The sequence below is a fragment of the Ixodes scapularis genome, unplaced genomic scaffold (genome assembly GCF_016920785.2).
Source record: "Ixodes scapularis isolate PalLabHiFi unplaced genomic scaffold, ASM1692078v2 PGA_scaffold43__4_contigs__length_2004386, whole genome shotgun sequence".
Lineage (NCBI taxonomy): Eukaryota > Metazoa > Arthropoda > Arachnida > Ixodida > Ixodidae > Ixodes > Ixodes scapularis.
The window spans coordinates 957,761-1,225,673 of NW_024609872.1; the positions used below are offsets into that span (position 1 = coordinate 957,761).

Here is a 267,913-nt window from a genome sequence, read left to right on the forward strand (position 1 = left end):
AAGAAAACAAAAGATAATAATAGAGCGTCGCGGGCGTCGAAGTCGGCGTGGCAGCAGAGTCGAACGCTGGGGCGAGACTAGAGAGTTTTAGTAGATCGTTCCCATGACTCCGATAACGATACCCCATACTCCGCCACCGCCTCCCTTGTGCATGCATAGTATCGTTATCGGGGCTATCGGAGGTATCGGAACGATCTACTAAAACTCTCTATTGACTCCGCTCGCCTTGCGGAATCCCATGTACCCTCGTGGGTTTCTGGATCGTTCGGCGTAGAAGGTTCGGCGCGTAGAACTTGCTAACCTCGAATCAGCAAGACGGTTCTTGAATTCACCAGAATATCAAATTACACTGTCAACAAAAATGTGTAGCCGCGGCAAGGAATCGAACCCTGGCCTTCTGCGTGGGGGGGGGGGGGGGGGGGGGGGGGGGGGGGGGGGGGTCAAGCGCGATGACCGTTAGGCCACCCGCGCGCTGCCTACTTGGCCAGCTTCGCACGCGGCAATACTAGCAAAGAATTGTTTTCTCTGTGTTTTAGAAGGCTGGCTAAATTTCTTTTGTTCGTTCCCCAAACCATTTTTTTATTATGGGCGGTACAAACATTGGCCTACTCAAATGTGATAGCCATGCAATCGAGTTCAATAATCTGTTATTCGCTTAGGGTTGCTCGAACACTGTAACACTGCCCACCCCAGTGACCTTGGAAACATCAAGTTCTATTGACATATGAATAACTAACCTCAACGCTAGGGAAGTCACGTCTGGTGTATTTACACTTGATATCTGCGACCACGTGCCAGTTTTTTCTCTAACATATTTCTTACGGGGCGAAAATACAGCTGAACGTGAAATCTACTCCCACCGACATAGGAATGACGAATCACAGAGAATTTTTGCGCCTTGATCGTTCACACTGGGAAAGTGTCCTTTTAGAACATGGCCGAAACCTTGCTCACGCAAACTTTTCTCGAAAAATGTAAGATTTGTTAGGATACTGCATTTCCGTTTATACAAGTAAATAGGCGTAAAAGCAAAGTCCGGAAGCCGTGGATCACCAATGACTTATAAAGACGAATTAAGGAAAAGGATGAGATGTATCACAATTTTGTTAACTGTAGAGACCAAAGCCTTCTCACCGAATTTAAAAAAAAGGAATAAATTGAACTCCGATTTCAAGAATGCAAAATCAGAATAATATCATGGCATATTTCCAAGTGTGTACAATGACCCTCGAAAGATAAGCGAAACTGTAAACACAATCACTGATAGGAAGAGACGCGTGCAAGGAATACAAAGTATTACTGTCGATAGAAAAGACGTAAGTGGCCAGGAAATGACGAAGTGGATGAACATGCACTTCGTTAACGCTGGTTCACTAGATGCCAGTTTTCGAAACCGCGGGTCCCACGAAGGTTTTTCGCAACCCTGTGTCACAGAGACCACAACTAGCCTATCGAATACGATACTGCTATCGCCGACAACATTATACGAAGTGGAAGGGCTTGTACATAAAATAAAATATAACACTGCCGCTGGTGTCGACGATTGCAAAGCAAAGCCTGTGAAATATGTCTTTTAACAAATAAGTAAACTCTTGACACATATAATAAACCGCACTTTAGAAACTGGTATATTTCCAGACGAACTAAAAGCTGCAAGAATTACCCCGGTCTACAAAGGAGGAGAACAGCTTCTGCAGAACTACAGACGAATCTCGGTTCTGCCTATTTTATCAAAAATATTTGAGGGGGTTATAAACATTAGGCTAGAGGGCTTTTTGTCTAAACACAATGCAATAGATAAATGTCGATACGGCTTTCAAAAATCAAAATCAGCAGAAGCACTAGTTGAGGTAAAAGATAAAATTATAAATAACATTGAAAATAAACGGTACACTTTAGGCCTGTTCTTAGATTTTAAAAAAAAAATGCATTCGGTACTATTCAACACGACATACTACTAATCAAACTTCAACAATATGGCATACGTGGGGTTGCCTTGACCTTAACAAAAAACTACCTTGAAAATCGCTCGCAGTCCGTGCACACTAATAACATTTCTTTAACTATACTCAAAATTAAGCACGGGGTTCCACAGGGGTCTATACTAGGACCCTTATTATTCCTTCTTTACGTTAGCGATATCAAAAATGTTCTAAAATTCCCGGGCCTTGTCATGTATGCGGACGATACTAATGCGTTTTTTACTTCAGCTTTTAAAGCATTCCTAGAATCAATGGCAAACAGTTATTTGAAGCATCTCTCAGTATGGCTTCAAAACCGTAAACCACAACTAAATCCAAAAAGAAAATATATATATATATATATATATATATATATATATATATATATATTATTCCCTGTCCTGTAAATAAACTCGACAACACTAGGGTGACTATATGTTTTAAAGATGAGATTATTGAGGAGGTTAGCGTACAAAGATTTCTCGGCGTGTGGTTCAATCGCGAATTAAATTGAAATATTCACATAAATAGGCTAAGCACCGAGATATCACTCTAAAAAAAGCCCGTGATCGAGTCTGCTTTCCCGCACAACACTCGGAGATCCAATCACCGCAACTTACAGAGGCAGCTCAGCGAATGACAAGGCGAAAGCATATGCTTAGACCAAAAAACGCAGTCTGAGTTGTGACATTAAGCAATGCAAGCGTTACGTTTTGCATTGCTTAATGCCACAACTCAGACTGTGTTTTTTGTCTAAACATATGTTTCGGCATTGTCATTCGCTGAGCTGCTTCTGTAAGTAGCGGTGATTGGCTCTCCGAGTGCTGTGCGTGAAAGTAGACGCACAAACTTTTTTTAGAGTGATATCTATAGCCGTCAGATGTATATACAAGATACAAAATCTTATATCCCTTTGGTTAAAAAAAAATTTTATTACTTACTATTTTTCTCAAAACTTTATTACTGTATTTTAGTTTGGAGATCGACATCGACCACAAATTTTAAGGAACTGGCCGTCCTACAGGAAAAAGTTCTACGACTTTTTTCAAAACCATAAAGGTAACGCTCAATATCTCCCCACCGCACCATTATTCAATAAAGATGGCCTACTCAAAATCAATCAAATCTATTATTTTAAGTTATTACAAAAAATACACAACGAAAACCTTTTCATGATTTTGCGAGATGACAGTAAACATTACACACTTCAACACACTCATAGACGACCTCCTAATATATGCACCGATTATGGGAGACAAACAAAACGTTTTCAAGTCGCCAAAATTTTAAATAGTACAGAGGGCTACTACAATTCTAAAAAAACTTTAAAAAAAATCTCGGTGGGCAGTGACACTGTGTTAGGAAACCTACGCACTTTCGTAAATCATATTCATATTTGATATTTGAAATTTGGTATTTATGTATTTCGCTCAGACTTTTAACATTTTTCTGACAAAACCTTTGTGCGGTTGTTTGTTTTACTTGTTTCTATGTACCTGTGCTTACATCATGTTGTCTTGACGGTAGTTTTTGCGTGAACGTTTTGTACTATTTTACAATGCTGTGCTAGAGATGTAAGGCGGGCAGAGGCCTTGTCAGGCATCACGCCTTTATTCTCTGCTTACCTCCGGACCCGATCGGGAAAAGAAAGAATAACGCAAGAAATGCTGAGACGTAGCATTCGCGAAAAAGTCAGACGTCAGTGCTAAATAAGAGAACGTCCTGGGACACTGCAAGTCTGGAAGGGGCTAACTATCAAAGGCGAAGTGTCGCGGTGTCGCCTAGCTAAACTGTTTTCATAATCTTACAATCGGCATCTAGTGATCTAATGAGAAGCCATGCGCGAGGCTCGGATGACACTTCGTCGTTTTTAGGGAGCAGGGTTACTCTACCTAGTTTAAAAGAATCAGGCATGTATCCGGCTCCCAAGAAAGTATTGACAACAATAACAAGCGCATCACACAGCACATCTCAAAATTTTGAATAAAATTCAGTTGGTAAACCATCTGCTCCTGGGGCGGCATCGGTCCTCATGGAACGCAAGGCTTCTGAGACCTCCACTCGGGATGCTGGGCGTGAAAGCCCTTCATTTAGTTCAGCGGGGCGCCAGGCAGATCTCTACAAAACTGTCGTACAGCAGAAGCAAGGTGACAGGAGTTCCCGTCTTGTTTGGAAGTATAAAAACAAGCACAATATGTTTTAAAAACGTTCTCTCGATGTCCTCTCGCCGAGAGGACTCGCGGCCCTCTGGCAAAGCAACACACGTTATCCCTCCCGAAGCCTCGCCTCTCATACCGGTCACGCGAAGGTAACGCAACACTTCGGGGTCACTAACGGGACCACCCCTCAAAAACTGGGCACTGGCAGTTCGCGAGTTGTACCGGAACAAGCGGCTGTACCGCGCTCGCAGCACTTCAAGGTCCTCCTGCATAAGCATGGTACCTGCTCCTCTGCCTTGTACAATGCGCATGCGGCTGATGACATCGTTCAGCAGCGCAGTCTGCTCCACCTTTCGGAGCTTTCCGGCCAAAGCCAGCACGGACTGCCAGGGTGCTCTCAAGCCGTCCCACTGGCTGGCATCAAGGTGTAGTAGAGACAGTGTCCGTGCTATGCTTTGGCGCAGCTCGGTTACAGCCGCGGTCTTGCGCAGGAGGCTTACGTGGCGCGGCATCCAGACTTACACTCTGGAACCGCCCGTTCCACAGTGAGTGCGCTGTGATCCGTAATGTACATTGCGAACGGCGGGAGAGGCAGGATCCCGCATCGGGACACCGTGACAGGAAAGTCGGTGGGAAAATAAACGGCTGTCTAATTCGGAAAATGTGCCGCGACGAAACCACGTATATCTGCAGGTGATAGGGTGCAGAACCTACGGGCGCCTCCGAGCGGAAAAGCCTGAATGAGGCGTTTAAGTTCCCTGGCGTTCCATGTAGATCGGCGTTGCCCACGCCCTTTCCACGTGTAAACCAGAGTGGACGACGCAGTTAAACTCTCCAAGAACAAAAACGGCTGCCGTTCGAGAAAGAAAGCGTTTAACGAACGAAGGAATGAAATACGTTTTCGAATGAAATTCGAAAACGTCAGTTGTGCTGGCGCATATACAATAATAGCCCGGACGCGTTTACTCCTGAAGTTGAAATCAAACGTGATAACAAGCCCCTCGAGGTCAAATGTACAAAAACTGCCAGATAAAAGGCACTGCCGAAAGACGACAACATCAACCAACGCCCGTGCAATAGGACGAGCTACAAGGAAAGAAAAAACATGCAACACATAGTCGCATTTTGAAATCCTCAAAATAAAGATCACAATTAAAATTTGTCTCTTGCGTGTAAAGCAAGTCCCCAGCCCACTGACCACAGCCCACTTCACGCCGCTTATCTACGATGAGGAAGGATTGTAAAAAAAGGTCCATGCGAAAAAAAGAAAAAAAGTAATGAAGCTTATAAGGCACGGACATTGTTGCAACAAAATAAGGGCCGCGACAGAGTTCAAGCTACGGGGGGAGGAGCCTGTATCTAACGGGTCTTTGTCGCGACGCACCTTTTTGACATTTTTGACATCCGGCACTCGCGTGGTGTTATGCCTCGGGGCATCCGAGTACGAGGTCTTAGGAAGTGCCCTCTTGGCCGCCTCCTAACGCTCCAGTGCAGAGGCGCCGCCAGGGTCCCTGTCAGACGTCGACATCTCGGTGTTGTCGGTAAACTCCCCCGTGGCCTCGTTGCATTACTCCCGGGTCGCTGCTGGACGAAGCATTCGGCCCGACCGCCGACGACCCTGGACTTGCGAGCGACGCGTCCAGCTCAGGTTAGTCAATAATGAGCGAACTGCCAGATTCGTCGTCGGTGGTGTCGCTGACGCCGGAAGCTGCAGGGTCGACTGGAAGAGCTTGAGGAATTTCGGGCCATTCCGTGTTGTCGGACGCATGAGCCGCCTCGATTTGAAGGGTGGTTTGGGGGACGTCGCTTGCCGAGCTCGCCAGGCTCGTTGGGAGACCACCGGGCGCGAAACCGGCGGCACGGGCAACCGCTGAATAGCTCCGTGGCATTGTGCAGCCCGTCGTGGCGAGGTGCTGACCGCACCGTGGGCACGGCAAGCTGCCGCCCTAGGTGTTGTGGCCGAAAGTGCCACACCTCTTGCAACGAGGGGTGTTGCATGCCACCCCTAATTTACCCTTTAGGCCGCAACGGGCGCACACTCGCTTCATACAACGCGGTGACCAGCATCGGTGAGGAAGTTCGGCACCGAATTCGCCATCTCCATTCGGAGGACTCGTGTTCCGGAGTACAGGCTTGGGCGATCCTTGTACGTATAGGTGAGATAATCCGATCACCATACCGTACGCTCCGAGGGCCGTACGGAGGGCGTCGTCGGAGACGCAGGGTGGGAGCCGAAACACAAATAGGTAAACGATGCGCGGGCCCATTTACTCGAGGGCGACCGCGACGTTATTGAGTGACAAGGTTCCTTGCGCTACAACTTTGTCAGCCAGCTGAATGGAATCAGCAAAAACGAGGAGCTCACTTGCACCATGAAGCTGGAGGTGAGTTAGGCCTCCCTTGCCCACAAGGGCATCCCAGGCGTCGATGATGAGGTCTACTGAAACTTCGGCTGGCGCCGAAAACAATGACTGAGCCTTCGACGGGGTACTGCTGCGGCATCCTGCTCGGCGGCAGGGGTGGAAGCCCCGACGACACGCGCGATGGATGAACGCGGGCCGTAAGGAGCGGGTTCTCTGGATGGCGCTGACTGGCATGCGCTCGGAAGACAGTCGCTGCCGCGGCCACGACGGAGTGGACGTTAAAATGTGCGGATTCGGCTGGGTGGGAGTTTTGACACAAACCCCGAACGCGCGCCCAACGTTCGCAGCTAGGCCTCATGTTTCAGGATCTTTTCTTTTTTCTTTTTATTGACATCTTTCCTAGCTTAGTGAACGCACTCAGCACTTTGTAACTCCTCTGTTCGAGCAATCTCTTACTATTGTACATTCATGTACTTTCAGCCTCATTCAGAAATTAAAGAAAACAAATACCTGCGCCGCGCTACCCGAATTCCTCAAGGTCTTCCTAGTTCATTCTTAATTCGCAAGCTCATCACGGGGGGATATGCTGCGCTGCCGTAGGCGTCACTTTGGCCCTCCAGCCCAGCTCCCGCGGGCTCCTCCCATTGACCAGACTCTCTCTATACACGGCTCTGAGAGAAACTAGAGTAACTATATAGGCCGGGAGAATAAACGGTTTCTCCAACAGCCACAAGGAAAAGGAACTGTAAGCAATTCGCAGACATTACTATACGAAACATTTTGAAAAACTCAATAGACCTTATGCGAAATTGCTTGGTATTCTGACAGCACTGAGAGCATCGCCATCTTAATGTTGGCAAGCGTCGTCGGTACCGACGCACAGTGCAGACAACCGTACGGGCAGTCTGCAATGAAGCGGCAGCTGTGCTTTCCGCCTTCCGACCATGGAATGTGGACGAATAGTTTCAACGCCCTACAACAACTATCTGGCGAAACTCTCTGAGTCCTGCGCACGCTGTCGCGCCATCGCACAGTACCCGTATACGGGTACTGTGCCTCCACTGTGCTTCGGCACCAACGACGCTTGCAAACATTAAAATGGCGAGGCTGTCAGTTTTGTCAGAACAACAAGAAATTTAGTATAAAATATTCCAGGCGAAAAAAAAAACGGAAAATATTATTTTAACGTCGGCAATCGCTGCGGCGCCATTGCCCAACAAAATGGACAAAGAAAGGCGAATAAGGAGCCCGTTCACCTTGCAAAGGCCGATCTCACTAAGCGTTCGGCGCATCCGCGACGTCGCCTTATAACTTTAGTTCACGAGAGGCAGACGGCCGTACATGCGAGGGCTCGTGCCGTCTCGTGCTTCACAAGCGCAAGCAAGGTTATTGCACATGCGCAAATGCTAAAGCGTAAATGCGCGAATTCCATGATGCATTGCGGCAGAGGGTGCGTAGTCAGACATTCTGTTGAGATCAGCATATGGTGGTGTCGGAAGCAAAAAGAAAGCAGAAGGGATTGATGAGGAAAAAAAAGTAGTTCGCTCACATGCACAAGCGTCAGCAGAGAAATGTCTTTTTTAACAAAAAACGGAGGTAAAGGCACTTTGAGGCATGTCCTCGCGGCTCGTAAGAAGCGAAAAGCTCGTAAGAAAATACGCCAATCCTCTACGTGTCATCGGCGATCTGTTGTTGTTCTATGGCGACAACAGGCAACAAAATTTTGAATACGCCACCAGACGCGACCGAGAAGGCGACGTCCAAATTCAACAATTCGTGTTGTTGTTGTTGTTGGTTTTTTTTGTGTGTGGTGCGTGTGTGTGTGTGTGTGTGTGTGTGTGTGTGTGTGTGTGTGTGTGTGTGTGTGTGTGTGTGTGTGTGTGTGTGTGTGTGTGTGTGTGTGTGTGTGTGTGTGTGTGTGTGTGTGTGTGTGTGTTTCATATCACTTTGCTTTTGTTTTAAACTTCAAGATTAGCAAGCTCTGATAAATGAACCGATGAACTTCCTTGCCATGGTGATTTCTAGAACCAAAATATAAATTGCCACCTATTTCGAAGTTATCCAACGGAACGTTCAAAGCGTACGATAATAAATGGCGTGCAGTCTCAGATTGAAACTATTGTGTGCGTTGTACCTCAGGGATCTATGTTACGTTTCCTGTCATTCGTCTTCTCTACATAAATGACATAGTTAATTTGCCGAAAACACCCGACATCATGTCCGCAGGGGACGCAACCATATATATATTTTTTTTTTCAATAGAACTTGGTGGAATTAGCATTCTTGTCTAATGAGTGGGTAAGAAACTTATAACTATGGTGATGGTTTAATGAACTACAGCTTAACACTGTTAAAACAAAATATATTATTTAAAAAAAACGATCGCTATGACATTAGTATCACATTTGAAGGAACTATTATTGAAAGTGTAAGCTCAGGTACATTTCTGTGTGTCTGGTTCGATGAAAATTCGACTACGGCAACGAATCTTAACAGCCTACTAGTCCTACAAAAGAAAGTGATCCGATGCATAGACAACTAAGATTTTTTCGCTCACACCGCTCTTTATTTTTCTAAACACAAAATCATTTAATTCAGCAACATTATAACTTAAATTACTCTTTTTAATTTACACAAAATTTAGAAACCAGGCAGTCCATAGAAATATACCCAAAGAAAAATATGACCTGTATATTAAGGCATATGATATGCCTTCAGGAGAGAATCCGCACCAATTACGGGTCACAGAAGTTGATTTTTTTTACTCCGAAGTTTTTAAAAAAAGTTTTAAGAAAAGTTTCATATATTATTTTTTTTTACAGAGTTTATGCATAAGTGATTACATTTTGATGCACGAAGGTTTAATATTTACGTCACTATTCAGTCCTTCCAGACTCTCAGCTATTGATATTTTATGCATGTATTCATTCAAGGCAAATCATCCTCCTTAATGTTTTATTTATGCCAAATTTGACTTTGTGAGAATATTTTAAGCCTGAGTACAACATTTCTACCCTTCAGGTGCGTGATGTATATGGATGCACATTCTATTCTTTTATTTATCTATTTCAGTACCTTCGAGGCCCAGGGGGCGTTACAGAAGGGAGTGGTGGAAAACATAAAAACAAACAACAGGTAGTTAATTCAGAAATTTAACAGAGAATAAAAAATGCAAACAACGCAGGTTATTGGGAAAGTACATAACACTCAATGGCGGATCTGAAAGTGAAATCGTCGGTAGTCGTTGCGATGGAGGCGGGCAGGTGGTTCCATTCGTTACTAGTCCTTGGGATAAATGAATCGAAAAACAAGTTAGTGCGACAATGTGGCACGCCAACTTTGTTATGGTGATCCGAACGAGATGAGACGTATGATGGCTCTGAAAAAAGTTCGGTTTTGAGGTGCGGGTTATAATGATATATTTTATAAAATAGCGTGAGTCGCGATATTTTTTTGTGCAGAGAAAGGTTCGGAAGGTTCAAGGTTGCCTTCATAGAGGATACGCTAGGTGAGCGGGAGTAGTTTGACAAGACAAAACGCGCGCTGCGATTCTGTATCGATTCTAAGTTATTAATAAGAAATTCCAGGCCTGGGTCCCACACCGAAGATGCGTACTCCAATTTAGAGCGGACGAGAGTTTTGTAGAGGAGAAGCTTCAAATATGACGGTGCCATAGAAAAGTTACCACTCAAATATCCAAGCATATCCAAGACAGATTAGCTGTTATGCGAACCCCTAGGCATTTGTATGACGTTACTTGTTCAAGCGCACTGCATGAAAGTTGGTAATCGTAAATGCTGCCACAAACGGTCTGACGCGTAATTATCATTACTTTACGCTTGTTAGTATTTAGACGCATTTTCCAGATATCACACCAATTAGAGATTTTGTTAAGGTCAGAGTGAAGCACATAGGAACCGGAACTAGTATGAATGACTCGAAAAATGACACAGTCGTCAGCAAACAACTTGATGGATGTGTCGATAGAGTTAGGAAGGTCATTAATGTAGATGAGAAAGAGAAGAGGGCCAAGCCCATACCCTTGTGGCACACCTGAAGTAACGGGAGACGAGGATGATTTGAAGTCGTTAGCAACTACAAATTGGGTTCTGTTAGACAAGAAACTTTCAATCCATGCGAGAATGTTAGGGTCAATATTTAATCTGCTTAATTTCAAACAGAGTAGCTGATGAGATACGAGGTCTAAAGCTTTAGAGAAGTCCAGAAATATGCACTTAACATGAGATTCATTATCTAGAGCAGCAAAAAGTTCATGGGTAAATGAAATGAGTTGTGTCTCACAGAAGAACGTCTTACGAAAGCCGTGCTGGCATGATGTAAAAAATGCATTACTCTCAAGAAAACTAACAAGGTTAGAATAAATTATATGCTCTAGGATTTTACAAAGAACACTAGTTAAAGATATTGGTCTGTAATTAAGGGGAGAATGCGAAATTCCTTATTTAAACGAGGGTACCACCTTGCCCACCTTCCAATCGCCCGGCACAATACCGGTATCAAGGGACTGCGAAAAAAAGTTTCGACAAAATTATGGAGGAGTATACTTCGGTGTTCTTCAGAAACTTTGAGTTAATATCATCAGGTCCAGATGACGAAGCAACTTTTAAATTTCGGATTAAATGCATCACACCAACCCAGTCAATCAGCCCAGGATCCATAGGAAAAAAGCTCGAATCAGCAACATTAGGAAGACAAGCGGAGGATAGATTCAAGAACGACTTTGCAAACATTTCATTAAACACAAAGCAGCATTCAGACTGAGGAATAGTCACACCGTTGTCGTCGTTTAGGTCAGTCTTGTGCCTATCTCAAATTCTCTGCTCAAGATACTGTATTTCAAATACTTTTTGAAGTATCTTGGTATCGTGCAAATACTTTTGATTGAGAGTATTTGATACTCTATTTTAATTACATTTCCGAGCATCTTGTACTCATTATCTGAAATACATTTTTCACATTCCGCCATTTTCTGAGTTTTTCGGTATGAAGTGGCGTGGGCGTGGCACGAGCAAACGTGAACCTTCTTTCGAGCAACAAAATCCTGGTGCTAGCTCCGATTAGCCACGGTGACTTTGATTGAGCTTGTGAAAACATCGCTTTTTTGCCGACTTTGATTCATATTTCATATTTCAACCCAAAGCTCACACAATTAAGGTTTTCCCCTGGCCTTCCCAAAAGCGCCTTTTGTTTCCTAGAGTTTACCCGAAAAATCCTTAAAAAAAGGAGGTGGTTTTTCGGAAGTAAAGATTAGGGAGTTTTAGTAGACCGTATTTCCCGCTCCGCTAGCCCTCCGCTACGAAGAAACCGCCACTGCGCCTGCGCGCCGATGGCCTTGGCTGTAGAGTTCCGGGTAGCGGAGGGGCTGAGCGGAGCGGGAAACACGGTCTACTAAAACTCGCTATTGCCACACTGAGGCTCAACGCAGACCGTCAAACGACCTGCGACAACAATGCAGACTTTAGCTTAAATAAATAACAAATAGAAGAAAACGAAAATTGGACACCAAAATAATACTTTTTTTTTGTTTATATGTTTGACAACGCTACTGCAAAACGACATGGTTGTTGTTGTTGTTGTTTTTTTTTTGTTTTTTTGTCGTCAGTCCGGCACTTATTGCTCTCGCGAACACTGTCTTAAACGATCATTGTTAAGCAGAGAACAGGACAGGAAATAAACTACGAGCTAGATGACCACTCAAAATACCAACAAATCGTCCCCAACGTTGAGTGCCTTTCCGAACGCAACCTACTTGAAGGTGCGACAACTGCCGTGGCTATTATGTAGGTTATTTTTGTTATCCATTCACTCATATCCGTATCCCAAGTTCGCTTATAATGAACACCCTATATAAGGAATATGGTTTGTAGTTAAACGATGCGTGTAAGGTGTGCCGCAGGACGTGATATTCAGCGATGTCACTATTGGAGAGGCGCTTTGTCCCGTTTGTTGTCCCCACACCTCGGTGTTTAGCCAACACAAGGCCTGTGCCTGTGCCCACAGGCCTTGTGGGAATGTCCATGTCATTTTCTTCAATACAGTGCGGGGCACAGTGTAATGTAAAAATACAAACAATAAATGAAGTGACGTTAAGTGCCGGATGTCTCCCTATAGCAGTCGTCAGAGGATGCGAGCTTGACCCCCTACGGCTTTTGTGCTGAGCTGAGAACCGTGCATGCTGCATTGTTCATGTAAGCCGGAGTGGTAACAAAAGAGCCCCTAATCCCCCTCACGGGAGAACACGAACTCCAGCTGAACGCTGACGTCGCGTTCGGTCATGTCAGCCGAACACTGAGTCATTGTATGTGTTGTCCCCATTTGTGTAGTTCTAAAGTTAACCGCTTGGGGCGCCACGGTCTGGATTCCTCTCCCAAGGGACCTTTCTCTTTGTCCCAGAGATGTTTTGTAACATTATCAGTGATATTGTCACCCGCGTTGCAGAGCGAATGCGTGTCCGAATGGTTGCCGCGCTTGGCTCTCGCGCGGAGGCTCCGGGGTCGATTCCAGGGGAGCGGATTCCACTCTTTATTTATTCTTTCAACTTGACATTCTCGCAAGTTGGAAACCTTGTCATCTGATCGAGTTACGAATGTTATACGCGCCGAATGTTCTACGCCGAATGTTCCCGAAATTCACGCGGGTACAAAAGGTGCTCTGAGTGGCGGTCCAGAGTCAGTCTCGCCCCAGCGCTCGCTCCTGTTGTTTTGCCGACATCGACGCCTACGACACTAATATTTCTCTGTTTTTTTTTTGTTTTTTTTTTGGGGGGGGGGCACAAGTTCGCCCCTATTAAACGTTTAGTTTCTTCAGTTATTCGCCGCCTCATCATTTTTCATTCGTGTATATCCTGCTCCTTATAATATGACTGCATAAAATAACCGTACGATGCTTTTTTTGTCATTTTGTGTTGTTGCGTGCAAATAAACCATTCTGGAAAACCAGATTTGCGGAGCTCTATAATTGTCGTTGATGTGTCAATACAAATTAAGTAATGCGGAAGTATTCTCAGAAGTAATTGAATTACATATCTAAGTATTTGTAGTCCAATCTAGATACTTTACAGTGAAAGTAACTTGAGTAGTATTTTAAATACTTTATGACAAAGGTATTTAGTAACTTAACGTAAATACTTTTATCGAGTATTTTGTCCCACACTGGTTTAGGTATATCATATTTTGTTTCGAACCACCAACGACGTTCCAGAACTTTTTAGCGTTGTTTATCAGTAACGAAGGAAGTGCGTTATTAAAGAAACCCCTCTTAGCTTCTTGCACTGCGCTTTTAAACAGAGCTGTAGATTGACGATGCACACCAGTTGACATGACTCTGACTTTGTTTGGCTTTGCGATATAAACGCCTTTTCTCATTTGAAAGACGCTTTAATGGAACGTTGAACCAAGCGGCTCGATGCAATATATGATGATTTTGTTATATGTATGAATTCAATATTGCTGCTGCGACAACAGCAACGCCATTAAGGGGAATGGAGTCTTGGCAGGTAGCTTCGGCAACATATTGTTCTTATCTCCACGACATTTTCTGGATGTCAAATAAACTTCATTCATTTAGCCATCTCTGCTTCTAATGTCGTATCTCTAGTTCTTAACTTCGAAGTGGCGTTACTCTGGCAGCTAGGCCGTCATATACAATGGCTCTAGTACCAACGACATAATGCAGTACTTTGACAAGCAGTCAAAGAATCGCAGTACACCGTTGTATTGCTTTATTTTATGTTATCAATACTTGTCACAAATTCCACTAAAATGTTGATATGTTGGAAAAGACTTTATATGTAGATTATAGCATTTTGTGATCTTAATCTTTCCCACAAAAACGATCTATGATCTATGTTTTGTTTCTTTCTAGTGAGGCCTGCACTGTTGCGGACCTTACCCTATGCGTATTTCATCTGCCTATTTCCACGACTAGAAATGAATAAAGTCTATATTTTTCGCAAGCGTCTTCAACTGTGCGCGCTTAATCGTCGCAAGAAATCTTTGAGGGGCGGTGTCCCAGCTCCTTTTTTTTCGCCACAAGCTTTCTTTACTTTTCTTCGAGACAGCTCCGATATGCACGCGTGAACGAACTCTTCAGCCAACACTTGTTTGAGCTCACTTAAAGTTCGTAGAAGTCTTTCGACGTCGTATTCAACTCTGGTTTTGTTTTTATACCACAAACCTTCCTCTTGATTATTTTTGACAGCTCATTTTTTTTTTATTTTACTGACGAAGTCATTTCTCAGGTCGAAACGTCCAATTAAAATTCCGTTGCAGTGTCCATCAGTTTTTTTTTTTTTTTCCTTCTCCTTTTTTCTTTCTTTGTATATTCATACGGTTTTTAGAATTTCCTTGCTTTACACATCACTGCTTCATGAACTCTACAATATATATATATATATATATATATATATATATATATATATATATATATATATATATATATATATAGGGTGCTTCAGAGAACGCAGGCCAAATCGCTCCTGCGAAGACTACTCATCGCAACGAAAAAAGGCTTGCGGCGTTTTGGTCCTGGGCCAGGGGCCCATTTAGAAAAATTATTAAAGTCTGGGATAATTAAGTTGTTAATTGTTTTTGCTTAACTAACTTTTTCATTACTGTGTTTAAGGGCATGGTTTAAATTAGGAAATTGCTCAGCCTCATCGAAAAACACTAAATCAACAAATTTCAGAACGATAGAAGGCACGCGAAGTATTTTACGGCTTTCTGAAAAACCGCACAAATTCGACGGGTTTTTAAGTTTCGGTTTGCTATCGGAGCGCATCTCGGCCCCGGCGGCACCGCGCACCGTGGAGAGATAGTGCAACCAGACTGTGCTGCGTCGTGCGATGACAGCGCAGCAGAGGTTGGTTGTACTATCTCTCCACGGGGCAGAGTAAGGTGCGGACCCCTTTTCGGAAATTTAAAGCTTTCCGCTTAAGCTTTCGACGCAGTTAACATGGACGCCTGCATTCCACAGAAAAATTGTCCATGATGTGAGTCGTCCATAAAACAAATAAAGGTCACGTTCACAAATAATAAACAAGCATTCCGAAAAAGCCATAACTTGACTTTTGTGGAATGCTTGTTTTCAACCAAGCAAACCATAACATTTTATCAACTCCATTATGCATACTGGAGGCGAAAGACAGGGTTGCAACATGGAAATTCAGAATTTCCCTAGCGAACGCCTGAAATTTACCTGTTTCTGCCAAAATTTTCCTGGCTCACCCAAATATTTACATAATACTAAATATTCGTTTGTTTGTTATTTTGCAGTACTTCCATTTTTACGATGACAGATATTTTGTGTAGCCTTTACGCCTCGCGTACGTTTCGCAAAAATGAGTTCATCGGGTCAAAACCTCGACCAGAGCAAATCTGGCGAGAGGAAGTGTTACCGGGAGATTCAAACTGACGAATGAGAACCTATATTCACCTTCGATGTTATGCATGCCATCACGCTTTCTGTAATAGTCAGTCCAAAACATACCTCTGCAAACCTCACTCCTGAGGGCCCTCAATCACCCTCACTCACCCTCATCTTCACAGGTGAGGTGAGGGTGAGTGAGTTTCTGAACCAGGAAAATTCATGAGTGTGAGGGTGAGTGAGGGTCGTGAGGGCTGTGAGGGCGGTGAGGGCCGTGAGGGCGGTGAGGGCCGTGAGGGCCGTGAGGGCGGTGAGGGCCGTGAGGGCTGTGAGGGCCGTGAGGGCCGTGAGGGCTGTGAGGGCGGTGAGGGCCGTGAGGGCTGTGAGGGTGGTGAGGGCCATGAGGGCCGTGAGGGCCGTGAGGGCGGTGAGGGCGGTAAGGGGTATGAGGGCCATGAGTGCGTGAGGGGCGTGAGGGCGGTGAGTGGCGTGAGGGCCATGAGTGCGTGAGTGGTGTGAGGGCGGTGAGTGCGTGAGGGGTGCGAGGGCCATGAGTGCGTGAGGGCAGTGAGTGGCATGAGAGGCGTGAGGGCCGTGAGGGCCGTGAGGGCGGTGAGGCGCGTGAGGGCGGTGAGTGGCATGAGGGCGGTGAGTGGCGTGAGGGTGGTGAGTGGCGTGAGGGCGGTGAGTGGCGTGAGGGCGGTGAGTGGCGTGAGGGCCGTGAGGACGGTGAGGGCCGTGAGGGCGGTGAGGGCGGTGAGTGGCGTGAGAGGTGTGTGAGCGCCGTGAGGGCAGCGAGGGCCGTGAGGGCGGTGAGTGGCGTGAGGGCCATGAGTGAGTGAGGGGCGTGAGGGTCGTGAGGGCGGTGAGGGGCGTGAGGGTGGTGAGGGGCGTGAGGGGCGTGAGGGCCGTGAGGGCCGTGAGGGCCGTGAGGGCCGCGAGGGCCGTGAGGGCGGTGAGGGCGGTGAGTGCGTGAGGGCCGTGAGGTTCAGTGAGGGCGAGTGAAGGGCTCAAGGTGAGTGTGACTGTGAGGGTGAGGGTGAGTGAGGGGCTGAAGGTGAGTGTAGCTGTGAGGGTGAGGGTGAGTGTGGGGCTTAGGTGAGTGTGGCTGTGAGGGTGAGTGTGAGTGAGGGCGACCTAGAATGCCGACCTCTGGTCCAAAAACAAAAGGCGTGACAGAAGTGAGAGTTCTGTCACGCAAACTCAGGGAACACGACACACAGTAACTACCATTTCGCGCACGGCACTTCACACAATAATATTAGTCAGGGTAAGTCTGCATCTCCAGACAACGCCGTATTTCTTCATGTACTCAGGCTTCTTCTTTCTTTTTTTAAAGGAAGCACTGCGGCGTTTTTTGAAGCTTCCACTTGGCTGATCCCTCCTTTCATAGCTTTCATATAGGCAATAAAATGAGATGGGAATTGGTTTTGCCGAAAATGCTTGTTCGAGTGCTCATCGGTTTTTCTAGTTGCTCGCAAAAGAAACCGGAAAACAGCTGGAGGGAATAGCCTAAATGTAGCCGAAGCCGCTAAACTTCGATGTAAACTGGAAATAAAATCATAATTAGCCTATGAAATTCCAGTTAAATAGGGGGCCCAAAATTTCCCTCTGACTTGCAAGATTATTACCACATAGACCTGATTATTACCTTGATCTGAGAAATTTACCTCGGTGCGGCCGGCCTGGTGAAAGAGCAGAATAAATTGGGAAGTGTTTTCTCAGATTTCGACATTGTTTGGTTTTGCATTGCTAGGCGAAATGTTAAGTGTTTCGCATTGATATCGTTTTCTACTTACTGCTGAGCGGTGTAACATAGCTAAACAGGCAGTGCTTATGTGTTCCGAGCCCACTAATACATAGCCCATTATGCAGCCCTTGGCGAGGGAACCTTACAAGATAATTTCAGTCGGATCACAAAATAAATCTGCATTTTCGGCTTTGTTTGAATGTGACCGCACAAACTAGACGGGCATCGAAGAAAATATTTATTGGATCTCGTGTCAACATTTCATGAGGTTTGCTTTGCGAATCATTGAGCGCCAGTTTTCACTTCTAGACAGCAAGGCTTGAACACATTTCTTCTTTTCGTCCTGTTTACCTGAAGCTGCACTTTCTGCCTCAGGAAGAACTGGTGATTCTTATTGTAGCCGGTAATATATGGGATTTATTGCGGTAATTAAAGCTTCCGAGTTAATTTTAAAGAAACAATATTCTGCCGAATATTATTTTTAGTGTAAAAACATTAGTTGTCCCGTGGAGCGAAGCCGTTGTAATCTGATGTCTGTAGAAGCGAAAAACGGCACCTCAATACCAATTGGCTAAGTGAAACGGCAAGTAAATACGCAATGGCTGAGCGAAACGGCACCTGAATTCCCATTGGCTGGGCGAAACGGCACATGGATTCCCATTAACTGCGATGCAGACGCGGCTAAAAAAAGTTTAAAATAAACACAAAGAAAAGCACAGCAACGCAGATGCCTCGTCACAGAAGCCGTTGAGCCGGCGTGGGAGCCGCGCCAGCGCAGTGTGGAAGCGTGATGTCGCCGCCGGCGCGAAATTTGAAAAAGGAAGCCTGAGCGCGATGCTCGTAAAAATCCGTTGCGTGTAAGAATGCTTTCGCATTCCTACACGTAAGCAGTCTTTTAGGGACGCTGACAGGGTATTTATGCTCGACGAGGCTTTTAGTTGTACATGACATATAAGAGTTCAATTACCCAGTACAGAACCCGCAGCTCGAAATTCGGTTTCTTTCCGCCCGAAAACCGCCGATCGAGAACTGGCCGGTTGGAGTCGCGCTCACTCTCTTCTCCGTGGTCACGATCGAGCCGTTCTCTAAAGTTTAGACGCGACCCCCGAATTTAATCGAAGTCGTGGGTCATTGAAGGTACACAGTCGATTCTAAAAATAGAAAAAAATATATATATGACATTCATATTTCTGTATCTGTTTTAGCAACGTATGTGAAACACACACACTAAAACTGCAAATACGTTGATTGAAAAAAGGCTTTCACAGGCAACCGGAAGCATTATGTACGTTCAGTGCGTGATTCTCAACATGGCGTCGTATCGCGTACCGTGGGACTCCCGGTCTGGACGGCGATGTCGGTGGACGACGGGCGTGGGACCTCTACTTCAGAACTGTCGTTCGCGGTACCGGCGAATGTGTCTTCATTTGAAAGAGAAATGTTGGCCAGATCAAAACAATTAGGATTCATTCCGTACAACACAGCCGACCACCAAGCCGACTTGCACGAAGACGTCGCCGAGTCATCGCCCCTTTTCGTAGCTGAAAACATTGTTTGTCTTACGAACACGAATTAGTAAGCGTTTAAAAAACGCTCAAATGTCAAGCACGAAGCGCGTACTTCGCGTTAGCTGTCGCATGGAGCGAACCTACGTCATGAGCTTTGAAGCCGCGCCAAACGGCACCTTCCCCCGTCCCAATGTCGTCTGTAACCGAAATCTGGTGGATCGGCTCCCATTGTTCGGTGCGCGTCATAAAGGAACGAGGCTCCCATTGGCCCTCGTGCGGCTGAGCTGCCGAAAAATCCACCAGACAAATCCCTCTCCATGGCGGCGCAGCGCACGCAGCGGCCCGGACGCCGGTAAGAAGGGTGCGGCAGTGCGAGCCTGGTGGGAGAGCCTGCTTTGGAAAACTACGTGGAGGGTGTATGGCCGAGCTCAGGGCGGCGCCCCCACTTGCTGAGAGAGCGCGCCCGGCCGTCGGCCGGGGAAACATGGCGGTCTTCCCGGCCGAGAGCCGGGAGCGCGCTCTCCACCGCATACGCCAGCTACGCCGCAGACGTACAAAGGGAGCGGAAGAACGACATTTATTTTTTATCAACGTATTTGCAGCTTTTTAAAAGCCACAAAAAATGTGTATCTATTTTATTTTTCAGTTTTAATATTGAGTGTGTGCCTTATATGACCCACGTCTTTGACAAAATTTGGTGGTGGTGTCTAAACCATAGAAAACAGCATGTGACTATGGAGAAGAGAATGAGCGCGACTCAAACTGCAGCCAGTTCTCGATCGGCGATGTTCGGGCGGAAAGAAAACGAATTTCGAGCCGCAAAATCCGTTCTGGGTAGTTGGGCTTTCATATGTCAGATACAAATAAAGAGCTTGGCGAGCGTAACTAACCCGTTAGTGCCCCTTTAATGCGGGGATTTTATTTGTATTTCCACATTTGGTGCACCAGGGAACATAGCAGTAGTTTCCGTGGGAAATCACCTGAGCATGTGAGAGAACTATAAAGGCCTGTTTACACTAGGGTGCATTCATGTGCGCTTTGCTTAGGGTGGAGACAGGGTCTGTGCACCGAGCACGAACGGCGGCTGAGTGATTGGCTCAGCTGTGAGCATGTGTAACTCGTGACACCAGATACACCGTTTCACCTGGTACATGAGGCCATGCACTTCTCTGGTCCATTTGGTTTCGTTGAGCACTGTACCTTTGGAGCCATTGGAAGTCCACGTTGTATTCGTGTCCGTGTACCGAACTTCCCCTTACGTGATGGTGGAGCCACTGGTGCAAGCCCTCTGCCAGTACGGTAAGATCGAAGCGATCAACCACGTCACGTTCCGAAACTGCGCGGACATCAAGACCACCCGGGTGGTCATGATGGAGATGTCGAAGCCGGTCCCCAACTTTGTCCACATTAAGCGATACCGGATGATGGTGGACTAACGCGGATTGCGCCTCGTGTGCAGCCGGTGTGGGGTGCAGGGCCACATTGAACCAGCGTGCAAGACCCCATGTTGCGACCGGAGCGGCTTCTTCGGGCACGTGGCGGAGGGATGCACTGTCCCTTCCCAGCGGTGCGGTTACGGCTTCGCGACCACGGAGTGCATGCAGCGTAGACACGCCGCCGCCGCGCAGCAGCTCTGGGAGACTCGCCCGCGCCCCCCGCAACGAGTCGCCGCCCCCGTCGCCCTTTCGACCCCGTTCGTCCTCCCGGCCCCGAGAATTCCGAGGACAACGTGGACCCCAAGACGATGGCATCTCTCCTTGTCTCGCGCCTACGTTTAGTTTTTCGCCACTTGGTATGCCCAGTTCAGACATGCACCGTGCAGGGTAGGAAAATTTGTTTGTTTCTGCCTATCACACGCCACCTTTTCGCCTAGGCCAATTTCACTCATCTGGTGGGGTATATGTGTCCCTCGATCAGGGAAAGGCATATGACAGGGCCGAACACCGTTTCGTGTTCTCGGTTCCGAGGGCATTACGGATTACAGATGCATTCGTTTGTGTACTGCAGTCCATGTACACTGGACTGACCAGTCATTTACAGGTCAATGGGTGGCTTCTCGAACCTTTTCCGGTGATGAGGAGAGTCCTATACGGCTGTCCTTTGCACCCCTTCGGTATGTTCTCACCATCTAAAAGCCGATTTGTCGTCTTGCGTCAAGCACCCGGGTAGGAGGCTTCCCGCTGCATGGCCAGGATTACGCCGCGGTTAGTACCGACGAAGGCAATGTAGGTTTGTTTGATCCCGACTCCCGCAACTTTGAGGCTTTTTACAGAGTATGGAGCATATTCTGGGGGCGCTCCTAAAAACGGCCAAAAGCTCAGCTCTGCAGTTCGGGAGCCCTCCTCCCCTCTTCCCTCCGGACATTCAGGTCGTAACAAAGGTCGGCGTCCTGTATGTTTTTTGTTTTTTTTTACTTTTGTGGAATGGTGTATCGTACAATGGGAAGTTGTGACCGCCGCGCTGGGACGCCTGATTGCTGCTACGGGGATTTTAAGCTCTCTCTCCACGACACAGCGAAAAAAGGTGAGGAACATCTTTTGTAGCCGTACGTTCTACGTTGCCCCCTTCCCTGTTCTCGATTCATCATACGTATCAGCTCATGTCTCTTCCAGTTCTACTGGAGCGGGAGCACCGAGCTTGTGACAAGGTCGGTGCTCCGCCTTCCCACGTCACTGGGCTGCAGACGCATGCCCTGCGTAGACACGGTGGGTTGCCTGCTCTCCCTTCGCTCCATTTTGGGGATGTTAGATGACCCGGACCACCCTGTGCGATCCCTGGTTGTTTATTTTTAGGGCCCTCGTGCCGTGTAGTCGTTCTTCGCGCATTGGGCAACCTTTACCTTATAGGAGAGACAACGCATCCCTTTCACTAAGCGGCACTAACTTTCAATGAGGAGTTAAAACAGACGTTACCATAGGCGTAGACTACGGGGGGGGGGGGGGGGGGGGGGGGGGGGGGGGGGGCCTTCGGATAGTTGAGAAAGCGGAAAGGCTCGAAAGGTTGCCGCCATCTATGAGCGACGGCGGCAACCAGACAACCGGCAAGCTGTTGTCTGGTTGCCGCCGTCGCTCATAGATGGCAGTAGCTGTCCAGAATTCTGTGTCACCATTTGTTTGCTGACGGACACGATCTGTATAAAAATTATCTAGGGTATGTTAGCTTGTCTTTGGTGGCATACTTGCCACGAAAACTTGCCCCCACAAAAGGATGAAGTCGAGGTCACGTTTTCTTTGTTTTTTTGTTTTCTTTTTTTTAGTTTGAAGAGCAGAGGAAAAATACAATAATGTTGTACCCTGCGACCGGAGTGCCCTCGCTTTCTTGCCCGCACTTTCCCACTATGCTGATGGAGTCCATACGTTTTCTTTTATCCGCTTGAAGGCCTTCTAACCGCAAGACGCCTTGTTGTTATTGTGAGCGGCGCTGTAGTGACTTCGCACCTCGCCTTTTTTTTTTTTTTGTTTTCAATAAACCTAAAAGTTGAATGAGCAAGCTTTTTGTCCAAAAAAATTTAGAACCTACGGCACACGACTGCCTAGGCAGGGCCTGGGCCGGCCCGAAAACTTTTTTGTTAAAGCCCGAGCCCGTGCAGTGCTCTAGTACACACACATGCAGGCTTGCTCTGATGATGCCTCAAAACCGAAACTCTCATAGCGTGATTCATGACTGCGTCACGCTCGGTTCTACCCAACCTCGTTGTCACGCCACTTCTGCAAAGAGTCACTAAAATTGCCAGTAAACACACAAAAACGACACCGATACAATTATCTTGTAGAATATCACCTTATTTAGTAATAACTACGTCAACATGCATTACATGTTGCATTTAAGTTAAAAAGAAAGAAGCATAAAACCTTTTTCCACCAGAAAAAAAAAAAACGAAATACTAACGTTAAGTCTGGTAACAATGTATTTTTGGCGAATCTTTGCCGATTCTTTCGAAAGTTCGGCAAAAGTTCGGCTTTGCCGAATCCCAACATTCGGCGCCGAACTTTCGGCTTGGCAAAACTTCGGCCCATCACTAACATCAACTCACTTTAAAGCAGTTCTGTCTGCGCGCCGCGCACGTGCGTGCGCATTTTAAAGCAGTTTTGTCTGTGCGTGCGCACACACACACACCCACACGTTCAGCCTTTTTACTTTTGTGAAGAAGGAAGACCAGCGGAGCTCTACTCGATACCGCAACGCGCACGCGCCCGTTTCCCGCTTCTCGTCCGACACGCCGCCGATCAAGGATACGTCTCCGGCGACCCAGAGCCGCTCGCACACGGCGCACGTGACGTCAAACGGGTAATCCACGAACTCCCTCCGGAACATCACTGACATCACCGTCGCGCCCGGGAACTGTTCAGCCGGCGTGGAGTGCAGTCGTCGCCGGGCCTCGCGCTTGCGCTTGGCCTCCGTGGCACCATCGTCGTCCGTGGCATTGGCCCGCCGGCGCCCTTTACATCGCCTGTTCTGTTCTGGGCGGCGGCTTTCCAGGCAAGCGATGTGCTCTTCTTCGGCAAGGTAATCTGAAGCGCTCAACACAGTGGAAGCGTGGAAGTCGAGGCGACAGCGGCGTTGCGGCGGCTACGGACCCATTCGTGCTGCTGCGTACGTCACCGCTCCTTCAGCAGCCAATCTTCTGTTCCCGAAAGGGCGCGCGGCCCACCCATCCTAAAACCAAACCGAAACTGATAAGAGCGTAGGAAACAGCGCGCAACACAGACGAGAACTAAAGGCGCATTCACACAGCGGAGACGCGCGTCGTGGGGGCGAAATTTTTGCTTATTTTTTTATTGTAAAAAAGTCGCGCGCCGAGAAGGACGACGCAGGGCACGCAGGGAGACGGCGCCTCGGAACCCAATTTTTCCCTCGACGCGGCTGTACTGCACTGGCTAAATTGCTCATCTACAGCGAGCAGGGGCGGATCCAGACCTCCATTTTAGGGGGGGGGGGGGGGGGGGGGGGGGCGGTTCCTCGGTGTAAAACGGCGGGGGGGGGGGGGGGGGGGGAGTGTTTATATTTTTTGTGGATTTATCGTATTTACTAAACTCTGATAACATAATATAAATCTTATCGGTTTACCTGTCGCTTGTCGAGAATGAACTCTTTGAATTAAAACCTTTCGGGTGACCGCGCTAGAGGCAAGTATCTAGAATATTGTGGTGGCACTATCCTTTCTGAACACCATAACGCAAGGAAGTTTGTAGTTCATAGGAAACGGGATTACTCCATTCGCGTGGCATCGCGCTAGAAATAGAAAAAGAAGTTTAACTACTGGGGATGAATGTTTGGTGCTACAGCGGCTGTGACAATCGCAGACAGTGTAACTTGCTGGCTCAGATATCCCCGGCGAGGCTACAACTTTTGGGCTCCTTCTGCTTGAATATTTATACGTTCTCGTTGCACCCGCAGAGCATGTACGGAGAGGCAACCTTTACCAACTATACGGAGGAAGCTCCCGCAGCTAATGACAATGCGAAAAACGTTTTAATCTAAAACTCGGCTGTTCTTTGAGATTAGGCTTGGCATAGCGGTTAGAACTATATATTCAGTGCTAAAGTGCAGAACGCGGTTTTAAAACATACTTTTTATTGTCGCCGGTTGCTTTAATAGAGCGAGTACGTTGCAAACAAGCGACAAAAATGGCCCGGCGGCTTCGACGCTGCTCGCGGCGTCAAAACACTGTTGACGCAGCGAACGAAACGAACGCTGCCAGGCAAGTTCGTCGCTTGTTCGCCGTATTTTTGGAATGTCCAGAGCGCAGCGGCGCAGCACATGCGGCATTGCCAACCCAAACTTGTGTTTTCACGTGTTCTGGATGGAACTCGAGAGAACGAAAGCGAAAAATTGTGGAATATTTTTGAAAGCATGTTGCAGTTCCGCAACTATAACTTTTAAACTTAGACAAGACCTTAAACCAGCAATGGATCCTTCCAAATTATATTCAATTGTACTTCGTCTGAATATTTTCTGTATGAAAGGAACACTTACTTGTTTCTGGTTAGTTAGCTCATTCGTCAGGGTCGAGAGGACAGGTGCAGTGATATGATGGGGCAGAGCGGTTGTCCGGTCGGCGAATCTCAACTGGGCTGAGGCCGATCACGACTGCAGCATGGATGATTGGGAGTCGGTGTTCACTCGAACGGGCATGGGCACTGTCTATTTGATTTATGTATAGTCGCATCTTTGAAAGGGCTCGTTTTCCCCAAGTCCCTAAGTAGGGAATTCGAAGCCGCAGTTGGAAACCAGCAAGCCCCGCCTCTGTTCCGTTCGACACACACATATTCGCTCCTGCAAAGCCGCGCGAAAGCTCTGCCGTCAATCCACAGAAGCCGCGTTTAACTCGAGAAGTAAAGACGGCGCCAAGGGGAGACAAGGGGTAGCGGGCGCCTTTCCTAAAATCTGTCCCGCCACCCTAAGTTGAAACGGCATTGTATACAAATAAATGCCTACGGCGTCGGCTTGAGGACCCCGTGTAAGCAGCTTCAGCCTTTAGAGTACTCGTACCGTTTATCTTTCTTTTATTAGCTTCCCGCCACGAGAAGTCGTACCGCAGGCCGTATGAAGCCCATTAGAGGAAACACCTCCCCTAGAGTGCCTAAAGCGGCCTTATGTTTAAGGCTGCGGTACCACGGCGGCCATCTTGAACAAAACATTAGTTGAACCACCAGGGCGGCGTTGGCTGTCCGTATGAGCTAGAGTTCCTGTATAGGCTCCCTACGGGAGCCAGAGTTGCGCATTTGTTTTCCCCGCGCCGCCACGCCGCTATTCGCCGAGATCCATCACGTGAGGAGCAAAGCATCCGTTGGCGTGCAAGAAAGCCACCAAGCGCGATCCAAACCAACGCTTCTTTTTGCGCCTGTAGGTCGTGCGGCTGCGGATGTGACGCATTTTCGTGACGTCCCGCCGCTTCTTCGCTCCTTCCGGGCGCGCACGAAGAAGTTGGTTGATTTCAACTTCTTTCTCAAGCCGCACAAAAAAGCGCGGTGACGTAGCAGGCCGCGCCTGTGTCCCGGCCAATCGGTGGAGGGCAAGCTAGTTCCGGCTCCGCGTTTCTCACCGTCTGGCTGCCCTCTCCTCCCTCCCTTTTATTCTCTTCCAACATGACAACGCGATCTCTCTCCCTCTCTCTTTCTCTCGCCGGCCAGTCTGTCGCTGTTGCACTTTGCTTGTGCGCTCGTGCCTGCGTGCGCGCGTGCGCCCCCGCCCGTAGCTGGCCCGTCCAAACCAAAGCGCACGCTTCTGACTCAGAAAGCGCGCCCGGAAACAGCAAAAAACGACGCGGAATGCGTCACATCCGCAGCCGCACGACCTACAGGCGCAAAAAGAAGCGTTGGTTTGGATCGCGCTTAAAGCGCGATCCAAACCAACGCTTCTTTTTGCGACGTTTCTCTTGCCCCGGCGTATGTTTCCCTGCTTTTCGCCTCCTTTTCCTCCTCTCCTGTTTTCCATGCGCGGCGGCGCGCGCGGCGCCGCTATTCGCCAAATTTAGTCACGTGAGGAGCAAAGCATCCAGCTGCTGCGGGAAAGCCGGCGCTACGGCCACGCGCCGAGGCCGAATGCGCAACTCTGCTACCGTAGGTAGCTATACAGGAACTCTAGTATGAGCAAATGCTGCGAAACCTGCGCGCCAATTTCGAAACCCTTTTTCCCGTCGCTTGCGACCTTGAGTTTCCTTCTCCACTCTTACGCCCCTCCTTTCACGTGTTCACCCTCTGGCGCGTCGCGCCCACGTTCATTGTTGGGAGGACAATGTACCGGATAATCCCCAACTTGAGGCCCCCTGCCAAAATTGTCCGGCTGCCAAGTGATTTGAGCGAGATGGGGTTTTGAAGCGGTATGGAAAAGTGGGACCGTCAATTTTGAACTATGCCTTTTCGATACTGCATAAGTTGTGTACGGGGCTGGCGAAGGCACGGGCGCGAGGACGTAACTGTATACAATGCTTGGGTTGCAGGAGCACTCGCGCGTAGAAATGGTAGGACGCGCTTTCTGAAATCACACGCCTACATTCCGCAGCGTTGCAATCCTACGAGTAAAACAGAGTACATCTTCGGACAGTGCGTGAGTTGATGCCGGCCGTACGAAAGACACACCTCGCGCTTCCTGTCACTACTGCCTCTGCTTGCACGCGCTGCCGATTGGCGGTCCTTTCTTTATTTTGTTTCGTCGCTCTTTTGAAAATACTGAAACTAATATTTTCTCAGACCCTGCTCATCGTACCTCTGCACTACAGTTGTGTAAACACGTTGTGATGTAATTTGAGATATGGGACGGAGTGTCTACATTCTTATTTCGTGTGTAATGCCGGCATAATATTCCTTTGCTGCCAGAGGGTCAAAATAATGGTAGGGTCGGCAGCAAAAACTATTTCAATGACCGAATTATGATCAAACACCAGTAAGAACATAAAAAAGAAATCACATGGGGACAATAAAAATATTGCTACAAGAGGATGGTGCGTGGGGCACAAACAATATTCGGAGTGACGTTGAGGGAACGCGACAAGCCAGATCTTTCCTAATGGCAGCCGTAAAAGTTGATCTGGTGCCTCGTTTTGATCGGCTTTGCACGGAAACTCGTAAACTACCGACTATCTTGTCAGTGGTGAACATAGTGAGCATGAACTGGATGATTTTTTTGTTGTTTTTGTTTCTGTAGTTAAATGAGAGTATGGAAATATGAGACGTCCGCTGACGCTTGCGTCGGCTAACGGAACCTCAATCGCCGATCGCGGCCGATGTCATGGGCGTATACAAATACATCAAGTCGTCTGGGCGGGAGCAGTTGAAGCGCCGCACTTTTTTGGCTGGTCAGTAGAGACTCCGCGAATTCTGACTCGAGGCTACTCTGTGCGGAGGGAGCCGCTACTGAGCGCGACCAATCGGAAACCAAGGATGGCTGAAATTTCCTAATTGCCATGAGATTTGCAAATTCGTTCTTCCCGCCGTAGTAAATTCGTCCGAATCGCTATTCGATTTACTAATCGATTATTTGGATGAAAAGATATATTTCAAAATTCGTACGTGGCTCACCAAATGGCAATAAAATTGGTATAGGATTTCAAACCTATATAGTGTCGCCCTAATTTACAAACTTGTTTCACTTGAAATTAGAGTTCACGCGCAAGCGAGCTGGTGGAAGCCTATATTAAAAACGCCCGAAACAAGAGAAACAAAAAATAAATAAATAAGAGCGGAATAAGCGCAACACAGTCTCAAATCATAGCTGAAAATGGTTACTTGGTAAGTGTAAATGTCCAGACATTGTATTAGTAAAATGTATATATATATATATATATAAAAAAAGTCAAAAATGCGTACTGTCGGAGTTATTAATTCGAAGTTTATTCCGACGTTTCGAGCGGGGACCGTTCTTCATTAGGTGATGAAGAGTGGTCCCCGCTCGAAACGTCGTAGTAAACTTCGAATTAGTAACTCTGACAGTACGCATTTTTGCTTTTGTATATATATATATATATATATATATATATATATATATATATATATATATACATATATATAGAGAGAGAGAGAGAGAGATAGGTAGATAGATATTTTTCACTATTTGCTGACGGCCGAAACTAACTATGCAACACAACAAGTAAAACCACAGAGCTGCCCCGCCTCATATCACCCTCAGTTGGAGCTCGACTGACACATTGTGCCGATCAAGCATCACCAACAGCTCAACACCTAAACGCCACGGCGTTCACTATCTTTGTTTGGGTGATTCCACCCACTAATATAACAACTCATACAATGCGCCGTGATAAAGTGCTTTTTGTCTTTGTGTATGTGTTTTCGTGACATCTAACCTCTGTTTGCGCTCTGACTAAGAATGAAACCATGTATACTAAAACATCGATAGTGGTCTCTATTTTTAGCGACGCTCGCACACGTCTTGCCTTTGACGCAGTGGCATTCTCATCTCCCATACACGGACATTTGGACAAAATAGTTTGGTCGGCCTTCACTCATTAGCTGCGGAACGTTTTGACCGTGACGTATGTATAATTCAAAGAAGCACCGACAGGCGGGTGCCCCTTTGAAAACAAATCATGTTCGCGTAGAGATATTTAGCGGCTATAGTATAGTCCGTGGGTATTTATTTCTAGGCCAACTCGTCGGCGTCAGTCGGTACAGGCGCTGGAGGCGTGATGAAAATGCTGGCAGATGTCGGCTTGACGAGCCCCACACTCTCCCCTTACAGCAGATGGCAAATAAACCAACAACAATATTTGTCGACGGGCAATTGATTGAAGAGGCCAATCGGTAGTAGGATGACTCGACAAAGGGTAATTCATCAAAAATTCCAACTCGTTGACAATTGTTTGTGAGGCCATTCAGTTTCCACATTGCACTCATCTTCTGTATTAGAACACATACACATGTTAGACATTTTAATATAAGCAAGTTTCGGGCACCGGATATTTTTTTGAAAAGCTGTTTCACCGAATTTCGCATCTCCCGGTTCGTCGAATTTTGATATGAAATCATAATATAATTATTATACTTGTCACTTCTTCAATTAGAAATGGTTACAGATAATTATAAAATAAAAGTAGGCTTTCGCAAAAATTATGTCGATTATAGGCTATGCCAACGTAGCCGAACTGTAAAAAAAAATGTTATGAGGGTGTTTTTGTTAGGGTTCAAAAAAGGCAAAGGCGATTCTTCAAATGAGCACTGGTCACACAGGCCGACTGGTAACATAATTAAAATAAAAGCACCAACTTCACAGAACAGGAAAAAACAATTTCACTAGACGTTTCGCCTCCATGAATAAACGCCTCCATGAATCATGAATAACCAACTCGCCCAAGCTGAAGTTCTGACCAGTTTCGCCTCCCTTGCGGGAGGCATCTTCAGTAGTCACACAACAATGCCTGTGTAAGCTTCGTGGAGAGGGCCGCGTTTTTTGTTACACACGGACGTGTGTGTCCCTGCGAACAAACCACGATTCTAGGATTTTCGGGACCCCCATCTGTCCTCCCTCGCCAAGGTCGTCGCGGCCGGGAAGTCAAAATAATGCCCTATTGTCCACACATAGTAGACCAGTTCAGACTTCAGTCGGGTCGCGTGGGATGCGCACGTGACGTCACGCTTGTGTTTACAAAGCAAATGAAAAGTTCAACCTCAAGTCAACGCTATTTATCAAATATGTCCGTACTTCGTGGAGGGGTCTAGGCCAACTCGTCGAAAGCCAACTCGTCGACGGCCAACTTGTCGGCGGCCCATTCGTCGAATAGGCCAATTCGTCATAGGGCAACTCGTCGAAGGAAAACTCGTCGAAAAGGCCAACTGGTCGCCGCTGCTTCAAAGCCATAATATATCATTATATCTCACGGCAATAGACCTCGAGTGTGCTCTTTCTTGTTGAACTTGTAATTTCTCCGCTTTCACGGTGCAGTGGGGACGATCACTACGGTCGCGCGTGTATCACTTAAGCGCGTGTTAACCTACTCGGCCCACCCGTTCACGCCGTTTTGCGGCGACAATCTGCGGCGCATCATAACATAAATGCTAACCCACCTGGCCCACCAGTCACGCCGCTTCGCTTCGACAGTCTGCGGTGGCTCATTACAAAATGTAATAAAGGAAAAAAAAAAAAAAAGACGATCCCGAAATTACCATTTCTCAGCTTGTCTCAAGCTACTGTCCTGTCTTCGCCCTCTTGTGATTTTTCTTTCCGTCTTGTAACTCAAGAAGGGCGCTGTCCCTAGTCCAAACACAAATAAAGATTTAGGTCAGAAGGTAACAAGGAACCACAAAATTTTAACTGGGAAAGTCATTCAACCTATTCGACGAATCGCCCTTCGACATATTGCCCCCTTCGACAAGTTGTCCTTCGACGAATTACCCTATTACGAATTGGCCTATTCGACAAATTGGCCGTCGACGAGTTGGCCGTCGACGAATTGGCTTTCGACGAGTTGGCCGGATCCCTTCGTGGAGAGGGCCGCGGTTTTTCTTACACACGGATGTGTCTCTGAGAACAAACACGATTTTAGGAGATTTTCGGGACTCCCATCTTTGTCATAGGGTGACTCGTTTATCGGACTGTTCGTCGCAGCGAGAGTACAGGGAAGGATAATAATTCATACCCTATATTGTGCAGAAGAGAAGAATATAAAAAAAGAAAAGAAAACGAAGCGAAAATTTCGATTTCCTTTCTTGTGGACAGGGCATTGTAGGTGAACGTGGCTTCCTTGTTTGATTCGCCAAAGTAGCAACAAAGCGACATTTTACGATCGAGCGAGCACCGTCGGAAACACTGCCCAAAATAATTTTATAGGGAGTTTCACGGCTTTCCACTGCGACATAAGCACGTGGATAGAAAAACAAATATTGACAACAATAATTGTCGAATATTTTTGGCACGCTCACACCTGGTTTTTCTTCATAATTTGATGACTCATATGTTGATTTTGTTTGCGGAACCGTACTTCTGACCGGCAATTTTATTGCCCACGCGAAGCTTTTGCGTGCGATCCACTACAGTTAATTATTTTGGAGTGTCCAAGTTGAAGCGGTGCGTGTTATTTTTCGATCTCTGTCCGAATGATACAAAGTTTCACGTTTTCACCCTGTGAGTGAAGTGAGTTGGTCAGTGCTAGCATCGAAGGCTAACTTCGAACTCTAATTTGGAAATAATGTCTCTGTTGCCGCATCGCGGACAAAGATATATATGCTCTCATCACTGTAGCAAAATAACGTGGCAGGATTTGTGCTCTTGTTATGATCGTGTACCATTGTAGTCGACGTCATCCCAGCACGGCGTATCGTTTTTGTATTCGGTTGAGCCCTGCAAACCACACTTAGGAAAAAAATGAAAGTTTGCACCTTGTTTGTTCAATTTTTTGTTATACTGCATAAACATATTGCGCCCCGTGTTTTTGAAGGCACGGTAGACGGTGGTGACGGTGAGGTGACCGACCCCCATGTCAGCCGGCGTCTCGCTCGACCTCCTCGGAGGACAGGTCGTTTTTACTGGTGACTGGTGCATACGTGGAGCAACTCCGCGCGCATTGCGTTCTTCATCTCAGAGAACGCAATACATGACTCAGCTCTATCTCGTCATCGCTCCAAAATGACAAGTGGAATTCGCAACTGTAGTCGGTGACAGGTCAAGAACGAAGTGGGAGCTCCTCCCACCCTGTTCCACTTCAGCGGAGCGAACGGGGGAGAAGAGGTTGCCCCCTCTCCAGCGTTCGCAAATGGCAAATATTAGTTTATTAGGCCACTAACTGTCAATTTACGCTCGTTCCTTTACGTCCGTCGCAGCCGATAATGTTATCCCCGGGAATACCAAAAATATAATTTCTTTCAGCAAAAAAAAAAAAAAAAACAGAATAATAAAACGCCCGGTATATCACAGCTTTGACAACGCTTCACGTGTGTGAGGTTCGATGACCGACAGAGAACCACCGCTGGCCGTGCTCCCGAAGCGGGGAAGTGCAATTTATGGAGACCGATCATATTATCAGAAAGGTGCAGACTAGGGAGCCTTCATGTGCGCGAAGCGCACATGGAGGCACTCTAATGCAGACAATCCAGGAAAAGTATTCTTGCAACTATGAGGTTCCAGTTGTACTTACACATGCATTATCGTCAAATTTGACGGAGTTCCTTCCAACACTAAAGAGTTGTCAAGAGTGAAGATTATAAAGGAGAATATCAGCAGGAATCTATTGTCTGTTTACTGAAAACAAAACAAGCATCAGAAAAACGCATTTGGGCGGCCGGGGAGGCCAGAAGCACGGCCTGCGCGCACCCAGCGTGGAACCAGCGAATGAGAGGGCACTCCTAGCAATCTGTTTTCAGAGCCACGGTATGCCGGCTGCCGGCCAAATGTCCACTTTAATTCTATTATGGCTTTCGAAACGTAAATACACGCTCGAGAATTTTCAACAATATCACGCGAGCGCCGACCGGCCTGTAGATCAGCGCATCGTCACGGCGCGAAGTAGCGATATCAATGACAGTACGCGCGTGCGCAGAAGAAACGCGCCGAAGTCGGCGTCGGCTGCTAAGCTGTTTCCCCAATCACGACCCACCCCTGGCGCGACGCCCACCGCTTGCTCCACCCCATAAGCAGGGGACCTATACTTCGTTTCAGCTTCGGTGCGAGCGCGGCCGATGTTATGAGCCGAAGGGCCAATGAAACAGCGAAAGAGGCACAACGTCATGGCCTGCTCTCTGCAGTTGATAGGACCAGCCGGCATTCGCTCTCTCTCTGTGCACTGCTCCTCCGCCGGCTAGACTTTTCAAGCGCAGAGAGCACGCCATGACGTTGCGCTTTTCGCGCAGTTTGATTGGCCCTTCGGCTCATAACATCGGCTGCGCTCGGACAGAAGGTGAAACGAAGTATAGTAATCAAAGCGACACACACGGTACGCAAACACGAACAGCAGCCAGTAGGAAGGACACCGACACGAGCTTAGTCAGCGAACGAAAAGACAGACACAAACTTCACTCTAGGCAAACAGAGCAGGGGTAGTTACAAGGATGAGATGCGTGCGCAGACGGAGGTAACCAGTGCACAATAAATACGCGAAAACTCGCAGCAACCGAAGAACTACGCAGCAAACACGTACGTGCACACGCACCAGAAGCACGTGCGTCACGCTGCGTATCTACGCAGAACTGGCGATTTTGGCATTTCGGTAATTTGAAACTTCGATATCGATTCCGTGAACAATTTATTCAGCAAACTGAACCGGTGGAGCCTCGCATAAAAAAAAAATCGTTTAACAATATGAAAGCGACTGAAATTCTTCCTAAAAGCTATATTAGCAGAAAGTACCGTGTTATAAAGGACCTCACGAGTTTCGACCAAGTTTTCCAGCACGTTATTTTGCAAGAAACGGAAGAAGCCAAGTGTACAACCAGTTTCTGAAGCTGGCAACCACAGCTGGAATCAGCGCCATCCTCGGCAGTTTCCTGAACCTCGCGTAGTCACATTTCAGCCACCGCCACATAGAGGGCGCAACCAGACATCCAATTTGTGTTTTCTGTGTGTTTTATGATTCTTTTTAATAAATAGGCTCGATTAGTGAAAATGTCGGCTAATAATCAGGACCTGGAACAGTAATCTCCATTTAATACTAAAAATATCGGCCTAAATGTCTGCCAAAAGGGGTCAAAATACTCGTTTTTGACTATCAACAAATACGTGATTTCACCTATATTCAAACTTTTTTTATGGAAAATCAAAAGTGAAATTTAGAAAAAGGGCCTCGCTTTGCAAAGCAGAATATGTTTTTCTTTGCGGGCCTACAATTTTATTCATGTGCGCCAATCCCTAAGCGCTGTCCCACTGTACTACCAAATGAAGTTTGCCAAAATTAACGGTTTTTGTCACTTTTCACGTGAGCATTCCGAAAAAAGTTTAAGCCATATTACAATGAAATTTAGCGTAACTCTTTCGACCATAATTACAAACTGATGTAAAAAGTTTCAAATAAAATGACCGAGTAGGCGCCCAAAACTTCGCGACTGAAGTGCTTCCGCAAAGTCAATTTTTCTAAAGTAAATATCTGTCAAAATAAAATAAAAAACGAAAAAAGGGCCTCCGTTGACAATGAACGCACTCTTCTTCTATAACATTCTAAAATTAGAAAGAAATTGCTCCAATAGTGCACCCTGTACCACTGTACTACGAAACCATGTTTTGCCGAAAAGGTCAATGTTCGCGGGTGCCCTCTGAATTAGCTTTTTGCACTAGGAAAACAAATCCTACATCAGATAAAAGATAATGTTGTACACTACAAGATGATATATAACACATAATTTTAGCAAGCTTGAACACGCCACGATCGCATTTCGAAAACGTGCTGAAAGCGTCATATATCATGGCCGCCGTGGGACCGCAGCCTTAAGCCAAGGTCGTGGGGAAGTCCGGAGCCTCTTCAGGAAAAGCTCAGACCCAGACAACACTGTACCCAGAGCATTTGCTTCCTCTCTCAGTTGAGAAGAAAAGCAATTGGTCACCTGGTTGTACAAGCTGCATCCCCCCCCCCCCCTCCCCCCTGGAACGTCTCCTCTTGGTACGTCCCCTCCGCACTTCCCTTGGTAATGAGCACACCGTGCCAATAAGATACCTTTAGTGAGCCCGTGGGCGACAGCATCTCAAAGCAAGCCAAAAAAGACATGCCAAAAGACAAGCCCAGAACCATGAAAAAACCATCAAACGAAAAGTGATGAAAAGGCGGTCGTTAGAGAGGAAGGATAATCCGCTGTGTACAGGATCGTACCCTTGAGGAAGGCTGCCTGGCGTCTGCGTTTGGGAGCTTTCAGGGCACAAATTTTTCGCAGACAACCTCCAAAGAGAGAGAGGGAGACAGAGAGAGAGAGAGAAAGGGGACTAGATATGTTGAAGGTATTTTCCCCCCGTGCTCGACGTGCTGGCCTTGTTTGGAAGTGTGCCTGCAGTCGTGGACCCTGATATTTGGTGCGCCTCCCCACTGTCTCTCCACTTCGAAACTCCTGGCGCCGTCCCTGTCGGGAAGACGTGCCGTGACCTTGATGGAGATAAACCCCACTTTGGAAGCGTCCAGCAGGCGCGTCCACCCACCGCTGTTTTAATATTTTGTCCCTCGCGTCGATTGCTTACGTTTTTTCTTCGAGCTGACGAAGAACCCCGGGGAGGGGGGGGTTGCCTGGCGAGGCGTTGGGGGGGGGGGGGGGGGGGGGCGATCGCACCCCCCCCCCTGGATCCGCCACTGACAGCGAGTGACTCGTCGCAACTTTAAATGGCTGACCAACCACACGCTGTATAAATATCCCCATAACCCAATTTGCTTTTTTTTTTAGGACATGTTTTTGATGTTTTTATTTTCGGCCCACAATGAAGGCGGAAAGGCAGAGAGGTCGGGAGATCCGTGCACTCGACAAACGTGGCTGGAAGCATTTCTGCGTGGAAAGAAGCCAGCCTATTGGAACATCTGACTGGGAGCAGTGTTTTATGTGCGTGTACGGCGCCGTGAAACTACTCTTCAGTGTTTGCGCGAAAGCTGCCACCGAAGTTCGCGGTGTGTTCCGACCTCCGACTTTGCGGGAGCGATCATTCTCATTGTGTTGTGTAGTCTTTGTGCGCACCCACCACTACGGAATACAACAGTTCTCCATCGAAAACACTCTCGCACAAGTTGCGTGCAGTGTTGAAGGTACGGACGCGAAGGCTCTGGGACGCGCCGGCGTAGCACCGTGCTTTGTTTGCACAATAATGCGGCAAAAGAGCACCTTCTGAAGCTGCCCGTTCGAGTCCGTGCCTCTCGCCAGTGCTGAATATAACCGGAGTGTAAACTATATGTAATCATCGCCGTTGTCCATTCAGTGAAGACGGTTGCCTCCCACCGCATATGCAACGTTACTAAAACCAGGGCCAACCTGACTAAAACACTCAGTTGGGAAACTCCCATAGAGACAGCTTTGTAAAAGTGGCCTCAATCTGTCTCCGAGTACCGAGCTAATGACGAACACAACGCCACCATTTCTCCCGCAGCGGCCTCTCGCAGAACTGCACGTGACTTCTACTTTGGCTTTAAGAACAGATACAGCGGTTGAGGTAACAGGGGTGCCACCCCGTCTCCCCGGCAGACGCGCCGCGTTGAACCAACCGGCGGACTCTTCCTATACCTCCCATTGGGACTCCAATTGCAGACGGCAGCGCCAAATCTCCCCTAACGGGCGTTGGGTTTCTCCAAAAGAAATAAGAAATAGACAAAACAATACGCGCACCGTCGTCATGGCAACCGCTTGGTTATGGGAGAGGGTGAGAGAAGTGTGTTCCCTCCTCTCCCTCTCTCTCACCCTCGGCGACAAAAAGACGCGAGTTCGTTCGGAGTTCGGAGCAGCCTCCGAACTCCGAACGAATTTGCATCTTATTGTCGCTGATGTTGAGAGAAGAGGGAACTGCTCCCATTGCCGCCGTCTCGTTCTTCTACAATACAATGTAATCTTTTTTAGAACAAAAAAAGTGTTTACCTTTTTTTGCGAATGTCCGACGCTTCCGAAACAATTGCACTTGACTTTGCCTCGCTCGATTGAGATCGGCTTAGCAACAGTGCATGTTCAGTGACAGCCAGTTCTCATAAAATCGTGAATGAATGAATGCAAAGCACGCCCAGCCGCTGCTGTTTAGCGGCTTAAGATGGGCGCACATCGCCAGTCTGAGCACAAGTCCAAACTTCTTTTGCAAGTTCTCTTTTTATTAGGCACGCTCGTTATACAAAGAAGAAGAAAAAAAAAACGTTCACTGCACAGCAAAACAAAGTAACAAAATCTACACGAAACTACTATTCAAGTATTCACAGACCTGCAATCACACATTTAACTTTGCGGTAGTTAGCGACAGTGATTCGATCGCCGGGGTTTCTCGCAGGTTCCTTCTGCAGCGAGCTGCTCCACGCACGAGCTACCGAGCTGCGGTGCTCTAACACCGATACCGCCCACACCGCCCATTTTAAGATACATGCGCTGTCCCTTGTGACCTTTTACAATAACTCTTCCATAAAGAAACATGCACCAGCAAGTTTTCGGCAATCCGAAACTGTATAACCAAAAGTATAGCAGCCCGTCTTTACCTTTCGTCACTCGACCGGGAACCCAAAGAACTTGGCAGAGATGTTGCCACTGGAATTAGAGCACCACTGAGTCGAGCAATAGACAAGGTTTCGTTTCCTCCGTGTTCTGGTAGAAGAAATAGACCGATAACCAATAGGTCAACGCCACTGCCCGCTGTCGCAAACGAAAACCACCACCGCACCGTTGGCACAGGCTCCCTCGAGCAGCCGACGCATCCAACTCATCCGCGAGCGCGGCAGCCGACGCGCAACTGTTCTCAACGGTCAAAATACAAAAAACAACCGGCCAATGAGAGCAAAGTATGAGGGCGAAACTTTAGCTAACCAAGATATTTGTTTCATCTTACCAGGATAATTTTTGAAATTTGTAAGTAGCAACAATAATATGTATCTCATCCTATTAAATAAACTTTCCGGCGTAAACCGGAAAAACTTAATAGAATACCAACGGATAAGAGATGGCGCTGAAATACCAAACCGGAAGGCGCTCGAAGTGTCCGCCGGTTGGTTGAACTACCGACGTTAAAATGCACCTAGGTCAGGACGTGCTACCTGAAAGGCCCGCTGAGGCCTGTTTGTTTGAAAACAATATTAATTGTTCCGCAAAACCTTGCGAACTAAAGACAATAAAAACATCACGCGCCCATCATTTGGTACTAAACTCCAATAAATTTCATACAAAAAGAGTCTTTTCCGTTTGTTTTTACGCAAAAACAGGCTTTCAAAAAGCTCAAGGGGACCACAGTACAGACAAACGATAAAGAGTGGCGCTGTTGTCGCATTTAGCTCGGTCTCGGTGGACGCCAGCGGCCCAGGTTTCGACGGTGAGTTTCCCAACTGAGTGTTTTAGTAACGTTGGCATATGCAATCGCCAAGGCAAGGCAACAAGAATCGTGCGAAGCAGACGAATAAAAAAATTCCGTGTTCTCTCGACAAACGCGAGATTACCCGAGAAGACGCCGCCGTCGGGTGGCCCTGTGTCGCCGGCGTCGACCGTAACGCGCGTTTTTTGCTCAGTGTGAACTCGTGACGTGCGCTGCGCTCGTTACGTGTGCTCCTTCTTTGTCGCAGTCTGTTTTTCGCGCTGTTTCCTACGATGAATTTCCACCAACGCGCCACCAAACTATCCATTCTTCTACGATAGCTGGAAAGGTTGGCGCCATCTACCAGCGACGGCGGCAACCATACGGGTTGTGTCATGGCCTCCGAGATCCCGAAGCTATGGCCGAAGCGTTGAAGGGTAGGAGAGGGCATGACGTCGGCCGCGCAGCCTCCACAAGCCATGCTCCCTTGACGCCTCGCCTCTTTCTCATTTTCCTCCTTACACTCCTCACTTACCATGCCAACGTGACCACATCACGTGACCGTAGCTAGCCATCGTCTTGCTATAGGGTACTAGAATACACCACAGTCTAGCCTTCGATCTGATGAAACCTACCGGACGGAGTGCGCGCAAGCCTGCAAGGAGTCCTTCTACAACCAACCATCCATCTCACACGTGACATGTCACGCGCACCAATTGCCAGAGAGATCTGCGGTCACGCTGGGCACAAAATCGTTTAAACTTTTTATGACTAGGCTTCACCAATATTGCAACGTGCCCCCTCCTAGTACTTCTAACCTCCTTGGTTCGCGCGCTTCGGGATATCGGGGCCATGGTTGTGTGTAGGGGTATCGCAAACCGGCCGCGGTTCGAGTTCGACCAGGTTCGACTTTTTCGAACCTTATATTGAGGTTCGACTCGTGTGCGCATGCGCGACAGGCTGGCCAGTTGGCTTCGGATTGGATGATAATGGCTAAGAAATGAATTAAGTGCAGCACTGATTGGCTATTTCAGTTAATACAGTACTAAAATTAAGTTATTAACTTCTTAACTTCAATTAGTTTCTTTTAATTGCAACTGTTCACAATATAAAATAACCCTTTGCATAAATTTTTTTTTTCCAAACCTAGACATGCTTGTGTCAAGGTCTGGCCACACTGTCCACAAAGTCGAACTGGTCGAATCTGGTGAAAAGTTCGAAGGTTCTTCGAACCCCGAAGGTTGGAGCAAAAAATCTGGTTCGACAAAAGTTCGCGACACCCCTAGTTGTGTGCTTGCCGCCCAAGGACTTAGAAGTACTAGGAGGGGGCACGTTGCAATATTGGTGAAGCCTAGTCATAAAAAGTTTAAACGATTTTGTGCCCAGCGTGACCGCAGATCTCTTTGGCGATTGGTGCGCGTGACATGTCACGTGTGAGACGGATGGTTCATTGTAGAAGGACTTCTTGCAGGCTTGCGCGCGTTCCGTCCGGTAGGTTTTATCAGATCGAAGTCTAGACTGTGGTGTATTCTAGTACCCCGTAGCAAGACGAAGGCTAGCTACGGTCACGTGATGTGGTCACGTTGACAGGGTAAGTGAGGAGAGTAAGGAGGAAAATGAGAAAGGAGGCGAGGCGTCAAGAGAGGAGGTGTTGCTATGGTGCCTATAGTGTTGCCAACACGCGGCCGACGTCACGCAGCTGCGGTGGCGCTGTCAACGGCAATGCGCATGCGCGGACGCTTCACGGAAATTCGGTTTGTGCACACGCGCAGTGCCCACACTTGGTGTGGGCAAACGCGGGCTTGTTTGTAAACAGCAAGAAACACTCGACCCCAGGGGCAGCAAACCGTTTTTGAGCCCAGTCACTGGGTTTGAGGCTAGACTCTCACCGGCGTCCGTGTTAACCCCACGACCAACTCTGTGGTTAACCCTAACCAAGTGGACTGCCTGCGTAGGCGCAGTCTCAAAAACTGCTGGCAGCTAAATTGGTCTTTTCCCGCTGCAGTTTGTGTTTCATGGTACATGTATTTTCCTGAGGTCATTGAGAATATATTGTACATTAAATAAAAAAAAAAATTTATAATTTTTTTTTTGGGTACGCGCGCGCCAGAAGGAATGGACTGAAGTGTATAGTTCGTTTTTTGTTGATTTTTACGATAAGTATCGATGGCGCCACGCGAATCGCCGCATGCCAAGCGACAAAGCGTTCAGCTGTCGAAAATAATTTACAACAGAAGATAGCCGAAAGACATGCATTTTTCGCGCTCACAAATAACGAGTTTACCGATGGATAAAACACGGACATACAATGGACCTCTTGGCGAATATATGCTGCCACCTAGACACGCGACTGGGTTCGAGGCTAAGTGGCGACTAAACAACGCGCGCGCAAGGCCTCGCCCACCCGCTTTACACTCAAAACGTCAACTGCATCCTGTTGACCCATTGAGGCGCTGTGACCTAGATATGGCTCCCCCAAACTCGCCTTTGACCCCATCGTGCGTAATCTTCCACCCCGAAGTCAACACAACCAAACCGTCTTCCCTCTCTGCTCGGCCAGAAGGTAGAGAGAGAGAGGGTACTGGAACCATTTACTCTCGAGCCGATGTTTCTACAAAAGGTCCATTTAGCGAGTGTTGACATTCGACCAATATATTGTACCTACCACACGATGCAGCGTTATCTGAAAATAATTTATCTGAGAAAGATCTTAAATAACAGTCAAAGTCGACGACAGCCACAACTCGACGATCAAACGGAATCCAACATTACTTCGTTTTGGGGCACGTTTTGGAGAGAGCTTCTTTTTTTCACAACAGCAGCAAGGCAAAGGAATGAACGCGACTGACCCAATCTCCACCCCCGACCCGGACAACTATTTTTGGAGATGACCGAGGATTCTACGCGGATCATCTCTGGGAGGGGGGAGAACAATGTTCGCAAAATCGCGTCGAGGGCTGTTCGACGTCCTTCACCTCCTTCGTTTCCCGTGAATGCCGAGCAGAAAAGCTTGAATGGCAGGCACTTACAAGCCTTATTTCTCACAATGGAAGATAACATAGAAAGGGTACGCAGCACGCATAAAAAAAATTAAGCGGAAACTTTCAAGAGGGGTTAGAAAACGAATGCAAAACCGCAAAAACGTAGGAAGAGAACCGCACTGAGCGGGTCTTCACAGTCCAAGAGAGTGGCAGAAAATTCCTAGCTGATAGAAGGCGCGAGAGTCACACCAGCCGCATCAGCATCAACATGGCAGCGGCCTAGGAGCATTTTTTGGAAAGGTGTATAGATGGCGGTAGCTGTCCAGAGGCGTTTATGTCGACAAGTGTTTTGTACCAGACACGATCCTCGGGAACCTAGCCCTTAACAGCTCTGCTGTAAAACAGTCACTGTTTGCAAAACACGAGCAGTCACTGTCTGCAAAACACGAGCAGTCACTTTCTGAAAAACACAACCAGTCGCTTTCTGAAAAACACAACCAGTCACTTTCTGCAAGGTACGAACAGTTACTACCGTATTTTCCGGTCTATAAGTCGCACCGTTGTATAAGTCGCACTTCCGTATATCGAGGGACTTTTACAAAGAAGTTCATATATTAGTCGCACCTTTGTATAAGTCGCACCTCTGCATGGTTCGCGCTTTTCTTTTTACGCTGACCGGTACCGCGAAACCGAAATTTCGCATTGGTAATCAGCTGGTTCAAACATACCGTACCGTTTGACGCACAACGACGTTTAGATTAGCGAGAAATGCCTAGAGCACGGCACACTCTGGCAGGGGCAGTTAGGTCATTCACAACTAAAGGACGCAAAATGTGCTGGCCAGCGCATGCTGAGCGAGCGAAAGTTTAATGCGCCAGAAACCTGTCAACAAAGCTTGGGCGGCCCACTAAGCCTAGCCACGGAGACGATACGAACGTATTACCACTTACCTTAAATTGTGATTGGAGTGAGGCAAGAACCACGACTGAATCAGGCTACGTCAACCAAACTTTTATTACCACTGCCACGCAGTCTACTCGGTAAAACCGTCGAATTCCTCGCTTTCAGAGTCACTTTGGAAGAGTGCGGCGATCACTGGATCCAACGCGATGGGCTCTTCGTCGTCGTCAGGCCCGCTGCTGTAGTCGCTCTCAGCGGCACCGCTCTCAGGTGCAGATTCAATGAGACCGGCCTTTCTGAAACCGGCGGTCACAGTCCCTGCGGAGACCGAGTTCCAGGCTTCACTGATCCACTCGGCCACCTCGCCCAATGACGCGCGCCTCATGCGCCCAGTTTTCGTGAAACTGTGGTCGCCGCTCGTCATCCAGGCCTCCCACAAACGCCGCAGGACCGCTTTGAAGCTGCGGTTTACGGAAATGTCCAGCGGCTGCAGCAGCTTCGTCATGCCACCAGGAATTATTACCGGGATGCAGTTCTTTGCCTTGATCTTCGTCTTGACCAAGTCGGTCATGTGCGCCCTCATGCTGTCCATCACTAGAAGGCCCTTGTTCGCGTGAAAAAATCCGCCCGGTCTCTGCGAGAAACACTTCTCCAGCCAGAGCCCCATCATCTCTGTGTCCATCCAGCCTTTCACGTTGCATTCGATGACGACTCCGGGCGGGAAACTGTCTTTCGGCATAGTCTTTCTCTTAAAAATAATCATGGGCGGCAATTTGGTACCATCAGCGCAACAGGCCAATACGACAGTAAAATGCGATTTCTCGTGGCCGGTCGTTCTTATACTGACAGTCTTTTCGCCCTTCTCGGCCACGGTCCTGCCCATCGGGATATCAAAAGTCAGAGGGACTTCGTCCATGTTGACAATGTGGTTAGGCCTAACACCATGGGCTTGAATTTGTTCTTCGACGAATGCCTGGAAACTCGCCATCTTCTCCTTGAAGTCGTCTGGAAGTTTCTGGCAGACTGTTGTGCGGGCTCTGATGGATAGCTGGTGCCGTCTCATGAAGCGGAAGCACCAAGACGGCCCGCCGACGAAGTCAGCCATGTTCATATCTTGTGCCAATGTTTGCGCCTTCAGCCGTACCTGCACAGTAGAAACTCCTCTGCCCGCTGCTCTCTGCTCGAGTATCCACGTCCGCAGTCGATCCTCTAGCTGAGGCCATCGCGCCTTTTTGCCGCGGTCAGCCTTTTTAGAGCTCTTCATAGAACGCAGCTCGTTCGCAGCTTTCCGCCAGTCCCGGACAATCTTTTCGCTGATGTTGAAATGCCTTCCGGCAGCACGGTTGCCATTTTCAATCGCATAGTTGACTGCAGATAACTTCTGCTTCGCGGTATAACTTCTCCGCTTTACCGGTGGGGCATGTTGAAAAACTCGGTCGGGCGCGCGACGTCGAAACGAGCCTGACGTGAACGAAACAAGTCAGGAACAAAGGCGATTATGGCCAGAGCGCCAGACGCCAGAACCGCCAGAACGGGAAAGCAAGATAGCCAAGATATTAGCAGCGCCCCCTGGGGGAAACCGGAAGAACGGCACCTATGGCTGCGTAGTTACGGCGCGCCACGATAGATGGCGCAACGCGAAGACAAGCCGTTTTGACTGAAAAGTTTATATATTAGTCGCACCTTTGTATAAGACGCACCAGAAATTTTTTTTGAAAAAAACCGCGACTTATACACCGGAAAATACGGTAAACATAATCCAGAAGACGTTGTGGTGGGCGTCGCTCTCTAGAAGATTGTCGAAGTACGAGTTCTCCGTCGCCTTCCTAGACATGCACCGGTGAACTCTGTTCCACCTGTGGCGCTTGAAGTACTGGTTGCGTGCTGACCGGTGACTGGGGGAAGTGTGCCCACTGGTAACGTGGCGGGAGTCGACCCAGACGTGCCAGGTAACTCGGTGTTGTCATACCGAGGAGAACTCTGCAGAAAAGAGTCTTGGTTCGGCCATGACTCCCTGGGCACTGCTGATAACTTAGACCCATTCCACGTCCGTCCGTCTTCTAGATGAAACGACCAACGCCCAACGTGCTTGAGGACCTTTCTGCAGCAGTCGGCGCATCGGCTCTACCTCCTCGGCCAACCTGGGGACGAACCTGGCGTAATACTCAACGAGGCCCAAGAAAGAGCGCAGCATGCCAGGCTCAGATGGGATGGCTGCATGGGCGATCGTGTCGACCTTGGCCTGAAGGGGTGCTATGCCTTCAGCGCTGACACAATGTCCGAAAAACGACAGCTCAGATGCGTTGAAGGCGCACTTCTCATTAAGCTTGAGTCCAGTCTTGGAGATCCGACGAAGAACTTCACGGTGGTTCTCGGTGTGCTCTTGCAGAGTCTTTCCAAAGACAATTAATTATATTGTCTATGTAGCAGAGGACGCCACTGCAGCCATGTAGAATTCTTGTCATCAGTTGCTGGAATGCAGCTAGGGCCGATACGAGTCCAAAGCAGATTCTCTTAAAACGGAAGAGCCCCTCATGTGTTACAAATGCCGTGAGGTCTCTACTGTCTGGATGAAGCAGGACTTGGTGATATGCAGCTGCCAGGTCTTGTTTGGAGAAGTGGTATGCGCCACTGAGGGCGTGCAGCAGTTCTTCCGTATGCGGCAAGGGAAAGTTGTCGATGACTACAGCCTTGTTGGGCTCTCTGAGGTCGAAGCAAAGACGGATGCTGCCGTCTTTCTTGCGGACGACGACGACTGGGGAAACCCATTCGGACGCACCGATTCTTTCGATAAAGTCCGCAGCTTCGAAACGGTTCAGCTCGTCCGTGACTTGCTGCCGCAAAGCAAGCGGTAGACGCCTCAACTTCAGCACAACTGGAACGACAGACTGCTTGATCTTGACCTTGTGCTGCACCCCCTAGGCAAGTCCTAAACCCGGTGAGAAAAGGTGATCAAACTCAGTCGAGAGGGGCGCTGGTAGACCAGGGCTAGGAGCAACCAGGGTCGGCTTCACGGTGCCTGAAGGACAAGTGGAAGGGGTGGAGGCAAGCATGGTAGTGGTTGGTTCTGCAGCGGTGTACAAACAGCGAAGTTCGGTGCCCAAAATCTGAAGACCCAGAACTTTTACATCGTCCAGGCCTCGAAGTGATGTTTAACTGGGTGTGACGTAGGTCAGCAGGGCCTCTTCTTTCTTGTGTGCGACATGTGCGCAGAAGGAACCACAAACAGCAATCTTCTGCCGTGAGAAGTTCAGCAGGGTAACTCAAGGGCTGCTCAGCTGTACCTTGTTCTGGAACAGGCTCTGGAAATGCTCCTCCCCGATGATGGAGACAGCAGAGCCGGTGTCAATGAGGAACGTGACGACACGCGGCGGCGACGTCGAAACAAGTGGCGTCACTCGAACGTCAACGTAGACTCCTGTACGCTTGTCGGTGTGGACGGAAAGAATGCTGAAGACTTGCTGCATCCTCGTCCGGCGCCACTTCATGAACTTGAGCTGAACTTCTCCCTCGGTTGTGACGGGCGCGTCGAGAGACTTGCTGGAAATGGCCGTGGCGTCCGCATCCGAAGCAGGTACGATCACGTGCAGGGCAGCGAGACGAGTCGCACGTTGATGTGCCGCAGTTTCCACATGCAGCGGGACCGTTGAAGCCAGAGTATGAAACGACACTGCCAGAGTTTCATGATGCTGGCGTGCATGCAGGGCGCGGGCACGGCAAACCCCGTGAGCGGTTGTCAGAATGACGACTCCCTTGACCGTTGCGTCTGGTTGACTTCCGTCCCCGTGGAGCTTGCGACGTGATGCAACGGACAGGGTTTGCGAGGGCCTCGGACTCACGCGCAGCCTGCTCGCGAAGCTGCGCAATTTCCACTGTGCGGTCAAAAATCAGCGTGTCTCCTTCGAGGAGCAGTCTCCCATGCACACGCAGGCATGTGACGCCGGCGACGAACTGGTCACACGTTTTCGTCGGCTTGAGCGGCGAAGTTGAGGGACACAGGCAGTTCGCGGAGCGCAAGGGCAAAGTCCGCTGCTGGTTCACCAGAGAGTTGACGACGCTCGCGGAATCGTTGTCGTTCCACCCGGACTTTGCAGCGGGCAGCGAAGTGATGTGTTAGGGCTACGAGGGCGGCGTTGGTACGGGTCTGGCTTTCTGCTCTTTCCTGCCTCGTCGGCTGCTGCAGCGGCAGCTGGCGGGCTCGGCGTCAGCTGCGGAAGCGCGTCGAAAATGCGCCGTCCTTCAGGTTTCAGGCAGTGCAAAAGCAGGGCTTGCCGACGGGCCGGCGGCAGCTTGTTGGCGCTGGAGGCGACCAGAAAGTTCTCGAAAAGTTGTAACCAGCGGGTCCATGGCACAGCTGGCGTGACGAGGAACGGTGACAAAAGCGCAAGTCCCGTGACGTTCATCCTCGTCGCCAGTTGTTGTGTTCCGGGCCGGACGGCCGCAGAAGGGGAGAAACCCAGACAAAGACCAGAAAGTGCCAACTAGAAAGAGGACTTTACTAGTCCCGTGCAATACTGTACAGAGACAAGGTGATGGTGCCATCTCATGGAAGGCGCAACTACAACTTGCCAAAGGGTGTCGCTTCACGACATTACAGAATCGAAGTCTGGTAGAGGAAACTGGTCCTCGAAAAAAACGTCCTTGAAATACCGACTGAACTGTTCGCATGTCTCAGCAGTGCTTATCTCATTTCCAGATGCATCAGTGAAAGGGAAACATTCTTTACCTTGTTTTGGGTTAACAGCCGTCCAGAACTTTTTGAGGTTAGTTCAAAGTTTACGAAGATCCTCATTGCTAAATTTCTTTAATTTAGTTCCCCGTTTGTCTTGTCTCATGATCGTACTAGGCGATCTTCATTGGCGGGACTGAAAGAGACTGGCACTATGATTCAGTTCTCCAAATGACTCACCTCGCAAAGTCGAAACTTTTCTGACCGATCCGGTGGGCCCACTGTCTTCGCCGCTGAAGATTGTCTTTTCGTGTCGGGACGGCAGAAAGCTTCTTCCCTTCACAGTGCTGTTTGTGCAATCCACAGCGCAGCATGATGGCATCGCATTGCCGCCAAGGTCGTGGTAAAAAATTTAAAGAAAAAAAAACGACGGCCGGGTTGTAAGCAACGGAGGCACCGTTACGCCTCGCCCAGTGATGGCATTGGTTCCTAGTACAGTGACCTAGAGAGTTGTAGTGGGCTCACGATCGGTTCGGCCGGATGCGTTTGATATTGACGTGGCGCTGTACGCATTTCCTCCTGAAACTTTCCAGCGCGCATTGGTTGTACCAGGAGCCCTAAACTCGTCGAACACAAAGTTAGAGCCGAAAGTTCGCGGAGCGCGCCGATTGGACGTCGGCGTAAAAAACGCGAAGTCATCGTCGTGATCAGCCAACCGGTGTGCTCAGTCAACTTCGGCCCAAACTTTGTGTTTGACGAGTTTAGGGCCCCAGGTCGGTTCGGCGGCTCTTACCAATTGCAGGCAGCGGGCGGGAGAAGTTTCAGGAGGAATCTATTGCTGCGCCTCCGGCGTTTTCGACATCGGCCACTTCAGCGCAATACACGGGGGAGATGGGGCGGTGAGCCCACTACCCAACTTTTAGGGCACTATAGTTTCTAGCAGACCACCGAATTGCGCAGGGTCATGGGAAGGCAACGGTCATATGTCGCGCTCGAAAGAACATTTCAGAGGGAAAGGGCATTGGCGAGTTTCGCCGCTTATACGGCTCAAGTTTCGCCGCTCATGTGTAGTGCCACTCCTCCCCCTGGCGATGCGCACCCATACCTGTAAGCAGTACGAGGAGCAGAAAACGCAGGCATCTAATGCGGTTGTCGTGCTGGCCTCGCGCTTGGTAAGGTACTGAATGCAAAAGGGCAGGGCACCAGGTATTGTTGTGCAGTCAAATACCACAGAATCGTATTAAACAGAAAGGTAATAAATAAGCGTCTCCTGAGAAGTTTTATTCGGTTCCTGGGAGGTAATTCAAGATTGCCAGTTGTGCGGAGGACAGGGTTAATTATTGTTTCTCTATCTTGTTGCATGATTCTGTAGTGCAGCTACGCTTACTTTTCCCGTTAATAGGGACTTTTTGTAGATCACACGCAAGAGCATGCGAGAGTTTCGCGTAGCTTGGGGTCACTTTTAATGCGGACTAAGCTCGCGCCCGTACGACCCGCAATCCTAAGCCCACGTTGTATGATAAGTCCTAATGTAGTAGCTACGATGGTTCCCCGTGGCTGTTGACAAAAGAAACTCGAATATGCAGTTACCATTTTTAAACAGCTTTCAATTTCAAAACCAAGTTCCCTTTGCTTACCTGTCAATTTTGTTCCCCGATGCTTACGAGACAGATCGAGCAAGCGGCAAAATACTCGAGATAAAATGAGGCAGATAACTGTAGTTCCTTTCGCATACTGACTTGAAGGCACAACTGACCCTTTTGAAAAGTTCTTGCCAACGACTGACCGCCACTGCTTGCTCACATACTCCAAACATGAGGGTAACGTCAGCGTTTGGCATCAACTCGGCTCAGCTTGTGTTGATAAGGAGCGCTGAAGTCACCGTTCGGCGAGGACTTGGAGCCAATCACACGCTTCGTGGACAAACAATGGTGACCGATCGACTTTTGAAAAGGGTCTATTGAAAAGAAATTGACAGCTGTGCTCTAGTTTTTTTTGTTTTTTTTTGTATTAAAATGATATAGTTAACCCACAACAGGTATAATTACTTTCCAAATAACTCTTAAATATTAGACACTAGAACATTCCTGGGTTGACCAATTAGAGCGTGTTGGCAATGTTAGATGTATCAAATGAAAGCATCATAAAGGGCACCAGGATAGGACACCTCACAAAAGTAAATACCGTATTTACTCGCGTATAGGTCGACCTGTTTTTCAAAAATCGCCTCATCAAAACTGGAGGGTCGACCAATACGCGAATCCCGGTATTATATTTTTCAACTTTTTTTTTTTTTCCGGGGGTCCCGAAGTTAGGGGGTCGACCTATACGACGTATCGACCAATATGCGAGTAAATACGGTAACTGAAAATGCATGTGACTGAAATTCAAAACAAATTACATTTTTCGCCGAGAGAAGTAATATTCACTATCCTTTTTTGGCGCGGAATGTTTTAGATATATAAAGTAACACTACGCCTCAACAGCAACAAAAAATCACAAAAAATCTTATTTAAAGGTACGGGATCCCCAGGTTGTGAAGATTCCGTACCTTTACATTCGGGGACCGGTGCTCAAAAGAAACCCGATGCCCATCCCACCACATGGCCGATGGATACCAGGGAGGATGATCGCTCCGCCAGGTTCGCCAACGCTATGCCAACAAAGATGACCCCGGTGCCCAAGAGTGTTCATTGGGAAACAAGGGTCCCCCACAAAACACAGCAGCCAAGCGAGCCGTGGACACACGCAGCAACCGCCGACCCAAGAGCCAAAAGGGATTTGGAGCGGAGTCAAACGCCACTACCCGTAATCGCAGGGGCCAGAGCTCTTGGCAGACGAACGTCCACTCGGAGGAGGGAACGCCGACTGTCAGAGCTAGCGTCGAGTCATCACCAATCGGACGAGCTCACGCCGCAACTCGACCCAAGGCCGGAGTCACAATCCAGGCCTGGTCGACAGACGGTCGTCCACTTGGAGGAAACGTCCGACTCTTCTGTGCAATCTCGCTAATACCTCGAAAAACGGGAGATACGTGGAGGAGTGCAACAGAGTAGGCCAACAGGGTGGCATACTCTCCTTGACAAGATACAAAACAAGCAGGCTCGAAGCTAGACGGCTACGGCCGGAACCTTGGTGGCTTACACCTTCTGGGGGAGGGAAACAAGTGCATGCCGCAAGCGTTACTTTGCACAGTCAAACGTGTTCTTGTCAGACGACAAGTTGCATTACCCACAGTTTGAGCATCTGAACAAGTATGAATATCATCTGTAGCTCCTGGTGCTTTTTTGTTGCATCAGGGTCCCATGCACATATGCAACAAGCCCCCAGGAGAGACGACGACAAGACAGGCTACTTCTCTCACCCCTGCAATTTACCCCAGCGTGCGATGCTGCGACAGCGCTCGATGAACGCAACACAAACACTTATTTCCTGAAAGCATGTTACACACCATAAACTCAAAGTGGACTCTTTATTTAGATCTGCTCACAAACCAACTTCAGTTGAGTGTATTCAGTACCAAAGTCATTCTAAACGTCTACCAGTGGGCATGCAGCACGTGCAGTCAGCTCTCGTGTAGAAAGGGAGAGAACAGGCTGACCGCCCAACCCCCAGAAGTTGAAACAGTATGACCCATACATTGGCAATATATTATAGCGCACCTCCATTTTTCTCAAACAGTTAACTCACACACACATCCAGTGTAAAAAAAAAAGCAAAACCCCACTTGCACACTATGGCAATATAGTTCCTGTACACAAACATACCAAAGGAAGACCTCCTGATTGCGTTAGTGTTGTCATCACAAATTCCACGAGCCTAACTACGGACCTGGCAACAGTCCAATGAAGCCAGAGCACAGTAAGAACCTTTGTCAGAACAGAAAGCAAGACATCAAATGCCAATGAACCTTTTTCCAGTAACGAACGTCGTCTGCAGAGTTGTCTTTGAACTACAAATTAAGGGCAGTGCAACTTGCCTCCGCCCGTAGGAATATACTGGCAGCATGCCGTTGTTTTGATCAAACAAGTATCAGCCAAGAAGAGAAAATATGTGCAAATGAATATGTTGGACGACCGCAACCTTGCCCTCCGAAAATGATGGCAGCGAGGAGAAAGGCCAGGGGAGGGGGTGTGCATACTTGCAGAAGCTTACTGGAAAAAGGTCTACATACCTACAGTCCCCTCACAAAAGAGCTTGAGAACCTCACTCAAACACTTAGCTGGTAAAATCATTGGAAGCAAGCTCTTCCAACTGGCTTGCTGTTTACTTTGCAAGAAGGAACCCTTAATTTAAGTGGCATTTAATTTTTAATTTAAGTGGCATCCCCTAGAACAACGTTGGAAAGAGTAGTCAGACTGAGTAAGTAATCCATTTGCCACATCCCAATCCCAGAGTGGTGTACAAACCATAGAATGCAAAGCAAGACAACTGCCCGCCAACGGTAATTGAATGCAAAGTGAAAGCAGACCAAACAAGAAAACGCCACTCCTGGAGATACGTGGGACTTTCGTACAGGCTGCGGAAAACTTGTACCACAGCCAAACGAGTTTTGCAGACCAGAAACAAATGTGGCACTGTGGGTCAACAAAGACTCCGCATTCACGCCGACAAAATACATGTCTGAAGAGGAGGCTAGATAGCGCAATGGCTCGTAAGATTAGATTAGTCTCCCTGCCTCCAAGGGCAGCACAATTTATATAAATCAAACCTAACCTGCTTAAAGTGAATGCACACACGCTCGCACGCACACACCAGTAAGGCGACATCGGCCACTGCGCGACGTCTTCGCCGCCCTTACTAACTGCAAGAGTCGCTCGCCCAGTGCTACGACTCGCCAGTCGTACCAACAAAGGCAGGATAGTGACGGCCACCGCGGCAGAACTGCCCAAATCCTCCGGACGAACGGCTAGAGCAATCCAAAAATATTCCCTTCGCAAGATCTGTTACCAACGCCACACGAGGAAGGGACCCCCTTGGCTAAAACGCGTTCCCCGTGGTGGCCGTTTTGTTTCATGCGGCACAGACACTTCCAACAGTTCAAATTGACTCTTTGCACGTGTATAAAAAGATAAACTTAGAAAGAAAAAGAAGTAGCGCACAGAGCGGCACATTTTTCACCCCCAGCAAAGTTTCAGCTTCGAGAGCACCGGGTACCCACCAATGCACAGTTTCAAAAGAGAAGAACAAATTTTGCAGATACACGAAACGCGAGAATACAGACAGAGGCGGTGCCGTGTTTGCAACAACGCCGTTCGGAAGTTGGTGCGGCCGAACTTCGTCCACAGATTCCAGCCGCGGCAAGGACCATCGCGACGGGGCGGGAAACAAGGAGGGGTGCGTTGAAAGTAACTCGTGGGGGGGACGGCCTCTCGGGACGAGTGGGAGGGCGGGGGCAGAGGGGGAGGGCGCAGCTATCACAGATGTGGATGCGTGCGCTGGTAGTGGCGCCGCTGCCGCTGCCCGGCCGGCCGGATCGCTAGCCTCCGCCGGGTCATTGCAGGACCAGGCCAATCTGCGTGGCAGACGCACCCCGAGCACTTGCACACTCGCCCATTCTAAACGCATTTCTTTCTCCGACAGTGTGTGCACTAAAAAACTTAATCGTTGAAGGCTCCGGTCCCACGGCGGTCATCATGAATGGCCGCATACAATTTTTAATTTATAAAAATATATATAGAAATACATCTCAAAAGTGGCTTTGCTAACACATTCCTCGTGTTTCTCTTTTTTTGTGATTCTACAGCAAGCTATTGAAGTCGTAGGTTAATGAGTTTATTAAAAAAATAATGAATAAATATTGCCACATGGGTGTTAGAGAATTACATAAGGACAGGACCGTTGTCACTTACGTCATTCTCCTTTAACAGCGTACTCTAATAGCCTAACTTCAACAGCACACTCCATTTCCACAAGAGTATTGCCCCATGCTTCCCATTTTCTACTGCAATATTAATTTTGAAAGGGTCAATAATTTAACACCACATACTCAGTATTGCAATAAAAAAATATGGGTGAGAGCTTATTCGAAATTTTCATTTTAAAGTGTTTCTAAAACATAAAAAGTTTTGTGGTACAAATTACTAGGGCAGGAGGAGGAGAAACTCTTAACACTGGTAGAGGAAAAAAAACGGGGACAGACAACACCTCTATAGGTAAAGACATTGTATGCCCTTTTTTTCTGCCACTGTAAATTTTTTTTTTTTCTTCTGCCTCAGTTTTGGGTTAAATTCATGATGGCAAACTTTCACTACCTCTTTTGCACACAGTTTGTACTTTGATTCTCTCGTCCAGTTCTTTATCATAATACTCAGGATGTGGTGCAAAATTATAATTCTTAATATTCAAGAAGAAATATCAGAAGCATGTGGCAATATCCACTCATTCATTATTTAATTAATTAATGAACCTACAAGTACAGTAGCTTGCCCTGGAATCCCTTCGAACGCAGGGAATGTTAGCAAAGTTACCAGTATTTTTAAACTTCTTTTAATAAATTGAATACCATTTTGTACCCACTCCAGATGGCTGAAGTGGGATTGCAATTGCACACTAACTGCATTTAAAACTCGTCCTTTCCATGCGTGGCTAAGGTGCGGAATAACTTGGACAGGCCTACAGTCATGCTTGTTTACCCATTATGAAAATTTCCTTTTCTTCGTGCGCTGCGTTTAATCATAATTTTCTCGGGCAATTTTGTTCCTTAGCTCGTTCACCATTGCTGTGTGCACTCCCACTCCAGCTATGACCTCAATTGAGGTATAGCAGTATGTAGAATTTTTTTAAAAATTAAGAATTAAAGAAGTTTAAGTTACAGTTAAATGTAGCGTGGTAGCTTAAAGGGAAAGGGATTTTGTAACTGCCTGATAGCTTCAGAGTAACTTGACCGACAGTAGGAAAAAAAAAAAGCTGTAAAAACTTGAGATTTGGGAAACTGGGTGTTTCAGCTATGAATTTCATTAAATAACCCTTTTCCACAGCGATGACTTTAAAAACTTTCTACCATAGGGTGGTTGAGAAGAAAATGGAAATCCTTTGGGGAACAAACTGCAAGCCACGGTGAACGTCAGGGATCGCAAAAAGCGTAACTTTTTCATTAGTGGAGAAAAACATATGAGAAACCTGCCATCAAAATCCCATAAATCAGCCAATTTTGGGAAGACGCATGGGAAGTGCGGGAGTAAGTTATTGCTTGTGCAGCAGGCATAATGCTGGCAATGTGAAAACACGGATGATAATATTATTCTCATTCTTGCATCACCAGCATTGAGCCCAAAATATATTTTTTTTAAATACCGGTAGAGACATCACGCATCCATAGCAAAGACTGACACAATCAGCTAAGAGCTCCAATCGGTGAACTTTGAAGTATCCACCCTAGATTGGATGATTGGTAACTAGGGTGACTAGGATTAATTGACTGATGATTGGGATGACTGGCATTGAATAATGATTGGTGTTGACTGGGATCGATTGACTTTGATTGCTTGATCATTGGGATGACTGAGATTCAGTAATGATTGGATTTAATAGGATTGACTGATGCATGGTGATTTGAACTGACAGATGACTGGGAGAATAGATGATTGGGAGGAGAGCGAACCTTGTTGGGCGGCATGTCGGAGCACCTCCAGTTGTAGAGGTAGTACTGCAGGTTGCCGTCCCCGATGCCGAACTTGAGCTTCTCCAAGAACTCCTTGTTGTCCATGAGGTCTAGGGCGTTGAACACGTCGTAGCCGTTCTGCACACAAGCGCACCGACCACCTGACCCCCTACGTCCTCACACCACCAGGTGCAGCAACAGACCAAACGACGCGAGAAGCCTGCTTTCACGCAAGCTCCGCAAAACACCCGACCCAGGCACCTTGGAAGAGTTGTTACCATAATGCAGCATTTCCAAAATCGAATCTGGCATGACCCCAAGGAGGGTTGAGACAGATTCAGCGTGGGGTCGTGATACGGCTCAGATAGAAATCCCAACCTGGCTTCTTCGCAGTGACATCGACGAAAACGAAGTACAGGTCGCAGCCCAACATAAAGCTGCAACTGTATACAGACTTCTGAAAACAAGTCAGCGACGGCCCACACCAGGTGTAGGCACCTAAGTGTGCTCAAAGACCATACTCACACGGAGAGGCATCTGCGCTTGCGCCGTACCAACAAGAGCGCCACCGCAGCGGCATGACGTGCGGCGTCCATACTCTACCTTCATTTTCAGAAATTGTGCTCTAACAAACAAGCTTTGTTTAGTCATTACAAACAATCATTCACACTGGCACACATTTTTTTTCTGTAGCTTACTTCATTTATTGGGACTATATTAGCCGGCAATTAAAATTTTGCCATAAATTTGTTTAATTAAGTTCGCAGAATAAAATGAGAAGGATTGTGGTATTGCAAAAAGCTGGGAGGGGGGAGGAGGATCGCAATGCGATATAACCGCAAATGACGAGGTGACGACACAAAGAATAACTGAGAAAACTGGAACATTTAATGGACTTGTGCCCAAAACAAAGTAGGAAAAGGCTACCGTCGCAGGAGTTGATGGCGGCGTAACAGCAGGATCGAGCCCTCGGGCGAGACTGCCTCGTACGGTGCAGCTTCTTTTAAGCCTTCCCTGGGAGCATAGAATTCCTTTCCTTTTGTGCACCATGCTGAAGGCGTCATGCTGTTTGTGGGCACGTATCAAATAAATAAAATAAATAAATATTCTGTCTCGATCCTTCTCAAACTCTTAATATGAATAGGCTAGAGCAGTGGTGCTCAACCATTGAAGTTTTGCAGACCCCCCTTGTGGATTGGCAGAGATGATGGAGGATCGTGGTAAGGGCAAGAGAAACTTTAATTATGACCAAGATTTAATAAATGGACATAACTAAGGATTAGTGTGAAGTAGACTGCTCTGTTTGGCATACACACACGAGATCTCACACAAAAACCTAAAAGTTTCCTCCTAAACTGAAAAAAAAAAAAAAAAAAAAATTTTATTGTTGTGTTTGACTGATCAGGTAGGGCTTTGCGGACCCCCATTTGGGAACCACTGGGCTAGAGGGTTCTCCAACTTTCTCGAATCTTCTACTTTCATAAAGAGAGATAAAACTACAAGCAGTGCCGGGAATCGAGCCCGAGCCACCTGCGTGTGAGCCAAACGCGCTACCGACTTAGCTACGTAAGCGCGTGGCATTACTCCTCCCCCTTTAAAAAGCGCATTGCTCCAGTGCAACACAACTACAGTCCTATAGAGTGTAGAATGGCTTGAGTCGAATGACGTGAACCACCTTGGGTCGCGGTCGGCGTCGTGACGCTGCTTGCGTCCCTTTGGGCGCTGCTTCTTAGTTGAGCTGCCCGAGGCGACAAAGTGCCTTGTATGGTTTAAAGTACCATTTCGTCAGTTTCTCACTGAGGCCACGGCAACCGATGGGCGCCCACACCCACACCCTGTCTCCGGGCTGGAGATGGAGGTCCCAGTGACGACGATTACAGCGGCCAGCGTCGACACATTGCTGGTTTTGAATTCGAAGTCGGGCGAGCTGGCAAACTTTCTTTAGTTCATTCAGCAACCACCAGGGCGTCGTCACTCCCGTTGTCAGCTGGCTTGTGGGGCAGCATCCCGTTAAGCATGCTCGTTACCTTCCGACCATGCACAAGCTGGAAAGGTGCAACTCCAGTGGTCTCTTGAACTGCCATGTTCTAGGCGAACATGACTAGGGCAACATCTTGTCTTACGTCTTGTGCCTTACGTCGACGTACATAGAGATGATGTCGTCTTGTTAAGTCGCTCCGTCAGCCCGTTGGTTTGCGGGTGGTACGCAGTGGTACGACGGTGGCTGGTGTGACCGAGCCGAAGGATTTCTTGGGTCAGCTGTGTCATGAACAATGATCCCCTGTCAGTGATCAAGGCCTCGGGGGCACTGTGCCGAATCACATTGCGCTCCACGAAGAACTTGGCGACTTCCACTTCAGTTCCCGCCAGAAGGGCTTTCATGCCGGCGTATCGTAAGAGGCAATCGGTTATCCACCGGTTGCCCTCTGTTGACGTAGGGAATGGTCCAAGCAAACCCATTCCGATCTGCTAGAACGGTGTGGTCAGAGGTGCAATCGGCTGCATGCAGTACTCCCGCCAGTTTCTTGTGCCGTTGACTTTCGGGACTTAATTGGACATTGAAACGGACAGTCTTCGGGAGCTTGGGCCAGTAGTATACTTCTTGCAATTCTGGCAAGCGTCCTGCAGTACTTAAGGTGCCCTGCCGTCGGGTCGTCGTGGCATCCTTGGAAGATTTCTTCTCGAAGGCTGGAAGGAATAACCAACAGCAACGCTGCGTTGTTGTCGCCAAAGTTCTCCTTTTACAGTTCTCCCTTGTCAAATGGAAAATATAGGCAGGATTCGTAAGGCTTGATAAGCGCCTGCAGTTCAGGGTCGTCTCGTTGGAGTGCTGCCATGTCGCTGACGTACAGAGCGCTGAGGAAACACTCATCGTCGTCGTCTTCAGTGCAGGCAGGACCGGCTTCGACGGGGGCCCTTGACAGGCAATCGGCGTCATTGTGCTTCCGGTCAGACTTGTACACCACGGTCATGTCAAACTCCTGTAGTTGTAGGCTCCACCGGGCAAAACGACCGGAGGGATCCTTCAGATTCGCAAGCTAGCAGAGCGAGTGGTGGTCTGTGACTACATGGAAAAGACTTCCATACAAATACAGGCAGGATTTTGTTATTGCCCAGACGACAGCAAGGCACACCTTTTCAGTCGTTGAGTAGTTATTCCCCGCGTTAGACAGCATCCAACTTGCGTAGGCGATGACTCGCTCTGTGCCCGCCTGCCTTTGGACCAGTACCGTGCTAAGACCGTTGTTACAGGCATTCGTGTGGATCTCTGTTTCAGCGAAATGTTGGAAATGGCCAAGAATCGGGGGCATCTGGAGTCTGAGCTCATTGAATGGCCGCTAGTGTTCTTCTGTCCCTTTAAACTTTGCGGCATCCTTCGTCAGGTGCATCAGCGAAGCGGACAGCTTGGCGAAGTCCCAAACAAGTTGCCTGTAGTAAGCACAAAGCACATCCACAGCGTTCTTGTCGGATGGCGGCGTAAATGCAGCTATGGTGCGAGTCTTCTCGGAGTCAGGGCGAACAGCTTCGTTGCTCACAATGTGGCCAAAGAACCTTAGTTCACTATAGGCGAACCGACACTTTGTAGGCTTGAGTGACAGAATGGCGGTCTTGATGGCTTCAAGCACGGCTCAAAGCCTTCTCGGGTGTTTGTCGAAGTCCCATGAAAATAATATGACATCGTCGAGGTAAATGAGGCAGCTCTGCGATTTCAGACCTGTTAGCAGGGTGTCCATGACAGGCTGGAAGGTGACTGGCGCTGCACAAACTCGTACAGTCCGTCGGGACTGAAGAAGGCAGTTTTCTTGTGGTCGCGTTCGCCGACTTCAATCTGCCAGTAGCCACTCTTCAGTTCCGTCGACACTAAATCTCTGCGATGGCGCAGTCTGTCTAACGTATCGTCGATGCGGGGGAGCGGATAGACGTCCTTAGTCACAGCGTCAGTCCACGATAGTCCATGCAAAACCTCAGGGTTTCGTCCTTCTTTCCAAGGACGACTGGGGATGCCCACAAACTTTTTGAAGGTTGAATGATGTCGTCGTCAAGCATTTCCTGGACTTGATCTTCAATCGCCTCCTGTTCCTTCAAGGAGACTCGGCACGGCGACTGGTGCACAGGGAGCATGTCGTTGCCAGTAACGATGCGCTGTTTCGCTGCCGTTGTTTGTCGCACCCTCAACATTGTGGCGAAACGCTCGACAAATTCACTCAGAAGGTCAAGCAGCCGTCCTCAATCAGTAGCTGGAAGCTTTGGGTAGATGTTAAGTTCCAAGGGCGGCGTTCTCTCGTGCTGTGATGAAGTCGACTCTTCCGAAGGTGCAGCGATTGCGGCCGAGTTCTAAAGTTTGTTGATGGGGTCCACAGCAATACCTTTCATAAGGTATTGCGGTTCTTGTCGAAACTTTCTAACCAGAACAATGGCACGCCTGTTTCAAGTTATGTTACTCCTCTTACTACACCGATTCTTCTTTCTAGATGCAACTGGACGCTTCCCTCGAGCAGAACTTAGCCGCAGGAAGCTTCATCAGTCCCAACAGGTACATAAACACTCGACTGCGGCGGTACGTTATCGTGGTTTGCGAGGACTCGGACCGCGGAGCACATTGCTTTAGTTTCCTTCTGTGGTGGGACAGGTTTTCGTAGCGTCAGGAGGTTTGCTCCGAGATTGATTACGGTGCCGTACTCACATAAAAAGTCCATTCTGAGGTTAACATAGTCTCGCAAAATAACTAACTTCACGGGGCAGGTCTCACCATGGATCTCAACTCGTGCAGTGCACATTCCAGTCGGCATTCGCCTCTGGCGGTTCGTATTTGTGGGCCATCCCACGGCATCGTCACTTCACGAAGACGGCACGAAAGCGTCCCATTCAGGACCAAGTAATCTGCTTCGGCGTCCACCAATGCCGACACGTCGTGGCCGTCGCCGCTTCACTGCAGTGCACCAATGCGCCGTGGAAGCGAACCGACATTAATAATAAACCTGTCAGAAGAAACCACAAACACTAGAAATATTGTGAAACTTGCGAGAACTGTCAGTGTTTGATACAATGAAAAAATCAAACAGAATGCTATTTGAGGCAATAATCAACAATTTTAAAAAATTGTAGAGCCCTTCCCCTTCATGACAAGATGGAGGACCAACGAAGCTGTTATTTTTACGACGTCTAGGTCGATGCCTAGAAGACGTCTAGGACCACAGTATCAAGGACGACTTGAGGAACGACCTTGAGGACGACGCCTAGAGGACAACGTCTAGAACAACTTCAAGGACGACTTCTAGAACGACCTCGAGGACGACGCCTAGAAGACGCCGCCTAGAAGACGACGTCTAGAACGACCTCAAGGATGACTTGTAGGACGCCGCTTAGAGGACGACGTCTAGAACGACATCAAGGACGATTCCTAGGACGACTTTGAGGACGATTCCTAGAGGACAACGTCTACGACCCCAAGGACGACTTCCAGGACGACCTCGAGAACGACATCTGGGACAACTTTTAGGGGACTTCTAGAATGACCTCGAGGATGATGCCTAGATATGATAACAAGAGATCAGGACCTCACTATCTAACAATGCCAAGGAAGGCTGACTCACGCTGGCTGCCCCCTCTATTTTTATTTATTCATACTTGCCACGACCAAAGGGGAGCTTTCTGTCAACATCAGCGGATACATTTTTTCCCGGGTCCTAGAGCATAACAGCTTCGCTGTAAAATTCGCACCGGCCCACATGACGACCCGGACATGTAGCAGGGCGCGAGCTATGGTATTTTAACTATTAATTAAGTGCGATTAGGTTTTGGCGCAAGGCGAGCACAAAATCGTCACATTTTGGCAAAACATAGCAGGGCGTAGCGGGGTACGAGTTTTGGCGCAGTTTGGTACGGCAATCGCGTCACCGCTTACACAGTTACCCTCCCCCTACGGTTGTTTTTCTCCTTGGACATAGTTTCAACAAACATTTAGTGGAATCAAGTTACGGGTTTTAGTTGAGCTAGTTGGTACATACTGTTGGAGTTCAATGCAAGTCCCGTCTCTTGGCGGTACGAACCCCAATCGTCTAAGGGGTTTCTTCCTTACGAGTCAGGTCATTCGAAGACCATCAAAAGAAGTGCTGCCAGTACTGCCCTTGTTGCTGCGCTAAGCGAGTCCTGCCAAGTGCTGTTCCTGGGAGGTGTATGTGAGAGCATCTCCAAGAAACTGAAGCCAAAAACAGCAAGCCGCGAGGAAACGGTGAATTCACCAACACAATGCAAAACCGCAGTTGTGCCCTACATCCATGGAGTGACCCACGCGCTAAAAAAGATCACAGGCGGGCAAGATATTCAGGTTGTTTGTTCGGCACCAAACAAGGCCTATTCCATGTGCTGCAGGGTCAACAAAAGACGTGACCAAGAGGATGTGTGACACGGCCCATAGAACATACTATGCCCGATGTGAAGCAGGGGTCGTTTAGAGTCACTGTATGGGTTCCCAGAGTAACGTATCCCTTTTCTTTTTGCGTTTTGCCGACAACATACGGACTCTAGCCGATCATGTTTTGGCTTGGTGAGCATCATTGGACGGTAGCAATCACATGACACAGGCACTGCTAGACTCACCTCCATCAGCGCTTCAAGCGGCTCTAATCACCACCATCTTGGGTCCAGCAAACAACTGCTCATCAAATGTGCGTTTACGCGCCGTCTTTCCCACGTGGTTACCGACATCAAAAACAAGGAGGTTGTGTACCTAGTGGCACAATGCCTGCTTGTTGCGCTTTTGGGTACAGCAGCAGGTCGGAGATGGAAAGGGACTCTTCTGGATCCCGTTTGGAAAGAACGCAACTGCAAGACGGAGGAAGAAGGCTTGGCTGGCCATAGTAAAACAGAAAGATTTCGAGCCCACTGCAACAAGCAAGCTTTGTGAGGTGAGTGCTGATTACAGCTGGTTTATTCCGCATATCGCGGAATAAACCAGCTCTTTCAACACGCTCAAATGTATGTCACTATTGCTTTCATACCCCCTTCGACGTGTGGACCCAAGATGGCGGCGCCATGGTTTCGGTTCCAGCACTGCGGATCTAGAACGAACCTTCGGAGTTTCGTTACGCTGGGAGCCCATACAGTGACTCTAGGGTTGTTTCTCATGTTCCCCTCTCTTGCGGGAAGAGCTACATCAGCCAAACTGGATGATGTATAAACGATAGAGCAAGGGAGCACGCAGCACCGGTGAATAGTACATCAGCGGGAGGTCTGTCGGCTCATTGCCGGACCTGTGGATGTGATGCAAAGCTCACCAACATAGTCGTCCTACATACAAACCGAACAAGAACTCCTTTGCACGTGAATTGATCGAGGCCTCGGCCATTGAAGAAACAGTAGGAGGTTGCATGAGCACCTCGTCGATTACGGTTCACGAAAAAGAATGACAATATTTGCGGTTTGCCCCATCTCGTTAAGTGACAGGCAAAAAGTTTTTTGAATCATGTTTAATGTGCCGTAGGAGAAAGAAGGAAGTGCCTAGGCTGGGAAGAGGACGAAGTAAGAGTTAGTTGTTTGTCAGCTGTCTTTGTTCAGTCCTTTCTCTCTGTGTTCAGCTGACCCGATTGCCAGCATTTAGTGGAAGTTCGGCACTGGTCTTGTCTACCGCCCATCTCCTCATTTATTGCGCACCGTGTCGACCCTTTGAGGGTCGTCGTACACATACAGTGGCTATCACACATTTCAAAGTGCCCGCCTAAACGCAAAACTGCACACGCTGTGGGAGGTCCTGCCATTTGTTAAGTCCTTGGCAAACTATATATTCGCAAGTCGTTTCGCATTGCTGTGCCATTTACGGTTCCCACTCTAGACGCTCTGCGCACACGATGCTCACTCCGACACAAACTCTGACACTTTTCTGGGAGGACGATAGCGCTGCAGAGAGGCACTCACGTTCTTGGTGACGACGAGGGCATCCCGCATGAGCTCCACCAGGGGCACTGAGGTGGCCACGCTGTAGAAGGCGTAGGCGGCACGCAGCACCTTGTGCACCGCGTGGTGCATCACCGTCGACGGCAGCGAGTAGAAGCTCACAAAGTCCGTCAGCACCTTGGCCCCGTCCTCACCCTCCGCCTGTTCACACATGCGCGGCATCAGTCTGGGATGGGCTCAACTCCAGTCCAATTTACATCTGCCTCGAAATTGGTACACACACCTTGACTGTACTTGTTTTCACCTCGAGAAAAAAGCAAGTTTTGCGCATTGTTCAAGTGCTGAGCCAAGTGTTTGGTTGTCGGAAAAAACTTTTGGCATTTTAAACGTGTACGTCTCAATGAGTTAACATAGATCGGATCCGGTGGTTCTCAAATGGACTTCCGCAAACCCCGATATTGCCCGAATTACCGTATAGTTAACATGCCTGTGCAGCACACCTTCACAAATACCCGCCTCATTAGGTCGCTTACATTTACTAAATCTGTCGCTACTCATTACAATGAACGATCTAGAAAAGGCAAATCCTCGAATAGTCCACACCTGTAAATAGTCCACGTAGCGTGAAATTTTAAACTTTGAAATGCGCATGACTTGCGGCCTACAGTCCCAAAAAAGAAGGTATTCCCGTGAAAGCTACGAACGGATTGCGCAGAAAAACCATCGGTGCCGCGTTGTCGCCGTCGAGGAGCCAATTCAGTGAGCTGTAGGGCGTCTTGGATACTGTATAGCCCTTTAATATTCCCTATTGTCTTATATCTTGCAAATTCTAAAAGCTGAAATTCGCCCCTCTAGACTATGGAAATAGTCGCGTGCCCTAAAAAAATACCCCATTTTCCAGTTCGTGAAATATGCGAAAATTCAAGGTTTTAAAATTGTTAATAAATTTGGCTAATTTACTACCCAACCAGTATGAATAAAGGCGTGGTTCCAATTAGAAACTCATTCAGCATCATCAAAAACCACCAAATGGGCAAACTTTAGACACGCTGGAAGTCCGTGGGAACAAAATGTTCAGCTGGGCTTGTTGGTTCATGACTGGAAATGAGCGCCAAAGGAACGCGGACAGGTGAAGAAGCGGACGACAACACGGGGCGCACTCGCAACAGAAAGTTTATTAGAAAACACACATGCTTAAATACCTCAAATAAACCTTGTCACTTCCAGCGTCCCCCCTCTCTTTCTATTTATAGAAGTTCTTTATCTGATAACACCACTGACTGCTGGCTGATACAGATATCAGCCCCTCTTGTTTTGATGATGAAAGCTTGGTGAATCTCTCTGGTTGTTTTTTTGCTGAGTCGCCCCAGGATGATTGTGTTTGACAACTTCGGGGTGTACGGACATCGATCACAATGCACGGAGTCTGTTTGATAGTTGCCGCGTGCTCCCTCGCACGATTATTACTGCAGCGGTCTGTTTGCCCTACATACGAGCGCCCACAGGATAATGCTATATCGTAGACGACAGGTGTTTTACAATCCACAAACTTCGTATGGTGTTTCTTTTTGCATTCGTCCACTTCTTCACCTGTCCCAGTTCCTTTGGCGCTCATTTCCAGGTTGTGGGAAGTCTGGTGGTGCTAAAAAGTTGCAACTTGCACTAAGGGAGCGAGGCTGGCAGAGCCAGGATGCAGATAAGGAACAGGAATAAAAGCTGGATACATTTTCAGGGCCTAGAAAAATTTAGCAGTCCCGCGTTAATTTACAGCACAGTCACAGGGATCGCTGCCCTGCGAATCTTTCAAGAATCGGTTGTCTATGATACCTACTAAGTTTCTAATTGGAACCCTACACTTATCTTCGCTAACTAGAAAGGTGATTATGTTAAATCAACTAGAACCTTGGCCAACTATATATACCACAATATTTAGTTTTTAGATGCTGATTTTTTATATGAAACCTTGGCCAACATTCGGTAGAACACCTTATATAGCAAGTGGTTTTTAAGCGGCTCGAGACTGGAGCCAACGGCTGAAAGCTCAGCGGTAGAGCGTCCTAAGGCGGGTCTAAGCGCAGGGCCCTTCCGCAAGATCAAGATGCAACGCTATACTTCTGTTAGAGCTTCAGATTGGTCGAGTTGGATGTTCATGATGGTCGACATTACATCGCGCTCGAAAAACTGTCACTCAAGCTTCCAAACACACAAAAAAACTAGCGCTGTACACGTGTTTTGTTTTTTGTGTTTGGAAGCTTGAGCGACAGTTTTTTGAGCGCGCTGCAACGTTGGCTACAATTCTGGCTCAAACTCTTGCCGGAATCCAGGTTGGTGACTTAGGCACTTGCATTCATCCAATGTCTTCCTATCCACGTTCTTTTATGTCATGACTGAGCCATTTGCATGACGGGGCCATTGCACGTTTCTGCAGCCTCTTGCCGGTGGCCAGAGGCTGCAGATGACTTATTGAAGTTAAATGTTGTAAGTTTTCAACGTGCCCCCGGGATTCCCAACTGGAAGTGAAGTCGGGTGCCCCACAGCTCTCGACGGGGGACATGTTCACTCCCGGCCTCACCTCCACGACGTAGCTGTCGACAATGTCCAGGCGCGGCAGGAACCAGTGCCGGAACTCGTCCTCCGAAAACACGGGGGCCAGGTCGAACTTGGTCAGGTACTGCGGGGAGGCGCCAGGGCGTCATGTGGCGGCAATGGCGCAGCTGGCTCCGACACAGCGAGCTCCTTCGTATTAATCGAGTATGGCACAGGTTCTCAAATTGACGTTCATAAGAACCCAGGGTACCCTTTTCGTCACCACGAGAGCGAAAACGAGATCTGATTTGCCTCTGAGGAAGCGAGCGAAGTTGGCGTTCGTAGACGCTTAGTCTGCTAACGCAAGCGAACAACGGAGTTTGTCTGCCACAAAGTGCCTTTCTCAGATGGAAATAAAACAAGAAAAAATTGTAGAGCCTTTCCACTAAACGGGACGATAGAGGATCAGCGAAGCCGTTATCTTTACGACGTCTAGGACGATGCCTAGAGGACGACCTCTTGGACAACCTCCAGGGTGACTTCTTGGGCGACGCCTAGAGGACGTCTAGGACAACCTCAAAGACAACTTCTAGGACGACCTTGAGGACAAAGTCTAGAGGACGACATCTAGGACGAAGCCTAGAGGTTGACGTCTAGGACGACTTCTAGGACGACCTAGAGGACAAAGTCTAGAGGACGACGTCTAGAACGAAGCGTAGAGGACGATGTCTAGGACAAAGCCAAGAGGACGACGTCTAGGACGACTTCTAGGATGACCTTGAGGACGATGCCTAGAGGACGACGTCAAGGACGACCTCGAGGACAAGCTCGAGGGTGACATCTTGTACGACGTCTGGGACAACATCAAGAAAGACTTCAAGGACGACTTCTACGACGACCTCAAGGACGACGTCTAGGACAACCTCAAGGATGACTTCTAGGACAACCTTAAGGACAACCTCAAGGACAACTTCAAGGTCGACCTCGAGGAAAACTTCTAGGACAACCTCAAGGACAATGTTTAGGATGGCCTCAAGGACAACTTCTAGGACAACCTCAAGGACAACGCCTAGGAAGACCTCAAGAACGATGTTTAGGACGACCTCAAGGACGACGTCTAGGATGATCTCAAGGGCGACGCCTAAGATGACCCGTCGGACGACTTCGAGGATGACGTTCAGAGGACGCCTAGGACGACCTCAAGGATGACTTCTAGGGCGATGCCTAGAGATGAAACTTTCAGCCTTTCCACTCTCGTGAAGATGGAAGACCAGCAAAGCTGTACTGGCTCCAGTTTGGTGTCGACACGCTACTTGTCCGCGGACATGATAGTGGGGGAACTAGCCCTTAAAGGGACCATGAAACGATTTTGAAATCGAACTTTATCAACCGCACCTCGTAAAAGGTGTGAAAAGAAACCCAAAAACACAAAAGAGAGCGAAAAAAAAATTCTTCGCTATAGAACTTTTCAAAGGAAACCGGACTCCTTTAAGTGCGAGACACATGAGCATCAAAACTGTCTAATCTGACGTGCGAACCGCCAGGACGACGTTCGGAGGCGAGGGCTTTTATCGCACCGGAGCGTCGGATGGGGGCTCCGTCCGGCACCGGCATGCGACCAACTTGCTAGATATTCGCCGCACTGCTGTCCGATTTTCGGAGGGCCGCAGCCAATGGCAGCACGGATAACACAAAGGTCATGTTAACACGTGACTTTCAGACCGATTGGGCGAGGAGGTGCTTCGTGGCTCGGGGAAGCGGATGTGGCGGTGCGTCACACGACGCGAATCGTCGTTGTGAAGGAAATGAATGCCGTCGGGAGTTTTTCCACGCGCACAAAACGAGCTGCTGATTTCGTGCGCCATAGCAAACCGGCCATTTGGGACCGGTCGAGGCCGTCGAAACCCGAATATACTCCGTTCCACCTTAGGATGGATAGCAGCAGACTTTACGAGCCATTCCAACGTCGTGCGAGTGTCAAGTGGACTTCGGAAGAGACGCAGCAATGCGCGCGGTGCGTAGTCACGTGATTTGTATGCAGTACTCGATTCGCTGGGATGGCTTCTAAGGTCCGCTGTGGTCCATCACGATTAAGTGATGTTGAGCAGAAAAGTAACCTAAAGAAAAGTAACATGCCCACTTCAATAGAATTTAATAAAAATGTTGTGTTTGCTTTCAAGTCAGAAAAACCAAGAAGGGCGAAGAAAGTATTTTAGGTATCTAGGCTAGGTGGCACGAGCTACCGCCCATTATAAATACAGCCATTAGCATCCATTCATACATTCGGCAGAGGGATACCCGAAACTGGGCGGAGCTGAATGAAGCGACGCCACGGCACGCCGGAAGCCATGTGTCTCGAACCGTCTTGTGCGACGATTAGGAGCAGCCATCTTTCCAACAGTTTGCACACCGGACCGGACAGTTTTGACGCGCATATGTTTCGTGCTTTACACCTTCTTTCCTTCGAAAGCTCTTCACTAAGATGCATCCGCGGAACCACAGCACGTCAGTCAAATCCACGTCGCCTATTGGGTAAGAGCCTACCTCACCAGCACCGCAATCATAAACAATAAATAGCCGGCGAATGTTTCCTACAAGTTTTGTTAAATAATATTCAGATCTACATTTTGTAGCGTAATTAGAGATGTGACAAAAATTGCCGAATTTGATAATGCTCAGTGCCAAGCGCCATCTATCGTGTGGTAAACGAAGCAAAAGAAAGACCTGACTGCGCCTGGGCAGTCAACCCACGAGCGTCATCTGCTGAATGGGTTTGCTCCTGGTGGCACTTTCTTCACAGAGCAGACTTTCATTTTCTGGCTGCTCGAGTAGTATTTACATTGTTTGTGATTGAACGCCCGGTCGCTATGCTGAAAGACTGCAGTGCACCAAAGTGCCCGAATTATAATTTCTGCAGTCCGGTGGTTAAAAAAAAACAGTTGCAGTTTCACTGCTTGCCACTCAATGAACCACGTCGAAGCACTTGGTGCAGGCTCATCGGTTTGCAGGACCTCGATTCTAAGGTCATTCATGTATTCTTGAAGCATTTTGGCATTTTGACACAGAGCATAATTACAGCCACATTCAGTGTTCTCTGCGAATGCAGGCAGGTTCCAAAATTCCTCCGCCGATTCCGATGAAGAACTGGAGTTTTCGTCAGAAGACTCGCTGCACTTCCCGAGAGGCATACCGGTGTATGAGACTAGTCCCATGCTGTCGCTGTAGCGCAACATTTCTAATTGAATTTCGCTCATCTGCGATGTGTCCATGGTTATCACGGTGATGAATGAGAGGCGCCGATTCAGAAAATATGTCGGTGGCATCAGCGCCATCAGCGCAGTAAAACCTACTGGCACACCGCCAATCCGCCGCTGCTAGCGTTCCCATTCTCCTACTGCCCAGAGAACTTCCGGTTCCAATGACGGCGGACGTCACCGACCGTCAAAATTACCGTACTTTGCGGCTTGTTTTGTGGTGAGTTGGAGAGGAAGAAAAAGTTGATATTTTATAAATTTTATGTGTAGAAGTTAATAAACCAAAACGAAAACGGATGCCAGTTCGGCATTCAGTGAACATTGAAGGTTTAATGTAAAAGCCATTTGGCAAAAAAAGGTAATTTCATGGTTTCTTTAACAGCTTCGCTGTAAAAACCGAACGTCGTCTGCTAAAAGAACTGAAAAAATGTTGATCGTCAGCTGCGAACTGAGTGCCGTGGTAAAGTGAAATCGGACACAGGCTGAAATTGTGATCGTTTACTATAGTCAAACCTCGATGTAACGGAGTCAGTAAAATTCGGAATTTACTTCGTTGCATTGAAATTTCGCTACATAGAAATTTGAGGCTAATGTTAAAGAAAGTTTCCACAAATGTTTCTCGGGTGCACAAAGCTCATCGAGGACGCCTCTATTTTGGTTAAACGTAGTCCGTCACCTTTTTCTGGGCCACTCTTGGCATTATTATTGGCATCACACGACGTTCGCATAGCCAGACGGCCTGCATTGTGTTTTCGTCTTGCTGTGTTATCGCGAACTGCCTCAAGACATTGATTGCGTCCACCACCTCACAGTTACTGGGCAGATAGCAGGTGACTCGCTCATCAGGCTCGATGTTGTCCCCGTCTTGCGAGTTCCCACGAACATCGCTAGCTATCGCCTCATCGGTCATCTACTCTGTTGCAATGACAGCAGAATTGGCATATAGAAGGTCGTCGAGGTCGACGTTGTCAGGGGCGGCTCCATCGTCTTCGAGGCTCTATCGCCCAGGAGAATGAGAAACGCATGCTTTTAGTTAGGCCACGAAATGAACTGCACAGCACGAACGAAGCCGATGGATGAAACAGCAGCGGCTCTAGTACCCTCTAGTACAGTGATGCGAATGGCCTAAGCTATTTCGGAGCACCTTTTGGAGCAGCCAAAACAGTGCTTTGGAGCAGCAAAAGTGACTTTTGGAGCAGCCAAGACAGTGTTTCGGAGCAGCAAAAATGGGCTTTTAGAGCAGATATTCTTTAAAAAAATAAAAACATTTGTTTTAAGTGCTGTATAAACGAAGGGTACTTTGTGTTGTGTTGTGATGTGACATGTGACGGAACTTGCTGCTTGTTTTTTTACTGCTGAGACATCCCACAAGTGTACAGTGCTGGAGACACTGCCCAGCAATTCCGAAAAACCGCTTGCCACCATTGTTCTGGTTTCTGACGTGCCAGATTTTCATCAAAAGTAAGCAAACGCAAAACAATGGATTGCCAACATCCCGGCTGGTGTTACTGTCGTGCAATCATGTTCGTAAGCATGTGAGGGTAACTTCGGGAGGCTTGCAGTTGCGCGTGCTTCATCGTGCGAGCGGAGACAACGGCTGTTCGATCAAAACCGAAACCATGCCACTCCACTCCGTCGCCAACTGATTCCCAAAATTGTATGCAAAATGTAACTGTCGAGCATACAACAAAAAACAGTCCAGCGGCGCGTGCTTGCCAGGCCGGCAAACAAGGTACAAGGCCCCCCCACCCCCCCTCCGATGGCTCCGATAACGACACCTCGCCACCCCCTTTGCGCATTCATTGTATCGTTATCGGGTGTCGGAACGCTCTACTAAAACTCTTTGATTCGAGTTATAGTATGTCATCAAAACAGTTTGAGCAAGGCACAAACTTTCTCGGATAAGCCAGTCACACTTCTAGCATTACTTATTGCTGGAGACACGACGGGGAACTTGTTTTCCCTCGGGCTACGAGAGGAAGTGAGGCAGGAAAGAAAGAGAAATCCTCACGTTGGCAAGAAGGGCATGGGCCTGCGTGGTGTCCGACTTGCGGAACTGCCGGAACCCGGGCGTCTTGGGCTTCTGCATTGCAAAGGGAAGACGGGTCAACGACGATGCAAAGAAACGGCCCCATAGTTGTCGGCACAAAGTCACCGCTGCACCTACGGCGTTTTTTACGAGAACGTCATTATGCACGAAGCGTCGTAGCAAGCGTCATGAACGAGTGACACGCTTGAAACATTGCAGACGTTAAGGATGCGTGTAAAGTTGGAATGTAAGCTTGAGCCCCGGCAGGGCTCAAACCTGGGTCGGACACCGTAGTCACCGAGTTACTACCACAACTGGTCTGGAGGGGTTCAAGTTTTTATTAATGCATTCGTACCCACATGACAGATGCTGTCCATGACGGCATTCGTCTGTCGACAGAACGGTGGGAAGTGCGCTGCACACAGAGGGGGAGAGTAGCAAAGGACAAAGGCGAGACGGGGGAAGCCAACGCGCGTGCTGGAGCGAGTTAGAACTTGCAGGTGCGCCTCTGTTTGTGCTACAAAGTGGAGTGCGAACCAAGCACTAGCGCTGGTCCAGGTAGACGGCATAAAGGTAAGATCCATTGGTGGATTCTTTGGGAATGCCACGACCCTCAGGAAACGCCATGTATGTCTCCCTTTGGGATACGCTAACACTGACCCCGTAACAAAGCCAAAAAGAGAAGTTGTCAGCGTTTCAAAAAGAGGGACGTGTTTCCCAGGGGTCACGCTAACTCATTTCCTAAGGATCAATGGAAAGGTGCTGGCGAGAGCAGCAGATGTTCGATAAAAATAATAAAATAAAATAAATGAATTATTTAACATTTAAGAGCAAGAATTAAAATATGAATATGGTAAAAACAAAAATAAAATAAAAATAAGATAAAACAAAACTGATGGAAAGATAGAAAAAATTCTGAGGACACCTAAGCACTTCTTGCGAGTTGTGAATGTGAAAGCATGAATGTCGTTCTCCCGCTCCCTTAGTTTGTCCGCGGTGTACTGGCATAGACGGCCACGTTTCGCCACCGCCCAGGCTGTGGCCGGCGGCCCAGCCTTGTGAAGCGGCCGCCATTGACTATCTAGGAGCCGTTTTGCTCAAGCCAATGGGAGAATGGGCATTTCTTTCACGTTTTTTGGGGGTTACAGACGGCTCCACTCCGTGGGGATAGTTAATGCTTTCGCATTAAAACTACCCGGCACAAACGACACACAGTGGGATTTGTGTGGGACACATTCCGCGCTCCCTAGCCAGTACGTCGCCGACCGATTTCTCGGATGCCAACGTTTTGAACGCCGATTTTTCGGACACGTTTCATTACCGTATTTACTCGATTCTAGGCCGGCATCATTTTGGGGGCCGGCAAACCCCCAATACAGCCAGGACGAAAAAAAAAAAATCCTCGATTCTAGGTTGGTCAGAAAGGAAGGGTAAAACACCATAAATTAAACGCAGAACGTCATTTATTTCCCATATACAATACTAGATCGGCCACAAAGTCGATGGCGGTGTTTGTGGTTTATGTCCACTTTTTCGCTGCTCACTCGTTTTCCTCACTGGTATCCTTTTCGCTGTCAACTTGCCACAACGCATGGTCATCCGTCCCGTCCAGAGCATTCGAGATGCAACATTTTTGGAAGCTTACTATCCGTTCCGCCGGGGTGTCGTCCCATGCGGCCGCGATCCAGCGCGCCACCTGACTTAACGAGGCATGCTTGATTTGACCGGCCGGGGTCAGCTGGTGGTCTTTCTGGGTAAGCCAATCTCTAATACTTCCGGAGTCTACCCTTAAAGGAGCCCTGCAATGACTTTTTTACTAATTTTTTATTTGCACCGAACCTGAGCGCACTGAACGTAGTAACTTAGTGAAACTTTTCTTTTCTCAAAATTCCCTTTATTTTAAAAGTTATAAGCAAATAAAATTACAAAAACAAGCAAAAAATAACCTCCCTCATGACGTCCTTGGTTGCTTGAGAGTGGCCGTGAACTAGAGAAGTAGTGAGCTCATCGAGCACTCACGGCTGCCGCACTCCGAGTCGACGGCGCGAGAGGGCGCCATTGATGCGTGTTCTGGATAGGCTGTATGCAGCGGGTAGCCACAGAGGCTCTCATTGCATTTGCTGCGGGATTAAATACTAATTCGGCATGACACTTCATTGGCCACAAACGACAGCAAACACGGGGTAAAGATCAGTTCAGAACGGGAGCCACTTTGCGCTGCCATACCGCCAAAGGGCTAAATCGGCAGCCAAGCCCGCGCCGAGAGCCTTGGGAACGCTCGGAACCGGTCGGATCCTTGAACCGGCATACGACTGCAGCGCTGCCGCGTACATCCGGGACCTTTTTGTGTTGGCGCCTGATCCCACTATTCCTTTCTAGTATGTGCCGCTTTTTCCACCGCTTGGTGGCAGGTATGTCGACGGGTCATTTCTTGTTTCCCTACTTTATGAACTGCATTCGTATCTTTTTTTATCTAAAATACTGAACAAAAACTACTTCTATAAATAATTGAAACGGTTCGCGCCATTTATCTTTTGTATTTCGACTCAAAAGAAGCTTTTAGCGGCTCTGACCAGTAGTAAGCCCAGGACCAAAGACGTCACATTTTGCGCGCTTTCGATACCGCGGGTCGCCCTCGTCGGTGGAGGAGTTTTCCGCGTCGTCCAGTTAAAATATGACGCACTTATATTTAGTTACTCTGTCCGTGCCCGCTGGCTTGCCCGAACTCAAAGAGACGTGGAAACCGCAAAAAAGGTGGACGCTTAAATATGATTGCAGGGCCCCTTTAAACGGCTTGTTGATTGCGACATCCAACGGCTGCAGGTGGCTCGTCATGCCTCCAGGAATGATGGCCAAATCCGCTGCGCCTTCGGAAAATACGGCTTTCAGCGTCCGTCAGATGTCCGCGATAAAAGTCCGAAACGAGAATCAAGTTCTTGCACAGCGCAGCACCTGGACGGCGTTGCCAAATCAACTTCACCCATTTCTCGACCAAAGCACCGTTCCTCCACCCTTTCTCGTTTGCCTGCACAACAATTTTTGGGAACTCCTCTTTAGCAGGGCTCGTTTAAAACTAATAATGTATGCTGGCAGTTTGTGACCATCGACTGTGCAGCACAGCATCACCGTTGGGCGCTGTTTTCATACCCTGCCGACCGAATTTTGACCTCCTTCGTGCCCTTTTCATTTACTGTGTAAGCGAGGGGCATATCGAAGTAAACCGGTGTCTGGTCGACGTTGCCCATTTGCCCTACAAGGTAGTTCTTTTCTTCTCCCTTCCTTTTCACATACCGTTGGAATCGGATCAACTTCTCCAAGTCCGCCGGCAGTTTTTGGCACGCAGACGTTCGCCGTCAAAGACTGCATCCAAATCTCTTCATGAATCTTTGCAGCCAGCCCGTCTTTTTAAGGGAGCACATGGGGATCGACAAATATTTTTTAAAATTATTTTAGAAGGATTCTGATTAAATTTTGCATGCATGTTTGCAATGCCTGTATGGTGATACATACAAAATATCACTGTTATATTTCAATTACTTTTTTTTTTATTTTCTTCTTCAAACCTTGTGGAGTGCCTGCAGAATTTAAAAAATGTGATAGAAGACTGATTGGGCTTCGAGTATGTTCCCTAATGAATACTATAAAGCGTGACATTCTGGGATTTTTTAATATTCTGCACAATTATTTATAGTCGGAATTTTCCATCGCCTTGCATGAATGGATATATATTGCATGCACACGAAGAACCACATTATAAATACAAAAAAGGTATACTCTGAGAAAACAAGAATGCCACTATGTGTAGTGTAGTTCTAAGTGCATAATAAGACAAATAGAGCAACAATAATCAAAACAGTTGCCAAGATATCAGCTCCACAAGTAGAACAAAAAGCAAAAATGTTTCTGTGTAAGTGTAACAGCGTGTATGAGGAAGTGATGAAAACAGCCTTATCTTGTGGTATCACTTTTTGAAAGCACATATTCTTTTTTACGCGATTTTTGTTTCGGTGCATGCACCTTCATAGTTGTGCAATGACGAATCTACATCGTTCAATCTCGCGATTCATGGCAAACACAGAGATCTAAAAATTACTAATAAACGATATTCGTCGACTGTGAAAACAACCAAGTTAATTCCAAATAAACAAAGGCCAAGTAAAGCCGCACAGAAATGGGACCTGAGGGTTGACATGGAAGCGTCGCTGCACAGCACGGTGCCTCGAAAAGTACAATACTGTCGAGACCGGTTAGAATGAAGTCAACAGGAATCAGAAATCACTTGGCTATATCTGCTATCTCGTTATAACCGAAGTCGGTGTAACGAAATGCAAACGGGAAAGGGACATCGTAATCGCTTCGCTGTAGCCACAATTTCGTTATAACCGACTTGGTTATAACCGTTTTCGACTGTATGAGAAGTATGTCATAGGTTGAAGGCATGCAGACACCAACTACCTCCTTGCCTATAAAACAGGGCATCTTTTATAAATGCGCATTCTCCACAGAACATGCTACAGTGTAATGGTATATTTGCACGAGATATCTTCACCTCCAAAGAAAACAGAGTATGTCGCATAGCTGCAAGAAGAAAAAGACAAGAGATGGAAGAGGCGGTGCAGAAAATTTAAGTCACGTGTAGCTGAGTTGCCGGAGTCTTTCTTTTTGTAAACCCGTTGGCGACCTCCGGGGGCTCATCAAACAAAAAGAGAAAAAATTTCTACAAAAGGCACCCCACATTTTGAAGTTGATGTTCATAACTCTTTCCAAAAGGCAGGGGGACAAAGGAGGGGGCCAGGTCGCTCTGACGGATATTCTGTAGGCCGGTCGCAGATACCTTTCGGCTCCCCGCAAGCTCGGGGGACTTTTTGAACATCCGCGATGCACGTGGCCTCGCTGCTCGACGACGTTTAATCCTCTCTTCAGGGAGAAACTCCGTCGTGCAAATACACCGTTACCGAGACCAAAATTTGTTTTCGGCATGCGGGAAAGTTCGAAGGGTTAAAAATAGCCGGAGTCTCTAAAAACTGCGGCAATCGTGCCACCCACCCTCTATTTAGCGTAACTGATAGCAAAATGTCGGAATCTCTAGATAAGATGACACGAAACTTTGGACACTACTCCATGTTACACCTAAATCGACCGAAACTTTCCGAATGTAGGGGGCCCTCAGTGAAACTGACCTGTTCAAGGTGCGTGTCCCTCGTTTGGTGGGTAACGAGAGGGACTGTAAACCACACCAATAATCCCCTCTCGTGCACTGCCATCTTTCCCTACTGGACTGTGTCAAACGTCTCGAGTACACACGGTAGCGCACTTCCACGAAATAGCAGGAACAGTGCAGTGACTGGGCATTTTTTGCCAGGGTAATAAGCGCCAGAAAGGTGCATACTTGGGGACCGACGCACGTCACAGTGCCTAAAACGAGGCCAGGCGACATTTGGCTCGGATGGCCACCCACCTCTGGCAGCTTGTAGAGTTTCAAGGTGCGCTGCATGGTCATGTTCCGACTCAGGTGAGAGAAACGCACGTCGATCAGCTTGCGCGGATTTAGGGACCGATGCCAGTACCTGCAAACAAGCACGCCTCGTTAGGCTCAGAGTCACGAGACGGTGCCCAAAAAGAGGCGGCAGAATCCTTAGGCCGATGCCTAGCGCGTGGCTGTTGTCTCGCTCTCGAAAGAAGCTGTGGACTTTGCACGCTAAGGTCGGGGTCGCTTCCTGCCCGCCGACCCTTACGGAGAGTTGTGGCGGCGACTGTAAAGCTGCCGCTCGGCCCGCTTTCCCGCCGACCAATCTCTGCGCACGAAAACGGTCTAAGGGCAAAGGTTGCATTACCACGACGGTATTACATTCATACCGTCGCGGCCTGAACTCGCCTCCTGTTTACAATTTATATGCAAATACGGCACTTTACGGCAACAGCTGTTACGAGGCTTCCCAGCTTTATTCTACCACTGGTGATGGCGTTTGGCAGGGAAAGGTCTCGTCTTCTAGGCGGCATCGGCTCAGGTGGCGTAATGCGATGTCGCGTGTGGCACGTGACATGACAAGTGGCACGATGCGACGATAGACGGAGGGACGGACATATACAGTCGAACCCTTTCTGTCAAGTGGCGGCTTACGCCACCGGACCAAAGCTTATGATTTCAACTATTCACTCCGATTAAATTTTAATTTAATTAAGAATAATCAAAATTTTCAATGTAACGTCGCAGCAACTGTGGCCATCTAGCGGGCATTACGCGAGATTCGTACACGCCATGCTTATCGAATGCCTATAAAGCAGATTCTCAAAGCAGTGCCGTAGCTCTGTGGTAATGCACTCGCTTTGCACACGGTGGACCCGGCGTCGCATGTTGAGAATGCCACAAGGTTGGGCGATCTGTTTCGAGCATTTGACGGTGTCGACGGTGGACGCCCAATGCCCTACTACGACAACTGCAACTACGACGGATGTCATTTGCAGTGCTGGAAAGAGCTTAAGGGCTATTGCTGTAATAAAGGGAGGATACACATAAAAGTGGGTGTCAGTATGTGCAATAACTGTCACCGTCACTTTTTCGTACACCAAAGTGAAAAGCTGCAGACTTTTTTTCTAGAGCGCAAGCTCACCTATATTACGCATCTCGTTCTATTAAATTTACTACCTGGCAGTCTAAAATGTATCTAGTGGTCAAAAGCTAGCGGCCTTTGTCTACACCCCCTGTCCGAACACGAACACCAACATCTGGCGTCCGCGTTCCAGCAGCGAGCAGACGGGTTGTTTCTTCTTCACAAGTCCCCCCTTCGGCGCAGCGGCAGAGTGTCAGGCTCATAATCGTGGGGTCGTGGGTTCCATCCTTGTCGAGTGCCATTCAGAAGTTGGTTCCAATCTTCTCAACCCCTTACTATATTTTCTCACTTACGCATACAGATGGCCCCTCAGGGGTATGTGTTGCACATTGTGTCACACTTTTCTCAAGGCTCCTGGCCCACATTCTGCATTAAGGGGGGACACTGGCTAGAGGTTGAACTTCTGAACTACTCAAGTGATTGGAATTAGATTTGCAGGGGAGATTTAACTTCAGATGTAGGCGTACTGTGCAAACTTTCATCTCTCTAGGACAACTTTACATACCTGCATAAGAAGATATGTCACTCTTCGTTAATAAATCTATGATATGCAAATGAAGCTATTAAGCATCATTTTAACTGCTTGAGTATAAAGAGGGGGATGTGGGACTTCGGGCTATCTAGTTTTTACAACTCAAATGTAAATATTTCAGGAAAAGTAATATCCTCAAAATATGAGATGTATATCTGTCCTATGTCAATTTTTGAAAACAGTTTTTTCTTACTGAAGACTTTGATGTAAAACAAAATAAAGTAGATAGCCCAATTCCCCAGTAAATTTCGGTTCAGAAACATCTTGACTGTGGTATCAGAATATTTTTACCTTCGAACCAAAGATTCCTTCGTGTGAAATTTGCAGCAAAAAGTGGAACTGAGAAAAATGCATTCAAACATTGAACTCCTTTACTTTGTTAGTGCATCACAGTGTGTTGAAAATATTTTATATCAACGTAACTATTTGGTGCATGATTATGAAATTTGGTGTAAGGGTGTATAATTAGCTTCTAAAACCAAAAGCCTAAAAATTTCAAAAAATTTTGAAACTCAGGCCCATGTCGCCCTTTAAAAGGGAGGGAGCGAGGGAAGGAGAGGGTAACCCTGACCTGCAGGTTCCGATGGGTTTAGGCAGCACCACGCCGGCGGTGTAGACTGCCTGGAAGATGCCCTGGCGGTTGACACGGCGCGTGATCTCCCGGATCAGCACGGGGGCCACCCGCTTTGACCGCAGCTTCTTGTGCACACACAGGAAGTTCACCTCAGCCATCCGCTGCACGCTGCACGGTTTGAGAGTAGCCCTCAGTGGTTCGCAAACACTTCCATTGTAGAGGAACCCGTTTGCCGAAAACAATGGCCGAATATAACCACTCCCGGTCTATACATTGACATAGTATGAAAGCCTGCAGACCTTGTAAATGGCAATGCATACAGTATTAGGAAGCATTTGGCTCATAGTTACGACTCAAAGGGTAGCTTAGACTTGCTGGAATAGTGCTTAAACCGGAAGAATACTTTACTTGGGGACGGTCGAGGAAATTGGGCAGCTGAAAGAACCCACGAGGGTACTCTGAAGAACTTATATTTCTTGGAACCTAGTTTGAGAAGCTTCTTGACCACCGACGTTAAGGTGACCCCTTCTGGATTGGCAGAAATGATAGTGTACCCCATCCACCAGACCGGATGGGGGTGTGTTAGAGGATTACGTCAACAAAGAGTTAAAGAAAGGAAACAATGCGTGCAAACCAACTCCAAGGCTCTGAAACAGAGTAATCGACCCCACCTGCTTGCCATACATGGACTGGTCTATTTAGACTTCTGAACAGCCAATATCAACAAAGGAAAAAAAATTGTACAGCCCTTCCACTTCACGTGAAGATAGAGGACCAGCAAAGCTGTTACTTTTACAACGTCTAGGACGATGCATAGAGGACGACTTCAATGACGAAGCCAAGAGGACGACCTCGAGGACGATGCCTAGAGGAAGCCGTCTAGGACGACCTCAAGAAAGACTTCTAGGACGACGCCTAGGACGACTCCTAGGACAACCTCAAGGACAACCTCAAAGACGCCGCCTAGAGGAAGTCGTCTGGGACGACCTCAAGGATGACTTTTAGGACGACGCCTAGAAGTCATCTAGGACAAGCTCAAGGATGACACCTAGAGGACAAGGCTTAGGACAACCTCAAGGACGACTCACAGGACGACCTCGACGACAACACCTAAAGAAGTCATCTAGGACTTCTAGGACAACCTCGAGGACGACGCCTATAGGAAGCCGTCTAGGACAACCTCAAGGACGACGCCTAGAGGACGATGTCAAGGACGACTTCTAAGACGACTTTAAGGACATTGCCTAGAGGACAACGCCTAGGACGACCTCAAGGACGACTTCTAGGACAACCTGTCAAACGACCTCAACGACATTTAGGACGACCTCAAGGACGACGTCTAACAACTACAAAGACTTCTAGGACGACCTCGAGAACGATGCCTCGAGGATGACGCCTAGAGGACGACGCCTAGGACGACCTTAAGGACAACTTCTAGGACGACCTCGAGGACGATGCCTAGAGATGATAACAAGGGATCAGGACTTCACTATGTAATGCCAAGGAAGGCTGACTCACGCTGGTTGCCCCCTCACTTTATTTTTATTTATTCATACTTGCCACAACCAATGGGAAGTTTCCCGTCAACATCCGCGGACACATTTTTTCCCAGATCCTAGCGCATAACAGCTTCGCTGTAAAAACCTTTTTGCACGGTTTGACTGGCAGTTGACAGGTTCAGGAACCCAAAAAGGCCTTCAGGGACCCCAAATGCTCCGCAGACCTCCATTTGAAAACCACTGCTTTAGGCCTTGGGTTCTGAAACTAGTTTCCTAGATGCATACGGGTTCCCCAGTGAGCCCCAAATTTCTTCAGCTGTGTTTGCTCCACACTAAACCACTCTTCCAGCTTGAGCGCTCTCGTGGCACATCTGAGCCGCCTACTGCTCATAGCGTAACTATAAGCCGACCAGTTTCTAATGTACATATCATTGTTCTCAAGGCCGGAGCCGCTTCATCGCATCAATGCGAAGACCGGGAGGGATTTCTCAACTATCGACCGCGACAGACAAACAAGGGGAACCGCAGAGTCCAGAGTCATTTTGTCGAGGCTCTCCAGAGAGCGACAAAACACATGCACGCTTTTTGTGGATGTCGTATCTGTCTTGCGCCAACACTCACGAGGACCCTGGATCGCAGGACCAGAGTGCCAGATTTTCAAGGTTGCCCGTCGGAGGCCAGCAAGAGGGACAGGTTGGAACAAGGGCTGCATCAACGTTTGGACTGGCGCTCAGCCATCGAGGAAGCGAGTCCTGGCCAAACATTGATGTGGCGCTTGCTTCTAAATGTACTCTGCACCGGCTTCAGCAACACTGGAAATCCTGAATACGGCTTCGTCACCCAGGAAGCGTTAATTGAGCATGCGTACCATAGATGTTTCTGGACGTTACGTCAAGGCTTTTGCTGGAAAGCGCCAGTGCACCAGGCACAAAAGGACGACGACGACTTCCGTCATCGTCATTTTTCCGACGCAATGTTCTAGTTAACTGTAATTGTTTTTTTTTTGTTTTGTTTTTTCTTTCTAATGCTGACTTGCAGTAACGCAAAAGGGCCCTTCACTTCGACTCTTCCGCACACCGTTCTTTCACAATGTTTGCAGGAGGCAGACTCTTCAAAGGCAATATTTCAAGAAAGGACGATGTCTAAAAATACACGATGTGCAACGTAGATGGAAACCCGTCCCTTTTGTCTTCTTTGGCTCGGAGAGAAGCCGAGCACAATTTGCTCTCGCCGGACGAGCACCGACGGAGGAAAGTTCCTCCGGGGCTACCGGCTAAAGTTTTGCCAATGTGCTCAACAAAAAAGGACGACTTCCATGGCGGTCGACGGGCCGAAGAGAATGGCAGGAGCAACGCACTGGTTATAGATGCGGATGGTGGCGGGCACGGCACTGATGAATCCCACCAGCTTGTGGCTCTTGACGACCCGCACGCCACAGTGCCAGTCCTTGGTCCAGCCGGGAGGCTGAAGGGCCCTGCACGGATATGTACGGGAAGTCACAGTCAGACGGAGGAGCTGATGCCCGGGCTCACAAAGCTGCGAGTCATCGAAATCCTTCTGCCACAGCAAATCGAAGTGCAGTCCTCTAGGTCATCGCCGAGGACCCGCAGAAGCGTGCAGCGAGGGCCAAGTCTAACTCACGGCGACAATTGGTGACGGGAGGCCGGGACCAAGTCTGTGTAGCTTTTCCAACAGACAAGAAAAGGCTGCCGACGAAAGTGGCTTCCGAGGCAATACCGCTGGAGTTTAAGAAAAGCGGAGCAAAAGCTCCTCCTTTGAAACTCTCCCCTCGTTCCACTTTACTGGAGGAAGGGCCCTGGAGGAGGCAAGACGAGGCGAGGAGGGACTTGCCTTATCTCCGGCGTTTGCTCTGCAAAGTGGAAAGGCTGGAGGGCTCCGAAGGAGGAGCTTGTCCCACTTTTCTTAACCCGCAACAGAGTACAAAGAGGCCAGATTAAAGAAAGGGAGAAATCTACTGGCAGATATGCCTCCTGCCTGGAATGGTCTTGTTTCATTGAACTTGGCCAAGAAATGTGGAAGACATTTCCAAGACCAGCATTCCACCCTAATTTCAAAGTCGCCGCATCCGAGAAAAGCAGCATCGTAAGAGCTAGTACGGAGGACACCGTGCAGGCTGAGCGGGGACAGTGGGGAAACCTCAAGGATGGCGCAGAGGCTCCATAGTTCATGCGGCCGCCGAGAGATGGTGCTGATAATGAATAACGCCTATAAGGAAAGAGTTAAAGAGGTAATTCTCTTTCTCGTGTTCGCCCATTTGCACAACAATGAACACAACTGAACAAGCAATGTAGACTGACGTGCGTGTTGGTCGAGTTGAGGAACACCAAAAGAACAAGCCGCAGGTGGGACGAGGGATGACGTACGCTTTCTTTCAGCTAGCAACAGTGCAATAAAGCCACAGCATTCTTTTTTCCGAATCATGCCCTCATTCCACCCGTGTCTTAAAGGACACATGCAAAGGAAAAAAACATTTTTTTTTAACAGCCTGGTTGGGAAAAGGAAGTCATAAAATGAATTTATAACGAAAAAGAACAATTGTTAGAGCTATATTTACGGCGCGATACAAATTTGTAGTTGGCGCCCGCAGGCACCGCGCAAAAGTGGCCACTACTTATCCCGTGACTGACCACTATGTGTCACGGGGGTCCTTCCGCTCTTTCGGAAGCTTCCTACGGTTATGGTGCCTGGATCGCGTCTTCGACTGGTGTGTTTAGCGTCCTATCCCGCCCATAAATCAAAAGTGGTCCCAATGTGGCAACAAATGACGCGTGTCATGTTGTTACTTGTCGTGATCCTGGCGGTTGGCCGTAGAAATGCTGGCGAAAAGCAAGAGCGAACGCGAGTGTCGCTGTCGTCACGGCATCCCTTTAGGCGTCCCAACTTCCGGCTGCTCTAGCTTCCATGAACTGTCACAGTGGAAAGCGACCTGCAGCAAAACAGGCGTCTGCCACTTATACCACAACTTTTGGGACGCCACCAGGGTCGCGAACGGCGACACCATGACACTTTTATGACGTCATCAGGCGGAAATCGAGGGACCACTTTTTTGGCCGCGGTAAACACCAGTCGGAGAAGCGTTCCAGGCACCATACTACGGTCTCTAAAAGTTATTTATTTATCTTCGTCTAAAGTGCAACGAAAAACGAAGATTAATTAGTAACTTTTAGAGCCCAAAGGAAGCTCCTGAAAAAGCGCAAGCAGACGTGATAGACCTTCGCGGCAGTCCGGTGACGGCGCCGGCGCCCCGGAGTAGACGAACTTGCGCGCCGGCGGCAACGCACCACGCTCGGAGTGCGGCGTGAATTTGAGGTGGCAGCGGCACAGCGCAACGGTGCACGGGTCTATCACGTGACGCGCAGCAGCTCCCGCGGGCAACAACTACAAATTCGTTTCGCGGCGTAAATATAGCTAACCTTTTTTCTCCTCGTTGTAAATTTGTTTTATAACATTCTTTTTCCATCTAGGCTGTTAAAAAAAATGTTTTTTTCCTTTGCACGTGTCTTTTAAAGGGGCCCTGCAATGACTTTTTGACTGGTTTATAATTTGCACCGAACCTGAGCGTACTGAACGTAGTAACTTAATCAAAATTTTCTTTTCTCAAATTTCGCTTTATTTTAAAAGTTATAGGCAAATTAGAATTACAAAAACAAGCAAAAAATAACCTCCTTCATGACGTCGTAGGTCCTGGCTTTAGTGGCCGTGAACTAGAGGAGGAATAGTGAGCTCATCGAGCGCTCATGGCTGCCGCACTCCGTGTCGACGGCTTGAGAGGGCGGCACTAAAGCATGTGTTGGATAGGCTGTATGAAGCGGGCCGCCAGGGCAGCTCGCATTGGATTTGCAGCGCGACTAAACACTAATTCGGCGTAACACTTCATTGGCCATAAACGACAGCAAACACGGGGTAAAGATCAGTTAGAACGGGAGCCACTTCGGAAGCTGACACACCGACAAATGGCCAAATCGCCAGCAGGGCCCGCGCCGAAGGCCTTCGGAACGCTCGGAACCGGTCGGATTCTCGAGCCGGTATACGACCGCAGCACCGCCGTGTACATCCGGGACCTTTCTACGCTCCTCGTTCGTCGTAGCCTCATCCCACTAGTTCTTTCTAGTATGCGCCGTTTTTTCCGCCGCTTGGTGGCGGGTATGTCGACGGGTCATTTCTTGTTTCCGTACTTTCTAAACTGCATTTGTTTCTTTTCTGATCTAAAATAGTGAACAAAAAGTACTTTCATATATAATTGAAACGGTTCGCGACACTTATGTTTTGTATCTCGACTAAAAAACAAGCTTTTAGCGGCTTTGACCAGTGGCAAGCCCAGGACCAAAGACGTCACATTTTGCGCGCTTTCGGTATTGCGGGTCGCCCCCGTCGGTGGAGGAGGTTTCCGCGTTGTCCGGTTAAAATATGACGCACTGATATTTAGTTACTCTCTCCGTGCCCGCCGGCTTGGCCGAACCCCAAGAGACGTGGAAACCGCGAAAAAGGTAGACGCTTAAATATGATTGCAGGGCCCCTTTAAGGCTTATTCACACTATGCACCTTTTCAACGCGCCACAGTTTAGCGAAACCAAGATTTCACAAAATCGGCTCTTGACACGTGGAGTTTGACGCGCAAAACCTGCGACGTATTGACTCAGTAGAGTTTCGCCAAACTTTGTAACCTGCACTGGGAAGATTGAGCGTTTTGCATTAAAATGATGCAAAGTATGCAGTGTGAGAAGACAATCTGCTTTATAAACTGTCAGATTCGGCTCACTGAGTTTACTAGGCCTGGCAAACCCGCAAAGACTGCCAACATCAAAGAACAGGCGGATGATCTCGAAGCATTTCAGACATTTTGCACCGCTAAAAAAAAGCTATCCCAAGCCACCATTTTTATATGCGGTGTTTGCACTCGTCGCAACTGTTGATGAATCTGCAATGCATCACCAACCCATACTGCTAACACATATCGCCGTGCTGGTGACCAGAGAGACATAAGCGTAACGCGTATATTAACGTAATATGGCCCTCGATAACTGCATTTGCTTTTCAGAAGCTAATATATCCTAGCACACTGGATGGGCGCATTACCCCCATATGCACGACGGAGGTAGGAATATAACAGATGCATGCCACCCGCTTGGTGGATCACAAACTGAGCGACAAACTTGAAGTAGGTGGCACTCGTAGATACTTTAGCGTTCGAAAAAAAAAAAATGAAAAGAGCGCTGTCTCACCACTTCAGAAACTCCGGGGCATAGTCGAAGCGAAACATGTTGTCATCGTCCTCGACGTAGTTCTCGTTCAGCAGCTGGTACAGCTCCTTCAGCTGCACAAGGAAGCGAGGCTCAAAAACACACAAGCTCGCCTGCACTCCCCTCTCACACAGAAATGAAAGACATGTTCCGAGCGAGACCACAAGGTTAAAAATTTTCGTACTCGCGTCGCTTCCCTTTGCAAATATTAAAAAATATATATATATCTATATATAATTCCGCAACATCGCGGGTAAACACTGGAGCAGTCAAAGGAAAAGGTTCGCCCATTGAGCATGAGTTACTCAACACCCCACCACTCTTGAAGAGCTTCGCAACGGGGTCCGAAAAAATAAATACTCCCAATGCAAGAGACGAGGCGCTATTCATATTCCCTAAAACAGTGTCAGGTTTTTGTAGACAGAAGCACCCGACTGGAAACCCCAGTTCACATCGGAATGCTACTTGACTCAAAAATAAACATATGGTAGAGGACTTCATCTTTGCGACTTTTTAGACACTATAAATATTGCAAAAACTTTATCTAGAAAAAATAAACCCACCGAAATTTTGTGTTTGCGGAATATTTCCAAGACGCAAAATATTGAGCTTAAAAGAATAAAGTCATTTACAGGAACGGGCGTAGGTAATATTTCCAGCGTCAAATGAAGTGAAGGCACCTTTCTTTCGTAACGAAACCTCATCCGCAGTAGGATGCAGCTCCCTCGAGTAGGTGAACTCCTGAGGCCCATACTTCGTCCCACCCTACGATGTACTACAGATAAACCTGTCGGCCACCCCAAGTTCCTTCTCACAAATTTCGCGCTATCTTTAGTCTGTCGAAAGTAAAGAAGAGCAGCAGCAGCTCATCCTACAAAGCCTTCCAGGTGCAGCGCACACCAGCTCGGAGCACGTGGAGCAAAAGCTCGCGCTGCAGAACCTAGGGATCCTGGGTTCAATCCCCACCCCTGCCCGTTTCGATCTAGATGAGCATCGTTCCGGCGTGCAGTCGTGCATCACTACTGCGGGGTGCACGTTAAAGACCCCAGGCTTGCGGTTGTACTGCACTAACTAGATTGCTCGTCTACAGCTGAGAGACAAGTCGCCCGTTGAGGCCCACAATCCGAACCCACAACCCAATTTTTTTTTTTTTACAAAGCTTTTTTTTTTTTTTTATTTTAACACAGCCAATGCTGAAGGAAGTGGAGGGAGCACAGTAGCAATCGTGGCCTGTCCTGGCTTTCCTAGCCTGCAACAGAGAATAGCAGAGGCCTTTCAAAACTATGCGTGAAAGTTTTGGCAACACTCCGTCAACAACCGTTGAAGTCACTCGCAAGGTGAGAACAGCAGGGAGGAGCTTTCGAGGGGCCATGCAACGATATTGAGAAGGACACTTTCTCACTTTACACAAGCTTATTGGCACTAGTGGGACTCAAGTATACTCACAGTCAATGCCACAGACCGTGAAGCTTCTTTGTCCTTGCGTAATTTCGGGTACGGAAGCAAACATTCTCTTTCATTCTCTCCTTCGCAACAATGTGATCCCCACGAGCTGTGGGGATCACATTGTTGACGAGCTGTGGGGATCACGTTGCCAACAATGCGACCTGAAGAATTTCGATATCAAGCTTCGTTATCCTCGCGGCGACGACACTTAGATGCGCCTCGTACGCTGGGCGCGAGCACCGCGTGAACATTTGATCTAGCAATCTCGACGGGCATTCGGGTAGTGGCTCGCGCCTAATGGCCGCGACAACGGGAACAACCGAACCTTAACGATGAGTGGAACTTGGCGCATGCTCCGTGCTTTCCCAACCCCGGCATGTGGCTAGGAGAAACATGGGTAGCATACGATAACGTGGCCACTTGTGTTCTCGCTGCGAGTTGAAGTGGCAAACGATGCTCACTTCTCTCAAATTTTTTTGCAACTGCCATTGTGTAAAAAGAAAAGAAAAGAAAAAACTAACGCGTGTTTCATAGGTTACGAATTTTGAGGTATAATTCTAAGCGGTACTTACTGAAAGTACAAAAATTGTTTCATCGCCCCTTTCAGTTGCCCCGCCTCTGACATGAGCTTGCTACCCTTGAACGTCTCATGCACCTCAAGCACGCAGACAAAGTAGTGCGGAAAGCATGGAGTGCATGCTGGAGGTCGGGCGTTTCAGACGCACCCTGCCATTCTCATTCTGCGAGTGACTACAGTATGTCAACAATGTCGGCAGACCCTCAACAACTTGGGTTCCTGCCGCTGCTCCGACAATTCCCGCAAGCAGTTCCGACGGAAGAGTGCCGAAGGAAGTCGCAGAGCAGACGACTCACGATGGCCGGGTCGTTGATGTCCAGCGTGTCCCAGGCAAAGTCCCCGGGCAGCGAGTACGGCTGCTCCCGGATCTCGTCGGCCGTCTTGTCCGACTCGATCGGCTCGTTCACGTCGTTGGTGCTCAGCTTCTCGTCTGCACACGGCACTCGAGTGGGTAGGCGCCGATGGCCCCCAAGACGTGCTCGACAATCGCTTTCGCTCAACGAAGCGCGACCCAACCGAGAAAATCTTTGTTCCACCAATCGCGGGAAAAAGGACGTCCCGTATGGGAAAAAGGAGGCTTACGACGTTCCGTCAATGTGTAGGCGTTGCTACGTGAGACAAGCGGTTTGACGCGTCGACGATCGAACACGCGGCTAACCTAAAAAATCTGACAGAAGCAGGACACCTAGCTGTCCATTGTCGAGAATGCCAGTGCAAGGCCGACCTCGAGAATGTTGGCGTCCCAGGACACCGCAGAAACCAGCTCACGCGTGAGATGTTGGAGGCTCTTGCAGAGAAAGTGGGGACAACCGTGTTAGTTCCCCTTCAGCTACCTCGCACGACGGGAAAAGAAGATGTTCCTGCCGGGAACCAACCTTCTTGTTGATTAGGAGTACTAGGAGGAAGTAATGAAAATAGTAGATGCCATCAATTGATCAAGCAGAAAAGAAAGAGGAACAAGTTCTTCATTAAAATAGTTGCTGGTTAAGCGGCAATTTGGCTTTTCCTTCTTTATCCTTCCTGCTTACGTTCAGCTGGTCCCACCCAATATGGCGGGAGGTTAATTGATCTGTTGCTCAATGAAATTCTCAATTTAATATAAAATTGCCACCATTCAGGAATCATCTTGCTTCAGAGCTGCACTTGCTACTTTCCTAAACACATTGCAACCTCTAGTTACTATTTTTTCTCTCGTAATTTTAATGGTTCGAATTTCTTCTAATGCATTTGCCTCTCCCTACATAAAGCCCTACAGGTACTTTAAAATGAAAAGACTGGAAAAATCTTGCAGGTCTGCGAAGAAATTCAAAAACCCGAAAACTATAGGACAACCAGAAACATTTTAAGAGCAACATTAATTTTGAGGATACTTTAAAACAATAGCTTTAAAGAGCTCGTCTCGCAGAAAAGTTGGTGTCAACGTCGGTGGGACCGGAAAATCTAGGATTGGTTGATGGGCTCATGGCGTCGCAGCCACATGACCTCGCGCAAGAATTCCGAACAGCCCACAACGTTCACGTGACGTTACGCGTGGAATGAAAGTGCTTAAAAGACGACATGTGATGCGAATTAAAAGTCGCCTCTTGTCTCCAATGATTTCACTTTATAATATAATTCATTTGCCTTAAAGAAACAATTTGAAGAATTTTAAGCGGGATTCCAACCCCTTTGGTTGCGAGTCAGACACGCTCTAGGCCACGCAGACATGCTTGCACAGCTAGGGAACGAGTGGTGGCTCATATGTTTAGCTATTGCGTTCTACGCTTAAAGGCGCAGCTGAAGCGTCCTCCTGACATTTTTATTGTGCGACATTGACCGTTCCAAAGTGGAACCTGGTTAGCAGTTTAAAACAACCTCGGAACCATTTCAGAATGAAAATAACGGTCCCATTATTATTTAGTCTATCGTGCCCAGGTAAGCAGAAAAAGGAAGGACGAATTTAATACGTTCTACCGAAGGCTACGGTACTCTGCAAACTTGAAAGGCTGCGCGGCTTTTAACGAATCAATAACGGGCCCATCCCAGGGTCAACATCAGAGTCATCTTTTAGCCCTACCTCGAACCTCAAGCTCGACAGTGGGTCCAACAGTCTTTCTAACCACGAGTTCAACGGAGCCTTTTTCCAGTGAGCTTCTGCGCACATGTACACTTTCTCCCAGGGCCTTGCCTCCTAATGCAAACTTGAAAACAGTGCAAAAAAGACAAGGGACAAGAACAAGAAGTGAACAAATACAATGCTATTTCCGCATTGTGTTCTTTCATTTCTCGTTCTTGTCCCTTGTCTTTTTTGCGCTGTTTCCAAGTTTGCATTAAACCAACTAGCCCAACTTCACGCCTTGTTGCCTTGCTCCCTGTTGTTGCCATTTCGAGGGTTTGAATTTTGTACCTCGAAAGCTAATGCATATTTTATCCTAAAACTTTATGTATTCAATGGTTACACTTTTGGGATTAAATTTCAGTGTCCTTTTTGCTAAAGCATTTTTTTATATATTTTTAATAACTGAGTGTCAAATTTAGGTTGAGTTTCAGTCTTTAATGTACCTTTTCTAAGCAACAAAAAATAGGATGCCCATTTAATTTGATACATCTTCTACATGTTACTGGCTTTAAACTGAACCTTAAAAAAAAAAAAGTTTGAACATGCAGCATGCAACAAAGAGATATTGTTCTTACGTGTCATAAGCCATAAGAGGGGAACTTTTTATTTTAGTTTTTTTTAACTTCATAATGTAGAATTTGAGAAACTTTTAGGTTCAAAGTGTTGGCAAGATGTTTTACTATAAGAAGTAGAAGTTTTAGTGTAATCTGACAAGTAGTTTCTTAGTCAAAGATCAAAAAATTGCAAAACTGCCATTTTGAGAGAAACACCCAGTTTATGTCTCTACATTCGTCGCAAAGGTTCAAAAGGATCCAGCAGGATATGCGTCCTTTCTTGCTTTCTTTCCCACTTTGGTTCCTCAGACTGCATATAATTTTCTGGCATTAGATCCACAAAATTGATTTTCTGGTTGGTTGTCATTGTCCCGCACGACCAACATATGCAGCACCTATCTCTGCATGAATTTCATCTTTTTTGATGATTCTTTTTTGAGTGTCGTTAGTATGGGGCACTAATCCCTATGTCTATTTGCTGGATCATGTTTGACCAGCTCCGCCTATGGACAGGAATGCGGCCACAATCGGCCATCTTTTTGGTAGAGTTATATTATCTCTACCCATCATAATATTATGGCGGACAGCGCAATGACGGCAGGCTGCCATAAAATAGCCGTGGATCTAGTACACTGTATCGTGGGTGATATTTCGTGCTTGATTGAAGTTGTTCGACGAAGCAGATTCTTGGAACCCGGAGTGAACGGTAGCCTCATCTTTGAGGGCCCCGCGAAAATTCTATGAAAGCACAGCACCGGGGGAAAGCAGCGCAGCTCGCATCAAAAGCAGACTTCATACCGGCATCTGCTTTCAATGTTTCTTTTGATGCGACTTTCTATGTGTGCTGTGCTGCTTTTCCCCGGTGCTGTGATTTCATGAAACTGTCACCGGGTCCTCAAAAATATGGCTACCGTTCCCACCGGGTTTCAAAGATATGTTTCGTCAAACAATTTCAATCAAGAACGAAATATCACCCACGCTATTTTGATGGCTGCCTGCCACCACAACTGCCACAATGCTGTGTGCCATGGACGGATGATAGTGGCTGCAGCAGCTTTACCTTGGCTAGAGGTGATATAACCTACCAAAAAGATGGCCGCCAGTGGCCGCATTCGCAGAGCGGGCACGATACAGCAATTGTCATAGAGATCAGTGGTATGGGGCATCAAAAGCAAAAAAAAACCATTCAACAGGACGATGCTAATGTGTCCCAACCAGAGGTCGGCATTTTAGGTCGCCCTCACTCACCCTCACAGCCACACTCACCTAAGCCCCTCACTCACCCTCACCCTCACAGCTACACTCACCTTCAGCCCCTCACTCTCCCTCACCCTCACAGTCACACTCACCTTCAGCCCTTCACTCACCCGCACTGAACCTAACCGCCCTCACGCCTCTCACTCACTCACCGCCCTCACGCCACTCACCGCCCTCACGCCCCTCACCGCCCGTGCGGCTCACACCCCTCACGCCCCTCGCGCACTCATGGCCCTCACGCCACTCGGGCCAGCTTCAGATGGGGAAATTTCGCCCAGAAACTTTACGTCGCAACACCAGCAACACAAGCCGCCCGCAATCACACGCAGCAACCAATTGCTGCAATTTGCCATCGTCATCATAAAATTTTATTTTTCTTGCACTATTCAGACACAATTACGCGTTATAAACGTGTTTTTATGCATTTAAACCTCGTTAAGAATACTAATGCACCTTTCTGAAACAGTTTAATTCCAAAAAAACGATCGATTTCAAACCAGAACCAAGTCATTCGGTGTCATCATCACCGGCACGAGGTATCACGTGAAAATTTTGCGTCCCTGATTGGATGCAGCCGCTTGAAACGCATTCGAATTGCTCCGAGTTGCTTGCTTATTTCGAGCCGGACCCGATCTCAACAATTCGTGTCGATCTAGGGAAAGCTAGAGAACAACCCGCCATTAACACCAAAATTGCTGAGAAAGATGCTCGATCTGAAGGGGGCCTCACGCACTCACCGCCCTCACGGCCCTCACGCCTCTCACGCCTCTCACACCCCTCACACCACTCACGCACTCATGGCCCTCACGCCCTTACGCACCCATGGCCCTCACCGCCCTCACGGCCCTCACGGCCCTCACGGCCCTCACGGCCCTCACCGCCCTCACCTCACCTGTGAAGATGAGGGTGAGTGAGGGTGAGTGAGGGCCCTCATGAGTGAGGTTTGCCGAGGTATGGTCCCAACGGCTGGAGGCATGTTAGGCTGTTCTCCATTCGTAGTTCGCAGACAACTCCCCAGACGGGGCCCGTTATTCGTAAGAGGCTCACTTTGAGTGTGTTCAAGTACTTCGACACGTGGCATATGTGCACTTGAAAACATAAACCTGGCAATTTTCCGAAATCTTCTAACCCACTCCCCCCCCCCCCTGGTAACATGACCTCCCTATTAACCAATCACTGTCGAGCCCCGCAGCCACACTTTAGGGCTTCACAAAATGCCAAACGCCTAGCCAAGGAAAGTTTCAAAGGGCTTATGCACCGATGCGTGGCACTGGCTGGGTGTTCCAGAACTGGTAGTGCTTGAGCATGGCCTCCTCGGGCGTCTTGGCAGGCCCGTCGTGCATCACATTCAGGTTCAGGATCTCCATGGCCTTCTTGATGTCCTGCAGCTTCGACATCGGCATCCCCTGAAATGCAGCCAGGGAAGGTTTGCTCACGCGTTGGAAATGTGTGCACTGCAAATGTGCATACTGGAAACAATTGTGTTGGAATTGTGCATTTCGGGACCTTCGTATATACCCGAAATGGGCATTTACCTGCTGGAAATGTGCACACTGAAAACACGCATGTCGGAAATGCACCCGCTGGAAACGCACATTTTGGAAACGTGTGTATTGGAAATGTGAATATTGGGAACCTCACACAATGGAAACATGTACATGCATGCATTGCTAACGAATCTGCCAAAAACACACATGCTGGAAATGTGCGAGATACAAGCCACGAGCAAGTTTCAAGACGGAATAAAACGTGGAGGTTGCAAGCTGAATCTTCTTGCCAAAGTGTCTTAGTGGTCATTTTTACGTGGTCAAATATAAAGTCTCTGTAAAGATCAGAGCAATAGTCGGCCACTTTGGTATAGCCATGTTGCCATTGAAAAAAGTGGAGAGCTTTTAGAACAGAAATAGAAGCTCAGAAATTCTGCTAGGGGAATACAACCCCAGAATACTACAGATGTAGAGCAGACCCTATAGTAAGGCACTGTTTCATGACATATGGGCCAGCAATGCTTAGGACACGAATCCAAATCCTAACTGGCCTCCCTCATTAATGTGGTGTTGAACCTTAAAAGGATTGGGAGAGGACGTTCAGACTGACTCCTCTGGGGATTAGCAACAGTCACTTAAAAAGACAGGAAAGAAAGAGAGGGGTCAACAAAGGTTCCAGATCAAGGACAACGTAAACCTTTTATTTTCATGTCAACAGTGAAAAGAAAATGAATGCCCCCAATTCTAGGTTTTCTGGCTGCCTTTAACCCAAGCGTGCTATTTCTAAAAGAGTTCAGTTAGTAGTTCAGCAGTACTACTGCTATTTCACTCTTTACATGTAAAAAATGTGTAGCTGGGGTGACTACATGCTACCTGCGGCCCCTGTGAGAACCAAAATTTCACATTAGTTTAGTCAGCACAAAGGAAGAGCCCTTGTGACAATTCACTTCACATTTAAATAATGCTTCTATTTTGGTTAAAAAAAAAAAAAAAAATTGTCCTTTAGACTCATGAAAAGGAGCTTTTCTTCTAATTTGGGGGTGTTCTTTCGAGGTTTACTTTCTCCCCTCAGATTCAATGCCTGTCGGTGTCAATTTGTGGTGCTAGACAATAAATTGGCGTTTGCCGGGGCCTAGCTGCGAAAAACAGGACACAGGCATAGGACTCTCCAGCATCCAGGGTTCAGTGAGGGCTGTGTTTTGGATCAATACAAAATAAAGCCGTAGGTGAAGATTTCTTCCTGTGAGACTAGGGTTTTTCTTATTGAAAAACCGCACCAATTTGAATAGGTTTTTTTGGCTTCCCCCGATTTTGAAAAAACTGGCTCAGGGGTTAGTTTTGGGGTTTATATACAGGAAACCCTAGTTATCAGATGAAACATGAATTCACACAGTGTGGTTAGAAAGCACCAGTACCCCTCTACCACTTGCCTCTCACTGCAGAGGCCCCTCTTCCTCACTCAGGAAAATGATGCCATGGTAAAAATGCTTACGAGGTGCAACCAGCGAGTATTTCTGGTTTTAATGTCATTTGTGAAAACACCTTCACCTAGAATAATACGATGCATGGTACATAGTGAAAGAAACTCGTTTATCATGGGCTCAACATTTCACTATTTTCATCCAAGCTAGAGTTTGGAACATTTTTAGGGTACTAAATTTCTCCAGACGGAAGATAGAAAAAGTGGCACAGCTCTTTCACCAAGTGCAAGCATTTGTTCAACCATCTTAGTATCGTTCTTCGGAAGGATGAAACATGTATTAGAACTCGCATTGCCTTTGCCCACTAAGGTTTACTTTCCAGGGGAAGAATGAATGGCTTGCAGTGACAGGCTCCTACTATTTAGTAGTCCAGTCCAAGCGCTTTTAGAGCACAACTGCTCGTGACTGTCATCACCAATGTTACAAGAAAAACAAAATGTAGAGCCCTTCCACTTCACGTGAAGATGGAGGACCAGCAAAGCTGTTATCTTTACGTCTAGGACGATTCTAGAGGATGACGTCTAGGACGACCTCAAGGACGACTTCTTGGACGACTCCTAGGACGACCTCGAGGACGACCTCAAGGACAACTTCGAAGACAACTTCGAGGACAACCTCTCAGACGACGTCTAGGACGACCTCAGGGACGCCGCCGAGCGAAAAGGCTGGAAAAGTTGCCGCTATCACTTATAAATGGCGGTAGCTGTCCGGAGTTTCGTGTCAACATTTGTTTGCCCGTGGACAGGATACTGGAGAAACTAGACCTTAACAGCTCTGTTGTAAAAAAAAAGAGAAGTGAAGTGGCAAAGCTTTGCGAGTGGCACGGTTTCTCCCGAAAACCTCTTCTCAATACAAGAGGTGTTGACATCAAGCCCGGTCTTTTCTTTATTCTGTGACTTGAAAGCACTGGCACGTACAAAGACAAGCTCCATCATGTCCCTCGGCCTGCCTGAAGCTCAGTAATGCAAGGTCGCAGATGACAGCAGTCGGTTTTTGCGTCAGGAAATTCAACTGTGATTTTAGCCGTTACTATTAAGGAATCGCAGATACATCCGGGTAAAATATGAATCAACTACAGTTTAACAGGAAATGTCAGTGAAGTAATTAAAAGGAAGTTCTCTGCCAGGCATGCATTCTGGCTCATGCCTTTTTTATTTCAAATATGGTAATGATAGAACCTACACATATAATCACATATGTTTTTACGTGTTTACATTAATTCTGAAGTGAGTGGAGAGTCTCAATACTACTTCTGAAGTGTCAACATTTTGCCCAATTTGTCTGCATGGCCAAAAAAATGGCAGTGGTTCGTAAAAATTAAGTTGTAAACAGTATATCCACTATATTTACCATTACAGCTGCCGACTTTGACTCAAGTTTTCAGTTCTATGATATACCTCAGTGAGATGGAAAAAAGATTAGTGCAGTGCCACCTAGGTTTTGACCTGACTTACATGAAGGAAGGACATAAAGTAAATCAAGTATTGCCAGGGTTAATGTATGCAGACGACATTGTACTCGTATCAGAAAGTCGCAAAACATTACAGGAACCGATTAGGATTCGCTGCAGGGAAGAGGACAGTTTAGGCCTAAAATTCAGAAGGGACAAGTCGAGTATATTTGTTTCCAACCACGAGAAGGGGGAACCCCTGGAGATACAGGACACAGTGGTAGAACACATAGAAAAGTATAAATATGCGGGAGTATGGCTAAGCGAGGAAAAAAAGTATCTGAAAGAACATGAAGATATTGTAATAAAGAAGGGGAAACAAGATTCAGCTATCATGAAACACAGGGCACTCTGGAACTATAATAGATAGGAGGTCGTTAATGGTGTATGGAAGGGAGTCATGGAGCCAGGACTGTCATTTGGAAATTCGGTATTGTGTATGAGGTCAGAAATCCAGGCAGGTTTAGAGATTCAGCAAAGGAGTGTGGGTAGGTTGGCATTGGGGGCACATGGGAATACACCAAATGAGGGAGTACAGGGGGATATGGGTTGGGCATCTTTCGAGGGTAGAGAAGCGATCAGTAAAGTAAAATTTGAACAAAGACTGGCTGAAATTGAGGATACACGGTGGGCAGCGGAAGTCTACAAGTATCTATATATGAAAAGTCTAAACACTAAGTGGACAAACCAGACCCGCAAGCTGAGATCTAAATACATTCAAAGAGATGGGGCCGATCAGAGCATATCAGTAGAAAAGGGAGTAAAGGAACAGTTCTATGATACTTCATTGGGGAGCTCATTGCTGTTTGAAGTTAGAACGGAGGTGCTAAGAACGAAAACATATGCGACTAAATACCAAGGTATAGACACTATATGCGACATATGCAACCGCGAAAGGGAAACCACGGAACATGTAATTTTAAGATGCACGAAACTTCGTTCCACCCCCCCCCCCCGGGGGGGGGGGACGGGGGGATGACTACGGATTTGGAGGGGGCACTGGGATTTGCAGACATGGATGGACGAATGGATAGGGAAAGAGTTGCGGCAACCAAGAGGAGATTGGAAGGTTGGTGGAAAAGATCTAGGGGGGCGTAAAAATACAGGTAAAAATAAGCAATGGAAATGCTTTAAAAGCGGGGGGGGGGGGGGGGGGGGAGAGGTTTAGCACGGCTCGCCCAATTGTGATAGCCTTAGAGGGTTGCGTTAGAACAAATTTTATACAAATTTTATACAAATTTTAAATAGTAGGGATGACGAAATGTTAGGCTAGGTGGCGCAAGCTGCCGCCCGTTACAAAGGGTATAGACATTACCATCAATCCATCTATGTAAATATAATTTAAGGAAAATCCCTAAGGTGAAGTAGATTAAGACTTTCAGTTCAGTATCCTTCGAGATAATAATTCCAATGATTTCTAAGGACAAGGGGGAGAAGTAGCACCTTCAGGTCAATCTCTCCATCTTCATCTCTGCGACCTTTCCTGTTCTCGTCGTCCAAGGCCCTGAAAGAAACAAAAGGAACACATGCTCAGGACCAATCCCAAGCTAACGACTTCCAAGACCTGCCGTTAATCACAAGACTCACAGGCATAACACAGTTCATAATCATGCCGACTGAGAACCCTACTTTCTGCAACATTTTATTTCGACAATGCAACTTCGCAATCCAAGTGAGCGTGGTAAAGACCAGGAGAGATCTTAATGCAGAGCATTCAGACAGGGGGCCAAACATGAACATGTCAGTGGGAGAAAGAAAACAAACTGGTAAAGGATGACGACTACGAGTTCAACAGTGCAAAAGTTAAAGGTCATACTGTGCCAGATGTTGGTGAAGGAAGCAGAAAACAGAAGTGTGAAGACACACAAAATATTCCAGTACTTCAGTGACCTTCGTTCTTCATATCACACCGACCCTTGGCCATTCTATTGGGCATGTGCAAACAGCCCAAAAATAACAGCAGGAGAATCTGTGTGCACCCCAATCTTTGCTACACCTTGTGGGTCAGTCTTTTCCTTGCCTTCAAACAGGTTAATTTACACATTCTTTTTCCCCTTCAGTGGGGGACACTCTGGAATTTGACAATTGTAACAACGGGAAGTAACAGACAGTAACCGTGCCTTCCAGAAACACAACCCTGGGCTTGCTGATTTATGCCGTGAGGGCGTTTGCGCTTGATCCTGGACGGTTCGAGGTCGTTCCTTACATGGCCAATGACACGCTGGCCTATCCTGCCGGCGGCACAGCGTGGCTAGAAACTCGAGAAGGCTTTTTCCCGCGACGCTACGCACTACGCGAGGGATATACAACCGAGAGCTTCGAATGTTCCTTCCTTACTACACCGCCGGTGGATTCCACTTTGGGTTTCGTAGCTTCCGTCTAAACCGCGTCCATGACGCAGTTCAGCCGGCTTGTGTACTCGTTCAATGAGCTAAGGTATAGTTTAAGCAACGTTCCCGAAAAAGATACCACAATGCCGCCGGATTTTGGACGGGTAGTTTACGCCGATGGCGTGCCTCCTACTAGACTAATTGCAGACCACGAAGCTGAAAACCCCAAGCGCAGCGGGCTGGCATCGGGTGCGTTCGTCTGTACGCGAAGCTGGAGGTAACAGCACGGATCTTCTACACGCAGCTTCGTAGATTATAATCCAATTTGTTCAACTGTTTGACGGAGCCCTGATGGCCCCAACTGTCGAAGGCAGCGGCGGCGTGCGCCGCGTCCAGCCATGTAGGCGAAACGAAAAACCTGTCGGCCCGCCCCGCCAAAGCACCCACCTGTCTACGTCGTCGTGGTCGTTGCCGGAGTCGTCTTTGTCGACTTCGCCGTTGGAAGGGCTGTGAACGCCTTCGTCGCATGACTCAACGTCTTTGGCGTTCTCCATTGCTCGTTCCGGCGCGTCGGCCGCTCCGCACGGCGACTAGGGCGCACGAATCCGGACCAGGTTCACAACGCAGCCTCGACCGCACACCGTCCGCTCGACGAAGGGGCTCACCACATTTCGACGCCAATTATTTCGAGCATTAAAATGTGCTAGCACGAAAGAAAAGCGCACACTGTAATCGCGGCCGCAAGGAAAAAGGGTAGCGATAGCGATTGTAGAGCCAACTGATCACTACCCAAATCCACCACATGCAAGACATGCGCTGGGTGCGCTGGGGGAGCTGGAGAGCCATAGAGCTAGCGCTAGGGGGGCTGGAGTCGCTAGAGGACGTTCAGCACGTTTTCATCGTTTTCATCAATGTTGTGTTGGCCGCCATGATGCAATACCCAATCTGGTGGCACTGTAGATCAATAAAATCTGAACATTTCCAACTAAATATATTTTTGGGAGAGCTAAAAAAGAGCTGCAAGTAAAGTTTCCTAACTTTACTTTTAAATACTTTTTAATTGTAGAACTACAGTAAAAAGGAAACTGAAACTAAACGTGGAAGGTAATGGACTCCGCTTCATTAATTGAGTCTACCTCGTTGATTTGAGTTAAGAAATCACCAGCAATTGTTATAACATAAGATTTTTAGCACAAGATTTGGCAAGATTCCCCGTTTGTATTTGATCTGCCGGCATCGCCTCCGAGGGAACCACCCGTGGTGCCGCGCTCACTGTCTTGCATCTAAAAAAAAATTGCGCTCCTGGAGCGTTGCGGAGGCTGGCGGCAGCGTGCTGAAAACGCATTTTCTATTCGTTCGGCGTCATTCGCCGAAGAAGTTCTTTAAAACCCCATGTAAGCGTTGAGACTTGCTGTTGAGAACACGTGGACAATTTTACGAGAGTGTAGTGCCGCAGTTAAAGTGCAGAACTTGTCGAAAGCAAGTTTCGCCGGTATCGCGGCGTGAGCTTCCTTGGCATGCCGAAGTGCCGCGTCTCTGTGCTTTCTCACGCTTGGATGCCGATCAAGATTCGACGCCGTGTGGATGTGTTTTGCGAGTGCAATGTGCGTGAAACCGTATGTGCCTCTGGAGCAGCGTTTTAGTTTACTCATGACGACTGATTTGTAACTTGCGGCTCTCGCAGTCCAGAAACAAGCTCGATTCAGCGTCCAGTGGCGGCGGAGGAGAAGGGGGGGAGGGAGGGAGTACAAGCGGAATGCAACGCCAGACGAATCTTTACGCTATGCTATGCCACCGCTTAGAAAACTCGTTGTAACCCTTCGTTTTACACGATCTTCACGTAGTGCGTATATCCATTTGCGACCGAAGTGCACTACAGAGCGCGTATAGCTTTATTCTTATTTCGTGTTTTTCAACTATTTACCAACCCGCGTCTGATCGAATGCCCCGATCACAACAAATAGTTGGTCGCTTTCGTTTCTATATTTTGACCCAAGTAACATCATATTCTTCAAGCTATGAAATTCTATCACCACCTCTAGTTTCACATTCTGGTGCACCTGCAACATAGCACCCCTGCCCCTGCGAGGTTTCCTGCGATCGTACCCTGTATATCATGAATTTCTCGCCGTACGAGAGTGCTCTCGAAGGCGTGCTATACACTCTTGACAGTGAAAAGCGCCCTTTTTGCAGAAACAAGCACCCGTGCCTTTGCTGCACACAACTATATTAATAGCCGAGCCGTTCTTGTTTCTTTTGCATATTACTGTGAAAGAAGCGTTATTGTTGTTTTCTTCTCAAACAAAACTCAGATGCGAGACAAAAGCAAACAGATAGGAGACTGCACATTCACACCTTTTTCTCCCGTGTACGACAGGTTATAGCTGGTCGCGATTCATCAGCGTTTCTTTTGAAGTTGATGGGTACCACAAGGCGTGAAAGAGGTGACTTACAGCTTTTCCAAGGCAGCAGCAAGACACTACAAGCCTTCGCAGCAACTGGCTAGCCAGTGCCGCTCTGTTCTGAATAGCACTGCGTGCCATGCAGAGGGTTTGTGCAAGCTCTCTGGGTGGCAACTCTAGCCACGGTAAGTGCATCCTATGCAGCTTTCTTTTAGGGATATATGTGGCTTGCAGGCCATGTCGTGCAGGCGAAATATGTACCACCCGAGGGACAGCAGTGCCAGTGGCAAGGCTGTGCTGATATGGTAATCACCGCTGCACTGTTTTCATTCAATAACTACTGACAAGGAAGGAACCAAATACTTCTAAGAGATTCTTGGTTGTGCTTTGATGAACTCCAGCTCGCTTACGAACAGGTGGATGGCACAGGTGGCCTTTCGTAATGGACTTGATGTCTGTGTTAAAAATGCAGCCAGACTTCCTTTTAATTTGGGGCGTTTTTTTGTTGCAGGTGACTAGCATTGCAGTAGAGAAATATGCAAAATAGTATAATGTTTGCATTAGTTACCTAAATTAATGGCGGGAATAACTGACCTACATTTCCACCGACTGAATTTCTCAAAGGGTAACTAGCCTTTGAGAAATGCAGTCGGTGGAAATGTAGGCCAGTTATTCCCGCCATTAATTTAGGTAACTAATGCAAACATTATACTATTTTGCATATTTCTCTACTGCAATGCTAGTCACCTGCAACAAAAAAACGCCCCAAATTAGATAGCTCGCTGCACTATGTCCTTTTTCCGTAGCCTGTACAACTTGGCGTCCTCCCCCGATTGTCTTATATGGCTGCTTCTGTGTTTGCCTAGGCACTCGGTTGAAATTGTGAAAGATGTCTGCATTGCACATAACCGTCATGAAAGCCAGTGTGGACGTAGCTGGAGTAGCCCCCAATATGGCTTCTCTAGCTCGACACAAGCAACATTCCTACCACTGTCGTGTTCGCAGAAAAGAGACCAGCGATTTTTTGAGCAACCCCACCTAACTATATTTTCGAAATCGCCATCTTTTACTCTTTCCGGTATGCTATTTACCATCGCAAAATTCAAAAAAGTTATTGTGAAATCGACAATTGAAAATGACGCCAAAACCAAGATTCAAATATACTTGCGCTTTTCATTGCCATGACGTCACGGGATGGCAGGCTTGCGGTTCAAGCGGGCTGTCTAAAAATGAACTTTTTTTTTTTTGCACACAGCAGTTGACATGTTTGGCAGCGAATCATTTGCCGTGTGATTCCTTTGTAGCTATGTGTGTTCCGCTCGCTGTAGTGCACTTTAAGATGAGTTGTTTAAGATGAGTTGTTTTGTGCATTCAAGAGTTGGAGATGAGTAGTGAGTGCCCGTGGTGAACTTCCGTTATCGGCTCCGAAAAGAATACCCCCAGATGTTGCGTGAAGAGCTGCCTCAGATGTCCTGCGTCCAAAAAAAGTGGTATTGTGTGGCAGAGTCTGCACAAGTTTCCGAAAGATCAACAGGATCGGGACCAATGGCTGGCTGCAATTCCTGTAGAACATTTAAGGGCACCTCGGAAAGCAGATGCTATCCGATTTATATGTTCCTTGCATTTTGTGGAAAGTGATTACATTGAGTTCGCAAGTGCCAAAAAGGAAATCCCATGCCGTTTAGTTCAGCAACGTTTCGTTCACAACATGTTTTCTTTTTCAGTGATAATTGTAAAAAAAGCAATGTAAGTATCGCAAAATGTTTCAAAATAACAAACAAAAAATGCACGCTCACATTTGGGATGGTACCCGGTTCTGCCGCGTGTGAAGCGGAGATCTTTCCACTGAGCTACTGGGGAAACACTTTCGTTAGTAATAATGCAGCCGGTCAATGTGTTTCGTTTGCTGGGTATCAAAGCGGATTCTTTTCAATCAAAGTGGGTGTCCCCCAGGGCTCGGTCTGAAGTGCACTGTTATATAATCTTTATGTTAATGACCTCTCCATGGTGGTACCGATTTCACTATTTCAATATGCTGACGACACCGTTATTCTATCTAGAGTGTCCAATTATTCAGATGCCTTTTCGTCTTTACAAACTGTGGCAATTAAAACTATGGACTAGTTTGAGGCTAATTTAATTAAAGTTAATGCATCCAAAACGCAGTTAATATGTTTCCACAATCCTTTCAAAAAAGTTATGACCTCCTCTTTACGGTTACATACGTCTAAATGTCCATCATGTGCATGTGAGCCTATACAGCATACATCGATCTTCTATAAAATATCTTGGCATATTCTTTGACAGTGACCTAACCTGGAACACTCATCTTGCTCATGTGTGTAAGAAAATTCGAGCAGTGTTGTGTTTGCTATACAACACGAGATATTTTATGCCACTCTCCGTTCAAAAAATTGTTGTACATCTTCTTGTCTACAGTGTGCTCCGTTACGGTATTATCGTGTATGGTCATTGTGCTCAGCTGCGTTGGCAAATGAGAATTAATTCGATTCTGCGTTTTTTGTTAAAGAACATTTCCTATGATTTATGCCTTGGTAAGGACATTTACATGTTTAAAGTACTACATTTGCCTGATTTTAACTCGCTATTGATGGAAACTGTTGTTCATAGGCATTTTCGGGATAGTCAATTTAAAGTTCCGTATGTATACCTTCTTGTATTCTTAGGCCTAAAGAGCTCTACCGGATACCTCAATGTTCGACAAGATTTGGAAAAAGAGCTCGGAGTTACTATGAACAAGCATTTATGAACAAACTACCTTCTAGTATTCTAAATTTAAGAACAAAATACAAGCTCAAGAAAGTTCTTAGAAATTTTAATTCGAAAGAGCTCACTAGTTTGCTTTCGTTATTCTAATTTCTTTGTGTGGATTTTACTTTACATGATTCATTTTGCAAACGGCTTGTTTCACTGATAGTCAGAAGCTGCCAGTCAAGCCCAATGTGGCTTAGGCAGGTCTGACCTAACATATGTTTTGTTCATTTGCCATAAATTATTAATATTATTATTATTATTATAATAATAATAATAACTGTAGGTTGGAAAGTTTGCTGCCGATTTTCCTCCAGCAAAGGCACTCCCAGGTCGAAGTCTGGCAGCACCACGCATTGGTCAGATTCGCACCTAGTGAAGAAATCGTACGCGTGCATATTCAACTCGAGGTACGCACTTCATGCTCGACGTTTGCACGAGCGACGTCTTCAGGCACGAGAAGGGGGCGACGGGTCGGCGACGTATTTGTGCAAATCGGCTTGGTGGTCGGGCGTGCTGTACGGGATGAATACCAATTCTTTTGATCGGTCCAAAATTTCTCTTTCAAACGAAGACAGAATTCGCCGGTACTGCGAACGACAGTTCTGAAGTAGAGGTTCCACGCCCATTGTCCGTTGCCATCACCATCCCCGCAAAACGACGCCATGTTGAGAATTACACAGTGAACGCACAGAATGCTTCCGGTTCTCGGAGCAACTTTTTTTTTCTTTTCAATCAACGTATTTGCAGCTTTTCAAAAGCCACAAAAAATGGGTTTCATATTTTTTTTTTCTGTTTTTAATATTGTATGTGTGCCTTCAATGACAAACGAGTTTGATTAAATTTGGTAGTTGTGTCTAAACCTTAGAAAATGGCTTGTGACCACGGAAAAGAGAGTGAGCGCGACTCAAACCGGCCAGTTTTTGATCGGCAATTTTCGGACGGAAAGAAACCGAATTTCGAGCCGCAATTTCTGTTCTGGGTAGTTGGGCTCTCATATGTCACAAAAAAACTAAAAAAGCTCGGCGCACATAAATACCCTGTCAGTGTCCCTTCAAGTTAAGTTAATATATTTTTGTATACCAAATTATTGATATATCAAACTATTTTACGATCCCCATTGAATTCTATACATCCGAGTTCGACTGTACACACGGATGAAGAGCGAGACTGGTTGACACAAACGCTAACAACTGATTCTTCCAGCAGTTAATTACCCATCCAAAAAATTGCAAAAAAAGAAAAAGTGCAGGACAGTAACAGTTTTATTAATGAAAAGTGAACCATTTGCAAACTTTTACTTTCAGTAAGGCACAATTATTTTGAATATCTGACGTCCAAAAGCATTTCTCTTTTCATTCTTAGAAATGAAAACACACATGCACACGTGCAGCAAAAATAACTGGAATGCTTGAGCTGACTAGAAGGATGGAATGCAGTTTTTTGAAAGTTCAACCAGAAAAACGAAAGAAACAAGTGCTACACAGTAAAACAGCTTCCTTCACCTCAGAACAAAAGGTTTAACCACATCGCACGACAGTGCACCCGGTACCGCCCCCCCCCCCCCCCCCCCCAAACGACACAAAACGAAACAAAAGCCCCACAAAACTGTAAGACCTTCCTGGAAAGGAGAGTATCAGATGCACACCACACCACCCCAAACTTGAAACCAAATACATGTGTAGCGCGAGAAAAAAAAAAATATGGAACAGCTCAACAGCATTAGCATAACTTAGATGGTTCACAATACAAAAATGATGTTTGTGCACTGTTTCTCATCCTTTGTCGCAGCCCAGAAGCTCCCAACTCCTGTGGTTCCTAGGGGCTGCAATTTGTTACAAGGTCCATACAACGTTGCCTGGCAAGGGCACACGCTCAACAAACGCAACAATAAAACAAACAATTAAAAACGATGCAGGTCCGAAAGAGGCACTGTTGGCAAAGCACACTGTTCCGGGGCAGTCTTGGTTTGTGCAGCTCTTGGGTCCAAGTTTTGTGCTGTTCGCTGTGGATTTGATTTGCCCGCAATGCCTCGGGGAACGGTTCTTGGCACTTGCTCTTCTCGTGGAAATCCCTCTTCTTCCGTCCTCTTCCGCCTTCGAGTCTCCCACCCCCGGACGGTTTCGCGGTGCACCCAGCGACACCCCCACACCCATGTGCACTCAAAGTTTTCGATAGTCCACATCCAGAGCTTCCAAAAGTTCAGAGGAAGGACTGTGGTTACCGGAACGACCACTGGCGCTTCCCGGTGCTTCTTCTCGACGTCCGGCTTTTGCTTCTGGCCTTCTCCGGCTTCCAAATGACGCGGAGACTGCCGAGCCGAAGAGAGGACGTGAACGAAGCGGTGGCGGACGAAGCGAAGAGATGCCTTCGGGAACATGTGCTCTCAGTGCCGACCGCCAGAACGCCACGAGGCAGGCGAAATGTGAATAGACTCGGAGGAAAGGCGGCCCCATACCTCTATGCTTCCACAAGGCACGTGGAGCGCCAGTTGCCACAAACACCGAGACGAACATGATCTGCGCTTAGATGCCTTAATCTGTTGAAGGTTAAGAGTAAAGGGACCAAGCTCCTCCCAGAAAACCCTTCCACTCTTTCAAATGTAGCACAGTGAATGCTGGAGAGGAGGAAGCTACCAACCATGGCGAGCAGAGAGCTTCGTGGGAGGGGTGTATGCCGCTATTCTTAACCTGTAACAGACTATAGGCTCAGCAGTGCCGACTGTTGTACGGAGTTGGTGCTGGGTTTGAGAGTAGTTAAGGTATTGCTCGAAGACGAGGACAAAAGGAGGAGAACTGGGCAACACTGTCCACTAACTTTCAACTGTTTACTCGTAGGAATAAATAGATCTGCGAATAGATGGTTGAAAGTTAGCATGCAGTGTTATCCAGTTCTCCCCCTTTTGTTCTTGTCTTCAAGCGCTGCCACGTATTCTCGAATATATATGCTCAATGTTTTGCGCGCTGTGAACCTAAGCGCAGATTACGTCCTTCGGCCAAAACTTTGATTGCCCGCAACTTGCGGCAACTGGTTCTCTCCCCGTGCGCTTCGCGTGGGAGCAGACGGAGGGGTCTCCTTCCCACGAGGAGGGTCCACTCACGGTCGAGCAAATGCGGCACCCGGCCCGTGACGTCCCGCCGCCCGGCGCGGAGGCCGCGTCGAGAGGGGCGGGGCTGCCTCAGAGGCCCTTCCCCTGGTCGGCGGCCTTTGTGGCATTGTAGTTCTGGAAGATCCAGTGCTGCCTGAGGTTCCCGTTGCACGTCTCCATGGACACCTTCTCTCGGTCCTGCTTCATCTCCAGGCACTTGTGGCTGCTGCCGTGCTGGATCGTGTGGCTCTGCGGGAGAGCCCAGAGATTGCCCTGAGCCTCAAGCATGGTGTGAGGTACTCCTCAGGGGAAAACAGGCGGCACGGCAAACGCACCGACGCGATCGACCCAAAGTCCTATCTGCATGCGCCCATACGCCGACAGCGTCTCCGCCAGTCAGACAACGCAACCAAGAAAAAAAAGACAAGAAAAATGCACGCTTTCTGCTCGACGCATCTGACCTCGTTGGATGCCATTTTAGGTAACGCCACTTGCAACTGATTCAAGGAGAAGATATATCTGGCAGCTGCAATGCGCGTGGGGTCCAAACCAAAATATTTCTTGCACCGTGGCCTCGAGTCAATATGCCATTCAAGCACCAAGTCGTTTCAGCCATTCAAACAGTGGGGCTTTCACTAAATCTACCGCAAAATCCAGAACGAATGCCCGCCACCAAAGGATCGCCTACATCATATTTTATCTCATTACCTCTCCACTGTGGGTGGGCTTTCACGCGGGATTTCATGGTAGTTTCAGAATGGATGTTTTCAAGTACAGTAGACTCATTATTTCGAACTCCAGGAAGCCACGCATTTTGTTTGAATTATCAGGAGTTTGAATTATCAGAAATTCATCTAAATATGACGCAAGATAAATTTATGATTTACCATATAAACGGCTACATATAGAAAACAGATATTTGATGATTTCCTCTACATAGGCCTACTGATCATAAGCAGGTATGCCACACATGAAACATTTGTGAAATGTATGACATAAGTTTATTTATCTCTCAAAAATGTTGTTTATCGTGGAATGTCTAGACAGCACATGACAACTAAAAAAAATTTAGTCTTTCTCATCAGGCCAAGAAGTTATCAAATATGAACTATTAAGCATGAGCACATGAGCGATGAAAACGGGCACCGCACGGCAGTTTTCATAACAACTTGCACGGATGCTGTGATGTGGACCTGAGCCATGCCACCACGTCGCAGTGTCGACTGCCATGTCGCAGCGTCCACTAAGCTGCCATGAAAATTGCCACGTGGTGCCCACTTATAGCTCATGTGTGCCCCGCTTAAGCTTCTCTGGGTGCACTTTTCAGTGAGCACCGGTACACGGTGAAGAAGCTCCGCGGGTGTTGCCTCTCTGCAGTGCACCGGTGCTCGGAAAGAAGCACATTCAACGAGGCCGCGAAAACAAAAAGTATGAATTACACGAAAACGCTGCTCGAATTAAGCGGCTTATGAATACATTCAAGACATAGCGGGAAAACCAAAATTTTGAAATTTGTTTGAATTAACGAAAAGTATGAAATATCCGAGTTTGAATTATAGTGAGCCTACAGTATTCCCATTTTCCAAAACGGTTAGCAAACGGAACACACTGCCGCAAGAAATAGTTAAATCCTGTAACTCGTCAGATTTTGGCATTTTCCTCAAAATAACTCTTAATTTAGTCTTTGTCAAATTGTTTCGTAACAATTCCTGGAGGTCCCTTGGAGATTGAAGGTAGTAGATTGTTTGCCCTTTTCATACTTGTTCTTCACATCAAACTTATGTTGCTTTCGTGTTTCGTATGTGTGCTGCTGTATTTCGCACCAACCGTTAAATCTCGTATGAACCCCCCAACAAGAAATTACAGGAGGACGCTTCAGCTTCTTCTTTAAAAGTGGAACGTGATAGCTAAACATCGGTAGCGTGTCTAGCTCGCAACCAAAGGGTGTGTGTTCGAATACCGCCTCCACCTAAAATTTTTTTTCCTTTAAGGCAAGTGAATTACTTTATAAAGTGAAATCGTTTGAGACAAGAGGAAACTTTTAATACGCATGACACGTCATGTTTTAATCACTTTCATTCCACGCGTGACGTCACGTTTCACGCGAGCGTTGTGGGTCGTTTGAAATCCCTGCGCGAGGTCATGTGGCTGCGACGTCATGACCCTGTTGGCCCATCGGGATTTTCCCGTGCCACATCACCGACGCTGTCTTTTTTGCGACATGAGCTCCTTAATGCCGTTGCTTTAGAACTTCGAAACATCGCCCACCCCTTGATTCTTGTCAAAGATTACAAGATGTCCGACAGGAATCTCATCAACCACGTGATCTGCGGCACCGGTAAGTGAGTTTGCAGCAGGTTTCCGCGTGTTTATCCCACCGTAACACGCGAATCTGCTGCACCTGTGATCTGCACTATCCGTTCCCGTGGTACGCGAATTCGTAGGGGGTTCCCGCGTGCGTATCTTGTACGCGATGTGTGCGTGTGATGTACATTCCAGTGATGAGCAAGTTTCCAGAGGTTTCCCTGAGTGTTTAACATACTGTGAACCGCGAACTGCCTGCATCCGCGATTTGCGGTATCTGATTCCGTGACACGACAGTTTGTAGTGAATTCCCGCATGTTTATTGCACCATGGAATGCGAATTTGCAGTGTCTGCTATCTACGGAATCAGTGATGTTTATCGCCAATGTTTTATAAAGTTTTGCTGTCGCATCCCTAAAGATCACCCACCCAATATTTTGCAACATTTATCTCTTCATTTTGGGTGGGCGCTTTTACGAGATTTCACAGTAGGCTTTTTAATTGTAGAAAAACTGGAGCCCTTTGTTCAGCATCTAAAAGGCACTGCTGTCTCTTAAATAACTGTCTGAATTTTGAATTTTTTGTTTCCACCCTTACGACATTTCTAGACTGGAAAATGTAGCGTTTGTAGAAGGGTATGCAATTGGGCTAGTTGGCGATTCATTGTATAGATGTTTATCGTCCTTCAACTAGTCCGTCGCCCTTTTAGCATTTCTATATCTTACACAATAGTTTGCAATTAAATAAAATAAAAGATCTGGCAATAGTGACAAGTGGCCACCAACCAAATCCCAGCAGAACTGATACTACGAGAAATGCTGCAGCAAAAGATGGGCAACATTGACCACTCAAAGGTTTTTAAAACATGCGCCGTTACATCAGTTTGAATAGAATTAGACTATGGTCGCTTTGACAGGGATTTTTCTCTTTTGCAACATGGGCTGCTTGCTCTTTTGAACCATATGACTGCCCGAAGCCCTTCACGCAGCGTGCTCTTTATGATCTCTCATTAATCAAAGGTGTTCTTCAGGTGGTTTTGGAGCATTGTTGTTCCTGTTAAAATTTGAGAACACTTTTCTATGACTTGCACTGAGCTGTCAACATCCGACGGTTTTGTGTGGTACTGCCATACAAGACATTTTCCGGCTTTTGCTCCTTGCTTGCTCAGTGGCTCATTAATTTCAGCTGAGGCCATACTCAGAGAGCACGTTCGAAAAGGGGCAGTACCCTCATTATCTCGAGCAGCTAGCACGGCTGAGGAATAGCCAAACAAAGCACACAAAGCAGTGATAGCCATCTTGTTCAGTAGCTGAGCTGTTATCTATGGCGATTCTTATAACCATTTTGTCTTTCATTTCCAAACATTTATAAATACTTTGAAAAAACATTCTAGAGATATGCTCATTGTTTTGCCTATTTTTATTATGCAAGGAATACATAATGTATATAGCTAAAGAAGTAGTACACAACTTGCCTGATAAAGAAACAAAAAAAGAGAAACCAAAACTACTTTTGTTTTGTGGGGCAGATAAGCGTTACATGAAAAACGGAAACAGAACAGATAGTTAATGCATCGTGTGTAGATTTCAGTGAATAAACATCCCGAGATACTTCAGAACGTTCAGGGCACGAGCGGCACGGATATTATTTTTTATTTACCCAAATATCTGGAGCTCTGTCCGACTATCTGTAGACTTTACAAATATTTCGGCCGTGGCCGAATGTTCAGGACATTCTGAATATGCAATTCTTGAATCGAATACATATTGAATAAGGAAAATATTCTATTCATATTCAAATTTTGAATATTTACACAACCTACTGAAAAGGCATTCATGCACACCTAGATTTTTGACAAAACATGGGCCACAATTAATGAGGCATCTGAGGTACGCGCTCATTAATAAAAATACTGATCTCAAAAAGAGTTTTTACGACAAAAATTGGGTTGTGTGTGTGTTTATACAGCCTAGAACTTGGTCTGCCTCACAGGGGCGACGAGTCTCCCAGCTGTAGATGAGAAATTTAGCCAGTGCGGTACAGCCGCTAGCCTGGGGTCTTTAACGTGCATCACGCAGTAGTGATACACGACCGCACGCCGGTACGATTCTCATCCAGATCGAAACGGGCAGGGGTGGGGCTCGAACCCAGGATCCCTGGGCTCTGCAGCGCGAGCTTTCGCTTCACGTGCTCCGAGCTGGTGTGCACTAGACCACTTGGCCACCGATCCCCCCAGTTTTTACGACAATTGAAAACATGTTGGTTTGAAGGTTCAAATTTTGAATGGCGTAATTGCAGGCGGTGAAAAAAAACAACAAAAAAGTGAATCCTGCAGTCTGAAATGTAACAATCCTCCATGCTAATCCTCTGGTTTCGGCTAAAATTTGCAGTTTTTCTCGTTGAGCCTAGACTCTGCGGCAAAAAGATGGGGGATGTTTTGACACTAAACCGGCATTTTGCGCTACAGACACTTGGTACTTCATTTTCCGCGGTGCCGGAGGACATTCAAAGCGTGAAAGTTAAAGCACCAGCAGCTGCCACAAAACCCTGTCCTCTGAAAGGGATATACTGACCACGTCGTCGTAGAGCCACAGCTGGTTGCCCTTGGAGCCGTGGCAAGGGTAGAGGATGACCTCGTCCCCGGCATAGTCCAGGCACGCTTCGTCCCGGCGGATCTCCCCTTCCTTGCTCAGCATCCAGTACTGTGGCAGACACAACATTGAGTCAGCAATGTCTCGAGAGAAAAGGTGATGGCCCACGCAAACCTACCATATTTACTTGCACAATGAACACACTTTTTATCCCGAAAAGTTGACACATATTTGGGGTGCGCATTCATCACGCGGGGTAAAATTTTTGCATTTACACACTTCGTGCAAATGTCATATTAGGTGCCAATGACATGGCAGGGTACCGTGGCACATCTCCACTGATGGAGGCGCACCCATGGCTGGTCGGGAGCACGCCACAGTAACCATGCTTCATAAATTGAGGATCTTTTTAGGGTGCTTTCGGCGTGCCTTTTGCCGAAGGAAAAGCGCCCTATGAAGCTCACTCAGAACGGAGAGCGACGCGACCATTCTTAGACCTAACCACTTTCACGATTTCACTGTCCGAAAGCGGACCACAGACGACGGCGTGTTCACTGACGTCAATGCATCTAATAGGTGACGAATGTCCGGGAATGGGCAATTCCTCGACCCAAGCTTCGTCAAGTCCACGTGCCGCTCTGTCTCACAGTTGATTACTTCCGCAGCTACGCACTTGCGGTCATTACCGGAGCGACTTGGCTTGGCTTGACTTGGCCTGACCGCTTGGCAGCAAAAGAAAATTGGCTTGGTGGGCCTGGTGGCTAGCTAAGTTGGATACAATTCTCGCAGAGCCGAAAATTGGAGGCGCGTTCATTACACGAGGAAAACAAAAAAAAAGACGTTTACAACTCCCTGTACTGCCGAATTAGAGCGCAGCTCTTGAGGAGGAGCAGAGCAGGGTATGCCCCTCCTCCTCTTCCTCTCCTCATCCTCCTCCTCTCAATCTGCTCCCCTCCTCTTCCCCCACTTCTCTCTTTACCGCTCCTTCCCTCCTCTCTCGTGACGTTACATGCGAAGGCCTTGTGACCTTCACGAGTGAAGGTCACGTGAAAGTCGTGACCTTCACGAGTGACCTTTGCGACGTCACTTGTGGCTCTAGTGACCCTCGTGACGTCATATGTGACGTCATTATAGGAAACGTCCCACAATGCAACGTGCGGTTACGCCGATGGTGACGCCGCTCAAACCAGAAACAAGCGCCTAAGAGCTACGCTCTAAGAAGTCCAAATATTGGTACCCGTTGTGGGGGGAGCGTTCATTATGCGAGTAACTATGGTACATTTCATCCTCCTATTAATGCGAAAGCATTAACTGTGCCATGGAGCAAGCCGACGTCATCAGTTTGAAGCGCGAAAACAGCATCTAGTTTCCCTGATCCCAAAGGTCCCATTGGCACGCACGCGGCGACGAGGCTCCCATTGGCTGCTGCACGCGTCAGTTTAACTACCGCCGCCAAATGGTGCTGCGTGGCCGTGCCGCCAGCACATCGATAAATCTAACCGCCGCAACCCCACGCTACTACAGACCCCGTGCCGGTTAAAACGAACACGTTGGCGCGTGCTCGAAAGCTGCTGCTCATCTCGCCGCTGAACAACATGTCGTCGCCTCCATCATCCACATCGTCGGTGGTGCTCCTGCTCATCTCGCCGCCGATGAATATGGCGCCGCCTCTAGCATCCACAATGTCACCGGTGCGTCTGCCACAACTCAAAAACAATACTTGCGCCACAAAACTTCGCGGGTCACTCCGCGGCATTCCATTGGACATTCATGCTTTCGTATTCACAACACACAAGAAGTGCTTAGGTGTCTTCACTCTTTTTAAGCCTTAGGTTACTATAGTCGGTGACAAGTAAAAAGTTCAGGGGAAGCTCCTCCCACCCCTTTCCAGTTTAGCAGAGCGAACACTGGTGAGAAAGTCGCCTCCTCTCCAGTGTTCGCTCTGCTAAAACGGACAGAGAAGTTTCCCCTAGCTGAACTCTGCCACCGACTATAGCTTGTAGAGAAAAGCAGAACAAACTCCTCTCACACAGCCTTCCACCCTTTCCACTTTAGCAGGGCAAATGCTGGAGAGGACTGAGCCTCCAATCGTGGCAAGCAGAGCGTTCTGCGGACGGAGCTCGTCCCGCCACTCTGCCTGCAACACGCTACAACTAATCACGTCAAACTCGCACCCCTCACGACCACCGATGTATGGCAGTCCCTGGCCGTCTTATCGTCCGAAAACCCATCCAAAATCCACATCGACCACCCCCTCTTCTCCAACAGCTGCAAAGCCCTCCTCTGGGCGGTGACAGCTCGGGCTAGTTTGGGCACCTTGCAAGAATGTTGCGAAAAAGGCTGCAGTGGAAGGGGTTTTACTCATCTTGACTTTGTCGTTTTATGGTTTTATAATGATCTACCTGCTTCACGGAGTGCCATTGTACACCAGTGCTGAGGCAACCCCTTGCACCGTACTCTGCTAGAGGTCACACTCTGGAGTGAGGATAGTCTGTTATGTGCCGATCAAACTGGTTCCTTGAATTTCCTCTCCTCGGTGCAAATGATGAAAGGGTAAGAGACTTGGATTGTGCATTTTATATAAAAGTGGGACACATACGCAGACAATCTGTGCCATTTTACAGAATAGCTGTTAACCCATTTGCCGCCAAAGCCGGTGAATCGCCAGGCGTGCCGTCAGGGGCCATACTGCCAAAGCCGGCGATTCGCCAGTCTGCATGAATTTCTGTTTTAAAGAGCCATTCAGAGATGGCGCGCTATGTAGACTTGGGGTAGGGTAGTTAGATACACTGCCAACAGATGGCGAGGGTCATTTTGTTCACTCTGTTTGTTTGAGCTTGTTCTTTTGTGTGTCGTTTTTCCCGCTCGACCGCTGCGTGCTTGGAGAAGATGACAGCGTCCAGTGTACGGTGTGGCCTTTTCGGCAATGACGACGGGACCTGAGTCTGGTGAGGATAATGAGTTTTCTGAGCCTTCTGTCGACGACGGGAGCGATTCCGACAGCACTTCCAAGTCCGAATCACAACAAGAGCGCACTGGTTGTGCGACGCCTAAGCGACTGAAGATGGAGTGCTTCAAGATCTTTCATACGAGGAAGAATTGGAAAGGGCCTATTTATTTAAAGACTTGAACAAACAACTTAAGCATGTAAATAAGCATGTATCCTTGTTTTCTGCACTGAGTTTTACTGTAAAAGCTTATTATACAAGCAGAATAGTCACGCCTAGTGTGGTTCTGTTTTTGGGGGAAAAACATGCAATACAAAAGACCCGGCAGCGCGCGACGCGCACGGTATCGAATAGGTTAATAGGTTAAGGGTTAGCTTCCCCAGTATCTTGTCCTTCAGCAAACAAATGACAGAAAACTTTGGACAGCTACCACCACCTATGAGCGACGGCAGCAAACAGACAACCAGCTTGCCAACTGCCTGGTTGCCACGTCGCTCATAGATGGCGGTAGCTGTCTAGCCTTTCCACTCTGGCTTGCCGACTTGCGGCCGGCCATTACTTCATTACCACCATAGTACAGCTTCGCTGGTCTTCCTTCTTCACCAGAGTGGAAAGGCTGAAAGATTGCTCAGCTCTTAATTAGGCGCCCGTTTTCAGCTTGAGCGGCGTCGGCATCGCCGTAACCGTGAAGTCACGTGACCCCCGTGAGGTCACAAGGCTCACGTGACCTCACAGTTACGCCGACACCACACGGAGGGAGGAGTAGCGAGGAGGAGGGAGGAGGGGTATACGCTCCCCTCGGTGCCCTTCCTTCTTCCTCCTCAAGAGCTGCGTTCTAATTCGGCGTTACAGGGAGTTGTAAGCAGCTTTCATTTTTAGTCTTCGCAAAGCAGGTAGGCCTAGAGAGCTACAAAAAAGATTGTAGAGCCCCTCCACTTTATGTCAAGATGGAAAACCAGCGAAGCTGTTATTGGTGCTACGTCTAGGACAATGCCTAGAGGACGACATCTAGAATGACCTCAAGGACGACTTCTAGGATGTACCTTTAGGTGATGCCTAGCCTAGAGGACGACGAACGACCTTGAGGACGACGTCTAGGACGACCTCAAGGACGACTTCTAGGATGACCTAGAGGATGACGTCCAGGATGACTTCTAGGACAACCTCCAGGACGACGTCTAAAGGACGACGGCTAGCGTGACCTCTCAGACGGCCTCCAGGACGACCTCGAGGACGATGTCTAGGACGACCTCGAGGACGACACCTAAGACGACCTCAAGGACGACTTCTAGAACGACCTCAAGGACAACGCCTAGAGGACGACCTCAAGGATGACTGCTAGTACGACATCGAGGACAATGTCTAGGAAGACCTCAAGGACGACCTCAAGGACGACTTCTAGGGCGACCTCGAGGATGATTACAGATGATAACAAGGGATCAGGATCTCACTATCTAATAATGCCAAGGAAGGCTGACTCACGCTCTTTGCCCCTCTTTTTATTTTTATTTATTCATACTTGCCATGACCAATGAGGAGTTTTTTGTCAACATCCGCGGATGCATTTTTTCCCACATCCTAGCACGTAATGGCTTTGCTGCAAAAAATTCACAGGGTCTCTTACGCTATCCCTAAGACGACTTGAAGGCGAAAGCCCAAACGCCGATGTAAACGTGATAGCGAACCCCCGAAGACTGACGAAACTCTTTTGGGTCGTTTCATTTGTACCTTTCGTTTTGGTACCTTTTGTGTCGCCGACGTGTTTTCATACTTTTCGTATCGCCGACGTGTTTTCGCTCGAGGACCTTGAAGGTCGATTGAATGATGAGACATATAAGGCTCCCGCCTTAATAAAGCAAAAAACCTCCAGAACGTATGACCGGTACGTACCATCACAATACCTATCAAAAGCCAGCAGCATGCCAACCCATTCACCGTAAAAAGCCTGGTTTGCTGGAAGAGGTTTAAACGAGCATCCGAAGATTGGAAAAAAGAGGGAATCACCTGGTTTCCTCCCTGTCCGTGGCACGGGTACATGCCCACAGCCTTGTGCATGTTGTCCCGGCTGGCAGGGCTGTCCAAGCAGGTGTGGCCCCCCTCGCCCTTGTTGCGTACCTGGACAGAGGCAACGCTCGCGCTATCCTCCACTGCACCATGTGTGGTGGAGTTCGAACCACGTTTTCTGCTGCCGAGCGGAAGAACGCGATTCGAATCCCGCTTCGTTCCTTCTTTTACCAATGTCTGCTCTTCCGAAAGCTCCAGACTATTCTCACACATTCTGGTTCGGAACATTCCCAGACATGCCGTGCATACCGTTGCCTACACGGGACGCGCGGTACCATCCCTGTTTTAAGTTTGTAGGCGCAAGTTTGTCTCGTTGAACATTTATTTGCATCCCCAAAATTGGCCTTGTGACACTATTTATTAACCTTTCAACGGGCTATTTTTTCCCCCGAGACACGTTTCCCGGCAATTCGATTTTGTTTGCAGAGGAGCAGGAAAGAAAGGGTCAATGTGAAGGTTTTCTTCTCAATTATGTAGCCGGAGCACGTAGAGCATGTTTGCAAGCTGTTTGGGCTAAGAAGCGTTGGATGAAAATATTGAAGGCGAAAAGTTGTCACTTTTTCATTCGGTTTCGCTTTGGTGCATCCGTTTCCGCGACGTTCCAGCGGCTTCGGATTCCTAACCGGAGGTACTTTACGGAACTTCTCCGTCAGGCCAATGAGCTCCCGTCCTCTAAATTTAATTTCAAAAAGCGTCGGAAGTCTGAATTTGAACAGCCAGTGCTCCCATTGGCTGTACCGCCAGAGCTGCCGGTATGCGAAGTGAGCATCACGTGCGTGGCGCGTCTAATTTAAAAACTATAAATGGCCCAGAAATGTGAAACAATGTGCGAAGTAGCGCTTATCGTTCACCAAAGACGTAACAAATAGTCTGCCGTGGTGCATGCAGTTTGGCGTTAAGGCGGGCATTTAAAAACCTGTAATCACCGCCGTACATGTACGGTGACGACCGTCAAAGGGTTGAAGGGAGAAGCAGGCACAGCTAGGAAAAATACCTATCGGCGGCTGAATTTCCGTATCGCCGACAAGAGGAAAACGCTTTTGAGAGCCCGGCCTTCGGCATGCGCTCCTCGTCTTCTCCCATGCCGTGCGCAGTCGAGGCTCGTAAATCGCCCAAGCATTGTTGAGGGCGGGAAACCCACGCCGAAGGCGGGATGACAGAGAAACAACTCCCTGCCACTCACGTCGCGTCAGTGGCATAGTCAAGACCGTAGCGCGCAAAATTGCACAGAGCGAGAAATTTTGGATTTCCGCGACATCTTTTCACTGGCACGCGGATTAATCGCCCGATGTCACGCAATGCCGCGAGTAGTGTACCGTTTCTGTGCAAGCGGAATGAAAGGGGATTCGGTGCTGCCAGAAGAAGCCTTCCTGCGCGGTACGGAAACGCGTCAATGTGCAGGCCGCATTTTCTTTTTCACTTTTGCTTTCGGGAGAGGGGACGCCCATAGCCGTGCCCCGCCGAAAGGCGGGGTCTTGAGTACTTCTGTAGGATGTGGGTGCACGACAAATTTGTCGCTGACGGGATGGATTAATGGTCGGGTGGAGCTTTTGCAGGGTTTGCCTGTTCACCCGTGGCCCTCTTACAACTCCGGATGGGGCACTATTTAGTCCGCCAAGGGGAGAGCCTTGTCTTGATACTTTTTCTGTCATTTCTCCTTCAACTGTTATTACATTATTGCAAGCTCATTATTTTTCTATCTATAATAGTTTCCAAGAAATCCTCAACTTCATCACATATGTTTCTACCCAGCTTTTCCAAAATACCCCTATCAAAATCTATGGCACAAAGTATGTCTGCACATTCTACTCTACAAACAGTAGGCAGTGTAACAAAATTTTACATACATTTTTAGCTCCCAATCCAAAAAAAGTTACTGCAACTTGAATTTACTACTTTGATGATGATTAGCAACAAATCATTGAAGTCTTTGCCAATTTAAAAAAATTTGCAGTTAAAATTCTTCAGAACTATTAGTTTTGTTGCATTCTCTGATTTATGAAGCACGTGTTTAACCCTAAACTATACATTTAGATCCAAACTCCAGATACAAGGGTGATATCATGGTGAAAGCATTTTGTTGCAACAAAAAGATAAACTCTGAAAAGAGAGGGAAAAGCTTTCCAGAACATGCTTGTAAACAGCCCAGTAAGAAACTCTGAATCGATGAATCTAATAAATGTGTACCACCTTAGTGTAATAATTAGAAAATATGTCATAAATGACCTATAAAAAAAACATTTTCTTTTGAAAAATAAATATATTTTTTTAAAGATTAGTGTGTTTTTTTTAAATATGTCTCATAAAATTTACCATGATGTGGAGAGTGAAATCATAAAAAAATAAGAAAACATGGCATTCAGGCGGTTTTTGAATGATGCCAGTAGCGCACACTATTGTCTCGTGATGCAACATTGAATTAATGAAAACGCAACATTTGAGCGAACACAAACAAAGTGTCAGTGTTGTCTGCCGTTAAGCTATGTGAAGAATGAAAGGTGGTGGACCATGTTCCTGTCCCTTCCGCATTGTTTGCATCAATTTAATAAAAATAAAACATGCTCATATACAGTGGACTCCCATTAAACGAAACTCGCTTAAACGGAAAATTCGGATAAACGGAACTCTAAAGGTTGTTTCGGTTGGTTTCCTATGTATTTAATGATAAGTTCTTCGGGTAATCGGAACCCCCCTTTTTGCTTACTTCGGTTAAACGGGACCGAAACCGAAACTACCCATGGCGACCGCGGACATCGGAAATAGCTACAGCAGTCTCACAACCATGGAGTACGCAATAGCCAAGACTGAGGACACTTTAAAGGGAAAGGGGTTGTGTTAGAACAAAATTTATACAAATATTAATATATAAAAAAAAAAAGTTGACGAAATGTTAGGCTAGGTGACGCGAGGTGCCGCTCGTTACAAAGGGTACGGTACAGCCATTCATCCATCCATCCAAGCCATTATATTAAGGCAATCCAATCCAGTCTTTCTACCGCCATTAGGGTTAGCGCCTCGTCTGTTGCGCGTCACGTTTACCATCGAGTACGCAAACCAGCGTCCGCTTGCCGTGTTGTGATGGAAGCGGTAAAAAAGCGGCCGCACCAAGCGATCTCGCTTGCTACGAAAATGAAGATCCTTCAAGAGCTGGATCGTGGTGACCTCTCGAAGACGGAGATCGCAAGGAAGTTCGATATCCCGAAGTCTACACTCTCAAGGATATCAAAGGACAAAGAAAAGATTCAAGACGCTGTAAAGCGCGGAAGCTTTGCCACCGACCGAAGGAGGATGCGAAAGACGCCTTTTGAGGAAATAGAGAACGTCCTTTTTCTCTGGTTTAAGCGCGCGCGAAGTGCTAATTTCCCGATCAGCGGCCCCATCCTCGAAGAAAAGGCTGGAGAGATTGCGTCTCAGTTGGGAATAGATAACTTCAAAATGAGCGACGGTTGGCTCAGCCGTTTTAAAAAGCGCCACGGCCTAGTCTTTAAGACTATTTCTGGGGAAGGTGCAGCAGTCAACAGAAACCTTTGTAGCAACTGGCAGCAGGGGCGGTTGCAGGAAATTCTGCAAACCTTTGAAGCACGAGATGTGTACAACGCCGACGAGCTGGGACTGTTCTACAAGGCGCTCCCGACCAAGACTCTCACCTTCAAAGGGGAAACTTGTACTGGGGGTAAGCGGAGTAAAGAGCGCATCACAGTGCTGGTTGGTGCCAATATGGACGGCAGTGATAAGTTGAGGCTGGTGGTAGTGGGAAAAGCGCAAAACCCTCGTTGTTTCAAGGGTGTGGTACTGCAAAGTCGAAGAAAGCAGCAAAGAAAAGCAGAGCGTGGAAAACTACGAGGACAAAAGAAGCAGCAGGACAACGTATCCAGTGGGCGCCACTCCTCTGTGTGTAGTAAAGGCATCCGGGAGCTGCCCGTCACTTATTATGCAAACAGAAAAGCGTGGATGACGCAAACGATTTTCGAAACCTGGCTGCGAGAACAGGATGCGAGATTTACCCGTGAGGGCAGGAAAGTTGTCTTTATTGTAGACAACTGCCCCGCCCATGGTGAAGTGGATGGGCTTAAGTCCATCATCCTTGAGTTCATGCCACCGAACGCAACTGCAGTAATCCAGCCAATGAACCAAGGCGTTATTCAGAACCTGAAAGTCTACTACCGCCGCCAGCTACTCCACCGAATGCTTCTTTGTGCAGACAGCGGGAAAGATTATAGTGTGAACTTGCTTTCGGCACTTCACATGCTGACCTATGCCTGGGAGCAAGTTAAAGTCTCAACCGTGCACAGATGCTTTCACCACGCTGGCTTCGCAAGACAAGAAGTCATTCCAGAGGAGGAAGGGGATACTGCTGATGCTGATGCGGCTGATGCTGACATCCTTTTCGGTCAGCTGGTATCTTCCACTTCTTTCACACGACAAGATTATGAAACGTTAGATGCAAACGTCACCACGTGTCGTGAAGAGAGCATTGAAGAGCTGGTAGCTGAAGTTCAAGGTGAGGAGGCCTCAAGCTCCAGTGAAGATGACGTGGAATGCAATGACCCCGGTCCTGCTGCAGTGCCAGACTGCACAGCGAGGGAGGCTGTTGCTCTCTTGCAGCGCTACTTTGAATCTGAAGGCTGTGCGGAATTTCTGCGCAACCTCCAAGGCATGCACACCTACTTCGTCAAAAAGCGATTACAAAATGCAAAACAAACTACCATTACCTCTTTTTTCTAGTCAGCTACATTAGCTGGACATCATGCTTGTGAAATAAAGTCATATTTCACTCATTTTATGTGCTTTGCTTTAATGAAACTTCTGATAAACGGAACAAATTTTTCTGTCCCTTCGAGTTCCGTTTAAGAGGAGTCCACTGTACTTGTCGCTGTGCTTTTTTTCTCCAAATGTAGCGCTATCAATTCTTTGCTGCGCATTTTATACTACTTTAGGCGACAACAACGTGGGGCCCAGTTCTACCAGTGTAATCGAAACGGAGCGCCGTCAAGCGTTCTGGGCGAAGCATCCAGTCGTATTTTTAGTGTTGTTTTCCATGGGAGACCATGGGCTTCTATGCGGAGCGCAAGTTCGTCTGCTTCTTTTGTAAGGGTCGTGGTGGCATCAGAACGCCGAGCTCCGATAGGCTCCGAATGAAGGATAGTGGGTAGATCTCAATGCAGCTTGCTTTGAGATCTACCCACTATCCTTCAATCGGAGCCAATTGGAGCTCGGCGTTCTGACATCACCACAACCCCTGCAAAAGAGCAGACGAGTTTGCGCTCTGCGTTGGTTGCACAGTGAGGCCATCGAGCCAGACGGACTGCACTGGTATGCGTATCGGACCAGGCCCCGTTCCCACCTTGTCGGTGGGTACACCGCCGTGACTTGCACGTCTCAAAGACTGCCGAGTGGAATACAGACACTGGGAAGCTTGCAGCGTCGAAAAAGTAAATTACGAGCGTTCGGGTAGGCAATCTTTTCGTCGCAGGGCAGTAAGATGTGGGAGACTCACCTCTCCCGAAGCGACGGCATCTCCTGGCACGAAGAGCTCCGGGTAGATGGTGCGCACGTACCAGTCGAAGGAACGGCACTTGAGCTGCTTCCTCAGCGCCTTGCGAGGACTCACGTCCCCAAAGTCTCCCTGCAGAAGGCGCCGGACCCAAGCTAGAGTACCCTCGGCGGCTCAAGAACCAACTGGCACGAGAAGGCCACTTCCCCCACATTGTCAGAAAATTCACGCTCCTTTCTCGGAAACTCTGGTGGTGCTGATGATACTGATTTTATCGTTCATAGGTAATACTGATGGTGCTGATTTTTTTTTTATTGCTCATAGGTAGTGCTGAGTTTTGGGTTGCGTTTCGACTTCATTATTACTGCTTTATGGACGGTGAAATGCAGAGCCAGTGTTTGTGAGGGTAAAAGCGCTAAAAACAATGGAGGAGTAAAAAAAACGAACAACACAGAGTGCTTACCCTCACAAACATGTATCACCAACTAGCCCAAGTGCATACCCTTCTACAGAGCCAGTGGTTCTTCTAGCGGATTAGCTTGGATCCGCTAGAAGCCGTGGGAATGCATCTCCTCCGCTTAAGTCAACGGTCCATGTCAGAAAGAGAATGTGTGGTATGGAACTTCGTTATATACGCATTTGAGCATTTGACCGCAGCGCCCTCTCGTCTATAAACGCTGAGCCAATGCATTTAACGCGATTATATACGCATTTGACCGCAACGCCCTGTCCTGTATAGACGTTGAGCGGCTCCATGCAACGTTTCAACCATTACAGAAACCCCAGCTTTTGAGTTACTACCACATCTCAGAGCCCCCTACTCGTCCCGCACTCGTAGCCGAGTGGTTAAGGGGATGGACTAGAAATCCATTGGAGTCTCCCCGCACAGGTTCGAATCCTGTCGACTGCGCAAACATTTTTTCTTTTCATGTGAACACGGACGCAGGACGGACGGACGGTTGGACAAGGCTAAACCTTGAGGAGCTTTGCCCCTAAAAACTTTGGTTGTCCCGTTATGTTCTCGATGCATTTATAAACTGCTTAATTCAAACAGCGTTTTCGCTAAATTCATACTGTTTGTTCGCAGCGGGTTAGCCCCGTTGAGTGCGCTTCTCGCCGAACACCCGTGTACTGCGGGAAAGCAATGCCCACAAAGCTTGTGGTCGTTGCTTTTTCGCATTCGCGAGTGCTCAGTGAGAAGTGCACTCGATGGGACTAACCCGCTGCGATTATGCAAGCAGAACTGTCCTGACAATCTGCTTTCATTATTTATGACTGTTTTTCTTTCTTTTTTTTAGGGGGTTTAATTTGAGATTAAAGGAAGAATATTTTCTATATAGCAAGCAGATCTATAAATTCCCTCGATTAGGATAGCTGGATGTCTCTTTAGGTTTCATTTTATGCCAAATCTGTCATTTACATGCCACCCCAACATAGGCGTTGTACTTTCAGAGGCCACAGTTAATAGATATAGTTATATTAAAACTAACTGAGCTTAGAAGTAAACAAACAGAAGGTTGGGAACAATCGTTACGAGTTCAGCTGAATTTTCGTTTCAGCACGGTACAATGGTTTTCGATATTGGATTAGAAAATATTCTGCCAAAACTACTATTTGCTTTGAACTTCACCAATGTTTTATGTGTGGGCCTGCTTTTAAATAGGCCTGTGTAGAGGAAAGTGAAAAAATCTGCTTCTCAAGCAGAGATATTCCTATAGCGAATCGCTACTATGCCTCACATCATATTTAGATGAATTTCTGATAATTCACACTTCTGATATTTCAAACTAAAGTGTGTCACTTCCTGGAACCTGTATTGAAAATCGACTGTATCTTGAAAAAAAAAAAGCGGCCCGAAAAATTCAAACTATATTAAATGCTTCTCATTTTTGCAACAAAAAGCTTCTCAAAAACAAGAGTTTTAGCTCCAACAAATTGCGAGCTAAAAAGAATCGAGTCAACCCTCGTGACTGAAATGTAACAATCTGGCTTCATCATCAAACCCACCGCTGGTGCCCCAGTTAAGAAAATCGACGAAGGATTTGCAAAAAAAGTTGCGCTTGCGAGCGCACGTCCGACCCATAAATGGCTGTCAGACAACAATGATGTGTTGCTGGTTTCACGCTCGACTTAAAAATTGCTTCCACGCAAAAAAAAAAGAAAGAAAAACGCAGAAACCAAGACAGTAGACTTCAAAGTGCCTATGAGACGGTGCAGCGAGCGCGGGAGCTCTGAGAAAATTTCGAAACGGGTTTTCCGCACCCATCGATCACGGAAGATCGACACTCTACGAGCGTGGTCAGAAAACAATTAACGGGAAAACGTGCCGACGAAGAGACGAACGGACCGACGAATATCTGGGATTCGGAGTTTCGTTAGAAAGCCTTCCGTTCCCCAAAGATGGTGGGTGTTCTTCGGTGGCAGCACTTACCAAGTCTTGTCCGATGCGTTGGTAGTAGTACTTGGCGTACTCGTCGAGCCACACCTCGGCCAGGCGCACAGAGTTGCGGCGCAGGACGTTGACACCGGACCGCCACTTGTACGGGCTTCGCTTGCGGAAGATGTGCCCCACGTGCGAGCAGGGAACAATCTCTAGGGTGCCACCGCACATCCACGTCTGCACAGAGCGAGATAGGGGAAAGGCCAATCAAGTGTCGTAAACATCCGAGTCCTTTGGAACATCCAGTGCAGTGGTGTAGCCAGGGTGAAGGCTTATGGGGCTTCAGCCCTCGCCGAAATCCAGCCAATCCTAGAGTGTACACATGCATTTTGACCCCCCCCCCCCCAAGTCATGGACAGCCCAGCCACCCCTTCCCTCCAAAAAAAAATTTCCTGTCTACACCACTGACCCAGTGAGCCCAAAAAGCACAGTGATCTTGTGCAGCTAACCATTCAACCACTTAATCAGTTCAATGATTGATTGATTTGCATGGTTAGTAGGGAACGGCGAATGAAAAGTCAGTTCGAAAATAAACTGTCGGATGTATAAAATTTGAAGTTTGAGAACTAAAGAGGAGCTTCGGCAGTTTTGGAGCGACCCAAATAAAACACATTTTTGAAATACCCAGGTTTTACTTTTCCCCGCATGCTATTTATTATCTCTAAATTCAAGATAGTCATAGAGCGTACCATTACTATGGCAAAGACATAACCAAAAAAATTGCGGTGGCTTAGCTCGGCTATGCCAGGATATACGTAGCGTGAGCTTATGCGCACAAAATGAGAGGCGCTATCAAGCGGCACCGGTGCAGCGTCAGACTTGGCTACTGCGCAACGGAGGCGCAGAGCTGGGCACGCGGCAGCGCAAGTGCGTCTGCCGCAGCTATGACGTCACTCCTCTGGAATGCGCATACCAGCGAGGCGTGCGCGGCCTCTCCGGCACACCAGCTGCGAGCCGTGTGACGTCACTGCTCCTCGCACTTGCGCAGCACAGCTCTTTGCTAGCCACACGAAACTACCCAACCTCGGCCAGTGTAGCTCACGCTACAAAAGGGGGAAAACTTCCTTCTTGTTTCCTCCATGCTTTCCATGAATAAGGAAACATTGCTGGATCCACTCCATGTGGATGGGGAGGGTAGGAGGGTGCGACGAACAAGAGAGAACATAAAACTGGAGAGATGTTTTCAGCCTGGCTGCGAAAACAATTGTGCCAGACTTCAAAGAGAACTTCTCCGACAATTCCACAATGACCAGCACCTCGCCAGCCCATTTACAACGAAAGCTTTCTCTTTCTACCCTCTTCGCAATGTCGAGATATGTTCCTCTGAAAACAAAGGGACCAGGACGTGCCATATAGTAGGCTCTGCATCCAAGGATAACAGTTTCTGGAGTGCAACGGTAGCAGCAGAGCATGCAGAAGTGGGTTTGCTCACCTTGAAGGACAGCTCGAGGTTCTCTCCCCCCCCAGATGTCAAAGCCACTGTCGTAGGTGCCCAGCTTCTCAAAGAAGGCCTTGTCGATGGAGAACAGGCCACCGGCCATGGTGGGAGACCTGGAGTGGACGGAGGTTAGCCACCCCTCACACGGCTCTGCTGAGCAGCATAGCTACGGCAACCGAACGTGCTGCTCCGGGGCCGGCTAAGTAAAATATTTTCAACCTCGATCCACACTACACACTGCATCTCCGACAGCACACATAGTTCTGCGGACACTTTCGGGACATCCCGACGCTCCCCCTGATCTCCCGTGGACGTTTGTGGGACACAGCCCACCGGACTCACCAGACGGGGTCCCATGAGTGCAGCCTCCGCTTGCGCTCCCTCTCGGGGACGGCGTGCCAGCTGAACTGGAGGTTCCAGTCGAAGCCCCCCACGTTCACTCCCCCGGAGTCCCGGTAGTGGTACTCAAAGGTGCTGTCGCTGATCACGTCGATCACGGGGCACACCACCGTTGTGGAGTTGCGCGCTATCCGGTCCAGTAGTGGCTCCAACCACCCTGCAAGGACGGAGAACCGTCAAAGAGGGGAATGCGCGGCCATGCACGTTTAGCTCGAGCGCATGGGCGGGGTGGTCTGGTTGGCCCCCCCCCCCCCCCCCCCCCCCCCCCCTTCCCACTCAAAAACAAGTAGGTACGCCACTGCTCGAGTGGCATCGCCTGCAGCCCAAGTGACGCCACTTGTAGTTCGAGTGGTGTCACTTATCACGGCGGAACTACTTGAAAGTGATGCCTGTTGCAAGATTACTTGGGGAAGCACTTGCGGTTAAGAGGTACAACTTGAAAGTTAGTGGTACTACTTATAAAACCACTTTGCATTTTTATCGCAGACAGCTTTGTTACATTTCAAAGTGAGAGGGGAGCTATGAAAGTTATGCCTACTAATATGTTCCTCCCGAAGTATACCGTATATTGTTAATGACATTTGAGCAGAGTACTGCTACGCTCTTCACAAACATTTAACCATCTTTAAAAAAAAAGTCTCCACTATAATCTATACTTTTTTGCCATTGCTGAGTAAGACACCACAATCCTGTCCCGTAGACGTCTTAGCTTCAATTATGGAGATTGTCGAATACAGCTGCAGCTTGTCTTCATTCAAAAGATGGCCTTTCATTCATTCTTCGACATCTACCACAATGCAGGTGGTAGATTGTCGAAGGACACATACTCAGAGAATGCCATGTTTTGGACAACAAGCCGAAACAGTGTGCCCCAGTCTCTAAAATCGAAGCATTTACGGGGCAGAAGTTTAGCGTTTTAATCAGCAATAGCATAAAAGTGTAAATAATAGCAGAGGTTTATTTAAAGGTTATTGTAAATGTTTGTGAAGACTATATTGCATTTCACCTTACGACGGACCGCAACAAAAGCCATTCTGGCCATTCAAGCACAGTGAATGTATCACTCGACTTGCGCATAACCTGACACTCATGCATAAACTTTCGTACCTCTCCTCCCCCCATCAGCATATAAGATAAACTAAGCCTATGTGGTACCCTGGTGAGTCCTGACACAAGCTCAAGGTAAGCTCCAAGGACACCCATGTACGGGAATGCCTGCTACTAGCATCAATACGTGCTTATTTCAAGTAAACTTCCGTCTTTTTAGTTGCGATGGCAGTGCCCTCCTTGAGAACCATCCAGCATCTCAAATTGCATTTCAACCAGAGATGTTGCAGTCCCATGGTTCAGGAGTGCTAACTGAGAAAGCCAAAAAGTACATTTAAAAAAATCTGGTTTTTCATCCACAAATTGCTTTCCAAAAGCGTGAGCCATCAAGCAATGGCTGCACCAATTATGTATGTGTCCGCCACAAATAATCTGACCACAAAGTGCGAGCATGTTTTGCATGTTTGGCAAGGACTCTGACCGCTTTGTGCCCGAAAAGTTGTGCCCGAAAAACCTTAATCAGTCCACTACCATGGACTGATAAGGTTTCTAAATCGCAGCTCAACTTGCACGCATTGCCTTCCTCTCCAGAAAGAGTGAGAGAAGGTTGCTCACCCTCAGTGCACTCGCAGTGCGAGTCGAGGTAGGTGAGCACGGGGGCTGTGGCCGCAGCGGCCCCCAGCAGCCTCGCCCGAATCAGGCCCTCCCTCTTCTGGGCACGGACTATCTTCACCTTGGACAGGTGGGCCACGTAGTCCTCCAGCTGGCTCTTCAGGTGCGCTGCGCACAAAAATGGGTAACTTATTGGATGCTACACTTTTCTGCTATCAATGTGACAGGCTTTAATCCCTAAAACTGTAAAATCGGGGCTCGACAGCAGTTTCTACTGCCTGCACAGATTTACGTCGTTAGAGGATATCCGAGGATTGGTCCACAAACGGCTACGCAATAGCCGTTCCCATCTTGCGTCTTCGTTCTCACCACTGTGCGAGCACACCTCTTGAACTGAGGTTCAGGAGGAGCAGCACTCTTCGAGCACCAAATACTGGTGCTTGGCGCAGATCGGGCACCATTGCCGACTGTTAGGATTGTAAAATGCAACTTTCTGAGCTTTAGATACAGTGTTGCGAAGCTCGGGCAATATAGTTTTACTCTGTTGCAGACCGTTTCAAAATTTCAAGCCCGGAAAAGTGTTTCCTGTAAATTCAGACAACGGTCGAGAAAACTTCGAACCACGATTTTAGGCACCTAAATGGCCAAAGTGTTGGTACTCTGAAGTGTAGCCCCTTTAGTGCTCTCGTCCAGACGACGCAAACAGGGACGGTGCGCTCAACGACGGCCACTCACGCATGTCGGAGAAATCGTCGACGAGGATGATCTCTCGGAGCAGGGGATCGGGCGACCGGTCCAGGATGCTGTGCACCGTTCGCAGGAGCACGCTCCACGCTTCATTGTGGAAGCACACAATCACGCTCGTGGGGGGAAGCTTCTTCAGGTACTTCTCCTCTTTACACCTGCAAGCAAACAACCACGCATGAGATGGGCTCCCCCAAAGAGAAACACAAAAATTTCAAAATTTACGTTTATGGCGAGAAGGATGAACTCCCGGCGAAAAAATGAGCGCTCCGGCAAATTTGCAACTTTTGATTTGAAAGCGTGGTTTTCCAATCGGCAAATTCTGCCCTCATTTAAACTCATACCCAGAAAAAGATCACTTCGCTGAAGCTCGATTATGAAACTAACTGTACCAATTAGGTCCTTTGCACTTGGATCCAGCTGGATCAAACAGCAAATATGCAGATCCATGCAGTTCCACAATCCAGTTCCAGCTAGGCTAATTTCCACCTGGGTAGAAAGCGGCAGACTATATCCTACCCCCAAATATTGCGGGAATCTAAACGGTGCAAACAAAATACCCCCCAGGTATGAATGGACAAACGAAGGAAGCGAAATCGAGCATCGGTCTGCCCCTCTACTATGAGGAGATGTGCCCGAGCAAGGCCTTCTAGACAGCAAGGCTCCGCTGGTGTATTTTCTGTTTCTGTCACCTACTGAAGGCCAGCACGAAGCACAGATTAAAAACGAGTGCTGCATTCGGCCTCTGCTCAATCAGTGCAGAGTCCCGGCGGAACGCTCAAGTAGCGCTCGTGTCCACAGTGCCCCGTGTTTGCCTCCAATAAGTGACACAAAAAATCAGGAACTATGCATAAGCATTGTTATCTGCATGTCCTCAGTTTCCCTTTAAGTGCAAGCACATCCGAGCAGTCAGCATCCGTGTAGGGACGCTGACTGCGTCGTTCGGGGCAGCACGCTTGTAACTTTGGCTTCGCTAGCATATAAAGCGAGACTTCTACACGGAGTATTCACCGGACGCCCATATTGGAGTGTGCTGCTCATGGCACAGTGCTCAGAACGAGCCGATCCATCTATTGGCTGCCAAGATTGGCGGCCTTGACGATGTGGAATGCACGTTGCAAAAGCACCGTGAAAACACAACGTCGAGTCACGCTCGTCGGCTCCAGCCCATCGGCTGCGAACTTGGCTGTGACCATCTGCAAATACCTCCTACGGGAAGTGTTGGCCCAACCACAGCCGGGATAGAAAGCGGATTTTCTTACGGCCTCTGTTCTCGCTTAGGAGCAATTGGATCTTCTCTAGTCGCATGGGGGTGCGACCATGCTGCTCTTCCCAATACTGCCTGAACTGCCCTGGTCGTCTGTTATGTCCACAGGGATTGAAAATGTGTGCCAATGTACTCCTTTTAAAAGTGTGATAATTCAAGTATTTTTCGCTTACGATAAATAAACATTTGTTCTTGGAAAATTGTTTTTTTAAGAAGACGAAGAGAAAGAGTTGTCCTACAAAGCTCCCTGCAGGCAAGCGGCCTCATTGGCCTGTAGGTCTAATTAAGTTCCTCGATAAAATTCACGCTTTCAAGTACCGCCAACCATTGCTGTGGAAATGCACAAGCAGTGGAATACAGAGGAGAGGTTTGGATGTCCTAACCGCCCTCTTGAATTTTGTATGTGTAAAAATTTAGGGTGGGGAAACAGGGGGGGGGGAAGTGTTTTTAAACATATACGCTGACCCTCCCCTCTGGAAATACCTGCGTCCGCCCCTGCACACAAGACAGCTGCCACAAGCGGATGCTCCGCCGCCATTCATTTCCAAGGGCTGCTCATTTCAGTGTTGCGCCGCCATTTGCTTCCAAGGGTCGCTCAAGACACAGGCCTCGTGCACTGGTGCATTAGACGCTACTTACACAGCAAACACAAAAACGTTGAGGGGCTCTAGATCTGACCAGTCGGAAAGTTCCTCCAATTCGACCATGGAGCGAGGAGGAGGCCTACACAGCGAGGTTGGGGAGCCTCCTTAGAAAAAGTTAAACCGCCGTAGGGGGCCTGAGTTCGCAGCGATTCTGCCAAGCTGCCGTGCCAGGGAGAAGCTACAGCCCACATGAAGGGCATAAGACAGCGCGCCTCTTCAATCTAGCCCAGCCGTGGTCTGACGCAAGGCGAAGGGGGAAAGTGGCTCACTCGCTGTCCCGGACGTCCGGCAGGGAGCGGTGCAGGGAGATCATGTCGCTGATGTACTGGTTGAAGGCGTTCTGGTCCCAGCCCTTCTTGACCCGCTTCTCCTGCTCCTCCGTGAGCCCACTGAGCACCACGGGGCGCCCGAGCTCCCCGGGGCCGTCCGGGTTGCGGGGGGGCACCAGCACCGCCTGCATGGCGGGCCCCTTGGCCTCCTTGTCATCCTCCTTCGAGGGCGGCCTCTCCCGCTCGGCACGCTTGCGCGCCAGGGGAGGCAGCTGCTCGTCCACCCTCCGGTCGGCCGGCTTCGAGTCCTTGATGGCATTGCTGTCCAAGTGGTCGCCATCCTGCGGGAACATAACAGAGCTTAGCAATGATTCGACGCTTTATGGCTAACACACCGCCAAGACAGCACTGCGTCGGCAAGGTCAGCTCTATTTCCAGAGCTGTCTCGTGCTATTTCCAGCGCTGTCACATGCTGAGGCAGCGCTATATATTAGACAGGCCTTCACTAGGGTCTACCAAATAGCTCAAGCATCAACAATATAGTATTTATTCATTTATTTTACCCTCAGGGCAAGAGCATTATAGAGGGGACAAAACAATTTATATAAATAAAGACAAGCACACTATAATCAACATAAAATATTATAGATGAAAGGAACATTGGACTTTCATATGAAAAATATTATACCACATAGAAATGCTTCCAGTCCAGGCTGTGTTATGGAACGGGAAATCGACTACGGCTGGAGCTGGAAATCTATTTTACCAGCCAAATTCCAGGCTGTTTCCACCCAGAAATGGACAAATTTCTTGCTGGAAATTAGACTTTTCCTCATCTAGCCAAGAAACTTTCAGGTGGATCATGTACTTTCAAGCTGGAATTTCTGATTTCCAGCATGAGCAGCATCCATTTCCATCTGTAAACAGGATTTCCAGCTGCTGCTGTATAATTTAACCAAAAATGCGGCTGGAAATCTTCATTTCCAGCTGGAAGCTGCAGCTTAATTTCATGTGATTACTAAGAGCATCGCAAAAGCGATCACCATCCTTGATATGCTTACTAAAAAGGGAGGCAAGCGTTTCCATTCATGGCTGGTGGAATAAAAAATATCAGTAGGTTACTGTGTTTTGATCAGATATGTCTACTTTATGACAATGGTCAAGACACTGTGAAGTAAAGAAAGCAGGTTTTATCAAGCATGATCTAAGCAATTGATTATGATGATAAATCTCATGAAAAAGACAGAAGCGAGATAGTTTTCTGCGAGTGGAGAGGGAGGGGGGATTAAGAGATGATTTCATGTTAGTTATGCTGGCAATGCACTGATAATCTGAAAGAAAAAAGCCGACGGATCCGATTCTGCACAGCTTCCAAGTTACTGATTAGCATGATGTGGCCAGGATCCCAAATGGATGAAGCATATTCAAAGTTCAAGCAAACAGTTGTATGTAACATACAACTGTTTTTTTAGTGATGACGACAGAAGAAAGAAGTTTTTCTTTTAGCGCAGCTCTTAGGGGCCCGTTCCCGGCTTGAGCGGCGTCGCTGTCGGGGTAACCGCGAGGTCACTTGACCCCCCAAGGTCACCCCAAAGTCACGTGACCCCCCCCTCCCGCCCCCCCCCCTCCCCCCCGAAGTCACGTGACACCCCCTCCCTCCAGGGGCCCTAAGCTGGACGCTCGGCGAAAACGATGGCGAGAAATTTGGCGGCCGCGATTGGCCAACGCCACACTTGAACTTGGCGCCGGCCAATCATAGCCGCCGAATTTCTCGCCGACTTTTCCGCCAAGTGTCCAGATTAGGGCCCCAGGTCAGGTGACCCTTCCCCCCCCCCCCGGAGCATATTAAAGAATGAGGGGAGGAGGATGAGAAGGAGGAGGGGTCTACCTTCCCCTCAATAACCTTCCCTCCTCCTCCCCCCACAGTACCCTTCCCTACTCAATCCTCCTCAAGAGCTGCGCTCTAATTTGGCGTTACAGGGAGTTGTAAACGGCTTTCATCTTTATATACCCGAGCATTCAATTGGCTTTAACTGTTGCATAGTTAATGTGATGCTGCCACGAGAGGTTATAGGTTATATGAATGCCAAGGTATTTATATCTGTCTGTTGCAATTTAAGAGAAATGGGACAAACCCCACCCACAAAGCTCTCTTGTCTTGATTGGTAGTTTCCTCCTCTACATTAACCCTACTCTACGGCATTCACTCTTTCCTGAACAATGCTGACTGTGTAATTTGAGCGTGCGCGATTTATCTACAGGAAAAATGACCTTTTCCGAAACCTAGGTGGTGACCAACCACACCCCCTTTACACTAAGCACAATTTGTATCTCCCCTATGTTGTAAAAAAAAAAAAAAAACGTAAAAAAACGCAGATTTTTACTAGGTTTAGCGGAATGTTTATTGCTCATCCAGCAACAGCAAAAAGCTGTCTAGCTTTTATTTTTTTTAGCCCCATAAATCCTCAGACACTGCCGGTGTCAGTCGCGACGCGCATACTTTTGCTTCTGCTTCGGCATGCTTCCACGGCAAGGTAATTTATTGTTTACTTTAACACTAGATTTGGAATGTTAAAAATGACGAAGACGAAGAAGATATTTTAAAAGCGTCGCTTCCAGAGTAGTCGGCATAGGTCAATTTCTTATGCCGCCGAGTCCCCGCAACGCACTCTGATGCCTGACGCAGTGGCTACCACGTGTGTGTCTTCTTCGAAGCTGTCGCACTCGGCAGCACGCTTTGAAGAGCTCAAGGCAAGTGTTTAAAGGGACACTGACACCCCCCAAAATTTTTTTTTTTTTTCATTTTTTGCCAGGCGTTTCATTATGGTGTCGGGGGACTACCCAATTAATATTTTGCCACAGAGTAGCGTATTTTTTTAATAAAGCCAAAAGACGCAACTGCTCGAAACCGAAACCGAAACCCGACGGAGGTCGGACAAGTGGAGAGAAGAGAGTGAGTGGCGGAAGTCACGTGGCTACACCCGACCGTGCGTTTTTCTTTTTTTTCTCTCCTCTCCGTAGCAGACGACACGACATGCGGCGTGCGATTCTTTTGCAGTTATGTTTGTTCCGCTCGTTGTTCTGTACTCAAGATGAGTTGTTTTGTACATTGAAGAGTTGGAGATGAGTAGTGAGTGCCCGTGGTGAATTTCCATGATCGGCTCCGAAAAGAATACACCCAAGATGTTGCGTGAAGAGCTGGCTCACATGTCCTGCATCCGAAAAAAAGTGGCATTGTGTGACAGAGTTTCCGAAAGATCAACGGGATCGGGACCAATGGCTGGCTGCAATTCTTGTAGAACAGATACGGGCACCTCGGAAAGCGGACGCTACCTGATTTATATGCTCCTTGCATTTTGTGGAAAGTGATTACATTGGGTTCGCAGGTGTCAAAACGGAAATCCCATACCATTTAATTCAGCGAAGTATCGTCCACAACATTTGTTTGTTATTTTTTGCTTGTTTCTTCAGTGATGATTGTAAAAAAAAGAAAAAGCTATGTAAACATCAGAAAATGTTTGAAAAAAAAATAATAAAGTTTCACGGGGGATCGAACCCGGTCCTACCGTGTGTGAACCGGACGTCTTCGCCACTGAGCTACTGGGGCATCTATTTTTTGGTGGATCTCTTTCCCTAGTAATAGTTCAGCCGGTAAACTAGAAGTTGGAAAGTTTGCTGTCGATTTTTCTCTAGCAAAAGCACTCCCGGGTCGAAGTCGGGAAGCACCACGCTTTGGGGACATTCGCACCTAGTAAAGAAATCGCACGCGTGCATATTCAACTCGAAGTAGACACGTCGTGCTTGACGTTTGCGCGAGCGATGTCTTCAGCCCCGAGAGGGGAGCGACGGCTCGGCGACGTCTTCGTGCAAATAGGCTTGGTGGCCGGGCGTGTCGTACGGGATGAATACCGATTCTTTTGATCAGTCCCAAATTTCTCATTTAACGGTAGACAGAATTCGCCGGTAAAACGAACGACAGTTCTGAAATAGAGGTCCCACGCCCGTCGTCCGCTGCCATCGCCGTCCCCGCGAGTCCCACGATACGCGAAACGACGAACGCACAGAATGCTTCCGGTTGTCTGTGGAACTTTTTTTTCAATCAACGTATTTACAGCTTTTTAGAAGCCACAAAAAATGGGTTTCATATTTGTTTCTATTTTTAATATTGAGTGTGTGCCTTCAGTGACCCACGACTTTGATTAAATTTGGTGGTCGCATCGATACCTTAGAAAATGGCCCGTGACCGCGAAAAAGAGAGTGAGCGAGACTCGAACCGGCCAGTTCTTGATCGGCGGTTTTCGGGCGGAAAGAAACCGATTTTCGAGCCGCAAATTCTGTTCTGGGTAGTTGAGCTCTCATATGTCACGTACAACTAAAAACCTCGGCAAGCATAAATACCCTGTCAGTGTCCCTTTAGTGACTGCAACTGTGCACTGATTGACATCGAGCTTCCGTCTTGTACCGTCGCCGAAAGCTGGGTGTGAAAAGTGTGTGGTGGGGACTTGCAGCTGGTTGAAAAAGCAGCACTAAGAGCTGGTGTCGCCTGCACCTGCTTTCTGAACTGTGAAAAGTGCTGTTGGACACACTGATTAGAGAGACGTCAAAACGCACAACTTCGAGCCTCTACTTGGCGTTTTACCAGGATGATTCATGGTGCAGTGGTTGCGGGACGTTGTCCGGCGACGACTTTACTTGGCAGACAGGGCTACACAGCTCGTCACAAAAGAAGCCCAAAAAGCAAGACAGCAAACAAAGAAACTAAATATTGACTATGGAGGTGACAACCTGGCAGGTGGCTACCGAACAGATACATCAGCATGCATTTCTAGAGTGAAAGTTTATAATAAAGCGCCTTTTTTCACTTCAAAGTCAATTATCTCAAAACATCATTTTTTTGCGACATTTGACCCTTTTTCTCTGAAACCATAAAAACTAGAAGTATTATTTTTTTCCACTAACAAGACAACACAAGGGGGAATCTACTGAACTAGAATTATGGAAATTAATCAAGGCAATTTTGTTTAACACGCTGTTTATTGTCTATTTTGGCATTAAAATTAGGAGGGTCCAGTAAAAACAAAAGCAAAAAAGAACTAAAATATATATAACAATAAATCTGGTTCAGTAAAGAGAACACAGAAAGCTAAATACAATGATACCAACATGAATCCTCTACCTCTAACCCTAGCAGATACTGAGAAAAAGGGTCACATACATAGGCTGAAACACATGAGAAGAATAGGGCCTACCCAGTCCTGCAATGAACTGTAGCAAAGATGGCAGCATCAATACATGGCATGAATACCAGCAGTGAATGTGTTGTTATCAGATACCCTGGCCTAGGTGGGGCAAGCCGCCACTCAATTCAAAGGGTTCAGTTGTATTCATCCATCCGTCCACTTATTCATCCGTGCAAATGAGGTCGTGAAAATCGATTAGAAAGTGCCTACTGAGCAAAATCCAGTCATTTTTCAAAACTGGAATGAGACTTAAGTATTCAACTTTCTATTAATATTCATTCCCCATTTTAATCTTGGCAATTAAAGGACATTTAAAGTACAATTAAAAGATGAATAATATAAGTAAATGTGGACCCGCCCTCCGTCCCCGAGCACGAAAGAGAACAACTAACGTCTGCATTGAGAGGTGAGCGAGAAAAAGAGGCGTTGCTATCTCCAAGTTCTGTTTCCTGGGAAGCTTGTCGGTTAGATTGGCGCTTGTCTTCGCGTGCTGCCTTTACTTCCCAAAATTCACTGGAATAGGTAAAAGAAAAAAACTTGCTACGACAAAAATGCACTCCGAGACTGGGGTGGAAAAAAAATAAAAAAGAAAAGCATGAGATACGGACGGAATAGACCTATTGCAAAACGTGCACCGACGTGCGCGGCGCAAAAAGAAATGCCGGCAAGTCTGCGTACACAGAAGCGACCGGAGGCGACGAGGAGGAGGGCACGCGAGCAAATGCGCAGCCTTCTTTCTCTCTCGCTCTCTTCCATTTCACGCGACAGGTTCTGCAAGGCAAGGACTTTGTGCGCGGATGGTCGGAATTTTACAGCGGAGCTGTTAGGGGCTGGTTTCCCCAGTTTCGTGTCCGTGGACAAATAAATCTCGACACAACCCTCTGGACAACTACCGCCATCTATGAACGACGGCGGCAACCAGACAACCGACGTGCCGGTTGTCAGGTTGCTGCCGTCGCTCATAGATGGCGGCACATAGTACAGCTCCGCTGCTCTTCCTTCTTCGCCACCAGAGTGCAAGTTAGCAAAAGGTTTAATGGCGATTAAGGGAAGAGGGAGTACACCGTGTGAACGAAATAAAACTTAACAGTTGAGTTTGAGACGCACGCTGTCTTCTTTTTTCTGTATCTCTTACTTTTTTTCACTCTTTTTCATCTCCGTTCCAAGTTTTCCTAGGAACCGAAAAATGCCACCACCTCAACGCATGGCCAAAACAAGCAGTCGGGTGTTTGGGCACCGGTTCGTGGCGCCGCTACTCAACACAGGATGCGTCTGAGCTGACTGTGCTCGGAATGATACGCTACTCAGGACCATGTGATCACCTCCGAGGCGCTTTCCGTCAGCCCTCGACGCGTGCTAATCGCAGCTCCTGGAAACAGGACGAAATTATCTACACCGTATCTCTCACTCGAACGCAGCATGGGAAACAGCCAGATTCTGGAAGGGGATATCTCAGAAAAGGGCTTCGGGTTATCTCTCAAGTCGTTTTTCCTTTCTCCTGGCACCGTTAGCTCACCCGTAACGACATTATAAGCCAATGGCATAAACTTCACATTGAGCTCAGATAACACAGACGAAACGACAAGCGAAAAGAGCGGTGTGGTGATCACTATCACACATTGTGTCTCCTTTGCTGGGTACTGACAGGTATTTCTACTTACTGGTTTCTTCGAACTACAACTTGTGCGGTGTGAAACTAACACGGTGAACCGAACGCTCGCGGCGCATAAAATACTAGCATGGCCGCTGAGGATGTCACGTGCAATCTATGCATACTCGAGTCACCGTATGTGCGCTCCTCGCCTATCTTTTGAGGTAGAACGACGTGTCCCGCCGATCACGGACGGCCCAATCATTGTCACCCGACGAAGCAGTGAGGTCTGGCAGCCCGAGTCTGACATTACGCCGTAACTTGGCGAACGGCAAAGACGGTACCAGTGAACCAATGAGCGCGTCGGAGGGAAACACGTGACAGGTTAAGAGTGCAGGGAAAACTCCTCCCACTTTAGCAAAGCAAAGGCTTAGCTAAAGCTCGCTCGGTGAAACGAAGCGTAGGGTGCTTCAGTACCAAGCAGGGCAGAAAATTAAAGTCATAATGATTAGAATCACGGTTTAAATCATGTTTTAAATCGTGATTTAAAGGAACACTGACACCCCCAAAATGTATTTTTTTTTTTTTTAGTTAGGCGGTTCATTATGATGTCAGAAGACTACGCAATCAATATTTTGCTACAGCGTCACATATATTTTTAATAAAAGAAAAAGAAAAACACAATTGCTCGACATTGAAACTGGACTGGGGAGGAAGAAGAAATATAGAGGATGTTGCCCATAAATCACGTGCACGTATTTGCAGCTTTTTAGAAGCCAGAAAAAATTAGTATCATAATTTTCTTCCGAAAGAAAAATCAAATAAATTTATCCGACTGAAAAAAAAAACAAAAAAACCTTAAACCATTTTTGCTTTATTTTGGCGGAGATTGCGTCAATCAAAAATTGTTAACGAAACTGTACAGTCCTCCTTCCTTCCGCATTGTGATCAGTGAAGGACAGAGAACTGATCAACCAATCTGCCATGTCAAAAATACATCTAGTGATAAAAATTACTATTTTATAGATACCGTGATCTGTCACATTAATCTGATAAATTCAAATAATCCATACTAAAATTAAATGAACCTATTTTTTTAAACTCTTGTACTAAGTAACTCTGGCAAAGACTTCCACATTGGCCAGTTGTGGGCTTCATATCCCCGATGGCGGATAGTGTCGCCGGGGTAAATAAGTCGAGCAAATATTAAAAGTCGTCCCGATAAACTTTCCTTCTAAGAAATGCAGAGCCTGTTGAGTCCAGAGCATCTTATTATCTCCCTGGAGTCAAGAAAATTGTGGCATTGCCCAATAAGAACGTCAAAGGATGGAACACGAAGCAAGAAGAGTGAACATGTGTCATGCCCAGAGTTCCTTGAACTGCCATATAATCTCCCCCCCCCCAAAAAAAAAAAAAAAAAAAGACAGGGAGAAGACGGGCGGTGACAGGTCATGGCGGCACTGCAGCTGGAAAGGAGGACATCGGCATTTTCTCGGCAGCCAGAGGCGAGGGCAGTAATTCCTGGAGGCTGAAAGTCACTTTTGTGCCCCTTTTGGATCAGCGTGTACCTCAATGTTCGCACAAATTTTGCTACCCTCTCCCAATGATAGGTGACAAGACAGAATTTGTTGGTCTTCGTGCAGCTGTCGCAGGTCGATATATAAGCTCTGCAGGCAAGGCCTGGTAGGCCCCAGCCTAATCCTCGTCAGAAAATCCCTTCCGTAAAAAGAAAGGTTCCTTAGGGTGTTGCTAACTAGGAGAGAGCACGGGTCACTTTAATAATACAGCAGCCCACTGTACGTGTGGGTGTAGCAGAAAGGCTCGAGGTACACCTAAGCACTTCTTATGAGTTGTGAATCCGAAAGCAGCACGTCAATCCTTCCGCTCCCTTATTTCGTCTGCAGCGTATTTTCGTCGACGGCAGAGCGCGCCCTCTCCTCGCCGCTCTGACCTTAAAAGTTTCGTGTTATCGGCGCGCTGACGGACACGCAGCGCCATGGGGTGGCGGTCGTTGAAACTAACGCGCAGCGGCCAATGGGAGCCTCGTCGACGCGCGCCAGCCAATGGGACCGAAGCAGAAATCCATACTCCGCTCCTTTGGGATCGGGGAAACTAGGTGCCGTTTGGCTAGGCTTTTCGCGTGGTTTCATAGCTGCGAGCTGGCCTCACTTGGAGTAAGGATTTAAGGTGCCGTTTGGTGCGGCTTCAAAGCTTGTCTTCTAGAAGTGTTGCCTCGTCCTTTTCTCATACCCCCCCCCCCCCCTTTTTTTTTTCTTGTCCTTTCCAAAATCGTTTGGCAACTGGCGAAGATTTTTCAGAGCGTCGCCTCGCTCACGCCTACAACCCGTTTTTTCTTCACTTTTTTCTCTCAAAAGTTTTTGGAAACTGGCCAAGTGTTTTTGAAGCGGCGCCTTGTTCTCGTCTCCGACCTGTTTTCGCTTTGCTTTTGGTATTGTATTTTTCCGAAAGCTTTTGGCAAGTGGTCAAGTCTTTTCCAAGCGTCGCCTCGTTTTCGTCTCCCACTCGTTTTCTCTTTGCTATGTTACTTTTTTTCTTCCAAAGCTTTTGGCAGCTGGCCAAGTCTTTCCGAAGCATAGCCTCGTTCTCGTCTCCTACCCACTGTTGCTTCTGGAAGCTAGGCGGCGACGCTGTAGGCGGCGCTGCGTGAATCCGCTATGATATGACGCTTGAAAGGAAAGGGCGTTGCAGGTGGTCAGACACGTGCCACACGGGAAACTCCAATGCCATTTACAACGAATGACATTTGAGCAAACGGCCAATCAGCGCGCGACACATTGCGAGCAGATTCGCCGGTCACACAAATGTCGTTCGTTGTCAACGGCATTCGAGTTGCCCGTGTGGCACGGGTACAAGCTTGTGTAAAGCGAGAAATATTCCAGCCCACTATCGTTCCTTCCATGAGACAAGAGAGCTCACCTTGTGCGCTTGCTGCGGGTGCTGCTGTTCCTGCTGCTGGAAGCCAGGCTGGTCCGCTCCGGGCCTGAGGCGCACGTCCGTGTAGGTGAAGAGCAACGTCACCAGAAGCCAGGTGACGGGCACGGCCAGCAGCAGCTTGAGCACCAAGCCCCGGCGCCTCGGCACCAGCCACATGGCGGCCGCTGAGCCGCTAACGTTCACCGCACCGCCACCAGCCAATCGTTGGGCCGCTCACCTCGCCCTCCTGCAAGGGACGGGGGCCGTGAGCGCAGGCACGACGACCACTTCGCGTCTAGAGCGCGACTTTGATGCACTTGGGTTTCTCAAACCGGATTCCTAAGACAGTGGCAAATTGACAGACCCTACAACGCGCAAAGAATAGGTCTGTAGGTTTCGGCGCTGCTTTATTGTATCAACGCTGAAACCGTTCTTCGGCAATCAGTCGAGAGGGCTGCTCAAGACAGAAAACACCACTGGTTCAAGAAAACGGTTACCGCCTAAACACCTTTTCAGCTCCCATCAACCAGACAAAAATGACCGAGTCACTGGGCTGTGGACGGGAGGCAGTCACTTGATCGAATGACGTATTAGCGAACGCCGACGTTTCACCAAGTGACACTTTAGTGAACAGTCGGCCGCCGCAAAGCGGCGTTTAGGGGTTCAAATTTTTGTAATAGGGAATTGTAGTAGACCGTTTTTCTCCTCCGCTACGCTATCCGTGAAGGCGCATGCGCGCCGCCAGCTTTGTCTGCATAGTTCAAGGTCTTGTGGCGGATTACGGAGCGCTATCTGGGCGCTTAGCGGGCTACGGGAACGGTCTACTACTGGGGAATTGTAGTAGACCGTTTCCGCAGCCCGCTAAGCACCCGGATAGCGCTCCGTAATCCGCCACAAGACCTTGAACTATGCAGAGAAGGCTCTGGCGGCGCGCATGCGCAGCTGCAGCGTTTTCTTCGGGGATACCGTAGCGGACGAGAAAAACGATCTACTACAATTAGTACTATTCCCCAATGAGCCGCTGCAGAGTGCCGCCACGAAGCGGCGTAAGCGCAGCGCGGGGGAGGGGGGCGGTTAACACGCGCCTTCGTTATTCGCTAAAACGTCAATTTCCTCAAATGTCGCTGTTCGCTAAAACGTCATTCGCTCATGTGATATGGACCCGTTCTTCCACTACGAGCGGAGATGTAAATTTCCCACAGAGGGTCACAGCCCGCGGGTCTCTCCCCTGATTACAGGCACATAAATCCACGCGGGTACTCCGAGGACAAAAGTCGCCAGGAAGCGCGAGCTGCGACTGAAACGTATTGCTCTGCCATCTGCCGGCGGGTCGCCTGGCTTCGAGATGACACAAAAAGCGCATGCGCGTCCTACTGTGGCTGCAAACATACGTGTTTTCCCGCTATTCTGCGGCGCGACGCCTATAGACCTTTCCAAAAAGAGCGCTCTGGCCGCCGCCATTTTGCGAATCGAGCGACCCCTATCAGCCAGAAATGTCTGGCACCCGCCTGAGCTGTGGAAACCCGGTCAGCGTGACTCCCCACGTGCATTTTGCAATCGGAGTTCGCCGGCTTTTCTTGGAAGTTTTTACATTATTTGCCTGTTTAGGATGCCTACCCTTTGTGTGTTATCTTGCAGTGTGAGAACCAGGGAATACCAGGGCTCGTAGCCCGCTCGGCCTTCGCAGGAAACGAACGAAGAGAGCGAACGTCAAGCAGCCCGCGACGCAGGCAGTTCGACGTGCTTGGAGGATTATTTCCGTCGAGATAATCTCCAAAAAGCCTTCCAGGCTGTGTTCCGGGTCTTCACAAAAACTAGCTGATAGGGTCGGGTCCGGGGTGTGGCGACATAATAAGCACGTTCGTTCATTTGCTATGAAGCTGTGCAAAAAAGGAGCTCTCTTCTACATCTTCCCCAAAACACGCCGGATTCGTCCGATCGTCGTGAAGTGACTATCGTCGACACTGTATATTGGACATTCTGTGTTATTTGAGACCTTTCTCAAATCCTGTTCGGATAACGCGGCACCGAGGGGTACGTACAATATATTTTTTGTTCGATTGATGAGACTCATTGAATTTTATGTTGTGGGCGGGGAATATTCATGCAGTACGGATAACCTGTGTGGTCAAATATTTTGACCTTTATAGATTGACACGGCTGAGTTTACGGTGCCGTAAAACAATGAACATAAAATGAAACAAACATTCCAGTTGCATTTGTACTGTCGCGCACGGACTCACCAAAACAGCTTTCATTTCTTTGTTTTTGTTCCCAAAACTAGAGCACTGCTTTCTTAAAGACCTCTATAAATTATGCTCGCCACAGAATACAAGATAAAAAAAGAAAACGCGGCAATTCAGCCGCCACCAGCGTCCGGAATTGCGCCAACGCAGGCTGCCACAGCCTACTGACGAGAAACTCCACAGCTCAGCGCAGTCGGGCAACACTGACGTACCCTCTCAAAACCAGGGACACGCGCTGTAAATCGCTTCGTTCGAGACTGCCGCTGGAAAGGTCTATACGCGGTCCAAACCAACGCGTTTTTGTGCGCGCGTAGGTCGTGGCACCTATAAAGCAAGAAGTGATGGCAGCTCAACGGAGCGATAAGCTCAGCTGGTTATAAGGCAAGGTGCGCTGACACGGCGAAATGCGGCTCAATGCCGCAGGTGGTATCTCCAGTTTCGGAATGTGTAGCAGACTGTGGTCAGCCGCCAGCGCTATCTCCGAGGCGGTACCACGCGCCCGGTTCCGAGTTACGACAAGCAACGGCCACATTCATCTACAGGGTGTCACAAAAGAAAATTTACACGGTCTTTTTTATCGCAAGAATAAACTAGGCATCGCCGAACGCTCATTCTCCGCCCAAAGGTAGAGCTAGAGGTCACAACCAGATGGCAAAGTTTCGGCCCGATCCGATAACTTAATCAAAAGTTATAAGTAATTTTCTGAAAATTTCAATGGGAAAATGGCGGCCGGCGGACTTTTCAAACACATGGGGCTCTATGGCAGTAGAAACCGAAAACGGGCAAAAATGGGCTCCATTTTCCCATTGAAATTTTCAGAAAATCACTTATAACTTTTGATTAAGTTATCGGATCGGGCTGAAACTTTGGCGTCTGGTTGTGACCTCTAGCTCTACCTTTGGGCGGAGAATGAGCGTTCGGCGATGCCTAGTTTATTTTTGCGGTAAAAAAGACAGTGTAAATTTTCTTTTGTGACACCCTGTACATAAGTCTGTTTAAAACATTCGAGGAGAGGGACCAATAAACTCTCAAAGTTCATTGAGATCCACAGGCTAAAAACCGCAGTTGACGAATTACACCACTACTAAGCGAACTTAAATGGAAACACCCCAACGCGGCACTTACGCTTCAATTTTCGTCAAAAGTTAACTTCATAGAGCCGATTAGCTTCTGCCCGTCCATGCGAAACACCCGACAAACAAAAATACAAAAATAAAAAGAGGAAAGAACGACACGTAGTCAGATTAGATAAACTCTTCGGTCTAAACTGCAAGCCCTGAAAAGCGCCGTACCTGGAACAAAAGCGCGGAGCCGGTACAAAGGCGGCGTCGGCGGCACAAGACGAACGCGTGCGAGACAAAAGAAGCCGCCAACACCTGAGCTAAGAGTTTACGCGAAAGAGGCACAAAGGGGGCGGCCGTCAACAAAAGGCTCACTGGTTTTGTCTCAATTCTTCTTCCCCTCGTCGGCGTGGCGGGGCAGTGGCGGGGGTCAAGCCGATATCACCAAACCAATCTTCGTCGTTCTCGTCTTCTTCGTTGCCCCGACCCTGACTGGAAGACCCACTCAAGTTCTGTTTGTTTTTCTTCGCCTGGGCTACTCGAGCGGCTTAGCAGCGCGGTTAATTTACGTAAAATGCGGCCAACGTACGCAAGACGGCTTGGCGCTGCTCGCTCATCCCACTCGCTTTCCTTGGCCGAAACCTTGCACGTGGCTCGAATTCTCCAAGCTTGAATGAGCGCGTGCTCAACTGGGGCACGGGTCAGAGATCTCCCGTCTGTTCAAACTACCCATTAGTTAAAGAAAAGAAAGGAGAGTGGTTCGATATTTTTTTTAATATAATCGCACGTGACACTTCATTTGATCCTTTGCCAAATTACCCGGGCATAAAGAGAAATGCTGAAAACGGGGGTAAACACGTTGCACGCGTCCGGGTTATGCAAGATTCCAAGAAATAAACAAAATGAGATGTTTCCTATATGTTTGCTTTAGGATAGGTGCGGCTGCAGACGCGAACACGAGCAGCGCGTGTAACTATAACTCGAAACGCGCTCCATGGGGCTTGGGTAATTTAGCTCGCCTCCCGCCTGAAACACTGTACGCCTGGGGTTCGATGGACGCCAAATTCGAACGCGCAGTTAACAGCACGGGCTAAGAAGGAGCTCATATTTCTAGGCTTCTAATGCGGGCAGTCTTGACGGTGTGAAATGCACGTTGCAAAAGCACCATGAAAGCTCGCCGTTAGCACGCGCTCAGCAGCCGCGGGGACTCATCTCTGGCCGCCTGTGAACACTCCATATCCGCTGACAAGGATGCCTCACTGCATGGCCGCCCAGCAGAATACACTACGCGCGGTTCCCCGAGGAAACCGGCATGGTCCCCGCTCCAACTAGCGATTTGGTCGTACGATTACCTAAGACCAGGCTAACCAGTCCGCACAGACACGGCCCGGCGGTGGATGAAACAAGCAGGCCGAGGACATGAGGGTTCAACGCCTCCCTCTGAGCTGCGCGCTGGCTGCCTTTCCCTGGACGGAAAAGGACTTTGTTTTGAAAGCCTGATATGGGAACACCCCATGGACCTTGCTTGCACCCATGGGGGTCGCACCGGGCCATGGAAGAGACTGACAGCAACAGACTGCAGCCGTTGGTTTGGCGTCACAGAGACCAATGGAGTAGCGCCGCAAAAGACGCTACTCAGTGATCACATTCCTCGTAATCGACTATTTTTTTGGAGCATCTTGTAATGATTTGATTACACTGATTCCCAAGTAATCCCAAGAATAACTTGTTGCCGTTTGGAAGTCTTGTAACCGGTACTATTTTTTTTTTTTTCCATTTTCTAATGGCGTTCTTTGATCGTAAAAGGTGTCTAGCAAGGAATCCTCAAACCAAGCATCCGACGGGAGGATGGTTTAACAAAATGGCTGGATCAAGAAGATAATTGTGGATATCATTGGCTGGTTCTAAAAAGACCATTTTCCAAACCGGTAGAGAACTCTGTCCTTTTGAAAATTTCAACTCAAAGGTAACCTACTTTTTCAAATAACGGCCAATTACATTTTTTTTTACCGAGTAATAAAGTAATCTAATTGAATACTTGTTAACCGAGAGTGAGTGATTGTAATCAATTACTTTTTTGGAATAATGCGTAGGCGACTGGCGCTGACATAATCCACTCCACTCCTCGGGCAGACTTTGAGAGACCTCAGGAGTATGGCTCGGCTTTCGCAATACTTGTGGAAAACAAAAAATTGCGGGAGGAGATTGTTTCTTTTTTTATTTTTTTTATTTTGAGTTTTACCTGAAAATATGGAAGAAAAAAAAGAACATAAAAAGCAACAAAAAAAAAAACAAAAAAACTTCCGCCCGTGAACGTGGCCACGGTGTTCAGTGACACTGCGACGTCGTGTCAGGCCGAAACCTTCCTCGTCACATTTACGGGAACAGACTTACCTCGAAATGGACTGGGAAATCTTCCCCCATCAATTTAGCGAGAGAAGAATGTACACTGTCCGTGACGTCACCTATGTCCATGAGATTACCTTATTATAATCTCCCCGGACAAAAAACAAAACAAAAAAACCGTAAAGGTATTCTAGATTAAAAGACCACGAACTACGAGGGAAGTTTCAAAATCAAATGACGAGAAACCAGCCACAAACTGGAATTCCGAGAGTGGAAACCGGCCAGTTCGTCGTCGAGAAATGCCTCTCGTCCCCACTAAAGTCCCCCCCCCCCCCCCCCCCCCCCCCCCGGCCTGGTATGGGCGACGAGAAAAAAAAAGAAAACATGTCACCCTCCAAATACAGGATACTTTCGAGAGACCATAAGCTAGAGCTTCGCTTTGCTAGCGGGAGCTCGTCCCGTCACTTTGAAGCGTGAACTGGGCACGTGCCCGTTAAGCCCGCTCTCCGGAGCGTACGGTCTACTAAAACTCTCTAAAAAAATAAAAAAAAAAAAAAAAAAAAAAAAATCAGTGAACTAGATGAGAATGCATGACGGTTACGCTTATATCCTGAACGTCTTCTATACCCCCTGGGCAATGAAAGTTTGGTTCGATAGGTGACACCACCTTATACGAGATTTTTTGGAACTCTGAGACGGCCCGCGGCCGCAACGATTGGTCCCGATCTCGAACGTCCGAGTGCCCCGCCGAACGCCGACGCAAAGCTCGCGTCCAATCGTTGTGCGTCGAGACCTTCCCAAAGTTGCCCAATTCGGACACCAGCCACGCTGACTATAGCGGCCGACAGGGGCGCCTCCTGTTCACTGCCCCCCGAAGCCATTGGCGTGGCGACGACCAAACGATGTTTTCACCCATACTGGAAGTGACGACATTCAAGATGGCGGCGCCCTCGTGGAAAGCGTGTCATCGAGCCCCGCCTCTGTTAGCGGCGAGAAGTTTCGGTATCGCCGCCTGATGGTATTTCTTTTTTTTTTTTTTTCGTTTCATAACCCCGAGTGAGGATACTTTAAACTTCCTGTGCCGAAGCAAGCACGCGCAATGCCAAGCTTCTATGCACTATGAAAATAAAAACCTAACCGCGAGGCTAGCGCGTGCATCACCCATAGTGAGTAGTGAGGAAAAGAGCTGCGTCCCCTCGCGAGATTGTCCCCGCGAATAGCGCGAGCTTCCAACCTTCGATTCGGCGTCTCATGAGCGTTGACCGTGCACACGCAGACGACAACGGCAACGACAAAACAACAACAATAATACTAATAATAATATTAATAATTTTATCCTGGGTGGCGTGCAAAGCTGTGCATAAACGTCAAAAACCCGCACGCAAATGCGCCTGCCAGCCCGACGTTTACAACTTCTTGTAAAGCCGATTTAGAGTGCAGCTCTTGAGGAGGAGGAGGGAAGGGTAGTGAGGGGAGGGTATGCCCCTCCTCCTCCTCCTTTCACGCGCAAAACGCGCGTCGTCATGCGACGTTTCGGCGCGGTGCCGAAACGTCACGTGACGTTTCGATGGAAGTCGCGGTGACGTTTCGGTACGTGACTTCCACCGAGACGTCACGATGACGTTTCGGCGCGGTGCACTATGGGACTTTAACCATAATGCACAGCGCGGTTACCCCAACGTTGACGCCGCTCAAGCCGAGAACGTGCGCCCCCCCCCCCCCCCCCCCCCCTAAAGGCGCATTCACACTGCGCAAAAAACGCGCGTTGCGGTCGACGTCGACCTCGGCGTCGTAAAATACAAAGCAGTCACGGGGCCACCCGAAGGTAACGTCTTCTCGGGGAATCTCGCGTTTGTCGAGAGAACACGGAATTTTTTTAATCGCCTGCTTCGCGTGATTGTTGTTGCCCTGCCTTCGCGATTGCATATGCGGTGGGAGACAACCGTCTTCACTGAATGCACAACGCCGATGATTACATACATATAAGTTTACACTCCGGTCATATGCAGCATTGGCGAAAGGCACAGACTCGAACGGGCAGCTTCAGAAGGTGCTCTTGCGCCGCGTTTTGTGTAAACAAAGCACGGTGCTACGCCGGCGCGTCCCAGAGCCTTCGCGTCCGTACCTTTAACACTGCACGCAACATGTGCGAGAGTGCTTTCGATGGAGAACTGTTGCATTCCATAGTGGTGGGTGCACACAACGACTACACAACACATTGGGAGTAATCACTCCTGCACAGTCGGAGGTCGGAACAGACCGCGAACTTCTGTGGCAGCTTTCGCGCAAACGATGAAGAGTGGTTTCACGGCGTCGTACACGCACATAAGACACTGCTCACAGTCAGATGTTCCAATCGACTTGCTTCTTCCCACGCAGAAATGCTTCCAGCCACGTTTGGCGAGTGCACGAATCCCCCGACCCCTCTGCCTTTTCGCCTTCATTGTGGGCCGAAAATAAAAACAGCGAAAACATATCCTAACCGGAAAAGGGCGACATGTCACGTTCGGACGCCCGCTGATTGGCGCAAGCGCGCGCGTCGAGGGAAAAATTGGGTTCCGAGGCGTCGTCAGTATTTGGCGTCGTCTACCTCAGCGCGCGACTTTTTTCAATACAAAAATAAGCAAAAAAATTCACCCCACGACGCGCCTTTCCGCTGTGTAAATGGACCTTAAAAACTGCTCTCTAAAAAAAAGAAAAAAAAAAAGCACGGTGAAAGACAATGGGCGAGTAGAGTAACAAAATAATAAGCGTGCAGTAAGAACGAGGGTGCCCCCTAAAACGGTCACCTAAATGGTTATTCAGAGCCCCTCGCGAATCAGAAACACCTTATTCGCGCCCCCATTTTTTTTTTTATTCATTCCTAGGTCGTTCCGCTTCGCGTCTTGGTCGGCGTAATGCCAATTACACTTTGTTCTTGTTTTGTTCTTTTTAGTAAGTTGCTGGGGCAACGTGCGCCACTCGCTAAGCAGGCGAACATCCTCCTTTTGAGTCTTTATACACGAAGTTGGGAAGCAGGTACAGCGACAGCCCTATAAATTACAGCCAAGTTTACACATGTGGCTCCTATTACGTCTTGGAATTGCGCGAGGTAAAATTGGCCACTAAAATGCAGAAGCCAGTTTCTTCGCAACACTTTACGGCAGTCAAAAAGTGTGAGGCCCCTCTCGAACACAGGAGAGGGAAATGCCTTTATTGAAAGAAAAGAGACTTGTTCTAGGTGGAGGCCTCTAGTCTAGGGCTCCAGTGCTTTCCGCCGCCAGTTTGACCCGCTCAACCAGCTCCCGCTGGCTTTGAACAGACGAGCTGTGCAGCTTCCCAGGTCTCGTAGGCAGAGTTGGGTTTAGGCAGTGTTGGATAAAATACTCGATAAAAGTATTTAAGTTGCTAAATACCTGCTTCGTAAAGTTTTTTTTTTTTTTAAATACTACTCAAGTTACATTCACTGTAAAAAACTTGAGTAGAGTAGATATACTTAGAAATGTAATTCAATTACTTTTAAAGATACTTCCACATTGCGTAATTTGTATCGACGTCAGTGACAAGCACAATTATACAGTCGCGCCAATCTGGTTTACTAGAATGGTTTATTAGCACGCAACAACACAAAACGAAAAACAAACAAGCAAACAAATATCGTAGGGCTATTTTATACAGTCGAACCATAAGCAGCAGAATATCACTGATACATGTTCAGTGATGTGATAGGCCTAAGCCATTTTGGAGCACCTTTTGGAGCAGCCAAAACAGTGTTTTGGAGCAGCAAATGTGGCTTTTGGAGCAGCCAAAACAGTGTTTTGGAGCAGAAAAAAGTGGCTTTTGGAGCATATATATTCTTTGAAAAATAAATATTTGTTTTAAGTGCTGGACAAACGAAGGGCACTTTGTGTTGTGTTGTGATGTGTTGGGCGGAACTCGCTGCTTGTGTTTTTGCTGCTGAGACATCCCGCAAGTATACAGTGCTGTAGGCGTTGCCGAGCAATACCGAAAAAAAAAACACTTGCTATCGTTTTACTGGTTCCCGACGTGGCAGATTTGTATAAAAAGTAAGCAAACGTAAAACAATGGATTGCAAGCGTCCTGACTGGTGCCTCTCGTGCAATCACGTTCACATGCACGTGAGGGCAACTTCGGCAGGCTTGCGTGCTTGGTCGCGCGAGCGGAGACAACAGCTGTTCGACCGAAACCAAAACCACGCCACTCCGCTCCGTCGGCAACTGGTTCCCAAAATAGTATGCAAAATGTAACTGTCCAGCATACGACAGAAAAGAGTCCAGCGGCGTGCGCTTGCCAGGCCGGCAGGCGAGGTACAGGCTAAACACAGAGAAAAAAAAAAAAAAAGAACCTGAGCGTATCGATGCAAGACATTGCGAGCCAGCCTCAAAACGTTCTTGGAGCGCTTTGTGCAACGACTGAACTCGAACAAACAAGCGCGCTGTGCGGGTTCAACGTGTGAACATCGCCTTCTTTGCTTTAGCTCACTTCTCTTTGCCAACTTTCTTTTGCGGCAGATTTTTCCTGTACCGGGGTCCCTCTCGAAAGAAAGTCCACCGAGAGAAACCTAGGTAATCAAAACTTCGCCAAGCATTCATTGAGTCAGAGGGATTTTTATAGCAGCGTATGATTTAAACAAAGCAGGAATGTCGATGCGTTTCAGTTTAGAAAGCGCCATATCTGCAGCGATGTGGGAACGGCAACACGACGTTGCGCGACAACGGCGACTGTGGTCACGCGAGCGCTTCAGCTCACAAAGTAACTCTCGCCACGCAAAAACCTGGTTTTGTTTCACAGTATGACGACATGTCTGGCACCCAGCACACTAACGTCGAAGCGTCCGCACACGCCCACGTCGATCGCTAAAAATATTTAAAAACAAAAAAAGACGCGAGACGAGATTCCCGAGACGACGAGAGCGCGAAACGCGAGACGGCGGGAAAAATCATGCAAGACCGAATACACGATTGATGCAGGGTACTTTGTGTCGGGCGGCGTCTTGTGCCACCAAGCTCACGATTCTCAGTTTAGTTTCGTTTTTGAAAGGCGACCAAAATTGGTCCTTTGGCGCAGGCTTGGCGCAGATTAGCCATATTTTGGCGAAATGTAGCAGGATGTATGAAGGGTTAGCCCCTTCGCGCAGTTTGGCGCAATTGGCGCAGCAATCACATCACTGCATGTTACACAACATTTTTGGGACAAAAAAAAAAAAAAAAAAAAAAAAGAGGTCGCTTTAGGTATTCGCTACTTTAACGACCTCTAAGGGGCGCGTTGGTGCCTATCAAAATGGCTGTCATCTGGATGACCTTCGTAGAACAGCAGTGAAAGGCGGGGTCTGCGACGCGTAATTAATTCTAGTTTTGCTTTATACGAGCAGCTTTAATTAATATTTTCCCGCCAGGAAGGTGCTGCCAAGCACCTTTCTTGTGAAGCCGATCATCCAGGAGCCAGGGAGCGCCATTCTCACACCGCGGTACCACCATCGATGAAATTTGCGAATAGTCACATCGCTGAATATCACGTCCTCCGGCGGACATTAGGCGCATCGTTTAATTCCAATTCATATTTTCTATATGGGGAGTTCACTATAAACGAACTTAGGATACGGAAATGAGTGAATGAATAACAAAGAGCCCACATAATAGCCATGGCACTCGTCGCACCTTCTTCTGTTAGGCTGCGTTCAGAAAGGCACTCAACGGTGGGAGACGCTTTGTTGGCATTTTAAGAGGTCATCATCCTACTTGTAGTTAGTTTCCTGTTCTGTTCTCTGCTTATCAATGTTCGCTTACAGACAGTGTTCGCGAGACCATTAAGCATACTGGACTCATGACAAAAAAAAGAAACAAAAAGGTTTTCTTTTTGTGTCCACTTCTCGTTTCCTGCTATTTGTTATTTTCTTGACACTGAAGTCTGGATTGTTGTCGTGGGTCGTTTCCCGTTCTGTGTTGAGCCTCAGTGTGGCAATCTTTACATCCGTAAAACCATCCCCTTTTGTTTGAGGATTTATTAAGGGGAAACTCTACCAAGAAAAAAAAAAGGGGCACCTTTGGGAAGGCGAGGGCGAAAACCTTCTAGTGCGAACTTCGGGGTGAGATATGAGTTACAACCGGCACAAAAGCGATATTTTCACGAGCTCAATCTAAGTCATCGTAGCATATCGTAGCTAGCAGGAGTATTTGGTTGCTCGAAAGAATGTTCAAGTTTGCTCGTGCCACGCCCAAGCCACTTCATACAGAATAACTCGGAAAATGGCGGAATGTCAAAAATGTACAGGGTGTCACAAAAGAAAATTTACACTTTTTTTACCGCAAAAATAAGCTAGGCATCGCCGAACGCTCATTCTTCGCCCAAAGGTAGAGCTAGAGGTCACAACCAGATGACAAAGTTTCAGCCCGATCCGATAACTTAATCAAAAGTTATGAGTGATTTTCTGAAAATTTCAATGGGAAAATGGCAGCCGACGGAGTTTTCAAACACATGGGGCTCTATGGCACTAGAAACCGAAAACGGGCAAAAAATAGGCTCCATTTTCCCATTGAAATTTTCAGAAAATCACTTATAACTTTTGATTAAGTTATCAGATCGGGCTGAAACTTTGGCATCTAGTTGTGACCTCCAGCTCTACCTTTGGGTGGAGAATGAGCGTTCGGCGATGCCTAGTTTATTTTTGCGGTAAAAAAAAACAAACGTAAATTTTCATTTGTGACACCCTGTATTTGAGATATATAAATGAGTACAAGATACTCAGAAATGTAATGAAAATAGAGTATCAAATACTCTCGATCAAACGTATTTGAAGTACTGTATCTTGAGTAGAATGAGAACTTTTTTTGACATAAATTTGTGTCGTTGGGGAAAGATTAGGTTTAGACGGAAGAGCTCCAACCAAAAACCAAAAAAACGGTTCAGCCCGACGTTTCAAAACCTGCTCGGTTTCTTCATCAGGGGCGACTAAATCACGAGGAGCAGCAGCAGTTTTCATTTTCTTCTTAGTTGTTTTCGACTCGAATTTTCTTCTTTTAACCAGATGGTTTCTTGTTTGTTGCCGTGATCAGGTGGCGCAATCCATGAACATACACCGTTGGCAGAGCACCCAGGGACCTGTTTATGTTTCCCGGAGTGTGTTGTATGTGCCTGCAGTTTCAAAACCGAGCAGGTTTTGAAACGTCGGGCTGAACCGTTTTTATAAACCTTATCGTGAGCAGAGTATTTGAGATAGGCACAAGTCTGGGTTTAGGAGGGAAAGGGGGATTAGATAGGCATGCCCACGTTAGATCGTAAAGTGTCCGGTACCCCCCGCAACGCGGGCACTTATCGCAATATCTATCGGGACAGAATTTGTGTAGGTTAGCTAAGTGTGTGTATGTATTTGTCTGTATTTGACGCCAGGCCGCAGCCTCGTCGCGAGAAAGGTTCTTGTCGGGAGGCTGGGAAATCATGTCTCATTTCCCTCTGATGGGCAAGCATCTGAGAACTGATTTGGTACCGGTTCTGGGCGGTCCGTTTGTAGTGAAGGTGCCAAGAGGGATGCTTGCTCGGGCTACAGCATGTGCTCGGCTACTTCCTTCGACGGACTCGTGTCCCAATGTCCACACACCAGCTTGAGGTTGGGAATACTATTTCCACTTTTGAGTAGGAGGTGGCTTGCTTCCGGGGATATCCTGCCTGCTTTGTAGCGTCTGACAGCTGCTTGAGAGTCAGTGATGAATACTAGACGTGATTGGTTCGTTGGGCGGGTGATGGCCAGTGCTATGACCATTTCCTTGACCACTATACTGGAAAACTGAGGCCGTGATGATGATCGTGTTCATCTTGTGGTCGATGACACTTGCTACCGCTGCAGTCCGGTCCGGATACGTTGCCGCATCTGTGTATCCGACGTTCTTCTGACCATCATAGGTCTGTTGAAAAGCTTAGGCTCCTGTCTTCCGGCGGACCGCGTGCAGGGACGGATTCATGTTGCGCTAGATTGGAGCCGTCTGGATCTTGTAACGAAGTTCCTGTGGCATTTATTTGAGCGGTCTCTTATAGGCTTGGGATGGGTATTCCGAGGGAGCTTAGCACTCGACGACCTGTTTGCGTGAGAGCTAGTCTCTCTTTCCGACTGGATAGATGAGCGTCCGCCAGGTCATGGAAGGTGTTGTGGACTCCTAACTGTAGGAGCTTGACGTTGGGTGTGTACGGGGGTAAACACAAGGCTATTGTGTAAGCTTTGCAAATGACTACATCCATCTTGCTTTTGTCCCTCGCCGTAAGTGTGAGGTAGGGGGTTGCATACACGATTCGGCTGATGATGAGTGCCTGCGTGATCCGGATTAGGTCTGGCTCCTTGAGGCCGTGTCTACGACTTGTTATGCGGCTCGTCATGCGGATTATTTGTGTGGTTGTATTCGTGAGTTGGCTAATTTGTAGCCTGCTCTGCCGTCTTGCTCGACATAAAGTGCTAGGATCACGGACGGTATGGAGGTACCGTCCGTGAAGACTAGGCTGATCTTATTGTCCGATGGCTCAGTCTTTCTTTTGTGCGATCGTACTAGTAATAATTCAGATTTTTCCGGGGCGCACTGAAAGCTTCCCGCTTCAAGGTACCGCTGGACTGCGCCTACAGATTCTTGCAGAGGGTCTTGTTTATTGCCGTCAGGCCCCGACGGCGTCCATGTCGACAGGTCGTCTACGTAGAGGGTGTGTTTGATATGTGGGATGTTCTCCAGCAGAGAAGGAAGTTTGCACAAGCCAAGATTAAACAGGGTGTGAAAGGACAGATCCTTGGGGAGTCCCTTTGCCCGGGACTTTTAGGATGTCTGAGCGGATGGATTCAACGCCAATGGGTTCCTTTAGAAAGTCCCGCACGTATTCATGTGTGCGCTGCCCGCAGTTGGTCGATGCCAAGTTCTGGAGCACTGTCGTGTGGCTGACGTTGTCGAAGGCTCTTTTTATATCCAGGGCCAAGACAGCTTGCGTCGTGGTTCGGGATAGGCTGTCAAGGATGTCTTCCTTGAGTTGAAGCAGGATATCTTGCGTTGACATTGGAACCTAAATACACAAATTGTGTATGAGAATGTACCGGTATTCTCGAGGTATGGCTGCAGGCGATTTACGACGACGTGCTCCAGCAGCTTCCTCAAGCATGAAGTGAGGGAAACCGGCCTGTGGTTTTCTAGGCTCGGAGCTTTTTCCTGGTTTAGGTATGAGCACTATCTTGCATGCTTTCACTTCGCCGGTATCATGGATGTGTCCCATATTCTGTTAAGGTATTGAGTAAGTGTACAGAAGGATTCTCCGTCGAGGTTCCTGAGTAGTCTGTTTTCAACTCTCTCTACCCGGTGAAGTGTTGTACAGGTCCTGAACTGCCCTTATGACTTCCATCTCGGACAGAGGTGCGTCCAACTCGCTGTTCGGTTTCCCGTTGTGGTCGGTGTAGTCTGCCTGGATTGGACTGCCGATGTAGCGGTCCTACAGCTTCCGTTCTTCGTTCTTGCCCGAAAAGTACTGCACAATCTTACGGAGCGTGTGGCTTGATTGGCTCTTGCTCTTGAATGGGTCCATGAGGTCCTGGAGAAGCGACCAGGTGTTCGCCGTGGCCACGGTCCCCTGGATTTCGTTGGACTTTTGATGCCAGTTGTTTTTCCCCGGCTGTTCTGCGTGTTCCAGAGCTCCTTTCTCCAGTCGGGCAATACGAAGTTGAAGCTTGCGATTTAATCTTTGACGCTTCCATCTCTTGAGGAGGCTGCGTCTGGATTCCCAAAGGTGCAGTAAACGGGAATCCACCTATGTCGTTTGGCTCGTGAGGTTAACGTGTTTAATGCGTTTTTCCGTATCCGCCTGCAGATCCATGACCCATTTCTCTAGGTTGTCTGCTTTCGTTAGTTACACCGGAGCGCGTTTTACAAAAAGCGTCCCAGTCTGTTATGGCGCGCTTTTTCAATGAACTTTTTGAGCGGAGTTATTGCGACGTCTATTTCGATAATCGAATGGTCGCTGCCATAGTGACTGTGTAGGTCCACTCGGCTGGAACGAATTTAATTAATGCCAGGTCGGAACACCTACTCACACTGTTACCCGTTCTAGTAGGTTGCTCGGGGCCCGTTGTGATGTATTGTGATGTGATGCAAACTATGTGTAATCCGCTCTCTGCTTCGCCTTACTATGGGCCACAGCGGACGAGCTATGCCAGGCAACCCTGTGAACGTATCACGTGAAAACGCTTCGCCCCTCCCCAAGGTTACATGGCACTCGCTGAGCATGGGATTACCTTCGAGGGCTCGTCCAAAATCAATGTCATATTTCGGGGTTTTGCGAGCCAAACACACGAAGGGCATCTGACGACCTGGAGATCCCTTGAATGACGTACAACCGAAAGCGGCGCCTACTCCGCAATAAGCCTCCGTCAGATTGCGGGCACCTCGACCGGGATGATTCGTACCCGCGACCATGGGGATGCCAGCGCTTCGTCTCAGAGCCAACGAGGCGGCTGGATACGTCCGCTTGGGTCCATCGCAAGGTGAAATAGGGGTCGATGCAGAGTCAAGCTGTACGCTCGGTGTTCGATCCCGTCTGGATCAGCTCGACCGGCGACTCGGTAACTGAACACACGTCGTCGGTTGCTTCCGCATACCGCGGCGGTGTGGCCACTTTCTCGTCGTCTGCTGGGGTGCTATTCTGGTCACAAACGGTCACGTTCGTGTTTCTCGAAAACTCCTCCCCCCTACGAACCGCGCGCTACCATTGGCCACAGCCCGCGTGATAATTCCACGCGGTTCCCATGGGAACGTTCGCGAAACACGAAAGCAACCGTTTGCCGTAACCGGCACTCTTCGAGTTCGGACCGTGACGACAAAGTGACGTATGACCACGTCCGACCTACGTAGCACATAGCGGAAGTCGCGTCACTAGATTAACTGCGGTAGTACTCGACACACCCTACTTTCTGTTTCACTATGAGTGCGAGCTAGTGCGGGTGTAGGAGCTACAAGAACGTGCTCCGGGCTTTCAACGTCCCTGTCGAGCAGGCGCGCTTGCGCAGTGCAAGCCAACGTTCGTGCAAGATCGTTCGGGGTGATGCGCTCGTGCTTTTAACCTCTCTTTCTATTGCACGAAGCGGAACAAGCTTTGGGCAGGATTCTAGAGCGTAGAAAATGGCGGCGATGCTTGTTGCTCAACGATGGCTACGCGTACAATGACCGGTTTTCCGCGAGCACCCGGTTGCCTTCGCGATGCACGACGACTGTTTCTCACGACAATACCGCTTGTCGAAAAGCACCGTGTGATCGCAGTGTGACAACGAGAGACGGCGACGATGAGAGATGATGACCGTCGAGCAGCAGCTACTAATTGAATCGCACTGAGATTTTTCGCAACGGGGAACTACAAGGGCGCGGTTGCCTTCGATGATCACATAGCTAATGCCCAGTGGATGGTGATCAGAGCCTTGACGGCCGTCGTGAGTGTCGCTGTCAACCGGCTGGGAAAAGACGGTTGGGTCGACAAAACCCCGGACCGAGGCAGCTGAGGCATGTGCGAAAGAAGGCTTTCGTCGCCACCATGACGAGCACACCGACGTCGTCGGGTGCGTTGACTAAACTTAGACTCTAACTAAACCCTTGTCACCGTCATCATCGGTCTGAAACGAGACCGTCACCATTCTGAAGGACTGCAACACTTTGCCGCAATCACCATTTTGCCATTAACAACATGGTGGTAAGTTGACGTTTAAACTTCAGGGTTTCTACCGCTTCGAAGTTAGTGCACGCTTAGTACCTATGTCTTTAGTTGACAATTTGTTGTGGTCTGTAGCTACTGTCAATTACGCAATAAAATCTAGATGGGTTGCTGATGGCATTTCGTTGCATCAATTAGATGGTTTACCTTTTCACGCCAAGCTGCTGGAATTGCAAGTCAGTCATCGGAAAGTTATAAGAACACTTTCAATGTCCTGCAATAAACTACGAACAGGTCTGTCCTAAAATTAATCGTTACTTGTCTATACAGCAGCAGTTTAGTCTGACAGAGTATGGTAACATTGTTACCCACTCTAGACGAGAAATTTAGCCAGTGTCTTGTGGATGGTTGTCATCTTCGTGACCAAGAAAAACAATAAAAATAGAATTGTCCTACAGTCAACATACGTGTTATGATAGCAATTCAATAGATTGTCGTTTCAAAAGTGACAGTAACTCATTGAAATTAAAGAGTAGTGTGAGCTGGATTTTTGAAATTTGCCTGTGATGCAGAGCAAATACGCACTGTTGGCCTATCACCATCAAGCATTAACGACAAGCGGAGGCAGAGTAGATGTGTGAAGGAAAAGCGAGCATATGTACAAAAAAGAAAGAACTGCTACGTAACGTGAAGAATGTCAGCAACTATCTTGCCATTGTGCTACAAACTCAGTGGCTATGCACATGCTTATAGCAGCCTGTGAATGTAGGATGCTCCCCTTATGTGGCAAAGCCGGGGATGGGGGGGGCGAGGAGGGGGGGGGGGGGTTTATAGGGCTTCGCTCCTTCCCTCCCCGAATCGGCGGGCCCTAGAATATACACACAAATTCCGAAACCATCCCCCTCGCACCCCAAGTCATGAACATCCCAGCCACCTCAACCCCCCTCCATCCTCACCCCCTTAGAAGTTCCTGGCTACGCCACTACTATCAACAGCACTCAATAGATAGTCAACATTATCAAGATGAACCAAATTTCTTTTATTTTATGCACCATATAGGCAGTGTTTTTGTCTTTATATGCATGCAGCCAAAGCACACACTGTAGAAAACACTTGTGTGAAGCCTGCGTTCACAATGCGGTCCCCGTCAAACTTTCAAGGCGTTAACGAATTCCACAAATTAAATTTTCAACGAAACGAATTCGTTTTGCAAAACGCTGGCAAACTTACGTTGCGTTTTACATCATTCACCTTTGTCGTCCGATGAATCAGTAGTCAGCACTACACAAACCTCAATGAGCTTGTCGTTTGTTTTCTTGCCGTTGGGGCGATCGCTGGCGGTCGTGGCGGCGGCACAATTCTTTCTCAAGCGTGTTTCACATGCAGCGATTTTGGTCCTAAAGCGGCGCGATTTCTGCCGTCGCGGCGCTCGTGCCGCAGAATTGCTGGTGCTGGCCAAAGCGCCGCGACGGCAGAAATCGCGCCGCTCCAGGGCCAAAACCGCTGCATGTGAACTAGGCTTCAGACCGTTGGCTGCTGCCTCCGTGCTCGCGAAAACGTCGTTCCCTTTGTGCCAAGGTGAGGTTTTGAATTTTAATGCACGGCAACGCTGAATAAAGGTCTATTACCGTCTTTATAATCTCAGCAACGGTACCGTACGAGCCACAAGAACACCACCACTTTCAAGCTTCATAACACCGGCACAAATAGAAGCCAAGTCTTGCATCTCTTCAAGCGTTACATCGGAGACGTTAAACGCCAGCTCACTGTGCTCTTCGACCCGGTCCTGTCGCCGAATGAGCTCATCCAACAGCACGAAAGTATTCGTGTGCGCATTGATCAAGTGACCGATCGCATGTCAAACCCCAGCCGCGGTCGATCCGACGAGCATCGCGGCCATGTTCTTTCGAGTTTAACTCGCCAAGGGTACGGTTGTCGAGTTAAAACAATGCAAATAGTCCCGTGCATTCTTGTTCTTACGTCATTTTGTCGTCACAACTCGAACTCGAAAAATGACTGTTAGCGGCAAACAGAGGCTTTCTAGTTTCACGAACGTTTCCATGGCAAATGACGTTGAATCGTCACGCGCAATGAAGCCACTGGGAAAGCGAGGTACCTAGGGTGCCTTCTAGAGGTACCTATGTAGGGACGTGTAAAAACGTAAAAGCCGTTTTTTTTTTTTTGCACGAGCTCTTCTGCAAATAAAAATAAGTAAAAAAGACTTATCAAAGCTGTATGTTGGGCTAGTTGGGTTAAGTAAAAAAGACTGCCCGAGATTATGCCGTCGCGTGCATTTCTTCAGCGCCGAAAGAGAAGAGCATGGCTTATGGAGACTATACCGGCATAATCACTGCAGTGAGCAAAGGAGCAAAGCATTATTAAAACTGCCCGAAGAAACTTTCCTGCATCATCCAGAGAATGCTCACAACCGTTGCACTCTGCGTCGATCTCATGACTTGTCCTATACTACCACAGAGTCGTCGTCAGCTCTGTATCCATTTGGAGTCTGCTTCACAGGCGAACAGGAAATTTCATTTGCAGCTTATGTTCACGACGGCTTCACAAAGGACAACGGTGTCGCAGCGTACCTTCACATAATATTTTCTTATCGTAATGCCATCCGTATCGTGCAGAAACAGGGAAAGCAACCACGCAAGCGAGACACAAACACCACAAGGTCGTTACCGCGGTTTTCGCCATGTTGGTTTTCAAAGACCGTAGCGAAAGACTTCGAGAAAAAAAGCTGAGATATCTTAGCTAAATTTACTTTACGTCATAATTATTGAAATAATCATTCGTATTTTATAAAAGGATAATATTATTTTTCTCTGTTTCCTTCCATTTTCCGAAGGTAGCCTTTTCTCCGTTATTCGCTCGTTCTAAGTCCCGGAAGAAAGGAAGAAGATAACAAAAAGAACAGGGGGAAATGCAGGGATTTCTTCGCCCCAACTGGGTGGACACGTCACCGCGTCGTAGGGCATCGTCAGATTCTAGCTGACCGCGTGCGTGAACCCAAACGTTGGGGCGGAGTCTCAAACAAGAATCATTCTAGTTTGAGACTCCGCCCCTTTTTTCTCGATACGTCACAACTCGAAAGGTACCCGTTTGCGACCAGAATAGCACCCCTGGCCGCGTGCCAGCTCACCTCGACCGAGAACAGCTCGAAACTCGATCGCGCGGTCAGCAGGAGGAGCGCGCGATGCATGCACGCACGGACCGAAGAATCCTCGACAAGGCCCGGATCGGCTTGCTCGCATCTCGTCTCCGCGCGCAAGCCCTTTGCCAAGTTGCCCTAGGGTGCCTCAAGGCCCCCGCACAGTTGCGTTTGAGAGCGTTTGACTGCATTGCGGCTGCGAGAAACCAGGGCATTCCTGCTTCTTACGTCGCGTGCCAAGCTGTTCCTTAGATTGGATTCCACGCTTCACACGACGCGCAGATGTTCCGGTGACTCGCTTTCGTTTCTCGACGCAACGCAGTCAAACGCACTCAAACGCTCTCAGACGCAACTGTGCGTATAGGGGTCGTTAATGTCTCTTCCTTTGGGGGTTCCCTTAATGTGCATACAACACCGACCCCGACGCCGAAGCACTAAGAAAGTGTACAGCCATTTCGGTGTCTCCTTCACTCGTCCGACTAACCACGAGCACGGTTAGCCCCTAGACACTGCAATGCGGAGAAAGCGCTCACACCACGGCGGTGGTCCTTCGCGTATCTTCACGCTATCGAACACCCCATTTTACAGCCTTAGGTTAGTGCCCCACATACACACTTGGGTAGTAATTCAATTACAGTAATTGAATTACTGTAATTTAATTACTTCTTCTGGTAATTTGTAATTGTAATTAATTACTTTAAGCTAAAAGGAATTGTAATTTTAATTTAATTACTTTCTAGCGTCAGTAATTGCAACATTTCAGGCAGAATTACAATTACTTTGCAATATTTTACGGCGTCTGCACTTTTTCTCCCCTGACCACGGGGTCGGCAGTACAGCCTAAGCGACAGGGGAGAGAGTGTATCCCAACCTGCTCAAAAGGAGGGAAAGGAAGAGTGGGAAGGAGAGGCTGGGATAGAACGGAATGAAGGGTTTTGTAAACTGTAAAACGATTTAATGAAAAATTTGAGAAGTAATTTGATAAATGAGGGCTACATTCCCGTCGGTTTCCGTTCGGATAGCAGTTGAAAACTGTCTCTTCGTCTCGTTCGCTTCCTGTTGCTCGTGTTCCTAGGGGTCTCTCTTGTTTCTCATTCCCCTCAGGGGGCATCGGGGTTCGAAGTCGAGCTGGTACCTGTCTCCGATCACATCATCCGGTCGAGGCGAAAGGTTCGAGGTTCTCCTTACGCCTCTTCGTCGCTAGCATATTCGCTTACATATTTCACTATAGGTTGGGGATTTTACCGTATTTACTCGAGTAATAGCCGCACTATTTATGAACAAGGCCCTTGCGTCTACTTTCGCGCAGAACACAAATACAGCTAATCATCGCTTTGCGTGTAAACAACACAGCGAATAACTAGACCGCGAACACGATTCTCCATACAAATGCAATCTTCAGAGATGGCATCTTCGCGCGAAGGCGTTATCTCTGTCATGTAAACCGCTAGGATCATGTTGTCGATCGCGGTGATTGGCCATCCACATGTTCTGAGGAAAAGCGAACCCTCAGATTTTCTTCATAAACAGTGCGGCTAATACTCGAGTAAATACGGTATTGTCCATGAAATTATTCTTTTTTCTTTACGAGTTCTTCACGTCCCTCTATTTTAGCTTGCCTGTTGGTACCACTTACAGTAAGTTGTGCTACTCTAACATCGAGGCGAAGAAGCAGCAGGTCTCATTAACACGACTCACCCCACCTTATTTCCAACCGTTGTTGCTACACTGCTCTTCTCTCTTGCAATCTTCGTCTACCTTTCCGCATAAATTTTCATTATTCACTGTTTGCTCCAACCCCTAACCCTTTCAACCATTTCTCAACCTGATTGAACGAGATTCCAAAACTTTACAAGCCGCAGTTTTAGACTGTCAAGACCTTCCCTGCCGAAAAATTCGGTATAACTTTTCACTATCGGGATTATGGAACCGGAAATTTGTTTCTGGAAACCCGAAATCCAGATTTCAGACAAAGGAATAATTTATGAAAACCTAAAATCCAGTTAGAGTCCAGATAGAATCCAGATAAATTTCTGGCTCCATCATCCGGATATCAAAAAGTTATACTGGATTTTTCGGTAGGGTTGTTCTAAAATAAAATAAAAATATAATAAAAATTGGTTTTTATTTATTGCGAATAAAAGAATTCAGGAGTTTATTACTCCAAACTGTTAAGTTCTATAATTCATTTAACAAATTTAATAAAAGAAAAGTACAGTAGGTGACATTTATACGGAGGCCATATAACTCGTTTATAGTTACATTGCCCAAGGTGGGTAGCTCTCAGAAATAAGTAATTGTAAAGTAATTGCATTACTTTTTAAAAGTAATTTGTAATTGTAATGAATTACTTTCGCTCAGTAGTAATTGTAGTTAAACTACTTTTGGAGCTAAATAATTGTAATTGTAATTAAATTACAGTTTGAAAGTAATTTACCCATGTATGCCCACATACACACATTCCCCCCTCGTAGTTTTTATCGCTGCATTCCAGATGCGCGCGGGAAAACAAAAATACTCTCGATCGTTGGTGTATGGCGATTCGACCCGCCTGTGCATGTTCGGATCAATATCACCACTCGGTCAGAGGATGGATTTCTACGCGGGGATATATCCACCGTCTTCTGGGCAGCGTTCTTCTGGGCCCGCACAATCGAAAAAAAAAAAACAGTCGACAGAGAATTCGTCGCCCCGGCGCATTCCGCTTCCCTCGAAAAGAATCCGGAACTGTGTCCTCTCTGCCGGACAGCGCAAGCCCCGACAAGAGAGAGAGCAACTGAAACCCTGCAAGCAGCTTGCACTTGAACGGCGGACCGCTCCCGCGCGGATTGACTGCATGGGGGCGCATGCAAGAGTTACCAAGTGACGAGAATGGAAAGCTCGGAGACGCTCGCGGACGATCAAATTCAAAGGGATAGACTGTTTTATTCGGACCAACGAGGACTTGCGAGCGATAAACTGGTATCTCGTAAAGCGACCCCCACTTGGCTGCCGCCATGTTGTACAATTTTAACCACTAGGCACGTGACAGTACCAAATCCTGAGGCTTTTAGGCAAAACTGAGCCGGTATTTGTATTGCAATCGTTGTAAAAAGATAGGGCAAACTATTTTTGCAATACTGTTAGCCCCAGAGATCAGTGTCTGGCTCCGATAAAAACCCAATATACAGCACCGCGGCTGACGGCATCTAGCGGAGCCATTGCGAAGCTGCCCGAGTTTTTGTTGTAAAAGCACATTTTGGACTTAAAACAAACGAAACATAACTTATCTCGTCGGCACTGTTATTAAAGATTAATAGGCAATTATTTGTGCGCGGTACTCCGTTAAAATATAGACATAAAACTATATAGGCCCCGTGTCTAGTGGTCAAAAATGTGCAACATCACTTTCAGGTGCCAGTTTATCGCTCTAAGGCTCTGTGCCTCATTAATTCGGACATACGACTCGGAGAATGGAGCGAAAAATAACTCATATCGCAGTAACGCAAAAAAAAAAAAAAATTGCGCGAAGATTACACGACGTGATACGTTTTAGACAGCTGCGCTGCTTATTCGACGACATGACGATGACGATCGATTGACATAACGCAGATCGTGCGTCATACGGTGATTTGATAACGGAGACTTTGAACCTTAGGGAGTTTTCGTAAACCGCTTTTCTCCTTCCGCTAAACCACCCGCAACAAAGAGACCGCTACTGCGCCTGCGCGCCACTAGCCTTGACTGAAGAAACCCGTATCTCGTAGTTGGTTACGGAGAGCGTAGCGGGACGGCAGAAACGATCTACGAAAACTCCCCATTACCGCGATCCGCGTATCGCACTACCGGAGCCTTTCAAGCACGCTTTTAAGCGCGTCAAGCGCGGTCACCACACGGGCGCGAGCTTAAAAGCAAGCTTAAAGCGCCGTTCACACTCTTGCGACCGAGTAAGACCGAGAGAGACCAGACCGGTTTTTAAGCCTTTTGCGACTTCTTGTGACTTGATCCGCTGCAGCGGAGCTGGTCCTAAGAGAACGCGAGAGGCTTAAAAGCCGGACTGGTCTCTCTCGGTCTTACTCGGTCGCAAGAGTGTGAACGGGCCTTCAAAGGCTCCGGCAGTGCGATACGCGGAACACGGTAACGGTTTGCTAAAAGCCCCTATTGAAAGGAAGCTGCGTTCATTTAGCGTCGATAGGTTGTTAACGAATAAATGTTTTTTAAAGTCGTTTTGTCGCCAAATTTAGCGGGCAAATGGAATCGGTGCACAGGTCACGTGACGTCAATATTTCCGCCAAATTTAGCGAAAAACCTGAATTTGTCTCTCGGTCCCGTGACGTCAAGTCACGTGACATATTTTCCCGCAAAACTTGAGCGGGCTGCCGTTTCGTGTACGCTCAAGCCATCGCGAACCTGGGGACAGGCGGTATAACAGCTGCCGCTGTAGAAATCACAACGTCACTGCGTGTACGTGCGAACAGACACACTATTGAATAATGACCGAAATGATCCAATCTAAATGCTATCGCCCGCTCCTCCTCGTACTGGAAATGCGACCCACAAACCACGTGACCGAGCAGTCGGAAGGAAGTTGCCCCGGACGAAGGAAGGATGCTCGCTCGAAGCACGACGACGGCGGGATCTTCCGCAAGCCATCAAAGCGTTTCCTCGTTCCTGCGGGTACACGCGGGCCACCGAGGGCTGAGAGTCCCGTGCCTTGTCTGCCGGTCGTTCCGAGCTCAACAGGCCAGAGTAATACACGACGAGCACCTTGCTGGAGAACCAACGGATGTCGCCAACTTGTGACAAACCTCGAGGTTCGACCGGTTGGGCGAACCTTCCAACTTTTGCCATAGAGTTCCACTTCGAGACATTTCTACGCACAAATTTCGATTTTTGGGAAACAAATAATTTATAACGAAGTCTATCTGAAATGTAACTTCAAAAGAAAAATAGGGAAACACGTACGCTACCCGTAAGGTGAAACACCGGCACTTCGGAGCACTGAATAAACGGTAAAGGTGCGAATGCGCCCCATAAATTGCACATGGGTGTTTCAAAGCGAGCAACAGACCGGACGAAACTTTCATAGCGTTTTGGAACCAATGAGTGTGTGTTAAGTACTTTTGTGAACCTGTCACAAACTTTTAATGGACACAGACTAGGACTGCCTTGTGGCTATTGAAGAACACTTCCAAAATCGCGCACTCAAGTTTCAGGCGTGTATCTCCACCTAATTTCACGCCCACCTAGCTTTATTCCTTTTATCACCCAAGAACCTTTTCGGCATAATTAGAGAAAACGTTTTATTTTTATGTTTTTCGCTAACAGCTGAGTGCCACGTTTACGCAGACTTGTACGTAACGCGTTACAAGTAATTGATTACTTGTAATCAATTACAGTTAAGTGTAATTTTGTAACGCTTCAATTACATTTGTCAAGCTGTAACGCTCGGAGTAATTCAATTAATTTTTTTCTGTAATCAATTACAAAATCAATTACACAATTACCAATTACATTTTTCATCCCACAATTTTTTTTTCTCACAAAAATCAGCATAGTCACTCAGCCATAGAGCAAAAATGATTGACATTTTTTTAACATCTAAAAAAAATAAAACTAGGATTAGTCGGCAAATCCTTTTTTCTTTTACGCCACGCTCTTCTACAAGCGCGCCACCAGCCTTGGCTGGGGAGTTCCGGATCTCGTTGCAGATCGCTGATAAAGTCGACGGGAAGCGGGAACTCGCTATTGACTTTTTAGTGGGCTTTGTTCCTTAGGTCGACGCGTCAGCTACACGACAAGGTCCGGGTCTGAAAACAAAAAAGGGAACAATAACCAAACAAAATTGTGTACGCAATATTTTACTGTGTATTTGTGTATTTCTGTCATCGCAATAAAAAGTAACGTGAAAGTAACTTGAAAAGTAATCAATTACTTTGCAGTAATTGTTCAATTACTTCTGGGAGGCAGTAATCAGTAACGGTAATCGGTTACTTTTTTGACTGTAGTAATTGTAATTGTAATCAGTTACTTTTTTTCAGTAACGTGTACAAGTCTGCGTTTACGTTTCTATACGAGCCGGCGTCACGCAACGACGTATTTTCACGTGACGTCACAGTGACGTCATAACGTCACGCGACTCACGGTCTCACCTGACGTCACTAAGTCGCGTGGTGTCACTGCGCAACGTGCCTTGACGCGACTATATCAAGTCATGGTGTCAGCCGACGCCAGGAAACAGCTGACAGATACGCGGCGTGACGCCGGACTCGTTTCGATCGACGCCGATGTGGAATCTTTTGGCGGAGTGCCGAAAACGGACCGCGTCGGTATAGAGCGCGGTCAACAATATACTCAATAAATATTGCAATTTTCCCCCGCCGGGTGACGTCATCACATTTTCATTTTTCGCACATGCGCGAAAGACCAACTTCAGTCGACATTTCGTCGAACTTGCGGTTAGAAGTTGGAAAAAAGTTGAACTTGGTCGACCTCGAACCGCACCAGGTTCGTAACATTCCTATGATCGGAAAGCTCCTAAGCTGCCAGAGAACATGCCCCCCCCCCCCCCTCCCCCAAAAACAAGGTTCAAAGGTCCCGCTCCTTGTTACAGAATGCAAAACGAGGGACATACAAACCGAGCGCTTCTATTTGCCAGTTGTTTTTTTGCACCTACATCATCATAGTGTGCAATACCATAGCCTCCTCTATCCTCACAAAATCTGCCAGTTCGACGACTGAGCCATAGAATGCCCGGTCGCAGATTTGGAACGCGAAGATCTGGTAGCACAGAGCATTTCTCGGGGAGTCTGGTATTCAGCGCACAGCTTTTGCAGCGGCGAGGACCCGAAACATGGTTTTCAAACCCGACGAGAAAAGAAGCGGTAGCCCGAGGAAGGCGAGGAGCACGAGCGGACATTCCGTCACTCAAGACAAGTGTGTTTCGGCGTCTCGCCGCAGCGGGACGCCTGTTACACGCCTGTCGTCTGCCGCTCTACCTTATCACTTTCGGCGGCCGCGTCTCGTGGCGACCTGCCAAACTTTGTCAGTATTTCTGAGGGTAAAAGCGCTAAAAACGACGGACAAGTAAAAGAAAAGAAACAACACAGTGCGCTGTCGGTATGGAGGAGGCTACGGCAATACCAACTCCCAAGTGCGTACACGTCCCTTCTAACGGGGACTTTTCATCGCGTGTTTCTCTCAACCTACTTTCACGGTTTCCTGTCGAGAAATATCTCTGCTCGGGAAAGCTGCAGCGAGAAAACCTGCCGTTACAACTTTCTATTCTAGCCGCTAAGTTCCGCCGATCTCGCAGAATTCGCCAAGAAGGCGAGACACGGGACGAATTTCATTGGTCGTTCTGGTGTGCGCCAGGTTCGCCTTTTCTGGAGCACGCATCTGCCACGGGGCGATCGGGAGCAACACGGATGCCTTCCGCTCGTCGTTCGGGAGCCGATATTTCGATCCGGATTGATCTGGAATGCAGAAATCTCGCTCTGCCGGAATTCGCGGATTCAACCGGAAGTCGGCTTCGCACTGGGCGATTTACGTGATTTAAGGCCTGTCCAAACAGGCTACTACAAAAATCGTCAGGCCACACGACTCCCGCAAAAATCGTTAAAATTGATGCGTCCGGCAGTCGCCGGTCGAATGTCTGTTTGCACACCGGCCAAGCTAAATTCACGACTTCCCTCCTCGCCTCCTCCACTTTTTTTTTTTTTTTTTTTTTTTGACGTCGGTGCTTGTTAGACTTGACGTCACACGCCACCTGCCAATCCCGCGGGATTCCGATCCAATCCACAGAACTGCTGGAAGATGACACGACCTTGGATACGACGCGCGCTCCCCTGGCTTGCCCCCTCACACTCGGGTCTCCCCTTTCCCGTTTTTGGGACTTCCAAAGCGGCGGAGGCCTTGAGCGATTGACCGACAGCCAACAGCAGAGCGTGTGAGTGGCTCTCCGCATCCACGTGATGAGCAGAGCAAGGCCGCCGTGGAGGTAGCGAGGGGGAGATTTGACGGGGGGAAGTGTCCCCCCGGGAGCTTTGACAGGGGGAAATTTTCCCTGGCGGGCGGAAGCGTAGCGCCGATACAAGTTCATTTCCGCCATTGATATGGCAAAACCTAAACTGCTTTACAAATCACCAGATCGCACTGAATTTCGGAAAGGGTCTATTGGCGACGTGCGCAATCGAAAGCGTTGCCGTGGTCGGTCTGCCACGATTGGCCGAATGCTGGCTATGACGTCAGCAAAGAATTTCTCATCGACAGGGACGAGAGTAATGTGAAAAGTTCATTTTTGACAGTGTATGCAATGTTGCTTCCAGAGCGCAATGATTTTAAGATTTCACCATGTTCACTACGTATTCGCAAGGTAATGACGCCACGAGAGGGAACCACAGGAGGGCGTCACCAAATTATTTCGCCCCTAATAATGCTTTTGGCTGTAAAGAAGTGACACGCCGCAATAGAAAACGTTTCCCGCGCCAAAAGATGAGACTCGTTCAACCGCGCGGCAAAGCCGTAAAGCCAGTCACGGCCTCGAGGCAGCGGAAAAGCTCGTGGCCTTCCTCATTTCGTTCACGCCGTCGACGCCGGAGCTTCTCGAGCGTTTACGACCTCGAGCGTTTGCGTGCTTCTGGTAGCTGCTCAAGCACTGGTGGGCGCTGCGTGTATCGTGTCGTATAGTATTTGGCTCGTGCGTGCACAGCTCAGTGCCACGCATATTCGGCACGGGTGGTAAGCGATGAAAAGGCGCATATATTCCCCGACAGGAAAGAGAAGGGCAGCAAGGTCCCGCTTCCACGGCGCTTCCCGAATCCGCGAAGGCGCTTTGGCGTCTCGGGAGCTTCGTGTACACGCAGACCAAAACAGGGCGAAAGGTAAAGTGAGACGCTTTCTCTGCCAGTCACTAAACGGGTCTAGGAGAGAGGAGAGGGTCAGAATGCCGAGCTAATTATAGACGCCAATCTAGCCGCTCTCGTGTCACTCTCCGAACGCGTTCGAACGCCGGCGTTCACGTTCAAAGAGCGAGTACTTTCCAGTCAGAGCCCGGCCTCCCAATGGTCTCCTCCCCTCGGTTTCGACCCGTAGAGAGAATCGGAGCGATCGAACGTTCGACGCGCGTGCTTACTCACCTCGTTCGTCAAAGTCGCCAGCTAGGTAGGTCGATTGTTTCGACTGCACGCTATAGGCTCACAAGCTTCCCTACACCCGAGGAATATGGATCCGCGAACGGCTCCGACAGCTCTGCAACTTGGCGATAACGAAAAAAGAAAGAAAACCATTGTCAGCGCGCACGCCATTGTGCGCGAGTATCTGCTCGCGTGCGCGTCCCAGCGCGAGCGTGTCTGGGCGGCCTTTGTGCGTCGCAATGCCACCAGCGTTGCCCTTGACCGTGATAGCTTTCCCCCAGAATGGCGCGCGGCGACCCTATAGAAGAAAAAGGCCCGCGTATGACGTCATCGTGAGTGGAGCATCGACCCGCTCTGTTGTATCGTTTGACTGTATGCGAAGCGCAAGTTGGTCCGCTTCTTTTGCGGGTGTTGTAGTGACGTCAGAAGGGCGAGCTTTGATTTGCTTCGAATGAAGGAAAACGCGTAGACCTCAAGGCTGCTTGCTTCGAGGTCTGTTCACTATCTTTCCACCAGAGCTCGACGTCTTTCCAACGTCACCGCCATTCCTGCGCACGAAGCAGACGACTTGCTCTCCGCATAAGTGCGAGCGAAGCCACACGCGCGAACGTGTTGACCCCGAACGATGGGCACGAGCGAGAGTGCTTGTCAGGGACGCCCAAAGCACGGAGCCGGGTTTATTATACACGCGCGCTCGAAGTAAACCGGAGGATCCACCCGCAGGATCGAACCCCGTTCGAGAGGCACGCCAGAAATTCCAAGATGAGGCCGCTCTCACAGCAGGAGGAAGAGATTCGCTCCCCATCTGTCAGCCTGGGGGGTGGCGACGCGGCTCCACGCTTTTCATACGCCCAGGTTCAACGCTGTACTCTGAGCACGCTGATGGACGCTCGTCGTTGGCGGCCACACGGGTCACGAACAGATGATCCAGGACCGAGCAATTGGAGCACAGCGTCCCCAATCGCCCGGCGGTTCGCCCTTTCGGCGGCCGTCCCGTCAACGGGAGACACGCACGAATCGAGCTCGATGAGGGGCACGACGAGTAGCATCGGTTTCAAGTTGCCCCCAACTACACGATGCTTTGGCCTATATAGTACATCCAAGGTACGGGTCCATGATGAGCGTGGTTGGAGAAGAGAGTGTTATTTCCATGTCCAAATTTCTTTGTTTGTAACCGAACGGCGCAGCAAACACCGTAATAATAATAATAATACAAAAAAAAAAACTTTTAGGCGTATGTTTTAATAACTTTTGGTTAGGGCAGATATATTATTGTGCGGTTAAGAAAGTGAGTACAACGTTCTCACAATACGTCTTGTCGCTAAATTCGAGGGAGGAGAGTGTCTCCAATTCGTTTCGAGCACGCTCCCTCAAACGTTTTCGGCAGCCGTCTTTACGGAAAGCGAGATTCGAGCAAAGAGAGCTCAACCGTAGTGCGAGAGAGCGACGAATAAAAATACACCAATATAGAACGGTTCGCGAGTCTGTTCCTGGATTTCGAGTTTATTTTAGTCGTGTCGCACAACCGTTCCGCCCTTTATTCAGCTTTGAGGCCGAAACCAGCCGTTCAAAAAAGCTGCGATTCGCACGACAGTCGTGTCAGAACCATTGCCCCTAATAGAGCTCTCTTTGGGCGCCACGTGTACGGAGCCGTAAAAGCGGCACTTGGCAGCGGCGCTAAACGCCCGTCAGTTCCGAAGCGTCGCGCGCGCTCTCCACCGCAGACCACGAACCCGCGTCGAAAACAGAACGGGGCTCCAAAGCCGAGACAGACGCGGCACGGCTACGCTGCGTCCGACGCGCGTCACACAAGTGACACGTGTCGTCATCGCCGGCGGCCGGGCTCGCAGTAAAACGCGCGTCGAAAGAGAGACGCGCGTTGAAAAAGAAACGCGCATCAGAAAAGAAGCGCGCGACAAAATGAAACGCTCGTCCAAATATAAACACGCGCCAAGATATCAACACGCGTCGAAAAGAACACGCGTCGTCACATAAACGCGCGTCAAAAGGGAAACGCGCGTTGGTAGAGAAACGCGTATCGAAAGGGAAAGACGACCTAGCGGCACGGCACGACACTTGTTACTATATAGGACCACGCAAGTGTCGGGAGAGAAAATACTGCAGATGCGTACGGTAAGAGAGTATGAGGAAGCTGAGGGCTCGGTTTCGCGTAGTCGAACCGTCGCCAAAAAAAAAAAAAAAAAACTGTCCGCCGGAGCATCCCACGACGAATGTCACTCGGACAAAGGCGCTCCGAAACGAAACGGAGTCCTGTAGCGCCCATCCGCGCTAAAAGGCGGCGATCATGAATTGGGCGGAACGAAGAAGTGGTCGCGACGCGCGGTCGCCAACGAGGCCAGTCGTGACCGTCCGCCGTCTCGTCGACGGACGGCCGTGGGCGTGATCAGGCGTCGGGGAGCGAGACACGCCGACTGCGGACTTCATCTTGACCCGGCACGCCAGCCCGCTCGAGCGTGGCGGAGAGACACGCGGGCAGAAGGAGCGTAACGCGATTGACCTCGGAGAAACGAGAGGTCGGCTTTGCCTCGGGGCTCGCCAGCAACGAGGGGAAGCCCGACACAAAACCGAGGGAGCCGCATACATCGTGGACAGTTATGCCTTTCTTTTTTTTTTTTCTTTTTTTTTTTCTTTTTGTCGGGACAATAGGACGGATAATAAACGCGGTGCCACATGTGGGACGCTTCCAAGTGATCTTCTCCGCACGCGTGTTTCAGGGTGTGACGTTGTTGCCGGTGTGTCGCAACAAAAATATAAATCAACGCATTTTTTATTCGTTCTTTTTAGGGGAGGAGGAGAAAGGTGACGACGAGATCCAGACCATAGCCTCCTTTATGACCAAACATATGGCCTGCAAGCCGCGGGCGGAGACGCTAGAGTACGTGTTGGAGAGAGCGGACAAACAGGTGAGAGAAATGTCAACGCGTCATTACCTGCAACGTTCCTTCGTCCTACACTAGACAATAAATATACCATCCAGACACGAAAATGAAAACAAACAAACAAAGGTTTCGCAGTATTTCACGCTCAGCAGCTCCTCTGTGAGTACCTTCTCAGCGTAAAAACTTCGCGTGAACAAATAAATTATATTAAAAAAAAAGAACAAAGAAGAAAAAAAAAAAAGTTGCTGCCAGAGATGTGGCGCTCGTGGTCCGCCAGCCGCGATTGTGTTACGCATTCATTTTAACGGGTAATACAAAAAAGATTTAATTTTTTTTTTTCGTTTTATCACGACGTTTTAACTATTAAGGTTTTCTTCGCTCGTACGCTTATTTTTGTTTTGTTTATTTGTTTAGTATGGCACACGAAAAAAGCGCAGAGTATGGACAATCCATTCCCCAAATGCCTCGCGCTTCGTGCAGAGCGTGATACCCTTTTTCATAAGTGAGCGCCCTCTAGTAGCGGCCGCGCCACTGCCTGCTTGCGGCACGTGACCGGAGCTCCTATTGGACACGAGCACTGCGCCATCATTCGGCGAGGGATCGGGCCCAATCGTACGCTTCGCTCCCGAGGATGGATGGATAAACGGTAATGGCTATGCCTTTTGTAACGGGTGGCAGCCTGCGCCACCTAGACAAACATTTCGACATCCCCTCTTTGCTTTTTAATTCGTATAACTTTTGTTTTAACCACCAATGTTGCTCGACGGGGTCTTGAAAAGGGGGCTAACTTCTCGGGTTTTTGATGGGATGTCAAGAAGCTCGGGCCATGACGGTTTTGCTCTGTCGCGAACTGTTCGAACATTCCAGGAGGACGCAAAAACCGTTTCCCTCGATTTCAGATTAACCTCGACTCTGAAACGTTTACCAGCTAAAGCTGTGCTAGTTACAGCAATCGTGCTTCCCAAAGTGCACGACGTAATATTTCCGCTTTCGCGATGCTTCGTATCAGCGTCGCCGTTAGAGCGATCAACCCTTCGATGCGTCGCCTGAAAAAAACCCGCCTCAATAAATGTAGCGCGCCCTGTAGCAAGAGACAGGATGCCTGCGCTTGACAGTGGAGGATAGAAATGCATCTTCAAAAGAGATAACTTCGTTTTCGAAGCCAAAGCCGACAGTGGGTGCGAGGTAGGATGGCCTGCGCCACTGGCCTCAAAACTGTGGAAAAAGAAAAACGGGCTCAAATATTGCAAATCCGGTTACACCTTTCTCTGCAGCGCCAGATTCGGAATGCACCTGGGCAGGCTCCCAGGTATTAGCTAGTACTTCGAGTCGTTCGACGCAAAGTAGTGCTGCGAATTCACAATATTTTGCTCGCGAGAAACATTTCAAAAACATGTTTACGAAAAAGAGGCAATTTTTTTCTTCTCCAGGCCAGATTTATTTTTGTTATGCTTCTTCTAAAACCGCGTCAGGGTTTGTAGGTCTCCAGCATTTCGAGTAAAGTTTCGGGCACCAATTAAGCGACTAATTAAATTGTCGTGGATCCGTCGGTTAGAAGTTTTAAATCGATGAAAAGCCTTACTATTTTTGCCTTCAGAAATATCCTATCGACACAACAACAGAAACCGAGGTTTGTTTTACTTTTGTCAATTTCTAAGACGAGTGGTTCGAAGGAAGCGGTGGCGAATTATTTATCCAGTTTTCGAAGATTACTCTCAGACGCGAATCGGTCACTGGATCGCTACTGGAACGGAAAAACGAAATCAAGCGACCGTGTCCAGACACAGATATCTCCGATCCACTTTACGCGCTTGCGGTCATGTCCTGTTTGCGTGTATTGTCCCAGGCCCCCCTAGTATTTTGAACGTCGTAAATGGTCGCTCCTTTATAGGAGTTTTCTATCTGTAAGCGTGTCTTACCAGAAACTCGCCTGGAGTTCTCTTTGTAAACAGTTATCTATTAACCGTTATTTCTGTTTGCGTGCAAGACTAGCACTTCTATACTTCCACTAGAGGTACATGCGCTCAACTTAGCTTAGTGCTGGTACACACAAATCGCCTACTCTGGGTGACCATTTGTGCCAAACAAAAGACCGGTACAGCGCTTTTGGTGCAATATTTTGAACATCGGCACTATGATGATTATGTACGCGCAGGATTCTGCACTCGCAGTGTTAACGCGGGTGTTAGCTAGATGACTCCTCTGCCTCCTCTCTCTCTCTTCCCTCCTCCTTCCCAACCCAGAGTAGACAACCGAGGCAGGCCGCCTTAGTTACCTCTCTGCTTTCCCCTCCTGCCCTTATCTTCTTATCCGGCGTTAAAAATATTTCCTTTATAGCGGAGCTTTGTGGCTAATATACAATCTTTAGTTCGCAACCCGTTTAAACGACAGTTCCACAGCTGACAACTGCGAGAATACTTTGCCAAGTTTAGATAGTCGTATCTGTTCTTGTGTTCGAGAGTATGCTTTAGGCAATACATCATTTGAAAGCTTGTGAAATGGCCAAACAAAATGTAAAAACGCCGGGTTTAAGTGGCGACCCAGAGGCAGTTCTGTAACATAATGTGCGAGGCTTTTCATTTATTGAATCGTGTATTTACTACTTTTCGGTTCTGCTGGGCGCAGTCTGCCACCCACAAGAAACTGCGTTTTGTGCACGCTTCTACATTCGGTTCTATATGCGGCGTAAATAAGGATATTATTATTATTATTATTGGTGCTGAATGTAATTTTATAGGGACCAGTCCTACAAGCTCTTAGCTTTGAAACAGCAGCAATACAATATTATTATTATTATCATTATTCTGAAGATTACAAATAATATTTTATTTATCTCTCTACGTTTGAGCTAATAAAGCTTGATCCTCAAATCGGCTGAGTGTTGTAGTCCTTTGCTCCGAAGCACTCGAAATATTTAGCTCCCGCTGCGAGATATTTCATCACCCCGTTAAAAACTCGTCCAAGCTCGGTCAGGGCTGACAGTGATGTGATTGGTCCGAGTCCTTTTGGAGCAGCTTTTGGAGCGGCTAAAAGTCAATTTTGGAGCAGCAAAACTAACTTTTGTTGCATCATTCTTATTCATACCAATGCAGACATAGTGAAGATTAATCTGTCGGCGCGTCCAACTAAAAGGCAATGTCTACATTTCCTTCTCACTTACGTGCAACCATTAGTTCGCATCAGTTGCACAGCAGGACTGAGTCCCCCAAGCACAAAACCAGCGTTTAGTTGCGTGGAGAAGCACCAGACACGGTAAGAAGGTGAGTGAAGACGGACAGCACAAACTGCTGTGATTGGTTATTTTAGGTATTGAATCTTACTGAAATAATACAATAATATAGAGCCCATAAATTAATGGTTCCTTCGAGTTCTTAAGGTTGTACGAAAACAGAAATTTTTAAATCAGATAAAAAAGAAAGCACTTGACATTTAATTAAAATCGTCACTTACATTTTTTTTTTTTTTTTTTTTTTTTTTTTTTTGTGTAGAACTTCATAACAAAAACGGCATGTGAACAAAACTTTAAAAACGTCCCGCCGAACTCATTAAGGTTGTTCCCGAGATTCTATCCACTGTTCCAGCCAACTTAGTTCTAACTTATTCACATTTATATAAAAGTGATAGCTAAACAAATCAGTCGGCATAAATAAATAAATAAACATACAAAAGAGCGCATATAAATGTTCTTGCACTACCGAAGTATCCTCGCTAAATCTCGATAGGGAAAAGGGTACCGCCAGGATATCATAGTCTACCATACATATACGAGCCCAAGTTGTACTCGGAAATTGTGCCGCGTCTCGCTCTGGGGGACTGCTTTCCCCTCAGCACGGAGGTGCGCTGCGGCTAAGCAAGACACGCAAAATCGCCATGCTGACATTGCGGTTTCCGCTTCTCTGCAGTACACCAGTGCGCGAGGAGAAGCGCACTCGACCAGACTGACTAATCCTCCAGCAGAACAGACGACGAACATGAGAATTATTGCGAAACTTCCGAGTACTGTCAGCCTTTCATACGAAATGCGATCGAATAGTACTTCATTTCAGACGATAGTCCAAAGTTCTGAGATTTCGCATAAGCATATCGTAACGGCATGGCCGAGCAGCGAGGCCTGAGCTATAATATATACAACGTTGAGCCAAAACTAAATTTGGCGCAAATTTCTCACATTTTGGTAAAATGTAGCAGGATAAGTACTTTGGCGCAGTTTGGCGCAAATGGCGCAGCAATCGCATCACTGGGCTGATAAGTGTACACGTAAAGACTCCCGATATGACCGTAGATTCTTCTCGCTTACTAATGTGCAGGCTTTCGTGGCGTCTCCGTTCCGTGCTTTACATTTCTCTCGGTGCCTCAGCTGCGCTATGAACTTGTTATTAGTGCTCGTTAGACCGGCTAACTCCTTTCCTCTACTAGACTTTTGTGTTCTTTTTTTCATAACCTCATATAGACCCCTCTAAGTTATGAAATCACGGGCCGATTATTCGACGGTCGGAGCCACTGCCCGATGACCGAACAACTGAGAAACGAGCAAGTCATTCCATAAGATAGCGAACGTCGAAGCGCCACCAACACTACCAGCCGACGGGCCAATCAAACAGCGTCGACTAAAGTGCAACGTCATTGCGCTCATTACCTTTTTTGGTGGGTGTTTTATCTTTTTTTAGCGTGCAGTGACGTTGAGGTTTCAGTCCGCCATTCTGCCGGGAGTCCACAGCTGCCAATAGAGGACAGCATATTTCGTAACCGGTATATTCGAGTGTGCATCCACGAAGAGCGCGACTCTGCAATAAACAGTGGTTGATCGATAGACTGAGCAGTGCCTCGTTACTAAATGCTGACGCCGTGAGCAGAATTCGGCCTTCTGCCGCGATGGAACGCGACATGCCTATACACCAACAGCCGATCACAACAAGGCCGCGCAGTGCTGGATTTTCTACGTCACGTAGCGGAGGCCAGCGCGGTGCGCACGTACTGCGGGACACGAGTGCTGCGTCAGCGTTCGGCCGGGACGCGCGTCCTTCGGCGACTGAACACGATTCGCAGCCGAACGTTGGCACCCCGCTCGGCCTCCGGTAGGTGACGTAGGAAATCAAGCACTACGGGCCTTATGCCGTCTGCGCACGCGCAGTGCCCACGCCTCCAGTGTGTACAAACGCGCGCTAGTCTTGTCGGCTCCGGCCCAGTCGACGGCATCCGGCTGGAAGAGAAAAGCGGCCGGTTCGCTCGCCAGCCTCCTCGAGCCAATCAGACATTCACAGCGGCTGGCCATCGGTCCAAAAGACGAAGCCGCCAAAATAAGCTGCAAAACCACGCGATGAAAATCGCCACACACGCTGTCCTGCACGCCAACAACAACGGCGGAGAGTGCTCTCGAAAATCGCTCTGCCGAACGGCCGATAGCAGGTCTCGACGCTTCCGCTGACGTGGTCGCAGCTGCGGCCAACTTGGCGCTGTCTCCGAGTGCTCGAGCTGCGCGTGCAGCTCCAAAAAAAGCGCCGTCCGCGAAACGGCCATCGAGGAAATCCGAACGTGAGCACATGTTCCGATCGTTCGACCGTCGGCGCCGACAAGCCACTTCCGAGAGACTGCCTGCATCGGGTGCGGCCAGAAGATTTACGGGGACGCGAGACCAACGTCATGGCATTCCCGTTCGTTATGCCTTGCTCGCAGGAGTAGAACCTCGAATCGCGCTTCAGAAAAACCACGCTTAGGCCATTTAAACGCCCGCTCTGCACTTTAAGCACCAAAATGGCGGGGCCCACGAGAAAATCCGAGAATGGAGTGTCCAGGTCTCTACTTTCCTATATAGGGACTCTAGGTGGACGCGCTAGCGATTCAGGCCTAACTGTGTCCCGGCAAAACATCAACCGCCGACAGACTTTCAAAAATGACAAGGAAACCCGGTCAGTTTTTAAGCTCCCACTTTGCTCGTAACAAAACAATAAAAAAAGAGCACTTTATTATATAGTTGCCACATATTTTCTGCGGGACAAAAAGAACCCGCATCTTTTTTCGTTGTCTCATCAGATTGGTGGCATGCAGCATGCGATGGTGGCAGCATGGGGTCGCGTGAGAAATGCAAAGATATAGCGCGAATCCAAAGGGTGTCGCCGCGCCGGACGAAGCCGACGGCTCGCGCCGAGGCATCCTCTCTGACATGCTTCGGAACAAAGAAGGAACGCCACAGGGTGCATGGTCCCTACCCAAAGACGGACGCGCTCACGTAATGTATCGCTGCTACCATAGCCTCCATTATACTCACAAACCCCGGCAGTTGGACGACGGAGCGATAGAGTGCCCGGTCGCAGATTTGGAGCGCGAGGATCTGGTAGCACAGAGCATCAAAGAGTCATTCATCAAGGAACCTGGACGTCAGCGCGCCGCTTTTGCAGCGGCAAGGACCCGAAACACACTTGTTCGCTCGGGAGAAGCGTGTTTCGGGGCTTTGCCGCAGCGGGGCGCTAGTCACGTGGCTCTCCCCTTGTCCGTTGTCTGCCGCTCCACCTTTTCTATTTCGGCGGCCGCTTCTCGTGGCGATCTGTCAGGCATTGTCAGTATATAGGAGGCTATGGTTGAACTTACTCGCATCCCGCTCAAAATAAAAACGAAAAGCCCCCCCCCCCCCCTCCCCTTTTTAAGCTCAAACAACATCAAAACTCACTCGCCCCCATTGCCATCACTCGCAAACTCACCGAACTAACGCTCCCTCACTTTACGAACTCACTCCTGCTCACTTCTTGTATGAGGGAGAGTTGGCCCGAGCTATGTACAAGTTCATTCTGAGCATTCGGTAGAGCTAGCACTGTAAAGGCTGGTTCCGCCATTGGCGTCAAATTGTGCTCCCGGAAATCGCCAAGGAAAGAGTCGTCGGGACCATTGGCGGCGTGCGCGACCGAAAGCGTCGCTGTGGTCGGCCTTCCACGATTGGCCCAAAAGCTGACTATGACGTCGGAAAGGGTATACCATCGACGGAAACAAGAGGAATGAAAGAACTTTAATTTGGACGGTGTTGGTAGTGTTGCTTTGAGAGCACAATGATTTCATGCTTCCACCATGCTATTTACAAACACCATGGAACTTGTTGTTCGCAAGGTAACGACGTCACAAGGGGGAACCATAGGAGGGCGCCACCAAAACATCTCGCCGCTAATACCGCACCTCGTGTGCCTCGTGGAAACCACGCGGCACGTGGTTCACATCGACCGACGGCTTAACCGGGCGATTCTTGTGTCGTCGCCGCCGTTTCAGTTGTAAACGCTACGAACCATAAACACGGCGTCACGCAGTTTGTTCTGGTTCCTATAATGTGTGCCGCTGAAAGTGTCAGGCGCGAGCCTTGTCCTGCTCGCGTCTTGGCCTTTTCACAAATCGTACAGCGGTCGGTAAACACGTAAGCAGAACGTTCAAAAATCCAAGCGCCAAAAAAAAATTCGGATTTTTTTTTAAATTTTATTAATAAAAAATTAGTTAAAGGGGTCCATGAAACGATTTTCCTACTTCTTCCTCCTTAGCTTTAATCCTCAACTCAAATGCGAATTGTGAAACCACGTGGTCGTGACATTCCTTCGGCACCGGTGCGATGACTCCTAGCTTCACCGTGCTTTTTATGCACACCATAGAACTTGTGATTCCCCAGTGACAATAAGTTTCGTCAGGGCACTCATTGGCCACGAACACGAATCCAAATATTCGTCGACGGATTGGTTGTTGACGAGCGCATACGTCCGAGTGACGCAGTTCTCGTGTCCAGTGCGTGAGCTGGGCTCTGCTGACGTCAGTTTGGCGCCGGTGACGCGCTTTTGGAACCGCGGATGTATCATAGGAAAAAGGCGGAGAGCTTTCGAAGGCAAGAAGGTACAAAATAGTCCGCTTTATTTTCAAATGTTGGAAAAGCTGGCTTTTGACTTTCTAGCCTCTTTCTTTTGGGCAACTAAATGATGTGCGGTTAGTAAAGTCCCAATTTAAAATCATTCATCCCAACCCAAAATTCGTTTCATGGCCCCTTTTTAAGCTCATGCTGCTGTATCAGTCATCAAGCCAGTATGTCGCGGGGCCGCTAGAACATACGAACGGAACATAAGGGCGCAAGTGAGCTGGCATATACTGAGCACTTTGAAGCGACCCGAGACTAACTTCTCTCGGTGTCAACTTTCGTATTCTGCTGCAAATTCTTAGAACATACAACCGTTTTAAAGCAGACCCCCCCCCTTTTCCAACACAAACAAACACACACACGCACACACACACACGCACCAAAACAAAGAAAAGTGATGTAGAAAAGAAAAGAAAATCAAGGTCGCGTCAGTGAGCTAAGCAAAAACTAACGACATCTCAATATCCAAATGAATACCATCGAGAATAGGCATCATTCAATCGCTGCACTCACCTAGGATGCAAGGGTGCAGATATGACAGCCAAGGTCTGCGCTGCTAAAAACCCGCTCACTACCATAGAGCGAAACACAAACGGCTGTTGAGAACAGTAAAACTGATTTCTCCGCAAACTAAAGAAAAGGAAAAAGAAAAAGAAAAAAAAAAAAAGAAAGCACGTACATTTTTTTAAAGACGCTCGTTATATCTCTTCCCTCGACGCTAGTACAGCTTTCACGACTCGTGCCCACAACCCTCGAAGTCAAACACGATTCCCGGCTCGTTTCTCGACTCGTGAAAAAGCAGAAAACAACGTTGGCGTGCGAGCGCGTGCTGCGTTAACCATAAACAAAGCGTAGCATAAAAACGAAAACGGAGAGCGAGATAAAAATCGCCGATGCATATTGCAGCTGGTCTATTTGACGACGCGGTAATCCGCTGGTCGTTGAAGACGGCCGAGCCAAGAAATAGAGGAGAAGCCAAGCACTGACCAGGGAAGACGCCGTCCTCGTCCAAAGGAGCCGCCACGAGTGAGAAGAAAACACAAAGGGCCAGGGGAGAGGGAGGAGGGGGAGAGGCCGACAACAGACCGCTCGATCGAGACGTGCCACGCTGGCCGACAACTTGAACGCGATATGCGGCTCGCTGTATCGACGGACGCTCGATTCTCATGCACACGGCCGAGAGAAACACAGCCATCGCGCCAGCTGACAACTCTCTTTCTTTCTTCCTCTTTAGAAAAAAACATTATCGATTTTCTAGACTGCGGTTGTCGAATTTATTCATTAATTACTTTGTTCGACCCAAGGACGTCGTCATTTATTCATTGATTGATTTATGCATCCGGTATATACACGAGAACGACTCGTATAATTAAAATTAAAATACGACTCCGATACCAATGAACCTAAAATAGAAATCAAGCTATAATCAAATTAAAACACTTATCAAATACCCAGGGGAGGGTCTATAGATACAATCTAAATACGATTCCATATAGAGTGCACTAGCCGTTTCCGCTGATTACACGAGGGAGGATTTTAATTTTTAGACACTATTCGACCATTCTGAAAAAAAAAAAAAAGCCCATAAAAGTGAAGAACAAAGCACGGCACACGCATATAATTAGATCAATAACGTGTTTACATTTCTTCGTACACTTCCAAGTCTCGTTACTACAATCAACAAAGGCACTCAACGTTTTCTGAAATTTAGCGGTGCTGCTTTCTACTGTTCCGCAATTGAAACTGTATTCTTTGTCTCGCTCGTTGAATCCTCTGGAGAAATAATATACGTTCGAATACAGACAATAGCGAGTTTTACAATAGAGGGCCCCACAGGTTTGGGTGCCCCAGACAGCTTGGGGCACCCACTGCTGCGGGGCCCCCTATTCTAAAACTCGCAATTTGGTCGGTCTCTGTGTCACCGTCCCCGAGTGTTTTCATCTCGTACGCTCTAAATCTGGCTACTCAAAACACGCAGCAAAAAAAGAAAAAAGAAAAGTGCACAATTTGTGCCGTATTAAAGATGAGTAACGCAACAAAACATGAGTAACATTTAATGAGTAATGATTTTGTTACTCGTGAAACGGACGCTTCTCGCAGGTCGGGGGTATACTATGTTACGCGTGAGACTATGCTCAATAACAATGCTTCGGAGCAGTGTCATTAAAGAAACTAATCGATTACAATTACTCTCGGTTAATAGGTAAACAATTAGATCGCCCGGTTACTTAACAAAACATGTGATCGACCGTTACTTAAAAAGAAAAAAAAAAAGAGCGTTTCCCTTTTAAATAGTTTAGATTTTCAAAGCGGCATATTTTTCTGTCGGTTTAAAAAACGGGTAATTCGTATACTGTCCCTAATTGGATCAGAATCACCGAATGGGAAAGTGCTCATCTAGACCCTGTCGAAGACTCGTTTCGAGGATTCCTCGACTCCAAGAGTCGGGAAAGGTTTGAAATTCAGTTTTCAAGCGTTTCGCGCCAATGCAATCCTGGTCCGACGGCGTCAAAACGCTGTCAAACCACGATTGCTTGGGCGGGAAGCACATTGTATTGAAATCACGAATACTTCTGGTCATCAGATTTATTTGTTTTGTTCCGACATGAACGCGGGAAAACCGCAAAGTTGTACGGACCACCTCCGGACTACGTTCAGTGCGTCATCACGTTCAAACGGCCGCGTCATCGTTCGAGCTGTCGTCTGCTCTCTCAAACGACTCTGCTTGTCGTCTGCTCGTTCAAACGACAGCGGCCCGTAGCCCAAACGTTGACCCGGTAAAATTTTGCGATAACAAGTGCAGACCTCAAAAGACATTTAAGTTTGAAGGTTGCTTCAGGTAAGTAGGCTCGGTGTAAACAGTATGTATAACGAAATGCTGATAATTGTTGTCAGTGGTCATCACCTACTTGTTATGCCTGATTCACTCGGTCCTATTCTGCTTGCGATTTTCAGTATCGACGTCGACATCTCAGCTGCGGTTCAGGCCTTTGCAGCCCGAGCGACGTCATGACTGAAAGTAGCGAGCGAAATCTCATCATGCGAATCAGGCTTCAGCGTCCATTATGCGGCGTCCACGCGGAATGAATCGCCGCATGTTACATGATTGACGCCGAGTTTTGCGGTGTAACGAGCCTCGTTAATTTCGCTGATGCCGCTCAAGTAGCCAGACATTGCCAAGAAGACGTAGAGTCAACAATTTTAAAGCGAAAAAGAGCGCGGGGACTCCACACCGACGCCGACAACACCCCATTCCAATGGTTTGTTTATGGGCGACGACGGCGAGCTCCTTGCCCACACCCCCATCGCGCATGCGCGGCGTCGGTGGCGCCCGCTAGGGGCGCTCCGATTTGTTTGCCAAACATGAGTTGGTGTATACGAGTATTCTTAGGATACGTATACGAACAAAACAATGTTTGTGATTGTTGTTGAGGAGTAACAATCTGCGTATACGAACAACAGCGAGGATAAATCCAAAAGTAGAGCGCACTTTCACGTCAGCGAAGCACTCGTGATCTTCGGTACTATGAGGGTTCGCTCGCACGTCCCGCTTGTAAGCATCGACCCGAGCTTACAGTTCCGCGGCTCCAGAATCCCTTCCCGACTAATCTCCCCAACGCCGCACTATCGGGTAGCGGTGGCGGCCCGTGCGCGATTCCCCCTGTCCCGCCAACACTATAGGTCGCCCATCGCCCGCGCGGTCCTTGTGGCCACAACCGTCGCATTTTTGCGCGCCGAGCTGCGCACCATTTAGTCCATTTCGGGCACTCCACCACGCTCAAACAACGCATATAAGAGTGCACCGAAAACTGCCCCGGCCTGCATTTGGGCTGTACAACTCAACTCTCCCTTTTTTTTCTTTCTTTTTCCCCAAATATTTGCAGTGGGGCCAGTGCTACGTCGCTGCTCCACTCTCACGGCCGTCACACTTAAAGGGCGTCACCGTGCTGTTAACAATAGCCCCCCCCCCTTCCCCCCCCCCCCCAAAAAAAAAACGCATAAATTTGGGAAGACACAGCGCCTATTGTTCCCCTTTTTTGTTTGTCTCCCTGCCGTGTCCTCTTCGCCGTTGCTTCCTAGTGGAAATTACCAACTTGCCCGAGCCTCCATTTGAACAAAATATGCCGAGTTCCGGCCCAAGTTCCGGCCTCGGGTCGCGCTGCACCAATAATGGCAATCCGAATAAAAGCTCCTATTACGAACGTTCGCGCGCAATATTTCGAGCATATGGCTCGTAACGCGGTATTTCCAGTTATTTCCCGGTGCTCGTTCCGTCATCCCGCGCCAGTAACACAAAACACACCTGGATTAAAAAAAAAAAAAATCTAAGGAGGCGGTTGAGCATCGACCCCTCCAGGTGTGCACACGCCCACGATCTCTAAGAAACCGACGGCGGAGAGACCTCACATCCATTGCACGATCCGGCACACACGCGACTCGGATACGGATGTCGCCCACTTTCGACGAACCCGAGGTTCGACGGGTTCGGCGAACCTTCGAACTTTTTGGCAACATATTCGACGAACACGAATGTGTGGGATCGATATTAGCGGCTGTATACCGTTTGTAACGGACGGGAGCTTGCGCCACATTTAGCCTGAAAACCAAAAAGAAAAACAAAATATCCGACTCGTGGACAGCGTTGCCCGACTTCCAACAGAAATATTTCGAATTTTGAGAAGCAGATAATTTATAAAATGGTTTATTTCGCATATTGCAAAGTGATTACTAACGTGTACACAATATAAAAGCGAACACATTTAGTTTGAATCCTTCAGTTTATTAATGCGAAAATAAAACAGTATACACCCGATAGACCTTTCGCTAAGTTACCCAAGAATCAAAGAGAATGCTGGGAATGTAGAGTACAAGCGCTGCACGTGCTCACCTTCCAATTATACAACGCCCCACAGACGGAGGAGTGTTTGTTCCAAGATGGCGGAAGAGAAGCCATCTTGGAACATTCTTTCTTGCCAAAATCTTGTTCAGAGTGGAACCACCTCCCCCACACATCGCCGCGATTAAAGATCTTTCTGCTTTCAAGGCAGCCATAATCGATTTCTTTTATAACTCTGCGATTTGTTGATTTATACTTTTCTTTTGTTGTTGTCTATTTTTTTTTTTTTTTGTACTATGAATTGATCATTTGTACTTTGTTTAACCCATTGTACCCACCCCCCTCTCTAACGCCCGATGGGCCCTGAGGGTAATGAAATAAATAAATAAATATAGATTCTCCAGGATTTCACTGACGCTGGCCAGCACGCTAAAAATAATTGAATTGTCTACAAATGAGAAGCGGTCAGGGCGGGAGAATATTACGGGTGACGAAGATGTTGACGTACGTTAGAAGAACGAGCATGTTGATATTTCAAAGTTGCCGAAACTTATAACTTGCGAAGCTTTGTGCAGGCCTCCGAGTGCGTTTTGGGCACCGGGCAGGCTCCACTGGTTGTGGCAAACTATTTTCGAGGGTGGTGATGAAGATATCGTGGTGTTTTCGCTTTGCCTGCTCATTAGTGCTCTCGAAAAAGTGAGCCACGCACGGTGACCGTCAAGCTTCAGAAGACCAGCGTTCGCAGTACTCACGTCTTCGTGTCGCAGGCTCGCAACTCGCTACTCACCGTCGTGATTGCAGTGTATACTGCAACACGTGATCAAACTTCGCTATGGTTATTGACAGAAAGTTTAGGATAGCGTGACTGCAGGCCACCTACGGTGCAGCATTGCAACCGGAAACGCACGTTGTTCCTGTAAAGCGTAACTTTTCAGCGCGTGCTCAAGGCGGTAACGCTATGCTAAAACTGCCCATCAACGTCGTCGGCGTGTTGAAATCTATCAAAAATATTTATTTTCATATACCGCGTATATTCGTGTACCGTGTTATTTGCAACATTTCGACCCGCCTCGCCAAAACTGCCCGTTTGGAGCTCTCGTCACTTTTTTTTCTTATTTCATATGCCTTTGTAATTACTTGAAAGGAAGTCTTTTGAAAGTGCTTGTCGGCCTTAAAACGCAAACCCATTCTCGATGTGCATTGCTCAGCCGGCAAAGAATCCACTTTTCGTAGACTGTACGCTAGAGCTCAACACTACTAGTAGGAGCGTTTGCCTTCACTTTAAGCACAGATTGGTCTGGTGACCACAACACTTGAAACCCGCAGTGTACGCGACATACGAAAAGTTTCCAATGACGTCCCGGTGCCTTGGCGCAACGCTGCTGCGAGGCGGAACGCAAGAATACATAATTCAACGCGCTCATTTTTTCCCTTTAAAAGTGCTTTACGCACGAACACGCCGACTAGAACCATGCGGTAATAGCAGCGCCAAGGCCGACAGTCCCGGGCACCGTCTCCGCGCTACTGCCGTCCAGGTTCCTCTGGTTCTTCGTTTGTCCGCGAGAGGGCGAGCACTGGGCTGCAGCATACTCACAAAGCCTGGAAGTTCGACGACGGAGCCATAGAGTGCCCGGTTGCAGATTTGGAGCGCGAGGATCTGGCAGCACAGAGCATCAAAGCCATTTCTCGGGGACGTCTGCGCAGAGCGTTTGCAGCGACGAGGAGCCGAAACACACTTGTTCGCTCGGGAGAAGCGTGTTTCGGGGTCTCTCCGCAGTGGGGCGCCAGTCACGAGGCTCTCCTGTCATCCGTTGTCCGCCGCTCCACCTTTTCCATTTCGGCGGCCGCTTCTTGTGCCGATCTGCCAGGCTTTGTCAGTATATAGGAGCCTATGCTTAGATTTTTGCTTTCGAAGAGTTAAAGACGCCTGCACGCGCAGCGCGTTTACTTACATTTTCGGCATTCTTTTCTGATGCTTGGGTAATTCGGAAAAAGGTCTATTGCCGCGTGGAGAGGCCGGGAGGAGGGGCTGAACAAAACTCGGAGGGAGCCGCGAGCCGCACTTTAAAGGGATGGTCAAACGAAATTGGGATTTCAGAAAACAATACAGGAGCTGTAAGCGGGGACGCTATAATCCCTACAACACTACTCGTAAAGCGATATCTCGAATGGACGGCCGTATTTTCGGAAAAAGAGGTTGAGATTGAACGAGACCGACAAGGCTCGTGACGTCCAAGATATCCCGTTTCCTCCTCTCTTCGCTTCGCCCCCTCAAGGCGACGAGGCGGAGGAGACGCGAGGCCGTTCCCTCTCTCTCGGAAAGACAAGACGAAAACATAACTGTCAAATGCGCTTTTTTTTTTTTTTTTTTCTTACTTTAAAAATACGGTCATTCGTTCGAGATATCACCGTATAAGCGATGTTCTGGTGTTGGTAGCATCCCGTTGCACGCTCTTGCCGCCGTGTTTTGTGGACTCCAGATTTCGGTTCAGCATCCCTTTAACACGCGAAGAGCTGCAGCTTGGCCACCCCTCACTAGGAAGTATTCACTGGGCGCCATATTTGTGGGTGCTGTCTAGAGCGCACGCTCAGAACAAGCCCACATTACTAGGCTGCTAAGACCGGCAATCCTGACGGTGTGAAATGCACGTTGCAAAAGAACTGTGGAAGCTCGTCATCAGCACGCGCTCAGCAGTCGCGCACACAACTATGGCCGCCAGTGAATACTTCCTATAATGGTGTACAAAGGGTAGCTGGATGATGTCAATGCCGTCATTCTGCTGTTTCTTTCAGTACTTTGAAAATAATACCCTCCTGGCCTGTTAATCCAGCGAGCAATTAAAAAAAGTTAGTCATTTTTTAAGGTAAAGGTTTGGCAGCTATCTGTCTGGTAAGGAGCTGATATAGAGGAAAATAAACTAAACCACAATTTACTACGCAAGTCATTTTCGCAAACTCATAGGAAGGCTGGCGCTTCGCACGACGAAAAATAAGTAATCGATCATTTGTAGCTTATTACAGAATTATATAGGAGTGTGCGAGTACCCAATAATTGACATCAAATCAAATATCAATTTGAATCAAGGAAATAAGCCGAATAGATTGAACAGTAAACTTATGTACGTGAGATCAAATGTTCACTAATTTTCGTGCGAAGATAGAAATAGGTGCATGGCTTGGGTTCACCTTCTCTTTTCCGGCCATAACGACGTTGCTGGCCGTAAAAGAGTACTGCTTTACAACGATGTTTATACGACTGTTTCAGCGATAGCTTTAAACAGTGCCTAAAAAAAGAGAAAAACATTTGTAAAAAAAAAAAAAACTAGCTTTCAGCCGCGGGAACGCCAGAAAGTAAAAAAAAGAAAAAAAATTGCTATCTAATTAATTGTGCGAATTAACTTTATAATTAACGACTTATACCTCCGTGTTGCAAATAAAATTTTTTTAGGCTTCCACCGTGGAAGGCTAAAGCAATTTACGGAAAGAAAAAGAAGCAAAAGGCTCGGGGATATCTGCTCACAAACTTTGCGCTGTATATGGGTATGATTTCCGAGATATGATATCACTGTGCACAACTGTCTCTTATCACCCCCATTACAGCGCAAAGTTTGACGGCGAATATCTAAGATTTTATTAACCCCCTAGTCTTTCTTACAAAAATACTCCAACTCTAGAAAGACGCTAGCTAACAACATAAAGTTGGTTTCATTGGCTTAAAACAATCCACTTTTAAGGGATTGTTTCAGGGCGCCTTGTTTGAGATATTCGGTATTTGCGTAGATCTACGTTCGGGTGGCGAAACAAAGGGAAACGTGGCTATGTTTTCAGTCATGATTTCTTTTTGGGAAAAAAAAAAAGAAAGCGGAAGCTTGCTTCCACCCTGTAGAGCGATGGAATAATCCACGGCAAGCATGTGACGATGTGAGAAGTATGATAAGTGCTGGCTGCAACGCAAGTCGACACATTTAGAACTTCTCGTCGCGCTCCTTAAATGCAGCCCGTTGGTATCTGTGCTACTTTACGCCGTGTTTTCAGAAATTCGGCGTGACAAATCGAAACTCATATTTACACCGCAAACTCCGTGCACCGAAACGTCCGTGTACCGAAAAGTCCGTGCACTGTAAAGCCCGTGCAGCGAAATGTCCAACACCGAAAAGCTCATGCAGCGAAAAGTCCGTAAACTGAAAGGACCGTGCATCGAAAAGTCCGTACACCGAAACGTATGTACACCGAAAAGTCCGTGCATCAAAAAGTCCGTTCAGCGAAAAGCCTGTGCAGCGAAAAGTTCGTACAGTGAAAGGTCCATGCACCGAAAAGTCCGTGCACCGAAACGTCCGTACACCAAAATGTCCTACACCGAAGAGTTCATGCAGCGGAAAGTCCGTACACTGAAAGGACCGCGCATCGAAAAGTCCGTGCACCGAAAAGTCCGTACACCGAAATGTACGTGCACCGAAAAGTCCGTGCACCAAAAAGTCCGTGCACCAAAAAGTCCGTGCACCAAAAAGTCCGTGCACCAAAAAGTCCGTGCACCAAAAAGTCCGTGCACCAAAAAGTCCGTGCACCGAAAAGCCCGTGCACCGAAAAGCCCGTGCAGCGAAAAGTCCGTGCACCGAAAAGCCCGTGCAGCGAAAAGTCCGTGCACCGAAAAGCCCGTGCACCGAAAAGTCCGTGCACAGAAAAATCCGTGAACCGAAAAGACTGCACCGAGACGCCCTACACCGAAACGTACGGACCCCTTTTCTCGCATACGTACAAAAGTTCATCTTGAGTCGAACTATTGTCGAATTTCGCGTTTGAAAGTACGAGGAAAAGTCGAACCTGTTCGAATTCCGAGCCCGTCAGGTTCGTAAAAGCTTGGATAATTTTTTTTTTTTTTCTGACTCAGCTGTTGTTGTTGTTTTTCCTGAAATCATTTAGCGCTTCCAGCTATCCAGCCATTTGTATGGAGGCCTCGTTAGGTCGTGCCCAAAAGACCCGTCAAGCAGGGTGACATGTCTGCCAGTGTGTGTGTGTGTGTGTGACAGCCAGATGGTGCGGCGCCGTGCGTCTGTCGGAGCAACATTTGCGGGCGACTCCTCAATCGCCCGATCGCGGAACACGGGGACACAGATGCGGGCTGTGCATCACGTTCCTTTGAGAAGTTTGATAGAGTGGGCAATCCAAACCTCGCGTACCAGGTACGCCGAAACGGCAAAAGCCGCGATGTATTTACGAGATCCGACCCAGAGATGGCGCTGCGACGGTTAGTATAGTTTATTAAAACTTTGGTTCGTTAAGCAACGCTGGTCTGAACCGTAAGCTCCGCAGTGGCCAATGTGACTGTCGGTTGCCTCCTCCCCGAGAACGAGTGCGTTCTGGGGAAAGGACTGAACAGTACGAAATTATGACGGAAAGTACGCATATTTACAGCGTGGAATTTTAGCATTCAAAAAGAATAGTAGGTAAAATCGGGGAAAAAAAAGAAGCTATGCTTAATTTTGCTGTTTAAATATACTACGCTTCCTGGATAAACTATTCTCTGAGTGGCGCGCTGGGATGAGCGCTAGAAGTTTTCGAGCTCGCCACGGCGTAGCTCCGTACTCTTAACACCTGCCGCAAGTCGCGGCTTTGACCGCATTCAAGTCGATCGAAAAACGATTTCTCAGTCCGTGAAGTATCACTTCCAGCTGACTGAATATCCGCTCTACAGAGATTAATTCAAGACGACGATTGCAGCCGTGCGCGAATAGCACAAATAGAAAAATAAACACTAAAATAGAAATACTGGCTACGACGTGTTGTGCGAGGAAGCAAACACATGGCTTGGAACCGCATTGCAGCGGCTTGATTAATTGGCTTGCAAATAACTATGGCATAGTCGAGCGTTTACGTTTTACTAAGAGATTCATACCCTGAGCCATTCAAAATACTCTCAGAGGTATGACATTGCTGGAAAAAAATAAACATGCTGGAAATATATTTTATTGCTTAGGCAGTCACCGAGAAATTCCGCACGTTCAAAATGATCAGTATAAAAGACGGAAACACAGCGCTCCGTGAGCGCTTAGATGTACACGTTCAGCTAATGTTTATAGTATGCATTTTTTTTTTCAGAACATGAATTGGACGGTACGTAGCGCCACCTAGCTTAGCTACTTGCAATTACTCTACTTGACCCTGCTATCTGGTGGCAAGGGATTTAACCTTCTTTCACGCTACGGGATAAACAGCGGCTTCAAGTTCGTTCTTTTGAGAGCGGCTTTTGGTTTCGCGGAATGGTTTGTCATTCCTCCGTGATGTGCGGTTGACAAAGGATTTCTGACTCGAGGAATAGCAAAGGTAAGACGTAAAGTACGCGAGGTAACTGAGTATCGGTTGTCTCCGTTTAACATCGCAGTGCTGATGACGAGAAGACTGAGTAACTGCTTTCGAAACGCAAGTTTCTGTACCTGCAGGGAGAATTTCGCTTCGCAAATAAACACAGTTCGCGGGAAGCTCGTGTTACGCTTTTATGTGCTGCTCCTCTCGTCCCGTACAAGAGACTTAGCGTCCTCGTTAAGCCTTATTGAGCTCGATTCGCTCGATTCAGGGCTGGCATAATGAGATGCAGGTGACGGAGGAACTTTGCTCCCTTGCTTCATGGTCGAAAGTTCCTCCCTTTCTAAAGGAACATAGGTTACAAGACCGTTCCTCCCCTAAGGGAGGACTATCCATACCGTTTTTTTTTTTAGAGTGTACAGTAGGTAACAATGTAGTCATGTTCTGGCAGACTAAACTTGTACTGTATCATCACCATCATTTATTAAACCTTGAAGGCACTTACGGCCATTATACAAAGTGGGGGGTACTCGCTGAAAAAAACATTATGTAAAGGAACAAACAAATAGTGAGTACATGCTGGAGAACATTGTTAAAGCAACAAAAACAGGGTAAAAAATAAACACTCAAGACATCTTCAGGAAAAACAGCTGATTAAACAGAAAAAATACACAAATAAAAACACTTCTAGAAACACGAAATGACTTTGCTGTTAGTGCAACTGCAGATGGATGTCAGTTGGGATATGTATGTGTTATGATCTGTCTGGGGGTCACGATGCTGTTAGGCAGGCTATTCCAGTCTGTTATTGTTAATGGCAAGGTGGAGTTAAGAAACGAAACTGACAAGGCGACGATTAGACGAACTTTACAGACGTTATCAAACAACTAACGACTAATTTTTTTTTCTCGCTTTGTTGTTTTCTGTATCAAACATACGGCAATGTCTATAACGCGTATTACCCTCGGTTGTCTCAAGATATAACACCTCTTTTTAGTTGTTATATCTTGACACTCGAAGGTAATACAAAGAGTCCTTATATCTTGACACTCGAGGGCAATACGTGTGATAAACAATGCCATATCTTTGGTATAGAAGACAACGAAGCGAGATATATAATGAATTCTCATGTGGGTAAAAGAAAAATGGAACAAGGCGAAAATACAAAAATGAGAATTGTAAGTTAGCGGGACGTGAGTGATCTTTTTTTTTTCGGCGCGCGTTTATTCTCAGTGTAAGTTTAATTTTGCGCTGTGTCCTACATGATGAATACCTCACTCGCCCAAGCATCCATCCTAAGAAACACACGTACCATATCACTACACATTTGTCTATAATTTGCTTCAGCCCAAGTCCAGTCACAGCCGACGATACGAGGTAATGGTACCAATCAAGCAACGTCAAAAGCAACTCGGCCTTTTTTTTGATGGTTTAGCAATGATAGAACACGTACAAAAACCGGGAAACATGAAGAACACCACGATGGTGTCCTCTTCACGCTGTCTCATTGGTGGAATCAGCTCGTAGCGTCGGCCAAGTCTCAACTTAAGCTGAAACGAAGCATAGCATAAACTGTAAGCTCGCATCCACTGGTGGTCACTTTCTCGCAGCTTCAACCTTTGGAAAAAGATAAATCTGTGACGCTACTGCGAACAAGAAAAAAAAAAACGCAGTCCTGTTGCGAGTTATAATGGCTAGCGTTGCTAGGCTGTCGGGGGTTGTGCACCTAGTACCGACAGCCGCTGCGGCTCATCTGCGCGCATGTGCGACACGCGACACCAGATACGGCTTCATACCACGGCAGATGGCGCCACAGGTACAAGAGGCCACGCGCACCGCTGGTCCATTTCGTTTCGTTGAGCACTGTATAGACGCTTTACACACGCGCCAAATTACAGCCGCCATGGCTGACCTTCTCTTGTCTTACCAAGATGCCGAGCAACTGAAACGGTAGTTAACGATCCTCTACAAAAGCCGATGCTTTAGAAAAGGACACAGTTGAATCTAATGTGGCAATAACCTGGCCTGCTATGGTAATGATGAAGTGAAATAAACGAAATAAGAGGAAACAAAATCTGAAGGTCAGTTATGGCGGCGTCCATGCACAGCTGCTGCAAAGCGTCTATACACAAAGACTAGAGAGACCTTTAGTAGGCCGTACACTAGAGCTTCGCCTTGCCAGCGGGAGCTCGTCTCCCTCACTTTGAAACGTGGATTGAGCAGTCGTCTATGCCGCGGCGAACCCAGATCGTAACGACCTCTACAAAGGAAACGGGACATTCTCGACGGATCGGCAGTCAAAACTTCGCTGAACGCGTTCACGTTCTAATCCTTCTGGTATCGTTTTTTTTTTTTTAGTTGTTTAGGGGTAAAAAAAAGTGTCCAACGTTGGTGTCAAATAGACGAGTGACGCACGACCAGAGAGCAATTCTTACGCAAAACAAAAACAACAACAATAACAGCAAAGAACTCAATGCAATATTTTAGCTTTTTCGGAAACATATAATTGATTAAAGAAAAGGAGTAATTGAATAACAGCGAACGTTACCGCAGAAAAAAAAATAATTGAAGAGTTAATAAGAGACAATGAAATGTAATTGGTTACAGGTAATCCGTTGCTTGTAACTCGTTACGTATACAAGTCTGAGCGTAAAGGAGCGTCGCCGCACCTCAAAGACAGACCGACGATGTATAAAGACAAACGTCATATTAATTTTTTTTTTTTTCAAATAACCATTTTACTAAACTGTGATGCCGAGTTCCTTTTCCAATCCACGAGCGTAACGCGTTCTGCGTTACGCTCGCGGACTGCCGCGCATACTGCGTAACGCATACTGATACTGGTAACGCACACCGCGTTACCAGTATCGCCGTATATGAGGCAGACAGACGTCGTAGGCTGCCTAAACAGCCGCCATCTAACCTCCTCTATTTTCACTGCTCGCAGTCACATCCGTAACGAGCGCCACTTCCTTTTTGATGCTGTCCACTTCCGTTTCACCCTCGTTTGACTCCCTTCACTTCCGCTTTCTGGGTTGCAAGTGCGCAATTTTACTCGTTTCAATGTTTACAGTAAACGTGTTCGTTAATTCATTCAAGTGTAGCAGCGCAGGTCAACCATTTATCGGCCGCAAACACCGCAACCTGTCGAACCCCCGTGCCATCAACTCGCTGTTTAAACTGCACATACTTTTCTCAAAACTGGCTCGAAACACTAATAGACACATCTGTACTAGTAAGTCGAATCACAAGTCACAGCATATATATATATATATATCCCCCCCCCCCCCCCCCCCGAACTTCTCGAAAGTTTAAGTTTTGTCTGAGAGGCTGAAAATGGCAACACTGGAAAAGTGACGTCAAGTCGTGTACTCCGAACTTCCATCTAACAAAAAAAATAAATTATATAAAACAAAGCGTTCCCTTTAAAATCGTTTGATCCGCTAAAATGTGCCCGGTCTCGGTCTAAGTTAGTGGAACCTAGTTGGAACCCTTATGCGGAACTTAACTGGAACCTAAGTGGAACCAGATTAAGAGTGCAGGGGGGGGGAGGGGGGAGCAGCCCAGATCCGTTCGCAGCGCTGAATTGGCTCGTAGGATGAAAGCGAGGATAGAGCCGTTCTTAGAACGTCGCGCTACTTCCGCGGAACGAGCGCAGCGAGGTTAGAGCGTTCTCTCGGAGGCCTCCCCGCTGGACCGAGGGGCCACGTGATCCGCGGCCCAGCTGCCGCGGGGATGAGCGGACAAGAGACGCTAGTCACAGCCCTCGGAAAGAGGAGCAAAGAAAGGGCCGACAGAGGAGCACGCCCAAGCAGCCGCTCGACACAACAACCTGCTCGCGAGAAATACCGCCGCTGCCTTTGACAAATGCTCGCCCCCAATTTCAAACTCGTTTCCAGTTTGACAGCTGAGCACAAAGTGCCCCCCACTACCCCCCCCCCCAAAAAAAAAAAAAAAAGGTATAGCTTTTTTATTTGTATTTTTACAATATAAAGGATGTCCCAAAAAAACACAAGTTTTTTTTTTTTGTTTTTGTTTTTTTCACCGCAAAAATAAACTAGGCATCGCCGAACGCTCATTCTCCGCCCCAAAGGTAGCACTAGAGGTCGGAAGCAGATGCCAAAGTTTCAACTCGATCCGATACCTTAATCAAAAGTTATAAGTGATTTTCTGAAAATTTCAATATCGGTTTCTAGAGCCCCATGTATTCGAAAACTCAGTCGGCCGTCATTTTCCCATTGAAATTTTCAGAAAATCACTTCTAACTTTTGAATAAGGTGTCGGATCTGGCTGAAACTTTGGCATCTGCATGGTTTTGACCTCTAGCGCTACCTTTGGGCGGAGAATGAGCGTTCCGCGATGCCTAGTTTATTTTTGCGATAACAAAACCCCTGCAATATTTATTTTTTTCTTTTTGTGACACTTTGTGTAAATCGCGCAGTGCCAAACGCTCGTTTTCCGCCAAAGACACGCATAGGTTTACTTGTATAAACCCGAGGATTGTGTGTTGAGTTGGCACGTGGCACGGCATGACCCGTTTTCGCCGTCATATCTGTCGCGAGCAGCGACCCCTATTGGCGACTCCAGCGAAATCGACGAAGCGTAGCGGCTACGCCGAGAAGCTCAGGAGAGGAGGTCGTTTCGACCCTGTCGTATACTATCGCTGCTTGGCTCTCGTAGGCAGCATAGAAGCTTGATAATATGGAAGCTTGGGCTAGTTGATAATTCATGCTCGGGTAGGAACAGCGCGGAGTGTGACTGTATATCCGCGCTGTTCCATCCAAGCAGCATAGAAACAAGCGTCGTTTCCAGTAATTATTTTATGCTTCTGCCGTGTCGTTCCTACGCACTGATAAGAAGAAGATGCGAGAAATCTATGGTGGTCCACGTGTTGAACGACGAAAACGACCTCCTTCCGTCCCCCATTTTGCCTGACGCGCCCCCTATAGTTCGCTTGAGTCGCAAATAGATCGCTGGTGCCACGAATTCACTGGGCGCCGTATTTAAGGGCACCGTTCACCGCCCGCGCTCAGAACGAGCTCACATTTATAGTGTGAGCCTGATAGTGTGGAATGCACGCTGCAGAAGACAGGCTCCAGCTCGTCGTCAGGACGTGCTCAGTAGCCGCGCACTCAAATATATGGCCGCCAGTGAATATAAGCCCCGCAGACCGTTTCAGAAATTTGTGGCGCCCCCATCGTCCACTCCGTGCCTTATGACGATCCGATGCACGGTACGTGAAATAGTAGGTTCGTTCGATTTACCAGCACATACCAGAAGTGTGTTTTCGGTCGTATCTCGATACGCATACCCGAAGTAGACTGCCCTACACTTTTCCGCACCGGTGCAGGAGATGCGGGCACATGGAACGAAGTATCGATGACTAGAAAAAGAAGTCTGCGTTGGTTGGAAATTTTATGGTTCCATACTGCAAATAAAGCAAGAGGATGAAAATCGCGGTTCTGACATGCAGCGAAGCGCTGATGTAGCGCTGCTCACGTGTTGTCAACTACTTGTTTGCCACGAGCAACAGTTTCGACGTGCGACACAAGGTTGGTGAACGCTCTCGTCAGCACAGGTAAGCGCTATGCGATAGTCTCCTTTATACTCACAAAGCCTGGCAGTTCGACGACGGAGCCATAGACTGCCCGGTCGCAGATTTGGAGCGCGAGGATTTATTAGCATGCAGAGAGCATTTCTCGGGAAACCTGGACGTCAGCACACAGCTTTTGCAGCGGCGAGGACACGAAACATGGTTTTCAAACCCGACGAGAAAAGAAGCGGTAGCGCGAGGAACGCGAGGAGCACGAGCGGACATTCCGTCGCTCGGGACAAGTGAGTTTCGACGTCTCGCCGCAGCGGGGCGCCGGTCACCTGGCTCTCCTCTCATCCGTTGTCTGCCGCTCCCCCTTTTCCATTTCGGCGGTCGCTTCTCGTGGCGATCCACCAGGCTTTGTCAGTATAGAGGAGGCTATGGCTATGCTCTTAGCGCTCCCCTGCATGAGTGAACGGGCCTTAACAGAGAACGTAGCGAATTTGTATCGCGTTCGTTCTATTATCTTCGTGTTCTCGCGAGGAGAAGAGGGAATTAACAGTGCCGTGCCCGAGTCACCCTGAGCGTAAATTCCCACGATTCCCCGCGTCACGCGTTGGAATCTGGGATTGCCGCGAGGCCTTCCGGTATTTTCTGGAAAAGTCGAAAATGTTGGCCAATCCGCGCTTCTGTGCCACGAAAATGCCACGGAGGACGCGAAGAAGTCCCACAACCGTGCAGCGCGTGCGCGCATTGCGTAAAGATATTCTGAAACACCGGTACTCCACGCAGCGCGACAACCAGGGTGTCGAACCGGAACCGAACCGAACCGAAAACCGGAACAGAACCGTTATTTTTAGCCGAACCGGAACTGAACCGAACCGAAATCTTCGCCGCCATCTTGGAACTGAACCGGAACTGAACCAGAAAAAAATATAACGGTAACCGGTTCAAAACGGCTCACGGTATTTTTTTTGTTAGTATTACAAATTTATTATTATTGGCACGTGTATTCCTCTACGTATTGATCAAATCGTCATATACAGAATGGCAATGTATAATAAATCCTGGTTTTTTGCGGCGCTTTCTTATTGGCACTATGATTAGCCATGTGTCACAATGTCACGTGACGTCATGATGTCAAGACATGCTGTCAAGTAATGTCACATCACGTGACCCCGTGACGTCACGTGACTCACCGCGTTAAGTCGATTCGAATTGAGGACGTCGCTAGATCTATTAACGTTGTTGATACCGTGACGTCACATGACATCACAACTTCGCACTGAGAGTCACGTGACACCATGATGTACCCGATTGTCATGATCCCGAGTCAAATGCTCTGGTTCATGACAACCAGTATCGCCAAACATTCGGGTAACGCTCGTGTTCAACTCAAAGATTATGATGGGCCCGAGTCCCACTAGAGCTAGAAACAGAAACAAACGAAAGCGACAAGCCTCAGACACATGCAGCATGTTCGCGATGGTACCTTTATACGGCTTTGAGTTGTTCGGTGCTCGCGAAGTTAGCACGAGTGTTTACAAGCCTGCAAATGGTACCATCGTGTGCATGATACTCGTGTTTGAGCATAGCCTTCTTTATTCTACAAAGCCTGTCAAATCGCGAAATACTCTGGTTTAAGGCTAGCCGCTGTCGTTTGTTTCTGTTTGTCGCTTTAGTGGGGCTCGGGCATTATAGCCCAACTAAAATTATATCTGAAGATCAGCCCATGCTCTCTGCTTTGCCAACCCTGCGTATGACTATGATAAACACTGACGGTGTATATATTAGGATCAGATCACGTGGCTGATAGTTCTAATTGTGAGTTGAGGAGGGGAAAGCTGTTTCATTTTTTTCTTTCGACTGTCTGCCATTTCGCGGAGGGGCAAACTAATGGATGCTTTTGCAAGTTATCAACGTCAAGGATTACAACTTAGCGGTATTTATTGAACTTAAGGTAAAAAAAAAAGAAGATGCTGCACGACCCATTTTACATGTATGCACACCATTGAGGCTCCCAAACATGTTTTCGTTATTGCTGAACTGCCTCAGAAAGTTGTCCCGAGAATAGAAGTGTTAAAGGGTCTAAATGTGACGTATTAGTCGGACGTTACACGGAACTATTAGTGTGTACGGGAGGGATAGCTGAAAAGAAAGATCCTATGTGGCCTCACGGGGATAGCCGAACGTTGGCAGCCGCTCTAAGTCTCACAGGAGTGTCGCTCTCAAGTTCTCCAAGTTTCGACCGCCCTGTATTTTGTTTAACCTTCACAGTTTGGTGCAAAGTTAAAGCAAGGAAGAGTTACTGTTAACAAGTGACACAAATATAATTGTCGAGTGAACACCACTCAATAGGTTGTTTGCACATGACGTCAATTCGCCATTTTGTTGTTAGTTTGTTTTTTCAAAGAAATTTATTACATTGAAGGATTACATCGTAACCAGTTGAGATGATGTCAGCGGTGCTCTACGGATTTGAGGGGGCATGTAAATTCTTGGAATGCTCGAGTTTGGCACACGCCAGACAGCTCACAACGACAAAATGGTGGACGAAATTACGTCAGTGAAAACACCCTATACGGAGCAGGCAATCCCTGAGGAATAAAAAGTATCTTGAGGAGCAACTAAAAAAAAGGGAGTGGGGAGGGGGGTAGTTTTAAAGCATACTGTGTCGTAAAGATTCCTCTGCCCCACATTTTCGGCGCAGACTAGAAAGCGTGGCCTGGAAACGATAGTGACAGATGGGTAATTGGTACAACTTTTATTTGTAAAAACACTCTTGCCAGAAAGCGCGTTTTCGTCGTGCCAGATACTCGCGCCGTGCCTAACGACGATGTACCAACAAGAAAAATGTGTGCCTCTCAAATACATAGCTTGCACTGAGCGCGAAACTTTTGCAGCGTGCATTTTGCCAAACCGGATTTGATTTTCTCAGCAAGAACAACTCGCAATGACAACCAGTATCTAGTGCGATTACGTCACGTGCAAACCATGTTAAATACTTCAGCTTTCTGGTGAAGTGCGACGTTCGCAACACCAGCAGTAGACGTCCAATGTGTAAAGTTGTGTAGTATTTATAGTAGTCTCGCGATGATATACGGCAGCCTAGTGAAATGTTGGAGCACATGACTGATAAAGAACAGAGTCATGAAGTAAGGTCTCAAAACAAGTGCACGTAAAACCTAAGATAACATTAGCCTCCCGAGGTAGTATCCCGCGACGTTTCGAGCTGAGGCAAGCTGATGCCCAAAAGGGATTTATATTAGGATTCTAAAAAATCTTTGTTTTCCCTGCGCGGAATCTATGTTTAATTAGGAATATCATTTTATGCATTTCTATGCATTTTTTTTTTGCAGTAAAGCGTTGTGTAAGGGATTATTTAGAAAAAAATTGCGTGTCATCTCCTTATTTCTGCACATTTCGTGTATTTGCCTTCCGATATATCATGTGACCACAGTGTTTTTTGGCATGCCCTGCAACCCACTATTTTACACTGCAAAACAGCTAACAAAAGCACGTTGCCGAAGACACAACAGCTGGCGTATTTTCGAGTATCGTCCTTCCGTGTCGGTCTCAGGCGGTTATGTGAACTTCATAAAGTCAAATTTATCGATGATAATAAAAATATACTTAATTCTTGTCTGAAGATTTGGCAGCATAAATAGAAGATTCTCACCTCCAAGATATATAAGTAAATGCGCCTTTAAATTATCTGAAAGATGTTCGGCAAATATTTTTCGGCGCTTTTATCCTCTATAGACACGTTATAGGTGATTTTGAAAAGCTTTAAATCATGTTTTTTTATTAATTATTTTGAAGCTAATTTAAATAACTATATGTTTTCCTCACGCATATATAACTTCTCAAATATATAGAAGTTTATTATCGCGTTTTTTATGTGTTTTTACTATCGCCTTTTTTTACTGGAACGAATGGTGGAACTATGACGATTGCACACTTAAACTCTCAGAAAGTGTCCAATTAGGTAGCTTCCGAATTGAGTAGAGCATGAAATACCACTTTGTTCTATTTAACAAAAATCATCAATTAGCGAGGGTGATGCTTATTTGCAAATTAAATTGACCTGCATTTTGTCAAGAGCAAACCTCAACATCCAGGCTATGCCAGTTTATCCAATATAAGAAAATGTTCACATGGGTAAGCACTGTTTTAGGTCAGATTCGATCTCAGTACTAAGGTGCTCATAGGTTAGAGTGAACAATTTCAGCCACTCCTTTTCGCATGATTCGTCGCCCGCATCATGGTGCTGAGAGCAAACAATATGCTAGTTAGAAAAACAAGCATTGCGATTGTCGCTTAGTGTCCCTATAAAATATAGACTGGAAGGACTTGTCCCGTGACTTTCGTGACATTTTGAAAATTATATTCTCTTAAGCTCAGTCGTCTCGTCATCATATATATATTGTGAAACGTATTCCGTAAAACACATTTCATGATATATATTGCGACGAGGTGCCCATTTCATGATTGTATTCACTGTAATTAATTCCTTAGTTCAAGGGCAAAACCACGATTCAACATCTAATACTGCGATACAAAGTTGTACCAATCACGGGTATTTTAGGCAACCTACTTCACTTCCGAAAACATTTCGATTCAGGTACAATGTATGTGACTCTGGTAAACGAAGGGATGTTGAGTCGTATAAACACGACGTTTTGTATGTTAATGTATATTTTCCTTTCTTGTTGTGTAGGAATAAATAACAGAATTTTATAATTTTGGTACCTGAGAATAAAACTGAATTGAACAAACAATAAAAAAAAACTATATCTGTAAACGACTATTTTTTGTGGGCTCAATATTTCGCGATTTAGGTCAAAGCTGAAGTTTTGGAATAATTCGCGGGTTGTAATTTTCTCGACGCGGTGAAATCTCACTATAAATTTCAATCTGTTTACATTTTACCGAAATTGTTCGCGGGACCCATTTTTCGCGAATTGTAGGCGATTCGCGAAATTCTCAAAAATAGGTCCTCGCAAAAATCAGATCGTGTACAGCAGTTAGTTTCACGGCCTAAATAGCGCCTATTGACAGAACAACGCGGAAAATATATTCTCAATTTAGCGGTTCAAACCGGTTCGAACCGGTTCGAACCGGTTTGAACCGTTATTTTTTGCGCCCCGGAACTGAACCGGAACTGAACCGAAAGCCGTGAACCCGAACCCGAACCGAACCAATAAAAATATCGGTTCGACACTCTGGCGACAACGTCAGTCAAATGAAATGACACGCTGGAATGGCGAGTTCGCCGCACACTCAGCAAAAACTGCGCACTTTTTTTTTCATTTCTGCTCGCGGATACGGCCCTGGCTGACGACACACGACATTATATATATATATATATAAAAGCTAAGAAAGCACCTGTGTCAAGTTCAAAGGCCGCAGATAATAACTAAATAAAGTCAAAAACTGGTTACGTCTGCTGTTTCGAGCCGAGCTAAGTCTCTCGCTAGTTATTTCCACTCGCATTATGTCGCTTTTCAGTTGCCGCGCGAGCGACGTGCCGCGAAAGCGAGTAAGGCCATTTGTTGCCTCGGTCTCTCGAAGCAGGCGTGTCATGCGCGATGCCGCCGAGTCGAGAATCCGCACCGTCGTGCCAAATGGGCTCCCCCCGGGAAGAAATCAGCTTGCCTGAGACATGTCGCCATGACGGATTTCGCACCAGCCAGCCGAGGAGGCCTTGGCCGTCTTGCACACTCACCTGCGGAAAACAAAAACAAAAATGTAAGACGAAGTTTACAAGTACACACTCACGCACGAATGGCAAGGAAAAAAAAAACAATAGTATTAAAAAATAAACGAATAAATCTCGAAAGAAATGGCGGAGTATGTGACGCAATGCCCGAGCATCGTTCATTGAATCCGGTGACGTCTGCGTGCGCGCGGCGCGAGCATGTGTAACGAAGGACGACGAGAACTTTTTGTTCGTACATGAGATTTGACGGGCTCGACGAACAATTCGAACTTTCAGGGAAATTCGACGGGTTCGACGAACAATTCCGACTTTCAGCGAAATTCAACAGGCTCGACGAAGAATGTGAACTTTCAGCGAAAATCGACGGGCTCGACGAAGAATTCCAACTTTCAGCGAAAATCGACGGGTTCGACGAACAATTCCTACTTTCAGCGAAATTCGACGGGTTCGACGAACAATTCGACCTTTCAGCGACATTCGACGGGCTCGACGAACAATTCGAACTTTCAGCGAAATTCGACGGGTACGACGAACAATTGCAACTTTCAGCGAAATTCAACGGGCTCGACGAAGAATTCGAACTTTCAGCGAAAATCGACGGGCTCGACGAACAATTCGAACTTTCAGCGAAACGCGCCGAAGTTTGGCTTTATGACAGTGTTGCCCGACATCTGTGCAAAAACTTCGAATTAAAAAAAAAAAAAAAACAAGTAACTGATGAAGTGGTTCTTTCATTTTTTATTTGTTTATTATTATTACCAATGTTAACGCGACACGAAAACAAAATTTTGAGATGGGGCGCTTTTTTGAGCCACTCAAACCGAACACAATTTCGGAACACCCAGGCTTTGCCCTCTCCGGCACGCTATTCATTATCTCTGAATTCACAATCTCGATCGAGAAAACGGCATATGAAGGTGATGCCGAAACCCAAATTCATATTTTCCGGCGCTCCCCAGTGGAATGACATCACATGAATTCGTCGCGTAATGAATTTTCGAAACGGCATGCAGAGTGTACGTTCAAATATCTGTACATAATATCTACGGCTTCTCTTCGTCATGGAGTTTTACCTACACATGGGGACAATAATTCCCAAACCCATATCTGATGATCGCGATGACCCAGCAAATAACAGACTAGTTTTGTCGACTGGTACTTGCTGTGAAGTTGTCCAGCACCACATAATCTCAATAAATATTATACCCATCAAAAGTCACACAGCTAACAGAGGTAGTGCATTCTCCGGCCAGCTCGATAAATAATAGCGGACAAACGGATGTAATATTCCTGGACTTTTAAAAGCTTTTGATCGCGTCTCCCATCCCAAACTAGAGCTCAAGCTTTGTCCAATTTTTAAAAAACTAACAGTTATTAAAGTGGCACAGTGCCCCCTTATCTAAACGATTCCAATGTGTCCAAATCAATAGTAAGTCACCCCCCGCCGATCTTCCGGTCACTTCGGGCGTACCTCAGGGTTCGGCGCTTTGGCCACTTCTATTTCTCCTGTATTATTGTTTTAACCATATTTTTAGAGACATGTGGGTTCTAACTGAACTTTGTGCGGTTGATTAGGTCATTTATTCGGAGATAGCAATCCAACAGGATCGATTAAACCTTAACTGCGCCCTACAGAAGGTACAGGAATGGAGAAAGAAGGCACAGGAATGGAGAAGAATGTCCATAACCTGTGAAAAAGAAAAAAAAAACTATGAAATTTAATTACTCCGTAAACGGGAAATGCACATAAACCGTAGACCCTTATAAATAGGGACTTTCAGCAAACCGTTACCGCGTGTTCCACGTACCGCAAAAGCAGAGCCTTTGAAGCCCCGCGGGGCTCCGGTATCGCGGAACGCGGAACACGGCAACGGTTTGCTAAAAGTCCTCAACGAAACGGAGTATAGCAAACTGTAGTGGGGAAGCGTAATGACGCATATTCGAAACGCGACCCACAATTATTCCATTCTGCTCGCCCGGAGCGCTGCTCAAAACTTGAGAGCCCGAAACTCGAACCTGGTCGAACACAAGCCTGATGGAACTCAAACCTGATCAAACTCGAGCCTGGTCGGTCTGGAACCAGTCGGTGGATTCGCGACATCCGTATACACGTAAGGCCTCTATGCGATGCCGTTTTCTGAGCGACGTTCCACGCGTTTCCGGCTCGTCTCTCGATGAGCTGTGTGCTTTCGCCACCAGTCCATCTCCATATCTCCGGCGCGCGGTGAAGAACGCCGCTCATAAATAAGAGCAGAGCGGGAAGATCGACGCCTATGTCCGCGTTCACGCAGAACGACCTTTCCGGACTTCAGACGCATAACGCAGGGGCGGCGGAGCAGGTGCAACGCGTCAGCGCCCAAGTTGCTGGAGCGAGTCTATCTTGATTTAAGCGCTCGGTGCGCACACACTTTCGTGCAAATGAGACGCCACGGAATGAAAAAGTGCAGGGCGTCTTTTTCCCGGCCTTCGGCACGTGCTCGCTGCCTTCCGTCGTCCTCTGGCTCCGCAGGCTTCAAGCTCACCAGACGCCGAAATGGAATCGAGTGAAGCTTTTTGCGCTGAAGTCGAGACAACTGGGACGGCTTGCGAATCCCGGCTAAGACTGAGAAAGAAAGCACTGCCAGAGGCTGGCGCACAAGCCGAGTGGCACGCGAAGCCCAGTCTCAAGCGCTCCTGCAGCCTTCCTTATTCACACAGTCTTAGCTGAGACGCTGTTTGTATCAAGCACGGCCGTTATTTCATGCCGCACTAGTATGTCCTTGGTATATATCTCCGTGTTGCTCATTTCGTGTGTCTTCATTTATTAAGCACATTAATATTTACACTTTTAGTCTTCGGAGAAGGGGAACAAGAGGGACAAAGGACGAACACAAATCTCCAAACACAGCTAGCTAGTGACTGGTGAGCGACCGAAAAATTCTGCCTGGTCGCGCACCAGTCACCTAGCTGTGTTTGGAGATTTGTGTCTGTCCTTTGTCCCTCTTGTTCCCCTTCTCCAGGGATTATATTCACCATTCTTGTCCAGCTCACTTGCACCTTTGCATTTAATTGCAGTATAATCATAACGTTTAGTTTCACCTTTTTTTTTTTTTGTTTTTGTATCTCTTTCTTTCTCTCTCTCTTTCTTGTTATGGAGTTGCCGGAGACCTTCCTCAACGAAAGCCAACCTCTCTAAAATACACTTATACCCGGGCCACACGGGCAACTCGAATGCCATTTACAACGAATGACATTCGTGTGATCAACGAATCGGCTCGCGATCAGTCGCGCGTGGCACGCCCCAAGCTCGGAGTGTCTCGCGCTGATTGGCCGATCGTTCAGATATATTTCGTTGTATACGGCATTCGAGTTGCCCGTGTGGCACGGGTATTATTATCTCTCTCTCACTTCCCTGCCGTTCTCCTTCAGATAAGGCCCATCCTCTTGTAACGTCATCACTTTAAATTCCGGGGAGCGAATCTGCGACGAACGACCGTCGATCTTCACCGTGAGGCACGTCTGCATTGCGGGCGGCGTCACGAACCGCTGTTCTATGAAGCCTCGCGCAGAGCGAATGATGTCGCTAATAGCCGATTCACACGAGGGACCGAATCGCGATTTTCGTCCGCGGATCGTACCACGTGACCGTGACGTCACCGATTCCTGCGAACCGCGCCTCGTCCGCGGACGCGCGGACTGATAAAGTCGATGGCCTTTTCACTCGCGGATTTTTGGCGGGAGATCGATTTGAAAAGCGTTTAGTCTGACAACAAATCAAAGTATTTTTTTCTTTGCGATTAAAACAAAAATGGCGCATAGTTGTGTTTTGAGCATTCGCTGGCTCATTTTGTCGCGCGAATCTTGGTCCGAAGCGTGAAAGAAGCAGCAGAAACTTTGTCCAGCTGACGCGACGCAGGCTCCGGTATACTCCGGTATACGCAGCGATAATTCTTGGACGTCCAATCGGCTTTCCACCGAGCAAGACCTTTCTTGTGGCTGTGGTGTAAGTACTTGAGTGTTGTGCACGAGCGCGGAGTGCGTCAAGGCATCTTCATACGCACCTCCGCGAGCCTAGAACTTCGTCTGTTCTACGCCGAAGCCTTCTCGAGCAGGACCATGCCTGTGTCACTGTCATGCCTTGGGTTAGTAAAGCTATAGTGTCGCTTGGTGCGAAGCCTGTCACGGTGCTCTGTTTCGATCTGTGCGTAACAGCGGCGTACAGTACGATTCTTTATCGCTCTAGCAAACGTCGATTTCTCTCTTAAAGGAGCTATGCAACAATTTTTGTACTTTGCGCAAATACCGCTTAAAACGGATCCCTAACGTTAATGACCTACGAAACACGCGTTCGTTTTTCACCCCACGCAATAGAAGTCCCAGAAAAAAATTTAAGAAAAACGAGCAGCGTTCACCCCCTCAACTCGCAGCCAGAACAAGTGGCCACGTGATCTGGAGCCGATTATATGCCGCCAGTTTTGATCATAGCCACGCGCTGGGGTTGGCAAAGCGCAGGACACGCGCTGAGTTCCAGACATTGTTATGGCTCGGCTGTTGTCGTCGTTGCAGCGATTGGACACGGGTCACAACCCGAATGCTTCTCGAGCTATCAATTGTCACGAGCCGAAGTCGAGTGCTCACGCAATGCTCGGGTCCAATCTATGAACCGCATTCAAATATCGTCACTTGGGTGTACTGCGATCCCCGAGTTACGTCATCAAATTTTGCAAAGGAGAGATTGAATGAAAATGATCGCTTTTGTCCTTGAAATTACACCGCAACAAAGGAGTTTCTTGGCCAATGGCGTTGCGTGTGAGTATCCTTGAGTCCCAGCTGTGCCAGTAAGCTCGTGTAGAGAGAAAAACATTCCAATTGAATATCGTTGCACAGCTCCTTTAATTGGATAACGGTGCCAAGGTGCGATGTTGGAGTTTCGCGGCACTGTGGGGGTGCCGAACAGGTTCGGTTCGTCTTCGCTGGCGCCTGCTCGTCGCCTCCCTCGTGTGGATGCGCTTGTGAGACGGACGAACCACGGACAAGTCGTCACGCGATGAATCCGGATCAGTACGGGCCATAAGTTGTAAAACAGCTTCGGTGTGGATCGTATACCTTGATCGTCGAATAAGACATTTCGGAGATATTTTTTGCGCAGTATTTGAGTGTCATTGGGAAAATATACCACGTTCAAATATTCAGAACGTTCAGGCTGTCTCGGTTACAACTGTTCAAAAAGTACAATGCTCGAGACATTTGAGTGTTGGGTAAAACTCTCGCGGTGTTTCGCCCAGCTGCAGGGGTATACGGTCACTGCGTGTCTTCCGAGAATTGTCTTCGGTTCGCAGGTGGGTTCCAGTCACGCGTTGCTTTTCCGAGTCCGCTCCAGCGTGAATTCCCAGAGCCGAGCGGAATGGCGAACGGATTCGTCAAGGGTCATCCTCACGCCGTCGTCGACGCGTTCCTCGTTCCCATCTGTCATCAACTTGTTTTCTGCCGATGCTTTGTTTGCTCGATAATGCTTGCGTGTTCCACTGCTTCCTGGTGCAGCGGGTGACTCGTCAGGTAGACTATTATCTGTCTTTTACTCCCGAGACCTTGTGTATGAGTAAAGAAACAAACACACCTCCCAGGAGGCAAAGTGCTTCATTGTCGCCGTCACCTGAAGAAGGTGAGTTTGGAACACGACGTGAGCGCTCATCTCGTGTCCAATCAGTGAGAAGCCGAAAGGTGGCGTAGCACTCGTTGTTCCCCGTGTTCCCCCTTAGGTACGAAGCCAAAAATTCAACCCCACGTTTTTTTTTTTGTTTTTTTTTTGTTTTTTTGCAGTAGACCCGGTGTTGACGTGCTGACGCAACACATCCGACTGTTGCCCTTTTCGGCACCAACCGTTCGCGAGTGCCACAAATCGAAGCCTCGTGACGGACGTCAAACGTCGGTTCATTGGACGACCGTTTCCGAGTGTCAAACGAACGGGGTTACGCGCCTCATATTTTCCAACTTTAGACCCGCAAAGCGAGAGCCGCAAAACGTCACGTTCAAGTGACCGCTGACGTCGCTCCTCTCCCGCCGGATTTCTCCGGGTCCCGTTTCTCCTGTTTTGCGGGTTGGTTTGGACGGCGCTTAACCCAAGCGCGGCATTGCTTGCGCCTGTTTAGAAATGGGCACAAAAAGAGAAGGACTCTCTATTTGCAAAGTTTGCGTCACATCGGATTAAACACAGAAATGCTTCTTGACATATGTATTAAAAGTAGTAGCCTGCTCGACTTCATCGCAACGAATCATGTAATTCTGTTGTGTGTATGTTTATACAGCCGAAAGTTAGTCAGCTCCCATGGGCGTCAATGAGTCTCACCTGCAGCTGTAGATGAACAATTTAGACAGCGCAGTACAACCGCTAACCTTTTCTTTCTTTCTTTCTTTTTTCGCGTGCACCACGCAGCAGTGGTACACGACCGCACGCCGTCAACGAAATAGAATTGCCATAAACTAGTACAACATTCTCTCCCGGCAAGAAAGAATTCTGTCACGCTGAAAAGAGAAAAACATGCTCGCTCGTGTCGAATTCATGAGAACGGAGAATACGTTCACGGGAGTCGCATACACACGACTCGTGTCATCAGATCACGTGGCTATGCCGAGTGACGTCAGGTAAAGTGTAAACGTATCAGATGAAACTGTCACATCACGTGGCCACGTGCAGTCAGGTCACGTGACCATGTAGTGTGACGTCAGCGTGTGAGATGACATGGTGACGTCACGTGCAGCCAGGTGATCACGTCCCGTGACATCAAGTCAAGTGACGTCAACGTGTCAGATTACATTGTCCCCTCTCTTGCAGTCAGGTGACCACGTGACCATGTACCGTGACGTCAACGTATCAGATGACATTGACACATCACGTGCAGTCAGGTCACGTCACCAGGCAGATGACACGGCGACGTCACGTCCGGTCAGGCGACCATGTCGCGTGACGTCGGATAAAGTGACATCACCGTATCACAGGACATCATGACGTCACATGGTCAAAGGTCGAGCGTGACGTTGCCTCTCCTTTCAAAATAATCCCGGTGTCAAAAAGAAAAGAAAGAAACAATATTTCCTTTTAAAAGCTCTCGTAATTTCGGAGGGCCTTCCCGCGTCCACTCGGCGAAGTTTCGAGAGGACTCGAAGCCACGAGGCCTTTTGCGAAACCCGGCAGCCCCCAAGTACCGCGCGCGGCCTTTCAAAATGGAGATTGGCGGCTCCCGCCGATAAAGAACGGCGTCGGGCAATTTCGTTTTAATTCAACGGGCTGCTCGTCAAGAGCACGGATCTCCTATTCATCCCGCGCACGCCCGTCCTCGCTACGGCTTCAGCGGACAAGGGAACGACGAAATAACAACGACGCGAGGAAACAAAATTGATTCGCAGCTCCCGCGCAGGTCTGCTGCCCGGAAGCCGATGTGACGTTCTAATCTATCGCTCACCCCCACGGCTTCCACGCTTCTCTCCGCTAAGAAGAAAAGAAAACCGAACAAAGAAGACGGCCCTCAGAAAGTACGTACTAGGGGCGAAGGGACCCGAGTGCCCCACGTGCTCCTCAGCACGAAGAGCGCCTGGAGCGGTAACCCGACAACATCTCACCGGACAAATGCTGGCGTTCGCGTTCGGGCACTTTGGAAGAGTGAGTAGAGACGAAGGCAGTTAGCTCTACCATAACCTCCTCTGTACTCACAAAGGATGGCAGTTCGACGACGGAGCCAGAGAGTGCCCGGTCGCAGATTTGGAGCGCGAGGATCTGGTAGCACAGAGCATCAAAGAGCCCTTTCTCGGGGAACCTAAAGCCCCTTCAAATTTCGAAAGTAGCGCAAGGTGCGGTGATGCACGAGGCACGCGCAACGTGCAGTCATTGGGAAGATCATGGCGGCACAGCGCAGCAGCACTGAGCTAGATTTCAGACGCTATAGACCAGGGGTGGCCAAGCTGACCCGGCCTAAGAGCCGCAAACAAAACCACAAAACTTCCAAGAGCCGCGGGAAGGGGGGGGGGGGGGGGGGGGCTTTTGTCCAGAATAATAAACGAAACTCGAACTGCTTTAAATCTGTCCGAGCCAAAAGCAGTCCAACTGTACGTAACGTAGCAGTAGCACAAGACTACCACACCGCAACCTGTCTTTACATTTAAAACGCGTTTCATTACTTTTTTGGGGGAAGTGGGGGGGGGGGGGGGGGGGGGGGGGAATCCGCGAGCCGCACTTTCACACGCGAAGAGCCGCATGCGGCTCGCGAGCCGCAGCTTGGCCACCCCTGCTATAGACGCTTCACACACGCACCAAATTACAGCCGCCATTGCTGACCTTCTCTTGTCTTACCGAGATGCCGAGCAACTGAAACGGTAGTTGACGATTCTCTACAAAGGCCGATGCTTCAGAAAAGGACACAGTTGAATCTGATATGGCAGTAACCTGGCCTGCTATGGTAATGATGAAGTGAAATAAACGAAATAAGAGGAAACAAAAACTGAAGGTCAGTTATGGCGGCGTCCATGCACAGCTGCTGCAAAGCGTCTATGTTCTTCCCAGAAGTGGCGCGCGGCACGTGTCTCGAGCATTTCCACAACAATGAATGGCGCCACTTTTCCCAGGATAGAGGGGCTTTAGGGGAACCTGGACGTCAGCGCACAGGTTTTGCAGCGGCGAGGACCCGAAACACACTTGTTCGCCCGGGAGGAGTGTGTTTCGGCGTCTCGCCGTAGCGGGGCGCCAGCCACGTGGCTCTCCTCTCGTTCGTTGTCTGCCGCTCCACCCTTTCCAATTCGGCGGTCGCTCCTCGTGGCGATCTGCCAGGCTTTGTCAGTATATAGGAGGCTATGGCTCTACCCAATAATCATTCTAATCAGCGTTCGACTCTCTCAACTCTTTTGACGCTTTGCAGCAGCTCTGCACGGGTGCCGCTATAACCGAGCTTCCATTTTGTTTTCTTCTTATTACGTTTACTTCACTTCATCACGACCGCAGCGGGGCAGGTTATTGCAAGCTTAGATTCTACCGTGTCCTTCTCTCCAGCATTGTCCTTTCTGGAAATCGCCAAAAACGCCCGCTTCACTGGCTTCGCATCTGGGTAAGACAAGAGGTCAGCAATGGCGGCTGCAATCTGGCGAGTGTGCAAAGCGTCGATAGAGGGTATTCACTATAGACGATGTTTACAGCGCCTGCTCCAGAACGAGCTCACATTAAAGGCTCGTTCATACGGTTGCGTTCGAATGCGATTGCAACCACTCGCTGTTGCTATGGCGACACTTCCATCGAGCCAATGGGGAGGCGCTGTGCGGCACCACGGAAAGCAGCGCAACGCGGTCAGCGCAAATGTCTGAACCAGCATTAATAGGCTGCTAAGAACGGCAATCTCGATAATGCAGAATGCACGTTGCAAAAAAAGAAAATAATTGCGGAAGCTCGCTGTCGGCACACGCTCATCAGAGCTTTGCGCGCCAAAATGCCATAAGGACCGGCGGTAATGGCGACGTGCGCAAGCAAAAGCGTCGCTATGGTCGGCTTTTCACCGCTTTGCTCGATAGACCAAACGCCCACAATGACGCCTTAAGTCGGCTTGCTTTTGCTCTCATCGACGCAAAGAAGAGCAATGCCAGGCTGCCAATTTGGAACGCGATGGCTTTGAGCTTCCACGTCGCGGTGAGGCATATCCAGGTCGCGGCGTCACAGCCAGAAATTATCAGAGGACGCGTTCGTCCGCCAGCAAGCCTAGCAAAGCACAAAGAAACGAGGGAAGGAGAGGCAGAAAACACGCGAGACTGCTCTAGAGGGCGGAAGTGGACTACTTCCCAGAAAACTCCAAATTCCATTTTCACAAAAAAAAAAAAAAAAAAGTACATTTGAGGATAAGGAGTTTCATCCGCTGCCTCGTAGAAATTGAACGCCACGCGGACAATGTTGGAAAGGATGGGCCCCAAAGGAATTAAGAGTTCGAGGGAAGCCCCTCCCTCCCCTTTCTACTTCAGCAGAGCAAACGCCGGAAACGAGGTGACCTCCTCTCCAGCTTTCGTTCTGCCAAAGTGAAAAGGGGTAAAAGTACCTTCTCCTGGACTATTAACCTGTCACCGACCATAGACCGTTTTATCGTGGCTAGAGCCATTTTGAGAGCGAGAGAGAAGAGGGGAAAGGGCTACCGGCGCTTTCCCCCTTGCTGGTGCGTTAGAAAGAATGAAATTCCCGGATGAGAAGCTTCGCCGGAGTTGGGTGTGTGCATTGCCCGAACTTCGCTCGAGCTTTCTTCTCTGTTTTAAAATCCCAAACTTAATTAGAGCCACGGGCTTCGATGGTGACAGGTCATTGGGACACCATTGCTCAGTTATAGGGTGCACGAATAACGACAGAATAAGTCGAATACTGTCCGAAGACCTGTGTAGCTTGCACGGAATCCATCAAGGCGAGTGTGGCTGCAATGTCTTTAAGCTCCATCGCTTTCCATATGACCCCGGTCTCCGGCGGCAGTGGGTCGCGTCCGTAAACCGAAAATACTTTTCCTCAACGCCATCTCGACCGTGTTCGGAACATTTTGTGACTGGAGCGGGCACCGAACACTGTACCGCCGATCAACATGGGGTACGCTAGCAAGGTGCGTGCAAGTGTGGGAAAAGTGTTCTGTTTGACTTCCAACGAATTCCTGAAGGAAGTTTCCAGGGAGATTCTGGCAACTGCTCCTGGTCAGGATGCGCTCATTATATTTGATAATGCTCCCGCACACCGACAAGACGTAGACGTTGCCTTGTCCCAGGGGCACTATTCGAAGGTACATACCTCCATACAGTTTACTCTTCAACCCGATTAAAGAGATGTTTTCCAAGTTTAAGTCCGGCGTGAAAGTTTACCCCAGGGAGCATAGCGCAGCCGCATGCGCGGCCTGGAGCTACCACCTTAAAGAAAGATCAATGGGTGACTCTCCGAACGGCAACGCAAGAAACAACGCAGACAATTCAACGTGTCGATTGCGCGGCCTATGGCCGCAGTCATTTCAAATACACTGTGCCTGCCCTCAAACGAGGGCATGGAACTCTTATATTCCCGTGTGGAATACACGCAATCGAAAAACAGCATCTTGATTTGCAATGAAAATGTTCATGCCATTGAATGCATACATCTAATTAAAATACAAACTTTTCATACACGGTTTGACTGTCAAGCCTTTTGAAAATTTTCGTTTCTATTCTAAAACCTAAAAAAGAAAAAAAAATCCCCATTATTTAGGCTGGAGCTTACGTATTATGGTCAAAGAAATCCCTCAAAATTCACGAGACTCAGTGAAGCAACGCGCATATACATTGAAAACTCTTTCATTACTTTCAAGCAAGTTAGACCTTAAAACGGTTATAACTTATAACCAGGCACGTAGCCAAAATTTCGATTAGGGGGGGGGGGGGGGGGCATGCCCTTCCCCCCCCCCCCCCTTTTCCCTTGGCTACGCTTCTGGTTTTAACATATGAGCTAGTAGTTATTAATTCACAGATATGAACAAATTAAATTGAGTGACTCTCGAATCAAAAATGAATGGCGTTAAGATTAAATTGTTGACAACTTGAATGAAATTCATAGACACATGGATCAAATTGGTGTACAGCTGGATTAAATTCAGACACACTCAGATTAAAAAAAAAAAGCTGGTACTTGGATTACTATGAGCGGGAAAACCTGCAGTAGCGTCTGTACTGATATCATTTGTAGACATTATGTTATAGTGCCGCCGGATACCGTGCAAAATATCCCAAGTGTTCGGAAGAGAAGATATCGGGGCGTCCCATGCAACCTTTTTTAGTGCACGCTGCAGCGCACCAGTTAGCAGCACACGACCGTACTCGAACAGACGGAGAACAGAGTAGAGCCTTTCGTTCCCAGCCCTTCCGAGCAATACTGGCCTCCGCCATATATTTGAACATCGCTTTCAGCGAGGGCCGTGCCATTGGATCTGAGTTCAGGCCGAGCGCGGCGGCAGCGCTCGGGTCCGATAGCTTTGCACGCGAATACGCACCCAACGGCGGATGGATGGATGAATCCGGCTGAGCCCTTTGGATCGGGCGGTAGCTTGCGCCACCTAGTGATTTTGTTTTACCGATGCAGCCCTCCGCTTGCCCCTCGCGGACGAACGAAGAACCAGAGGAGACGGTGGCAGGGACTGTCGGCCTTGGGGCTGCTCTTACCGCACGGTTATGGTTGGCACGTTCGTGTATCGTGCGGATTTACATTGCATTGCGTGTATATGCATGTTTATACAGCCTGAAGTTACTCTGCCTCAACTTGTCTCCGCCGTAGATGCAAAATTTAACCAGTGCGGTACAACCGCTAGCCTGGGGATCTTTAACGTGCACCACGCAGTAGTGATACACGACCGCACGCCGGTGTACGGTGATGCAGATTTAACGGAAAAAGAGTGCGTTCCAATAGCAATTGCTTTTCCGCATCGGAACTTCTATAAATCAACACGCTATTTTCCCAACTCACGTGAACAGATCTCTGTCACCTGTAATTCGTTCCTGCCCCAACCGCCTCCGTATTTATAGCCAGATACACTAATTTTAGCGCACTGACCAGCTTCAGCGAGCAGGCGGATGTTGGAGTTGCGAATAGTCCGTTTCACACGCAACTTCGACCACAGCCGACGCTATGACCCCACGAAACCAGCAAAGCAGAGGCAAAAAAAAAAAAAGTTGGTCGTGAAGGCGTTTGGTGTTTTTGTTGGAGACACATCCCAGGCACCGTACCAAGAATAACGTTTGCTGGGCGTCGCGTTACGGCAGTTGGTTTTTTCGCTGATCATGCGGCGCGTTGGAAAGCGTATTCTTCTTTGTATTCTTTTTTATACTGAGGGTGCCTTCGTCTCAGTCTACTTTCTCTTTTCATTCATGCGTGCTTTTACTAGTTTTTTTTTCCAATATTTTGCTGACTATGCGGCACATTGAAAAGCGTATTCTTTTTTTATACGAGGCGTTTTAGGAAACGCCGGCCAAAGCGCTCCCGTGAAAACTACGCATCTCAGAAAAAAAAAAGAAAAAGGATGATGGTGGTCTGGGCCAAAGGGCCCATTAAAGAAATTAATCGGCGTTCAGCGTAATTGGGTACTTAATTACTTTTCAGTAACCACATTTTTCATTCTTAATATTTCGAGATACGGTTTTAATTACTACTACATCCACACGCATTGTATCGATATGAGGCACGTGCAGCTATTTACGGCGTTAAAAAAAAATATCCTCAATTGGGACGCGGTTTTAAGTTTCGGTCTCTTATCGGAGCGCATCTCCGCGCCAGCAATCCGGCAGCTCGCGTTCAAAACACGCAACGTACGTGTGCCGCCATGCATCGCACGTAGAAGAGGCAAGATAAGCGGCACACGTTGCGCGTTTTAGACATTGCGGACGCGGAGATGCGCTCCGATAAGGAACCGTCGCTAGTTGCGTGCAGTACAGGCAGACTTGTACGTAATCCGTTACAAGTAACGAAATTACTTGTAATCCCTTACATTTATCAGTAATTTAGTATCGGAATGATTACATATTTTCAAGTGTAATTTTAAAGTAATTCCCTTACATTTTTGACGTAACGGATTCCTTGTAATCCGTTACATTTTTTTTGTCAGGACACGCCCCCCCCCCCCCCATTCTAAATAGTTTTTTTTTTTTTTTTAATTTTTGTAAAGTCGAGCGCAGTGACACTGTCACGCGAATTGACCAGCGCAAAGTGAGGCTTGACACTCTTCAGTTCCGCAAAGCCTTTTCTTGCAACACCAAGCCCCTGAAACTATTTTTTAGACCCTAACAACAACGTAAAAAAATCCAAATGAACATTTCTACAAAAAAAAAGGGGGGGGGGGGGGGGGGCAAGTTATTTTCGGTTTTTTTTAGTCCCTTTGTTTTTTTCTTTGCGGTCGAAGACGGGGAGAGGAGGACGCCAAGTGATTGTGCGCCTCTTCGAGAAGCTCGAGGCGGGAAGTGCACTGAAAAGAATTAACAATATCCTCCTCGGTTATAGTGACTACAACCATTTTCATAATGTCACAACACGAGACAACGCTCCGTCTACCCTACCCTTTTTGTGAGTCAGCTTTTTGCGAGCACTTAGAAAATGGTAATAGTCTTCCTTTCTTCTTCGTCCTGCTCTGCCCCAACAGGACGCATCTTATCTCAAGCAGATATTTTTACAAATAAAACATATTGGTGGCTGACGTAGACTTGATATTCTGGGCTTGAGCAGAGAGTGAAATTCGTGAGGCGCCGCCTACTTAGTACTCCACCCTTTGCTGCCCGTGGCATCAGCTGACGTCTATCTGGAGAACACCGGAGTAAACTGCAGTCGGTTCGTGCTCCGTGCGTTTTTGAACGGCACCAAGAAAGGTACACACGGCAAACGCACATTTACATTTCCTTGTTTTAACCGACGTTCTAATTAATTGTTATTATGAGTGTCCTTCGTTCTCTTTTATTACTTATATTTGTATACTGGAAACTTCTTTTTATTCACCAACGTCTCAAGTGAGGCTCGAACTGTTCAGAACCAAACCTTATTTATTATTTAATTATCACCTTACTGTTACAACTATGTTTTGCTATTGATGACTTCCACAGCTTCGCGATTTAGACAATGGAGAATTTTAGTAGATCGGTCCGATGACTCCGATAACGATATCCGATACTTCGCCGCCGTCTTTGCGTATGCATCATATCGTTATCGGGTACCGTTATCGCGGGTATCGGAGGTATCGGAAGGATCTACTAAATCTCTCGAATAGCAAGCAACGGCTGCAACGACGAAGCTTTGCTCTACATTAGAGGTAAATAGTACTTCCCTTGCTTCGCTGAAAAAGCTCAATGCAGAGCATGAAGCATTCGTGAGGAACAAGATGGCACTCCCATCCAGTGCCTCAGCTCAAATGGTGTTCAGCGTAGCGTCGGCATATTGAGTAAGAAATAACGCAAAATGTCTGACGAGACTTTCGAGAGCCAGCAGTTGCTCAAAATAGTCAAGGTCGTTAAATGGAACACGTTGCAACAATAAGAACTTGAATAACCCTCTTCCCTTTGTTTCTTACTTTAGGACAATAATGTCAAAAGTAACGCCACGAAAGTAACGGATTACTTTTTGGAGTAACGGTTAGTTACTTTTATGAGAGGGTAATTGTAATTGTAATAAATTACAATTTAGCCTTGAGTAATTGGAAATGTAATTCCTTACTATTTTTCAGTAACGTGTACAAGTCTGAGTACAGGCGAAGACATGCGCCAGGCGAGGGGAGAAAGGGCAAGCAGTAGGAAGGCTGGGAAGGACGAGAGAAACCTCCGTTCCAAGTGCTCTCCCTTTCTCCCTTCGCCCTCCTCTCCCATCCCGCCTTCCTAGTGCTCGCCCTTTCTCCCTTTGCCTGGCGTGGCCTTTGCATGCGCTGTACACTAGTGACACGAAGTGCCGAAAGGCATTTAAATTGAGCAATATTTGGAAAAGCCGTAAAATGCTGCGCGTGACTTATGTCATTGTAAAATCGGGCGACTTCAATAGTTTTTGATTATTCGCGTCACGTTTATGGTTAAAACCGTGCTTTCAAATTTAATGATTAATTACTAAACAGAAGGTAATTATCCAAATATACTCGACGCTAATAATTTTCCTGAAAGGGGGCACTCGAGTGGATTCTGATACCTTCTATTTATGGCGATAACTTAGTCTACGGGCTCTAAGCTTCCTAGAAAAATCAGCCCGAATTCACTCATGGGCGGTCGATTTCCCTATTAAAAAAATCAAAGACCGTGACATGCCCCTCTTTCTGCGCCTTGGAGTAGGCACCAGGGCGTGACATCAGGCGGTGTTTTCGAGCAATAATTCCCGTACTACGTCTTCTACGCCCAACGGTTTGACGTTTTGTCAGAATATAATGCGCAACGCGCCCAAAAAGAGCCATAAAAGTAACGTTCGTAATCGCCACACAATCAACTCTTCCCATTGGTCAAAATTTACGAAGGTGATGGAGGCCCGAGGATGTCTCAGTGCAACCAGTCCAAGGTCGCCGCACGATCCAGGGCATTAACTCATTAATATACCCAAAAACCTGCGCATAAACTGAAAAGAAAAGAAAAAAAAGAAAACAGGCGTTGCTTAACAAGGTCGCACGATGATGAAAACACAAAGCTGTCGAGCGAAGTTTCGAAGTCACGCGAACGAAGAACCCTGGTGCCGTCAATTGTGCACGCGTCTGGATACCCCGTGTGTAGAAACGAGGGGCATTTCTAAAGTGCGCGTTATTACCACGAGGAAAGAGCCGCGACCACAAGCGCCGGCGGAAAGGTCTCTCTCCACATACGCATCGCGCAAGGCGCGACACACCTCTCCGAACAACTGAAGAGCCGGCGGTTGTAGAAGTTGTCATTTCGGCTACGAGGAAGCGTTCAACCTCGACAATCAGCTCGTCATCGTCCCGGAAACGCTTGCCGCCACTCAGTGGGCTCTTCGTGCGAGGAAGGAGGCACAAGTGTGCCAGGGCGGGTGAGCACGGGGGACAGAGGAAGAATTGGCGCCACCGGTGTGGGATGCGGTGGAGCCCACCCACTCCCTCGGTCACCCGCCACTCGATGTCCCCCTGTAACCTAGACAGGGGGTCAAGGGCCGGTAACATTTCCGTGTGGCTGTTTGGCCTTTCAGGAATGCTGATCGTCACTTTCCCCGGAGAGCAAAAGGCCTTTTGCTGTCCTGGCATGGGCCTGAGTGATCGCGGAACACGCCAGGTGGCGCGACCTTCGTCGTACACTAATTATTCTGCGCGTGGAAATCACCGGGCATTGTCCGAGGAATCCATTCGAACGCGTTGAAACTTGCGGACAACTTTACCTGGCTATACGCGGCACAAGGGCGCGTGCATGAACGCTGATTCACGCGCATCGTTTCTCTCGTCGAAAATGTACCGGGAAGTTGCCCCCCCCCCCCCCCCAATATTTTGTCTCAACTTAGCGCCGACTATTATAAGACGCGCGTGCTAAAACCGCGAGCTAATAGACCTATTGCTACTATTGCTATTAGCGCCGAGATGTTTCGGTGGCGCCCTCTTATGATTTCCCTCCGTGACGTCACGACTGGGATTTGCCTCGCCGTGACGTCACCAGTTGTTATTCTGGCTACTTACCATCGGGGGAGACGACGAGTTCGATGGTGTGTTTAAAAAGCACAGTAGAAGCTAGGAGCCACACGCAATCCGAAACTAACACCGTCAAATTTGACACTCTGACAATGCTCATATGCCCATGGTTTGGCCAATCGTGGAAAGCTGACCACAGCGACGCTTTTGGCCGCGCACATCGCTAATATTACCCAAGCATCAAGGAGACTGCAAGGATTGGTGCTCCACGCACCGCACGTGCACGCTGGCCTCAGCAGTATTAACTTTTCTCAAGCAAATACCTAAAACAAATGACATCTTACACGCGTGTTCGTCAACACTTTATTTTGGTTATTTACTTCGGATCTTTTATACGGGGAGGGCGTGCTCGTGTGGCGCGTGGAACACCAATCCATTTGCTGCATTCTTCTTGATGCTTGCAAATGGCCTATAAGGAGTATTCACTGGGCGCCATATTTGTGAGTGCTGTTTAGAGCGCATGCTCAGAACGAGCCCACATTAATAGGTTGCTAAGACCGGCAATCTCGAGGGTGCGGAATGCACGTTACAAAAGAACTGTGGAAGCCCGCCATCAGCACGCGCTCAGCAGTCGCGCACACAGCTATGGCCGCCAGTGAATACCTCCTATAGGGAGTATTCACTGGCGGCCATATCCGTGTGCGTGACTGCTGAGCGCGTGCTCATGGTGAGCTTCCACAGTTCTTTCGCAACGTGCGTTCCACACCATCAAGGTTGCCGGTTTTACCAACCTAGTAATGTGGGTTCGTTTTGAGTATACGTTCTAAACAGCACCCACAAATATGGCGTCCAGTGAATACTCCTTACTGCTTCGGATGAGGCCTCGGCGGTTCGCGCGAGCACTCGTGCAGCGATTGCTCCAGTTATGGCTCCAGTCAAGGCAGTCGAGGCTAACCGTTCGCGCTTGCACATCCTTCGCAGTTAACACGCTGTATAAATATCCCCATAACCCAATTTGCTTTTTTGCCTTCGCAGTTATTCCATGCTAAGGTGAGAAAAAACATGAAGTTGAATGTATGTTTAAACAGCCTAGAACTTAGTCTGCCACAACGGGCGACGAGTCTCCCAACTGTAGATGAGCAATTTAGCCAGTGCATACGACCGCTAGCCTGGGGTTTTTAACGTGCACCACGCAGTAGTGATACAAGACCGCACGCCGGTACGATGCTCATCCAGATCGAAACGGGCAGAGGTGGGGATTGAACCCAGGATCCCTGGGTTCTGCAGCGCGAGCTTTCGCTCCACGTGCTCCGAGCTGGTGTGCGCTAGCCCGCTCGACCACCGAACCCCCGCTAAGGTGAAACCACGGTGGAAAAAAAACACATTTAGGTGGTGACTCGCCGCCCGAAGCGGCGGCCACATCGTGTTCGGGCACTGAGCGCGCTTCACTCGCACGGGGATAGATGGCGCCCAAGTATGGGTCTTTCCCAAACCGTGTTTCTTCCACCATTGCTCCAAGCGAGCGTCATTCGATGGAGCTTTAAACAAGGGCACTCGCTCTGTACAGCCCCGTATCCCGAATTGCAGTTGGGAACGAAGCATCCTTACAGCATGGCTTCTTCTTCGGGTTAAGGCTCACCTTCGCGCACGAAGGTAGCATCTGTGATCGACACAGCACCAAAGCAAAACACCAGGCCAGCCACTGGCTACACACCACCCCCACACCGCGAAAAAGGCGAGCGCGCTACGCCACCGACACCGTGGCCGCCGGGGGGGGGGGGGGGGGGGGGAGCCCCTACCTCAGCGGCGGAACGGAGCTAACTACTCCTGGCTCGAGGATAGCTCTGAACACGATCTGTTCGCTCGCTCCCCGCGGGAAGGGCGGAGAGTGGCATCACCGGAATGTGTTTCTTCCACCGTGGGTGAGACGAAGTATGTACAGCTTTCCATAAAAGCGTACTAGGGAGCGTTCATTGCTGCGTTTGCGATTGACCCGGGTCATTTTGTATCACATTTTGGAGCAGCCAAAAGTCGATTATGAGGCAACAAAAATTACTTTCGGAGCGCGAGCGCACGCTTCATTGTTATTCGTGCCACTGCAAATGATTCGTGAGTTGGCCTATCCAACTAAAAAAACGTGCATGCTTCGCCTTCACACTCCTGTGCAACGGCCAGTTTGGTTTCCTCAAACATCGAACTAGCTGTTTAATTGCACATAGAAGCTCTAGGCATGGCAACAAGATGCTTATCGATGAAGGACGGTATGACTGCTCTTACTGATCATTTTAGGTGCAAAATAAAATGTAAACCAAGTAGTATATTCCACTAAAATAATGTTAGAATAGTCTTGAGCACACTGATTCATGTTTCATTTAAGTTCTAAATGTTGTCACAAAAACAAATTCTTCATTCAGATAAAAAAAAATACTTTTCTCAATAAATTATGAAAAGTAATATGTTGTACGTAGAACCTCATAATAACAAATGTCGGCATGTGCACGATAAGTGTTACTGGTTAGAGCTGAGCTAGTTGGTTCATATTATATCAACATATAAAATAGACAACCAGCAATTGGCAATTTTTGTGTTTGTGAGTGTTCAGCGGGCACCACCCAAGAACGATCAGTATGCTTTCCTAAGACAACCGAGCCAAAGCTGTTCAGGTTATTCCCAAGCTTCCTTCTAATGATTCTACTTCTAAGTCTAAAAAATCTAAGTTTTACATTTCTTTTTTCTATTGACTGTAGCCCGAACGGATAAAAGATATATAAAGGTGACTACTAAACGCCGAAGTTCAAATAAAAATAAACCTATGGGGCAGTTCATAAACATTTTCTTGCGAGCTAAACCACGAATTTGAAAAATATATCCATATACTTCGTTTCGGCGTAAGTCCAGACGCAGCCCATGCTACAAGCGCGAGCATGTAGCCCTGAACATTGCTTGCACTGCACGAGCGCGCGTACCTGGCAGGGACGCTGAAAGCCCAGAGTTCGCGCTTGTAGCATCGGCTGCGCCTGGACTTAAGCTGAACCCAAGTACAGAATACCGCAGTCTATAAATAAAAGCCACAGTATAAATCAGAACTTTTTACTACAACTAAGAGCTGTTATATCAATGCTCACGAAGTTCCTTTCCTTTTCTTAACATACCCGACGCTCGCGCGTTTAACGTCCCGCTCTGGGAGCCTGCTTTCCCCTTAGCACTCGGATGCATTGCGGCGAAGCAACATAAGCAGAATTGCTATTCTTACTTGGCGGTTACAGCTTCCCTGCGGTACACAAGAGCGCGGTGAGAAGCGCACTCAACAAAGCTAACTTACACTTATTGCGGGGAAAATTCCGGCTACTGTCAGTGTTTGACACCGACAGAGATATCAAATAAGATAGTACGTTATTTTGCGGCGAAAATAGGAAGTTTCGAAAATTCGCACATGTATACCATGGCCGTTTTCCAAAATTTACTCGATCTTACTCCAGGGTAAGGATTTTGTACCTTGGCGTTCCAAAACCTACCCGCGTCCAGAGCTTTTCAATCTGTGTTGTCACGTGACACGACCTGCCGCAGTAACTCGGATCCATTTCGGTAATATTTGGAACACAGCCCATAACGATCCGGACACGTACTATAGCGGGAACTGAGCAATAACATTTTCAGTATTTAATAAAGTGAAATCAAGTTTTTTTTTGGCGCAATCCTGGCGCAAGTTGCTCGCATGTGGGCTAAATGTAGGAGGATGTAAACAGGGTAAGCCCTTTGGCGCAGTTTGCCGCAAATGGCGCAGAAATCCCATCAGCGGTGTTATGCATTTCTGGCTGGCGGCAATAGAGCGATCTCACTAGGCGTCCCAGGCATGCGTGACGCCGCCCGCCATAACCGCTCATTCAGACTGGAAGCGGATCCGCGTTCGCAAAGCGGTTGCGAACGCGGTTGTATAAAGATCATCCAGTGCAATTGCACGCGCACTCGATGACATCAGGTGCGCGTGCAATTGTGCTGAATCTTTATACAACCGCGTTCGCAATCGCTTTGCGAACGCGGATCCGCTTCCAGTGTGAATGAGCGGTAAGTGTAGTTCCTAGGAAGCAGGCAGCTGTTGACGAGACAGCTCGTGCGCCTCGCGCTCTGCTCGCGCAAACCATCAGCTGCGTTGTCGCGCCTGCAGAAAGACTACAGTTCCTTGAATGCACGCCGGCAGTGGTGGCAAGGCACTGGCCTGGCCGGGAGATCGGTCTACTGCGAGCGGGCGCTGGCTGCACAGTGCTTTAGCGCCTGTGAACCGCGATTCTGGGAAACAGTGGAAACGTGCCTAGACCATGTCCAAAAGGGGCTTCTAGATAGTGATCTATCTGTAGTGTTCGTGCGCATGGTGCGCGCTTTGCACGCGTTCCGGAGCGACCAACTTGCGCGCGCTGGGCTGTAGACGTTGGGCAATGAATTCGTAAGCATTGGAATGGCCTATTGAGAAATGTGTTTGGCGATTTTTTTTTCTTCGCCGCTTTAAAGACGGAGTTTAACGAGCGCCTTTTGAAAAGCTCCGGGTGGCCTTTTTGACGTCACAAAAGACACGTTGCAGCGCCTTCGATAACACCGTGGACGAGGCAATGCTATCGCAAAACGTAAAAGCGATGCTTGAGAAACGTTGGATGATTAACGTGGAACCAGAGGGTAGCGCTCGTATATGCCGGATCTTCCCCGCCGCCCTACGGGGGTAATTTGCTTAAGCTCCCGTCTGGATCTAACTCGCATCTTGGGGGCGCCTGCGGCGTCAGCCAATACCATCTAGAAGACAAGGCCTCCCCCCAACGTCATCATCAGATCCAACGCCACCTACAGCTCGCGTCGACATCGGACCGTCTCGCACAATTTGCCAACGTGACGCTAGCTAGCACGCAGCGACGCCAAGATGGACGCGTCTGCCGCTTTGGGGTCCGACGCGAGCTTCAGCATGTTTGCCGCTTTGGGGCGGGTCGGGGAGCCACTAACCATGACGCCAGGCGCACGGTCTTGTATCAGGTAGGTAGTATACCGCGTCAGCTAGCCGTACGTTTTCAACGACGCGAGGACGCGCGCAACGCCACCGCTACTCGCGCTCGGGCGCGCACACGTACACAGAACGCCGGATATTCGGCGTCATCGAGTATTACTTGCCAAAGTAATGTATACTAAGCGAACGCTTTCTTCGCGGAGTGGTTACCATCGTAGCGTTTAGAAATTTATAACCCAGCACGTGCGTCCTCGCTCCGGAAAGCGACCAAACCGCGCGCCATAAGCACGAATGCCGGAAATGGCAGCGGCCAAAAACCGATTATCTAAGCTTCTTTTTTTTTTTAATTTTTTTAACGCGATAGCATTATACTCCGTTTCACCTTATCTTGTACCGCAGCGAAGGCTAGAAACGCTAGCTCATAGCGTTGGCAGCGCACGAGCGCTTGTGCCGCCGAGATTCGCCCTAGAGCAAGAAGCTCGCGCTCGTAGCCTTTCCTGCGCTGACGGCGTCCGCCTGTGGGAAAAGCAGTGGAAAGGGCAAAGAGAGGAGAAGAGTAGCGAAGGACAAAGGCGAGAGGGAGGCGACCTCACGGGGCAGAAGCCAATGATCGCGCGGATTCCGGGCCGAGTCTCTGGTTGCAGGTGTGCGGAGCGCTTATGCCTCGGTTTGTGCTACAGAATGGAGTGTGGACCAAGTACTGCGCTCCGTCCACCCCCAAGCTGAGACTAGAAGCTCCGCCTTCAGCGCGAGCTTTCTCGCCTCACTAACACAGTTAATTTTCTTTGCTCCTCCCTCTCTCTTGCTGGTGTCGTTGAGAGAGGCTGATGTTCTTTGTCGGGTTGCCGCCGATGTGATGATGGCAACCCCCGATTCCGCCTTGGCCAACGGAGATGTAGTGGCAGAGGGACACCCAGGTGAAGGATACGAATATATATATATCATTTATTTACATATATAGTTACGGACTGGGTTACAGATCTTAGGAGCTACGCGAGACCTCTCGGAGTCCTGGTGGCGTCTTGCCCCCTCCGATGCTCAGCGTAAAACTGCCTTCCTCTTTCCCGCGCGCCCCCAAAATTCCAGGGATCGTCCCCACTTTTCCGGGCGTCTGGTCAGCATCGCTTATCACCTCGCCGGGTCGCTCCGCACCCCCCGCCGTGTCGTTCCGACCCGGCGGTTCTTCTCGCCGACTCCCCACATTTCCAACCCTGGTGCCCGAGATTCGGGTTACTTCGAAATTCGTTAATTGCCGTCGCGTCCGGGACTCGTAAACCATAGCGGGCCCCCTGTTTTCTTTTGAGTCCGTCACAAAAAAAAAAAAACATACAAGAATATATACACAGAACACAGTTTCCCCGAAAGTCCTGGGACCTAACAAACACAAGCGTGAATGCGCAAGCACGCGCAACCAAAGCGTTGCGGAAGCCAGCGAGCTCGCGCTGAAGGCGGAGGTTCTCGTCTCAGCTTAAGGCTGAACGGATTATAAAACTAATCCAGGTAAAGGGCAAAAAAAAATTGATTGGTGGATTTTTAGGGAATTCGTTACCATGACCAATGGGAAAGGCCACACACGTCCCGCTTTGGGAAACGCTACCACTGACCCCGTAACGAAGTTAAAAAGAAGCCGCAAAAAATAGAGCAAGGAAGAGAAAGCCAAAACAAAAAAGTGAAGGAATCAGCGTTTCCCAAAAGGGGACGTGTGTGGCGTTCCCCAGGGGTCATGCTAAAGCATTCCTTAAAAATCCACCCATGGAAGTTCCTTTTCTTGAATCGAACCATCGTTTCTTTCAGGAGCCACTTGGAGATCTTTCGCGTGAGAAGTTCAGCGTTCGAGTGAAGCTCGCGTGCTTATGTGCTTGAGAGAAAAGCAACAACACCCGCTGGCTGTTCCTTGGGCCTCGAGAGTCACTGCCTTCTTTGCGCTGTCAGTCGTAACACTCGGCGGTTTGCAATGACCACATACAGTTCAAACGACACACCCTCCAAGTGGTCCGTCTTGGCTGAAGATAAGGAAGTGGGTCGCCAAGGCGGCGGGGCGTTGTCTATTACACTCTACAGTGTGATGATGCTGATCTGTCGGGCGGCGACTGAAACACGCGGTAAAACCCGAGAGAAATCTAGTTGCTTGTTTTTAGAGTTGTAACTTGGAATCTTCCTGCTCGTATCCAAGGTTGTTGGATACGCACCGGCTGGCAAGCTGCACGGAAGAGCGGCGTTCGAAAACGGTCCCTCTCTGTGCCTGCACGTGAACAGCTGGCGAACAGGTACAGGCGTATATAAAGCTCCTCGATGTTTTTGCGAAGAAGAACTTTGGTGTGTGTATGTTTATACAGCCTAGAACTCAGTCTGCCTCAACGGGTGACTTGTCTCCCAGCTGTAGATGAGCAATTTAGCCAGTGCAGTACAACCGCTAGCCTGGGGTCTTTAACGTGCCCCACGCAGTAGTGATACACGACCGCACGCCGGTACGATGCTCATCCAGATCGAAACAAGCGGGAGTGGGGATTGAACCAAGGGATCCTGGGTTCCGCAGCGCGACCTTTCGCTCCACGTGCTCCGAGCTGGTGTGCGCTAGCCCACTCGGCCACCGATCCCCCGATGTGCTTTCGTTTGCCGCGCAAGTAGCGTCAAATGCACCAGCGCACGAGGCCCGTGTTTCGAGAGGCCGTTGGAAGCAAATGGAGGCGCAGCACCGAAATGAGCGGCCCTCGGAAGCGAATGGCGGTGAGGCACCCGCTCGTGGCCCGTGTCTTGCGCGTTTCCACGACAATGGCTGGCGGTACTTGTAAGCGTGAATTTTTACTGAGGGACTTCATGCGTATAACGTTCCTAGCGCCAGCGGCAATGCCTCGACGGGTAACTGACAGTTTTCGAACGAAGCCCCTTCCCACAAATTGTAGCGCAAACTTTAGATTATGTGCATTCAACGTTCCACCGGTTCACATGTTACCTTATCAGGACGTACACGTTTCAAACACCAAAAGCATCGCTTCTGCCTCCAACAACCAAATCTTGTAAGAACTACTTCGCGCGCGTATGAACATGGAGCAAAACGTCCTTTTTTCTTGAGGTGAAAACGGGTATAGGAAGCTTGTCAACTGATTTTGACAACGTCCCTCGTGTCCGCCTGCGCTGGCGCGATTTCGGCGGAAATGTGGTCGGCAGGCTTTGAGAATGGCGTGCCCGAACGATTTTTGAGCAGACAAGGAAATTGTGTTGCCGCCATAGTCCATACGTTGAATCCGAATCGCACTTGAGGTTTTGGAGCGCGCACACAAGTTTTCGGACATTACGTGGTCTGTACGTTTAGTTTCACAGGAACACTTTATCTGACTACTACTCGCGACTCGGGCTATCGTTGAGGTGGGAATGGTTAATTCGGCGTCTTCCACTGTTATCGAATCTGATTCTCGTTCTTGCTGCCGGGCGTGTTCTGCTCCCTCATTCTCACGCCACGCTGGCGGCTTGGAGCTGCAGAGGTCGGAGTCCGATCGCTGTTTTTTACGCTCCCTCGCGCCATCCGCGCAAAGTCCTGGGCAGCTCAGGTGTCAAAGTTGAACGTTCAAAACCAATATACGTGATCCTCAAAAAGAAAATATATCCTAAAATTAAAACTCCTAGCTAACTCGTCGACAAATGGGAGCGTGCTGGTCATGCTACGCTGCGTCATGCTTGCCATTTATTTTCGTTGTTCTCAATCCGATGCAAAAGCCCATGTAACTAGTATATCAACTTTCTTGGCTGTTTTCTCGAAACGCTAAAGGCCCATACGATACCTAACGAGAAATTTGTCGTAATAATTAGTAGTACTAGAATTAGTCGACACAAGAAGCGGTGCATCTCCGCTTAACCTGATGAAGGTTGTCTAGAAATATTCTCCAAACCACTTGTCTATACATAACCGTTAATGAAATATGAACCGAGAGACTGAGGGAGTTGAGGAGACGTCCGAATGCCGAGCTCTGGTTTGAATGATTAATGGGTAGTCGTAAACCGCCCCACTGCCCTCGCCGAACGCCTTGAAACGTTTTAACGGGTCGACGACGGCAGCTAGCTTTACGTTTAACCACTAAACATTCCAACCAGAGCTCGGAGTACTTTCTCGGCGTACTTTTTGTACAGTAAGCCCCCGCGCCTGCGTAAGATCCCCTGACCCTTGGTCCTCGCTGTCGCCACCTTCGGAGGGCACCGTCCCGCGCGACCAACATCAGAGGGTTTTAGGAGATCGTTTCCCGATAGTCGGCCGCCGCCTTTGCACAAACATCGTATCATCATCCGGGGTATCGGAGGTATCGGAATGGTCTACTAAAACTAACTATTAGAGAGTTTAGTAAATCGTTCCGATACCTCCGGTACCCCCGATATCCATACCGAATAAAGATACGATGCAAAGGCGGCGGACGACTATCGGATATCGTTATCGAAGTCATCGGACAGGTCTACTAAAACTCTCTAGCGTGAGCGTCCATCTTTACGGGTGTTTCTTCTTTTCCGACGATTCCTTTTTGAGCATTGGTAGGATGGAGTTTAAAAGGCAATTAAAACCGACACAACGGAATGAGGCCAATTTGTTTTGACGGGTGGATGAACGTTGGGCAGCCTTTCATTTGCAATTCGCAAACCCCCTACCCCCCCCCCCCCTTTTTTTTTTTTAGGGTGCAAAATGGAAAAGGCCCGTTCTGCACAGTAAAAATGTCACATCAAAACTTTTTTTCTTCTTTTTTTGGACGCGTGCACTTCCGCCATCCCCCTCTGAAGTGCGCTGTTCTGCAAAGTGAGCGACTACGCTGCGGCGAAGCAATGCACGCAGCGTCTCACTGGCTGGGTTTATATGGGCTACGTTTACACGAATGCGATTGAGGCGCATCGAATCGAGCAGGGACCGATCGCAGGAAGTCTGTCTTCCTACTTCTTTCCCTTCTACCCATCTGCTGCCAATCAAAGTAGTCAAATCTCGATTCGATGCGCTACGGTCATCCATGTAAATGCAGCCAATAGCGAGTTTTAGAATAGGGGCCCCACAGCTCTGGGTGCCCCAAACAGCTTGGGGCGTCCCAGTGCGCATGCGCAGAACTTCTGTGCATGCCCATTGCGATGCCCCAAGCTGTCGGGCCCCCTATTCTAAAACTCGCTAATATCTACTTCGCGGGTGTCGCTCCTCCGCAGCGCACAGGGGCATGAGGAGAAGCGCACTTAGCAAAGTCCACGAACCGTCCCGAACAGACCTCGGACAATGAGGGACGTTGAGCAACTTTCGAGTGTTGCCAGAGTTCGATGCGAGAATCGAATCGAATACTGCGTAATTCAAAACGATTATCAACTTATGCCCATTCGCCCCACCGTAATAGTCCGCCTTTTAGGCCCGGATTTTAATTTCGGTATATTCAGAAATTGGAAGTAGCTTCGGCGGAATGTTAGCCCAAGGTTCTCACATTTCTGAGAAATGTAGCAGGATGTAGGAGAGTAAGTATTTTGCCGCATGTTGGCGTGACCATCACAATAGTAAGCGCCGTATAAAGGCCCGTTCACACTCTTGCAACCGAGTAAGACCGAGAGAGACCAGACCGGTTTTGAAGCCTCTTACGACTTCTTAGGACCAGCTCCGCTGCACCGCACGGTCTGCACCCGGTTCTAAGAAGTCGCAAGAGGCTTAAAAACCGGACTGGTTTCTCTCGGTCTTACTCGGACGCAAGAGTTTGAACGGGCCTTAACCTTTTTTTTGACATCCAGTGTTCATTTAGTTTAACGAAAAAACCGATATGGCGAGAGAAAAAGAATGTTCAAACGAGTGTATTAAATAAAAATGAAGATTTATACGGTATTCAGAAGAAAAACAGTTTCCGAAATATAAAGGTATATGTAGCCCAACCATATTTTTATTTGGCCTCCATTGTGAGCATCGCATCGATCTCTGGGAGAGGATACGACGTCGTATCTCAAGAGGGCGACTGTTCCAAGAGAAATCTATGAACGCAATTTTGGATCGCGAAAGCGCTTTGTTAAAACGGAACGTCGTCGCGAAACTCACCATAAAAATATCTATCCCGAGACACTGTTATCCGGCGTCGGTTAAAAGTAGCGTTCTGCGCCGATAACGAGCGGAAAGATGGAGTGCGTCGCACGACGAGTCCGGTTTGGGTCAAGGGGAGAGCGTCCTCGGCTTCTGACTGGATGTGGCCCCCCAGCTCCCACGAAATCAACCTGCGACAGATCTTTTAGTGTTCGCGAGGTCATAATCGGGCAATACTTTCGTAAAACCCTTTAAAAAAGAAATAAAAAAAAGGGGGGGAACGGTTATCGCGGCCTTTGTGCTTGTCCTTGGTCCACCGGTCCTTCATCCACCGGTCGGTCTTAGCTTGCGTCAGGTACTTGAGATTTGCAAAAGCGAGTTGTCAGGGGCTTCCGACGTAAAAAAGCAAATCTCGTTTCGCACGGCGCTCTGAGTTGGCTCCGTGGCCAAAATCGGACCCAGGAATGTATTTTCTAGCAGCCTCAAAAATAAACTACCGCACTTCTTCGCCGTAGGTACGGTAATTAAAACTGTTTTATGTACATCTTCATTATCCGCAGGCTTTATTATTTTGTTCGGTTTCAAAATCAAAGGTCACGTGTAATCTAAGTGCCGAAGTAAAAACCGGGGAAGCGTTTTCTCGAAGCCCACAAAACTTTACCATAGCTGGAGCTTCTTCGCAGTTAGGTACTGTAATAGGACTACTTTAGTTACGTTTTAATATTCCGTGATGAGTTTGCATTTCGCCCCGTACAATGTTTTCCGGCAGCTTGAAACGCCCCAAACTGCGGAGGTGAGGCAATGTTCAGCGCGCTCGAATGACGGCGTCAGTGACTGAATCCCGGGATGATCGACGATCGCGGAAGTTCGCCGGGGTCGGCACTGCTTAAAAGCACCCGGGTTCTTCGACCAACGCTTATTAAAAGACAAGGCCAGCGCATGACATCATCCATAGTGGACCCCCGACCTTCCACATGCTGAAGTGCGTAGTCGGTGCTGCGTGCTTCCGCTGGTGAAGACGTTTGAGGGGAGGCCCCTGCTTTCACCCCGACGTGCTGCGTTGCAGTGCACGCGCGGATCCCGACGGCTAAAGGGCGAACAGTGTGCACCGACGAGGCAATGCCGCTCGACCGGTTTGGAGAACGAGGCAGGCCGCGAGGGCACAAAGGGCACGCGGTGAACTTCCAGCGTGGCCTTTACGCGTCCTCCGCACGCTCCAGCCCCCGGGGGTAAGATTTTGGTCACCGCGAGAGCAAGATCTAACTTGCCTCTCATGGAATACGATTCGTCCGCTAACGCGAGCGAAGAACCCGGTTAGTCCGCTACGGAGTGGAACTAGAGAGTTTTGGTAGATGGTTCCGATACCTCCGATACTCCCGATTACGATACGATGCACGAGTAAAGGCTGCGGCGTAGCATCGGGTGTCGTTATTGGAGTCATCGCAACGATCTACAAAGACTCTCTATTAGCGGACGGAAATAAAATCAGAAGACACCGTACGTGGTCTGCTAGCAGACGCAAGAAAAGGTTGATCGTCTGCTACGAACCGAGCGCCGCAGCGGAGCGAGATCAGACGCGGGTCGAAATTCGGATCGTCCGCTATTTCACGTTGAAAGCCATTGGTAGCCCACGCTTCTTCCGTAAACCTCGAGTTGTTCTGCTGCCGTAAGCGCGAAACACATGTACGACGAAACCGTCCGATCCGACGTCCGACCGCGCAACACGACGGTCGGAGGCGAGGGTTTTCGACGCTCTCCGATGCTACGAAAACCCTCTCCCCCCCAAGGTCATTCCGGCAGTCCGCACGTCGGATCGGAAGGTTTCGTCGTACATGTGTTTCGCGCTTTACGCAGGTTGACATCGACCGGTGGATGCAGAAGTACCAAGGACAAGCGCGTCAGAGGCCGCGAGACCTTTCTCGCAATTTGGGAGCTGGCGAAGATAGTTCCTCCCGCCGGGTGCTCCGATCACAGGTGGCCGTACCATGCATGTATCCCGACTCTGATCTCCGTCAGTGACATGACGACGAACACTTTGGTTGATTGAGAACTCTAATGTATGGCTGAGTACAAAGACCAAGACGAGTCCGGCTCCCCCGTTTTCTCGTCGGATAAAAACAAATTCTAGGAAATCGTTGCTGCCGTTCTTTCCCCTCTTTCGTCCATCGCGCTGCAGGTCCGTCCCACCAGACTCTCTCCCGATCCTAAAGTTGGCAGTTGCACGCCGCGCATGTCACGGAGGACCCAAGCACGCAACCCGAGACGTCCCGGTGCCGTATAGAGGTCGCTTTCCTCGTCCAAGGACGCTCGCCGAGACGGACTCACACACGACACAAACCCGCGTCGGCAAAAGGCGGGTTCCAGCTGCGGCGTAGTTGTCAATCCTACTCCGACGGTCCGAGTGTCATACTCCGAGCTTAGCAACTAAACGACGCACGGCGTACAGGAGCGCCACACACCGAGGCTGCGTTCCAAATCCACTCGAATGGATCCAAGTCGACAACAAAAATAGAGGAACGCTCGACGCGGGTTTGTTTCCGAACGCTAGGGTACCGAACCTTTACCCTAGAGTGAGATCGAGTAAATTTTGGGACACGGCCCGAAGCTATCGACGAGCCCCACGAGCTCTTTCCGCCCGCGCGGTTATGGCGAACCCGGCTCCTCCTGGATACGGGTGACAGAAGCCCAAATTATTTCCAAGATAAATTAGTAGGCCCGTGTGAAGCGGCAGAGTCTAAAGCAAAAGAGACGCCGACGTTATGAAGTTTTTACGAAGGTTTTAATATTCCTGAAAGGTTTGAAGAGTCGTTTCGTGCATATATGTGGAAGGTTACCTGACCGACCGATTTCTTGACCGTGCATGTTGTTCGCATTTAAAATAAATACAACATTCTTGAACCCGCTCGTCGACGCAGGAAACCCCCAAATTTGTCAGAGATTCCGTGGTTCCGTCTCGCGCTGATACCGGCACACGTCGTTTTTAGGCGGTATACAGGAACATTCCTTTTCCGCAGCATTTAGCTGATATGTTTCGGCTTCCTAATCCAAGTATCTTTATTGGCTGGGCTAAGCATTGTAAGAGGGGCAGTGGTTCGAATGTGCAAATTGGAATTAAGAATAAAAATTCTTTTTTTTATCGCGTCAGAGATTCCGCGGTTCCGTCTCGCGCTGATACCGGCACACGTAGGTTTTAGGCGGTATGCAGGAACAATCCTTTTCCGCAACATTTAACTGATATGTTTCGGCTTCCTACTCCAAGTATCTTTATTGGCTGGGCTAAGCATTGTAAGAGGGGCAGCGGTTCGAATGTGCAAATTGGAATTAAGAATACTTACCAATTCTTTTTTTTTATCGCGACGTCACAACAACCGTGCCCATCTATCGGGCACTACACAAGACTCATACGTGCGTTCTACAAGTAGCAGACTCTTAAAAAGCAGTGGCGTAGCCCCGGGTACAGATTCGTCAGGCGTCGTGGCAGGGCACCCGCTTCACACGCAGCGGACCTGCAGCCTGGATCGAATCATGGATCTTTTTCGAGCAGTTGGACAATATCGACGACGAACGCCGTACTATACACGACAACAACTACAACAGACGTCATCATTTCCCATGTCTAGCATTACGTCCGACGTAACCCAAGTTACGTCCAAATCTCCGCATTCCCTAGGCTCACGGGGGAGAGAGAAGAGGGCGGGGGGAGGGTTAGGCATACACGTTTCAGTGCTCCGTCCGGACGTAACGCTAGCCACAGCGTATTTCCAATGGTGAGAAGAGCCCCCAAAGAGGTGCAAGATAGGCATCTTGAAAGGCTATGGGCGGCCAGATCGAGCGGGGGGCCGACCGCGTTCCTTCCAAGGCGCCATGCATGCTGCCGCCGAAGAAGGCGAAACCGGTCGCACCGGAAGAAGGGACGACCGGGGTCGCGGGAGGCCAGGGACAGACAGCGCGTGCCGCACGCGCCGCCATCCGAGGCAGGTGCCAGCCACCTAGAAGACAAGGCCCGCTACACTGTTCCCCCCGAACGTCATCACTAGAGTACACCCACGCGACGCCGGCAAGCTCACGTTTGCCGCACGCTCGCCTCTTGCAGCGTCTCCTCGCAACGGGTGCGGCGTATACTCTCGTAGAGTACCAAAGCTGGGCTAGTTGGTGTAGGCTAAACATAATCTTGGTAAAACAGCGCAGAACGACTAAAGGGAAAGAACAAGCAAGACGGGACAGGCGTTTGTTTAGCCTGTTCGCCACTTGGGGCAGTGGTGGGGGCAATCCACTAACAATGACGTAATGCGCCGGCCTTGTCTTATAGGTAGTGTTGGTCGAAGGGGAGGCCTTCCTCATGCGAGGAAGGCCTCAGACAGCGTGCGCACACTGGCCTTTGTACGGTGTATCGGCAGTGTGAGGGCGGACTTTCAGGGTGTTCCAGCTTTCACTTCAACTAAGGGAGCCGAAAGGGTGTAGCCTCGGATGTCAGCTTCCGTAACAGCCTCTTTACGCCCCATCAGATAATGAAGAGTGTCGCGCTCAACGGCACTCGACTTCGGAATTGAGAAGGGAACACACGCGCGAAAAGCCACGCGAATAAAACGTAAACTTTGAAGCACGAAAAAAAAAAAAAAGAAAAAGCTTTGCATCTTTTTTTTTTAACCAACCCCGGGCTGGTATTCATCGCAACTACGTATTCTTTTTTTTTTTTTTTTAACGCGATGGTATATTCTTTAATTACATGCACTAAATTCCGTGGTTTCTCAAAAGTGGCATGAAACGATGTTGCAATGGTCCACATTCTGTGCTATTTCAGGCAGTTCTTTCGTTCTTGTCTTTCCCCACATATTCGCACGATAAATACGAACCCAGAGTTCGTTTTCAAAAAAACGAACCCTCGGTTGCTTTTTGCTTTAAACTTTTCGTGTGTTTTTTTTTTTTTTTTTTTTGCGCATGTGTGCGAGAAACAACCCTTTCATTGCGAAAAAGGGTGCTGTTCCGTGGAACAGCCTCCATTTTCCGAGGGGTGTGAAAAGGCTGTTCCAGACACGTGGAATAAAAAGATAGCTGTCGAAAGTGGCGAAGCATTTCCGCCGCTTCCAACTGTCCCAAGGAAAGCCAGCCGTGCACCTCGGCCAGCCGAGGTCACGCTCTTCTCCCCGAAATAGTTCCGCGAGCGATTGAGACCGGCGCCACGGAGCCTTCGACTCCAGAAAAAGAAGCGCTCGCGTGACTCCCGAGCGATTTCCAGCGCCGCAACGAGGAACTAGAACAACCTATAGAGGGAACACGTGAAAGCTGGGGGAATGACAACACTGCTTTCCGTAACGATTTAACAAGTATTCAAATGCGAAAAAAAAAAAAGACATTCAAATTACCGGCCGGGTGTTATCAGTTGCACGCTTCCACACGATCCACCACTTCCAGACTTCCGCTTTTGGAGAGCAATCTGCATCTGACCATTCCAACTGCCGCAGTTCATTCTTCCTTATCCTATACACCAGAGCGATAAACTACGGTAAAGAGTCTCTCCGGAAGTAGCAAAACGATATTGACCCGAGGCGAGCAAGTGCTCGAAAACACGTCCTTGGCGCATCGGAACGCAAACAGGGGAACGTCAATCAAAAGCAACAAAGAAACCGTAGAGAAGGCGCAATGACGAGACAGCCTCGTACGTTTTTGACGAGACAGCCTCATATAGATGTTTCCTCCCGACCTCATACAGGTCGGGGAAAACAAACGCACGAGGTGCGCCGGGAGCATTACTCTCGTCCCCAGCCACTCGTACACATATCTGGTATGAACGACGGAAAAAAATAATACTTTTCAAACGGGCAAATAGCAAAAAAACTTCGCAGGGTCTCTTACGTTGTCTTTAAGGCGACTTAAGGCGAAAGCCCAAGAGCCGATGCATAAAAGACACGCACATGATTTACTCGCCGAGTCATCCCCCTTAATGTGCTGAGTCATCCTCCTGAATGTGCTGAGTCATCCGTCTCAATGTGCTGAGTCATCCACCGCATGGTCACGTAAAAGGTTAGGTACCTTTCGTGTCGTCGACGTGTTTTCGCTCAAAGACTTTGAAGGTCGACTGAACGATGAGACATATAAGGCTTTCGCCTTAAAAATTAGAGGGAAGGCAAAACGAGCCGGCACCACTTAGACAAGCAGGAGGCCCCCTAACCGTCATCAGAGTCCGATCGATCGAGGCCTTGGGCACGAGGGCTGCGTCAGTGTTCGACCGGGGCTCGTGTTCATTCAGCGCGTCCAAGCTCGGACTGGGGCCCAATAGCCGAGTTAGCGCGATCCGACTCTGATGACGTTTCGTGAAGGGAGAGGAGGCGATGCGGAAGCTTCGAGGCAAATACCATGTAAGCCAATACTGACAACTCCCGCGGATATCGGGCGAAAAGTGATCGCAGCGCTCCTGCCGAGCTCGGAGTCTCCGCTAGCAGACGAACTCTCCACAACCCGTTCGGTTTGCCTATCTCCGTGCGAGGTGACCAAAGAAAAAAAATTGTCACGGGTATTCGCTGCTTTCAGTGTTAAAAAATAGGTGCCACCTCAGGAGTGAAGGACATTTTCTTCGTGTGGGAAAGATGTTACAGCTTGTAAAGTGCATTTTTTGGGCTCTCCTGAAGAAAGCACTTTGTCAGAACTTACGTAAGCCAGGCAAAACACGAATGTACCTTCGCCTTGTTTCTTGAAAAAGGGCAATGTAAAAACATTTCAGAACGTAGCTACGTTCAATCTTTACATTTCTTATCCAACAATTCGTTTTGTTGTTGCAATTCCAATTTCTCATGAATGTACTGCTTAAAACCGTTTCGTCGAATAGGCGAGCTGGCTAATGCCGATCGTCTCCGGATGAAGAGCAAAAGACGATTTTGAACCACGTACGTTACTGCGATGTCAGTATGCTCTGGAAGAAGTCGATTCTGCACATACAAATCTGACGCTATTCCCGAAACTAATAAAAGCGAAATTACAAAGAAGAAAAAAAAAAAAGAACAACCCGTTGGACGGTTGTGCACTTCCTTCCATTTTTCAGTCTACTTTCTTTTTATGTTTGAGGCGAAGCTACGCCGCCGCGCTCTTTCTTACTCCTGCGTTTATGTTTTTTGTTTGCTTCTTTTCTTTTTTGTGTTTACTTGACGTTCGAACCATCGCATATTTTGCTTTGCCTTGTTTGGCTTAGTTTTTACTTTCTTTCCTTCGCTTCATCACTTACTACCACCGGATCGTCTGCTACGCTATGCCCGGACATTTAAAATGCCGTCTGCAACTTTTTTTTTTTTTTTTTTTTTTTTTTTTATTATTGTTGTTAGTGGTATCTCCTATGTTCGCCTTCGATTGATTTTCTGATCCGAAATCTTCATATGCAGTTTTTGATACTTAATAAATATACTAAAAAGTGTAAGCTCGTTATACATTTCTATTCGGATCTTATTTGAGTACGCGGTCACGTCTGCAATGGGTCATCGATGGTTGATCAACCGGCCGCCTTCGGGCATACAGCAGCGCATACTTGGAAATGGCAGGTATGCTATGTGCCTGCCATCTCCACTGCAAAAAACAAGTTTTTGTGATGTAACGGAAAATCCTTCTTCCGGTTCCCGAAGACCGAACATACGTGAGTAATTAAGTTACTTTAAATTAAACTCGAAGAGCTATCCAAGTCTGGCTTCAAAATCGCCACTGACACCTCAAGAGATGATTATTTCATCAAACAAGAGCTGAAGACGGAATTAAGTCCACTGATTGGCACTCGAAACAAAGGCACGGTGTGCAAGGATCGCCTGGATATGTACGTCAACAAGTACTGGAATGTACTTTTGAACTGCTGCGCCAAGCGAGCAAACAAACAACCTGCCACAATCACTGGGAAGAGAAATGCCAAAGCAAAAAAAGGTCACACACTGCTAGCTCGAAACAGATCGCAGCGTACGGCTCTTATTTATCGGGCAGTCTGAGCTGGACTACGTTATTCTTTTCCTCTGTTTTGCTCTTAGTTCTTACCAGCGCCGCGAAAGAAAATAAACAAACGTGTAACGTACAGCTAAAAAAAAAAAAAAAAAAAATTGATGCTCTTTTTTCTTTATAGTTTCGTCGTGCTGCTTCCATTTTGATTGTTGCGGACTCAACACCAACGGCGAGCACCACCTCCTAATTTTCAATGCTCCTGCCGACGCCCCGTGTGATCGTCCTCGCTGAAGGATGTCTTTGCTGGGTGATTTGTATCTTTGTATCGTCTGCCAACTTCTTGGTTTCATTCGCCGTTGTTCGCGACTGTTCCCCATTTCTTTTTATTTTCATCTGGGATCGGGACTCCATCCTTATTGCAAAGTTCGGAAAGTGTTTGCACGGTCATTTTCTTTGTTACTTTTTGTTTCGTAATGCTGCAGAGGCTTGCGAGCTCGCTCTGGTAATTTTAACATGTTGTCTGCGCACGCTTTAATAATCATATATTCAGGTAATAAATTGCGACAACGCAGTTTGTAACGTATAAACAGTAACCTCTTACGACGTAGTTCGAGCAGCTAAACGCCTTTTTTCCGCTTCCCAGATGCGCTTCAAACGTGTGTGATCCCCCTGTGTGGCGTTTGAGAGCTCTAAATAAATTGCTCTATCTTTGTTTATGCGCGCGTTATTTGTTTGTCAATGCAGTTGCGATCAGTGGATTCCGCTTTGCAAGCGGACTGACTGTAATGAATCGTTTCTGCTGTTGGGGTGACGAAACGGGGCTCGCAAAGCTCGAGGACGTCGCGGAGCCTATACTTTTCCATTGCGTCGTCTGCTTCCGTAGACTCCGAGTCCGCTAGAGGCGCCACTATCACGTTCGCCACCGCTCCCATTTGTTTTCGGAGGAGTTTCCAGTATTGGCGAACCTGTATCGTATTTGTTTGAGGTGATGTTGGTCCCGAGCACGGGTGATGGTTGCACTTATATCCTGAACGTCTTCTATTGGCGCAACGACGGCAAAATAATGTTTACGCCCACACTCGAAGTGACGAAGTTTAAGATGGCGGCGCCCTTTTGGAAAAGGTGTGTACCGAAAACTCGGGAAGTCCCGTTTTTAATAGCAAATATCCCCTATTGCTGCCGCTCCGCACTCGGCTCCAAAATGGCGGCTCCCATAAAACAATCGTGAAATCAAAAAAAAAAAAAATTACAACGAAATATATATATATATTTCCCACGCGCGCGCAGGCCCTTTTATCTTGGGCGCGCTTTTCTCTCCCTCTTCTCACCTCCTTGCTTCTATTTATTTGCGACGTAATCGATTATAACATTTAGGAGCTTTGTAAGCAACATTTCTATAACATTTAATGATGGTATTCCTAAAACATGTTTCTTGGAGTCCGGTGTGATGTCGCCTTCCGGCTTTTCATCGTCCCTCGGAAAACATGGCGGCGCTCGGCACATGCACTGAGAATAATCGGTGTGTTGGGGAATCAAGGAAGTTGTTTTTTTTAGGTGCCCGACGACCTCTCAGACTTTGAAAAGGAAATCGTCAAACGGTCAAAACAACTGGGCCTCGTCCTGTGCGCATGGACGCGTGCGAACACGACACTTCGGGTCCGGACGGTTAGGAGGCGTCAGAGAAACTCGGAGTTGCAGGGCGACTCAGTCTTTGACGTCACTACACTGGCGCGGATCGCGCGGGAACTTCGAATTCAGCCTTTGGGAAAATGTTTCTTTACTTCACAAATGTCGAGTCCCCAAGTTTCGAATGTTAAAGGGTAAATGCAAAGAAAAAAAAGTTTTTTTTTAAATAGCCTAATTGGGACAAGCATGTCAAAAAACAATTTTTCCGCTAGAAAAAACATTTTTTACAGCAATACTTATTGCGTGAGACGCATTTTGGTTTGCGGCTATTTCGTCCGTTTTAAATCGCGCGCCACGAAGTTGTGATTATGTGACATCAATCCCAAAAGGTTCTCATTGGCTAAGAGTGTGATTGACAGCTTAGATCTTTGTTGTTAAACCTTTGTTATATGTTGCAATTTCCTTTTGAGCGACATATTTTTACGTTTAAAGAATAACCCATGTGATGAGAGTTATTATTCTTTACAAAAGGTTTACAAGACGGGCACTTCCGTTTGGATTCATACAAACAAAAGCCAAAAGCTTCGCCATTCTTTCATGGCCGCCGAAGTCTCTGCTCCCGCCTGTCTCGCCTACCTCGACTAATCGTTTCGCCGAAGTGATCAGTGTTTCGTCGTTTCGTGCTGACCCAGGTGCTTGAGTGAGACTTTTTGAAGTGAAGTAGTGTGTGTTTAGCAGCTGTCGCAGGTGTTAGTGATAGGAAGCGACGCGGGGTTTTGGCTTTCATAGCGCGGTTCTTTCGTTTTCCTCTTTGCTTGCTTAGCGTGCTTTTTTTGTTTGTTTGTTTTGCTTGTTTGCGCGTGCAAATGCTGACTTTTCGGAGATGTCAGATGCGTGATCCCGACAGTGAGCCTTCCAGCAGCCATGTCGCCCCGAAAGGAATGCTATTTGGCTGGAGGCAATCGAGCGTTCGCGTAGCGACCAACGTGCCTAGTTACGTTCTCGTCATATCGCTCTGGAGGCCGTCGAGATTCGCCCCGTGTGCACCTAACGTCCGCGACTAGACAGAAAATAAAAAAGCACTATGTCCACTACGGAAAAAATGGTCTCAGTTCATGCATCTGTAAGCAGGACGAAATCGTGCCCAAATTTATTCATACCACACGATTCAACACGTCGCTGTGCAAACGCAGTCCAACACGAAGCATAAAAACGGCAGATTTAGGACAACAATTCGGAGTCCATTGTTCAATTAAAACGACGTAATTTTGTTGAAAACGCCCGCAGCTTTTTACTCACGGTATGCGTCGGGAAACTTCCACATTTTGAAACAGAACGAGGCAGATTTACTTTTAAAAACGCTCCCAGCGTCCTCCCGGACCAGTTTGACTGGATCAGCTGACGACGACGGGACTTAACTCGTTGAACGTCAACCCCACAACAACCAATTTGCGCTCCGTGTTAGCACCGCATTACACACACCACGAACGTTTCAGCTCTGTCGCATCGCCGTGTTGCACCAAACAGAACGAGATCGCCGAAACCAACGCAGCGCTGTCGTGAACCTTGGCTTGTGGTTGCGCACTCGTGGATTCTGTGACTCCCTTCGCTTCCAAAGCGCGCACGACGATTACGAACGATACTTTCCGTCTTCCGGGAACATCACAGGGGCACTTCTCCGGTCACGTCTTCGCTACATGTGCTCGCAAACCGCGTCAAACCAAAACAATACCGCGGCCTGGCGTAGTTGCCAGATCTTGCCGGAAGTCGAGACGCTGCGTCGTTCAACTCCGCAACGCAAGAAGAGTGAGGGGCGGGGCGTACTCCACTTCCGCGGGAGTCGAAAGAGCGGGAGTTTCAAATGTGGAGAGGTTCTGACTCTACTAAATTACGTCCTGTGGCGTAAATATTGATAAAAAAAATCATTTTTTTCGCGGAACATTTGTTTTGTGACATGCTTGTCCCAATTAGGCTGTTTAAAAAAAAAACTTTTTTCTCTTTGCAGTTACCCTTTAAGAAGAATGTCCAAACATCGATTTCAATAAATAAAATAATAAAAAATAATATTCTTTTATTATGTTATTTATATTAATGGAAACAAATTTAAAAAACAGCCGACGCTACGAACTTATAGGACCAATCAGACAGTGTCCAACCCGAGAGTCAGTGGGCCTTCTTTTGTTTATGATTAGTGGAGAAATTATAGAACACGTAGAGAGACATGAGGAACACCACGATGGTGCCCTTTTGACGCTCTCTGATGGGTCCCATCAGCTCGCAGGGGCGGACATCTACGTATAGATGTAAAAAAGAAAAGTGCTAAAAAAACAAGAATAGCAGACGTCCGGCGATTGTTGAAGTTCTAGAGGTGCGCGAACAACGGTTTGAGATGAATAGCGCAGCCCCATCCCTAGTTTGAACACTGCAAAGAGACGTCGTAGGTCTCCCGAGCACTCTAAAGGCTACGAATGACGCGGCACTTTTCGATTCAAACGACTAGAGCTGTGCGAATACCGGTCCGAATCCAATAGCACTGCGTCAACCTCCACAGTGCAAGAGAAAAGCGACGACCACCACAGCTACCCATGAGGCTGCGCTATTCGGGGATGCCACGACAACCGGTTTTCTAAACAGTGTTAAAGCGACACTGCGCTATTCGAATGGAACCGGTACATTCACACCGATCGTGTTAAGGGGGTATACTCGACGCACTGTGAAGGCTACGAATGAGGCGGCGCTATTCAATTCGAACGTACACCCGCCGGCAATATGAAGGTGAACACCTTACCTGGTTTCTTGCCTGTTTTACGGCTCCCGAAAGCTATATCAACTGTCAACGTCTCAAATGGTACGTGGCTTGGGGGTCTAAACTTTGCGTTCTAGCCCTCTTCTGGAACAGAACTTGTTCCAAAACTTGCAGGAGCGTCAAAAACAAGAAGAGGGCTGTTCACCTTCATATCGCTCACGGGTGTACCTAAACCAAAAAAGGGGTTTGGGAGAAGACTCTGGCCGACCTTGAAGGCCGCGCAGGACGACTTTCCAGGCGGGGGCGGCCGGACCGCATCAGTGGCGTATCCGTGAGCGGTGCACGTCCGCAGTCCCACACCGATCGAAGCCGAGTCGCGCGGCGTTCCAGGGTGACATCAGCGAAGTCAACCCGAAAGGCGCCGAAGAGCGCCCAAGACGCCTCCGCCGCCAGCCGCCCACTCCACTTTCCCGAGTCGCACGGGCCAAAGATGATGACTCACGCACCCACTCGATCCAGCGGTATACGCGCACCGGGGTCGCACACACCTTCGACGAGCAAAGACGAGCACCGGCACGTCGCTCACAACCACCCAGTTCCGAAGCAAGACTAGCCTCTAGTGCGGGACACGGCGGAGGCCGACAGCGGAAAGGGACAACAAAGCAAGACTGAGGAGGAGGGCTCGAAGAGCGCTCTCCACACCCTTTCCCTCCCTGCCTTTATTACGGGAGCAGTGTCCTGCGAGAAACTCGAATTAGAAAGAAAGCGCCCCGGGAAAGCCCTTCCCGGCCACGGCAAGCGATGAACCGGTTCGCGAGAACCGAAACACACGTCTGGTGGGTCGCCCTCCCCCTGCAGATCATCGTCTCGGCCGCTCCGTGTCTGACGGGATATTCGCGAGAAGGCGCAGCCGCCGCCGCATCCTGCAGAAAACAATTATTTCGATAACAGTAATAAAGAAAAAAAAAAAAAAGGCCGGCGTATATTATAGTAAGAAGTAGCCTTTCATCATCTATTTCGACTCTGAGTTGACAGGCGCATTTTGCTGGCTGCATGTTTTCCAACAAGGTACCGAAGCAGCACTCAGTGACGGTTCGCCAGAAAATCCCAAAACCAGCAAGAAAAAACAAAACAAAAAACAACATCGAGTCCATAACAAGAACGTGGAAAAGCGAAATATGACAGAACGTGCGACAGCAAAATGAGCAAAACATATCGCGAAGAGAAAGGGTTCAAGGTGAAGCGGCATTCGCAGGAAAGAGGAATGCACTTGTTATTGTAGTGAGTGCACCTTCGCAACGAGGCAACAATAAATAAGGTGCTCACGTCAACCACCGCCGTTACAGACAACCAAGAGGCGAGTCTTTGCTGATTCAATACAGCATAATAGAAGAGGCCTGCCGCAGACCCCCCCCCCCCCCCCCCTGACGTCATCCCTAGTGGATCCAAGCAGCACCGCCCAGCTTGCGACAGCGCGACTTGTACGCGACGACGCCAAGGCGGACGTGTCTGCAGCTTGTCCGGTCGAGCTGTCAGCGCTTTTGCCGCGTGGGGCGAGTGGGAGGTCCACCGAGGATGACGTCATCCACAGGCCTTGTCTTCAATGTGGTGTTGGAGGAGCCCGGCGCGCACGACTCGAGCCAAGAAGAAAAAGGCCGTTTTTGGCACGCGAGCCAAGGATGCAGAGGGCAACAGCACCCGGCGGTGCCGCTGCCCGCTGCCAAACGCACAAGTAGAGCCAAGTTGTTCCTAAATAAGAAACGACCCGAGACTGCCGAAGATTCTCAAACTTGGTAAATATTCGACGGCCAACGAACTTGAGCGCATGGTAGACAAAACGAGTGAAAAAGAGCGACACTGCGCGACATTGGTTGTTGTCCCTTAGGAGGAAAAAAAAGACCGTCGGGTGTTTGTAGTGACACTATAGGAACATCGGGTAGATTGCGTAAAATTCTAACGTGTGTAGGCTTACACGGCGGGAAGTTGGTGAGCCCGACTGTCTCTTCTTCGTCCTATTTTAAAGGCGCTACCACGCCCTTGACATCCCAAAACCAAGTAGCCCAGCATTCTGCATTGATAAGTCCGAGTGGACGTCCGGTGTCTTTGATGCAGATGAGAAATTTAGCCGGCGCAGTAGCCTTGGGTCGTCACTAGTCAATAGCCTAGGGACATCACTAACCATGACCGTCCGGTCTCTGGCCGTGATTCACACGTCAGCATGCCCTCTCTCGCGAGTCTTTTTTCTGCCTCTCCCGGGGTCGTCTTCGGCGTGCATCACTCGGTACTGATACAGGAACTCACGCCAGAATGATGATCTTATCCAAACGGGTCGGGGTGCAGACCGCTAAAGGGACCATGAAATACATTTTGGGCTGGGATAAACTGGGATTTTCATAATGGCATATCACTCGGTGCGCCCAAAGAAAATTATTACACGAAGGTAGAAAGCCAAAAGCCTGCGTTTCGGTACGAAAATTCGAGAAAGGACTATTTCTTACCTTCTTTTCTTTTTCTTCGAACGCTTTTTTTTTTACTGCCGCACGTCACCCGAATTCAGCTCACGCGTTGGACACCAGCAGCGCGTCACTCGGACGTAATGCGCTCGTCAACAATCAATCCGTTGCCGAATAATTCAATTCGCGTTCGTGGCCAACAAGTGTCGTGACGGCACTTATAGGCCACACGACTAGCGAATGACAAGTTCTATGGCGTGCTTACAAGCAGGGTTTATGCTACGAGTCATCGGATCCGGTACCCAAGCACGTCAGGACGACGTGATATCTCATTTCGCCTTCGATTCGAGGATTAAAGCCAAAGAGGAAGAATGAAAGGATGAGAACAATAAGAGGGGCAGGGAGGAGGGGTCGAGTCCAGCGCGCGCTTCCATCGATAACGGCGTCTCGTCAGCCTAGGCACGACGTAAGAGACGACCTGCACTTCTCCCCTTGTCAGCAGAGACTTTTAGTAGACCGTATCATTGCCTCCTCTATACTCACAAGACCTGGCAGTTCGACGACGGAGCCAGAGAGTGCCCGGTCGCAGATTTGGAGCGCGAGGATCTGGTAGCACAGAATATCAAACAGCCATTTCTCAGGGAACCTGGACGTCAGCCCCGCCATAACCCCGCCACCAGGAGGTTATGAAAAAACGCCACCAAGTGGCGATACGGAAACTTCTGGCCGTGAGTAAGTGCCAGCGTAGCGGAGTTGAGCCGTGGCTACAAGAGCGAGCTCCGAGCCAGCGTCCCCAGAGCCTTTTATACTGGGAGAGTTCGGCGGTTCTTTGATCCAGCCGCCAGTCTGGCAGCACTGATCAAACAGTCTGGCAACTGAGCGCATCCGCCATGATGTGCCTTGCCGTCTAGCTTGATTGCACCTTTGCATTTAATTGCATTATAATTATAACCTTAAATTGCAAGCTTCACCCTTGTTGGTGTAGGGCTGGTGGCGGCTGATAAAACCAGTTTGCCCTACTGACTCGAGCCGGCAGTCGGCTCACTGGAGTCCATGGAGCGAGAGACGACGATGAAAATGATCGTTCTGCGCTGCGCTCTGCCAGACGTTAGAAGAAAAAGAAATGGGGGGCTGCAGTGCCGTTTGGTGCTCGAACAACGCGAAAAAGGGGTTCAGGATGTACCGGCTCCCGCAAGGAAAAGAAAACCGCGCAAAGCACAAGATCTGGGAAACCAAGAAGGGCTGACTGGAAGTCGAGTTCTCGATTGTGCGAGGTAAGTTTATGATTGACGTAACAAAATGCTTGATTTTTCGACTTTCTCCTAACGCCAACAAAAGCGCAAACGGCAAAACCTACACGCGTATACATCGCATGTCAATGGGGACCCACTCGCCGGGAGGCACATCATGGCGGAAGTGGCGCCCGCTGAGTCCGCTAGACCTAGCGGGCCGTAAGCCCCTCCCACCCGCCGAACTCTCCCTCGCGCTCGCGCTCGTGCATGTGCGAGCATCGTTCGAAAGAAGATGCTCTTGCTTGTAGCCTGGGCTTCGCTATCACGTAAAGTGAAACATGCTTGCTCACGGAGGCTACGAAAGAAAGCGATACAAATAATGAAGCTGAAAGGAATGTTTGATTGTACGCTAAGGCCGCAAGATGGATGATTTGTTTTAATTGTTTATACGTTTTATTATTGCGCATGGACAGATATGCTGACATATGCTTGTATTTGAACGTTGCTCGTGCATAATCGGAGGTCACAGCGCCGCCTTTATGGTTGAATCGCGTGGATGGTGAAGCCGGCATGTCTTCCGGACGCAGAGCAACCGGCCTATCCGTAATCATACGCCGTGGGTTGCGGGCCTTGCTGGCGTTTGCACAACCCACACTCAAAATGAAGGAACAAGCTCCCGCTTTACACTCTTCCAATGTTTAAAGTCCACAGCCCAGGTTCGTCGCTTCACAAAGGGGGCAAATCACGCGCCACACGTACGAGCGATAAAAATGGTACCGGCCAAAAGTCCTTCTATGGAAAGGCCTACGCGACGAGAAACGAGGAAGGAGACGCCAGAACGCTGTGCTCTTACTGCAATGATTATAGCTGGTAGACGTAAAGCTAGGTGACATTGTTTCTTCTCACTCTTCGAACGCGAAAGCGCGGAACGCTGGCGTTTGACAATCGAACTCGTTCAGAGTGAGAGACAAGGGCAGCTATACTCCGTTCACCCTTAAAGGGGCCCTGCATAAATGTTTAAGCGTCTACCTTTTTGCTGTTTCCGCGTCTCTTGGGGTTCGGGCAACCCAACGGGTACGGAGAGGGTAACTAAGTACCAGTGCGTCATATTTTCACCGGACGACACAGAAACCTCCTCCACCTACGGGGGCGACCCGCGGTGCCGAAAGCGCACAAAATGGTCCTGGGCCTTCTCTACTGGTCAGAGTCGCTAAAAGCTTCTGTTTAGTCGAAATCCAAAATATAAGGAGCTCAAACCGTTCTAATTATCTATAAAAGTAGTAAATGACCCGTTGACATACCCGCCACCAGGCGGGTATGTCGTAGAATTGAAGCGAGAGGATCTGGTAGCACAGAGCATCTCTCGGGGAACCTGGACGTCAGCGCAGAGCTTCTGCAGCGGCGAGGACCCGAAACACACTTGCTCGCTCGGGAGAAGTGTGTTTCGGCGCCAGTCCCTCGGCTCTCCCATCATCCGTTGTCTGCCGCTCCACCTTTTCCATTTCGGCGGCCGCTTCTCGTGGCCATCTGCCAGGCTTCGTCAGTATAGAGGAAACTATATGGCGTGGATACACCAGTCACGACGTTCGGGAAAGGGCCTTCTTTTCTGGGTGCTATTGGGCCAAGACACACGGACGTGAAACGAAGACACCGTCAACGCCGAATAGCGACCAAAACCCCCGAGTCGGAACGATGCACACCAGAAGAAGCAGCCGGCACCGCAGAGCCAAAAGACCACGTCTCCTCTCAATATCGATGTAGTAGATATGCGGAGTTCCGCAAGCTCATCATCAAAGGGGATGACGTCAGAACGCCGAGCTCTTATTGGCTGATTAAAACAAAAATAGTGGGTAGACCTCGAGGTATCTAGCATGGAAATCTACCCCCTCTCCTTTTCAATCAAAGCCAATCGGAGCTGTATTTGTTTTGTTCGCTTATTTTACAGTCTGATTCGTTCCCACCTTGAGTTTGCTAGCGTTGTGTGCAATTCTCTGACAGCAACTGATGCATTGCAAATTGAACAGGGTATGAAACAAGCTTGTTGGAATTATTCACGATCGATATTTTAACGCGATAGCGTTGCTCGTGTCACAAAAAATCCGGCAATGGTGGGACCGAAAAATCCCATAATGCCATGCACGCAGCCTTGTGTGACGTCATACGTGTCTATGACGTCATGACCCTATCGACCATTAAATATGGCGGGAAAGTTTTCCCGATAAACCTACCAAAAACTTTTCCCGCAAAATTTAGCGAAATTTTTTCCCGCAAAGCTTTTCCCCTTACAGGAAAGTTTTTAAATAAAAACACGTGACGTCACATGTGACGTCATGTGAGGTCACGTGACGCTACCGACTACACCGCGCACACACGCTTGCACGGCTTGGGAACGAGTGCGGGTTTAATGAGAAGGCTTTGCGAATATGGCTGCGATAACGCCATCGCATTACACTCTTAAAGGCGAAGCTTAAGCGTCCCCCAAGTTTTTTTGGGGGCTAATGTGTTTTTATGACTATGCCTACATAGTTGCTTGAGACTCAGCTTTCAAACTTTATCAAAAAGTAAAGTTACGCGATGCATTTTAATGTTGCGTGCGATTATTCCCGGCCAAATAGCAACTTGCTTCTATTAACTTTCACGTGTCTCTGAGTTCGAGCAGACAACTATGTTTTTTTGTTTTTTTTTCCAGGTTTTGCGGAGAAATTGTGCACGCTCGCCCGCATGCAAATGTCTTTCAATGCTATCATCAAGTGCGTCCTTCGATGCTTTACAAATTCTGTATATTTTAAACACGCACTGGAAACTAATTTACTCCTCATAACCATATCGTCTTCCTACCTCTTGCGCACGTTCTAATCGTGAAAAGGCTTCGTATAAAGACTTCGGTCGCTCTTAGGCACGGAGCGATAAAGTATTACATTTTTGCTATTTGTTTGTCTGCGTATTTATAAGTTACCGCGTGCGTGCGCGCGTGCGTTATAAAAGAAACAACGTCATCGCAACTACTATAGCGGTTGATAATGCTCGCTCGGGCACAAACTTAGCAACTGACCAACTCTGCGACAGCTGCCAGCTTGTCGCGTTTTTTTTTTTTTTTTAGACGCTGAAGCTTGAGACGACCAAAGTAAGCAAGCATATCACGCTATTAAAGGCATGATGAACCGAACATTTCAGCGTCTATAATAAGCGGCGCACTATCTTTTTTGGTGAGTCAGCAGCCGCCGGTGTGCGCGAGCACACGCAACGAAACTGACGTCATCATATCCCCCCCCCCCCCCATCCACGCTTAATAAGCTCGAATGGGGGATATGATGACGTTAATTTCGTTGCGTGTGCTCGCGCACACCGGCGGCTGCTGACTCGTGGAAAGCTAGTGTGTAGCTTATTATACACACTGAAATGTTCGCTTCACCATCCCTTTAAGCTACCCAAACTAAACACATTTCCGGCATACCCAGGCTTTAGTCTTTCCGGCGTGCAATTTATTATCTCTAAAATAAAAAATAAAAATAAAAACTCTTCGGAATATGGAAAACGAAAAGTGGAGCCCAAAACCAACGTACAAATCGTCCTGCCCCCTCTGGTTGGACGACGTCAGATGCGTTTATCGGGAGAGTCTGACCAGTACGGCGAGGCGACGAAGGCTCATGGAGAAGAGAAAAGTAAAGAAAAGGAAAGATACGTCCAAAGGAGCGAGAGAGGAAGGAGGGAGCAAAGAGGAAACGACCGCCATTTTGACGAAACACGCTTTCGGCGCAGAGCACTGTTGAGGCTACGCTTCGTCTGCTACGGACGGACACCCTCGCCCCAATAAAATAACGCGGTTAAGCCTCGAAAAAAACTAATTTCTGAGCTTTCTAACCCACCGAGGAATAACACTATACAATTTTCTTGCCAGAGCCTGCGAAATAAAAGCAAAGGACCGATATTTGGATGTCGATCCCACGCAGTACAGCGGGCAAATGAATGAGCCAATCGCGCCGCGGGCCGCGATTGGCTCACTCGGGAGGGGGGCGCTACGGTGGCGAGATAATAAACTGGCCAAACTCTCCTAATATACGGCTCTGGGTGACGTCACAGGTTGTCTAACTTGCGAGTCGATGCGGCAGACAGTCTACAAACAGTTTTTTGCGCGTGCTTTGTTTCTGCTGGCTTCCGGTACACCATCAAACTTCTCGTAACCAGTATATTTTTCTTCTTCGCGCATAATTCTTTATTTTGTTGGCTGGAAAATCTTTTGACACTGTTATAAAGGACCATTCTCGCAGATAATACGTACATTTCATCCCGCAAAATACCGCAGTGAAACACAGTTTTCGGAGTCACCTCATAGATGGCGCCCCAGCGTGTTCGTAAGACATCGCAAAAACACGATCGCGAGCAAACGCAGGCGTGTGAACGGGCCAACCGAAAGTCGCAACGGCCGTCGACGGCGCAGCCCCAACAACAGTTGCCGCAATCCGAGAGAGGAGCATCTCGAGCCTCGAGAGAGGCCGCCGTAATAAATCTGAGACTCCCCCCCGAAGTCGTGTCCGGACTCTTGGGCGGCGGGTGAGCGCGCGAGGCCAGACCGACTTCTCGGAAACGAGTATCGGCCGATTCCGGCGTCCCAGACCGAAGTCACGTTCGGACGCAAATTTACGGCCATCCCCGGATAAGGCGGCCTTTGGCCGCTTCCGCGTCCACGCGGGGACTCCCAGACTCGGAAGAGGGAGCAACTCAAAACAGAGCGTGGGTCGCAAGTGCGCATGCGTGACGTTGTCGCCTGGTTAGGAGAAAAGCGGACGGAGAGGCCTCGGAGACCTAGGGACATCATCGTTACACGTTGCTGAAATGAAGAATACCGTTACTCTTTACTAGTGATGGGCCGAACTTTTGCCGAATCGAAAGTTCGGCGCCGAATTTTGGCCGAACTTTTCTAAAGATTCAGCAAAGATTCGGCAAAAATACACTGTTACCACACTTAACTTTCATCTTCAGTTTTTCTGGCGAAAAAAAAGGCTTTATTTTTTTTTCTTAACTTAAATGCAACTCGTAAAGCATACTGACACAGTTATTACTAAATAAGGTGATATTCTGCAAGATAATTGTATCTGTGTCGTTTTTGCGTGTTTACTGGCAATTCTAGTGACTCCTTGCGGAAGCGGCGTGACAGCGAGGTTGGGTAGAAGCGAGCGTGGCGCAGTCACGAGTCACGCTACGAGAGTTTCGGTTTTGAGGCATTATCAGCGCAAGCCTGCATGTTAGTGTACATTGTTAAAATGAAGGGGATTAATGCTGCGTTCTTGCTTTCTCTAGGAGTCACCGTTCTGTTCGCGAAAACGAATGCAACGGTTGCTGAGCCTTCACCAGAAAGAGATAATAATATCATTCTAAATATGCATGTTTCTCGATTTGAGTCACTTGACGTCAGCTCTGCTTGAAAGTGTGCGGCCCATATTCTCAACGTCTCGATTTTTACCCTTAAAATACCAGTTTCTGGTGTTGGACACACACAAACGTTTACGAAGATAGGGAGAGTTACGAATGTCGGATGTGCAACGTCGAGCATTATAGTTCAGTGTTTAGTTTTAGGAAGATATAGGAAAATCGCGAAAAAACTAACTGAAAAAGCAATATTATTTTTTTTTTTTTTTTTTGACACACACTACTTTTGAGTTGAAAACAGAATTGTTATAATTGCGAGGAGTGCTTTAAAGTAATTGACGGCCAATGTTTTAACTACCTCGTTGCATCACTGGCAATGTCAAATGAAAATCACGTTATCCAGCATGTACCACATCATTTGTCACTTGCGCAGTGGACTGCGCAAATTACTGGTCGATCTTGTGTTCTTGAGGCAGAACATTTTGGAGAGAACCACACTCGCCCACAAATGCACAGTTACCGTATTGCCTACTCCACACCTCTGCCATAACCGCAGGTTGTATTATACGCTGCACCATCGTGCACTCCACGATGGCAACCGCACGACTGCACGGCGTCCATTTGCAATCCAAGGCCCCGTCGCGTTCTCGCGCGTGCGCAGACATTCGCCGAATTTTGGCCGAATTTTCGCTGAACTTTCCTTCAAAAGTTCGGCATTTGCCGAACTTTGCCGAATATGAAATTCGGCAGATTCGGTCCATCGCTTTACTCCCTGAAGACGCCGCGTAGCGGCAAAGCCGAGAAGCTCAGTAAAGGTTTCAACCCTGTCGTCTACTATCGCTGCTTGGCTCTCGTAGGCAGCGTAGAAGCAAACATCGTTTCCAGTAATCATTTTTATGCTTCTGCCGTGTCATTCTTACGCACTGGCGTTTCTAGCGTCGAAAAATCGCTTTGCTTTCATATGTAACGCCGATTTTTTGCTGCAATGCAAGAACTTTATGGTGGTCCGCGTGCTCAATGACGACAACGACCTCCTTTCGTTCGCCATTTTGCGTGACCAGCGCGCCCCCTATAGTTCGCTGGAGTCGCGAATAGATGGCGGGGTGGTAGTTCCAAGATGGCGGAAGAGACGGGGATCGATTTTTCAAGCACCTGCTTGCTGACGCCGGGCAGTGTGCTTACATTAATTTATTCGGCTTTAAGCGCTAAACAGTCAGGGCACAAGCGTATCACAGGTAACAGAGATGTTAACGCGCGTCAAAAAAAAAAATAAAAAAATTTTTTTTCAGGAGTTGGGGGAACATTACGGAACTTTGAGCCTTCGTGGAGGCCGAGGGCGTTTCGGGCCCCGGTTCCGTCATTGTGTGCGGCACAATATTTTTGTGGGTGGTGAAAATATCGCGGTGTTCGCGCTGCGCCTGGCCACGAGTGTTCTAATACGTTAACCGCAAAGGGCGACCGTCCAGCTCCTGTGTCACACCGCTCAGAGAATACCATTGCACACCGTCGCGATTTTAATGCATTGCAACGCGTGCTCATCTTGCGCCCCGGTTATTAGGGAGTTGTAGTAGACCGTTTTTCTCCTCGGCTACGTTATCCCTGAAGAAAACGCCGCAGCTGCGCATGCGCGGCGCCAGCCTTGTCTGCATAGTTCAAGGTCTTGCGGCGGATTACGGAGCGCTATACGGGTGATTGGCGGATGATTGGCTTCATGCCCAGGATAAAGGGGCTTTACCCTACTCATATTTCTCGGTGCATAGCTATCTGTCCATCCACGCGCTGAGCAAGCATGAGACCGACGAAGATACGGGGCAGACGCGTGCCCGATACAAATCGGTCTAATTAAATGCGGGTCGGAAGTAAATTAGCTCACCTGGACGCGCGAGTGCCGCGTCCAAGTTGGTCGCGATTGAGATCGAAAGGACTAATTGTTTTCGAAACGAGAAGGAAACGACAGCGGCAGCAGGCTCGCCGCTCGGGGCGGGAGACCGACCGACATTTCACACCCAGGCAAGGTGCCAACGTTTTAAACGGTGCTTCGGTACACAAGCGCCCTGCGTGATCGAGGAGGCCGTTGGATCGCACCACGTTGCACGGCCGTTGTGTCGTTGGAGCCTGCCGCGCTACAATCACCCTCCCCACTGACCGCAAAGCGTGCAACACACGTTAGCAAAAATGGCGTCGTACCGCTGAGCAGCTGACGCCATACGAATGCCGCGCCGCCACGTCACAGCGTCGGTTACATTTGCTGTGGTCACGCCGCGGTGTGATGCGACACCATTTTTGTCATATTTCTTTCACCATATGGCAGGCAGTTCGACGACGGAGCCATAGAGTGCCCGGTCTCAGATTTGAAGCGAGAGGATTTGGTAGCACACAGCATCAAAGAGCCGTTTCTCGGAGAACCTAGGGTGCCTAGAGGGGCTATCCCGGGAAAAGTGGCGCCATTCATTGTTGTGGAAATGCTCAAGACACGTGCCGGGCGCCACTTTTAGGAAGAACATGGCGTCTGAAATCTAGCTCAGTGTTACGCTGTGCCGCCATGATCTTCCCAAGGGCTGCACGTTGCACGTGCCTCGCGCGTCGGCACACCTTGCGCTACTTTTAAAACATAAAGGGAGGGTGCCTACATGACTGTCTGTCTCAGGGTGAAGACATCCATTGTTGCCCTGAATGTGCCAGCGCGTGACGCTCTCGCACACTCGGTGCGTGACTTCGGCGGTAAAATGGCGTCTAGGCATTAGCCAACGCTACGCGCTCAAGCTGAGTGACACCGCATTGCACGCACTTCAAAATACATTTAAAAAAAAACGATTGGTCCAAAAAATGGCTAAGATGTCACCACTCAAGCTAAAGCGCGCGATGTATGAATGCACTCTAGGGGAACCTAGAGTTCCTGTATACACCGACACGCGGGCTTGACGTCACGGAGCTGCGGCGGCGCTGCGATAGCGCCGGAGCCGGGGGGTGTGGGCAAAAGCGCGCACGTTTCGCATGGGCGTTATAGCATTTCAGCATGCCGCGAAGCTGTGTTGCCGTTAATTGCACCGAAATGTACAAGAAAAGCAGCGGAGTGAGTTTCCACAAGTTCCCGGCAGACTCTGAAAGGCATAGAAGGTGGATAATATCCGTGGATTGAAAAGAATGGCCGCCTCGCGCGAACGACCGTTTGTGCGGCAAACACTTTCTTGGAGGCATGTGCGGCTTCCATTTCAATCTCCGTCCCGAGGCTTGCTTATGCGCAGGGAAACCGTTGTCTGATCGAGACCACCCGGATTTTGTTCCCACGGTGTTCGCGCACAACGCCCCGGCCAAGCGCTCATCGGAGGCTCGCTACGCCCGTGCTATCGAACAGAAGGGGATCGGCGACAGAACGGCAGTGTTTGTAGGCGTTACCAAAAAAAAAGTAACGAAATACGTTACTCGTTACTTGCAAATAAAAGGTACGCGTTACTGAGCTACGTTATCTAAAAATAAAAGGAACGCGTTACCGCTACCGATAAAAAGTGAGGCACGTTACTTCTGCGTTACTTTTTTTTAAATTATGATTTAACACATTTTACGCTTTTGACGATACAGGTCATATATCAAGAAACATTATGTTCATGCAGAAACTGAACATAATTACTTTATCTCTTTTTACGGTTTCACCTAAATACTTACGAGAAAAAACGCAAAGAAAAACATGGCTTGACGCCTTAAACACGGAAACAATTGAAGTGTAATTTCCTTAAGGCTTGGGAAGTAGAAACGACTAACGAAACTACGTTACTTGAAATAGTAACATACGTACGTTACCCGTTACTGTGTCGAAAACGTAACGAGTAGGTTACTACGTTGTTAAAAAAAGTAACACGTTCCTGGTAACGCCATTACTTGTAACCTGTTACCGCCAAGACTGCAGAACGGACAAACCTTTACTGGTTGTAATGCCTTGTGGTCATGAGGGTATGAAAAATATCATACCTTGACTTGAAGACGCTCTGTGTATTTAATCAATTAATGAACACAGACACTTCCGCAGACCCAGTCTGCTGATCCCACCGGCAGTGCGGAAACCGACTTGATGTAATCGTAGACCTCGAGAGACTTATACGCCTGCACCGTGTCGTCCGTGAACTGGCTTGGCGAAACAACTAAATAAACGACGACCTGAGCCGTCGACTTCCGTGGCAGCAACTTCACGTCGGAAGTCCAGCAGGCCTTGTTTACTGCGTACGGATCCTCGTAGGCAACGCCGTCCACGCACAGTTTGTTTCGATACCGCTACCGTTCAGGCTCGGGCAACGAGCTCAAATAGTCGGGCATAGCATACGACGTACGTTATGGGGAAATACGACGCACAAATAAAGACACAAGCGTCCCTACAACGTCAACAACGAGCGCACGCCATACAGCGCAATGGCGAAAACACGGAGAGCCGGGCTGCTCTTGCCCACATAGCTACCGCGCATGCGCGGCCTTCCTGCCGTGTTGGTAAACAGCCGCTCCGCGTGTCGGAGAGTTGCGCGCTCATCCCCGTAGCGCCGTCTTTCCTGCACAGCAGGTTGATCCTGCTCCTCACGTGACTGAATTCGGCGAATAGCGGCGCCCGGCGCCGCGCGTTCGAGGCGTATAAGCAGGGGTATACGTACGGCGGGGCGCGTGCAACGTCTACTTTCCCGCACGCAGTGATGTGATAGTCCTCATACTCTGTCTCACTAGTTGTGTGCAGTAAAGGCAAGAATCCCTTACAAAAAAATGAACTGAGTTTCAATTGAAAGTGTAAAGGACTCACTCAATAGACCGCATTCAGTCTCAATTGAAACTCAATTGACTTTTTCTAATGTGTCCCTATTGAACCGTACCAGGGTATTGGCCACCGAGTCTTAATTGAACTTTTAGCAATTGCATTTCAATTGAATTTTGGCAATAGCGTTTCAACAGAACTTTTGCTATTGAGTTTCAAAAAAAAATATTGCAATTGAGTTTCAATTGAACTTTTGCAACGTGTCTCAATAGAATTTATTACAACTGCGTTTAAAAAAAATTACAACTGGTTGAGAACTTTTTTGTATAATTCCTTAAAGCACGCAACATGAAGGAAACAGAGCACATGGAGGAAACGAACACAAACATCATAACTAAGCACTCACAACCCACTATTCGTATTCCCCTTGACTACCCCACCGCCTTATATACCCCACAAAAGAAAAGTATTCATTTGGCCGGTGACCACCCCAGCATTTATTGAGGTTCCCAGTTTGCTATTTCCTCCTTGGAAGTCTCATAAATGATAAACAGTGTTTCGACGTCATTGGACTCTATCCCTTAATAGAATAATAGAAAACAATTGGTACAAGCAATAACCGTTCGGTGCAGTAATCCGCAAACGACCAAACTCAATCGCATTCCTATGCGGAGGGCAAGTTCGTCTGCTTCTTGCGCAGGGGGTAGCGGTGACGTCAGAACGCCGAGCCCTGATTGGCTGATCGCGACCCCCCTATCTGAGCGTCGTCTGCTTCTCTGGAACGTCGTCTGCGTCTGTCTTACCTTTCCTGCGACATTCGGAAGTGCAGAGGCCAGATTCACGAAACGATCTTACGCCAAAAATGTGCGTAAGACATAACTTAAAAACAAATTCGTATTCACGAAACGAAATTTTCGTAAGTTTTGCGCAGGTTACGACGAAATCCTACGACAGCTCCGAAGCTGTCATAGCACTTCTTACGATCAAATCAGCATGGCCGACAGCGTCGCGGTCGCGACGACCCACGGACGTTTATTTTTCTACGTACGCTTCTCACGCGTCCCGACTTCAAGCAGCAAGAAAAAAAGTAAAAACTACTTGAAACAGAAAACGACGAACAAGAACGCTGGATCCACAAACACCCGGGAAAAGCTCCAGCGGCCACGATTCCGCCGAACGTGACCAAGCGAGCTCCGCAGTTAGGCCTAGCAGGCACTTTGCGACTCGGCTACCGTCTGCCCACGACCGACTGGTGTGCTGAATGGAATATGCCCGCGCGACCCTTGTGAACTCTTCCCGTATTATACTTTGATCGCTGACCTCAGTTTTAGATTAAGAGGTCAATTTCTTCCTCTTGTTATCTCCTTGTTTCCCGAGGCAACGGTGACTCTCGCCGGTGAAAAAGCGGTGAATCACCGACAGACGCAGGAAAGGTAAAGCAGCCATCGCTTTGACTAGCAGACGTAAAGCAGACGACGTTAACTGCGCCAACCCGCCGACGCCGTTAAAGAATGAGGGGTCTCGCCGCACACGAAAGGAGGGAAAAAGTATTTGGGAGGGAACTTGCGGACACTAGCCAGCCTCACTCTCGGTTCTTAGCAAACGAACCTCGGCGCCTCGGGACACCTCGCTAGTGAGTCCTTTGACTTCCCTCCTTGATGCGCGTCTGCTAGTTAGACAAAAACAACGTACCGCTCGAGTTATTTCGTCTGCCCTCTCTGAAAAGCAAAGTCGAGCTCGCTCGTAAAGACCAGCACTTCCGAAAGTCGCAGGAAAGGTAAGACAGACGCAGACGACGTTGCGAGCAGACGACGTTGCAAAGGAGCAGACGACGCTCAGATAGGGGGTCGCGATCAGCCAATCAGGGCTCGGCGTTCTGACGTCACCGGTACTTCCTTTCTCATGCGCAGAAGACGAAAATAAGCCCACTTGCGAGGCGTATTGAGTAAATTCAATAGAATCGAAATTGAGTTTCTTACGACCAAACTCAATTGCATTCCTAATGAGTAAATTCAATAGAATTCATATAGAGTTTCTAATAATCAAACTCAATTGCATTCCTAGTGAGTAAATTCAATGAAATTGATATTGAGTTTCTAATGATCAAACTCAATTGCATTTCTAGTGAGTAAAGTCAACAGAATCGATATTGAGTTTCTTATGATCAGCCTCAATTCCATTCCTATTGAGTTAATTCAATAGAATCGAAATTGAGTTTCTTATGACCAAACTCAATCGCATTCCTATTGAGTAAATTCAATAAAATTGATATTGAGTTTCTAATGATTAAACTCAATTGTATTCCTAGTGAGTAAAGTCAATAGAATCGATACTGAGTTTCTTATGATAAGTCTCAATTGAATTCCTAATGAGTAAATTCAATAGAATCAAAATTGAGCTTCTAATGGTCAAACTCATTAGACATTGAGTTTATATCGTGTTTCAATTGACTCTATAGGAACACAACAGAAAGTCAGTTGAAACTCAATGATCATTTTTGTAAGGGATAGGGGCTCGGGAGCTCAGCTTTGGAGAATGCTTCGTTTGCGCGAGAGCTCGCGCAAGAAGTGCAAATCTGAAAGCCACGCTCTCGCGCCCCTAACCTTGCCTTTGCTGCACACAACTAGTGAGATGGAGTATAGTCGTTTTGGAGCACCTTCTGGGGCAGCCAAAACAGAGTTTTGAAGCAGCAAAAGCGGATTTTGGAGCAGCTAAAACAGTGTTTAGGAGCAGCAAAAGTGGCTTTTGGAGCAGATATTGCCACGCGCGCTGGCGAGCAAGCGCGTGCGTGGCCGAGTGATTACCGCGCTTGGCTGTCGCGCGGAAGGTGTAGGTTCGATTCCCAGTTAGCGGACTGTTCTTTTATTTATTCTTTCAACTTGGCCTTCTAGAAAGTTCGAGAACATTCTCGAATTTTGAATGTTCTGCGCCCCGAAAGTTGGACGAACGATCCAGAAACCCACGAGGTATACATAAGGAATTTCGCAAGGCGAGCGGAGTCAGTTTCGCCCCAGCGTTCAACTCCGCTGTCGCGCCGACTTCGACGCCCGCGACGCTCTGCTTTCTTCTGTTCCCTTTTTATTTTTGGGCACAAGTTCGCCCCATTAAACGTTTTGTTTCTTCAGTTATTATTGTCTCATCACTTTTCATTCGTGACAATATTTTTAGAAAAATAAAAATATTTGTTTTAAGTGCTGGACAAACGAAGGACACTTTGCTCGCCGCGATAAGCAAATTATAGTCAAGTTAGACCACCTGTGAGTCTTTCAACATGTAACTGAAATACCTATGACAGGACACATTTTGCAATTCTTCAGTTATATGATACATACATATGTACCTGGTATAGGTAAATAAGAACCAAACTGCACATATTAAAATTTATTTGAAAAGGACCAGCTTAGTAGTAAATAGCACAGCATTAGGTGTATTAGTTCTCTAATAAATGGAAGCAGTCTCCAATTGATGAAACACGTAACTACTGCATTGCAGTGCGAACCTGTCGCACGAGCGAAGATGGCTGTTCGGTCTAAACCATGCCACTCCACTCCATCGCCAACTGGTTCCCAAAATTGTATGCAAAATGTAACTCCCCAGCATACACCAAAAAACAAAAAAACAAAAAAAAAAACAGTCCAGCGGTATACGTGCTTGCCAGGCCGGCAAGCGAGGTACAAGCTAAACACAGAAAGAAAAAAAAAAAAAGAGTATATCTATGCAAGACATCGCGAGCCAGTGTCAAAACGTTCTTGGAGCGCTCTGTGCAGCGACTCAACTCAAGAAAAACAAGCGCGCTGTGCGGGTTCAGCGTGCAGATATTGCCTCCTTTGCTTTGGCTCACTTCTCTTCAACAACATTATTTCGCGGCAGATTTTTCTTGTACCAGGGTCCCTCTCGAAAGAAAGCCTACCGAGAGAAACCTAGTTGATCAATACTTAGACCCTGCAGTCTTTCAGCTAGGGGGATTTTGTAGTAGCGTATTAAACAAGAACAGGAATTTTACGAACATGCGGCGGTCTTTGCGTTTTAGTCTACGAAGCGCCATATCTGCAGCGACGTGGGGACGGCAGCACCCGACGTCGCGCGACCACGATGACTGGCAGGCAAGGACCAACTTGAATTTTCCCACTGCCGTTGCTTTCAGGAGCGAGTGCTTCGGCTCACAAAGTAACTCCCGCCACGCAAAAACGGAATTTCGTTTCACAGCATGACGGCATGGCTGGTACCCAGAACGCTAGCGTCGGAGTGTCCGCACACGCCAGCGTCTATCGATGGATTTTTTGAAAAAAAAAGACGCGAGACGACGAGAGCGTGAAACGAGAGACGGCGGGAAAAGCCATGCAAGGCCGGATGAACGACTGATGCAGGGTACTTTGTGTCGGGCGGTCGCTTGCGCCACCTAACTCACGCTTGCTCAATTACGGTGCTCAGGTTAGTTTCGGTTTTGAAAGGCGACCGATATTGGTCCTTTGGCTCAGGCTTGGCGCAGCTTACTCATATTTTGGCGAAATGTAGCAGGATGTAGAAGGGTTAGCCCCTTGGCGCAGTTTGGCGCAATTGGCGCAGCAATCACATCACTGCGCACGGCACTTGATCCGGCTCCTCACGTGATCGGATCTCGGCGAATAAAGGCGCGGCGGCACGTGGAAAACAGACGCGCAACTCATGGCTCCCGTAGGGAGCCCATGCAGGAACTCTAGGGGAACCTGGACGTCAGCGCACAGCTTTTGCAGCGGCGAGGACCCGAAACCCACCTGTTCACTCGGGAAAAAAATGTGTTTCGGCGTCTCGCCACAGCGGGGAGCCCGTCACGTGGCTCTCTCTCATCCGCTGTCAGCCGCTCCATCTTTTCCATTCCGCAGCGGCCGCTTCTCGTGGCGATCTGCCAGGCTTTGTCAGTGTATAGGAGGCTACGGTCATGCACTGGCTATGTTTCAAATCTTACCCGAGTAACCTGTCTGTTACGTCAGCGGGTAATATCACGTGACATCGCAAGTAAACGATCCGCGACTCGATTTCGAAACGGCCGGATAATCGCCTGGATACTACGCGGATTGGCTTCGTCTTGGGCTACGGCAAAAAGAAAAACACAACAGCGATGGCAGAAAATAGCAGAAGATCATTTTGATCATGGAGAAAGTACTCGAAGGGACGATAATATGAATGATGACGCGGTGTTTTCCCCCCTACCCTGAAGGGGATCTACCAACTCCTACTACGACCTTCCCTTTGAGCTGCATATTGAGATAAAAATTACTTACTCCTTACAATTAGACATAAAATATTTCTTTCTTATTAATCAGCGCGATCACTTTAATTCTAGTGCAGGTGCCCTAAACGCCTATATTCCACGTATTGCAATGGGCAACGATTACATTTTGCAGAAATTGCTTCCACACGGTGTAGCGGTACAACGCAGGGGGCTCTCTCAGGAGTGATATGTAACTTACGTTCGCTTTGACGGGAATATGATTACAAAATCACAAAGAGGAGGGAGGTGGGGAGGGATTGTTGACTGATCGCATACGTGAAATCTTTGAAACCTTCACTGCTTCACAAGCGTTGTCCTCTCATTACACACACTCTGGGGGAAACAAAAATACTACCTCATCATTTACTGCGTTCGAACATTTTCAGCCTCGAATGCGAGAATACGGCATTCCCTCTAACGCCGAGGACGAGGATGCGGAGAAGGCCCTGTTTACGCACGCACGCTGATAATAACAAGTATTGGGGAGGAGGACAGACCGTGACGCCCCAAGCGGTTAACTTTAGAACTACACGGATGGGGACAACAAATACAATGACGCAGCGCTCGGCCGACATAACCGAACGCGGCGTCAGCGTTCGGCTGGAGTTCGTGTTCTCTCTCCGGCGAGGGGGAGGAGGGGCTCTTTTGTTTCCACAACGGCCTGCATGAACAATGCAGCATGCACGATCCCTGCTTAGCACAAAAGCCGAAGTGGGTCAAGCTCGCATTCTCTGAAGATAGATCCGGCACTTAACGTCGCTTCGTCGATTGTTAGTATTTTTTACATTAAACTGTGCCCCGCGCCCTATTGTAGAAGATGACATGGCCATGCCCATAAGGCCTGTTGGCATGTGCACAGGCCTTGTGTTGAGTAAACACCGAGCGTGGGGAAAACAAACGGGTCAGAGCGCCCCCTATAGTTCCATCTCCTGCCCAATACCTTCCCGGGGAAGGCGCAATGTCTGGAGATAATGCAGTCAATTCCTGCGTTGAAAACAGCAAATCGCAATAATCGCTGCACCTCTTTCTTTGTCATTTCGAAGGTCCGCCACCAAAGCAAACGGAGCAAGCGAGCTTTGACGGCTGTGGGCGCAGAAAGCAGACGACGAAAAGATCACGTGACGTATTTACTCGATTTGATCCGACGTTACCCCCCCGATCGAGGAGGCGTAGCGTGAGTAATTACTTCGGAGTAGACAACCCTCTCCAGGAACGCGAGTTCTGACGTCATCGAACTAAGCTTGATTAAGCCTTAAAACGCCACGGTACGAAACTTTTCCTCCGTGGTACGAAACCTTACCTCCGGAGTCGGATTGAGTAAATTTTGGAACACAGCCACTAAGCACGAAACGGATATCCTCCAAACGCGCCGCAGGAGCGCACTGCCGAGCACGCGCGCTCCTATACAGAGGGCGCATTTTCGAGGCAGTACCTCGCACTTATGGTGCTACCAAGATAGCCGTCTGCATATGTGCGGTTTTCACGCAGCCACACGCTCGTCCACTCACAACGAGTTGGTGTATCGGCCTCGGAACCCCGATTGAGTTCAGGGGAAGCGTCCATGGTTCCCCAGAAGGCACGCGGTGATTCCATCTGTCCCGTGTGGAGACAAAGCACCCACACGACACGGAGCATGGGCAAGAGTACAGAGCACGAGCTCTTAGCAGTTCATTCTGACTCTAGTTGATTCTATAGATGTTTTCTGTTTCCTGTCGTTCTGAGTCACGTGGTTTCCGTATCTGGAATATGCGGAACGAAAAAAAAAATCAACCTGGAATTTGCAAGAAAATATAGGTGGCGGAAAACAGGAATGCGTCACCATCACGCATTTCTTGAACCCCTTCCGGTGGGGTGGAGAGATCAAAACGATGTTTTACCGCATATCAGAAGGGACGACATTCGAGATGGTTGCGCCCTTCTGGAAAAGGTGTTATAGTGATTCTAGTGTGCGAGCGCTGCATCGGCGCCTCCCGTGGTTTCGACTTGGCGTCTGTAACCATTCGCTTTGCTCTCAGTGTGAAACAAATGGGAGTTGTGCTTTTCAGCACACGAGCCGTGCGGATCGAATCTCGAGGCCAATAGTGTCTTCTTTCGAAGTGGTGTTTCAACATACAACATTCGAGACATATACATTGTCCGTTTCTTCCTTCGACGCACACTGAACGCCAGCAGCGGCTGCCATTCACCGTAGCCTCTGACTTGTGCTCTTTGGAGTTTTCCTGTTCCTCGACCTTAGCAACTGAGCAAAGTGGCTCTCCGTTTCGGCCTTTCCGTCGACCGAGTGGGCCGAAAAGCCAAAGCGTTTAGGAAACAGCTGTCCGACTGAAAGTGAAGGTCTTGGAAAAACAAAATGAACAATTTTGTTTTAAACCTTTATAGGGGGCATTCACTGGACGCCATATTTGAGGGGCGATGTTTAGAGCGCATGCTCGGAACGAGCTATAATTAATACGCTGCTGAGACCGGCAATCTCGATGGCGCGGTACACTCACGCTCCACAGGGAAACTCGCCTCCAGCACGCGCTCGGCAGTGCCGCGCACAGCTATGGCCGCCAGTGAATACTCCCGTACTCCGTTACGCCACTGTAGTTACACCTGACGATGTACCGCATCAAACGCTGCTGCCAGCCCAATCCAGTGCTTCGCGCATACCACGCGACTTGATGATCCGCGCGCGCCCACGCCATTCAACTCCAACCACATGGGCGCCTTTTTTCACGCGCTTCGCCGGCGCTCGAGGTCACCCGCAACAACAGGGAGTTTTCGTAGATCGTTTTCGGCGTCCCGCAAGGCCCTCCGCAACCCTCTACAATAGCGGCAACTCCACAATCGAGGCTATCGGCGCGCAGGCGCAGTAGCAACTTCTTCGTTGCGGAACGCTTAGCGGACGGGGCAGCGCGGTCTACGAAAACTCCCTAATAAGAAGTTGTAGTAGATCGTTTTTCTCCTCAGCCACGGTATCCGTAAAGAAAACGCCGCAGCTGCGCATGCGCGCCGACAGCCTTGTCTGCACAGTTCAAGGTCTTGTGGCGGATTACGGAGCGCTATCCGGGTGCTTAGCGGGCTGCGGAAACGGCCTACTACAACTTCCCCACAGACAGTTCTAATATAGCGTTGCTGGCTCTTGCGTGCGCAGTACGCAACAGTACAGCGTACGCTAAACACTGTACCTGCTCGGACCGATTTTACTCGCGCGTTCCTTCACGTTGCCGAGAGGATATCTCGCGTGCTCTTCGCGAGTCCGCCAGAGGATTCCGCTAAAGCCCGATTCAGCGTGTTTCCAGCGGTACCATGCGCCTCAAAACAAACTTAAAAATTGCATCACTTTATTTTCAATTAAGCTGCCTGGTCAAGCCTGCTTTTCTGCGGGGCAGCTAGGTAGGCTACGAGTACGAGTGCGTATCAAATTCGATCACGGTGCCTGCGTCAATCGTCCTGTGGAGACGACCCCTCTGTATCGATGCTATCGTGGGAACAAACCCAAGGCCTACCGATGTCCAGTGCTCGGCGACAACTTCGGCGAGCTTTTGAAGAGTCCTCCGCCTGTCGGCGACGAACTGCGCGAAGAGGCGGTAAGCAGATCGCAGCGTTCACGCACCTTGCGAGTGCGAACATCTTCACTATACGCAGCTCCTTCGGCTGCGCGGCGATCTGGCTCGACTGCAATACATCCCGGAAAAAAAAAAAAAAATACCGAGCAACGATTTTAACAATGAAAGAAGTTGCATCTTCTACTTTTGACATTGTTTATCTTGTCACAAAGGACAGAAAACACCCCTCCTTCCTTCGAAATGTTGCGATACCGCCGCGTAATCGCGAGGCAAAAAGTAGAATATTTCCCCACCTGCAGCCGCGAGCGGCGGCCATGAGAAACAAGCGGCGTGACGTCAATGGGGGTCTCGTAGAAGGATAGCAAGTTGTGCAAATACCTGCTCGATAAAAAGTAATTTTTCTATCAAACTTGTCGTTCCAACATATATATATAAATGCGTCAAAAACCTGGTATTATCGACAAAACTTTTATTATACGGAGCTTTAGTGCCGCCATCTATCCGAGGTAAACAAAACCGACAGCTCTATCTGCTACCGCAAACAGCCGCCAGAAGCGGGGGGGGGGGGGGGGGGGGGGGGGGGGGGGGGGGGGGGGGGGGGAGTTTTCCATTTACGTTACAGCGCACGTGACTTGGAAGATGGTGAAGGAGTTGAGTGATGCCGAAAACCTCAATCTTTGTCCATTTTTAAAATAAAAACTAGGACATGCAGGCAAAAGCGGTTTTTTTTGTTCTTTACTTCAGAAAGGTCGAGACACCAACTCAAAAATTATTTAAGAAAAAGACCTGACATTGTTGCACTTAGAATGCCTTCATGTGCGCTTCGCATAGAGTGATGCCAACCAGAGTGTCGAACCGATATTTTTATCGGTTCGGTTCGGGTTCGGGTTCACGGATTTTGGTTCAGTTCCGGTTCAGTTCCGGGGCGCAAAAAATAACGGTTCAAACCGGTTCGAACCGGTTTGAACCGCTAAATTGAGAATATATTTTCCGCGGTGTTCTGTCAATAGGCACTATTTAGGTCGTGAAACTAACTAGTGTAAACGATCTGATTTCTGCGAGGACCTATTTTTTAGAATTTCACGAATGGCCTACAATTCGCGAAAAATGGGTCCCGCGAACAATTTCGCTAAAATGTAAACACATTGGAATTTATATTGAGATTCCACCGCATCGAGAAAATTACAACCCGCGAATTATTCCAAAACTTCAGCTTTGACCTAAATCGTGAAATATTGACCCCACAAAAAATAAGTCATTTACAGTATATAGTTTTCTTTTTTTTTATCGTTTGTTCAATCCAGTTTTATTTTCAGGTACCAAAATTATAAAATTCTGTTATTTATTCCTACACAACAAGAAAAGAAAATCTACATTAACATACGAAACGTCGTGTTTATACGACTCAACATCCCTTCGTTTACCAGAGTCACATACATTGTACCTGAATCGAAATGTTTTCGCGAAGTGAAGTAGGTTGCCTAAAAAAAACCGTGATTGGTACAATTTTGTATCGCAGTATTAGAAGTTGAATTGTTGTTTTTGCCCTTAAACTAAGGAATTAATTACAGGGAAGAAAATCATGAAATGGGCACCTCGTCGCCATATATATTATGATATCTGTTTTACAGAATACGTTGCACAATATATATATAATGACGAGACGACTGAGCTTAAGGCAATATAATTTTCAAAATGTCACGAAAGTCACGAGACAAGCCCTTCCAGCCTATATTTTATAGATACACTAAGCGACGATCACAATGCTTGTTTTTCTAACCAGCATTGTTTGCTCTCAGCACCATGATGCGGGCGACGAATCATGCAAAAAGGAGTGACTGAAATTGTTCACTCTAATCTATGAGCACCTTCGTGCTGAGATCGAATCTCACCTAAAAGAGTGCTTACCCATGTGAACATTTCTTATATTAGATAAACTGGCATAGCCGGTTGAGGTTTGTTCTTGACAAGATGCCGGTCAATTTAATTTGCAAGTAAGCATCACCCTCGCTAATTGATGATTTTTGTTAAATAGAACAAAGTGGTATTTCATGCTCTACTCAATTTGGAAGCTACTTAATTGGACACTTTCTTACAGTTTGCGTGTGTAATCGTCATAGTTCCACCATTCGTCCCAGTGTATTTTGTTTTGGTCCGACCCACAGACACGTAAAAGTTCTGTTTAACAGATAAAAGACGCGATAATAAACTTCTATATATTTGAGAAGTTATATATGCGTGAGGAACACATAGTTATTTAAATTAGCTTCGAAATAAAAAAAAAATTATCTAAAGCTTTCCCAAATCACCTATAACGTGTCTATAGAGGATTAAAGCGCCGAAAATATTTGCAGAACATCTTTCAGATAATTTGAAGGTGCGTTTACTTATATGTGTATCTTTGAGCTGAGGATATTTTATTTATGCTGC

General features: G+C 48.1%; 3 protein-coding genes and 1 pseudogene across 3 annotated transcripts; 1 reads left to right on the forward strand and 3 right to left on the reverse strand.

Annotated features, from left to right (window-relative positions):
* Window positions 1-46,338: 46,338 nt before the first annotated feature.
* On the reverse strand, window positions 46,339-46,925 carry LOC120838510 (annotated as a pseudogene).
* Window positions 46,926-50,510: 3,585 nt separating this feature from the next.
* On the reverse strand, window positions 50,511-98,366 carry LOC8029077 (glycylpeptide N-tetradecanoyltransferase 2). Its single transcript, XM_029979147.4, has 13 exons — window positions 97,962-98,366; window positions 96,628-96,688; window positions 92,025-92,172; window positions 87,154-87,287; window positions 84,817-84,908; window positions 80,931-81,047; window positions 78,072-78,242; window positions 75,816-75,924; window positions 70,340-70,411; window positions 65,121-65,219; window positions 62,570-62,749; window positions 54,656-54,793; window positions 50,511-52,567 (listed from the first exon to the last, which is right to left on the reverse strand). Exons 1-13 carry the CDS (start codon window positions 98,066-98,068, stop codon window positions 52,547-52,549), a joined length of 1,449 nt encoding a protein of 482 aa, XP_029835007.1. The 5' UTR covers window positions 98,069-98,366; the 3' UTR covers window positions 50,511-52,546.
* Window positions 98,367-103,935: 5,569 nt separating this feature from the next.
* LOC8029078 (putative polypeptide N-acetylgalactosaminyltransferase 9) lies at window positions 103,936-243,482 on the reverse strand. The gene is given in 14 exon segments (XM_040500216.2): window positions 103,936-106,025; window positions 110,654-110,782; window positions 115,624-115,734; window positions 121,181-121,309; window positions 123,609-123,794; window positions 125,050-125,079; window positions 125,081-125,168; window positions 125,398-125,611; window positions 127,117-127,281; window positions 127,849-128,015; window positions 130,038-130,378; window positions 139,806-140,049; window positions 202,482-202,551; window positions 243,169-243,482. Coding segments are annotated over 12 exon segments (1,893 nt in total). The 5' UTR covers window positions 139,980-140,049; window positions 202,482-202,551; window positions 243,169-243,482; the 3' UTR covers window positions 103,936-105,866.
* Window positions 118,572-120,461, forward strand: LOC121046212 (tigger transposable element-derived protein 4-like). The gene has a single exon (XM_042293076.1). It carries the CDS (start codon window positions 118,762-118,764, stop codon window positions 120,406-120,408), a length of 1,647 nt encoding a protein of 548 aa, XP_042149010.1. The 5' UTR covers window positions 118,572-118,761; the 3' UTR covers window positions 120,409-120,461.
* Window positions 243,483-267,913: the final 24,431 nt, after the last annotated feature.

Coding starts and splice junctions, on each gene's coding strand:
- LOC8029077 (XM_029979147.4), bottom strand. CDS start 98,068: ATGGAGAACGCCAAAGACGTTGAGTCATGCGACGAAGGCGTTCACAGC. Junction 87,288..92,024: donor CCAGCCAGTGCCACGCATCG/GTGCATAAGCCC, acceptor TGCCGTGTGCAG/ACGAGAAGCTGAGCACCAAC. Junction 54,794..62,569: donor CCCTCGTCGTCACCAAGAAC/GTGAGTGCCTCT, acceptor GCTTGTGTGCAG/AACGGCTACGACGTGTTCAA.
- LOC121046212 (XM_042293076.1), top strand. CDS start 118,762: ATGGAAGCGGTAAAAAAGCGGCCGCACCAAGCGATCTCGCTTGCTACG.